At 36.5% G+C, this 288358-nt stretch overlaps 2 long non-coding RNA genes and 1 other non-coding gene across 3 annotated transcripts; 2 read left to right on the forward strand and 1 right to left on the reverse strand.

Annotated features, from left to right (window-relative positions):
• Positions 1-31992: 31992 nt before the first annotated feature.
• Positions 31993-32099, reverse strand: LOC140607597 (U6 spliceosomal RNA). Its single transcript, XR_012009565.1, has one exon. It is a non-coding gene; the product is annotated as a U6 spliceosomal RNA (small nuclear RNA).
• A 67039-nt stretch (positions 32100-99138) lies between these two features.
• On the forward strand, positions 99139-210330 carry LOC140607487 (uncharacterized). The gene is made up of 6 exons (XR_012009486.1): positions 99139-99244; positions 177257-177378; positions 179706-179797; positions 181605-181675; positions 188551-188606; positions 210203-210330. It is a non-coding gene; the product is annotated as an uncharacterized lncRNA (long non-coding RNA).
• A 26682-nt stretch (positions 210331-237012) lies between these two features.
• LOC140607488 (uncharacterized) lies at positions 237013-244029 on the forward strand. Its single transcript, XR_012009487.1, has 3 exons — positions 237013-237412; positions 242355-242475; positions 243922-244029. It is a non-coding gene; the product is annotated as an uncharacterized lncRNA (long non-coding RNA).
• Positions 244030-288358: the final 44329 nt, after the last annotated feature.

Raw genomic sequence — 288358 nt, forward strand, 5'->3', positions numbered from 1 at the left:
AACTCACATTTAGATATTTAGAATTAAGTCACAATATATTTCATAGGATTGAAAGCATGAAGATTATGCTCTCAGATCAGATGGAATTAAATTATGAATCAATAACAAAATGATATAACCTAAATTCCAAGTATTTGGCATTTGAGGTCAAAGAAAAAATCACAACAGATATTAGAAAATACCTTATATTAAATGATGTGGTGACACAACATTTCAAAATGATTATGGGATGCTGCTGAGAGGGAAATTTATAGTTTTAATGTTTATTCTAGAAAAGGAAAAAGGCAAAAAATTGTGAAAAAAGTATATATCATGCAAACATTAATCAAAGGAAAGTAGGATTAGCTAAATCAAATGCCAAATATCAAATGCAGTATAATTTAAAGGATAGGGAAGTGCTTGGATGATTTAGTCGGTTAGGCATCCAATTCTTGGTTTCAGCTCAGTCCTTGGGGTCATGAGATCCAGCCCTGCATTGGGCTCTGCACTCAGAAGGGAGTCAGCTTGAGATTCTTTCCCTCTACCTCTGCTCTTCCTCTTCCCACTGTTCATGTGCTTTCTCAAATAAATAAATAAATAAATAAATAAAATCTTAGAAAATTAGTAGAGATAGAGAAGGATATTATCTAATAGTAAATTTGTCAATCATCAACATGATATAGTAATTCTTTATGTACATGCACCAAAAAACAGAGCTGCAAAATAAGTGAAGCAAAAAGTGATAGAACTGAAAAGAGAAATAGAAAAATCCACAATTATAGTTGGGTACTTCAACAATCCTCTGTCAGCTTTTAACAGAACAACTCAACAGAAAATCATCAAGACTGTAGAACTCAACAACACCATCAATAAAATCTAGTCTACATTTCTGGAATATTCCACCCAATAGCAAAATATGCATTTTTTTTCAAGTGCCTAGAGAACATTCACTAAGACCATATTCTGGGGCACAAAACTACCTTAAAAGGATTTAAAAGAATCAAAGTTGTATTGAACATGTTCTTGAACCACAACAGAATCAAATTAGAAATCAATATAAGAAAGATAACAGAAAAATATGCTAATACTTTCATACTAAACAACATACATCTTTTTCTTTTTCTTTTTTAAATACACTTATTTCATGAGTTTATGAGGAAGTCTTAAGGAAAATTAAAAATACCTTGAACTAAATGAAAATGAAAATAAAACATACCAAAATTTGTGGGGCACAGCTAAAACTTTCCTGAGCACTAAATGCATACATTAGTAAAGAAAAAACTCTCAGATCAATAATCCGACCTCTTACTTCAAGGATCTAGAAAAAGAAAAGCAAACAAACAAAAAAAAATTTAAGGAAGCAGAAGGGAGGCTGTGATAAAAACAAGAGCAGAAATCAATAAAATTGAAACAGAGAAATGATAGAGAAAAATCATTGGAGCAGCTGGTTCTGTGAAAGGATCAGTAAAACTGACAAACCTCTAGAAGGACAGAGAAAGAAAAAGTAAAGACACAGATTCCAGTATTAGGAATGAAACAGGAGCTATTATTAAAGACTCTGCATACATCAAAAGGATAATCAAGGAATACTACAAACAGCTCTACACTTCTACACACTTAAATTTGACAATTTAGATGAAGTAGACCAATTCCTCAAAAATCATAACTACCACATTTCATCCAATATGGAATAGAACATTTGAGTAGCCCTATGACTATTATGGAAATTGAATTCCTTATCTTAAAAACTCACACACACAAAAAGAAAAACTATGAACCCAGATGGTTTCAGTGGGGAGTTTTCCAAATGTTTAAGAAGAATTAACAACAATTCTACACAATCTTTTTCAGAGAAAGTAGAAGCACTAATTCATTTTATGATACTAGGGTTACTCTGATTCCAAAACTAGATGCAGACAGCACAAAGAAAGACATTTAGAAAGAATAGCTTTTATGAGTTGATGCATGCTCAAAACAACATATTAGCAAATAGAATTCAGCAAAATACAAAAGAGGATTATACATGATGATCAAGTGAGATTAATCCCAGGCATGCAAATATTCAAGAAAAACAATCAATGTAATTCACCAGTATAAGAGGCTAGAAGAAAAGTCACATGATTGTATCAATCAATGCAAAAGAGCACTTGACAAAATTTGAACCTCGTTCACGATTAAAATTCTGAAAAAAAAAATAGGGAAAATTCCTAAACTTTATAAAGCACACTGTAAAATCAAGAAATGGAAAATAAGACATAGTGATAAGAAAGGAAGAAATAACAACTGTCCCTAGTTGCAAATAATATAGTTTTCTATATAGAAAATCCAAAGGAATAAACAACAACAAAAACTAACAGAATTAATAAATGGATTCAGCAAGAGAGCAGGATACAGGATAAACATAAAAAACCAACTATATTTCTGCACACTAGCAATAAACAATATATAATGAATTTAAAAATACAATATCATTTATAATTTAGGGGCATCTGGCTGGCTTAGTGGAGCATGTGACTCTAGATCTTGGGGTTATAAACTTGAGCCCCACATTGCATGTAGAGATTACTGTAAAAATAAAACCTCTTAAAAATATGTTATTATCTACAATTGAAGAAAAGAAGAATATTTAGGTATATATCTAATAAACACTTGTTCGAGACTTTATGCTGAAAACTGCATACTACTGATGAAATCAAAGATCTAAATAAATGAGGAGAAATACTATGTTCATGGATTGGAAGACTCAAAATAGCAAAAACGTTGATTTACCTTAAATTTATGTATAGATTCAGTGCAATACCTATCAAAAATCCTAGAAAGTTTTTGTTGTTGTTGTTGTTTTGTTTTTTTTGTAGACAGAGACTAACTGTGTGCAAAATCTATTCTCTAAAAACCACCAAACACTTCTGGGAAGAAATAAATTTAAATAAATGGAGAGACATGCTGTGATCATGGATTAGAAGGCTTAATCTTTTGAAGATACCAGTCTTCTAAAGCTGATCTATAGATTCAACACAGTTCTTGTTTGCACTTCCATCCCTGACATGATCAGAGCATTACTGGTAATAGTGGATATCTGTGTCTCTTTCCTGATCTTATATGAAATGTTCATGACATTTTACCATGAAGAATGATGTTTACTATAGGTTTTAGTAGATATATTTATCACATTAAAGACTTTTTTTTATTCTAAGAGTTCTTATCATAAATAGATGTTTAATCTTATCAAAGGATTTATCTCTATTTAATTGAGTACTCAAATGCCCCTTTTCCATGAATATGTTAATGTGGTGAATTATATTAATGGATTTTCTAATCTTAAATCATCTTTGCATTCCTGGATTTTATAGGTAGGTTTCCAAGGGAATATGCTTGAGACAAAATCAAGTGTTTAGGTTATATTATTAGAAAGTAGCTTGAGATCAATAGCTGTAGAAGGGATAAAGAGGTATCAGGATTGGGCAAAGAAAGAAAGCAGGCTTTGATGCAAACCTCATAGCTCAACTGCCCGTGAGATGTATGCCATTCTTATAAGGGCATAATCTTGGACAAAGCATCTCTCCCTACTTGGATCAATTCCCAAAAAGGCTATAAGCTGAAGGATGTCTACTGACAGTACTCCGAACACCTAGGGCAACAAATGTTTTCTTGAAAGGCAGTTTGGGCTTTACACTTCTAGGTCCACCACACAGAGGCATATCTGGTCATGATAGATTTATTTTTTAATACATGGTTGTATTAATTTGTTATTATATTATTTGGGACAGAAAGAAGCCTCACATGACAAAGCAGAAAACCAGAAATTAGATATCCTCAATCTGGAATTCACATTTTTATTAATTTCACAAAATTCCTAGCCATTGTCTCCTCAAATCCTGTCTCTCTCTCTCATTTCCTCCTGGAACTCAAAATAGATGTGTGTAAGACTTCCCTGCTCCATCACACAGTTTTTTCATTTCTCATGTATGAAAGATGATACTTCTTTCTGTCTCTGGGCAGTTTTTGGGTAATATCTGTATATCTCTTTACTGATTTACTGATTCTCTCTTCAGCTCTGTTATTCAGTAAATCTCTGTGTGTATGCTTGTGTGAGTACACATATGCATGCTTGCATGTATGTATTTTAATTTCAATAATATTTTTTAATTTGAGGAGATTCTATTTTAATTCTCACATTTGCCTGATCGTTTTCTATACTCTTGTGTTCTTTGCTCATTTTAAATTCATTTTATTTCTATAAATTTTGAAAAATGCCTACTTAATAGTCTGTGTCTTATAATCCTACTACCTGTACTTCCTGGGGGTCCCGTTCTTCTGCTTTGCTTCTGGAAATTCTCCTTCTGTGACTTGTTTTCTGTATACATGGTGATTTCATTATTGTAATGCTGTATTTGGCTGGTCTTCATATTAGAAATCCTAGTGTACTTGGATTAAATATGCACTATTCCATAGAGGATTTGCATTTACCTCACCTGTATCTCTGAGCTACTATAAATATGAAAGCACCTTAAATGAATTTCTCACCTTGGAGTTTCCTAAACCAAGTATAAACATCAGGATTATAGTTACAAATTCTCAAAAGAAAATCTTTACTTGTCCCGCAGTTCAAAATTCTCTTTTTAAGCTAGTAGGCAGATTATTTTCTAGTCTACCCTTTCACTTAGGATATATGCTACTTAAGTTTTCCCTTTGTAAGAACAACTGCAAGTGCATGGGTCCTAGCTTCAACTCCTAATCTTAATAGGAACTTTATTTTCTATTCTAATATGAAGTTAATAAATACTAAAGCTTTCAAGAATTGACAGTTATCCCCAGCTCAGCATGTGTGGCTATGCTGGTGCTACTTATGTTCCACATGAACTTCCCTTAATTTTGTGTAGATGCAGCTTTCCATTTTAATGGAGGCTCCCAGAATTTCTAAGTATTTGCAGCAGTGTAACTTTTAGAACATAATCTTCTTAGACTATAGAATAATCTGCTGAATTTCCAGAAGTCATCTAGTCCAGCTTAAATTCCCATATCATCCTATGTGTTCTATCACTATACTTATATTTCTTTTATTTTAGTATTATAGTTTCTGGGTCATCTTCTCCTCTGTTATCTTGTGAATTAATTTTAAAAGATTCAATTTGAAGTCTATTTAATTCTCAGCCTGATACTTTTAGTGAAGATGATGGGTAAGCTATGTAAACTCATAGTTTTCCTAACAATCCTAACTAAGGGATAATTCTATAATCTCTCAAATCATGGGAATGAATATGGATCCACATTGAGCCTGTTGGCTTTCTTCTTCCTTCCTAATCCTTTATAAGTGTACATGTCAGCTCCAGAAATACTGCTCTGCTTGGGGAGATACAGCACACTCCAGAATATGGAAACAGTGGCAGAAGGTGTGTATTTCCTGGGTAAAATGCACTTCTGCCTGACATATTTACCTCTTCTCTGGTCCTGGTCCCCCAATCAACTTTGTTCATTTTCTCTCTGTAAGTCTGGTGGCAAAAATTGTGAAAAGATATGAAAACCAACCATCTGCATCCAACCGAATAATGAAACAGTATCTGCTCTGGCAGGATAACTAGAGTGTGTGAGGGTCTTTAAAACAAGCCATGCCTGGAAATTGTCAGTGAGTATATTAACAGACCTAAGTTAATTATCCCCGAGGAGTGTCGTGTACTCTTTGGTATCTAACAAAACTTTGAATCCTTATTTTTTAAAAATTATTTGAAATCTTAGTTTGTGAAAACTAACCTGGATTATCAGCCTTTCTCAGTTTTAGAAATTGATTTTCTGTGACTACCACTGATAATCAAGAGACATAATTTGATTGAAACGGAGAGAATATGTTTGAGTACCTGATGTGTGCCTATATTTCCCTAAGCATTTTATATGCTTTACCTTAATATCTTCACAACTCTACTGGTTGTTATATATTATTATCCTATTACACACTGGGGAAAGTAAAAATCTGAGATACCAAATAACTTTCTGGGACCCCACCTTTTATTTGAGATTTTTTTTATTTTTTATTTTTTTATTTTTTATTTTTTAATAATAAATTTTTTTATTGGTGTTCAATTTGCCAACATACAGAATAACACTCAGTGCTCATCCCATCAAGTGCCCCCCTCTGTGCCCGTCACCCAGTCACCCCCACCCCCCACCCTCCTCCCCTTCCATCACCATGAGTTGATTTCCCAGAGTTAGGAGTCTTCATTTTCTATCTCCCTTTCTGATATTTCCTACCCATTTCTTCTCCCTTCCCTTCTATTCCCTTTCACTATTATTTATATTCCCCAAATGAATGAGAACATATAATGTTTGTCCTTCTCTGATTGACTCATTTCACTCAGCATAATACCCTCCAGTTCCACCCACGTCGAAGCAAATGGTGGGTATTTGTCATTTCTAATGGCTGAGTAATATTCCATTGTATACATAAACCACATCTTCTTTATCCATTCATCTTTCGATGGACACTGAGGCTCCTTCCACAGTTTGGCTATTGTGGATATTGCTGCTATATACATCGGGGTGCAGGTGTCCCAGCATTTCATTGCATCTGCATCTTTGGGGTAAATCCCCAGCAGTGCAATTGCTGGGTCATAGGGCAGGTCTATTTTTAACTGTTTGAGGAACCTCCACACAGTTTTCCAGAGTGGCTGCACCAGTTCACATTCCCACCAACAGTGTAAGAGGGTTCCCTTTTCTCCACATCCTCTCCAACATTTGTGGTTTCCTGCCTTGTTAATTTGCCCCATTCTCACTGGTGTGAGGTGGTATCTCATTGTGGTTTTGATTTGTATTTCCCTGATGGCAAGTGATGCAGAGCATTTTCTCCTGTGCTTGTTGGCCATGTCTATGTCTTCCTCTGTGAGATTTCTGTTCACGTCTTTTGCCCATTTCATGATTGTATTGTTTGTTTCTTTGCTGTTGAGTTTAATAAGTTTGTTATAGATCTTGGAAACTAGCCTTTTATCTGATATGTCATTTGCAAATATCTTCTTCCATTCTGTAGGTTGTCTTTGAGTTTTGTTGACTGTATCCTTTGCTGTGCAAAAGCTTCTTATCTTGATGAAGTCCCAATAGTTCATTTTTGCTTTTGTTTCTTTTGCCTTCGTGGATGTATCTTGCAAGAAGTTACTGTGGCCGAGTTCAAAAAGGGTGTTGCCTGTGTTCTCCTGTAGGATTTTGATGGAATCTTGTCTCATATTTAGATCTTTCATCCATTTTGAGTTTATCTTTGTGTATGGTGAAAGGGAGTGGTCTAGTTTCATTCTTCTGCATGTGGATGTCCAATTTTCCCAGCACCATTTATTGAAGAGACTGTCTTTCTTCCAGTGGATTGTCTTTCCTCCTTTATTGAATATTAGTTGACCATAAAGTTGAGGGTCCACTTCTAGATTCTCTATTCTGTTCCATTGATCTATGTGTCTGTTTTTGTGCCAGTACCACACTGTCTTGATGACCACAGCTTTGTAGTACAACCTGAAATCTGGCATTGTGATGCCCCCAGATATGGTTTTCTTTTTTAAAATTCCCCTGGTTATTCGGGGTCTTTTCTGATTCCACACAAATCTTAAAATAATTTGTTCTAACTCTCTGAAGAAAGTCCATGGCATTTTGATAGGGATTGCATTAAACGTGAAAATTGCCCTGGGTAACATTGACATTTTCACAATATTAATTCTGCCAATCCATGAGCATGGAATATTTTTCCATCTCTTTGTGTCTTCCTCAATTTCTTTCAGAAGTGTTCTATAGTTTTCAGGGTATAGATCCTTTACCTCTTTGGTTAGGTTTATTCCTAGGTATCTTATGCTTTGGGGTACAATTGCAATTGAGATTGACTCCTTAATTTCTCTTTCTTCAGTCTCATTGTTAGGGTATAGAAATGCCACTGGAAAAAAAAAAAAGAAATGCCACTGACTTCTGGGCATTGATTTTGTATCCTGCCACACTGCCAAATTGCTGTATGAGTTCTAGCAATCTTGGGGTGGAGTCTTTTGGGTTTTCTGTGTAGAGTATCATGTCATCAGCGGAGAGGGAGAGTTTGACTTCTTTGCCAATTTGAATGCCTTTAATGTCTTTTTGTTGTCTGGTTGCTGAGGCTAGGACTTCCAGTACTATGTTGAATAGCAGTGGTGAGAGTGGACATCCCTGTCTTGTTCCTGATCTTAGGGGAAATGGTCCCAGTGCTTCCCCAATGAGAATTATATTTGCTGTGGGTTTTTTGTAGATGGCTTTTAAGATGTTGAGGAATGTTCCCTCTATCCCTACGCTCTGAAGAGTTTTGTTATTTGAGATTTTTGATTCCCAAGTAAATACTTGTATTACACCATTATTCAGATTCCTATGTGATGATATATGAAACCTTTTTTTGCATGAAATGAGACAATCCCTTCTGGATCTTGCTAATCAAAGTCAAGTATAACCACACGGAAAATAACTGCCAACAAAATTTTTGTTGGCTATTCTTTCCTTCCTCTCACATCCCTCTTTCTTAAGGCCTCCCCACCTTCTGCATCACTACCCTTAGAAAACTAATCACAACAACCTTAAAATTGTCCTTACAAATTTTTGTTTATATTCCTATAATAACATACAAATGTAAGTTATATACATATATACACAGATATATGGAGGTTAGTCTTTCTTGCAATGTGAGATTGTATGCAAACATTCTGCATTCTGCTTTTAATCAGTCAAGAATACCTCATGGAGGAGTACCTGGGTGGCTTCAGTCAGTTATGTGTCCAACTCTTGGTTTCAACTCAGGTACTGATCTCATGGCTTGTGGGAGTGAGCCCCATGTCAGTTTCCATGCTCAGTGGGAGTCTACTTGAATGTTCTCTCCCTCTACTCCTTCCTTCACACTCTCTCTTTCTCTCTCTCAAATAAATAAATAAATCAAAAAAAAAAAAAAAGAATGCTTCATGGAAATTCCTTCAAGTCAACAGGTGTAATCCTGATTTATATCTTTCCATTGCTGCATAGTATTTCAAGGTATAGAAATACTTTTTTTTAACCATCCCTATTATGACCAGTGCTGTCATAAAGTATGTGTTTATATTTGAATACTTGCATTTTGTTTCTATAGCTATAATATTAGAAGTGGAATTGATAGCTCAAGTTATACATTGATTTTTAATTTAAATAGATGTTTCTGCTTGCTTTCTAAAAAGGCCAGGTACTCCTCCAATTGGAAACAATTCCAGCTTTCTTTCCTTCTGAGGGTATCTTTTACCAGCATCCCCTCTAATAATGAGTATTATTGCTCTTTTTAAAAGATGTGGCTATTTAATGGTGGTGAAGCAATATCTCCATTTTATTTCATTTGGCTGATTGCCAGTGAATTTGAACATATATTTCTCAACATTGGGATTTGCTTTTGAGATATTTGTTTTCTCATATCCCTTGCCCATATTTTATTGGTCGTTCACTTTTTTCTTGTCAATATTTGAGCTTTGCATTTTGTTAAAGAAAAAAATGAACTTCAAAAGTTTGTATGTTGAAACATGTACATGTATAGGTAATTCAATCTATTCAGTATGCATTTTGGAAAATAATGTTTATGCAAAGCAAGAGGAAATAAATAAAACTAAGGTTTTCGTCAAGTTATAGTGTTATATATGTTTTACTTAACTAGTCATGTTTTTGTGCTCAGACTCTAAATATAACTTATAGTGACAGCATTCTGTGATTTATTGTTTGGGACTTGTTAGTTAAGTATATATTCAGTACAGATCGTGAGCAATTATTTTTTATGAAATTCTCTCGACTTCAGAGATAGCATACCTTTTTTTCTCTGTTGAATATATTAGTTTCCTTCCAAATCAGTGTTTTGTATATTGCCTTGCTTTGTTTAGTTCCTTTGGCCATACAAATATTTAATATATTTTATAGGCAGATATGGCAGATTTATTGGTAGATCTTTTATTGGTAGAGTCTGGTTTCCTATCTTGGGTAAGAAGGTTCCCTTCACCCCACCACCAAAGTATTAAGCATGTCTTCCACATTTTCTTTAACATTTAAATCTTTATGTCATGTAATTTTATTTTGCATATGACCTAATACTAGGGAACAATTGTCCTTTTTTCTATGTAAAGTCTGACATAAATCTTATAATTTTTTCATTAAATTGAAATGTTGGTATTAATATATAGGAAATTCTCATATATACCAGTGCCCGTTTCTTTCTTCTGCATTCTATTTCACCCATCTATGCATCTGTTTTTATGCCAGTGACATGTTGATCCAATTATAGGGATTTTTTTTACTTCTTTAACAAGTGATAACCTCTTTTTAAAAACATTTTTATTGAGAGATGGTTGTCATATAGCATTATATTAGTTTTGGGTGTACAACATGATGATTCAATATTTGTATATATTGTAAAATAATCATTATAATAAGTCCAGTTAACATCCACCCTCAAGCATACTTACAATTTTTTTTTATTGTGGTAAGAACTTTTAAGATCTATTCTCTGAGCAACTTTCAAAATTTTGATACATCCTGACACCTGTTAAGGCAAGTTCCTCATCATTATTTTCACTATTTTTTCTCTTTCTCTTAGATTTTTTTTCTTCCATATGAACTTTAGTATCTATTTATAAAATTTGACTTAAACACCTGTCCAGTTAAAATCACATTAAGTTATTATTAATTTAGAGAGAATAGTGGTTTATGAGAACAAATCCCCACATAATGAGGACAGTATATCTTTCCATTTCTTCAAATATAATTTTATATTCTACAAGGTTTTATTTTTCTCATGTAGTCCTTATATTTTTTCTTGTTACATTTATTTCTAACTCTAGTTTTCCGTGTATAGTGATAGAATGCTTTCTATTTCCATTTTTAGGTTTGTATTTACTTTAGTTCCAATATATGTGTATTTCCATGATGAGCATATGGATATACTTTTGTTTTGAGAAACATGAAATGATGAGAACAAAAGCCAAAGTGTAGTTTTGCTTTTAAAACTAGATAAGGCATTTTTGAGAATATATTTTCATTCTCCCACTAAAGGGCAAACTCCACAATTTTGGCTTGCCAGTATAAGTACAAATCATTACAATGTCTATCCTACACACTTCTTTTTCTGTATATTTATAGACATGTATAGAAATATGCATAAACACACATCTACCTATAGCTCTTTATCAATATTTTCAAATGGTAGCCTAGCTTGAAGTTCTCAGTAATATAAAGAACTCTGTGAACAAATCTTTGATGATATGACTGTACACTTTCCCAAATATTTTTAAAAATTTTATTTATTTATTTATTTATTTATTTATTTATTTATTTTAGAGAGAGAGTGTGTGTAGCAACAGGAGGAGGGGCAGAAGAAGGAGGGGGGGGGATCCCAAACAGTCTCCATACTCAGCATAGTGCCCAACATGGGGCTCTATGTCACAACCTTGAAATCATAAACTGAGTTGAAATCAAGAGTCAGACCTTTATCCAACGGATCCACCCAGGCACATTCCAAGTTTTCCTTTTAGGGTTATTTTAAGAAATGGAATTTCTGGGTCAAAAGGAATGCGGTAATATTAATGCCTACATTTGTTGCATGATTTTTGTGTGTGAGGGGAGTTCCCGGTACTCCTGCACATCTGCTTCTCCTTTTCCTCCTGGGCCCAAAGATGATCATACTTCTCAGACTGTTTGCATAAGGTACATGGGGTCATGTCATGAATTACAGCCAATCGACTGTGAGCAAATGGTTCATGTCATTTCTGGTCAGTGAAAATTTTCTTTCTACCCCTCCAGTTTTGTTTTCCCACGTGACAAAGACACTGAAGGGAAAGTATGGGAGATGGTGAAGCCATGGGATGCTGAGTCACTATTAGGCAGGAGAACCAAACCTTGGAGAACTTCTGGATCACAGCATATTTTGCAGTGAGAGGTGACATCACTTGCCTGTTTATCTAACTTGCAAGTTGACATGCCAAGATTGAAGCCCAAATATCTTTCTCCAGAATCCATCCTGTGAATTCCTCCATTTTTCAGTCTCATGTTGTGTTTTTTTGATTCATGTTTAGAATGTTTTAGAAATATGAACTCAAACTATAGTCCCATCATTGTTTCCTGAGAACATCATTCAAATAGATCTTACTAAACATTGACATCTATTTCAGAGTGATGGAAAAAAGTTAAAATTGTCATTTAATTTGCACTTTAAAAATTTCAGTTAAAACTAAACACCTATTTCAAAGAACGAAAGAAGATGGAAGAACAAAAAAAAGGAAGAGATGGGTTTTTCCTTGCTCACCATTGCTTTCAATGTAAGTGAATTCCTTGGCATAATTTAACCAAGTATTTAATTCAATGTTGAGTCATTACAGGGTAAACACAGAATTCTCAAGTGGAGCCTCATGAAATGAGAAGATGTTGATATTTCAGCTTCAAAACAAAAGACAACTGATCTGGGTTCTTGGGTTACTTTGTTGGCGTTTCAGCAACATGGACATTTGTTCCCCTGTGTCAGGGTCATGTGGGAAAGGTCATGTGATTTCTGGAACACTTGTATTGTTATAATTAATATTTGTTTATATTTTTCTGAAATTACTTTGCTCTTCCACTGTAATCGGTCAACATGATATAATTTATAGCAGTGATTTTTCTATCAGTATCATGTATTCTGGTCCTTTTGCTTTAAGGACAGGCTTTCTTAGGCTGTATGACTATATAGTCCCAAAGGACTGATGTTGCAATTGCATTCTCCCTTCCATACCTTCTGCCTTTGTAGTTGATTTTTTAAGTCAAAAGAAAAATATCAAACTCCCCAAGCCCTAATGATTAATACAGAGATCTAATTACCTGATACCTTAAAATATATATTGTATTTGGGGGTGGGGGGACTTCCAAAACTGTTCTAAGGAGAACAAATCCAAATTGCATTTTAAGCAATACACTAAGTCCCAGCAGGAGATTTCCTCCTACAGAGCTGCAGAAACATTTGAGATATGGTTAGGCATACTGCAGAATGCACTGGTCTTCAAAGGAAGCTCTGACCTACTTTGTTTCTACCTCATCCCACACTGGTTCTTGCTGCTGTGGCTTTCTGAGTCAGGTGGAATCAGTTACTGCAGCATTTCTGGTGGCCAGTTTGCTCACAGAGACACAGGAAGATTGATAATACACAAGCTCTGATATCCTATAATAATTCCCCAACAATTAGGAGCATTATTATAAGCATTTTGCTAGGACATTGAGAAGATTTGTTTTTTTTTTTTTTTTTTAATTTCAGTGTTTGCCTTCACTAGATAAATACCTTTATAAGAATACAGAGCAAGTTTTCAAACTATCTAACAGGGACAAGTTTGATGAAAAACATGAATCTACATTTAAGAAGCAGAATTAATTCCAAGCAGAATAAACTTGAAGAGAGATCTATACCAAAATATTTTATAATCATACTGTCAAAATCCAAAGCTAAGGCCTTTTTTCTGATAGCCATAGAAGAAAATAAAACTGTGGGGCTTTGGTGCCTTTGAAACTTCAGATGTATTAAAGCTATAAAAGGAATACACTGAAAAACTTTTTTTTTTGAGAGAGAGAAAGAGAGACAGACAAACAACACTCATGAGCAAGGAAGGGGTGGGGGGTAAGGGCAGAGAGATAGAGTGAGAATCCCAAGTGGGATCCATGCCAGCATAGAGCCCCACATGGGGCTTGATCTCATGACCCTGAGATCATGACCTGAGCCAAAATCAAGAGTTGGACACAACTGACTGAACAACCCAGGCACCCCTACACTGAAAGACTTTTGACCTTAAGATGAAAAAAGTAAAAAGAAAAAAGAAAAGAGAAAAAGGAAAAAAGAAAAAAAGTACATTTGGTTACAAAAGAGCATTTGTTGCAGAAGACACCAGTTCTGAAAGCACATTGACTAACAGCAGACAATATATGTTAATTTCTTTCCTTTCTACTCAGAAATTAATAGTTCTTTATTTCAAACAAAAATTAACGAGGCATGCAGTAGGAGACCACGAACTGGTCCCCTTGATCAGTTCAGATTGGAAAAACCTCTGTTTGGGATCACCTGGGTGGCTCAGTAGGTTAAGCATCTGACTCTTGATTTCAACTCATGTTGTGATCTCAGGGTTGAAAAATGGAGCCCCATAGTGGCTTTGTGCTCAGTGAGGAATCTGCTGGAGATTCATCTCTCTCTCATGAGTAAATAAATTAAAAAAAAAAAAGAAATGCCTCTGTTTGAAGGTATTGTTTGTTTGAAATATTCATTCTATCTGTCTGGAACACACTTCCTCTCCCTGACACAGGATGCTTGTTATGAAAATGGAAGCTGGTTAGATTAAGAGAGGGCATAAAGCATTGTGCAATGTAAAAGATCTTTTTGTAACCATATAAACTTAACTAAAATGTACTTTTCAAGCTGTTTTTGAGCATTATGTTGATTGCTCTCATGAAGCTGGTAAACATCATGAGACTAATAAATCCTCTTTATGTTTGTGTTAATATGACTAGTGTTTGCCAATTTTATGTTACACAGAGAGCCCAAGGAGATTGCAGCTACTAAGTGGGATATTGTGGTGGTGGTTAAACTATTTGGTAAATAATGACAACAAGATAATGAAAGAAAAAGATAAGAATGAATGATAGTGATAACTTCCACACCTTGAGCATTCTCTTATACTGACTCTACATCTGGTTGATTGGTCCAACTTTTCAATTTTCATAAAAAGGTAGTTTTCATTAAAAAATATCTCATATAAACTCTGAGATAGTTGTACATTGGCATCACATGTAAAGCTTTATTGAGAAAGATATATACCTTGATTTTATGAGCAACTAAGTTAGGCATTGGAAATAAAATAATGAAATGGACCTGGGTCCTTGCCATCAAGAAGTTAGCAACATAATCTGGGAGGGAAGCCCTAAGACATAAAAAAATGGTAGCTGCATGAACAAAGTGCTAGTAACACAGAAGAGAAAACAAGTGATTTTGACTGGAAGTATCACTGAAGGCTCCAATGCAATGGTGGTATTCAATTTGAACTTAAAGGATACTGAGTTTTTCACCAGGCAGAGGTAGATAAGAATAGGAGAATGGATTTTTAGAATAGATAAAGTCTTATAAACAGTCTTGTTTTCCACAGGTGTGTTAGTAAGTACTCCCATGTGTAATGTGAAGGAATAACCATTTGGGGTAATTTTTTACTTTATAAAGACAATTTTACTTACCCAAGCCCTTCAATATTTCTTCAAGTTTTACTTATAGAAGATTCTCAATTATGCTTGTGTAAATTACCCATGCAATAGATTTTATGAAACACATTTGAATTTTCAGGTTGCCTTTACTTGTCTAGTACCTGACCCAGAATATCAAGCATTCAACCATCAAATACTCTGGGGCTATCAATAACCAGTGCATAATCATTATATGTTAGGAAAGTAATACTGGATTGGAAGGTAAAGTCAAAAGGGCATAGGACAGTATAGGAATAAGAAGAAGTACATGTGGCTTAAAAGAGAATATTCAATATTGTAACATAATTTTCTGTTTAAAAAGTGGAAAATAATTCTCTTGCTTTTGTAATGCAAATTATGAAGAGCACATCTCTCTCTCTAAGTAATCATAGCTGGTAGGCATACTTAGAAGATAGAGTGAGAAAGAATCCAGAGCTAGCAGTGTAAGATGCCCGTCGGTTACCTGAAATTCTTTTCATTGTGTTCAGAATAATTTATACTGTCACTTCTATTGCATATATAAATATGTTTATTCTGAAATTATACATTTATTTTATTTAAAGATTAAACTCAAGTATTGGCTATGAGTAAGATTGAGTAAGGACAGTCCACTCTGTCTCTACCAATGAATATAGATATAAAACTAAAACAGAAGGCATGGGGCAGCTGTTGTTGACTTTGAAAAGTAAACAGTAGCAGATGGAGTCAGGAAGAATACCAGAATTCAAAGTACCACCAAACTGGAGGTACATTTAACACTCTTTATCCTTTAGATCTCCCACTGCTTTTTCACAGGCATGGTTGCATTTGCATGTGTGGATGGCAGGGTAGCATAACTGAAGGCTGAAGGACTGAAAAGGATTCCTTAGGTGAATGAGAGGTACTAGGGAAATCACAGAGAGAAGGAAATTTGGGAAAGTGATCCCATGAATTTGCTTATGAACCCTTGGGCTAATCTGAAGCTGCCATGCCTAGGTCTGTTTCTTACAAGCATACTGAAGACATTGAGAACTGAAATAATAGACCCCTTCAACATCCCAGACTGAATTACTGGGAACATTCATGGAATAGATCCAAATAATAGTACAAAGACTGAAAAGTTTGAAAACTGAGCTTAAAGAGAATACAACTCCTAAAAAGTGAGTCAGAATTTGTACCCTGAACTTAAATTAATCACAATTACTTACAAAAACAAAAATTTCATTATTTTCATAAGATTTATACAAGGCCCAGAATCTCAAAATAAAATGTCCGGGGTATGATTTATATGCTTGATATATGAAGAACCATAGAAATCTCATTTGTGTAGGAAAAGGCAATTAATAGACACCAAAGCCAAGATGATAGAGATGTTAGAATTATCTGACAAAGACATTACACACTTATTATAGCAATGCTCAAACAAGTAAGGCCAAAAGCTCTCTAAGATAATGGGACAAAAGTAAGTTTCAGTAAAGAAATAGAAGAAAAGAACCAAATTTAAATTTCAGAAATGAAAAATCATAATTACCAAAAAAAAAAAAAAAAAAATTTACCGGTATACCCTAGGGCAGAATAGAAATGATAGAAGATAGAATCCCTGAACTTGAAGATTATCTATAAAAATTATACTATGTATATACTAGATAAATAATTTTAAAATAGGGGCAGATCCTTAGACATTTGTGGAATAATATCAAAAAATTCTAAGGTTTGGGTTATTAGAGTTCCAGAAAAAGAGGAGAAAAAGTGTGGTGCTGAAAATATTTGAAGACACATAGCTGAAAACTTTCCAAATTTGACAGAAGACCTACAAGTTCAAGAAGCTTAGTGTAACTCAACTGGGGTCGGAGGAGAAAAGATAGACGTTTAAAATGAAACGATATTACGTATAGAGAAGCAATAATGCAATTGACTTCAGTTTTCAAAGGAGAAAAACATGGAGACAAGAAAAAAGTTCCACAACATAATTAAAGTACCTTGGGGAGGTGGAGGAGACACGTCAATCCAGAAATCTGTGTTCAGTAAAAATATTTTTCATGAATGAAAGTGAAATAAAGCTATCCTAGATGAAAGTAAATTTGGAGAAATTAACGCCAGCAACATTTGCCCTTTGGCATCAGCATGAGTAGCTGCTTCTAAGAACCCGAATCAGATATGAACAGAGAAAGCCATCCTGAAATATATATGCACCTTTGCATGTCCCCCTAGCTTATGGACACTAAATCCCTGGGAATCCTTTGAAGTTCCATTTGCACAAACCCAAACAGGTTTATGGAAAGGAGTTTCCTATTCTTCCCAGGAGATAGTTCACTATCATTGATAGTGCCAATGGACTCAAGGTCCTACTTGTTGACAGCAAGATAGACTGCAATTTTTGATTGCTGGTGGTTGGAATGTCATTCACTGTGTTGGGGTAAAGAGCTCCCTGTGGTACCAAGCAATTCTAGTATAAAAGATGGCACAAAAGAGACTAGAGCCAGTGACTGAGAGGGGAGAATGCAGTGGCCATTTTGTAGCTTCTATTACAAAGTGTAAATCGTGAACTCATTGGATTGAAGATACATGGGCAGAAAAAGTGCTCGTGTAAGCACACACCCCAGTCACAGTCTCGGCTTCCCCCGTTAAGCGTGCTCAGGCTCAACATGCAAGCCTCAGGCTGGCTTTGCTACCGAATAGAAGTCTGGTCAGTGGGGCAGCTCTCAGATCTACCAAGACCATAGACCTCTAAGGACTAGACAAGTCATACCTCCTGTGTCCCACCTTCCGTGAGGTAAATAGTAGCATTTTGGTGACAGTATTTAGTTTCCAAAGTTACACAATAGTAGCGGCCTGTAACTATTTAAGGAGGTAGAGGGAGGATCAATTCTTTGTTGATTTATAAAGGAAACTATAGGAAAATGGCAAACTGGGTTTTAAAATGCATATAGCTACCTAACTGCGGGCTCTGCTTCTAGCCATTATAGTGGCTCAGAGTCTCCTTTAAGCCTATGACTTCTACTGATTCTAGTTGTTCTTAATCTCTGAGAAGCTTATTTTTCTGTATATGCCTCTTTGCAAATGTCAGACAGGTTTCAGTGCAGAAAGATCCACCCAACAGAATGGGTCACCCCTTATTATCCATTTTGAACCACAACACCACTGACTCTGGAGACAAGACCTATATGTAGATAAAACTCAAAATTGGAATAGGGATTGAGGACCATTCTGGGATCTCCAAGAAGGCTCTACATCCTCTAGGGTACAATGGGATCCTGCAGGGAGGGGGCTGAAGTGGGGTTGGCTCCATCAGAGCCCATAATATGCACACCTTGAGTAAGCTGTCACTGGCCCTTACATTCAAGCTAATCTTAATATACACATGGAAAAGAAAAAACTAGAATAACCAAAGTAATATTGAAAATAATAAAAAAATATTTGAGGGCTCACACTCCCTGGACCCAAGGATTATTGTAAAGCTACTTTAAGTCAGTGCAGTAGGGACAAAAGAATAGCAGCAGAGTAAAGAGTTCAGATATAGACCCACACAACCATGGTCAATTGATTATTGACAAAGGAATGAAGCTAACTTATTCAACAAAAGAATAATTGGGGGGGTGGGGCAAGATGGCAGAAAAGTAGGATCCCCAAGTCACCTGTCCCCCACCAAATTACGTAGATAACTTTCAAATCATCCTGAAAACCTACCAATTCAGCCTGAGATTTAAAGAGAGAACAGCAGGAACGCTACAGAGAAAAGAGTTTGTGCTTCTAACAAGCCACTCTGCACTGAGCAAAATGACTAGAAAGAAGAACTCACCACGAAAGAAAGAATCAGAAACAGTACTCTCTACCACAGAGTTACAGAATTTGGATTACATTCGATGTCAGAAAGTCAGTTCCGAAGCACAATTATAAAGCTACTGGTGGCTCTGGAAAAAAGCATAAAGGATTCAAGAGACTTCATGACTACAGAATTTAGATCTAATCAGGCTGAAATTAAAAATCAATTAAATGAGATGCAATCCAAACTGGAGGTCCTAATGATGAGGATTAATGAGATAGAAGAATCCATCACAATCCTACAGAAGAACACGGGCAACACTCTTTTTTAACTTGGCCACAGCAATTTCTTTTAAGAGACATCTATGAAGGCAAGGGAAACAAAAGCAAAAATGAATTATTGGGACTTAATCAAGATAAAAGGCTCTGCACAGCTAAAGAAACAGTCAACAAAACTAAAAGACAACCTACAGAATGGGAGAAGATACTTGCAAATGACATATCAGATAAAAGGCTAGTATCCAAGATCTAGAAAGAACTTATTAAACTCAATACCCAAGAAACAAACAATCCAATCATGAAATAGGCAAAAGACATGAACAGAAATTTTACCAAAGAAGACATAGAAATGGCCAACAAGCGCATGAGAAAATGCTCCACATCACTTGCCATCAGGGAAATACAAATCAAAACCACAATGAGATACCACCTCACACCAGTGAGAATGGGGAAAATTAACAAGACAGGAAACAACAAATATTGGAGAGAATGTGGAGAAAGGGGAACCCTCTTGCACTGTTGGTTGGAATGTGAACTGGTACAGCCACTCCGAAAGCTGTGTGGAGGTTCCTCAAAGAGTTAAAAATAGACCTGCCCTACAACCCAGCAATTGCACTGCTGGGGATTTACCCCAATGATACAGATGCAGTGAAACGCTGGGACACCTGCACCCCAATGTTTATAGCAGCAATGGCCACAATAGCCAAACTGTGGAAGGAGCCTCGGTGTCCACTGAAAGATGAATGGATAAAGAAGATGTGGACTATGGATACAATGGGATATTACTCAGCCATTAGAAATGACAAATACCCACCATTTGCTTCAACATGGATGGACCTGGAGGGTATTATACTGAGTGAAGCAAGTCAATCGGAGAAGGACAAACATTATATGGTCTCATTCACTTGAGGAATATAAAAATAGTGAAAGGGAACAAAGGGGAAAGGAGAGAAAAGTGAGTGGGAAATATCAGTGAGGGTGACAGAACATGAGAGACACCTTACTCTGGGAAACAAATAAGGGGTGGTGGAAAGGGAGCTGGGCGGGGGGTTGGGGTGACTGGATGATGGGCACTGAGGGGGGCACTTGATGGGATGAGCACTGGGTGTTATACTATATGTTGGCAAATTGAACTCCAATAAAAAATCATTATTGAAAAAGGATAATCATTCAACAAATGATCCTGGGACAACTGGACATCCAGAAACAGAGGAAAAATGAATCTACAAACAGACTTCACAACATATGTGGAAATAAAAATAACTCAAAATAGATCTTTACTGAATGTAAAGCCTAGATTTATGAAACTTCTAGAAGAAAACAGGAGGATATCTTTGAGACCTTGGGTTAGGTAGAAAAGTCTTACATATGAGATCAAAAGCAAACCTATAAAATAAAAATGGAAAAATTTGTCCTTGCCAAAATTTAGAAATATAGGTTCTTTGAAAGACAGTGATTTGAGAATAAACAGACAAGCTACAACTAGGAGAAAATATTTGCAAAACACATGTCTGACAAAAGGATTGTTTCCAGAATGTATAAATGACTTTCAAAACTCAATAGTAAGAAAACAACCTGATTTAAAAATGGGCAAAAGATTTGAACAGACATTTCAACAATGAAGAATTTCAACAATGAAGATATATGAATATTGAATAAGCACAAAGAATGATGGTCAATGATCGTTAGTCAATAGGAAAACAAACTAAAATACTACAACTACTTTGGAAAATATTTTTCCAGTTTCTTATAAAGTTAAAAATGCACTCATCATATTACTCATAAGTATTTACCAAAGAGAAATGAAAACATATGTTCACACCAAAACCTTTACACAAATATTTATAGCATCTTTATTCATAATTACCAAAAACTGGAAACAACTCAAATGTTCTTTAACTACTGAATAGATAAACAAGGGTTGATATATCCTTATGAAGAATACTCCTCAGTAATAAAAGTGAGCAAAGTACTTATGTAAGCAACCACAAGGTTAATATTAAATGCGTTATGCCAAATGAAGGAAACCTGACTTAAAAGATCACTTACTGCATAGGATTCTATTATATGACCTTCTCAGAAAGGAAAAGCCACAGGGACTCAAAAAAAGTTTAGTGATTTACAAGTATGAAAGGTGAATTGACTGCAAAGTAAACAAAATGTAGGCAAATGATGAATTTGTTTTATATTTGGTTTTGGTGGTAGTTACACACCTCTATGTATTTGTCAATGCTCCATGAAGTTTACATGGAAGAGAATGAATTGTACTTATGTAAATCATGCCTCAAAAAACTGATCTACACATATTTTTTTTTAAAACTGCTGCTTTGACGTTGAATCAGACTTCTTAAACACTGAGTTGAACTGAGGCAACTATTACTGTAATATGCATTCACAATAATACAGCCATACTAGGCTCATGAGCATCATTTTAGGCAAAAATAAAAGAAAAAAATTCATCGGGAAGGGAGAAGCAGGAGGTCATCATATATCACTCATCTGTAAGCACTGGCTTCCATAACAGCCCAGTAATCTATAAGAAGGCATTAACCATGTGATAAGGGAGTCAATTAGGTGGAGAAATGTTCACTACATACCAGATATTTGCCTTGCTTTATGAAAATTTTAATGCTGTCATGAAGTTATTTTGTCTCATACTGAAGTTCTTCAGTTGTCAACAGGGAGAGCCTGGCTGGATTAAAGTTGGAACACATTTGCTCCCTGCTTTCTTAAAGCCAAGCATAAGACTAAGTGCTTTAGCTATCAAAAAAGTATAACTTTCAGCAAAGCTTGGTATAGTTGTCTGATATATTGAAGTTTTGAATACATTGAATCTGAAACACCAGCATTATTTCTCTTTATGATTTACTTCGAACATACAGAGCCAGAATCCAGCTATGGATTCAGCAAATTGTCTCTTAAAATACCTCATCATTTTCTTGTCTTAATGAAGCTTATAAAGACAAGGCTCTTAAAAATTATTTCAAAGAAAATATCCAAATCCAATCTCTGCAGGATGAATTCAGGCAATATTTTCCTGATGTTGCTCCTGAAAATGCCATTTAGAAGGTTACGACGAAGGCTTTTCTTACTTATGTTGAGTCATTGCCAGGTTTTAAGAGGGATTTTAGAATTTAAATTTGATGTAGCTGTCAAAAAGAATATATGGAATGTCACTTTGGATATTTTGGGGGCAAAATATCTCTCTGTTTGTCACAAGAGAAGAGGATTTGAGTGTCATCTGTTTTCATCAGCATATATTTGCAAAGTTGTATTTTTTTTCCTGTACGTTTACTTCTGAAAGCAAAGTAGCACAGTTGGCTCAGTAGTAGTCATTAGTGCCATGGCCAGATTTTCTGGTTCTTTGTTTTTTAGCATATGATAGGATTAATACTTCCTGCCTCCTTTTTGCTTGAGTGTGGGGTATGGGAATAGTTTTGGCTAGTTATGAATGGAAAAGAGACATGACCCTTGCAGGCTGAACATTTAATGCCAAAATGAGATACCCCAGAACTCTTTCTGACTGCCTTGGCCCCCAGCTGTATTCATTTTCTTAGGGTTACCATAACAAATTACCATAAATTGGGGAACAACAGGAATTTATTCCCTCACAGTTTAGGAGGCCAGAAGTAAAAAATAAAAAATAAAAAAATAAATCAAGGTGTCCGTAGGGCTGGTTCTTTCTGGAGGCTCTAAGGGAGAAACCATCCTATGCTTCTCTCTTAACTTCTGTTGGTTGTGGACAAGTCTTGGCATTCCTGGCCTTGTAGATACAGAACTCTAATTTCTGCCTCCATCTTCACATCACTCTCTCTCTGTGTTTATATATCCATTTTTCTTTTTCTTTTTTTAAGATTTTATTTATTTGAGAGAGAGTGAAAGCTAGAGAGATCACAGAAGGAGAGGGGGAGACAGACTCCCCTACTGAGCAGGGAGCCCGATGCAGGACTCAATCCCAGGACCCTGAGATCATGACCTGAACTGAAGGCAGACCCTTAACTGACTGAGCCACCTAAGCACCTCTCTACTTCTTTTCTTAAAGAATAGTAGTCATTGGGTTTATGGCTTACCCGAAGTCGAGGATGATTTTATCTTGATATCCTTAACTAATTATATCTGCCAAGGTCCTATTTTCAAATATGGTCACATTCTGAGGTTCCAGGTGGACATGGATTTTTGGAGAATACTATTCAACTAAATATACCAGCGATGGTCCAGACACTTTATGCTCCATCACCCTGGGATCCAGTGAAGATAGCATAGAGAAGAGCCTAAGCCAACCTAAAATGGACAAATAGCATAAATAAGAAAGAAATCTGTGCCACAGCAAGTCATTGAGATTTCGGGGATTATTTATTACCATAGCATTCCCAGATACACACAGGTGTGATGTTGAAAGTGACCTGTTTAGTGTTTAACTCTCCATCTTTAATGATAAAAAAAAGTCTCTTGGAAACAAACTCAGTGGTCATTTTAACATCAAATAATTAAAGGAAAAATGGTGGGCTTTTTTTGGAATAAAATATATATTCATTTTTCTTCTAAGATCACCCTTACTTTGATATTTTTATCACAATGTTGAATTTATTTTGACATATAAGCTTAAAACTTACTTTAAATTATCTGAAGGATACTTGGGTTAAAAAAAATGACTAGTACTAGCTTATAGAGGATAATGTTTTCTTATTAGGAAAGTTAAAAAGTACTCTGGGTAAATGAACTTGTTATTCAAAGGTTATCTATCATTTAAAAAAAAAAGTCAATCAAAATTCATGTATTTCTTTTAACATAAGAAAATGATACACAAAGTCACTAGAAAAAAAGAATAGTCAAAATAGTTTATTCTTTTAACTACTTTCTTTTGAGTTTAATATACAAGTGTCATATTTATTTTTTTGAGTCTATCTCTCATATAGGTCTGTAATTTTCTGAGTTGTCTTTTTAAGAATTTTATTTTGCTTTCTTCGTTGACTGAATGAGGATATTTGGATTTTTTCCCCCCAGTGCTCTGAAACAGTTTTAATATCACAGGAAATGCATTTTGGGGGGTATTTCTTGTTTGTTTGTTTTTAAGTTTGATGGAAATATTTCATACATCATCTGGATATGATCTTTATTAAAGGTGGTGGTGTTTAACAAATTTCTTAATTTATATATTATTGATCTACTTGTATTTTTTTTATTTTCTTAAGCCAATATTGGTAATAGAGCATTTTCCTTGAAGATAGAGCTTTTCAGTAAGATTTTAACATGACCATAAATCTCTGTATCAGATGTACATATTTTAATATGTATGTATGTAAAGTTATAGTATTATGATTGTAACTAAAACATATTCTTTATATGCTTACAGTCCTTCTCTTACCCCTAATGATGTATATTCTTGTTCTTAACTATTTCTTAGTTTTTATTTGGCTTTTATTATGGCTTTTCCCGACTAAACCTCATCCACTGTTCCCTGTTTTTCGCTTCAGATATATATGTATATGCATATGTAGATAGATACAGATATACGGTGTCACTCTGACTTTGGTTGTGTTTCTTGCTTTCTCCTGTGGTCCCTTTCACACACACTAACTAGGTCAATGCTCAATTTGCATCTAAGAACTTGAAGGTTGGGAAAACTTTCTTTCAATTTCTGCTTTACTGCCACTAAATTTTTGCAGTTTTCTAACATTTTCTGTTTCCTTTTGCTGTTAAAATTTACTCACTGGAAGGGCTGTGGATGAAGGGGACAAGAGAGTTAAACACACAGGCTGAATTCACTGCTATAAGTCAGAACTCCCTCTCCTTGATTTTGAATGATTACTTCATGTTTCTCATGGTCCCAATCATGGTCCCTGGTGCATAGTAAGCCCTTAAGGTAATAGGCATTGGTGGACTTTTAGCAGGTTGAAAACAAGCACGTTGTACAAGAGAGAGAATCTATTAGAATATTGTGATAAGCCTTAAAATTTAAAAATTAGTTTTTTCTGTCATTTGGCAAATATTCATGAGACATACCTCATTTCAGCCCATATATGGTGCACAAAATAATACAATGGCATGGTTCCTGTCATTGAGGTTTTTGTTTATTAAGTAGGCTCCACATCCAGGGTGGAGCCCAATGAGAGGCTTGAACTCAAGACCCTGAGATTGACATTTGAGCTGAGATCAACAGTCTTACGCCCAACCAGCAGAGTCACCCAGGCACCCCTCATTGAGGTTCTTATAACCTTTTGAGTCTCTACTCTCATTCAGCTCCTGATACTATACTTCTTAACACAATAAATACTATTCTACATCGCTGTACTTCACAATTATAAATCCCTTGATAATTTTCAAGGCACTTTCTCTGATATTGGTATCTCCTTTGGTCACACAACTAGATGAGATGATAAGGGATCTAAATTCAAGGTAGCCACAAGGGCCAAATATGTTATCATCTCTCTCTCTTTAATCAAGATTGAGAGGACCAGAGATGTAATTAATTTGGGAAATTTACTGAGTGTGCAGAGCTTTGAACACAGTTTATTTATCAGGCAGCCACATTTGCACCCTAACTCATATGAAGAGCCCTGAATGCACGCCAACATCAATTAAATGTGGTGAGGTGTATATACAGTTTATCAATTGCCTAGATCCTCAACTATCATAAATCCTATGAAGAAAAGAGGATGAAACTCTGGCAGAATAGTAAAGGATGTTGTTATTTTGGAAAAAAGAAAATTCGGTATACCCAAAGGTGGTTATCATAGATGAATCAGACCAGAAACTAGAACAGTGAAAGGGAAAAAATGTGGAGAAAATATAAAAACTGGAAGAAAAGTGAAAATTCACATACCCATTCAGCTTTGTGCATTCCTGGGTGATTGACATTTAGTGATAATCCAGGTGGCCAGCTAAGGTGTTCCTCTGTCACCAGGCTTTTGCTGTCTTGTAAATGGTGGTCTGCAAGCCACTTTACAGCAAAATTAGATTAAACCTGGGCCATTCCTAACTGCTGGCATAATCAAGTAATATTTGCCACTAGGCATAAAATGAGTGGAGTCCTTGAGGATTTTTTATTCATTTGCTGTGGTTTCTTAAAAAATGCAAAATGAATTGCTGAGAAGATGCTAAATTTATTTGCAACTCTAAAAATTTATCACTTTCTACAGACAGATGATGAAAAGCTTAACCACAGCTTACCTAAGAAGTTGGAACACCTGGGCTTTAGGCAACACGGAAACTTCCTCTGAATCCAGAGGGATAATTTATAATTCATCTGAAGGACCTCAATGCCTAATTGAAAAAAAAAAGATTTAATAATGTGGAATAAGAAATAATATGAAGGACTAGGGAATGTTGTAATCATCACCCATTCTACTATGTGGGAAATAGAGAATAATCTAGTTTAATTGTGTGGAATGTAGATTTAAAAGAGAGCCCACATAAATGAAATGAAAGATTTATTCCTTATCACCTCTTGATAAGTGATTTCTGAATCCCCCCTCTAATGCTTTGTCATCAACGAATAATAAAGACATTTAAAATAAATCAACATTGGGGCACCTGGGTAGCTCGGTCGGTTAAGGGTCTGATTCTTGATCTCAGCTCAGGTCTTGATCTCAGAGTCGTGAGTTCAAACTCCTCACTGGGCTCCATGCTGGGCATAGAGCCTACTTAAAAGTAAATAAGTAAGTAAGTAAATAAATAAACAAATAAAATTAATGTTCTGAATCTACACAGGAATTAAGACCTGTCTACATTCCAAATATGCACAATCTTTTCATAGTGCCAAAAATAAAGATGAGACCTAAGGTTATTAATCAAGTATTATGTGCCAGGTACTGTTCTAAACAATTTATATTTCATCTAATTAGATTTCATCTAATTATTCCCATAAAATACACTTTCCAGCTTCTCAGGTCCATTGGGATTCTGCATCTTTCAGTGCTGCTTTCTTGTGCAAAATCAGTATACACAAATGGATGATCAACATTCCTCTACTGCTTCTTTTTTCTCTGGTGCTTCATACACACTATTTTGTTTAATCTTTACAACAAGCCTATGTGGAATGTACCATTTTTTCAGATGAGAAAACTGGGCTCAGAGAGATGGAGTAACTTGTCTGTAGCCTCACAGCACAGCACTGGTGAACACAGGATTCAAACCCCAGCAGTCTGTCTCCAGAACTAGTGCTCTTGAGACGATATTAAGTTGCTTTCATGCCATGAAGGAGGATTATTGCCAGTATTCATTCTCAAAATTATCCACTATGAGATCAAAGTGAGAAAAGCATAATGCTTGGCATAATAACTCCATTGAGCTCAGAATCAGTCACAGAATCATTAAAACAGCAGCCTATTCTCACACCTCAGCTGCTTAACTGTCCCCGAGGTTCCAAATGTCTACTCTCTAGCAGAAGTGATATTTCACAGGATGGTGTGTGTTTAGCTGAGCTTTTAAAGAAACTTCAGCTAGCTTATCCAAAGGGACAAAATAGCACTGCGTTTTTAAACAGAAAATATTAACACATTTCACCAGCAGGAATATAACTGCTATTCTATTGTGTGATTGTAATGTTTTCATAAAGTGTTATTATTAGTTAGCCATCTTAAAAGTCACAGAAAGACCTGGCAACAAAGGTAGGGAGATAAATTAAAAATTGCTATTCTCAATAAATTACTTGGGCAAATCCTCTGGAGGGGAAAGGGCAACGAAACTGGAGCTTGGTACTTTGATGTTTCTTCCTCATTTTTCCTCATTATGTCTTTAGTACAACACTCCATGAGGACCAAAGATCAATTTCATGGTTCAAAAACTCGGAAACAACCCTCCCCAAACATCTATGCTCTAATGAGCAGTACCATAGGGAAGCACCTCACTTTACCCAACATTACATTATGGAAAGACAACATAAAACCAAAACTGATTTGGGGGATGATTTTGTATGTGTGTGTGTGTGTGTGTGTGTGTGTGTGTGTGTTGAACATTATTCTATATAATTAAATACAGCTCTTCTATGTGAAACCTTTCCATATCCCTTGTCCATGTTTCTAGGGTTGTTCTATTCTGTTATTGATCTATTGGAAATCTTCATATATTATGGATATCTGTGCTTTGCATATATCAGCAATTTTGTTATCAATGTGTTGATACTCTCTATATTTTTCAGTGTCTTTTCTGTAGAGACTTTAATTTTTATGTAATAAATTTGTTCTCTTACTTTAGAGTTTCTCAGTGTTTTTGTTTTGTGTAAGGATTCCACTCTCCAAGATTATCTAAACAGCTTTTTTGGTGTGCTTCTCATAATTTATCTGTGTCAGGCAGGATGAATCAGTGACACTATAGTAAAATGCCATCTATAGATTTCAAGAACTTTACACAACAAGGTATTTTGCTCCTGTTACATGTCCAATACAGGTTAGGAAGGGATCTCGGTTCATCATGGGGTGACAAAGGTTTCAACTCCACTATCTCCCTCATCTCCATAAGGCTTATTCTTACAATAATCGGAACTATAATCTGTTCCATTCTCACAAAACGTCCATAGTCCTATTCTCCTTACCTTGCTTAATGAGTATTTTTTTAAAAGATTTTACTATAGAACTTATTTTATATATATAAATCTTTATTTAGCCTATTTTTCCTCTTTCACTACTATCGACACCAAAAAGCTTAGGTCTCTAAGAACACAGAATATTTTGTTTGGTATGTGTGTATATTTTCCATTGGTGCTCTGTGAGTCTTTAAACAGGACATGGCACACAGAATGTGCCCAGCAAGTATTTTTTTAATTATTTAATGAAATGTCATAAGTCAATAAGAGAAAAATGTAGACAACCCTAATGAAAAATTACTGGTAAAAGTTTGAGCAAGAAATTCACAAAGAAGTAAATCCAAATGACTAATAAACTGAAAAAGATGCTTAGTTTCATTTTTAATCAAATTCTAGTTTAAGACAGAATGAAATAATTTTACATATATACAGATTAAAGTTTAAAACTTTGATAATCCACCCAGGCACCTGGGTGGCTCAGTCAGTTGAGCATCCGCTTTTGGCTCTGGTCATGATCTCAAGGTCCTGGGATCCAGCTCTGCATCAGGCTCCTTGCTCAGCAGAGAGCCTGCTTCTCCCACTCCCTCTGCTGCTCCCTCTGCTTGTGCTCTCTTGCTCTGTCTCTCTGTCAAATAAATTAATTTAAAAAAATAAAACTTTGATAATCCAGATGATGGCAAGGATGTAAAACAACAAAGTTTCTCATATACTTCTAGAGGACGTATAAGTTGGTCCAAGTACTTTGAAAATAGTTTGGCATGGCCTAGTAAAGTGGAAAATATGAATATATCACTTTTGGGAATATAACAAAATTTTACACATATACATAGATGTTATTACAAAAATGTTAATGCAGCACTATTTGTAAGACAAATTTATTTATTTTAAGATTTTATTTATTCATGAAAGACACAGAGAAAGAGGCAGAGACATAGTCAGATATTTTCTATAAAATAAAGAAATAAATGATATCCATCAAATTAATTTATCGATATTCTTGTGGAGAGAAATTCTAAGGTACTAGCAATGTTTGTTCTTTTTTTTATGTTTGTTCTTAATTAGGGTGCTGCTTACATGAGTATTCACCTATAATTATTCTTAAAATGTTATTTTAAATTATTCTCAAAATGTATATTTCATACATTCTCTTTATATTTTTTAAAAAAGTTATTCTCATTAATTTTCCAGCACTTTGTTCATATTACTTTGTTTTTCTCTTAGCATCCCATATTACCAGATGCTCAGCCAGGGTCAGAGGAGCTGTTTTCCAGTCCTTTAACTAATAACTTACTGAATTCCCCACTTCTGGCTCTTGCTCCTATTTCCTGCTGCCTCTTATATTTTGTTATTCTAGGATTTGTTGAGAGAAAACTTCCCTTTTCATCTGTCACTTGTCAAGCATGTCTTGGGTTTTAGTTTCTTAATCATATCTTTTTATTGTCTGTAAATTCCTTATTTTGGCATGTGGACAGAAATTTCCTCAATTTCCTAGTACTGTTAGGTTGTAACTTTTTTCTTTTGAAATTTTTGGAGTTTGGATTATTCTTTTGGATTATTTCTTTCAGATTTTGAGGAAGAAAGGAGGTAATGTTGATTCTCAAAATCTTGATTCAGAAGCCTCTTATTATGGGATATTTTAAGACATTTTAGAAAATCTTCACGTTCATTTAAAAATAATCTTTAACAAGCAATGATCCTCAATCTGAGATGTAGATTTTTCTAGCAGCCCAAAATAATCCATTGGGAACTCTGTTTAGCAGTTAATGATATTTTAATGAGCTGTGGAAATTTTAACTCTGAATACACATTATAATTACCTAGGAACGTTTTAAAAATAGTAGTGACCACAGTCCAACCCACACCAATTAAATCGGAATTCCTATAGGTAGAGCCCTGGAATATCTATTTAAGAAGCAAATGAAAAATTATTTAATGTACACTAGGATTAAAAATCATTATTCTAGTGGGTGAGATAAAAGCATAAATGAAAATTTATAGAATAAGAAATTATAAGACAAAATTCCATTAGATCAGTATTTAGAGTCTGCAGGAATGAATGTTAATACTTATACCAACAACAGTTATGCCAATACTTCAGTCATGAGTCAGTGACCCATTTTCCCATCCTATATTTCCAGGGGAGGACCAATTTCTCTTATTTCACCCTCTTGGACATTTAAGGTTTCTCTGTTCTCCTGGGGCTTTGGTTATTTGAAGGGAATCTCTGCTCTGTACATTAATGATCAGATGAGGATATTTTATCCATATTTTTACTCTAAGATTTATTTTCTGGAGATTATCTGTTACTCTTATTTGGGCAAAATTCTTAAAATTACCTTAGCTCTGGCTTACACATGTAAACTCCATTCTACAATTTACAAGCAGTTTATGCTCTTGAAATCCTATTGGAATGGGTCTTTCTTGAAACTCCTAATACAGAAATGAAAACAGACTACTGAATTATTCTTACAAATTACTGATGGTCATTTCTGCTTTTCACTGACTCCTCCTATTCCTTTTTTTGTCCCCTTTTTTGCTTCCAGCCTCTACTGTCAGCCTTAATGGCCTTCCTGAGGAAGAGCTAGGATTTGCCTTATTAAACTGTAGTCAGGCTTTAAACCCAGCCCATAACTCGTCTTTTCTGGTCCTTACCTGACGCTTTCAGCTGGGTTCCCTTGGCCCATGCTTAGTATCACCCCTACCCTCTGACTTATCATTCACCTTGATTTTCTGGTTTGAGTTTCTGCACTGAAGAGTAACTGTTTCCCAGACTGATCCCTCAAAACTTTTCTACACTTTTTAGGCTTTCCATACCCAGCTCTGGTCTTCTAGGTTCCAGTGTATGACCTTGAATGGCCCTAGTAATTCTCTAACAAGACTTATCTGGCCCACCCCAAGGCATGCATCCTTCTGTTCTCTGAAAAAAGAGACTGGCTGCATGGAAGCCCCAGGAATGTCATGCTTAAGCCTAGAAATGTCCCTTTCCATCAGGCATTCCCCCATTATTCCCTGTTCTTTTTTTTCCAAGTTTTTTATTTTAGTACAGTTGACACACAATGTTACATTAGCTTCAGGTGTACCACAGAGTAATTCAACATCTCTATACTTCTATGTTATGCTATGCTCACCACACTGTGGCTACCATTTGTCACTAATCAATGTTATTATAATACCATTGACTGTATTCCCTACATTGTGCTTTTTATTCTTGTGATATACTCATTCCATAAATAGAAGCCTATATCTCCCACAAAAATATGGAACACTTCATGAATTTGTGTGTCATCCTTGCACAGGGGCCATGCTAATCTTCTCTATATTGTTTTGATTTTAGTATCTGTGCTGACAAAGAGAACACAAATACTCCCCATTCTTAGAGAATGAACACCTTTCCTACACCTCTATGTCATATTTGATATGATATCATATATGTCCTTATCATATTTGCCAGTTTTGTTAGCATCTCACATGTTAAATGTTTAATAAACACATATCAAATGTATGACTGAGTGAGTGAATGAATGAATGATTTGGGGTAAGTGTCAATCCATGTTGCCTCCATATAAATGTGCTTGGAAGTACCAAGATAAAAATGGCATAATCTTTTCCCTGAAGGAAACTCCTGGTAGTTGTAGAAATAGAAAATATATGAGCCCCAATATCCCAGACCTCATGTACATGTAGCTACAATATAAGATCATAATTCTTTTTCATACGCTGATTATGATGGTACAAGAAAACTTTTGTGTGCTCATTCTCTCATCCTCTTCCTCCCTTTCCTCCTCCTCCCCTTCCTCCACATGCAGCTGCCCTCTGCTACCCTCCTTCACTCTTCTCTGCTATAAGAAGAGGGAACACTACTCGAGGACCAGAAAACTGGTCTCTGCATTACTTTTCTGACAGATGAGCACAGCACTTCTCTAATTTTCTATGTCTCTGAGACCAAATTGTAACCATTAATAACATTTTACGGAATAGTCAAATAATGGAAAGGCAATAAACAACACATAGAATAACTACAATGCAAGCACAGAGCTATCCTAGAATCCTTTCTAGGCTGTTTTGCTGTCTTTCTAGTATGTTTCTGTAAGACTTAACCCCATTTGATGGGCTCTAAGATTTTCTTTGGCCAAGAATCTAGGTCATATTAAATTCAGATCTAAGGCTTATTTACCTACATCTTTACTTCTTTACCCAAGACTAACTTTTTACAAAAATACTATGTTTATTCATTCAACAAATACACATTTATTTTTAAATTTTTTAAAAATTTTATTTAAATTCAATTTGCCAACATATAGTATAACATTCAGTGCTCATCCCACCATGTGCCCTCTTTAATACCCATCACCCAGTTACCCTATCACCCACCTCCCCTTCTGCAACCCTTTGTTTGTTTCCCAAAATTAGGAGTCTCTTATGGCTTGTCTTCCTCTCTAATTTTTCCCCACTCAGTCTCCTCCCCTTCCCTTATGATCCCTTTCACGATTTCTTATATGTCACATGGATGAGACCATATGATAATTGACTTTCTCCAGCTGACTTATTTCACTCAGCATAATCCCCTCCAGTTCCATCCATGTCGATGTAGATGGTAAGTATTCATCCTTACTGATGGTTGAGTAATATTCCATTCCAACAGATGCACATTTAGTACCTACTCCTAACATGTACCAGACACTGAATTAAACAAATATCAGAGGCTTGTCAAATAAATTCTAGCCAAGTGGAACAACAAAGAAAAATCCCTTATATACACCGTTAGACAGAGGGTGTGATAAAAGTGAGACTGTTTCTCTCGTTTGGCACTTACAGAGGATATAGCCACTTAGGTTAGTTATGAAGGGAGGGAAAATGGAACAAGAAACAGGAAAGTAAGGTGGGGCAAGGCTAATTAATTGTTCTCAGAAGTAGATGACCTGAGTGAAAAAATCTGGGAAAGTACACTCTGTGGGGTCTAGTTTAACAAGGAGAAAAGGACACTTAATAGAATCCAGGGAAACATATTCTAAGGCTTTGGGTTTAGTGTGCATAGATGCACACACGCACAGACACTGTCCTTTACCCTTGGGGCTTGCAACTCCTGGTACGATATTGCAGAAAAGATTTTAACCCTTTACACAAACTAGTTGTACATTCTCTTGAGCTTATAGTCTACTGGTGATTAACAGTAGGAATTTCACTACCCAGCAGAAGCCTGGGATCCTGAAAAAAAAGATTCTGAGTACTGTTACATTGGTGCATTTCTCGAAGTCTGTATTACTTTGATCACTTCAGCATACAGAGGAAGTGACAGTGCTGTAACATGTTTTTAGAAGGGCTATTGGAATTCAGACAAGAGAGACTAAATCTGCCTGGAGAAGTCAAGAAAGGATATAGAGGAATTGTAACAGTTGACTTTGGTCTTGAAAGATTGAGAAGACATTCACTGGGCAAGAAAGAAGAGAAAAGTTATTTAAGAAGAGAAAATGACATGATCAGATCTGTGTTTTAGATAGACAGTCTCAGGATTTGGAAAAGTAAGTGACAGGATATGGGATGATAAATGAAACAGCTACTGGATCTGTGTAAGAAAAAAGAAATGGGGGGTGAAGGAAAGCATTAGCAATGGAGATAGAAGCAAACATTTTGGAGTGACATTTCAGAGATAGCCTTGACAGTGTCTAGTTTCAGAGGGGGTCTAGGAAAGAGAAAAGAACCAAAGATGGCTCTGAAATGTATTTAAGGGATGCCTGTGTGGCTCAGCGGTTGAGCATCTGCCTTTGGCTCAGGGCATGATCCTGGGGTCCAGGAATCAAGTTCTACATCAAGCTCCTTGTGGAAAGCCTGCTTCTCCCTCTATCTATCTCTCTGCCTTATCTCTGTGTCTCTCATGAATAAATAAAAATCTTAAAAAAAGAATATGGTATTGTAAAAAAAAAAACAACTTACTGACTCAAAGGATAAAGGTAAAGTTAAACTTCAAAAGAAAATGGAAATGCATAAATAGCAAACAGCAATGGCAGTGAGGTAGAGATCCTTTGAACCAAGATTTGTCATTAGTTCTCTCATCTCCAGTGGATTAATTCAGAAAAGGGCTTGTAGATTCCTTCAGAATGCATCAGTTACTTCCGACTCTTGCAGGAGGTTGGATCAGATTCTCTGCCCTAATACAGGATGTAGATGTGTTTGTCATTAGCAATGGCTCATCACCATATAATGGTGCTTAATAGCCCTGCATTGGATGTTATCAGTCTGCCTAGAGATGCTGTCTAGTTTTTAAGAGGTAATTTTAATATACAAATGATTGCCAGTTAACAATTGACCTGAATATCACAGGTGCATTTAACACATATTATAGAAAGAAAAAAAAAAAAAAACTTCAAAAGTATGTGGAAAGATGCAGTGGGATCTGTTAATATACAATGAATGAAAGTGTGTTATTGAAGTCTGTGACAATTATCACATCCTTATTTCATGGCAAATTACCAATTGCTATCAGAGAAGATCACATGTGCTATTCAATTAATACAAAATGAAAACAGCTATAGGAAATGAATTTATGTATTTATTCTCATGCATTGACAGGGGATTCCAAGATCCATAGAAAATCTGTACACCAGGATGTCTTTATGAATGGCTATAGTACTCTTAAAAACAATTTCCCTTATTTAGTATTTAAATATTTCCAGAGAAGTAACATGGTATAATTTTAAAAATAGCAAATGAGTAAGTTAGCTCTACTGTTTGACTCAGAAGAACTGGGATCACATGAAACTTCAGCACTTTGATGTCTGCTTCTTACCTAGAGCACTGCACATCTTTCACAGCATTTCAATCCATATTAAAATTAATTTTTCCCAATGGTGTATACCTGCTGACATTGTGATCTTTCAAATGAAGTGGTTTGTGCAATGCTTGTGCAGACAGGGTCTAACTCCTAGGAGAGAAGAAGTGTAGGAGAATATTTAATATTTGACCAATGCCAAAAAAGTTGTCAATGATCTCACTGCAATCAGATTATAACTTTGGTTTGTATTCCACCTGTGGTCTATAGGTTTATAATACCTCTTTCTGCTTTAGCTGGAGTATGGTGAATAAATGCTTAACATGGAGTCAGATTTGGAATTTTAGTTTATTTTTATCATTTACTTATTGTGTGACACGGAAAACAGTTTAACTGCTCTTAGCCCACTTTCTCCATATGTAATATGGCGAGTGGTATAGATTAAATAAAATCTTCATGGGGAAAAGTTTGCGGTAAGACAGCACTCTGGAACAGAAAAGTGCTCTACTGGTGTGCTGTTATCATTATAGATCCACATTTCAGAGACCTCTAATATTTCTTTAGTGATCCACATAATAATAATAATAATAGCAGCAATAATTAACACAAACATGCTGGTTACTTTGTATTTGGTATTACTGCAAATGATTTCCCATACATTAGCTAATTTAATTATTATATCAACCCTAGCATCTGTGTATTATTTTCTCCACTTTATAGGCTAATCATGATAGATCAGGATAGGGACACCAAAGATCTGTTGCCAAAAATTGCACTCTTGGCCTTATTGCCTATCATAAATCTATATGTGAATGAGTATGAGGATTCCCATTGATAATATGTGGATTCCATATTTGGTGTACTTGGAAATTAGTTAAGAGCAATAAGGCTTTGGATTTGCTAGTTTAAAAATCAATGCATTTCAAAGGCATAAATGGCTTTCAAGTATAATTTCAGGTGAAGCAAAGTTAATTAGGACCTGACCTAGAATGCATGCAACTTCAATGCAAACAAAAAACAACAACAAAAAGATTACTAAAAAGAAAAAGACAAAAGAAAATATAACGGTAGGTAGATGTTTCATTAAGAAATTATTAAGGTTAGTGGCCTACTGACTTGAAAGGGAAAGAAGAGCTACTATGTACTGACTGAGTGAACACAAACCACCACACTCGGTGAGATGTTCTTCATACGTATCATACAACTTAAACTCCAATAAGAAGGTAGAATATTCACAAATCAAGATAATGGGAATTTGAGAGATTAAGTTTGGTAATTTGTTTATTAATATAGAGTGAATAAAAACAGAAAAGTCTCAAAAGACAAAAAAACCCCACTCCAGTTTACATTCACCTATTCTATGTTGAACAAATATTTATCAGACTTTTGGGGAGCCTTACACTGAACTAGGCACTGTGACCACAACTCTGATGACAGCACACAGACTCTTTTTAGGAGCTTAGGAATGAATGGGAGACAGAGCAATAAAAAGGTCATACTGTCCTGCCATATGGATAGCCAGTGTGCTAAAGAACATCTAGAAGATAGGATTTATCCAGGCTTGAGCATTGGGGAAATTTCTGGAAGATATAATGCCTAATTTAGGAAGAAAGGCATTGGCCCAGCCTAAGATCAAAAATAACTGCCATTTTTTTTTTCTGATGAGAATTTATTTTGAGTTTGCTGCAACCCTATGACTATTGGCAGAGAGGAGATAAAGGTGGAGGGTTTGGAGTAAATCACAACATGCTTGGGGAAACTGACTTATACATCATGTTTCTGAGATGTGATGCTGAGACGTCCTCTGGACATTGCCTTTTTATTTTCTACATGCATCTCTGTCTCTCTAGATGCACATTGGCTTATTCCTTCCCACCCTCCTACATACCTTTTTTTGTTCTCCACTAGCTGATTTGATTCCTGCTGTTTTTTCTATTGTCGATGAAGGACTCCCAATTAGATAGTCCCCTGCTAGCAATAATAATGCAGCCCATTCTTTTAACTCCACTAAATTCTGCTCAAGATATTAAGTTGCTCATTTTAAAAATTAAAACTTTGACACGTTTATGTGGTATCTTTCTCCATGGAATTTATTTAGACGATGGATGCTCCAAATTTTCTCTAGAGACCTTTTGACCCACTTTGAAAGTAGCTCAACACATCTGAGCCAATTTCATTTATTCAATTTTAGTATTTTCTTTGGTAATATGTAGAAAGGAAGGCAAATACCTGTTATTGAGTGGATAATCTGTACCAGGTCACTTTACTTATGTTTTTTAGGGACTCTGAGGTTGAGAGTTAGGTGAGAGGATCAGTCATTTGTCCAGGGTCAATCTACCAAAAGTATAGGAGTAAGGTCTGGGATCCACTCTGTCTATTTATTTATTTTATTTTTTTTTCACTCTGTCTATTTAAAACATTGTTCTGTCTGATCAACAAATGTATGGGCCAGCCAGTTCACCTGTTCTTGTAAAAAGTTTTACTGACACACAGTCATTCCCATTCCCATTTATTGTGGCTATTTTCAGCCTACAATGGCAAAGCTAAATAACTGTGATAGAGACTTCTATGGCTTGCCAAGCCAAAAAATATTTACCATTCATCCCTTTACGTAAAAATTTGCCAGTCTCCAAATATAGAAAGCAAATTTAATCAATGAGAATTGATTCAAATAATCAATGAGGATTTTCTACTTGCAGAAATCTTCTGGATTTTTGTATCATTCACAAGCTGTTAGAGGTAGGAATTTCATGATTCATTTATGACATTAAGATAGTTAAATACACACATACACAGAGCAAAGAATTCTTTGATTGAATTAGAGTTCCCAGAAATTTTGTTAAATTAGATTATTTTCTTAGATTCTGACTGATAAGTGTTCTGTCACATAAAACTTTGGGTTTATTTATCATCACTCTCATATGAGCATCAGTTCATATAAATACCCCAATTCAGTGTATATTCATTTCAACTGGTTGGAAAAAGATAAAAGCATGCTGAAAAGCTTAAATTTGCCCCTGCAGATCCACTCTCTATCCTACTTCGTCCTGTCCTTGCACCTTCCAGGCTGGTCTGTATGCACTTGCACCCCATCAACAACTTCCTTTGCTCTCTGGCTTCCAGGCAGGTGTGTGATCCAGGAAAATCCTGGATTGGAGGGAGGCAGGGAAGTGAGGCTGGAGATTTTATCACCCCAGCTCCCTCCCAGCAGGGTTGCCATGGGTTCCTGTGTCTCTTAACCAAAGATTCTCAGGTACTGAAAGGCAGCTCTCTGCATGAGTACTTCTGTGCTGTTCTGGAAACCATACTTTTCTTTTCATCTCTTCAGGCTTAAGACTATAAGGTAGATAAATTGTTCCTAAACTGTTATTAAACCAGGCACTTCACAATCTTTTGTGGTTCCTCCATACATTTTAAATAGTCTTTTTTATTAAATTCTCCTTGAATTATTCTGATTTCGGTGTGCCATCTGCTTTCTGCTGGGACTCTACTCACAAACTGCTGATAGCAGTAATCCAAGGTAGAACTAAAAGAAGACATTTACACATTTTGCTTGTATGTTTGTTCTCTCTGCTTACCCCTTAAACATGGTATAACTTGAGAAAATTAGACACAGAATAAATGCGTATAGAAGCATGGAAGAAAGTTTATGGGGTCTTGAGTTCTAAGGAAGTAAGAATTTCTTGGCTTCCATTTCTTGCCACTATGATTTACTGGTAAGAATATTCACATTCTGTGGGACAATCATTTCCATGACTGGAAAGATAACTCAAAAGTACAAGATGCATTGGAATGATAATGATTCATTCATTCATTCAAGAAATATTTATTGTGCATTTACTTTAGGCAAGAATTAGAATTTAGAATAACAGTAAATTTGGTGATTGAATTATTGTTTTTATGAAAACATTTTTATCATTTCTTACCTATAGCATAAACACCCTTAAAAGGAATCCTTAGCATGGAAGTATTTGAGGCTCTGTTGCTATGAAGAAATCAATAATTGTCTTTCTTCTCACCTCTCTCCTCAAATAGTCATATTCATGAGGATGTCTTAAGAAAATATGTACTTCTATCTTAAAATGAAACCCAGAATCTCTAAGACACAACTTGAAAAAAAAAAAAAAACATTCTGGTGACAGCAGTAATTAAAGTGAGAGAATCACAAGGAAATGTGAACTGCATGGCAACAAGGTGGGGAACTTCCGCCCCCAAAAAGGTAGTCCTTCCACAGGAAAACCAAACATTCTGGATTTATCTGGGAAACGTAAGAGTTACTTCATAGATGGCAGAGGACTTTTTACAAATGGGGAGAATGAATCTAATAAAATCTAGCAAATAAAAGGAATCTCAAGCTATTGATACCTACTAATACTTCATAGAGAATCTACCTAAAAATCAAACCTACTGCTATCACCTTTTTAAAAGTTGTTGAGTGGGATCCCTGGGTGGCTCAGCGGTTTACCACCTGCCTTCGGCCGGGCGCGTGATCCTGTAGTCCCAGGATCGAGTCCCACATCGGGCTCCCTGCATGGAGCCTGCTTCTCCCTCTGCCTGTGTCTCTGCCTCTCTCTGTTTCTCTCTCTCCCTCATGAGTAAATAAATAAAAAGTCTTTAAAAAAAGTTGTTTAGTGATCTAGCAATAACCATTAGGTGCTGCAGCAAGATGATGACAAGCATGGACCTTGAAGGTCAGATTTTCAAAGCCTCACTCCATTATCTATTTACATTGTGAATTTAGGCAAGTTACTAACTGTAGATTTGGGGATATTCCACCCAGATGACCTTTAGAGGAAGTACTTGATGCCCAGCCACAGACAGTGTGGTCTGAAGATAACCTTTAGCTATCATCTTCTTTCTAGTCAGCCTCAGGCTATAGAGACCATTTTGCCTGAGATCATGCCTTTCCTCGAGCAGCTTACACCTGGTGACCAAACGTGGCAGGGTAGTAAAGGGCTGACACTTTCGCCCAACTTGAGATGGGCAGCATTAGCTTTAGAACTTCCTGTCAAATTGGTCAAAGCTTTGCCAAGCCTGCATCCTAAGCCAACTTCTCTCTCCACCCAATCATTTTTCCTCCTTATTTTCTTCACTGGTGTTGACTTCTACTAAGTGTCTGGAACCCTAAGTTCTATCTCAAGCTCTGCTTCTAGCTCGGCTGTGACAATACTGGATATGGTCTAAGAAAGCAAGTCAGATGATAATGAGCTTTTGGAACTAGATTGCTCAGCACTTGGCTGACACTGAGGACCCCAACACTGATGGTAGATGGAGCACAGAAGGGCTTTGGTTTAAGGCAAAGGTCTGTTAAAAGTTTCAACAGTGGTGAATAGGGAGGGAATATAGTGGATGGAAATGCACTGGCAGCTATAACATATTAGGCAGTTGAGATATATAGAGAAAATTGTGACCATAAGGATACTAGGGTGAGAGTTGTCTCTAAGCACTGTTGATGCACTGCTGCAGTAGTTCTCATACTTAGCATGCATCAGTCACTGAGAGAGCCTGTTAAACCATGACATGACAACATTAGAATTTGTGATTCAGTAGGTCTATAGTGGAGCTCAGAAATTAAATTTCCAAAAATTCCTGGGTGATGCTCATTCTGCTGATTCAGAAACACTCTTCAAGAACCTCTGTTCATAGAAAGATAATAAATAACTGGGGATGAATTACAGGCCATAGAAAGCCAGAAGAGAAAAACCTGAGGGTCTTTTTGGTTATGAAGAACTTGTCATTTCTACAAGGTGAAGGGTAGAGTAAGGTGGAACTTAATTGTCAGACTAGCTGAACTCTAAAGATGGTTAAACATTCAAAGTAACTAGGTCTTAATGCCAAGGTCATATACCATGTCTGGAAAACTTGAAATCCTTGCATTGGGAATGAAAGGGGATATCCGATGGATGCACTAGAAGACTGACCTTCTCCCCGCTAAACAACTACAACATCAACAACAAAACCCCACATTTTGGTACCTATCTGGTGAATACTGTTCTATTGATCAACTTGTCAATTCCTTTCAGATTTCCAGTTCTTTCAGTTTGCTTCAATATCTGGATATAGTCCTCCAAACTTACTTCTCTAATTACTTACTCTCTTGCCTAATTTACATCACCAAAAAATGTAACCCAATTTTTTAGAATCCTATTGGAACACTAGGTTGCCTTTCCAGTGGTGCCTTTCTCCAGAATCCAAAGAAACTCTGTGACCTAAAGCCTCATGACTTGATTTAAACTCTAAAGGACTCATCCTTACAGCTGACCATGCAGGGGATGATTTCTCCCTGGACAGTCAACTGTCTGGACCACTAAGGAAGTCAGGCAAAATGCTTGGGTCATTCCTGCCCTTATAGGAGAGGTAACCAAGACTGGACGTTACCTAGAACATCAACATCCTAGTTTGAGAGCTCTAAGAAACTCATGAATGGTGTTTCATAATCAGTTTTCCTCAAAAGACTTCATGGAATTCATAGTCTGGTGAGTCTCAGGGTTCATTTCCTGGTACTTTAATTTTTATTTCTTTTTAAAGTAGTTATTTTTCAAATATTATTTATTTGAGAGAGAGCGAGAGTATGCACGAGAGAGAGTGGGGGAGGGGCAGAAAGAGAGAATCCTCAAGCAGACTCCCCATATGTAGGGAGCCTGACTTGGGGCTCAACCTCAGGACCCATGGGATAACAACCTGAGCTGAAACCAAGAGTTGGATGCTCAATGAACTGAGCCACCCAGATGCCCCCCTGGCACTTTATTTTAACACAAGCTTTATGTTAATATTTTTACTCATTATTTTAGGCATCTCTTCTTAAAAATGCTTAATCTCCAGGACTCCAAAAACAATTTAACCTTTGTTACCACCTCTTACTAGCTGGTACAGCTGGCTTTACATGAACATCACCACCAAGTATCTTCGACTGCTACTTCTTAGACCCTGTCTTACCTCATTCTAGAAGTTTGCTATTGTTTCTGAGTTGTTTAGTGATAAAAGATATTCATCATCTTGAAGTTAAGGGGGATGGCCAGCAGTGTTGAACATTATCTGAGTCCCATGCTCATAGAAAAAAATGCAGTGGTTTAAATATTTCCCCCATCTTTTCGTTTTCCAAAATCCTCCCACCTTTTTGCATCCTGAGCAATGGCTAGCCACAAAGGAGCACCCTGTTTTCTTATATTCTTTAAAGATTTTATTTATTTATTCACGAGAGGCACAGAGAGAGAGAGAAAGAGGCAGAGACAGAGCCAGAGGGAGAAGCAGGCTCCATGCAGGAAGCCCGATGTGGGACCCGATCCCGGGACTCCAGGATCACGCCCTGGGCCGAAGGTGGTGCTAAACCGCTGAGCCACCCAGGGATCACCTGTTCTCTTATATTCTGAGATGAGACTCACCTCCTCACTTCCTCAGTGATGTTTCATAAAACTAAGTTTTCTCTGTCTTATTTGAGACACTTCTCATTAATGAATCTTCTCCCTGGTAAAGGGGCCTGAACAAAATCATCTCCTTAATTGTCCATGGCACTTTGTAATTGCACCTGCTTCTCCTTTCCTCTCCCTATCATATTTTATTTACACTCCAAACTCTATCTCAATGGCTCATTGTCTGTTCTTTGGGAAATCAAACTGTGACACTAATTTCTGTACTCAATTCCCTTACCTATACATAGGATAGTAGTAGTATCTGTCCTGACCTCACTGATTTTTTTATAAGAATTTCTGCTATGGGGCAGAAATGGGCTCCAGCGGTTTAGCGCCAACTTCAGCGGTTGGGCTCAGCGGTTTAGCGCCAACTTCAGCCCAGGGCCTGATCCTGAAGACCCAGAATCGAGTCCCGCATCAGGCTCCCTGCATGGAGCTTGCTTCTCCCTCTGCCTGTGTCTCTGCCTCTCTTTCTCTCTGTATCTCTCATGAATAAATAAATACAATCTTAAAAAAAAAAAAAAAAGAATTCCTGCTATGGACTGAACTGTTGTTCCTCGAATGTTCTTATCTTGAAGACCCAATCCCTGATGGGACTGTGTTTGCAGATCCAGTTTATAAAATCTTTTGCATCCCTTTCCTGCCGAGACAAAAGCACACATACTCATACACATGGGCAACAATCTGAAGTACTTCTTTTTTGAGTCTCTACAGCACCCAAGACACAATTCCAACATTGCATTTGCCATACTGTAAGTGATATTGAAATTTCTTATGCATGTGTATCCTTCCTCACTGTACTATAAGTTCCTAGAATGCAGGAACCATATTGCATTTTTGATGCTTTGTAGGGTGGTGGTGCCCAATAAATATATTAAATTTTTGCACTGAAATGTAGGCTGGACTATGTACTTTAAATAGCTGAAAATTTCACAGACATTGCAGTTCTTTTATTGTTCCAAGATTAGTGGTGATGAGATCAAGAACACACCCATGGATGAGTGCATACATTGCATGTGTATGTGCATACATACACACAACACACACCACTATCCATTTGAGAATCAAAGTCATTAGCAAGACCATTTAGAGATGTTATTCACTTTAATATTATTTTCATATGTATTACATATTTTTCCTATTGTTTATTTTGTTAAAAAAATAATCTGGGCATGGAAATGTGCCTGAGTGGTCCAGCTGAGTGTCTGACTTTTGGTTTGAGCTCAAGTCCTGATCTCAGGGTCATGAGATAGAGCTCCTTGTCAGGCTCTGTGCAGAATCTGGTTGAGACTCTGTCTCCCGTTCCTCCCTCTCTGTTTACTCTCTCTCAAACAAATAAGTAAGTTTTTTTTTAAAAATCTGGGCACAGAGATGCTGTTTTATAATTCCCTATGTTCTTTTTAGTAATCCACATTCTCTCAAACATTTTAGCAGTTGGGAGATTTTTAAATGTTGAAAACGTAATGTGTCGAAGGTTTAACTTTAATAATTGCACTGATTTACATGAACATGTGCTAATGGGCTGGCAAGAGGCGGGGATGAATACCTCCCTTTATCTTATGAAATGGAATTTCAGGGGGCAAATGCTACTGAAAACTTTGTTTTGTTTTGTTTTGTTTTTTTAAAACTTTGTAATATAAAATGTTCATCTGAGAGAATCCATCTTTAAACCATATGCCACAATTTTACCTCTTGACCTTCCTTTACAACAAATATGATTCTTACAACCAACAACATCAATTTGCTTATTCAGTGTTTCCAATCAAATTTTTTTTGGTTCCAAGTAATGCATGAAGGGCTGGGTTATAGCTACAAATCAGGATGGAGCCCAGAGCCCATCTAAAAGATTAATTAGACTTCAAGGTAACAAGCACTAAGAGATAAAGTATGAGGTAATACCAGTGTATACTGGAAGATTACTTCTCCTAGTGATAGGGGCTGGGGTGGAGGGAAAGGATGGGTGAAGAGAATGACATTTCCACAGTGCTCTTCGTTTGCCTTACCTGTCTACTCGTCTTTCCTGCTAAGCTGCTTTCTCCTAGTTCCTAATTTACTTTCTCTTCATATGTTCTAAATCTTCAATTAGTTTGCAGACTCCCCAAAGTCACGGGACACATCCTCTCTTCAATTTCTGGTACCTCTAAAGGCTCTGCATACACTGGGTGCTCAATAAATTCCATCAGCTAACACTAGCCAATAATCATTGCTTGTCTCTGTTTCCCCAAAGCCTTGTTACACAACTAACCAGGTGGCATCTCTCTGGTTTATGTTCCACGCCGACTAGGAGGGCACTAAGGGAGCCATTCCAGAGCTTCACAGCAGATTAGAAGCACAGCTCCCATCACTGTTAATAAGATTTACAGAGGTAATCCGCCTGGCACGTAGAGAAACCCTGCCATTAAATAAAAAGGGCAACACCTTCAGAACAGAACAAAGTCAACTGTTTTACCTTCTAAGACATTAACATGATAATGTCACTGTTCCTCCAAGGTGCCTGGCTTGCTAATAAATACGAAGATGCCATTGGAACAAACACAAATGGGCAGACTAAGGATAGAATGTTTATTGCTGGGGAACAAAATAGACTTTCTCCCTTGACTGTTTTTCCAGTGCTCTATTCTCATTGCTAAGGGCCAGGTCTCTGGAAATTCAAGAAGGTGTAGAGACAAGAAAAAAAAATCAAAAGCTTAAGGAATAGTACTATTAGAGACTTGAAATTAGAATACCTGAAAAGGAGTAATGAAGCCTGTTGGAAATGAAGTTTATTACCAGATCAAGTAACTTGCATACTGTGCTGAAGAATTTTTAATTTTCCTGTAGGCAGTGTGTTTTATGAAGGATTTTAAGCCAGGAAGAGTCAGGGACAGACATGCGCTTCAGGAAGATTAAACTAGAATGAATGTCTTGAAATAATTCTGGATCCTCATTAATATTATAATATTTTCTTAATTTGAACTTTTATCTGAAGTCATCATTTATCCTATACATAGTAACTATGAGCCTGATCATATGAATCTCCTCCTCGAAAATCTTCATTGCTATATCAGAAGTGTGTGGTGGCCAGCAATAGAAAGTGATTCTGGGTAACGTTAGCAGTAACATTGTATCAAAAGAGAAGCTGATAAATCAGACCTCAGAGAGAACAAGAGTAAGGGCAGCTGTGGAGACCCAAGGATCAGGACTTCTCTAGAATGCTGCTTTTGGATTACTCAGCTCCAATCATAGTGCCAGTAAGGGGTTTTTGAGAATGCAAAGTAATAGCACCCCCTTCCACCAGCCACGTTGATTTAGCTTGAGTTGCTTGGCCACTCCTGGCATTAGCATGTCAGGTTACATTATAAAAATCTCACCAGCAGAGCATGGTGTAGGGAAAGGATGCTGAACACACAAAATATGAATAAAAGATTATGAAAACAGGACAGATGTCCACCACAAGCACAACCCTACAAAAGAAAGTTCACATTCTTTAGCATGACAGTCAAGACTGTCTTATGAAAGGGCTCTGTTCCTACTTTTCAAATCTTAATTTTTAGTATAGCCATCCCTGCAGAAAATAATTCAGACTCATAAGACTACTTACTCCTTTTTAAATATATCACACAGTTTTATGTAGCCTTGCATTTGTTTATAATGTTCTCTCAATCTTTATTGCCCATCTTTGCCTTCTCCAAAACTCACATCTTTCTTATACTTACCAGCTTAAGTACTATTTCCACAAACCATCAGCTGTACTCAAAGAACACTACTTCTACTTCTATCTGTATTATGTCACTTATTTTCCTTTACCTTGTAATAATTTATTAATAGCAGTATCAATTAAGAACTGCACCAAAGTTTACATTTTAGAAAAATTATTATATGTCATTTCATTTGACCCTAGTAGTTATCTGTTTCATTGTACACTATCTTTTATAGGTCAAGAAATATTAGCTAGAAAGACAGTCTAAATTTATTCATCCAGTAACTGGCAAGGTTGAATCTAAATCCAATGCAGAGGAGACCTCTGTCTATTGGTCTCCCACAGCGACTACTAAAGATTTGCTACTGTAGTCAATAAATGTGTGTTGAATAAAAGAAGGAAAAAATAAAATGTCAAAACTTCTACCGAAGTATGAGAGTTCCAGATACAGAAGAAAGAGAGATCAGAAAAAGACAAATATCATATGATTTCACTCATATGTGGAATTTAAGAAACAGAGGACCAAGGGGAAGGGAAGGAAAAATAAAAGAAGATGAAATCAGAGGGAGACAAATCATATGAGACTCTTAACTATAGGAAACAAGCTGGGGGGTGCTTGAGAGGAACTGAGTGATGAGCATTAAGGAGGGCTTGTGATATAATGAGTTCTAGATATTATATGCAATTGATGAATCACTAAATTCTACCCCTGAAACTAATAATACACTATATGTTAATTAAAAAAAAGAAAGAAAAGGTCAGTGAAGATTACGTCATGAAGTTGGCCTTCCTCTAAAGGTAAAACTATAGATAAACCTTGGAAATTAATATTTGGGAAGATGAGGAAACAGTAATGGGAATTTATGGTAGCAGAAATCTGTAGGCTATGCCTTTTCCATGATCTGAAATGGTATATTTTCCCTGATGTTTTTATAAAGACGAAATCCTTTCACATGGGGTAGTGAACTATTTAGGGGATGAGAGAAGTGTGAAGCAAGGATGCCCTAAATGGTGATTTATCATCTACTCCCCTATCTTCCTTATCGGTTGATTCATCAGACAGATGTTGGGTCTAGCTCTGTGATCTGTGATAGACTTTGAGCTTCAGGTTTCCTCAGGCAAATTAAATTTGACACTCAATTTAAAATCTGGGCTATAGTATAGCCAATTTTAACTGTGAGAGAGATATAGCAATGGGCATTCTGTTTAACAGGGCTTGTTTGTTTTTTTTTAACAACTTTTTGGATCTTATTCACAATAATAGAGCATTTAATTCATATTTCACAGAATCGTACTCTTTTAGAACTAGAAGTCTTATAAATGCTTGAGGGCAAAGCATATCTTGCGGATCTTGTATCATTTACAGCAACTAAGATCCTAACCTTACTATGAGGGATCATGTGTCTAATAACCAGAGTCCAGGAGTTTTAGTCAGACAGATTTGTGTTTCATTCATAATTCTACTACTGAGTTCCTGGGTGAAATTGGGCACAGTACTTAGCCTCTTTAAGTTTCAGGTTTCCTATCTCTAAAATGAGACTAATACCCACCTCTTAAGTTATTTTAAGATTCATCAAGCTGGCATATATAATATGCTCTGCATATAGTAAGCCCTTAAAGTATCTGGGACCACTCCCTTGATACATAGGTACTCCACAAACATTTAGTGAGTTGAATCAAAATGATTTGCACAATGGCATAGCAATGTAGTCCAGTACTAGTCTGTCATTTGAGTCCTCTTGGAAGAGGACATTGAGATGGAGTGTAGGAAATTTATTGAGCAAAGGAAGACTTACAATCATAAAGCAGATCTGAAACCTATAAAAAGAAGGCAGACAAGAAGTGAGATCGAGGGAGAGCCTCAGCTTCAAGTGCAGATCTGACAGTGTCGGCCAATCCAATGGACAGTTCTAGAACAAAGATGGCCTGTGAGAGGATTCTGGCTTTGGAGGAATGATGTTTGGTTATTGGCTGAGGGCTGCCTGGGAAGAGTGTGGGCTTGGCTTAAAAGCTGAGGCAGTTCTTGAAGTTGCTAATAGCTGAAGGCTACCAGCTAACTCCATTCCCTGCAGGTGAATGACAAGATCTTTCTTGAAAAGAGATCTGAGTGGCACATCTCAAGGCTGCCACAACTAGTAACATAGTATTCTATTAGATCAAAGACCAGTTATGACCTTTAGAAGTCCATAGAATTCAAAGCTAAGAAAGACTTGGTAACTAAGAGATAAAACTTTAAAAATGAAACGACAACTTTGATGTGTATGTTCAAACTGTATTCAGAACTGTATGGGACTGAAGAAGCAAAAATGTCCATATTTCAAGACTCAAATGGATCAGAAAAGCCAGTAAGAAAAAAAGAAAGAAACTTGGATGAATATTGATACAGAGACAGAAATAGAGTAAGGAAAAAATGAGAACATGGGAGACAAAGAGAAAAAAACCACCTCAATTCTGTTTTCTTAATGGCTATATGTAAACAAAATGGCGTGGTTTGGGGTCAGATAAATTGTGAGTTCATTCCCATGTCTGGTCATTCATTGATGGACATTCTACCTTGGGCAAGTTATTTAACCTTCCTGAGCAAATTTCATTATTCAATCTATTCAACTGTCATTCATCAAAACACTTATTGAATGTCTAAAATGTCTACTATATTTGACACTATAAATGATAGAATCTACTGTGGTAAACAAGGCTGCTGTCGTTCTTTATATGAAATGATCACAAAATTCTGATTATAAATGTTGATCATTATAGAGGAGGAAAAATAATAATACACAGAATGGAATTGAGATGGACTAGGGTGTGAGAAAAGATATTTATTTATGAAAATGGTGATTAAATGTGACTCAAAGGATAACAATGTTTAAATTAGATTTAAAAATGGGGGAAAACTTTTTCAGACAGTGGCAACAACATGTGTAAAGATCTTGAGGCAGGAAAGAGAAGGCCGCATTTCAGGAATTAAAAGTAGACAAGCATGACTAGCTGTAAAGTCACATGCCCTGAAAAGCGAGGCATGGGAGAGAGAAAATGGTGGAGTTCCCATCCGATAGGCTGTATTTTCTTTGTGGTGTTCAAGGCAAATTCATCAGCTGAAAGAAGTTTTTGGTAATGACATGAAAGAAAACCTGGAGAAGAAACGGAATTAGTAACAATGGGAAAAGATAGGGAAATAATTGGGAATGTCTTAAGATGACCCAGGGTAAGCATAAAACCCCATAAATATCTTTTCCTAACTTCTCTTTTCTGAGATGCTACTAATACCTTCACAGGTGGTAGTTTTCTTTGATTTAGTAATCTAACTAGACATTGTTTTGCTCAACCAACAGGTGTTTCTAGTGGTCTTTGTCACCAGTCAGCACTTTGGGCAGTTTTCCAAAGAGTGGTGATAGAAAGTGATATGTGCAAAAGAATTAAGGATGTTTGTGAAACAGAAATGTTGTGATGGATTTTTGAATCTAAAATGGAAGAGGAAGAAAATGAAGACAGTGGAGACTAAAATGCAGGGGTTTTGGGGCCCTGGGTCACTCAGTTGGTTCTTGGTTTCTGCTCAGGTCCTGATCTCAGGTTTGTGGGATTAGGCCCCACATCAAACTCCACACTCAGCACAGAGTCTGCTTGTCCCTATCCCTCTGTTCTTCCCTGCTGCTCACACTGTCTCTCTCTTTCTCCCTAAAAATAAATAAATTAATTTTTAAAAATCTTTAAAAATAACTAAATACAATGCAAAGCTTCTCAACTCTGGCATTGTTGACATTTGAGATTGGATAATTCTTTTTGTGAGATATGACCTACATAGACCTATGTAGGATATTTAGCAGCATCCTTGACCTCTATCTACTAAATCACAATGTGACATCCCCAGAGATTACAATCAAAAGCATCTCCCAACATTGAGAGCAAAGCTTTGGGGGGAAAAACTGCCTCCAGTTGAGAACCACTTGGCTACAGAGAGAATGGAAGGATTGATTGGCCAGTTGCCTAAATAATGTCAAAACACCATTTGAGTAATTTGCATTGCATAAATAAGTAGCCAGAATAGATGTGTGTGATTGACAAAGAGGGTGTTTGAGTTAGTTATTCCCAAGAGAGTGTGATTTTTGACATTTGTATCTTTCAGTGTGTGACCTTGGGGATTAGGTGAGTAATGTGCATCAGAGATAGAAGGCTACATATGAGGAGTGCAGATTTGATAGGAATGTTAAATATGCTAATTATACAAAGTTCAGAGGCTGCCACGAGATAAAAGAGTCAAAAAATTTGGTTTTCTTCCTAGTTTGATCGTTGGCAAAGATGGTTACACTATAGAAAAGAAGCTGAAATTTTACATGAAAACTGTCCCTAGTTGAGTAAAAAGCAACAAACAGGGTATTGATAAAATGAGGCTCCAATGCATTAATAGCAGGAATTAATTTTTATAGCACTGACATGTTCCTGTTTCTAAGATAAAATGTTTAATAGAAGCAAGTTGACTCAAATGCTAGGGTAGGTTGAAAGAAAATAACTCCTGTATATATTACTTTTGTAAGCAGAAAGAGATAGGGGTCCCCAGGAAAAGAAAGACAAATCATTTTAGGACCCTAGCTATTTTCTGTGATCTATGCTTGATGGGCTCTACTTGCCCTAGAACGTTTTCCTGAGAACTTTCCTAGGAGGTGTCAGAATTACAGAGAAACACAAAAGGATTTTAAGGGAACAGGGAATGCAAGAACTGCATTCAAGGCTGGCCTGGAAATAGCCTAACCACATCAGAGACAGTAAATCAGTGGTAAAAATTCACAGTGCTGTTTTGAAAGCAAGGTCCTGTCTTCCTTCCTGAGATAATGAGCCCAAGCCCACATCCCGTGCTCTCAGAGCAGCCCCATAGCCTCTTCTGCTTGCCTGACAATTACCTCTGCTTCATTATAATGTTAAAATCTCCACCCAAGGAAGAACACAAACCTCATTAACATAACATACCAGGTATGTGTAGGCATAAGATGCCCGTGCGACCTTCTGTCCACCTCTCCAACTGATGACAAGACTCTCTTAATATTTATCATGGCCCTAAATAAGAGAAACCCACCCTCTCCCACTTGGAGAGTCACAGCTTTGAAACTTATGCCCCATGATCTCCTTATTTACTGCAAATAAAGTTTCCTTCCTGTGACAACTCCACCTGGTGCAGTCTCTCCCTGAAACTCACCGAGGAGCAAACTTATGTTAGTTAGGTTACTCTTGGGAGTCAATTATAGTGAGACGCACATATAGGTAAGCACTTATTTGTCTAGGATGAAACTGAAGGATGGATCAAATGAGTCTTACTTATTCAACTAATTTTTTTATTGTAATGAGCTACCTTCAATGAACAAATAATCAAATAAAGCAAACACAGAACTGGTGCAGCTGAAGAGAAGATATAGGCAGCATGGAATTCCATGTGAAATATAATTAGAATGCAGAAGTTATCTGCATTCTTCCATCAAGGCTATGATTTTACACTTACAACATGCATTAACATTAAGCTGTAGCAAAGAATCAAAGATTATATCAAGTGTTTGATTGGATAATGTTACCGCATAGCTCAAATCTCATATTTTTTTGTATATTCAACTGAAGCTATTGAAAAATCTGGTTGCTCTTGGCATCCAAAAAAAAAAAAAAATCTGCCATCCTCTTCTTATCTAGGACTCACCTCTGATTTCAGTTTTTCTTTTCTATACGCCCAGACTTACAGTTCTAGACCATATTACACTGAATAGCTCACCTGGGCATTTTTGCTTTTTGGAAAAACTTTTGAATAAATCCCTACTACTATTTTAAAGCCACAATTTCAATTACAAAGGCAGATTTGAATAGAGGCAATCTGGGATTAGACCATGGTGATTGAAAGCAAAGCTTCTAACCCTCTACACCTTCCCTAGAGACTAACTTCTTTATTGGAAGGGATCAAGCAAGCCACGTAATACAGGTTCCTTCACTACACCTGCTGGGGTTGCCTTTGTGCAGCTAAAGCAGAGTATCAGTGAGGAATGTGCATTGTGTCTCATAATAGATATTTTCCCTTAATTATAGAGGATACTTTTGCCAGAGCTTGAGCCTCAATAATACCAGTAGAATTACACCATTTAGGTTATGGCATCACAGAGCTAGACAAACATTTTCTTCCAAAATATTTGCATTATGTTTCAGGGGAAAAAATGTGAAAGATACTATAATTGGACTTTTCCTTATACAGAATCAAGAAGAAAAAAAACTCAGGTAAAGACTTCTCAGGTCTTACTCTGCCTCGTACAACTAAAAGAAGCTCCCACTCTTTCTCTGAAATGCATATTATCTTTTTCTTTAAAAACAACCTGATTATAAAGTTTTGTTTGTTTGTTTTGGTATGTTTTTGTTTTGTTTTGTTTTTAACCGAGTAAAGGAAACTAAGGCCTTGAGATAGGCCCAACTTCCCAGGTATCTGTGAAATATATCTAGAGCCCCAACTTCAGGCCTGAAAATTTGGTGAAAGCATATTCTTTATAAGTTCCTAACTGAAGTAGATTTCTATATTATAGCTATAGTTTTGCCCAGGATTTAAAGTAAAGATAATATAATAAAACAGGGCAGCCTGGGTGGCTTGCCGGTTTAGTGAGGACTTCAGCCCAGGGCCTGATCCTGGAGACCCGGGATTGAGTCCCACATCGGGCTCCCTGCATGGAGCCTGCTTCTCCCTCTGCCTGTGTGCCTTATGTCTCTCATGAGTAAATAAATAAAATCTTTAACAACAACAACAAATATATATATATATATATATATATATATATATATATATATATATATATTATAAAACAGACTCATTTCCCACACTTGAATCTCAACCTAAAATATCCTAACTCCCAAATTTCTTCTTCTACCCCATTTATTACTTCGGGGTTTTCAAAGACAAAGAAAACAAATAGGGAAATAACTAGGGGCATTATGTTTGATTCATATAATGATGTGAATTTCTGATTGAGACAGGCAGTCTGGGTCTGAGAACCCAGGGGAAGGTCCCATATGACCAGCCAAGAGAGTCTGTGGCTTCATGCAGGATAGAAATCAAACATGAGCCAGAGAAAGTAGGAAAGTAGAGACAGAACTTAACTGAATAGCGTAGGCAACAGGTAGAGAACAGTAGACTGAATGTCTGGGAGCCACGGAAAGGAAAGGAGAATGAGTTTCATTGTTGCTTGGGGCTAGGCCTTTATATTGGAAAAGGATATAGGTACATGTTCCTTCAGGAATCCAAGGTACGGTCCAATCAAAAGCCAGTATCAGCTGAACAATAAATGTTATCCCATAAATTACCAATGGTAGGTGTTTTAGGCCAGCTTTCCATATTCTTAAGTTCTTCCTGAGAGGTGAGGCAAGGTTTTGTTTGTTCTTTGATCCCCCAGACTTCCTCATATTTTCCGTTGTGTGTGCTCCTGGTCTCTATACTGATAGGTGACTTTGAAACAGGTCTATGACCATGGCATGGCCACATTTATGTATCTTTTTAAATTTTTAAATAATTATAGACTCATAAGATATAGTAGAAATAATACAAAAAGTTCCTGTGTAGTCTTCCCACAGCTTTCCCCAGTAACTTCTTATCTGACCATAGTGCATTATCAAAACCAAGAAATACCCAAGGCTACAGAACTGTTAACTAAGAATCTTATTCATATTTTACCAGTTCTTACACTCAAATTTATTTTCCCTTTTTTTTGGTGTATAATTCTATGAAACATTATCACATGCATAGATTAGTAGTCAGGGTTCTCCAGAGAAACAGAACCAATTGTGTGTGTGTTTGTGTGTGTGTGTGTGTGTAGAAAGGTTTATTTTGGGGATCCCTGGGTGATGCAGCGGTTTAGCGCCTGCCTTTGGCCCAGGGCGTGATCCTGGAGACCCGGGATCGAATCCTACATTGGGCTCCCGGTGCATGGAGCCTGCTTCTTCCTCTGCCTGTGTCTCTGCCTCTCTCTCTCTGTGACTATCATACATAAATAAATTTAAAAAATTAAAAAAAAAAAGAAAGGTTTATTTTAAGGAGTTGGTTCATGTGATTATGGAGATCCAGGAAGAGTTATATATTCAAGTTTATTTTACAGTTCAAGTCCGAAGGCCATCTCTCTGATGGCAGATTTTCTCTTTTACTTGGGGGAAGTCAGTTATTTGTTCTGTTCAGGCCTTCAACTGATTGCATGAGGCCCATTCACATTGTGGAGGGAAATCTCCTTTACTCAAAGTCCATATTAAATGTTAATTGCACCCAAAAACATCTTCACAGAAACGTGTTTAATCAAATATCTGGGCCTGAGCAAGTCAACACATATTATTATATTAACCATCACAATCACTACAATCCAAGTATAGGAAGATTCCATCATCATAAAGCAACTTTCTAGTAGTATCCCTTTAAAATTTTGCCCTCCATTATATAACAATAAAAATAATATGTATCTATTGTTTACTAAATGCTTAGACTGTATCCTAAAACTTTTATATACATTACCACATAATCCTAAATGTAACCATATAAGATAGATTTTAAAATAAATTCATTCAATCCCCAAAAGATATTCAACATATACTCAATTCGTAACTGAACCAACATGAGTTCACTCCTTTGTGAGTCACAGATTACCAGGTAGAGTTGTCACACAAAGTAATCTTCATTTGCAGCCAATAAGGAGATCACAGGAAATAGTTTCCAATGAATGCCCTGACTCCCAGAGAGAGGGTGAATGGGTACTTTTGTTTAGGGTTAGCATGAATATTTAGATAAGGAAGCCTTCTCATCATATGTATGTAGAGGTGGGTGTGAAATAGTGCATTCACCTTAAGAAAACATGCCTAAACATACATTGTAAGTTTTGTAAACGAGGCTGAGACTTCTCCTTGGGTGAAGATTTTAATATTATGATGAGACAAAGATAATGAGATCACTCCATGATCTATCTGCAAAAGCAGGTGTCAGGTTTAGACCAGTCTGGATGGTCTGGGCAGGCTGGAGGTCTTATCACAGAAGTTGTTATCACCTATGGGGTGGTTTTGGATTTAATTTGCCTGACTTAAGAGGTAAGTCAGAAAGAAGAGCTTAAGGAAAATATAAGACAAAGGTTAGTGACTAAAAGCTGGTGAGCAGTAAAGGTCAGGTTTTTGAGTCTAGCTGATGATAAATTAAAATTACAAGTTGCAGAACGGTAACATGGACTAGGGCTCATACGAACAACTTAATTTTAACTTGATTACCTTTGTAAAGAACCTATTTCCAAATAAGGTCATATTCGGAGGTACTGGGGCATAGGGCTTCAACATATCCTTTTTGAAGACTACAATTCAGCCCATAACAGATGTAGAGGAGGAAAAGTATTTTTTTTTCTACCCTTCTAAGTTCTTGACTGAGACATCCCCTGTACAAAAGACAGATTAACAAGAAAAAATACATATTTAATGACATATTTTTCTCCTGTATACCTGGGAGAAATCCAGGAAAACTGAGTAGCTGAAATAGCCCAAGCCATCACCTCGAAAAACATCTCTAGCTAAAGACAAAAGATGTTGGGGATATGGCAGAAAATTACTTATGAGAAGTTACCAGGAAAAGCACAGCAAACAAAGTTAGGGTTGTTATGCAGATTAAAGTTGTTGTTTTCTCCATATATGAGTTTCTAGAGATTTAGTCATTCTCTTCCTAGTACAGATGGGAAGACACTACATGCTTACAAATGGAGCTTTCCCTTATAAATGTAAATGTATATGCTACAAAAAGGTAACTTTTTGGTTTTCAGAGCATCTCCCTTGTTTGCTGTTTCTTAAGAATAATCAACATAAAATAATTCTTATGCCTGTTAGAAAAGAAACAACAGGTCCAAAATGCAGTCACTTGCCCCCATGACAGCAAACCAAGACTTAATTGCAATTTCAACCTCTCCCAGAAATGTGACCTTTAAACAGTCAATCTGAAATTTCCTGATCCACACTAGTGAGGTAATCTGCATAATAAGACCCCTGCTGTTCCTTTCCACCAAAAGGCGTTGACCTAGCTTTTCTTTTGCTAATAACTCCCTTGCCTCACCTTCCTTCTGCCTATAAAAACCTTCCCCTTTGTGCAACTACTCGGAGCACCTGTCTATTTACTAGAAGGGATGCTACCTGAATCATTGAATAAAGCCAATTAGATCTTCAAATTTACTCAGTTCAATTTTTGTTCTTTAACATGCCAAAGAGTAATATTTTGGGGTGGTATATTCTCCACTTTACAGGTATTATAATTACCTTTTAAATGGAGAGTAAAGTACTTGTCAACGTTGCACAGGTATTGTCAGAGGGAAAATTTGAATCCAGGAATCTGACTCCAGAATCTGTGCTGACAGCCACTTCCTTACTTCACCTAGAATATTTGTTTGTATTTTTGTCTTCCTTGAGGAGCAGCTGGTTAGCAACTAACACACTACCTGTTAGGTGCTCAAGAAATATTTGTTGAATTTAAAGTTCAGTGATTCTTGAGATGGGTTTTAAATCGTTGTTTTTTGTAAGATGGAAAAGGTAGAGTGAAGGATCCTTATTCACGTTCTTAACTCTGGTTAAATCTGAAGGGAAGCCTAAGAGCTGAAAAGTGACACATGTTATCATAACTACATCCTCAATTGGATGTGAAGAGTGTCTTATATTTCCTAAAGTACTTTTAGCCAATACATAATACAAATAGCTCCCTTTGAGACAAGCTGATGGACAAATAAGTACAAATATAAAGCAAAATTTTTAAAGGGTCAAAACAAAATAATAAGGACATTTTGAAACCTACAATGCCCAGGTTAGTTCTTTTTCTGAGCCTTAGTTTGACAGAAGGTTCCACTGCCACAGAGGGAAAAGATGGAGTTTTACAAGTTTATCCAAATGATGACCGAGTATATAAAGGTAAGACAATGCACGTTTCCCCGAAACAGCATTATTGTTTCTCAATTGTAGATGCATTAGCAAGTTCCTTTTAGAGTGCAGGTTATGAAACAATTAAATAAATGTTGCCCATCTGTGCACCAGCAATTTAAATGACTTATTGTACAGTTAATCAGTAATGCTTAATCAGCATGTCAGTGGTTACCCACTTGGCTTAAGGGCATAGGCATTTTATTAGTGCTGGGAATTGCAGAAATGAAGTTGGATGAAATAATTTCACCATGGGAGCAAAGGTAGCTAGAGATTAAGGCATTTTGTTATCTTGGTTAATGTGAAAAATATGTAGGTTTTTAGGTGGTTCCCCCCACTTTTGTCTCAACCCAGGCCATAGCATTAGAAATATGCACAACAAACATCTGGTCTTGTTCCTCCGGGGTGTTGTCAGGCTCTCTCAGCATCCCATTTGACTCTGTCTGTAAAAACACTTTGCAGTTACATTATACCATTACCTAATGATATCAAGGAAGTAAAGATAATAATAATTATGTAAACCTGGGAAGGAATGGAAATTTTTTTGCCCACCTCTAAGACTAAAAGGAGTGCTTTATTAATGTTGGCTGGTTGTCTGAAATTCCATTTTCATTGCACTAATAACTTAAGGGATTTACTGACAGTAATAACATCTTGCAGCCCTTTTCCTCTCAAAGGAGCCAAAATATTGGTGCTTAAATACACTGATGAGGTGCTAGAAGGCAGCATATTCACCTTGCTTTACTCCAAGGAGGCACAGGACGATAACCTGGAGCTTTTTCCAAATGATGAAACTATTTAATCAAAACAACCATTGTCCTTCATCAAAGACCCCATTATGAAAATACTGATGGTAAAAGATATATAGTTACTCAAAAGAAAAAGAAGAAAGGAAGCATGGAGTTAGAGAAGATAGGATGTAAAGTTAATGGCAGAGCATGAGTTTGTTTTTAATATAGGTAATGAATGTGTTTTAAAATTAATTTTAAATGAAATACAGAAAACTCAAAATAACTTAAAAAAAAGATTTCATTTATTTATTTGAGAGCAAGAGAGAGTACTAGAAGAGAGAGGTGGAGAGGGAGAGGTAAAGCAGACTCCCCACTGAGCAGGGAGCCCAACGCAGGGCTCGATCCAGAACCCCTATATCATGACCTGAAGTGAAGGCAAACACTTACCCAACTGAGCTATCCAGGCGCTCCTTAAAATAACTTTGATTTAGACCAAAGATTAGAGCTTATTTCTCTGTCATGTAAAAAGTTTGGAGTTATACAGTGTAGGGCTCATCCACAGGCTCTGTTCCCCTGAGTTCTCAAAGACCCTAACTACTTCCTGCATTTGCCTTCTCTAGTGGGTGGCTTTCATTCTTATGTTCCAAGGCAGCCTCCATGTTTCTGGCAGCAGGAAACATGCAGTAAAAAGCATGTAAAAGGAGGCATACAGTACTCAGCAGATGCTTTATTTTATTTTATTCTATTCTATTTTATTTTATTTTAGAGAACATGCATGTGAGGGGCGGGAGAGGCAGAGGGAGAGAAAGAGAGAGAGAATTTTAAAGCAGGCTCCATGATTAGCATGGAACCCAATGTAGGGCTTGATCCCAGAGCTTGAGATCATGACCTGAGCTGAAATCAAGAATCTGACGCTCAACCCACTGAGCTACACTACCCATGTGTCCCCTCACCAGATGCTTCTTAATAATGGTTTCTGTAGACTGAGCATATCTCCTTGACCAGAACCTAGCAACTTGACCATATTTCAGTGCAAGGGAAACTGAAAAGTTGTCTATTTTGGATGGCTATGTGTTCTACTAAATATTAGAAAATCTATGTCCATGGAAATAATATTTAAAAAATATAATAGGGTAAAAATTTTTCTACATTCATGACTCCCATTCCATTGTACAAGGATCTTGGGGCCATATTTGTTGGGTTCTTCTAGAAGCTATTTATATAACTCTATTTGTGAATTTCTTTATTTCTTTATTTATCGATCATAAACTCTTCTCTGAGTAGGAAAAATTACTGTGAACTCTGTTTGTTTGGGGTTAATTTCACTTCAAAAATAGATTAGGAGAAGGCAAACAGTCTGAGTATCTACCCAAGTGCCAAAATGAGGAGGGCCACATTCTGGGAACCAGTTTTCTTAATACAAACCATGAGTTCAGGAGGTCCCCAAGCCCACCCTTAGACTCAGTGATTTTCTGGGACTCACAGAACTCAACAAAGTGGTTAAACTTGTAGCCTATTACAGTGAAAGAATACGGATTGAAATCAGCAATGGGAAAAGGTATCCAGGGCAGGGTCCATGGGAGACTAGGTGTGGAACTTACACTTGCCTTCTCCCAGGGGAGTCATGTAGACAGTGCTTATATCCTCCAGTACCTGTGTGTGACAATATGCATGGAGTGAAGCCAGGAAGCTCATCTGAGCCTTGGGGTTTTTCACTCAGAGCTGGTCACATAATAATGATGTAGCAGATCTTAGCCTCTAGCCCCTCCAGAGTTCACGTTAATACTATGTGGCCCAAGGCCCCCATCATAAATCATACTATTGCTAAGGACTATCTGGTGTGGTACAAAGCCCTCAGACACACAAGGGTCCTTTTACAAGGTAAGATGACAAGGACTTAGGGGTTATCTCCAGGAGTAGGGGACAAAGGTCCAGAGTTTTCTTTGGACAAGATTAATCTTTTACTGCACGGAGCCTTAATGCTGCTAGAGAAATCATTCATCTTTAAAGAGCAATTCTTAGTGCATCCTGGGAACAGGCTGTACACCTACACATGTAGGAATAGAGAGGTATCACCATTCAGGCTCCCTGCTTGACTCTACCTCTAACTTATTCCTGCAAGCCTTGAGCCTTCTGCAGTCTGCACCTGCACTATTCCTTTAGGAGACTGCCTGCTCATTCTATTTCTGTTCAGTTTGTCTATCTGTCAGATGTCATACACTCTCCATATTTCAGAAGTGCCTCGACGTATCTGATCCTCTAATGATTTATCTTCCCTTATCTGTACTTTTCTGAATGTATTCCTCTTTGAGTTTCTTTACCATCATATCAAAAGGGTTCAGGAAGCATTTGAGATAAATATACTCCAAGCCGAACTCACCGCCAAACTTGGAGATCAAACATGAAATTCTGGAGACTAACTGTAGAAGAGATTTTTTTTTTTTTTTTTTTGTAGAAGAGATTTTTAAAAATAACCTGTACCCAAGTGTGTTATTGCCTGGAACTGCGTTTCTGACACAATGTGGGAGAGGGAGCTGCCATGTAAATGAAAGCCTGTGTGAAGTCATGTCACAGAATCATGCTAAGAGCTTCTAGGTTCTGGAAAATCATCGTAGCACATATGAGCTTCTTTAGCAGATTAAAGATGGCCATAAATTCTTTGTCAGTGTTATTGAGAGGAATCTATATCCTCTTTCTTTGTTTGTTTGTTTGTTTTTTTTTTTTGAAGATTTTATTTATTCATGAGAGACATACAAAGAGGCAGAGACACAGGCAGAGGGAGAAGCAGGCTCCTTGCAGGGAGCCCAATGTGGGACTCATCCCAGGATCAGAATCACGCCCTCAACCAAAGGCAGATGCTCAACTGCTGAGCCACTCAGGATCCTATGTATCCCCTTTCTTTCAATCTTGGCATACTTTGACTAATAAAATATGGTGCAATTGTTGCCATGCTGGTTTGCCAGTCAGGTGTTAAAAGACTGACAGCTTCCTTATCCTGTCTCTTGCCTCTGGAGAGGCGAGCTGCTAGGTAAGACTTCCTCTAAGATGATCATGCTGTGAGAGAAAGCCCAACTAGCCATGGGAGAGGATGCATGGAAAAGGAGAGAGATACCCGTCCACTTTCAGCTGTTCCAACTATCCTAGCCTATATAAGACACATGAGTGAAAAAGCCATTTTAGACATTCTAACTCCAGCAGATGCAACATGAAGAGCTAAAGAAACCAGTTGAGAGCCAAAACTGAAGACTTAGACATATAAGTTCAGTTCAGCTCTCCAGGAGACTCTGACCACCTAAATCATCCCAGCAAGGTCATCCCAGCCAAGGTCCTCATTATTTTGGAGAAGAAACAAACTATCTCCTTTATGCCCTTCTCAAATTCCTAACCTCAAAATTGTGAGCATAATAAAATATTTGTCTTCTTATTCCAAAAAGATTTTAGGTGGTTTACTATGCCATGATAGATAACTAAAACAGATTCTATGAGCCAGAATTTTTTTGATACATTCTTTGACTATGCTATTTGTAATATAAAGCTAAATATGTTGATTTCCCCCTCTCCTACCCCCTACCATTTCTCTAGAGAAAAGGTCGCTCACTAGAGTTTGGAGCTAAGGAAGACATTTTCAAATGTAGGACTTACTCCTTTTCATCCACTAAAGCTTATTGTATTTGTAGTCCAAGAGATAGTGTATGTTATAAGATTTATATTTAGTTTATCAATCAGTGAATTAGGATATTACTTCATTTATAACATGTTAAATGATGCATAAATGTAATACAATACAAATGAAACATAATAAACTGTAGAAACGTATATACAAATTTGATTCAGTATGTTCACAGTTTCTTTTGCCCTCTGTCAGTGTGATTGTTTTTGTATAATCCATATCTCTAATTATCCTTTCCTCTGCTTTGCATATAAATAGCTAATTAGATAGTGTCCCTGTCAGCTACGAAGTATATAATATTCAAAGACATACTTCTTTAGAAATTTAATTTGGGATAACAGATTGTGCTAACCAATTGAAAAACCACAAGATTCAAGTTTGGTGAATTGTTTGATGATTTAATTTGAAGTCAGAAATGTCACATGTGAATCAAAATATTGGTCCATGTAATGTTCTTATTTTGAAAAATTCTCAGTTTTTCAAAACTTCTCAGTTGTAAGGACCAGCAGGTTTGTTTGTTAGCAATATTGAATCAACACTTACATTATGTGAAGCTTTCACTAAATGCTGTTTTTTTCATAGACAGAGTTCCATCCAGGAATTACTACTTTTAAGAAGTAACTGCTGAACATGAATGGTGTAATTGGTGCTTAGGATGGAAGAGAGTATCAGATGATCACTAAACTCTGTTGGGAGTGCTGCCATGGGAAACTCCAAGAGTTCTAGAAATAAGAATGCAAATAAATAAGTATTTCTTTGTGGAAAAAACCAGAGTGTGGTTCTTTAATGAAAACACACAAGCTTGGAAGCCAGCTAGATCTCACTCTTGTCTAAGGGTACTAGTTGCATTCTTGGCTGCAAAAGATCAGAAGCTTGATTTGATTTATTTAAGCAGAAAAGGGATTTAGAAGAAGAGTTGGAAGGAAATGTTCATGTTGGAAGTTTGGTGAATGCAGCTTAACTGGGAATTAAGGGAGGCCAAACACAGTGAAACTTGAAAATCTGTTGTAAAACTACTACAGCAACTGTCACCACTGGTCATGTATTGCCCTATCAAAACTGATTACCCTGAACACTGATTGCCATGCTTGAGATTTTGTGGATGAATTCCATGTGACCCTGAACCTTTGTGTCACTAATCTACTATTCAAAGTCCCTAGTGAGAGTGTCTGAAAGGCTGTGCTTGACCAAATTCTAGGTACCAAACTCTTCTTCAGATTTCTTAGTGGGAGTCAGGGCATTCCCAGCAAATCAGAAATTCTCAATTCCGTATACAGAGCTCAAGCAGGGGTCCTGGGCATTTAATCAGCCCTGTATCATGCTTGCTCAAGAGTGTGCGCCCAAATCTGATACATCAGCCCACCATCACTTCAGTCCTCCATTGACTAGGATCAAGAGTAACAAGTGGTGTCTCCTAGGAGTACTCTGTTCCATCAGCCTGGTTAAAGGGGAACACCAAGCTCCTCAACTCTCCATATTGAAATTAATGGAACTCACTTGTTCATCCCCAGTGAAATCCTCTAAGTCTTCCATCTCTTCCTTGAGTGTTCTCTTTTTGTTCTTGCTCCAGCTGAGTTCTGGATCTCCTCTGGGGTATTGCTCTCCCTGCCACTCTCCTAATCAACAGTTGTTTATTTCCATCTATTTTATTTCTATTCCTTTTATCATTAAGCCTAGATATCTTTAGGATTATTCTTGCTATTACCAGAGCCTCTTCCTGCTTTCTTCCTTCCTTTTTCTTCTGCTTAAAATTTCAAATCCTTTAGACTATGTTACCCATAATAACTGATTGTTGATATAATTTACCTACCCTGTGTCTCCCCAGTCCATAATTTCACTTCTCCCCAGTAGTTTGCCTATCTGAACTTTTACTAATTTCAGTATATGTATGGATAACCTTTGCAATACCAATACTTGATTTTTCTATGTTCTGATTATCTTGTCTACTACTCTACCTATATCACACTCAGAATTTGTCATTTCTCAAAATTTCAACTGACTCTAATTTCAGTTTTGTGTACAACCTCACTCACCCTCTCCACTCACCCCTGTAGTACCCTAATTTTTTTTTAAAGATTTTATTTATTTATTCATGACAGACAGAGAGGGAGAGAGGCAGAGACACAGGCAGAGGGAGAAGCAGGTTCCACGCAAGGAGCCCGACGTGGGACTGGATCCTGGGACTCCAGGATCACACCCTGGGCTGAAGGTGGTCCTAAACCGCTGAGCCACCAGGGCTGCCCTGTAGTACCCTAATTTAAACAATCCCTGCACTCAAAAGAAACCTCAAATCTATCTTGCCACCTTTTCTCTGTTCTCTAATGTATTTTTTAATGTCTTCTCTACATCCATCTTCAATTCTGTGGCCAATCATTTTATTCATTTGCTTGAATATGCTCTTTACTCCATTGCCCTTTCTTTTTTTTTTAATTTTTATTTATTTATGATAGTCACAGAGAGAGAGAGAGAGAGAGAGAGAGAGGCAGAGACATAGGCAAAGGGAGAAGCAGGCTCCATGCACCGGAAGCCCGACATGGGATTCGATCCCGGGTCTCCAGGATCGCGCCCTGGGCCAAAGGCAGGCGCTAAACCGCTGCGCCACCCAGGGATCCCTGCCCTTTCTTTCAATTTTAAAACTCACTTGACAAAATCACAACTCTAGTAAACCCAACTCTCTGCCAACTCTGCACCTGTACCAAGGCAAATATACATGGCTGTTTAAAAATACTAAATCATATTGATGGATCTCATTTTAGATTTACGACCGCAAATACCAAGTGGGCTCTGGATGCTGCTACACAATCATAAAATATCTCCCTGCTCAGATCACTTCTCAGTCCCTTAGAATTTCATTCATACCTTGTTTGCCCTTCTCAAATGAATTTCAATTCTATCAGCCATACTCTCTAGCACTTTTCTTTGTTTATTCTTAAATTAATGTTGTTATTTTTAATAGTTGAGGTAGCAATAAGTGGTGCTAATTTATTAAAAAATATTATCTATTTGATTACCTCTGGTATATAGGTACAAATCAGTTTATTTTGCTTATTATTTTTAACCCAATTACTTTAATACATCCTCTCTATATTTTTTAAAGATGTTATTCAAGAAAGGGAAAGAGAGAGATAGAGAAAGAGAGAGAGCAAGCAGGAGGAGGAGCAGAGGGAGAGGGAAAAGCATAGCTTGCACTGAATGTGGAGTCCCATGTGGAACTTGATCCCAGGACCCCGAGATCATGACCTGACCTGAAACCAAGAGTCAAATGCTTAGCTGACTGAGCTACCCAGGTGCCCCTACATCCTCTATATTTTTAATAGCTATTTATCTGACCATTTAGAAATTTACAGAAAAAAAATCGTATCATTTGCATTATGAGCTAAATCCTTCCCATCTCAATATTACAAATCCTTTCTTATTTTTTTAAAGTTGTTTGGTTGGAATGTGCCCAAACAATGTTTGATGTTTTTTATAGAATTCTAGTAAATGCCCTTTATGAAGCTAAGAAAATTTCCATCTTTCTCTAGATTGATAACTTTGTTTTTAACAGAAAAAAAATCATATCTAAGAGCACACATTTTAAAGATTAATTGGAAACTCTATGTACATGGCTGGGATTTTTCTACTGATGGGCTCAACTTTAGGATATGAAGCTGGTAGTTGTCTATTTTGCTAGAGAATTTCCAAATGCCATTATGCTAAGTTATTTGTTTTTTGCTGGAGTTATTCAAATGGGGAGTGAAAAAACTCAATAACTGATCTCATCTGGGGTATAAATGCCCACCCAGTTAATACATAACAGGGAAGTTGAAATCAAACTGCATATTAAATAGACTTTTCCTTAATCTCCAATTTTCAGATTTTCTTAGAGTGTTGAGTGTTTGCTAGTCCATTTCTCCTCAAACAAAACCTCTGATTTTATACCTAATGGGAACTAGAATAATAGCTGGATGAAATGACAGGGTTAGACTGTATAATATCTTGACTTTTAAATGAATTCTTATGGTTTAAGCCTTCTTTTGCATAGAACTTCAGAATTCTAAAATATACGATTTTGCAAGGCTACTATAGTAAGTTCTTCTCTTTACATGTCCTCCACAACATGCACTCTAATCTATGGCTTTCTCTGCAATTGTACATCAATTTTTACTCCTCTGTTAGCTTTTAGTATTTAAAAAGTCTGTTAAAATCTCCAGTATATAGATGTTCTTGCTTCTATTCCCTTTTCCTTGTGTATTGATACCTTTTTTTAAAGTAAACACTAGGGATCCCTGGGTGGCGCAGCGGTTTGGCGCCTGCCTTTGGCCCAGGGCACGATCCTGGAGACCCGGGATCGAATCCCACATGGGGCTCCCAGTGCATGGAGCCTGATTCTCCCTCTGCCTATGTCTCTGCCTCTTTCTCTCTGTGTGACTATCATAAATAAATAAAAATTAAAAAAAATAAACACTCTGTGACATTGGCCTCATTTATATGTGACTGTAAATTACTGCATGACTGCATATGTGACTATAACACTCTGAATATGTGTGTGTGACAGGAGGTGAGGAGACAGTATGAAAGAAGGAATGGACGACGAATGAAAGGATCACTAAGGATGTTTTTAGCTACAAATAATGAAGATTTCATTGCAAGTGATTTACACATCACAAGCAGTTGCTAGACCAAGTAAAAAGATGTCTAGATGGAGAAAGTTGTTGGATCAGATCAGTGGGACAATGGCTTTATCATGGAGCTATAGTCTGTATCTGTATTTCTAAGGATATGCATCATACTTGAATTTGTTCATTCACCTAAACTTTCTGTGGTTCTAAACCTGGGGTGACTTTTGTCAGGGTAGATATCTGTTTGGAGGAATGTTATAGAGAGTTGTCACCAAAAAGTTATTTAAGTTCCATTGTGAGCACTTCTTTGTAGATAGTGTGTCATCTACAATTAGTTTTATTTCTTTTTTTCCAATCTATGTGTCTTTTATTTCTTTTTCTTGCTTTATTGCACTGGATAGAACTGTAGTTCTATGTTGAATGAGAATGATGAGAGAAGACACTGTATGCCTTCTTTCTAATTTTGGGGAGAAAGCATTCAGTCTTTCATCATTAAGTGTAATGTTAATTACAGGTGTTTTTGTAGCTGCTCTTTATGAAATTGAGATAAGTTCTTTATTTCTGGTTTTCTGGGAGGGTTATTTATTTGTTTTTTTAATCAATGGGTGTTGAAGTTTGGCAAATGTTTTTTTTTTTTTTTCATTGCTTAATATAACCATGTGACTTTTTTCTTCTTTAGCTTATTTTGGTAAGTTATACTGATTAATTTTCAATGTTGAATCAGCTGTGCATCTTTATAATGAGCCCCATTGAGTCATAGAGCCTAATTCTTTTTATGTGTTGCTGACTTCTATGTGCTAATATTTTGTTAAGGATTTTTATAATTCATATTTATTACTTATATTTGTGTGAGATAATAAATTTACCACACTTTTTAAGCCAGTTGAAGTAAGGTCTCTATTACTTGCAGACAAAAACGTCTTTAATGATATATATGGAAATGAAAAGTGAGTTTTCCTCAAAGTTGAAAAATTCTGGCTATATGGGATTGTTTTGCCTCCACCACTACCCAAGACTGTCATTGGTATGAAGCTGTAAAGTGTCTCTGTAATCAGTGTTTATAGGTGAAAATGGGAAGATGAATAATCTGAGGATGCATTTGAATGATAAGCTGTCTAATACATCCTAAATTTGTACCTCCAACTCTGATTGCAAAGACAGGGACAAACTTGCCTTATTTTTGTGCATGGAAAACAGCTCAAATTCATAGCTCACTTAGACCACATGATAAGCTAATAGCAACAAAACTTTGATCCTAAAGGTTTCCTTGCTATCTTCTGAGCCATGATTAATAGAAGAGATTGACCAGTGGAATACCTCCTAAGAAGAGCTAATTTACAGGGTTGAGAAGGCTGCATCGCTGGGCTGCTCTCCATGGTTCTAAACACCACTGTCTGCTTATTCACTTCTTCAGCACATTTGGTTGAGTTTTGTCTTTTTAATTTTTTAATAGAACACTGTCACACGCTGTAGAACAAATAGAACCATCCTATTTTGTAGTAAATGTAAACATATTTATCAGGATTTTATTTTATTTTAAAAAGATACTGTGAGTTTTTCAGAGAAGTGTGAGATATCTGCCATTTTAAAATGAAGTTGCTTTCATTTTATGAATTTCATAAATGGATTATCAATGTAATTTAAAAAGGCAAAAGATTTGTATGATCTGAAGGCAAACCAGAGTAATGAATTATCAATATAATTTAAAGTTAATTATTTGTTTTACTATTAATATGTTCTTTTGTCTTCTTTTTTGGATTTAATATCTGTTTTGCTAGAGAGCATACTTTAATAAATACTCAAGGAGAAGGAATTACTTTTAAGTTTCCTGATTTCTTGAATTTCTTAATATTGCTTTTGCTTTTATATTTGACTATAATTTGGATGAGTTTAAAATATTTTCCTTGAACACTTTGTAGCCATCTTTGAATATTTTCCAAAATACTGGAAATGTTTTATTTTTCTCTCACAGTCTTCTCTCTGCTAGCTTATGAAACTCTCTTTTTGTTCTTGAGCATTAATGAATTTTAAGACAATGTTACTAAGTGTCTTTTTCAATAATAATTTAAGCACCATTGACTGTTCTAGAGGAACCAAATCTTTCCTTAGGGATTTTTAAAAATTATATTTTCTTATTTTTTCTTTGACTATTTCCTTTCCATCTATCTCTTACATTTCTTCACCACTCTCTTAACATATATACACACACACACACACAATTTTATATATTTAATTTATTATTATATTATATATAATTATTATATTAATTTGCGTGTATATAATTTTCTTATTTTTCTTTCGTAATTTGAAAAAATTCCTTACCTTGACTTTTGTCTTACCAATTCAATTTTCAGCGGAAGTCATTCTACTATTTGACCTTCAATCAAGTTCCCAGCTGCCTGTTCTCATCCCCCATCCACCTGTATGATTTATCATTTGCTTCGCAATTAATTGCTTCAAAATCTAGGAGCTCAAAGAAGCAAACACTCATTATCTTCTAGTTTCTGTGTCTCTGGAATCTAGAAATGGCTTAACTGGGTTTTTCTGCTTCAAGGTTTCTCATAAGAATGCAGTCGAGATGTTATCCAAAGCTGAAGTCTTATTTTAAGCTTCAATTGAGGGAATATCTACTTTCAAGCTCACTCATATGATTGTTGGCAAAATTCAGGTTTTCAGGGCTGTTGGACAAAGGGACTGACTCAGTTCCATACTAACTGTTATTTGGAGGACTTCCTCAGTTCTTACTATGGGGGCTTCTTCTTAGGTCAGCACACCACATGGTAGCTAGCTTACATTGTAAGTGAGCAAGCAAAAGAACAAAAGAAGAGCAAAATGGAAGCTTGCTCTTTATAACTTGATGTCTTTATAACGTGATCTTTGAAGTGCTATCCATCAAATTATGCCACATTCTATTTGTTAGAAGAGGATCACTAGGTTCAGCCCGTACACAAAGATAAGGAATTACTCCAGAGCTGAATATCAGAAGGTAGGGATTACTGAGAACTGTCTTAAAATTTGCCTACCACTCACTCCCTGTGCATTACATTAATTTTAATAGCTAAAGATTGTTATTGCTCTTGCAATAGTGATCAGTTAATTTTTAATAAATGTGAAATCCTTCTGAATCTCTCAGAAGATGCTAATTATAATTAATTTGAGCCTCTCTTTTGATTCCTGCAACAACTGGTTTGTTCAGTGGTTAGTTCTGATTGTTTAGTCTGTTTCGTGATTATTGCATAGCTTTTCACATTTAGATTAAAAGATTAGCTTAATTAGTATTGCATGTCCTTAGCATAAGAAAAAAAAATCTGTATTCTACTGATAGTGAATACAGATGCTGATTTTAGGACTCTGGCTTGTGTGGTCATGCAGAGAGGGGCTGAGTGAAGAGTGAATATGGCAAGTCCACATAGCATTTGTCTTGGGAGCACAGTTGAAAAGTTATTTGAGAAACTCCTCTTTTACTCTCTAGAACCAAAGCCCATTCTGGGTCTTTTCTGCTTTAAACAGAGAAGACTATTTGGGATTTAATCTGAGGGCAGGTACTCTGAGAAGGAGTCTCAGGTAGCTATTTCTGTGGTCTTTAAATAGGTTAAATGAAAATCTGCCCCATGGCTCACTGCATCTACTTTTCTTTCTTTCTTTCTTTCTTTCTTTCTTTCTTTCTTTCTTTCTTTCTTTCTTTCTTTCTTCTTTCTTTCTTTCTTGTTATTTATTGTTTTAGAATGAGAGAGAGAGTGAGGGGGAGGAGCAGAGGGAGAGGGACAAGCAGACTCTGTACTGAACACAGAGCCCCTTGTGAGGCTTGATCCCAGGACCCTGAGATCATCACCTGAGCCAAAATCAAGAGTGAGATGATTCACTGACTAAGCCACCCAAGCCTTCCCCCCACCCCCAGCATTTCTCAACACTGGTTGGCTTTGATTCTGAGGTTAGGGCATGGCTTTTCCAGGGAAAATTTCCTTTGTGAGGTTCTCTCTCTTTTTCCTATAGAGATCATCATACTGCTCTATTTGTTGGGTTTTCTGGTGAATATACCCCTTTTGTTATCTAGAATTCCTGTAAATCTTGGTCTTTTCATGAAACACTTTCTGGATTTCCAGTGACAAGATGGTGTTAATGTTTCCCTCAGCTTTGCTGAGTTTTGGACAGGCTTCTTAATGACTCTAGGCCCTTAATCTCCCTTTTATTAGAGCGAGCTTGCTCTCTCTCTCCTTCCTACCTTCCTTCCTTCCTTCCTTCCTTCCTTCCTTCCTTCCTTCCTTCTATTTTTACAACAAACAGGGCAGGGAGGAGAAGGGCCATATCTAAAGAAATGGGCCTTTTAAGGTGTTTTGAAGGATTTGAGAGGATTGCAGCTCGCCCATGGGGAGGGGTATTTGGGAAGGGGGCTGACTCTTGGCCAGGTAGAGCAGGAGAAATATTTATATTTTCAAGGGTTTCTGTCCGGGGCTCATCCAGGATATGAGTTGTGGTCAGGCTAGAGAAGAATGTGTTTTCTAGTTGGGGTCTACTTTCTGAAAATGTAGAGCATCATGACCAGGATACATGGAGGTCAGCAAAGGAGGAATCAAGGCCTATTATCAAGAATGTTAGCAACCTGTCCTGGCAGCGCTCCACCAACAAGGCCACAGGAAGCCTGATCAGATAAGATAGGCCCAAGACAAAGAAGGCCAGAGAACCTTTCTTCAGTTTCAGCACTATCTTCTTTTCTTCAAATGCTGCTATGAGGAACAATGGTCTTTTCCATTAACTTCAGCTTGGTCTGCCTAGAATGCTATGAGGCAGGAGTTAGAGCTTTACTTTAGAGTAGAACTCAATTAACTTTCTCTTGCCACCCCTGCAAACTATACACATACTCTGTGTAGGCAAGCATTGCTGAAAATTTCTGGAAACAGAAGGGTTTTCTAGGAAAGCAAAAGAAATACATTAGATTTTATTATTAGATATTTATATTTCCATAAAAGTCTTTAGACTCCTCACCAGATAGAATTTTTTTATAAGACAACTTATTTATTTATTTTTAAAAATTTTATTTCTTAAGCAATCTCCATACCCAACAGGGAGTTTGAACTCATAACCTCAAGATCAAGAGTCACATACTGTGCTGACTGAGCCAGCCAGGTGCCCCTTCCTGAGAAACTTTTAATTTGAAATCTTCAAATAACAGCAAAATTGCTGTTATTTTGCTCCACCTCACTGTCTCAAAGGGCTTTTCATAATTTTTGTTTTTCTAGGTTCGCATTTCTACTAGTCAGGGTCCCTTTCAACCTTTTTTCCAGAGAAATTTAGCTCTGAACTCATTATGCAGTTCCAGAATCAATTTCGCACAGCCAAGACCCTATGTTGTCTAAACAGCACTACCAGCTCCAAGGCTCATCCTTTAGTTAGTACAGAAGAGCTAATTAAGGCTTAGAAATTCTGGTTTCCTATTTTACTTTTGAAAACAAACAGCTATATTCATTGGATTGTAAATGTTATTTCACTATGCTACAATTAAAATTGTCTAAATATTTTTATAAAATCATTTTTTATAATGCCTACAACTATAACTAAAGACCAGAGAATATTTCAGCTTTTGTTTTCCTGCCAATTATTCTTTTTCTGAATATGTTATGTTGTGGTAGAATCAATATAACAGAATAGCCTACTAAATTTCCTTTTTCTTTGTAATGGATTTTCTTTGTTTTTTTTATTGTTGTTATTGTTTTTTAATATGGAAATGTCCAGTATGCTTGATCATGTTATTTACACATATTTTTTCAAGTGGAAATGCATGTTAAATATATTCAGAAATTAATTCATTTCCAATACATCTTAAAATAAATGAAGAAGAAACAAGTACCTAAAATTTAAAACAAAAAAAAATTTGAGAAGTAGAAGAATGAAGATTATTTGAAAAGTAGAAGAATGAAGAATAAAAATAAATTAATTAAGCATTTATAACAGGGACTCAAGGAAGAAAAAAGCACAACAAAAGAAACTAAGAAAAGAGAAAAAATAGGAAAACTGAAAGTTATAAAATAAAATATAATAAAAGGGGGGGGGAGAACCAAAGGTACCCAAGGAAATAAAGTAAGTAGAGAGAACACCTGAAACTAGTGGAAGAGGAAAAATGAAAGAGTAAAGAAACTCATAAACTGGTTCTTTTGGGAAAAATACAGTTGATAAAGAATCATTATTTAATCAAGGTAAAAAGGAAGAAAAACACAAAATGAGAAATAAGAATGGAAATTTATTACCGATTATAAGATGCTTTTTTTGCTTGAGTATATGCAAGTAAATTGAAAACCTGCATGATATAGATGATTTTCTAGAAAAAAAAAATATTTCTTACTTTTAGAATGAGGAGGGTCTTCCTCAGTAAGAACCAAACCTCTAAAAGCTGAAAGCAAAAGTATTAATATATTTGTCTCCTTGGATGTTTTTGAACAGTAGAAAAATAGGATAAAGAATTTCAAAAGACTAGTGACCAACAGGAGAGAGAATACAACCAATTAAACAAACAAATAAAAACAAACATCACTAGAAAAAAAAATACTTGCAACCAAAGGAAAATCTACTTCCTTTAATATGTGAAAAAATTATATAAACAGTGAGGAAAAAAACATTATCACTAAAAAGAAAAATGAACAAAGAACACAAAATAGTAGTGTGCAAAAAATAAATGGCTAGTAAAAATAAAATCAGTTTCTCTACAAACTAAATAATTGGCATGTTCCAACTGACTGAGCCAGCCAGGCACACCTTAAATTTTTATTTATTTATTTTAAATAAGTGCTATGCCCAATGTGGGGCTTGAACTCACAACACTAAGATCAAGAGTCATGTACTCTACCAACTGAGCCAGCCAGGTGCCCCTACCACAGAGCATATTTTACATCAAAATCTTGTGCAGTGTTTAACACTATCCATTCCATATTTCCTAAAAACAATAGTCAAGAATTTGTTAATCCAGCTCAGGGTGTCAAATTTCTTGAATGTTTTAAAAGAGAAATCCTGTCATTTGTCATTTTGTTTTATCACTTAGGCTTTATCTTATTTTAGTAATTCATTAGGCTTGGTCAATGTGCTAAGGTTAGTATGCCATTATATTTTAAGTTAGGTTCAATTTATGTGGTCACATTTATTAATTCAAATGAAATTTTAGGTCTGTTAGAATTCAACATGTATAAAATTTATGAAAATATTTTACTTCACATCAAAGTTTCTAATGAGGAATATTTTGGGCATGAATACTTGACTTCATCAATTTGAGTACAGTTGGGGTTATATCCCTGTGCTGATATGCTAATAATTTCAATATATATGAATTCTAAGTACACTCTGAATTGGCCCTACGCAAAAGTGTGAAGTTTAGAGTTTGTACTCATCACATTGCTCATTTGTATTTCACATTTGCATTCATACATTTAGTGAAACTTATCTAGCTGTCCTAGATATTTTTTCAAATTCTATCCTCCCATCAAGTCAAACCACTAGAAAAATAGCACACTGTGATAGTAATATCTAACATTTTTTTGAACACTTTAATATATGCCAAAGGCAGCACTAGGCACATTGCCCACATTGTGTTATTCAACTACAGGAACTATTTCACTGCTGAAGGAAGTATAAATTGGTATGGTCATTTTGGCAGTATATATTAAAAGTAAAAATGTCTTTAGCTTATGTTATATCAACCTTTCTTTATTTTTACTTTAGAAAAACACTTTTACACCTGCATATTGAGACATGTGCAAGGAAGTTCATTCAAGCACAGCTAAAAATAAAAAGAATCCAAATGTTCACAGTAGAGCATTGGTGGTTATAGAAATATTATCAAATAGCTAAAAGGATTAATATTACTATATATGTGCTTATGTAGACTCTAGGAAATATGCTGAATGAAAAAGCACGTTAAAAATTATGTAGAACAGAATACTATATTTTAAAAAGCTTGTAAGACAAAACTACAGAATTGATAGATAAAATTTTATAGTAAAAGTTCTGGAATATTACACTAAAAAGAAAATGATTAAATGTAGTTACCACTCAGATCAAAACTAGAACTAAGAGTGGTGGTCAAAGGGAATTTCTAACATCTGTGATGTTTGAAATTTTGCAAAAATAATATTTATGTATTTCAAATTAAAAACAAGATATTTAGAGTTGTTTTTCACATTAAACACATTTAAAAAAAAACAAAACTATTGTTAAAACATGCAATTTCCCCCTTTGGCTTTTTTTGTGACCTTAAGACTAAATTTAGTGTACAATTAGGGGTGCCTCAGTGGCTCAGTTGGTTGAACGTGCAACACTCGGTTGTGGCTCAGATCATGATCTCAAGGTCGTCAAGTAGAGCCCTGCATCAGGCTCCATGCTCAGGGGGGAGTCTGCTTGAGAATCTCCCCCTCTCCTTCGACCCCTCCCCTGCATAGGCACACATGTGCTCTCTCTCTCTCTCAAATAAATAAAATATTTTTTAAAAAGATGAAATTTAGTGTACTATTAGAGTTCATTTGCAGGAGAAAGTGGCATAGTACAAAAAGCAAGGAGTAACTTTATATGCCATTTCATCTCTAACATTATTGAATCTGAATGGCAAACCTGCCAAAAAGGTGTGATTATTACCAATTTTACAGATCAGTAAACTAAGGATTAGAAAGTTATACAATTTGCCCCAAATCCCATTGCTTGTTAGTGCAATTAAAACATGAGTGTGGAATAAAGCTTCTAGCATACTGCACAGGCTTATGCCATCAGCAGAAAGCTCTAGATTTCAAGGAAATAGGCAGATCTGTTGCTAGTCTCTCTTCCTCACATGTTCTTATTGGCCTTTGCCCATTGTCCTAAATGATGGAAAAGTTATCTCTTAAAGACATATTCCTGTGGGTCGACAGACCCTGAGGTGTTCTCCAGTGACCTTTGCCTCCTAATTGTTCATACTTTTGTGTCATTCCATTCCCTTCAGTATGGGTGGGATCTGTAACTTTCTTCTGACCAGTAGTATATGACAAGAGTAAAGGGATGTCATTGACATGACTATATTACCTTATATAAGACTATCTTGCTAGCTGACTTGCTATCTAGAGAGTTTCCCTTCTGGCTTCTTGAAGTAAGCAGCCATGTTGGAGAAGTCTCCATGACAAGAAACCATGGATGGCTTTTAGGAGCTTGGGAACTTGGCACAGCTTTTAATTAACAGCCAACCAGCCAGCCAAAAGAAAGAAAGAAAGTTCCTAATCTTCTACCTACAAGGAAATGAATCTACCAAAAACCTGAGTGGACTTAGAAGATTTTCCCCCAAATTAGAATGCAGCGTGGTCAACATAGTGTTTTACAACTTTGTGCGACCCTAAGCAGGGAACCCAGATGATGGTTCCCTGATGCCCAGAAACTGTGAGATAATAAATGCGTATTGTCTTAAACCACTGACTTTGTGGTAATTTGTTACACAGCAATAGATAACTAATAAAATCAATCAGGCGTAAATTACCATGAATGAGTTTGAAATCTGAGAAGTGGACTTAGTAATTTTAAAGGATAGAAGAAAGGGGAAAAGGAATCCCCTGGGTATCTGAGATTGTGAACAGAGCTTCCCCTGAGCAAGGATAATATGTGTGGAAAGATGATATTGACTGAAGATTTCTGGTGGCGGTCATTGTTAGCTTCACAATTTTATCCAAGGCCACGTAGCAAATATTTATTGATTGGATATCTCCATTCTATTTTTGAACATGAATAAAAGCTTCCACGAAATGCTTTTTCCAGGCAAGTATTAAACCTCTCAACAAGTTCGAGTCATCTGAGTAAAGATCGACAGCTAAAGGTTATAAAAGCATTCGCTTCTGAACCTGTTGTCCAGATATTACAGATCTGATGTGAGTTACAATCACCAAGAGATACTATGGCCTGTTGGTCAAAACTTTAATTATTTTCTAGTATCACACTGACCCTGATCATTTTATTCCATCCTTTCTAAGGTGATGTCTGTGCTCTGGAATAATTATCTGCCACTGTGGATTTTCTGAACTGCATCGTTGAATCCCTTTCTCAGTGATGACAGGGAAATTATATTTGTATTAAGCATTCCCCTCTTTCATTCCACAGTGTACCACTACTGGCAAATTTTTCCATATCCTATTAAATTTCAGATAATCAGCTGTCTCAGCCTAACAAGGATCTCAAAGTTTAGACCCTCAGTTTTCACGGTTCCAGTTCTCGGCGCTGTTCCTTCAGTTTTTAAGAAACACAAAAACAATTCCTCTTGGATCAGGTGCAAGAAATGTTTATGCATCATTTGCATTTAGTAATACAGGAAGAGCAGAATGAATCCTTCTTCTCTGTATAAGTCTGCCTCTAGCGACGTAAGTAGTGTGAGGAGGAAAGAACAGGGAATGTGCAATAACACAGACCAGGACTTGAATATTGGTTCTGCCACATGCTTTCTGGCTCTGATCTCTTCAAACCTCAGTTTCCTCAAATGTACATGAAGATAATGTCAACCTCACAGATTGTGAGTTAAGACTTATTAGGGCATAAATATGACTAATGTATATGACTAGTTATAGTTCAGAAGAGGCCTAAGAGTCTAATAGAATTAACTTGAAAAAGCATTGAATGCAGAAGATTCTAAAATCTCTACCCTTCTTTCTTTCTAAATTCTCAATTGGAATTTACCTAAAGAGTTCATTTTCTCAGAACTTAATACCGTGATCCCCTTATGGCATCTGTTGAACATTCTTTCTAATGCAGAGTAGCTATCTCCACATAATATATTTTTCTTTATCTCAGAGAGGTGGTCTGATAGAAGATGGAAGGATGAAGAGTACCTATTTCTTTTGCATTATATGTAAATCTTTACAACTTCACATTTTTGATATGTATGTGCTAGATGGGGGAGGAACTCGAGGACTGAAAATATAATGATGATGATGGGAAGTGAGGAATCTGAATGAGTTTAGGGATTATAACTTAGTTGAAGATCTTTCCTTTTCTTTCCTTTTTTTTTTTAAGATCTTATCTATTTATTCATGAGAGACACAGAGAGAGAGAGAGAGAGAGAGAGAGAGAGGCAGAGACACAGGCAGAGGGAGAAGCAGGCTCCATGCAGGGACCCCGACGTGGGACTCAATCCTGGGTCTCCAGGATCACGCCCTGGGCTGCAGGCAGCACTAAACCACTGTGCCACTGGGGCTGCCCTGAAGATCTTTTCAATAATGGAATGGAATGGAAATAGAAAAGAAAAGGAAAGGAAGGAGGGATGGAGGAAACCAGCCAACTAGCCTTGGAAAGCAAATGTGACACACTTCTTTCTCTTTTACTGAAGCCTCTAGCTCCACATAGAATGTAGAATGCTATCATGACTAAGTGTGGAAGGGAGCATGGAATTAAAGGTGATGGTAGATTAAATGTGAAAGAGTTGATTTTTAAATTCTTTGTTGGTTATTCTCTTTCGGCACCAGATCTGCTGTCCTCTGCCTTTTGTGTGCGTTAGAGGCTGATGTCCAAGTGCTGCATTGGCTGGGCTCACCAACACAGTGCTTAATATATGCTGGTTCCTTTCCTCTCCTCTCTCTGGTCTAATTTTTCCATTGTCAAGAAGTAGTGCATTATTGGGACACCTGGGTGGCTCAGTCAGTTAAGCATCTGCCTTAGGCTCAGGTCATGATCCCAGAGTCCTGGGGATCGAGCCCCACATTGGGCTCCCTGTTCAACAGGGAGTCTGCTTCTTCCTCCGTTCTTCCCCCTCTTGTGCTCTCTTGCTTGGTCACTCTCTCAAATAAATAAACATCTTTTTAAAAAGTAGTGCATTATTTCCAATAAGTCAGTAATCTGAAAAAGCAGTTTTCAGAGCTTAAAATGAGAACCCACAATGTGTCTATGACTCACTCACTAGCTTCCACATCTGTGGTGTCACACACACATTTCAGGTTGAGTGAATGTTTATTTTGTGCATTAATAAATAGCCTGTCATCTGAGCTTTAATGGGTTCTGCTATGTTTAAATGACAGGAGGATCCAACCAGCCTGTCTCTAGAAGAATGGTTAACAGAATGTAACTTACCATATCTGGAGCCATATGGCAAAAAAGAAACATTCATAAAAACTTGTCATGATGTGAATTGCCTTGATATGATGTGAAGCTATGTTCTAATTGTTTTTCTTTTAGCCTTAAATATTTCACCTACATCAATTAGATTATATTAATGCCTCTTCAGATAACAAGAGATGATGCTTCATACAAACATAAAGAGACCCGGAGAAACAATCATGAACACACGTTCAGGGACAAACAAATGGAATAATAATAATAATAATAAAAAAAAGACTAGATGGAAACTGTTACAATGTATCTTGTACATACAATGCTTTTTCAGGACATCACTTTCTTGTGTTGAGTGAGACGTGGGCAGAAAAAAAGACAAAAGTGACTTGAAGTTGCATAACATCAAGCAGTTGAAAATGTATTTTGTGTCTGATATGGTCCAGGCAGTTTCAAATGTGGATGATTTAGTTCTGAAAACCCTCAAAAATAAGTATTATTTTCTGCTTTTCCAGATAAGAGGATAAAATTCAAGGAGATTAAAATGATTCAGCCACATACTAACCATACAGAAGAGCTCATATCTGAATTCATGTCCTCTGATTTGGTGCCCATTGCTTTTAATACAGCATTCATCTGCTCCTAGAGTTTTAAATAACCTCCCATCTGTATTCTTAAGATTCAAAATAGGCTTGGGGGTCATTCATTTATCTTCCTGCTCTGATAATGATATCTTTGGAAGGCAGTAATTACCTTCATTCACAGAGTCCTTATAACTTCTGTAATCAGGGAGTCAGTAGATGTAAATCTAATGGAATAAAGAGGTTGATTTAAAAGCCACCCAATAAGGGGAGAGGAAAGAACCCATCTGACTTTAAGAAAAGTCACGCAAATCTGTGTGATTTGTAGATTTGTCACACAAATTGTGTAGATAATAGAAAGAACCTGAAGATCTGGGTTCAAGTTCTGGCTTAGTTATTGCAGCTACTCCTTGTGGGCTAGAGTGAGGCTCCCCAGGACATACATACACGTTATATATATATATATATATATATATATATATATATATATGAATGATTGCACTGAAAATTCAACTGCAAAACAAATATAGAATCTGTGAAATTAAAATATTTCATTTGAAGACAGAAAGTGTATCCTATGATTGAGATTTGGTGGCAACTTGTTTGTTGGGATTTAATCAGCTGTGGATGTTGAAAAAAGAGAGAGATTTATATTAGATGCCTAGACACCTATTCAGGTTCCTGTAACTCTACCTACTGCCTGGACCACATGGACACCATCAGGGATTGACCAACCTCTTATCCAGAGTACCAGGCTTCTTTCATACCTCTGCTGCATAGCTGTGCAATCTCCTTCAGTCCAGTTTCTGGCACCTCCTGCTACACACTACAGTATGAACCATATACTGCAGAATGTGAGATCAGACATCCCAAATGGCTTCCAAAATGACCAGATGATGGAACTCAGTAGTGTAGGAGATTATGGGGAGAACTTTGATCAATGCGAAAGAGTCAGAGGGAACCAAGCAAATATCATCTCCCTTATTTCTTACCATGGAGCCTCCAAGACATGGTTACTCCAAATACAGGCCCAGAACATATGCTACTCTGCCATTAAATGGGTTCCTAACCCCCTAATCTCCTTGCTTCTGTTCCCCCTCAGCCCATCTGACTCTTGGAACATTGTTCCTGTGGCCCTGCTGACATGCATTCAAGGCTATATGTTCCCCTCCTATGAACAGACTCCATATATCCTCACTTTCTCTTCATGCCTGCCTGGCATGTCAATTTGTCTTAGCCTGGGAGAGGTATTTTCCTGCTTGTACAGTGACTGTGGACCAAGTACAACTTGTGGAAGCCAGTGAAATATCCAGAGGGCTACAATCACATCTTCAACAAAATTTGAATCCCAGGCTTAGAATACCTCTATATTCCAAGTAGTCCTATTTGGGGGTACTCCCCAACTATAAAGATATGGTTACTCCTTTGTTATAGTTACTAATTCTTTTTTTAATATTTTTAAATTTGTATTTATTTGAGAGAGAGAGAACAAGTGAAGAAGAGGCAGAGGGAGAGGGGAAAGCAGACTCCTAGGTGAGCAGGGAGCCTAATGTGGGACTTGATCCCAAGACCCTGAGATCATGATCTGAACCAAAGTCAGATACTTAACCCACTGAGCCACCTAGGTGCCCCAAGTTATTAATTCTTGATACTAAAATTTTCCTCTTCAAATTACTGTGTAATTTCTTTCTTCTCATTAGACTTTCACTAGTTCACCTGGTAAATGACAACTCAACACCATGACCGAATATCATCATGGGACAAAATGGGAATATAAACTAATTTGAACTTCCCTTTCTGAGGCTGCCTTAATTTTCTTATCAATAAAATAGAAACACTTAATTCAGAAGCTATAAGAGTTAGATAATATATATAAAAGCTTTATAACCAAAGTACTCTATTCTGGGGACATCTTGATCTTTTAGTGGAAATAAGAATCTCACCTCATTACCCAGTTAACTCTGCTTATTCTTCATGTCTCTGCTATTCTACTATTCAGGAAGACCATCCCAGGTTACCAGAGATGGGTTAGTACCCCAAAGTTTTGCCCTAATCATAGCACTTAGTCTTCTGCATTATAATTGACTTTTTGATAAATATTATAGTTATGTCAAGGTCAGAGAATTGGTTTTCTTCAGTGTTAAGTCTCCAAGATTTATTGGATGAATAAAATACATACTGGGTAAGTTGCTGTGTCACTGGGGAAAAAAAAATTAGAAGAATTAATATAATTTTCCCAAAAGAAAAAAAATAATTCAGAATATTATCTCAAGTACTGAGAATATTGTAAATGGTGGCATGGAAGCATCCAAGTGCATGACCTTCCTGAAAACTGTGGAGTAGTCCATTGTTCCCAGAGTTTGTAGTGCCTGGGAGGTGGTGAGTATGTCAGTGGGAAAGCAATGTTGGAAAAATAGACTGAGATCCGATTGAATGCTGAGTTACTGAGCCTGGACTTAATCATTAGGACTTGGAGGACCATCAAAGATTTATATCTATGCATGGCATGGAGAAAGGGGAACATGAAAAAAAAGGGAGAGTTGGTAACTCACAGTGGGTAATAGTTTTCTTTGGAATAGGGAAATAAGAGAGCTTTAAAAGGAAAGTGATTGATGTTTTTTTGGCATACAGTCTAAGAGTTGCCATCTTCTGCTATGTGCTAAATCAAGAAACTATAATGAATAGTGACATCCTTCAAGACCTCAGGGATAGCCAAAAACAAAAACAAAACCAACAGTGCTAGAATCTTGGGCTGAAATAGTCATAATCATAACAATATCAGATTCACCCTGGAGATGCCTAGGCAGTTGGGTATTGAGCTACATTCAAATAGGATAGTGGTGTTTTATGGAGTTGCCCAACTTTAAGATTTAATTAGTTTTCTTTAGAATGTGTCACTATAATATAAATATTAACCAAAACTGATTTTTTTAAGTTATTTATTTATTCATGAGACACACAGAGGAGCAGAGAATATGCAGAGGGAGAAGCAGGCTTCCCAAAGGGAGCCTGATGGGAGACTCGATCTCAGGACCTTGGGGTCACAACCTGAGCCGAAGGCAGACGCTCAACCACTGAGCCACCCAGGCATCCTGAGACCTGATCTTTTTGTTTGTCTTTTGCCAGGTACCATGGAAATGTATGGTATTTTGGCAACCTCAGAGCTCTGAGACAAATTCTGATGATGAGCTTGCATGCAAAAGAGAGTCATTTGGAGATTTTAATAGAGTCAAATTATGTCTATTTAAGGCACTAATCTGCAATTTTTAAATGAGCTATTTTGAGGTGTCCTATTTATGAGGTGGGAGGAGTAACTGTCTGAAAATTCCTATAGATTTTAATCTATTGAAATTTAGTTTTGAAAGAGCCCATTTCATGGTTCGTTTAACTGTATCACAGGAGTAATCTAACAAGATGGAAAGTGAAAAGAATTTCTGTGTTCACATCTTGCTTTCTACCCTAAAATGTGACATTTAAAGTAAAGCACCTCCAAGATTTTGCAGTTAATATTAAATATTGGCATTGGGAAAAGAACATCTGTTTTTAATTAGCATTTTGGATTTTTTTGTGGTGCACAAGGAAAAAGCAGATTTTTGAACTTGTAAAAATGTTGACATTATCATAGCGATAAATAGACAACAGGGTATGAATTACTAGGTCATTAATGCAGGCTTCTTGATTAAAGTCAATTTGATTTTATCATTATGACTTATCACATGCCTGAGGCATGCATTAAAAACTCAAATCAAACATGCCTAGGCTTGTTTTATTGTTTAATTATTTATAACTATTATTGCTTGTTGTAACAAAGCGATCAATAAAATTTAATAGAAATTCACTATTTTCTTGATATAAAATTGTCCTTAAACTTAATCTGAGCAGCTACCTACTCTTGCCACTCACCAATCTATAATCTCACAAACTAACCATATTAGATAAGAAAAATGATGATACAAATTTTCATATGTATGAACTCACTCAGAGTCTCAAAGCAATTTACAAACATTGATTAATTATGTCTCAATGCATTCCCTTGGGTTACATAGCTGCTAATTTTTTTCATCTATCAAACAGAATGTATGAAACTTGTTTACACAACCTTTTTTATTCCCAATTTTGCCCTAGGCTACTTAGAGTCTGCAATCCTGTAGAGTTAAAAGGGGTTAGGAAGATCATGTTTGCTAAAAGAGTAGGACGACTGTGGATACAAATAAACAGCTAGGGTAGGGTGAATTCTTGAAAAAATATATACTTAGTGTTCTAATTCCAAGTCCTTGGGCCAACCTTCTTCAAATATGCTTTTCAAAAATCTACCTAACTTTACATTTGTCCTCCCTGGTATGCCTTCCTCTTCCATCACTCCAATCCCCTATTAATTCAAACTTTTAGACCCTTAGCAAGAAATTCCTCCTCAGTGGAGTCTTCTCTTACTTCTACCCTTATAAGCAGAACAATGATTGCTTTTTCCTACACTATACCTATATAACTTAGATTATAGCACTTATTTCAAAATATTGCATCTATGCTGTATAAGTGAATGTCTGGTCAGGAAAATAGAATGATTTAAATAAAGAATTGGAATTGGAAAGGCAAAAGGGAGAAGAGGATTTCTCCAGTGACCAGAATTCTGCCAAAGTTCCTGGTGTAACCCAAAGGCCTGCTTTTGCTGCTAGACTAAAGGAATCCTCACTGCCATTTCTACTAGTGTGACTGAGTCACTGTTGTTGATGGCACAGGAAGCAAGCATCATGAGCTAGAACTGCCTCTACTGATAATGCTTGAATCCTAAATAACCCTGGAATCACCTATGGTACTGGAGTTCCCAGTTACCTGAAGTTTGTCCTGTTGCTGCTGGAGGAGCTAGAAGCATAGAATATATATTCTTTTTTCCAAACTGCTAAAATCCCACCAGTGTCTCTTATTGCCAGAACCCAACAAGAGCACAATTAGAAAAAGGATTTGAAAATACAGTTTTCTTGCTTTCAGCCCAGCAACAGAATAGAGAATATAGAATAAGAAAAAGGCAAGGAGCCAAAAGACAAAATCATTGGCATGTATCTATTTTAGATACAGGATGACTTTTGTTACTGTGTTGCTAATAGAATAGGGAGCAAGTCAAGAGGAAAACTTATAGCAATGATTTAGGCAAGAGATTTTGGTGACTTGAAGGTAATCGAATGATGAGAAGTAGTCAGATCTTGTGTATATCTGATGATAAGAGAAAATTTTGATCAGTTGAATGTAGGCATGAGAGAAAAGGATGGTGAAGAGATCTACCTACCATCACCTGAGTTGAGGCACATTGCAAGAAGAAGTGGTATGTTGGGGAAGAGTGTGTGGATCATAAGCTCATTTTTGGACTTTGAGTTGGCCAAATGAATCTGGAGTTCAGGAGAGAAATCTACGCCAAATAAAAACCATAAAGCTGATTTGAGGTCACTAAGGAAGCGAGGATAGATAGAAAAGAGAGTCACAGGCAGACCTCTGGGGCATCTTAACATTTTGGAGTCAAAGAAATAAGGAGGCACCCATGAAGAACACAAAAAAAGAGCTGTCAGTGAGTCTGGAGTAACATACAAGAAAGGCAAGGGGAAAAAAAAAAAGTGTTTCAAAGAGAAGTGATAAATTGTGTCAAATGCTACTGATAGGCTATATAAGATGACATTTAAGAATTTGCTAATTGATCAGACATGATGGGTGGTGTAGCCAGTCTCTGAAATTAGGATATCTGACTCTAGTACTATGTGCTTAACCATGACACTAACTTTAACATCATCACCAGCTTCCAGACAAACTCTGGGGATGGAGATAGCCACACGAGCTTTTCTCCCTAGCATATCCAGCATAAAAAGTATCTAAGGTTGTGAAAATTTAGGGAGTGCATTTTTTCCCTAATTATTATTGCCTACAGTATGGCCCAAGACAGAAAACAATAGTGAATTTTACTAGGGAAATGGAAATCCAAGGATCAGGGCACACATTGCTTTTAAAACATAAAAAAGATGGAACTTTTTACCTAATTAAATCATGGGAGGTTACCTGTTTTAGCATCTTGAATGATTGCATGCACACTAGCTCTTCGTTTAAACATGGTTTACTCAACCGGCAATTGACATTGCAGAGACTCAGAATTGGTATCTTATACTGACAGAATGTCAAGCAATTTTGACAGCCAACTGCTATTTGCAAGGGAAATTCTTCACTTACCTCCTAGAGCAGGATTATAAAAAGTGAGATTCAAAACCTGAGTTGAATGTAGTCACTTCCATTCTCTGAAGTGGGTATCTAGTTTAAGCATTGTCCCTCATCACTGCAGCCTCCCACTGAGAGCAAGAGGTGGGAGGAAGAAAGTATGAATGGATTTCAAAGCTTTTGACAGCTCCTCTGTCCTGCTAAAGAGGAAGTCTGAACACATGGCCTTTATTTGGAGGATATTAGAGTTTTTGAATAGGCAAAGGCAAGTAGAATAATGGATAGAAAGCAAAATTATTTTGAAAATTAAGTTATGAGGAAGGAGAGCGGGGATCCAAGAGAAATATGGCCAATTAAATAACCAATGAGAAACTCCGTAGTGTGGCATGATTAAAGAACTCTTATATTAATAGCTATTGTTAATTTTTAAAGTAATATGCTTTTCTAAGAAGGAAAATCCTCCAATCACAAATCTTCCAAGCCTTCAGTAAACTTGCTATTCAGATTAATTAGCTATTGCTAGTTTTTAAAGTAATATGCCTTTCTAAGATGGAAACTCTTCCAATCACCAAAGCCTTCAGTGAAACTTGCAATTCATAGATGTTTTACTGACGTATATTTTTTGAAAATTAAAAGGAAAAAAAAAAGGGCTGAGTGTTCCATCTGGGCTGGTGTACAACAGACTAAAGAGAATGACTACTGGAGGTGATAAGTGACCGAAATCAATGGTCAGAGGCTACAGAAAATCATGCCATGAAAACTAAGCCTTGGCAATTTACAGAAATGTTTTGGCCAGGACAGTTTTGTCTATGTTACAAAGAACAGGGTAACAACAGCTGCTATCTGGATATAGACAGAATCCTAAAGTTATGTGTGCGTGGCTTGCATGTGTTAACTGTGAATGGGGATTTGGAGCTAGGAATAAGATAAAATGATCCTTCTCCATCATCTCTGCAGCACAATATGAATAGGCATCATCGTGTTATGTCTGACCTGGGAGTAAGGGTAATAGGTTTTGAGTTTCAGTTAATTAACCGAATCAGTTATTCTTGATAAGCCTTTCACTGCTGGGGGCATGTTTCCTCAATTGAATAATCATGAAATTAGAGCTTGTTAAGTAACATATAAGAATTTATATAAGTCAAATCCTATGACTTACAATTTAAACTATTTTGACATAAATGCTTCCCCCTTAGAAAATATATACCAGAGTTAAGATCAATAGTTTTAGTTATGAAAGTGTTTTTTAACTCTGAGGCATTATATGAATGCAAAGGTTACTATGGTTCCACTGATTAATCACTTATTCCTATCCCACTAGGAGCCCTCCCCTGATTTTATTAGGTCTGTCAAGTAAAAATAGTGTTTGGGAGAAATTCCCCAGAACAAAATGGATGCTTCTCTTAGCCCATCTAGGCTGTAATAACAAAAATACCTTTGACTGGGTAGCTTAAACAACAAACATTTATGTTCACAGTTTGGTGGTTGGGAAGTCCAAGATCAAGGTGTCAGCTGATTCGGTGTCAGTGAAGAATGGCTTCCTGGTTCATAGATGGCTATCCTTTCACCATATCCTCGTAGAGCAAGGAGGAGGAAGCTCTCTGGGGTCTCCTTTATAAGGACACTAATCCCATTGATGAAGGTTCCACCCCCAGGACCTTATAATTCCCTAGAGGTTCCACCTCCTAATACCATCACATTGGAGGTTAGGTTTCAATGTGTTAATTTGGGTGGCAGAGGGAATCAGAAGTCTTCAGTCTGCAGCAGCAGTCCTACATCTTAGCTGGACACAAGTCTGAGTCTGAAAACTTAATCAGCAGAAACGTGATTATTTTGAGATTCCTTCAATTCATGTCAAGAGGCTTGGCCAAGGAGTCAAAAGACTCATTTTGAGTTTATAGTCATTAACAAACTCTGAGAACCCAGACGAGTTTTTAATTACACTTTCTAAGGCTTCCTCACTTCACGCATGGAAGCAGGTGGAAAATATCAGTACTGCCTGATTCACAAGTTTGTGAGGACTTTAAAAATAAGATAGTGAACACATTGTAAACTAGAGACCACTACATAAATATTAGGAATTATTACAGTATTTTGTTGTAATCACTGATGTAGCTTCCTCTAGTAACTATTGCCTACTCTCTTGATTGGTGACATAGAAATATTGCTAAATATGAAGATGACTTAGAACAAGAAGGGTCTATCTATATGTAAACGAGATTTATAGCATTCCTTGATTTTGTAACACCAATAAGTACAGCCCTTGACAGTTGTGGTTTTCTTCGTGGCATCTTTATATGGCTTGACTGACTCTTTTACTAAGATTTATGTCTGCTTGAGCAGGCTCCCTGAACCACAATCATAGTACCCATAAATCTCCAGCATATTCACTATGACTGTAGCCACATCTCTTGCTGCCTTAAGAGACTGCAGAGGGGTGTCTCAGATGCCCTGTTTCCTGTGGTTGGCAAAGATTTCTTTGAGTTTTGCTGTGTTTGCAGGGAGGGCAGAGGTTTTGGGGGAAAACTGAATGCACTGAATTAAAGTCAGTCCCAGTGTAAATGCTGATAAAAGCCAACTGGTCCTTCATGGTGATTCCTTGCAGCGTTGGGACCTGAAAATTTCAGAGTAATTTCAACTATTGCTTCCTCTCCATTCATATGACTTGGGGTCCTTGAAGCCAAATTAAAGAATAAGTCACTCAGCTCTTGCTGTAAGAGCAAGTTTTGGCCTCAATAGCAAGCATTGTATCAAGAAAAACATTTGTGTGGAGATATAATAGGTAATTCAATTAAACACTCAACCTTGGGTCCAGGGCATATTCTTCTGGAGGGCAAGAGGAAGGCCAAATCTGTGAGCAAGTTTTAAGCTTCTGCTAGTCTTATGTCCACTAACACCTTCTTGCTCAAAGCAAATAACACAATCAGCGTTGGTGTTTAGGGGTTGTTCACATATCACGAGGCAGGCTAAAGTATGTATATATATAAAAGTATAGAGTCAAAGTGTATATATACAAATATATATATAGTCCTATCGCAGTAAAGTCTGATTGAATATAGTTATTCTATTTTAGCATGAATGTGAAGCTTTTCTTAGTCCTCAAAGGCAGAATTAGCAATCTTTCCTCCTCAGTGTTCTCCAAATACATTTTATAATGCTTACCACACTGAATCACTCTTATGTAGTAACATTTGTCTTTTTCCAAATATGTGGCAAAATGTAGTCTTCTAATTATTTATTTTGTCAATGTATACCATTGTACTTTGTTTATAAAAAAGATCAATAAATGTTCGTTTGAATATATGAACAAATGATCTATATCCCAAGTTCTCACATATAAATTCTCCCTGTGGAGTCTATTGGTTTCAAACAGATTTCACTGTTTCTAGGAAATACAAGAAAAAGACAAATATGAAAACCTGAAATGCTGCCATTTTTCTCTTTATTTAGAAAGTTGTTCACTTCACAATGAAGTGAAATGTGCTGCCCACAGAATCTGGGATCATTTCAGATGGGACTAGGTGACATTGTTTTTCAAAATCACACTTAAGTATTTTAACTGAGCTGTAAGTTATGTTATTGCCTTAGTCCACTAGGTTGTGATTCTGGCTGTAAGTGTAGTAGTTTGCAAGATAAATATTTAGCCATACACTTCATGTCTGAGCCCATAAAATACAATATTCACTAGTTGGTTTTAAGCCTATGAGAAATGCTAGCATGAAATGAGTATCTCTTTTCTATGGCAATTTAAAGCAAATTAACAGTGACAGTAATGCCATTTTCGTTGGCAAAACACTTCATCCTTTTTGTCAACAGCTTTCTAAAATTTTGAAGTTTAAACTGATTTTGAGTTTATAGGGTACAGAGGGAGGTGGATAAATGCATTTTTCATTCTTATGTTTTCAACTTTAGTGGAGACATAAAAGAAAGAAACATTTACATTTTTTTTACAAGCCCACCTTTTACAAACCTACCAATGAAAAATGACAGGATATATATTATACCCATATTAAAGCTAGAAATATTTACCTTCAATAAGCCAAGGAAACCAATTTATAATGGAAACCTGCTCCTAATCCCTTTGGAGGAAGAAGCTTGGAATGAAAGATTACAACGTGTGGTTTTCTAACAAGATTAGAAAAAGCTAAAAAGCCAAGCAACTGCAATATTAATTAATCATATTTAGGGAAGTACTATTACAATAAGGGTTTTGTGAAAGCATGGGTCTGATATAATTTTGAAGTACCAAGTGATCTTAATTCAGGTTTTGCTTAAAAGAACAAAGGGTTTGCTTTCAGAATAAGATATGCTTTGCTAACCTGTACTTTCCTCTTAACACTACTCATTGTTCTTTTTTTTTTTTACTACTCATTGTTCTTGCACACACTGCAACACCTGTACACTACTTTCTTCCCCACCTAAATTGAAACCATCCCAAATTATCTTCAGATTCAGAAACACGTCTCCATGCCTTTGTAAATGAGGTGTTTGCTTTGTTTGCTTGTTTTTGTTTTGTTTTGTTTTGCCTGAAAACCCATTTCCTACCTCTGCATAAATGCTTCCAGCCAAAATTGCAACTTCCTGAGTAGATGAAGGCCCCTTTTACTTTCTGCTCCCTTTGACCTTTATATGTACCTTCTTTGCAGCGCTTAAGGCAAAGTATTGTAGATCTCATCTGCATGTCTCTCACCCCAAATGGACTCTTTTTTCCCCTTGTGCCTCAGTACAGGTCTCCCCTTAGAACCTCTCAATACAATTTTTCAAATAAATAGGGATTTTTTTGGAAAAATTTTATTCCTAGGATGAATTTCATCCATGGTTGCCATGGCCTGAAAAGAACAGCTTTTGATGTCAGCCAGCTGTTTTTTTCTCCTAAATCTCTCAGTTCCCTTTCACAATAGTGTATTTCTCTTCCAATTTACCAACTTTAAAAATAGGATCTGTGCTGAAGACTTTGCTTGTCTTAGTTAAGCATGGCGAGATTCTCAGTAATTAGTGCTTGTAAAACACCGCAAGGTTCTCAGATGAATTAAAGTGTGAAATCTTATTACAAGCAGTATATTGCTGGAGTAACAAACCGGCATGGCAAATTACACCATTTCCTAGTCTCTATTGCTTTTAAGGAACAATGCAATTCATAATTATCCATAAGTATTGACTGGCTTGCCTCCTGCTATTGAGACTGCCAGATTAGCTCTCCTCCCTGCACTTGGTTGGTTTGAGGGTATATAGGAAATTTCCTTCTTCCAAATGATATTTTATTTGGCAGCCTCAGATGCTCGTGTCTGTTGAAAAAGCTTTCTGCACAAACACAAAGAAATTATTGTGCTCGTCAGAGACAAAATAGTTTAAAATGATACAAATTCTCTCTAATTACCATCCGTGAGTACTTGCAGGTTCGCTGCAGCAATAGATATTTTAGGCTGCCTCCTCACCTCCAGAGGGAGGGGGTCTGGTAATTTTTGCTTCCAATAAGCAATTTGCTGTATTAAAACTATACACCATCTAAACATTCGGTGAGACAGCAACAGAAGAATTAGTCATGAACTGAGTTTTGCTATTAGACTGGGGTAGGGGGTGGGCAGATATAGGAACGTGGAGTAAGCCAACTTGGCTTTGCATGCCATCCAACCCAAATGCTGAAACTGTAGCTATATATAAATTTCATATGTGTTTCATGCTGTGGAGGAATAAAAGAAACACCTAAAACTCAGCATAATGGACAAATTAGTTTAGTAATTACTATAAAGCACATCAAGCTGGTAATGATTAATAGTCATAAAGGCTTTTGTTTCCCTTTGTGCAAATAACCACCTATGTCAACAAATTTGATAACAGTTATTTTATCAAAGAGTGGAGTTTCTTGGATATCTTCTGCTTTCTTTTGACTCCCAGTAGTCATAATTAATATAATAAAACCCCCATTATAAAATCATTAGTGTAAATGCAAATAAGGTCTTGCATTGTTAATGCCCCCACCAGGCCCTTAATCACTTGAAATGTCACACTGCATTAAGAATAACATCGATTACATATGATAAAAACATGCAATGCAAAAAAATATTAAAGTGGTATTTTCAAGCTATTATCTAGAGCAGAAGGGCTTTAAAAATTAATTTCTTTTTGGAGCTTTGAATATTTTAGGAGCTAAAGACCTCATTAATTTATCAGTGAAAGCCTTGGGTCCCAAAAAGACCTTTTGGCCTTTTCTCATTTTCCTAGCTGTATCCCCCAGACCCCACCCGTTCATTCTTCTTGCCTTTTTAAAAGTTTTTCTCATTAAATAAATGTTTGAAGAGATGTTTCTACAACATTTTAAAGATACTGAAGTAGTTTAATCTTGAAGATGCATTCTTTTTTTTTTTTTTTTGAAGGTGCATTCTAAATGCCTTACTTTTTAATATTCTTTATTTGAGGGGTAGGTGAAATGTGCTGTCAGATATGGCAGAGATTGGAGAAGATGCAAAACGTTAATGGTAATAGTTATTCTGGAGTGAGGACTTTGCTGAGAATAAAGAAGCAACAGATATTCTTCACTGAAAGAATGCCTTATAATTACAAAAGATATTAGAATTTACCCAGCTCTACCTTCTACAGTATCTTTGGCTATGAGTGAGGCAAATCAAAATACTGACTATTTAAAAGTTTAACAAACTTTTGTTAAGTTCATTGGAAAGTTATCTACTTTGTCAGGGAAAAATTATGGAAAAAAAAAAGAAGAAGAACAATGATCACTGTGTGTCCTGTATTGTGCAAAGTTCTAGTTATAGCCACCTTACCTTGTGTTTGAACTAACAACCCCATAAAGTGGTTAAACAACAACCTGAAAATAGTTCCAATGATTTTGATCCATAGAAATGTAATTAGTTGTGACTAATGGAATGCAATTCGATTTTACTTCTTTTTTGTAAATTGCCATTTATGTCTCTTTGCAAATTCACTTCAGCATTTCTTATATGTTTATTATATGTGGTACTTTGAATTCTCTTTTGAAACTATCCTAATGCTTGCCTGGTTCCTTATCAATGAATGAGTTAAATAACACACTTTATTTTACATTGGTCTGAGATTCATGATTCTATCTTTAAAAAGTAATCCTTTAGCATTATATTCATAGTAGAAAACAGACCTCTGCAACATCCTAAGGGAACCAATTTAAATCTTTATCCTATACTCTATCTACCCTGACCCCATATTTCTTAGCTTTTTGCCAGTGCTTCTGTAGAAAACCTCTGGCCAACAGTGAATTTCATCCCCCCTCACCTCATGATTTCTAGGTCTATAAAAATCATGAGACACAGGATGACCCAAACAAATACTTAGAATATAATGGTAGAGATACTATCAGGAATTTAGAAGTGTATTGTCAGGAATTTAAAGGTTCTGCCTCACTGAAAAGCCCATCACTTGCTCTTCTACATCTTTAATCATCAGAATTGTATTTATGCTTTGTCAGGGATCAATGACTTTGATAGCAGTGATAACAGAATACCAAAAAGTAGATTCAAATGACATTCTGGTTGGCACTTTTTTTTTTTTTATTTCCTTGGTTTTATAAAATTTAAGTCTATCATTTGTCCTTGTACAATCTAAAATTTTGTAGCTCTTCTGTGGAAATCACAAAGGCAGGAGCAGAGTAGATAAAAACTTACTTCCTTAAAAGAATAGGAAGAGGCCATTTTCAAAGAAAAGCAAAAATGATAGGATTGGAACCCTCAACTTCCTTTCAGGAAATATTCCTAGATTAGCCTTTTGTACATAGAGGTTATCAGTTCTTTGCAGGCCTTTTTTTTTTTTTTTTTTAAGATTGTATTTATTTATTTGAGAGAGACTGAGCATGAGAAAAAGTGAGCATGAACAGAGAGAAAGGGAAGGAGAGGGACAAGCAGATTCCCTGCTGAGCAGGAAGCTTGACTCAGGGCTCCATCCCAGGACCCGAAGATTGTGACCTGAGCTAAAGGCAGACACTTAACAGACTGAGCCACTCATACATCCTTTGCAGGCCTTTATAAGGAATGGGAAACCAATTTATGGAACAGGTAAAATGTTTCTTACACAAATACAAAGCTTTGGAGATATTGGTATACTATAGGTCCCATATCAAGAAAAAAATTACACCTCTCTATGTAGTAGATATGAACCACGTCAAAGAAAATATCATTTTTGATATCCATTTCAAAAAGATGCCTAACTCTCAGATTGGAAATTTGAACTGAAAATGTTTAGATGAGTAGAGGAGATCTGTTACCCAGTCTTTTGCTTTTAACTGACAATGAGGTCAGAATGTTTGAGTGTGTCATTCTAGAGGTGAGTCACAAGCAACTTACAAGGTTGGGTAGTAACTAGACAAGCGAGAACCTAGTAAGACTCTTTCCTGGAAACTAGCTAGCTAGTCTAGTACAAGAGTAGAATCCCATGAAATTTCTAAGCCAAGTGGTTTACAGCTCTTGGAATGATTGTGTTTATTTCACTTTTGTTATTTCTTTATGTTTGGAAAAGTCTTAGTCTTCTTGATATCTCCAGTCTTTATTAGTTAGATGAGAGGATTGAAAAAATATATATTTGGTTCCAGTTCAATCAGAATATTAAAAGGATTGAAGTAAACCCTGGGGGCCAATGTGCATTGGCAGTAGGAATATGAAATAGAAAACAAAACTCAGGAAAATGAAAGGATGATAGAGTACCTATGCGTTAGCCATTTCTTCTTATAGAAATTCCTTCCTATTGGTTAGAAATCTGAACTCATTGAATTAAGGAGGTTCTTCTTAACTAATAGCATCTCTAACAGAATAAAAAAAGGGATGGGTAGACTGAGAAATTTGTAATAGTCTAGGATGTATAGTATGTTTGTATCATAAACATTTTTTGGAAGAAAGAAACAAAAATTTAAAAAATACATTTCATCCACCTTGGGTATTTTGCCTTTGTAACATACATGTAACTAAGCATGAGTCAGAGAACAAATAAATTAGCTTCGGTGCTGTTCCTAGTAAGTAGATATTAGAGTTCCAACAACAAGAGATGCCATGGGAGTCTGGACTGCTGGATAAAGGAGGATCTTTAAAGAAACAAATACCTTTCTTAAGAGCAGCTTCCTCTAAGGAAGGAAAAAAAGGAAGGAAATAAGAGGAACAAAAAAGTAAGAGAAGGATGCAGGGAGGGAGGCAGAGAAGGAAGGAAAGAAAGAAAGAAGGAAGGAAAGGGAAAATATTACTTTGAGGGAGAAAGATGCTATATAAAGTGGTAGTCACTTTCATTTCTTTACTTCTTTTCATCTGGGATGAAAAGTGAGTTACACAGTAATGTGGGAAATCAGAAGACACAATTGAGAATATGCCTCAGCACAGAGTTTACTATGGGTGCTAAAACATTTCGCAAATTAAGCTTTTCACTAAGCCCTTAAAAAAGCAGTTTGAAAGATCCCCCAACTTTTCAGCACCACAAGCAAGGTGAAGGAAATTCAGAAGTCTGAAATAGGGTGACCCAGAAATTTTCAGCTTTTATATACCTTTTACACAGTTATTTATTTTATTATCTATACTTTTCAGTAATGTTGCATTTACTCTAAGCTAAAAGATTTGAACAAAATATACCTATATCATGTATCAAATATTTTTATAATTTGGGAAGTCACAAATAAAGGCAATATTTTAAGAATAAGCTATTAGAAAAATTCTTAGAAAGGTGCATGGCACCCAACATCCACTGCCTTCAGTTTGAAGTGATTGTGTGTTTATAGTATGTCCTATGCCATGATGAATGGCTGGGAAAAAAAAAAAAAAAAGACCAAATTTTATTCTAGCACCTTTTAGTTCTTTTTTATATCTATTACATTTTTCCTTAATAAGTTTATGTTCTTCTTTAAATCATTAAGCACACTGAACACATTTATAATAATTGATTTTAAGTCTTTGTCTATCATCGTTGTCATTTTAGATTTTGTTTCTGTTGACTGATTTCTTTCCCCAAGTGATACTATATTTTAGTATTTTTTGGCAGATCTAGAAATCTGTATTATATGCTAGACTTCATGAGTATTATACTCAGTGTCTGGATTTTGTTTTCTTCCTTTTAAAAGTGTTGGGGTTTGTTTTGATAGATAATTAAATTATTTGCAGATCAGTTTGATCTATTCAAGGCCCATTTAAAGCATTATTACTAGGGAAGGTCTGCATCAGCCTTTATTCTAGAAATAAGCTACCCTTACTACTATGGTGTGAGTAGTCTGGAATATCACCCGAATGGTTCAAGTATTAAAAAAGAATGCTCCCTTCTGGATGGTTGAGGTAAATTGTCTCTGTTTTGTGTAAGCTTTGTAAATTGTTCAGATTATAATGTGCCAGTTACTTTTTACCCAGTGTCAAGGATCTTCACCCTATGCATACATACACCTTATCACTTGCAACAAATTCATGGAAACCTCTATAGAGATTTCTGGAGCCCCCACCTTCACTACTTCCCCATGGCTCTCTTCTCTCCAGAATCCAGCCCAGAAACTTCCCATGGCTTTGAGATTCAATCTATCTCCTCAAGAGAGCAAGCTCTCAAGAAAGTAAACCCTCCTCAAGAGAGCTGCTTGGATCCCATGCTTTATACCATAGTCTAACATGTACCTCCAGGTAGAAGGCAAGAGCAGTAGGGCTCACTTATTCACTTGTGTCCTTTTCATGAAGGATCACAGTCATGAACTATGTGTTGTCCAATCTCTGAAAACATTTTTTGTATTTTTTCCTCAGTTTTCTAATTGTTTACAGTGGGATAATGTTTATTTCTTATTATTCCATCATTTTATTCCATCATTTGAGACTAATAAGAAAATATGATGATTGAGCACATTAACAGGACTGTCACTGAGTGATGGTCATTAATACTTTAATTTTCCTATTTCAGATATGTCTGGGAATGGTCTTAAAGCAGTCAACTAAGAGTAAAAATAGAACTCCTCCAGAAGACAGAAGTATATTTGTCTGATGTTTTTCAGCAGAATTTTAATTTATATAGTTTTTTAGTTTGAGCATGGAGTTAGTTGAGGGGATAGGGTAGTACTATCTTAAATTCTGGATATTAGGTACAATTACGGCATCAAGGAAGAGTGCAAGAGCAGCTTTTTGTGTCAGATATAAATGATTTAGAACTCAGCTTAGTTGTTTTATTAGCTATGAAATTTTACTCAATTTCTCTGAGCCTCAGTCTAATTCTGTATAATACAGATATAATAATACTTGCATTATACAGTTTTTATAAGGTTTACTTGAGAAGTTACATAAATAACCTCCAACAGTTCTTGGAAGTGTTGTAAAATGCTAGTTTCCTTCCATTGGACTGATTCAAGAGATTTATTGAGATTTATTAAAGATTTATTAAACTTTGCAGAGAATATTTCTTTCAAAGCAGAGAACGCTGAAATTTGGGAAAGAGGAACATGTTTCTATATGGTGTTTCAGAGAATCATAGACTGTTAGAAGTAAAATAGCGCCTAGAAATAATCTCCAGAGATTTTATCCTTTTCATTTTCCCCAATACATTTCTTTTTAAAAAATCAATCTTATTTGGAGCCTGTGCAGGTTATTCTCCATTTGATTTCTCCCAGACATTCTCCACATTTCTCTGCCCTACTCTGTTCCCCAGAGGCAGAATCCTATGGGGGTTTCTTGCTCTCTGCTTTTGGTTGTATTTGGATAGTAAGGGGAAACACCAAGAACGTGGAGGACAAGGTGGAGAAGGAGAGGCCAATGCATTTTCTGCATTTCTGCTCTAGGTCCTTCCTGTATTAATTCTGAATTTTTGCAGTGCTGGTGAGTATCTTCACAGGTCACCAGAGAAGTTCCTTCTGCACAGTTCTAACTCATTTAGCTCCCATTAAAGATAAAGCTGTTTCTTCATTTTGTCTTTTCAGGCCTAGAGGTGGCAAAGCTTATCCCTGAGTGCTTAGATTCTTCAGCCTTGCCCATACCTCTTTCAAAAGTGTTCTAATGAAATTCTCTTCACTTGTAACCATTTTGAGTTGAATTTTAATATCTGTCAAATCCTGACTACATTCATTTCCTGAGGCCATAGAAACAACCACAAACTGGGTGGCTTAAACAACAGAAATTTTATTTTTTTAGGGCACTTCTAGAGTTTAAAATCAGGATGTGGGTAGGGCTCTGCTCTCTCCGAAGGCCCTAGTGGACAATCTTTCCTCGTGTGCTCATGCTTCTGATGGTTCCAGGAGCTCCTGGGCTTATTGCTACATTGCTCCAATCTCTGCCTCCATCTTCAAATGGTGACTCCTCAGTCTCCCCTTCTGTCTCTTGTGAGAATGAGTCATCAGATTTCAGGTCCACCAGCATAATCCAGGATGATACCATCTCAAGATCCCAAACTTAATTATACCTTTGGCAAAGACACTTTTGTGAAATGAAGTCACATTTATACCTTCTAATACATAAACATATCTTGGGGTGCCTGGTGGCTCAGTAGGCCAAGCATCCAACTCTTGATATCGGCTCAGGTAGTGATCTCAGGGTCATGAGGTTGATCCCTGGGTCAGACTCCAAATTCAGCGGGGAGTCTGCTTGAAAGAGTTTCTCTCTCCCTCTCCCTCTGCCCCCCCAAATAAATAAATAAATCTTTAAAAATATACATAAGCATATATTTTTGGGAGCCACTAAGACCCATACAAGCTCCTAATACTTAAAATGATTTACCGAAGTTAGTAGGACTTTTAGACGGGGCTTTCTTCATTCCTAGCATTTGGGTAGCTAAAAGACTAATCATATAGACAGTATCATTTATTATGCTGGTAGGAAAATTAGGCTTTTGTGGCAAGGTTAATTCCTGCTTTTTGGCTGTTTTCTATTTAGCAGGGGAAACATGATTATTGCCTTTTAACCTAATGATTTTTTAAGCTATAGCTCAGGTAAATAAATATGGAAGATTTCCTTGCACTACATTACCATCCAATAAACACCGGTAAGTACAATACTTGCCCTCTCACAGCTCTGTAAATTAAAGTAAATTGAAGAGAAGAACATGAAAGCAACTTCGAAATGTGTTTTGTCAACAGACACCAGGACTTCTAAAGTTATATGAAAGGATTACCCTCTCCTTGTTTGTTAGAGTGATTCTTAACATTTGGTGTTTGCTGTCTCCAGTGGGATTTCCAAAACTTAAAATCAGAGAAAGCAGCAGTTTTTTAGACTGTCAAGCTGGCTCTGGTATGAAAAAGAATTGTTTCCTCATCTGGTATAACGTGTCTGATTTGGGGAAGTGGGAAATTCTTATTAGTCTCTCCCTAGTGTGGATCTCGGCAGTGTCACTTCTGGTTTATCTATCCCAAAATGTTTGAGTCAACTCTCTGGATCATGGTCTAGTAATCCAGGCAAAAACAAATATGCTTGCTTACCCCAAGGAATTGTCAAATAGCTTAGACTGCACTCCTAGGACTTCATATTCTCCTCATTATGTTTCAAAGTCTGCCAGGCTAGAGTCTGTTGATCTTCAGTGCCCTGGTTTTGTTTTTTTTGATGTACTCTGGCTCAATAGCACATTCTAACAGGCAGTGCAGATGGAAACTCCTTAGTTAAAATATTCAGGAGAGAAGAGAGAATTAAGCCTACCATAGCATTTTCCAAGCAGACTAGGAAGGCTAAAAATAAAATTTTGTTGTGTTTTTGCTCCTGGTAATTTTATTTGTAGTTTATGGGGAAAAACGCTGACACTTAGTGAATGTGCAGGCCATTGTTTTTGTCAGCACTTCACCTTAATTCATTAATTTCACAAAGGATTATTGAGAATCTTTTATAGCAAACCGTCTTCTAGGTTCTGGGGTTACTATGGTAATCTAAAGAGACATAGCCTTTGCTCTCATGGAAATTACTTTCTAGAAGTAATAAAAAGAAAATAAACAAAGTAATTATGCAAGAGAGAAGAAAATAAACAGGTAATGTCATAAAACAATACAGATTAGCAGGTTATTTTTGCCTAGATGGTAGGAGTCAGGAATATACTAGCTAATTTTGTAAAAAAAAAAAAAAAAAGACATTTGAGGTTCTTTGAGGCAGCTTGAGCAAATAGGTCAGGTTTCTGGTGCATACTCTCTGATGCTACTTCTGTTTCACCTCTTATAACCAGATAGCCAAAATTCTGATCTTCCCTCAACCACTGAAGGAAGGATCCAATTTCTCTGGTATCTAATAGTCTGTTGAAACTAAAGACTCCATGAGTGTACATTATATTCCATGAATGGTGAGAATGAAATCTCTTTATTCTTTTATTGTTTTCTCCTTCACTAGATCTTAGGGATCTCAGGCATGGAGTTAAATCTTGGCTTGTTTCACTCATAGGTTGGGAGTCTATTTTGTCCTCTGAGCAAATTAGTCCTTAAAGTGCTTGCTACATGGTTACTTAACTCTTTTTCTAGGCAGATTTTTTTTCTTATTGCAAATTAAATATGGAAAGTTATTCCATAATAGGCCTAATAATGTCCATGCATCTTAAGAAAGACCAACTAAAACAATTATAGCAATTGAACTAATGCAATCAGCCTTGTGTTGGGAATGTGCATCTCCATGTTGATGAATGTTCTCTATTTAATTAAAATATATTGATCATGGCACATTTGTCTTTATCAGAATGACCGCGGATGGTCTTTTGAGGAATTATTGTTTATCGGTTTGGGAAACTAATAGGCAGCTTTAAAAGAATATGTAGGTCTTCAAATTTATTTTCTGCTTTCTAAGTAGTTACATATTGCTCTTAGTTAAAATATGCTGTCTTGCCTGCTTAAAGCTTCCTTTAGAAGATATGTAGGTGGTAATAAACACTAATTAGTTCATGTGACCATTCAGCAAACTACTTTGGAAGAATCCAATGATTTGCTGCACAAATATCAGCTCTTTAATGGAATGTCTGATGTGAAGTGATTACAGATTTATAAAGGATGTAGACTTAAACCAAAGTTATTAAGTCTCTTGTGATCAATTCACCTGATGTCGGGGGAAACAATTTAAAGAGAAGCTGTCCTAAATTAATATGTTAGCAAGGGTCACACCTACCGGAATTTGCAATTGCGCTTGGGGGTATAGTTCATTCTTTAAGTGGAAACTGGCTAATAAGAAGGAAATTATAATTTGCTTTTGGATATAATTCTGAAAAATACATGCATGCCTAATGTATTTTCTGAACAAATTAACATTTGGCTTGAATGTTCAAATACCAAATGAAATGTCCTCCAAGTACAATATCTAAGCTACACAGAGTCAATATTTTAGGGTATATTAAACATGCGTGGTGAGCTGTAAACAACTTAAACCCTTAAATCATGACCAATTCTTAGTGTCTACCCCAAAGTACTATCTGAGAAATTTCCTAAAGTTTTAAAATGTCCTTTCTTAAATAATTATACTGTGATAGAGACCTTCACACACCAAAAAAGCAATCTGGAATTCTGTTAGAACAGATAAGAAGGGGATCTGACTAGCTGGAGGGGTCAAGGAAAATGTCTCTAAAGAAGTAACATGATTTGTGAGATAAAGCATCTCAACTGGCTAAGTAAATCTCCACCTTGGGTTTATATAGCAGTTATGGTTTGCCAGCTATCTAAAAGCCATTTAAAAGCCCTTCTCCCTTGCTGCCTCTCTTACACCGAAGGGTGGGCATATAGCTCAGCTGTGAATGTGAGACAAGAATAATAAGAATAATAAGACAAGAAATCTGGGAAGATTTGTTTTCCCAGTCAAAAAGAAAGATGCAACCAGCAAAACTCCCTCCTTTTGGTTTTCTGCTTTTAACATGGCAGAGATGGCCGCTGTCTTGGTGTCCTGAAGCAAGGGGATATGGTCAAAGAAATCATAGAGATGGTAGCTAGACAACTGTCACGTCATAGAAACCACAGTGGTATCCACCTACGTCTAAATTTTATGTTATTGGCATTTGTTTTCCTACTTAAGCCCCGGTGTCTGGTTTTGTTACTTGCTGCAGAAAGCAACTGAAATGTTACAACTACAAATCTAGTATAAGTAATGGTGTGATTAACTAACAATCTAATGCAATCTTGGGCTGCATTAGTAGAAATAAATATGACCTGATGAAAGATATTGATATGCTAATAATACCAGTTTTCCATACAACACCGCAGGAAGAAGAAAAAAAGCCAACAGAATGTGGGAGGTGGGGTAGGAAGGGCAGGAATAGGAGGGTGAAGGTGATTGCACTATGAATTGAAATGCTTCAGTTGAAGACTTTTAACTCTAGAGAACAAACTGATGGTTATCCGAGGGGAGGTAGTTGGGCGATGGGTGAAATAGGTAATGGGGATTAAGGAGAGCACTTGTCACTATGAGCACTGAACAGTGTATAGAGTTGTTGAATCACTACAGTGTATGCTTCAAACTAATAGAACACTGTAAATAATTGTACTGGCATTAAAATTTAAAAACTTAATAAAAATATAAATAAATGTTTCAGTTGAGAATTAGGGTGTTTCTTGTGAAAATATTTTTATTTTTTTAAATGTTTTTTAAAGATTGTATTTATTTATTTGAGAGAGAGAAAGAAGGCACACAAGCAGGGATGGGAGCAGAGAGAGAAGCAGGCTCTCTGCTGAGCAGGGAGCCCATGTGGAGTTCAATCCCAAGACTCTGGGATCATGACTTGGGCCAAAGGCAGATGCTTTACTGACTTAGCCACCCAGGAGCCCCTGTGAAAATATTTTTAGTATGATATTTTCATATGAATTATGTTTTATAATTACAGGTATAACATCATTTTTGTTGTTTTGTTGTTTTTTTTTTAACAAGAAAAGGAGGTGATTTATATTTTATGTCTCTACATTTCTTGCATGTTGGGGTATTATAGAATCTCTGAAGTCAGGCCAGTAAGAATTTAATTTTTGATTTAATCATTAGTTTTGGAATTGAGGCAAGTTACTTAACATTTTTGAGGCTTGTTCTCATTTGTAAAACTGGAAGATTAAGAGTATTGATGCTTAATCCCTAGAAAATACTATAGGAAGTCAGAAGGAAGAACTGATACTCCAAGGGTGGCCTTGGAGAACCTCACTGAGAAGGCACATGAACAGTTGAATCAAAGTGATTATGATTTCAATAAACATATACATTTGGAAACAAACAAACAAACCAAAAATACTATAGACAGAATAAAGAAGAGAAGGAAAGGAGTAGAGAAAAGAGAAAAAAGAGCCAAAACCATAGTGAGAATTCACGTTCCCCCACTGGGACTTCCTGAAAACACACTTAGTGGAGGGGAAAGTGAGTAGACTTGTGTTTTGGCTTCGGAACATCTGAGATATTCCTTTGAACAGATGACTCTTTCAGAAAGCTTGCCACATGCTTATTTACCTCTTTTTTCTAGGCAGATTTTTTTCCCCATTGCAATTTTCCATTGTAAAGCAAGAGAAAGTTGATGAAGCCATTTAATTTGTCAAAAATCTATCTAAAAAGTAGAAATTGAGAACACATCTGCTGAAAATGCAAACTGAAAGAGTTTAATTAGGTAAATTATTGTGTGATGAATCTTTTTTGTTTTGGTGAGGGAGGGTCTAATACTGAGCTTGGTTGGCTGTATGGCACTGTGATTTACTCATAGATTTAACTTCTGAAGTTTTATTTACAAAGGAAAGTCAAATCAATTATTTTATACTTTTATTTTCACGGTGTCTGTTTTTCTTCAGGGAACATATATCTATTTGTTTCTTGATATGTAACACACAAAGCATTATTGATACGTGAATAATTAAATATTCCACCCTCCAGAAGCTTACCAGAAGTAGAAGAGAGAAGATATAACAACACCTTGTCATATTTTCAACAAAAAAAGTTTCAAAGGTTGCAAACATTAACATGCATAATTTTTGCAGTAGAATCTTCTTTGGAGGTGGAAGGGGTGATATGTTGGGGGACCTTGAATACTATCTTGAAGGAGATCCTAAATGAGCCAAGTTTTGAAGGTGAATATGATGTAGTTTTGAACGAAGGTGAGGTCTGGAGCCTAGGGCCAAGAAAGAAGTCTTTGGTGCAAAATGTTGGTTTGTAAAAGCACAGGGACAGGACCCCTGGGCAGAAAGAGCTGCAGTCCTGGGGTTGTGAGGGGTGATTGATTATATACTTGTGATTTGGGGGAAAGGAAAAAGGGAAGTTTTCAAAAGAACTTTCATATGCTAAAGAGGATTTATGAGATACTGGAGGTCTTGCTATTGTCAAGTTAAGGTTGTTTTTCCCTCCAGCAAAGCATTAAGACAGTTGGGAGTTTCCTTCTGAAAGTTAGGTTATTGATCATGCTTTTTTTTGCTTGTAAATCACTGAGACATTTGTAAACTGAAAGAGACTCCTGTCTTGCTGGACTGTGATCTCTGTTAGTTAACCATTTGTTTTTCCTTCCCTTAGCTTTAGGGCAGCCAAGAGTGCCTGAGGAATGCCACATATACCCCACCTGGGAGTGGGAGAAGATTGCAAGGTGTCAGCTGCTACTTGGCCCTCAGCTAGCCTGCTCCCTCATCCTTAATGCCCATCACCCATTTACCCCATGCCCTTTCCTTCTAGAGGATGCATTTTTTTTTTCAAGAGTTTATTTATTCATGAGAGACACACAGAGAGAGAGGCAGAGACAGGCAGAGGGAGAAACAGGCTCCTCACAGGGAGCCTGATGTGGGATATGGGACTCGATCCTGGGACTGGTTATCATGCTCTGAGCCAAAGGCAGACACTTAACCACTGAGCCACCCAGGCATCCTGAGGATCCATTTTTAAATCACTGGGATAAAATTTTGAGATTGTTACAATATTAATTAACACATTTTAATTGGTTTATATTATATATCAACTTATATGCCTACTAGCAGTATATCTAAAAGAATTTATAGTTTTCCTTTACAAAATGAATCATTGCTTTACATATTAGTTTATAAATAGGCAGGAGTAATTTATTTTCCTAGTTTATCTCATAAACAATAGCTTTTCCCACAAAAATCTACTAATAAAAAAAAGTGTTATTAAGAAAATCTTTTAAACTGGAACCTACCAAAAACAAATTTATAGTAATAATAATAATAATAATAATAATAATAATAATAATAAGGAATATTCCATGGCAACTGTCTTGGGACATGCAACTAAAAATACTAGAGAGGGATCCCTGGGTGGCGCAGTGGTTTAGCGCCTGCCTTTGGCCCAGGGCGCGATCCTGGAGACCCGGGATCAAATCCCACATCGGGCTCCAGGTGCATGGAGCCTGCTTCTCCCTCTGCCTATGTCTCTGCCTCTCTCTCTCTCTCTCTCTGTGACTATCATAAATAAATGAAAAAAAAAATTAAAAATACTAGAGAAAGTAAATATATTTGAATTTACATTTAACCGAAATAGATTTTAGTCACAATTGTTAGACGAACAAAATGTTTATGTTTTGCTGTATAAAATTATTGTAGCCCAAATTTGACTTTTTGTAATTAATTCATAAGTAGTACAACAAAGTCATATATAATTGTTTAGATCAATTTTTTCAAAGGCATCTGTTTATCTTTTGTTATTCACTTTCATTCCTTTTTTTTCAAGTGCTTGTCTTGTAGAAAGTATCATTTGTTGTGCCCAAGATTGCCAATTGATTGAGAAACCACCAAGGAGCCGACACCGATGCAAACACAGGAGGGGTCTATTTACAAGCTCCAGAGCAGGGACTTGGACCCCGAAGTGGGTTTCAGCTTAGTTTTAAGGGCTAGTCTAGGGGACCTCCAGGAGCGGGGGAGGGATTTCTCAAGTTCTGTTTACATTCTGATATGGGGCTTTCAGGGCTTTGAGCTCTGTTCTTATTCTAATATGGGGTTTCCTGCCCTTGGCTTGGGCTCTGTTTTTATTCTAATATGGGGCTTTCTAGGACGTTAAGCTGTAAACTTTTTTTCCTGTAACTGAAGTAATGTAAATTTCAGCTCTTATTCACAGGGGCCTGGGATGGCTGGACTTGTGCTAACGCTGAACTTAAAGTGGAATGGCCTTAATTTTCTCCGCCTCCACATCATGGACTTTCTCTTCCTTGAGTATTATCTAGTCTAACTTTCTAGATTCTTACTGAGGATCTATATTAAGGATCTAGATAGTAAGATTAAGGATCTTGTTTATTATTATTTTACAGATGCCTCCAGCAGTTCTCCATCACTCCCATTGCTTTTATAAAATCTTGTGTCTTTGGCTGCATTATTTCTCTTGGTTATTGTTTGATATTGTAGGATATTGTGTTTGTAATATCTGGTAATCAGCAAAAGACTTTTCCAGAGAAACATGGAATGAACTGATGGAAATAGACACTAGAATGAGAGCAGAATATTTGAGTGGAACCCAAGGGACCAATTAAATAATCAATGTATTTGGAAATATTTTCATGTTATGAAAACCTCTGTTTCCTGCAAAATGAGGGAATCATTTGGCCATATGGCATCTTTGTGTCATTTAGAAAAAGGTACCCACTCTCGATAAGACACAGCTCTCCCAATTTGCATGTCTTGGATTCATGCAGAGAATATTGTGCCAATCATACATGGTGGCCAACCTATTGGACACAATTACAAAATTCTGTGGCAATATGAGAATAACAAGTAATTGGACAATTTAGTTACTAAAAAAATGATATTAATAGCAAAATGTATTGATTCAATATAGAAAAACTGCAAAAGTTATTGCAAATAGACAAAATGCTTAGCTGATTGTCACTTTAATTCAATCACTAATGCAGGTGGTCCAATGTAAAGTATTGCCTTTATTAACAGAAAGAAGTCTAATGCCTGCCTTTATGCAGATGAATAAATCAGGTTCTATAGATGTTTTTCTATTTTCTATTTGTTTCTATCCATCCTCAAATTTCTGTCTTTCTTAAGTCAAATATCATCTCTAATATGAGCCTTTGCTTGTCCCCTGATGTGATTTTTCTCTTCACTGAGCTTCTGTAGCTTCTAGATTAGACATTCATTACACCACTTCTCACAATTCTGCTTTGTATTAAAATTATAAATATAAGTCACCCCTTCCTACATAGGGCAATTATGACATTTTGCTTAAAAAAAAAGGTTTCTTAATTCCTTTTCTACTTCTTACTTTAAGCCAAGTTAAATTAGTATTGAATAAACAAATGGATTTCAAAAGATGGAAGTCAAGTGAACTGATGAGAAACATTTCAAGTTTAATTTGAATTATTTTATCTTAGATAGGTTATATTGCTCATGGCACAGAATGTAAAAGAAAAAAGAAATGTATAAATTGATGCATGTCTCTGACCTTTGTCCACTCACTCATGTAATTCCCCTCTTAAGGGGCAGTAGTCTTGCAGTAACTTACTCATCATTTCAGAAATAATCTTTATAAATATAAAGAAATATGTATATATAGTCCATCCTTTTAAGCTCACATTGTAGCATCATATTAAACGTTGTTCTGTACTTTGCTTTATGCTATGAAAATATATTGTGGGGACCTTTCCAAAGACAGTAATTTCTAAAAAGCTTCCTCATTATTATTTTTTTTAACTAATATTGTTTTGAAAGGCATTCAGGATATTTTGAATCTTTTGGTATTACAGAAAAAAAATGTTGCAATTAATAACCCTGTATACACTTAGATATGTATTTTTCTATATATATTCTAGTATATTGGTTAGATCCAGAAACGGAATTTCTGCATCAAAAGATGTGTGCCAAATTGCCCTTCATAGGAGTTGTAACAATTAATAACCCCTAACCCGACAGTGGAAGAAAGTGCTTATTTCCTACCTCTCCTCCAGTGTATTACCTTTCTTCCTTTTTTTTTTTTAAGTTCACAACTTTTAAAAGTGAAAAATGGTATCTCAACACTCTTTTGACTTGCATTAAGAATGAAACTGACTATTTTTCCATATATTTCAGAACAATTTTTATTTTCTTTTCTCTTAACTTTTTGTTTAGATCTTTTGCCCATTTATGTATTGGACAATTGGTCTTTTCTTACTAACTTACAAGAGCAATCTTTACATACTAAGAAAGAAAATCCTTTGTGATTTAAGTTCTAAATATTCTTCTTTCAGCTAGAATTTGCCTTTGTACTATTTGTAATGTTTCTTCCATTTAAAAAAATGTATGTTTTATATAGCTAAGTCAACAACATAAAAAACGATTTTAAATTCTTGCCCTTTTACCATGGACCACATATAGAAAACTCTGCATGAATTAAAAATGCAAAAGATTTGTATTAGGCATAAAGAAGTTTTAAGAAAAGGGTTATCATTTGAACTCATTTTGCAGTTCTGTGAGTATCCTTCTCCAGAGATAGATTATGGTAAAAGAATGGTCATAGTCTGAATATGTCCAGCTTGAAATCAGATCTGGCCCTGTGGATAAAGAATGGTATTCAAATGAGTACTGAATAAACCAACTCCTTCCCGCAGTTCCACAGAGATCATTTGGTTTCTTTTCCCCAAGGTCTCAATTAGGAAATGGGGAACTAACTTGTCATGCTTCTCACGGTGAATAACCAGTGGCCTTCAGACCAGTTGTCCAAGACATGGCTGTACCACTAGTGGTGTCAGCAGTATCTTGGCCCATACGGAGTGCCTTCTTTCAAGCTGAACTCAGCAGTAAATAAAATAGCCATGAACTGAACAAAATCACATCTGCTGAAGCCCAACTGATTGTTGGAAATTCTCTCTTTTAGAAGTTTCATGTGATTTGTCCTTTTACAGCATTCAAATCAACACAAGAAAAGCATGCGTACAATGAACTAGAAAAGTGTGCTTTTCAGAAAATTTTTTTTTAAAGATTCATTTATTTTAGGGAGAGCACAAGGGGGAGGGGCAAAAGGAGGAGGAGAGAGAATCTTAAGGAGACTCTGTGCTGAGTATGGACCCAAATACAGGGCTCAATCTCATAACCCTGAGATCATGACCTGAGCTTGAACCAAGAGTTGGATGCTCACCTGACTGTGCCACACAGGTGCCCCAAAAAGTGTGCTTTTCAAATGAAGTTTTCTAAACAATGCATTGGTGTTTTCATAGTATTGTTCTGTCCCTTTTGGCTAATTAACTGATTTAGGTAAGAAAATACTTCTAATAGGGGTGCTGGGTGGCTCACTTGATTGAGTGTCTAACTCTTGATTTCAGCTTGGGTCATGATCTCAGGGTCTTGGGATTGAGTTCCATCCTGGGCATGGAGCCTGTGTGGGATTCTCTCTCTCCTCTTTTCCCTTTGCCCTTCTCACCCACTTGCACAAACTCTCTCTCTCTCTCAAAAAAAAAAAAAAAAAAAAGAAAGAAAGAAAGCTTCAGGCAGGGCTTCATTCATCTCTTAAATATGAATCAAATCAATATTCTAAAAACTTTCTAGGTTCAAAGTCCTGAAATGAATACACATAACATGTACATGCACTTAAATAAACTTGTCCATGTCTTTAAAAATATCAATTAAAAACTATAGACTTGATATTAATTAGAATAATATCACTAATACTACTTTAGGATAATAGCTACCTTTAGGGAGTGAACATCCAGACTCTAACATTTATTCTACAGTCAGAGATATCTTAGACATAACCAGTGACGGACAGCCTCACTATGAAGTACATGAGGAATGAGTCGTATGCATTCCAGGAATCTTGCAACTAACATTAAAGGAAACCTTTATTTCTCATATAAAATTTGTTTGCCATTGAGAATAAATCAAGAATACAGATGAAACTTTAGCTCCTGGTCAAGGCTATCAGATTCCTGAAAAATATTGTTCAAAATATAGAAATAGATAAATGTAATAATTCAGTGTACAGAAGGAAGAATGGAAGACACTATAATAGAGTGAAGCCATAACCTATGGTTAGTAAGAGATGTTCTGGTAAAGAAATTGGAACAAATATAATTGGAAGTTGACTGGTAGGGAATTGGTAGTATGTAGAAGTTATAAAAAGGGCAGGGAGTGGTGTTATATGTAAAGTGCAAATTGAAAAAAGTTTAGTACTGTGGTTGTACACACTGGTAGAAGCTAGAGTAATAAAGGACAGGTCAAGGGTTGTTATACATGTACAGATGAGAGTTTGAATGAGAGTAAGGGACTCTCAGGTCTTTGTAGTCTGCTTTTCTTTCCTCATGGACAAACACCAGCAATTTAGTTTCTCAAATACCAGTTCTGTTTTTTGCTGTCTATAATACATTTTTTTTTAATTCTACTGTTGGATATTTATTTCCTTAGAAATTTTTTTTTTTATCTAATGTAGTCTCTTGGCTTATCTGATTATATACTTTGTGTAGATTTCTCTATTTGGTAAATACTAAATCTTGATGAAGCTACTTTTTTAAAGGAAAAAACTCTTAACGTTAAAATTATATTAAAGGAGGGGCATTTGGCTGGCTCAGACAGTTAGGTGTCAGACTCTTGATTTTAGTTTAGGTCATGATCTCAGAGTCCTTGGATCCAGCTTTGTGCCAGCCTTACGCTCAGTGGAGAGTCTGCTTGAGGATTTCTCTCCCTCTCCCTCTTCCTCTGCCTCTCCCCCAACTTATGTGCATGTGTGCTTCCTTTCTCTCTCTCTCAAATAAATAAATAAATAAATAAATAAATCTTTAAAAAAATTATATTAAGGGTTATTATCTTCCTGTCATTTTTAAGAGTAATGAGGGGTTTTCCTTGTTCTACAGTTATTTTTGTACAAGCCTAATGCTGAATGTTTGCTTATTCATCATCAGATAAGAAGTAGTCTTTTTGGACTTAATCGTCAACACTTGCAAGAGTATATGGATTACTGTTTAGCTTCCTAAGTAATTAATGAGATGTAAATTAAAACGACAGCAAAGTATCATTACATACCCATCAAAATGACAGAAATTTAAAAGCCTGACATTGCTAAGTGTTGGTGGGATATGGAATAATGGGAATTCTTTAATACTGCTGATGCAGTACAAATTGGTATAAGTGCTTCTAAAAATATGTATTTTCTGATAATATTCAATATGTGATAAGGAACCCAGTAATTGCAATCTTAGATACAGAGAAATTTACATACCTTGTTACGCATCATATTACAAGCAAAAGATTGTTTATGGCTGTATTCATAAATAGTCCCAGATTTGAAACAAGTCAAATGTTCTTAAATGAGGGAATAGATAAATACATCCAAGTGTATCCCAGTGATTGGATCTTTTACATCAATGTTGTAAACAAACTATACTCATGAATTATAAAATTAATGAATCATACAAATAAAGTTAAGTAAAAGAAACAAAAAAAGAATGCATGCAGTATGATTCCATTAATATAAAGTTTGAAACAGGGAAACAAACTAAATTTCTCAGTTATGCATACGTTGGTTACAAATCTCTGAAAAAGTAAAGAAATGACTTATCATAATGTCAGGATAATGGTTACTTTTGTGCGAATGGGAGTAGGAAGCCTGGAAACTTCTGAAATATTAACAATATTCTATTCCTTTTTCTGTTATTTAACTGTAAATATATAATATGATTTTATATTATTATATATTGTGTATGTTATATATAACATGGAAACATAACATGTTTGCATATAAATATACATTATATAAATATAAAAATCAGTACTTTTGTAATAAGTAATTATAAGCATCAGCATTGGGACCCCTGGGTGGCACAGTGGTTTGGCGCCTGCCTTTGGCCCAGGGCATGATCCTGGAGACCCGGGATCGAATCCCACGTCGGGCTCCCGGTGCATGGGTCTGCTTCTCCCTCTGCCTGTGTCTCTGCCTCTCTCTCTCTCTCTGTGTGACTATCATAAATAAATAAAAGTTAAAAAAAATTAAAAAAAAATAAGCATCAACATTTATAGTCAGTAAACTGACAAGTTTTATGACTTTTCAATAAAGTATGTTGTTTTTTTTATATAAAGTATGTTAAAAAATAAAAAAAGAGATACAACTAAGTACCAGAATGTCCACAGTCTAGAACAATGATAATACCAAAAGCTGTGGAGCAACAGGAACTCTTTTACATTACTGGTGGGAATGCAAAATGTCACAACCTATTTGGAAGACACTTTGGTGGTTTCTTATAAAATTAAACAACTCTTACCATGTGATTTAGCAGTCATATTCCTTGGTATTTATTCAAAGGACTTTAAATTTTGTCTAAATGAAAACCTGCACATAGATGTTTATAGCAGCTTTATTCATAAACACCAGATCTGGAAAGCTGCTGAAATGTCCTTCAGCTGATGAACGGATAAACTGTGGTACATCCACACAAGGGAATATGATTCAGTGCTAAAAGGATATGAGCTATTAAGCCATGAAAACATATGGAGAAACCTTAAATGCATATTACGAAGGGAAAGAAGTCCACCTGAAAAAGCTATGTACTCTATGATTCTAACTATATGATATTCTGGGAAAGGCAAAACTATAAAGACAGTAAAAAAGATTAGTGGTTTCACAGGGTGGAGGAGGGGGAGAGATGAAATGACAGCACAGAGGATTTTTAGGGCACTGAAAATATTCTATATGATATTGTATTTATGGATACATGTCATTTTATATTTGTTTAAACCTATGGACTGCACAACACCAAGAGTGAACCCTTAAGGTAACTAATGATCTTTGAGTGATTATGATATGTCAGTAGGTTCACACTTGGTTAATTAACTAACAAACTAACCACTCTGGTGAGTGATGATAATGGGGGAGTCTATACATGTATGGGGGTCTGGAGTCTATAAAAATACTCTGTACCTTCCTCTTAATTCTGTTGTAAATGTAAAATGGTGCTAAAAGAATAAGCCTTTAAAATAATGAAATAAAATAAAAATAAGAATGTATATATTTCTTTGGTCCCATTCATTATCAAATTAGAGGACTTGAAGAGAGAGGCATTAAAAGGGAAAAGGCAATGAGCAATGCAATAAATTATCATTGTTTGTTAATACATTCAACTTTGCCAGTGAACCTCACCAAGTCACTTTGATTCATGTGTTCATTCTGGTGTGTAGCCCTGGTCCTTGTAATGACCAGTGGTCAAAAGTATTTCTTAAAAGTATAAATGAATAAATGAGTTATTGCAGAATTCTCTATCGTCAGCTACTATGAACCATAGAAAGTGTGTGTGTGTGTGTGTGTGTGTGTGTGTGTGTGTGTGAGACAGAGAGAAAGAGAAAGAGGGGGAGAAAGAGAGACCAAGAGAGGGAGACGAGGGAGAGGCTTGTTATCTTTGTGATGGTAACAAGATCTAATTTAGGGTATAATCATAGCCAATAAAGTAAGAAAACTACAAAATTGTCAGCAAGTCTTATATAACATGTAAACTGTTTACATGTGTCAATAGACAAGTTTTATTATTTATTTGTAGAAGTGGGATGGATAGATACATTAGATAAATAAACATATCTGGTTACTTGTGAAAAAAGAGAGGTTGGGGGGTCATCTGCAGAACCAAGAAATTGGGATGGGTAAAGCAATAGGGAGCTTATGTTCCGTGGGACAAGTTCGGAACCATTTTCTGCTGAGAAGTGAACATACCCTGAATGGATAGCTTTGGACACATGCAGATGAGTGTTGACTTTGTGCAAAGAGGAAGAGAATAGTGGCAATTATTCCAATTTCCCTGGCATCTGGACAGCATGTCTCCTAATATTGGGTCCTATTGGTAAAGAACATGTAGATAAATCTGTATTAATTTACTCAAAGTTCTGGAATAATACTTAAGATGTTGATCATATGTCTCCTTCCTTCCTGAACAGTTGAACTCTGAAGTTAGTGGGTGGACCAAAATAGACATTGGTTTTGGGTAAGAAGTTCAATGGCTTAGAACAGGGGAGAAGAGGGAAATCTGCACAGCGAGGCTGACTGACATAGTTTTCAGAACCCAGTAAGCTGAGAAGCTCATCCTCATGGTGGTGGGCGGGGGTAGGAGGAAGGCAATTTGGTGTTGGGAGTGTTAGAGTACAAACAGGGTAGGGAAGACAGTTCTGCAAATGAAAAATTGGACATGGCATCAGATTCCAAACAGGGTGAGGAGAGTGTCCATGGAGAGGGTGGCCAATCATATTGTTTCAGAAACATGCAACTTGAGGAGGGTAACTGAATCAAGTCATGAGAAAGCAGACAAACCCAAATTGAGGGACATACCACAAAATAACTGGCCTGTCTATTCAAGAATGTCAAGGATACAAAAACAAAAACAAACAAACAAACAAACAAAAGATGGAGGAATTGCATCCAAACAGAAGGATACTAAAGTGGCATGATAACAAAAGGACAAAAAACTTGAACAATTTGCTTTTGTCTTAAAGGACATTATTGGGACCCTTGGTGACACTGGAATGAAATCTGAGGATGAGATGATACTATACCAACGTTAATTTTCTGCTTTGGTGACTATACTGTGATCATGTTGGAGAATGCCTTTATTTGTAAGAAATATAACTTATGGTATTGGGGCTATTAGGGCATCAGGCAATCTATGTACTGGTGATGAAATTCAAACTCAGGTAAGTTAAATAATTATACAACTGGTGGTTGAACTGGTTTTGAACCTATAGCTGTCTGATTCTTTTCCTTAGATCTCATGCTTGCTTCTCGGAGTATTCAGTGAGTACTCTGAGGGTTCCTTGCTTCTCTGGGTACATTGTAGCCACTCCGCATCTCAGTTTCTAGAATTGGGAGCATCCAATATAGAGAAAAGCTGAATATGTAATGTGAGATTACTGTGGGAACATTTACGAAATGGCATTCCTGATTAATGTAGCCAGGCTCAGGCCAAAGGCAACTACCTAGGAGAGCTCTCTCATGTCTGTTTCCCTCTGTCGGATGTAAGCTCTGAGAGCGGACACCGCGTCACTCTGTTCAGTTCTATCTTCCATAGCCAGCGTGGGGTCTGGCACAGAGGAGGTCCTTAAACTTGTTGAAGACAAAAGGAGAGTCCAGTTTACTTCAGGAATGACTCCACAGTTCTCCAGGAATCCTATTTTGAAATCATCCACTATTAAATGATCATTTGCCAGCAGTCTTTCTAGAACGAATTGAGCTTTTGTGCACCTTCCCAGTTACAAACCCCCAATAAGCCTGCCATTGACCCTGTCATTTCAGAGCTTTGAATTGAAGAAATTGCCTTGCCCTGGCTCTTCCTCAAACTGGTGCAAGAATAAAGCTAAATATGTTATCACATACATTTCTAGTAATAGCAGCTACTCTCTTTGGTCCTCTCTGACCTACATTATGCTCCAACACGGTGATGGGGAGGGTAGAGGTGGAAGTCAGGCAGATAGAGGAGCCCGCTATTAACATTCCTTTTCTGCAAGGTTAACAGTGTTCTCGTTTGCAGACTGGAGAAAAGAGACGGAATTTTGTCTCTCATTTAGCTGGATTCACAGAGAACAAGTTGAATCACTGAATTTCACGAGTGCATAATCATCCCCATGGCAACAGAACCCTATCTATGATGATTATTTTGCTCTTGCATCAAAGATTCACACATATGGTTTTTATTGATTTTTTTGAAGGTGACAGATCCTTATTCTAATATTCCATATTGGCATCAGAAAAGGGAAAAAAAACTCAAAAGTTAGTGATGAGGTAACAGACGTCTTCAACTCAATGTTCTCTTGTGTTAGTCAGCCCCAGTGAGAAAGTTGCTCTCTTTTCAGGTTTAATTTTGAAGCTTTCCTTTTCTCACATTCTGATGCGGTAAATGACTGCATTCTATTTCTATCAGACTGACATGATCAGTCAGCCTTCAGATCCCAAACATGTTTGCAAACCATCTGTTACATTTACTAACAGAGTGAAACAAAAGATCTGGCACTTGACAGTGTTTCAGATATTAACTTTGAAGCCTCATGAATTTGCTTAAATCTGCTGGTATGTTAACATTCAACTGTCTACATTCCAGAAACTTGCACAGAACCTCTACCCAAAACCCTGTGATTTCTTTCCTAAATGCTATCATTAGAATGCAGAAGGCAAGCTGCAAGCAGCCTATTGCCTTTAACATAGAACAGTGTATTACTCTTGGAAAGGGACCTGGATTTGTAAATATTTTATTATATTCGTCTTGAACATAAACATGCAATTATTCAAATCCACACCCTATGCTTATACACATGAACTGTGCTATTTGCCAGAGAGCCATAAAGTGATGTCAGATGATAAAATTAGGGGATTAGAGGGTAAACAGCATTTAGCAGTAATTTGAGGGTAGATGATACTTTGTGCTTAGCTAAAGGGTTCTCTAGAGTATGGTAGAAAATATTGTTCTGGTTGGAAAGAGACGAGGCATTGGGCAAGGCTTTTCATCATTTCATGACTGTTTCTTTGCCAGGGAGTCCCAATTGAGTAAAGCATAGCACAAAAATACAATTAGCATGGAGTGGTTATGAGTTACAATGGTTGCAGACCCATACATTTGTACAGTGTGCCACTGGGTACAAAGCATTCCATTTAAATGATCACACTTACTCCTTTCAATGACCCTGTGAGGAGATAGAACAAGTATTGTCTACTTTTGTAGATGAGGAGCTAGATTTAAACAAGCAACAAGTTTCATTTAAAATCCTAAAGTTAGGGCAGCCCGAGTGGCTCAGCGGTTTAGCTCCGCCTTCAGCGCAGGGCCTGATCCTGGAGACCTAGGATAGAGTCCCTTGTCGGGCTCCCTGCATGGAGCCTGCTTCTCCCTCTGCCTGTGTCTCTGCCTCTTTCTCTGTGTGTCTCTCATGAATAAATAAATAAAATCATAAATAAATAAATAAATAAATAAATAAATAAATAAATAAAATCCTAAAGTTACAAGGCACCTGAGTGGCTCAGTCAGTTAAGTGTCTGCCTTCAGCTCAGGGCATGATCCCAGGGTTCTGTGATGGAGCCCTGGAGTTGGACTCCCTGCTCAGTGGGGAGCCTGCTTCTCCCTCTCCCCCACTCCTCATGCTCTCTCTCACTATCTCTATCTCTTAAATAAATAAAATCCTAAAATAAAATAAAATAAAATAAAATAAAATAAAATAAAATAAAATAAAATAAAATAAAATCCTAAGGTTAATAAGAGGGAGAGCTAGAGGTAGGGTGACTAACCATTCTGGTTTTCCTGAGATTGCCAGTGCTCTGGGGACATGGGACTTCCATTTTAACATTGAGGGATTTTCTAGGTTGTGAGACCTTCTTTGTTAAAGCTAGGAAAGTCCTGGACAAATCAGGACAGGACAAGTTGGTCACCTTGGCTAGAGGAATTCTGACCTCAATCCTCTTTTCTTTCTGGAATACTTGAGAGTTCATTGGTCTGCTTCAGTAATTTGGTTTCTCAATGTACTTTTGATGTCTCAGGCTGGTAATTAAGGCTTATGAATAGGTTGAAGTATCTTGCCATGGATATCGTAGGTTTAATTGCCTTCTACTGTGCACAACAAATAGGATTTATCCATAGTCCTTTGATTTGCATTCTTCCTTTACATGAAACCTCAGGATATGAGTCAGAGGAACACTACACCCCAAAACCTACAGTAAAATTCTACAATTAATCAGACAAAAGAAGTAATTTTTGATGTACAGCCTTCATTTGGAAACAAACTATATTATCTACACATTGTTTGGTCTCAATGAAATATTTGTGCTGCCACAAGGCCATTGCATATCAATAGTTTACACTGTGAGCTGCAAATTAATTCCAGGAGAAGCCCTAATGTTCCGATTTTCATTTTTCATTGTCATCTATACTTTTTTGTGTTAAAAGCTCTGTATCTAATTCCCTACTTTCCATCAGAATGCTGTCCTACCATAAGGTGACATCATTAAGCACTTTGAAAAATACTGAGATCTGGCATAGCATATAAGTGGGACTCAGAAAACTAATTTTTTAGATCCAGTAGTGCTGCTAGAAATCACCCTGTGATGAGAACAATGGAAAGGGATGGACATTGCCAAGCCCAATTAATTTGCAACTTTAGTTTCTCTATTAAGTCAGTGATTTGAGAAATTTTTGACATGTTCTCTTCAGAAGATACTGTTTCTAAATGGTAAAGAGATGATTTTTGAAAATTTTAACAAAGTGCAACTAATAAAGACTGACTATATAGAAGCATACAGACAAGAATGATTAAAGTCAGGTCTCTTTAATAGAAACTAATAAAGATTTTTTTTATATATTCTGCTTTTTAAGAAAGAAATCTAGGTATATATCTAACAGAACATACATAAAAGTTGCCGAAAACTAGAAAACACTGGTTAGAGAAATAAAAAGTATAAATAAATAGACAAACTGTGCTCATGGAATGGGAGATTTAACATTTAAAATATCAATTTCCTTCAAACTGACATAGAGGTCCAGTGCAACTACTATCAACATCCCAACAAGAAATTTTATAGATATAGATATGATTATTCTAAAATGTATATGGAAATTCAAAGGGACCTAGCTAAAATAATTCTGAAAAAGAAGAATAACGTGTAAGGGAAAAAGCTGCCAGATTTTATGACTTATTATGCAGCTATAGTAATCAAATTGATACTGGTGGAGGGATAAATACATAGCTCAATAGAATAGAAAACCTGGAAGTAGATCTAATACAAAAATGTCCTGCTGATTTTTGACAAAGGTACAAAAGTAATTTAATGGAGGAAAAACAGCTTTTTCAGCAAATGCTACCAGAGCTACTGGACATCAACAGGCAAAACAAAACAAGCCAAAAACCTTGACTGAAACTTTATTATTTAATTTAATTTAATTTAATTTAATTTAATTTTATTTTATTTAATTTTATTATTTTATTTTATTTCATTTTATTTCATTTTTTTTTTATGATAGTCACACACACACAGAGAGAGAGAGAGAGAGAGAGAGAGAGGTAGAAACACAGGCAGAGGGAGAAGCAGGCTCCATGCACCAGGAGCCCAATGTGGGATTCGATCCCAGGTCTCCAGGATTGTGCCCTGGGCCAAAGGCAGGCACCAAACCGCTGCACCACCCAGGGATCCCCAGCATTTTATTTTAAAAAGAACCCAAAATGGATCACAGACTTAAATATAAAAGTAAAGCTATAAAACTTTTAGAAAAAAAAAAAAACATAAGAGAATATTTCAGATCCATGGTTAGGTAAAAAGTTCTTAGACTTAATACCAAAAATATAATTCATTTAAAAAAAACTAATTGGCCTTGATATAAATAAAAACAAAAATCTTTTGCTCTGAGAATGATCTTGTTAAGAGGCTGAAAGACAAGATACAGACTGAGAAAAAAGATCTGCAAACCATGTATTCAACAAAGGCACTTAGGAAATGCAAGTAAAAAACACAATGAGATATCACTACACTCTATCAGAATGGTTAAAATAAAGAATAATGACAATACCAAATGTGATCAAAGATGCTGAGAAATTGGATGTCTCATACTTTGCTACAGAGAATGTCAAATAGTAGCCACTCTGGAAAAAAGTTTGACTATTCTTAGCAAGCAAATATGCAACTATCATATGGCAAAAAATTGTACTCTTTGACATTTATCCTAGAGAAGCAAACAAACAAAAATGTCCCATGAAAACTTTACACAAATGTTTATATCAGTTTTATTTGTAATAACCAAAACTCAAAATAACCCAGACTTCCTTCAACAGGTGAATGGTTAAACAAGACATACCTTGGAGTACTACTCAGCAATAAAAAGGAACAGAGTATCCATCTATGCAACTTCTATGAATCTTCAAAAAAAAAAAAAAAAAAAAAAAAACACTACATGACAAAATCTGTCCCAAAAGTTTCTATGATATAACTCCATTTATATAACATTCCTGAAATGACAAAAAATATAGAAATAGAGAACAGAACAGTGTTTGCCAGCAGTCAAGTAGGGAATAGGGTTGGAGGGAAATAGAAACGGCTATAAAAGGGAAACATGAATGAACCTTGTGACAATGGAAGTGTACTGTATCCTGACTATCACTGATAATGTCTTCATTGATACTATAGTTTTGCAAGTTGTTCTCATTGGGGGATATTGGATAAAAGAATTTCTCTGTAAAAAAAAAAAAAAAAGAATTTCTCTGTATTATTTCTGACAATATACAAATCTATTATCTCAAGATAAAAAAAAAAGAATTACAAAAAAAGTCTAGTCGTAAACTCATAACATGTTTCATAACATAACTAAGTGATACCTCAGGTGATTTTAGCCACCCAGAACTTGCTGTGAAGTATTTTTTAGACATGATTAACATTTAAATCAGTAGACCTTGAGTAAAGCAGTTTATCCTCCATAATGTGGCTGGGCCTCATCCGACCAGTTGATGGCCTTAAGGGAAACGATTGAGGTACCCCATAGAAGGAATTTTACTTCCAGATCACTTTCAGACTTAAGACTGCAACATCAACTCTTCCCTGCATCTCCAGCCTGCTGGCTTGCCCTGTAGATTTTTGGACTTACCAGTCCCCACAACTGCATGAGCAATTTCTTCTCTCTTTCTGTCCCTGTCCCTCTCTCTCTCCATATCCCATTGATTCCATTTCTCTGGAGAACCCTAACCAATACACAAGTAACTTAAAGGGAACTTTTGTGAAAATAAATACTTGACCCCTCTCAAATACCTCTGTGATCACAGTGTCTACTATTTTGCTGAGGATACTCCCTCTCCTAGTACATGTTCTCCCTTGCAAGTTACTTTGTTTGGGCCAGGGAATGACTTTATTTGGATCAGAGAACAGTCATTTGAGGGATTTGATCATCCACAACCAACACTTCTCTTCTATAATGGCCATATGGGCAGGCCAGTAATTCTCTGAAAGTATTGATCTTTTTGTCAGAATTTTCTAAACAGCTTTCTTAGTTCAGTGGCATTTCTTTAGGGAAAGAGTAAGTCCTCTAAGTAATCAAAGTTGCAGAAGGGATTACTTTGACATAATGCAAGACAGAAGGGTAGGATGGGGAAGATCTACTGCATACCAGCAGAGACCGAGAAATCCCACTAGGTATGTGTTTCTTTTAAGACATACACCACATGTACACACATACACACTTGTGGGAACCCAGGAGGAGATGCTATACAATAGCTATGGCCCTGAGGAAGAACTATTTTTAAAGTGAAGGATACTTCTTCCTGAAAGAAAGAAAAACACATAGGAATATATACAAAAACCAAGAGACCCAATAAGTATATTTCATTTAAATGCTGAGGCTCTCTTCTCTAGTAGGTGGCAGTAAAGGTCATGTTTTTATATATATAAACAAAATGTTGCTAAGAAACATCTTATTTCCAGAACATCTTGCCAGTTGGTTCTGAAAGAAAAAAGTCAGGCAGTTCTGGAAGAGTGGGTAAGAGAACAAAAACAATAGGAATTTTATCCATGAAACGATGTGAATTGTATAAACACACATTCTAGAACACATGTATCCATATGAACGTTGTCCTTCAAGCTGATGCTCTGTGCATGGGTATCGGAGATAGAGGAATACATGGTTATACTGGCTATGTTTTGGTTCATTTGGGGGAATTGCAGCTTAAGGCAGTTTACAAACCTTGCTAGATTGGTGGTCACATTATTTATTGTATGCTATTCTACAAAGAGTGCAGGCTTTGGAAATTATTAACCTCCATGGGTTTTTGCTTCCTCACCTGCAAAATGTATCTAATATATAACCTAAAGATGTTATTCTGATAGCCAAAGATAATGATAGTAACTACCATTTCTGAATGCTATTGAGTGCTTATATCAGGCACAAGTTTCAGTGCTTATACACGTTTTGTTGAATCTCACAACAATGCCACATATATGTTTTTAATAATCTCCATTTAACAATTTCAGAAATTCAGGCTTTACAAGGTTAAGTTATCCAAGAGCACAATTTAGTAATTGGCAGAGTCAAGACTTAATTCCAGTTATCCCTGAGTCCTATCCTAAGTCCATATTCTTAACCATTGTATCATAATACATCTCACTAATTAAATTGACCAAAGAGGTAAGTGCCTGTTATGCTGTAGGCATATAGTAGATATAGTAGATATTCAAAATTAATACATAGCATCTCTATTCTCTTTTAGAAGCCCACAGATGGTTGACTTGATTTATTAGTGATTCTTTCAAATGTAAAAATGACTAGAAGCAATGATCAGTCTTAGGTAAATTTCTATGTGATTGACTCTAAAAACAAGATAGTCAGGGAATTAAGGCAACTCAAAGGGCACATGAGTAAACACGGGGTAGGCAAGTTTACTTAGCATTCCGTGTGCATGCCTTTGCAAAGAAGGACCCAAGGAAGGTCCTACTTCCTTTTAGCTCTTCTCAGAGGAGTTTGGCAATATAGTATGTCTCTAGTCTCAGGGGGTCATCCTACTCATTGGATCATGTAATTAGATGTTTTGGGCTTTATGTTTATGGGCTGGTCCCTGGCATTATGCATTTGTAATGTTGGTTAGCTGGAGATGACTCCAGTCATCTGTAGTCATCCATTGCTACAGCGTGAATCTTTGCATAGGAATATCCTGAAGTTATATCTTTCAGAAACTGGAGATACTTCATCTGTGATAGGGAATGGTGGTGGCTTGTGGGAGGTATTTTGTATCTTAGAATCTGGATTGATTTCACTATTGTTCAAAGACATTGCAAGAGTAAATTCAAGGATATATGATGTGATTTGCATAATAAGTAGAGTACTTCCCAGGAGAATGGATGCCTCATGACCTGGAAGAGACATCAGGCTAGAGGAAAACTCTATTCACCTTGCATGAAAGGCTGACGATCAACAGGTAACCCTAATATGGCTGCACCAGTTGTTTATGGCCAGCAATCCCTGATTAGTAAGTATCTGTGCCTTACCAGTTGTTAAACTTTTTGAATATGAGTGAATATACTGACGGTGCTTCTGCAGTTAAAGATAGAATTGAGCCCAGATGAGAGTAGATTACTGATTATTAAGAGGTTGTTGAGCTCAAAAACATGAGAACATCCAGGAAAATGACAATTGCATCTGACCTATTATTTTACCTCTGTTCTGCTAAAGGAAATACATCCCTTCTTAGATCAGAAAAACAACTCCAAAATCCCCTGTTCTAACAGCACAGAGCAAAAGCCATTGCTACTTATGGTCAAATCACAAAAGACACTGGTTCAAGAGAGTTAGTGGCACTAGCACAGCAGACCACCAGCAAAATGGGAACCATATTGAGGGAGGAAGGGAACCAACACATATTGTATGAGTCACTGGGAAAACAGAAGTGTCATATGATTGTGATGCATGCTATCCACGAATCCTATAATTTTTCTCCAACCAAAATCAGAAAGTGAACATGAGGGGTTTTAATTCCAGGGAATTTTAGGACTTTGGAATGTATATGTTGCAGAATAGCTAATATTTATAGCTTTTTTTTATTGCAATGCAACTTATTTTTAAAGCAGTATGGCTTAAATTGGAGATGCTGTAATCTGCATACTGTGCTGTCCACTAGCATTATTTTTTAATCTATCTGACTGGATGCTCAAACAAAATAAAATATGTTATCCCATAAAGTAACTTGGGCCATGTCATGCATGCTGCCCAGATCCTGCATTGCTAATCCAGCTCATGTCACTTAAAAACCATGAGTTACATGACCAGGGTAAACTGATACTGACATATTAGCATCTGTTTCAGCATCGTCCAGGAATTACATAATGTCTCTCATGAATCTGTTCTTCTAGTTCTTTCTTTCAATACCAATGATATCCTTTGTTTCTATGTTGTACCCTCCTGTTACCATAATAGAAACCTAAGATGTCACTTAAAATAACATGGAATCATTTACTAGATATAGAATACCTACTACAGACCTTAAATTGTGCTAAATGTGGTGGAATTACAAAACAAAACAAAAGAAAACAAAACAAGAGATACGTAACAGTGGTGGCTAGCCTAGGTAATCCAGAGTAATGGAGAAGTTTGGGCGCTGGGGTCAAGTAGACCTGGCTCTGTCAGGTAGACCTCATGTTGTCACATTTTTAGGGTGATAAAAAAATTATAAGATTTTTTTTTTTTTTTAAAGATCTGCAAATTTTTGTTTGGTTCTTTTTTTTTTTTTTTTTTTTAAAGATTTTATTTATTTATTCATGAGAGACACAGAGAGAGAGAGAGGCAAAGACACAGGCAGAGGGAGAAGCAGGCTCCATTCAGGGAGCCCGATGTGGGACTTGTTCCGGGGTTTCCAGGATCACGCCCTGGGCTGAAGGCGGCACTAAACCGCTGAGCCACCTGGGCTGCCCGAAAATTATAAGATTGTTATAAAGGTAGAAGAAGACCATGTGTACATGTGAGGCTCAGGCAACAGGGTCTGGCATATAGTAAGTGATCATGAAATGAGACCTATTTAAAGATGATAAATCGTGCTTTTTGTAATATCATGAAACATTTATTCCAGTTTGGTTCTTCAAAGATTATTACTGCACCTTTTACATGTCACTTTATATCCCTGAATATTAATTTCCTCATCTATAAAAATGTGGTTCAAGTGGCCTGTTCCAAGAGTTTATGATTCTAATGACTATAACTATGAACTATTTCCCTCTGGGAAATACAGTATCAGTATTAGAGGGGACTTGGAACATGAGGGAATTCTGAGATGATTGACAGAATCTAGAAATAGGACCAATAAGAGCTAGTTGCTGAGAAATTTTGAAGCCAAATAATATAAGGCATTAGCAACAAATGTGCTCATGATTTAACAGCTAAATCAAGAAGACAATGAAGGATAATAGGGTTGCATGCAGAGCAATCTTTTTATACTTTCCTGACTCTGCTCTCTATTTGTAACCTTTAATTCAGATGTCATAATTTTTAGTGATGGTCCTAAACATACTCCTTGAGAAGGTGCAATCACAGCAAAACCAAACAAAAACAAAACAAACAAAATATATAGAGAAAAAACAATAAGTTCTTCGAGAGGCTCCTATTGCTTATGGGGACCCTATGGGACAAAAAAAAAGAGCACTACATTCTTTCCTTCACTCCTCATTCATTCATTCATTCATTCATTCAACAAATATGTACTGATTAATTGCTGTGAATCTGGCATTGTGCCACATGCAGAGGTCATTGGAATGAACTAGATAACCATTGTTTTTACTACATAAAACTTGATCCAGCTAGGGTTACAGAAGAGCCCACAAACAGCTACATGCAATGCAGTAAGTACTGTGGAAAGTCAAGCATGGGATGAGAACATACAGGAAAAGCACATAATCTAGGTAAACAGTTCTCCAAAAGGGGTGATTTTGCTAAGGAGACATGCTTGCTTGTCACAATTTTGGGACTGGGAATGGTTACTGGATCTACTGGGTAGAGGCCAGGGATGCTCTAAACCTCCTAAAATATGTAGGACATCTCCTGATGTCAGAGAATTATCCATCCCAAAATGTCAATAATGCTGAGCTGGGAAAACCCTGACGTAGATGTAAGGGGTTACGGAAGGCTTCCTAGAGGAAGTGATGTTTAATCTGAGAGTTGAAGGAGGAGTAGGTGTTAGCAATCCATTGAATTTAGCAAGAAGGAGTTGTTGGTAACCTTGGCAGGGAACAGCTGGCAATAGTTTGAGGAGTGAGTGGGAAGTGAGAATGTGAAGAGCCAGAAACATTTCTTTTAAAAAGCTTGGCTGGGAAGGAAACAGATCGTGCAGAAGCTAAAGTGGGGTGGGATGCTGATGGGTAATTATATTTTGTTTGGTTTGGTTTTAAAGATGGACACGATTTGAACATGTGAAATGCTGGTGGGAGAGAACAAGTGGAGGAGGAGATATTAAAAGTGCAAGGGTAGAAGGAGAATTGAGTGATACCTCCATATATTATATGATTCCATTTACATGAAAAGTCCAAAACAGGCATATGTATAAGAGACAGAAGATAGATTAGTGACTGCCCAGGGCTGGGGGTTGACAGTGGGTGGGTTGGGATAATAGGGAGTGACTGCTAATGGGTATGATTCTTTTGGAGACGGGTGAACATTTTCTAGAATTGATTGTGGTAATGGTTGCACAATTGTATAAATATATTAAAAAGCATCACATGGTACACTTTAAGTAGGTTGATTGCATGGTACATGAATTATGTTTCAATAAAGCTGTTATTGGAAAAATAAGAGGGAGAAGGTGGGGGTGGGGAGAAAGTGATTCATCAGAGAAGGGAAATGATGATTTTTAGGTAAGAGAAAGGACTGCTTTCAAGTGACAATAAAGAGAGTATCTGATGCGTCCAGAGGAAGAGTGTACCTTAAGGTGGCTAGTATTTGAAATAGTCTACTGACTTCTGTGCATGCGTGTGAAATAAATATATAGAATAGATGACCAGTTTAAGGTGCATGGGGAAGTGGTGAGAAGTCTGGAAAGAATACACAAGATTAGTTGCTGCTACACAACAAAGAGAGTGGTAAGTAAGGAGTCAAAGGACTTCCAGGCGGCACCATGAGAAGAACTGACTTTAGAGACTGTGACTTTATAGTGGCTCCAATCCACCAGGTCATGTTCCTTCTACCAGCAGGCTTGCAGACGCGGTAGTCAGAGAACAGACAATAGTTCTGAATGACTCAGACTCCATGTCCCCTCAGGACAGAGCCGCGGAAGGATCGTGGAGAGGTATGATGAGAATAGTGGGGTAGGGTTAACGCTGTAGGCCACAAATCTTAACTGGGGGTAAAGTATGATGTGAGAATGCTGAATTTCACTTGTACAGTAAGCCAGTTTCTTATGGCATATTGTGTAGCTACTATAGCACCAAGAATCATAATAGTTCAGGTTTATATGGTACATTACAATTTACAGAGCATGTTTGCCTACTTTATTTTCTTTCCCTAATAATGATGTCTGTGTTTATATGTCATTATTTATGCATGCAACCATTAGAAAATATGGAAAAGGACACTGTGCTTTTGCCCTGTGCATCCAACCTCCTAACACATACACATCCAACCTCCTAACACATAACACATACATTTACACACTTACACATACAGGCGCGTGCACACACACACACACAGAATGGTACCCACAGCAAGTGGATCATAAATGAAATTTAACAGTTTTGCTGAGAGGAAATGACTTACATGAGCTCAGAATGTGGTCGCAAATCGTTTAGGTTGAAGTACCAGTTACATCTCTTCAAGTTGTATACTGTAGGACAAGTTATTTAAACACTCCTGACCTTGATTGATTAATATTTATAACAAGTTTATGTCACCTGTCCTAACTTGTGCTTATTCATAGGTGTTTCCCAGAAGGTTTGCTACTCAGGAGCAGAGTTTACTCTTCTAATACACTCCTAGCTGCTGCCTTACTACGTGTTCTAGTCCCTCTGCTTTCACCATAATATTTTATCTTTCTCTGCGTTTATTTTGAAAAGCATAAGTAGTTACCCCAGTCACCTGTCTCTTAAAAGGAAATGCATTTTTTTTAACTAAAAGGAATTGTACTACAGCATTAAGATACATATCAAATGAGCAAGCCTCCCCTGAGTGCTTCTTAGATTGTCAGTCTTGCTCCAAAGCTCCTGCTCTCTCTGCAAATAAATGATGCACAGCTGTTATTGGAGGCCCAAGATTAGGCCTCCAGCATGGAGCCAAGAAAGGAAGTCAGAAGCTGGTTCTCTACTGGTGAGGTGAAATATTAAGCTACACACCCTGATCCTGACTTCTCTAACCCATTTCTTTATAACAGTCTTATAGAGTCTGTAGAACTGGAACGTGTTCATGTAACAGGAACCAGGGTCTTTGTTGGTGAGTTCAGGCTTATGACATCATTGCCCTTTCAATCAAGAGAAAGAAAGATAAGGGTGATAGATTCAGGTATGGGCATGGGTTCAGAAAGCAAGGCCAGGAAGAAGTTAGCTGCAGCCATAGGGATACTAGTCAGTAATCTAAGCAGGCAGGCTGGTCTCTAACAGGGAGGCAAGAGGACATGTCACAATCCTAGAGTACGTAATGGAGAAAAAATGATGTGTCCTCATTTATTGTGTTTTACTGAAGCCGCTTTCTAAATTCTTTGCACTAAAATCTATGGTTAGTCCCTGGATATAGAAACTCACTTTGGGGGCTAGAGGGTAGATATGTCTTCCCAGGCATTTAAAATAACTGGCAGGCTTTTGTGTCTGCATGTGTTTATATGTGTGCACTAGAAAGTTGAAAGAGCTCTCATGGAATAAAGGATGTGAAAATATTTTGTAAAAGCGAAGCATTGTAAACTTGTAGGAGATGATTATTTCTTTAATTGAATTGAATCTTCCATGCATCTACTTCACTTTCTCTGTGCTATCCTCCATATCCCCATGCTTCGCTAATTGTCATAATCTTCTCTAATGTGTTAACTAAACATAGCTAGAGGTATTATCTCTCCCTGGGGTGTCTGGATATATATTGTCATATTTATCTAATTGTAATTATTATTCTTTTAAAATAATGAAAGCAATATACACCTATTAAAAAATTGGAAAATACATAAAATAATGAAGAAAATAAAGTTATCTGTCATCCCTCCACATCAAGATAATAATTTTTATGTCATTTTTTTTACTCCTTTTACTATAGATAGTAGGAAAAAAATCTATATTTTACACATTATGATCATCCTGCATATTAATTTTTAGTATTGTATTTTCATTTAAAATTATATGGAGAGAATTTTATCTTATGATTAAATGTTCTTCAAGAATTAAGGGCTTTGTAAGAATTCATTATGTGAACATAAATCATTTTAAAACAAATTCTCATATCAAAGTATATTTTTATTGTTTCTAGTTTTCATTATTTTTTGAAGCTAATTAACATTTTATCATAATGTTTTGATTTGCTTTCTTAAATTTCTACTTATCTTTTTAGGATCATATCTCCAAATGGTATTACAAGTAAATGAGATGTCAAATATCTGCATATTTAGTAGAACACTGTTTAAGGTACAAACAACTTAATCCACAGTGTAAAATTTCAGACATTTTGTCCAGTAGGAATTAAGAGAAGATGTGATAATGAAGGTCTCCTTCACTGATGTAGTCACATCCTACCCACCAAAGAAAGCACAATGTGCATCCTTAGCATTTCCAAGCTTGCATGACTTAACTGAAAGTTCCATATGTGTTCTTCAGTAACATGGCTTCAAACCTTCTCAAGCTACTAGTTCAATTTGGATAAATTTTTATGAATACTTGTTCTATATATCAGCACACAAGTTGCATCATCTTCTTTTAAAGACGTTCAGGCCCTCCATTTATCCTCCAGAGAGCATATGGACTTGCATTATTTGCTATTTGTAGCTTGTACTATATACTCTCAGACTTACCACTCCTAAAGGTGATAAAATATGTTACTTGTTTATTATAATTGTCTCTGTCTAGGTTTAGAGGCTACATATCAACAGGGTAAATATTATCTTCAAAGTATGTCCTTGATTGTTATTGTATCTGTATTTTTATATTGTACTGGTGATTTTCAATTGTCCAAGGCTAAAGAGCTTAATCTTTTTTTTTCCCCCACACAGGCCTGAGCCACTCATCTCTCCCATCCCCACCACACTATTTAACATAGTGTAAACTTAAATAAATAAAAGGTGGGAAAATGGGAATACTGGCATTATTAACCTGTTATTTATTTTATAAAGACTCTACCTAGGTAAGGGTTAGGGTTTGGCTACTAAAGCTTATTTGCTCTTTTTTTTTTTTTTTAATATAAGAGAGGGAGTGAGCTGGGGGCAGGGTGCCAAGGAAGCGGAAGAGAAAGAACCTTAAGCAGACTCCATGCCCAGCACAGAGTCCAACAGGGGGCTCAATCTCACGACCCTGAGATCACGACATGAGCCAAAATCAAGAATCAGATGCTTATCTGACTGAGCCACCCAGGCGCCCCTAAAGCCTATTGGCTCTTAACTAAACAACTGAAATATAACTCTTTTGGCTGACATTTTTCCTTTCCAAGGCTAGTTTTACCACTGAAATGAGCAGGTTAATCATGCTTTACCTATTCATGTACAGGTAAAATATGATGAAAATGACTAGTGAAGTGAATACACATACCTCAAATATGATAATAGTGATGTTCTCTCCATGATACATGTTAAAATTAAACAAAATGTTGATATAATTTCTATTTCTATATTTTCTCAAATAGAACCACAAGTTATGTTTCACAACTTGGTTAACATATTACATATACCTCTGAGAATTCTATTTTACTTGGTCAGTTACAATATCATTTCCCTAATGGGCCACTGGATTATTGTGTGAGGATGTGAATTGTGTGAAAGTGGGACAGCCAAGGGTCCCACTGGACCAGCATCTTATTCTACTTTTATGAGTAGAGAGCAGCTGCTTTTATGTTTTCTTGGGCATTTGAATCATGCTGTTTGCAGTCTCTCTAAATTCAGTTCTATGGTCCAAGGTATATATTCTGGTTTTGTTTTTGATAATTCAGTATCTGCTGGTCCTTGTCCTATTTCAGTCCTCAGAATATGGCAGGATCACAAAGACCAGTCATGCTGGTGCTAAGGAATCATGTCCAATATTTGGGTTTTAGCCTAGGTTAGTAACAGAAAGACTTTAGAAAATCACTTAGTCTTGTCCGTGGAATGAATCAAAGTTTGAGCTAGGTCACAGTCAGGTAAGGAATTAAAGTGCAAGCCATGACAAATCTGAGCAAGGCTGTGACTAAAGATGAGTGTCTTTGGGCAAGACTGAAGGCTAAACCTGCAGAGGTTGACAGAAAGGTAAATATGCTGAACTGGGGAGAGCCACATTTGAACCATGATTCTTGGATTGTACTTTGATTTGGTAAAACAATAAATGAATTTTGAAGTCCCATGCTCTGTGGAAATCCTCAGCTGGCCTTGAAGGCACATTATTTTGAAACCAATGCCTCTCAGTCCTAAGCCTAGTATTTCCACTTTGAGTTAATAGTAGGGTCAAACCAGCAGATGGAAGACTGGTGGCTTTTATGTCCAAAACTGGTCTGGTTAAAGCTTGAACTCCACTGTTTTATCTCTAAATTGGAGAAAAAAAATCTTGATGAAGTTATGGAAATAAATGAAGACAAGTTAAATGAGAAGAAATAGAGGCTATTTTGAGTTTGCTACAGTAAGCTAGTCAACTACCCTCACTTAATGTTTGGAAGAGACTCAAAGACAGGCAAAAGAGTGAAAAAAACTTATTGAAAACAAGAGAGAAGGTGTTAGGTGTGCTTTCATTAGAGGTTGCTGGCATGGGCAAGCTGAAGTCAGGCTAAGTAGAGGCAGGACATCCTACTTGATTGATCTGTGAAGCACATATAGCTTTCTTGGTTGGTTCTGAGTTGGACATATGACCAAAAATTGGGGAAACTGTCAGTCATTTGCCAAGTCTTGACTATTTGGGGCAAATTGCTGCAGAGACTGTGTTTTGGCTAATTGCTACAGAGTTTGTGGATCAGAGTTTTATTATCGTATATGGTCTGGCCATTGTTCATTTATGTGTTTAGTCTCTCAGTGTATACATATTCTAAAATCTTGCCAGGCAATTTTGGTGTATTCATATCTTAACGTGAATTAACTTCAGTTAAATTAGTTCAATGCTACGGACAAAGTCTACCTTCAAAAAATTGTACAATCCAGTAGAGGAATAAATAAGCACTGAATGATAAGTTTTGTAAGAAAAATGCTCTAGAAATCCAAATATGAGCTACCATGCCTATTTTTGTTGGGTAGATACACTTTAAAAGGGCTCCACGGGGCAGATAGAATTCAAGCTAAGCCTTTAAGAATGTGAGAACAGGTCTTTAAAGTGAAGAAAGGATGCTTATGGAAGGACTAAACCCTAGGAATAAAAGACACAACATGGGGAATATAGTCAATGATACTGTGATAGCATTATATGGTGACAAATGGTAGCTATATTTGTGGTGCACATAGCATAATGTATAGAGAAGTTGAATCACTATATTGTATATCTGAAACTAATATGATATTGTGTGTGACCTATACTCAAAAAAGAAAAAGAATAAGAGAGAGAGTAAGAGAGTCTGGGCCTCAGGGTTGAGTACTGTTGAGTAAAATAGGAGCCCAAGACAAATTAGCTGACTTATTAGCTGAAATTAGTTTGTATTGACCGAGGCAATTCTTTGTTTTGAATCCTCTTATTGATTCTTGAATCCTATACTGTGATTCCTTGTTCTGGATTCCATCCTGTCTTCATGTTGTTCATCTCTGATCCCAGTCATCACTTGTCACTTCTATGAAATTATGCTAAATTGTAAGGTTTCAATATACATTATTGCTTAGGTATATTCTTATTAAACTGTTCCTAGAAAGAACCTAAAGTGGAGGTCTTCAAAGCATTCCACTAGAGCAAGGTCCAGATAATACATATTTTTGGCTTTGCAACTCATACAGTTCCCATAGCAACTACTGAACTTCGCCACTATAGCACACAAGCTACAACAAATAGGTGTGAACAGATTTGGCATCAGTATGCTAACTTTGGCCTGAGGCATGACTATAGTTGGCTGATCCCTGTATTAGCAGATGGAAATTTTCCAAGAGAGATTGGCTTTGTTAAAACAGAAGTGGGAATTGAGAGACTGCCGTAGCATTGGAGGCATTCCAGAAAGACTCCAAATATAGGTACCAGTTGCCCTCATGGAATGTTATCTCTATACTGCTTTATACTAAGAAAACACACAGTTCATTATTAATAAAAGCAAAACTAGAATATTCTTCTTTTATAAAAACTATACTTAATGCAGTTACATTCAACAAATGTTTCCTGGGCTCCTACTGCCCTTGCAGATACCAAGAAAAGAAAGACATAGTCCTGCCTGTAAGGATCTTACAGATTAATAATGGAATAAGACAAAACACCAGGATGGAAGTACAAACACAGTTTATGGACATATTTATGGTAAGGAGAAGTTAGGGAAATGTCCAGCACCCTTCTTTTCCTTCCTGTTCAGGTAGAATTAATGAGTAAAAACATGGGAATGTTAAGGACCTAGACAAGAAAGCCAGAACATGCTGCGAGAAATCGTGTACCATCTGCTTTAAATTCTTCCCATGTCTCTTAAATTTATCATGCCCCAAATCTTCCTCTTACTCTTCCCCTATACCTGATTTCTCATCTTTTACCAATATACTTAATATTGCTGGGATATATTCTTACCAAACTGTTTCCAGAAAGAACCTGAAGAAAAGATCTTTCACCATCTCAAAAGTTGTTCAAACTAGAAGCCTAACATGTCTCTTTTCTTCAGCCTGTCAATATGTTTTCTCTAAAATCCAAAATATATTTCTAATTTCTCTGCTTGTCTCCATCTGTCCTTCTAGCCCATTGGTCCCAAACATAGTTGCATCTTGCCTGCATTCCTGAGAAAGTCCCTGATGATGCCTACTCCTACTCTCCCTCAGTTCTTATTTCTTCTTCGTGTCACAGTTAGAATGATATCTTTTTTTAAAGATTTTATTTATTTATTCATGAGAGAGAGAGAGATACAGAGAGAGAGAGGCAGAGACACAGGCAGAGGGAGAAGCAGGCTCCATGCAGGGAGCTTGATGCCGGACTCGATCCCCAGGCTCCAGGATCACGCCCTGGGCTGAAGGCAGGCGCTCAACCGCTGAGCCACCCAAGGATCCCAGAATAATATCTTTTAAATCATAAAGTGGAGTGTTTCAATGCTCTATTTGAAATCCTTAAGAGCTTCCAATTATGTCCAGGCATCCAGGCATACTTTCAGTTCTTAAAATTTGCAGCAGCCTTTCCTGCCTGAGGGCCTTCGAATGTGTTCTCCCCATTCTTTGGACCAATTTTATTCCTACTCTTTGCAGGGTTGATTCTTTTGCATCTTTCAAGCCTCAGCTTAATTTTTTTTAACTCCTCAGAGATTCCTTCCATGGTTACCTCTGTTTGTTCCTGGATTTCATAACGTGTATTGATTAACTTTTTTTTTTTTTTTTTTTTTTTTTGAGTAGAGTTGACACACAGTGCTCCATTAATTTCAGGTGTAAAACATAGTGAGTGGACATGCTTTATGCATTATGTTCACCACAAGTGTAGTTACCATCTGTCCTGATATGTCACTATTACAAGGTCACTGGCAATAGTCATTATGCTGTGCCTTGATTTTCCTGACCTGTTCATTCCATAACTGGAAGCCTATATTTCTGCTCTCTTTCACCCATTTTTGCCCAATCTTCTCTGGCAGCCATCAGTTCAGTCTTTGTTTTATAGGTTTGGTTCTGCTGTTTGCTTACTTATTATTTTTTTCTTCTTTCTCTTTTTTAGATTCAACTTATGAGTGGAGTCATATGGTGTCTGCTGTTTCAATCTGACTTACTTCACTTAACATAATACCCTTTAGGTCCATCTATGTCATCTTGAATATGACATCTATGTCATCTATCTCATTCTCATTCTTTTTTATGGCTGTGCAGTATTTATGCTTTTGTCTATTGATGGACACTTAGATTGCTTCCATATCTTGGTTATGGTAAATAATGCTGCAATAAACATAGGAGTGCATATATCTTTCCAAATTAGTGTTTTCATATTCTTTGGCTAAATACTCAGCAGTGGAATTTTTGGGCCATGTGATGTTTCTATTTTTAACTTTTTTGAGGAACCTCCACAGTGGCTGCATTAATTTACATTCCCACCAGTGTATAAGGGTTCTTTTTTTCCCCCTGTATTTTGTTTGTTTGTTTGTTTGTTTGTTTGTTTTGAAAGGGAGAGAGAGAAAGAAGGCGCAGGGGAGAGAAGAGAGAGAACCTTACACAGAGCTCAGTTTCACAACCCTGAGATCATAAACTGAGCTAAAATCAAGAGCCAGATGCTTAACTGACTGAGCCCCCCAGGTGCCCCTATGAGGGTTCCTTTTTATCCACAGCCTCACTAACACATGTTATTTCTTGTCATTTTGATTTTAGCCATTCTGACAGGTGTAGGGTAATAATATCTCATATATCTTGTGGTTTAGATTTGCATTTCTCTGATAATTAGCGATGTTGAGCATCTTTGTATTGCTTAACTCTTTATTAGTGTGGGAGTCTCTGTAGGCAGAAATAGGCTGCTTGGTTAAGCATAGATACTCAGAACTGAAAGTGCCTGGCACTTAATAGGTATTTATTCAAACGGTCATTTCACAACTATTTCTTGAGAATATCCAAGGCGGTTACAAATACAGTTTAAGTTTGTAAGATATTGAATGATACGTGTAAATTTGGTAGTCACTTTTATAGAGGTGATTGACAGGGCTATGAAAGTGAATAAAATCATCAAAGGAGAAAAACTGGATAGCACTGAGGGTGCTTCAAGTGACTTTGAGTGAGTTAGTTAACCACTTTGTTTCTCTGTTTCTTTGTCTCCTGCAATCTTGAACTGAAGCTGTGGTCATATAAGGCCTGACATGCAGTAGGGCCTCCATGAGTATCATTCCCTTTCCCTTCTCATTGTAAACTACTAGATTCCATGAAATATAAACAAAACTAAATATAAGATTGCATTTATGTCATTTGGGGAAATAGAATCTCTTTCAACAAAAATTCATTCAACTAGTACTAATTTATCATCTTCTATGAGTACCAGGTTTTATGCCAACTTCTGAAAACATTTAAAAAGAAAAGAGGAGTTTATGGTTTGGAGAAGCTTATAGACTTTGGGGAGAAATAAAACAGATACTTCAAGTATAAATAATATGATGAACATGTGGGTGCAATGTAAACATACAGAAAAGTGTTTTGCTATTTTTAAAACTTTAAATATTCCAGTGGGATCCAGGGTGGTCTTGTCAGGAACTTGAACATTTTTATATGTATTTACTAGGATATGGTGGGGGACAATTTATGTAACTCCTCTGAACTTATTCACCTGTAGAGTGAAGACAAGAATTACATCTTTCAAGGTTGTTGTGTGTCAAATAGATTAAAGCAAATGACTTGATACATTTATTCTGAAGGGCTTTTGGCAAGGATTTACCAATGTAAGTCAAAGAAAGTTGGCAAGGATTTACCTATGTAAGTAATGTAAGTTAAAGGAAGTTCTTTAGAATGAAACAACTGCCTTTTGGTACAGGACTTATCAAATACTGTTAGTATAACAGAAGAGTTACAGAAGTATCACTACACACCCATATTGCTAAAGTCCCTATCACCAGGAAAATGCTTTTGTAGAAATAAAATCATAGCTTTGATGAACAGGAATCCTCAATTATATGGAACTTTTAGACATGCTATCCTTTAAAGAATATAGAAAGTGATAATAAACTGATAATAGGGAATCAGTAAGGAAAATAACTCCATGTTATTTCTTGGAAATAGTTCACATTCAGATCATTCTTTCATATGTTGTTTTTATTTAGTTTCTATGCTGTACACAGAGAGCATACGACCCTTAGGCAACATAAAAGCATTATCAAAGAATATTTCTTTCATGTTCACTATACTTAAAGTATAGCTAAGGCAGAAAAATGGGTAGCTATATTTAGCATAGACTTTTGAACAACACAGTCTTGAAAAAGTTCTATAATAATCATCCTTTAGGTACAAATTTTGATTTATCAGCACTCAGAATTGTTGATAATAAGCTTTAAGAGACTAATTTTAGGTAGCTCAGAAAAAGAAAAAAATAAAATCTACATCACTTGATCCTAAATTAAATCTCCTGTTTTTCCTTTAATGCCAGCAGTTTTTTAAAAAAATTAATATTAATGAAATTATTATTATTTAAATAAGTTGCCATTTAAAGATGGCATCTGGGGCAGCCCAGGTGGCTCAGTGGTTTAGCACCGCCTTCTACCCAGGGCGTGGTCCTGGAGACCTGGGATGGAGTCCCACGTCGGGTCCCTGTGTGGGGCCCGCTTCTCCCTCTGCCTGTGTCTCTGCCTCTCTCTCTCTCTCTCTCTCTGTCTGTCATGAATAAATAAATAAAATCTTAAAAAAAAATAAAGATGACATCTGGGTAAAATAATTATTAGACAAAGCATCCTTGAAAATTAAAGAAAAACAATCTTGAAGCAATAGATAACCTAATTTTAAAAATCCTGCTGCTGTTGTTGGAACTTTTCTGTTAATTCTTGTATTTTCACATTTCAATCACATGTTAATGTTTCATGAATATTTATTTTTTTTCTTATTTCAGATTTCTTCCTTCTCTTATAATAATGCCATCTTTGTCATTACTACGTCTAGTTTGAAAGTTCTTGTGAGAGATGTGTATATTTAGAGCAAAGAATCCTGAATTTGACATATTCTTAATTGAATTAATAGTAAGTGAATTATATTTTGTGGAAACATGGCAGCAAAATCCAGCCAGTAATTCCAGCAGGTGGCTCCCTAGTACTGCCTGATTTATGACTGTGTTTAAAGGATTGTGAATTTAAGTAATAAAAATTCAAATGGGGCATTTAAAATGTGCTAGAGTTTCCCTGCCTCTCAGATTCAAACGAACTGCAGCCCCCAATGCCAGTTTGCCACTTGGTTTCACTGTTGATGCAGTCTCTTCATTTAAGAAGCAAATGGCACAAAGCAGTCTGCTAACAATTCAACAAAATTACAACTAAATATCTACCTTTGGGATTGTTTGGGGGGACTTAATTGACATTCCATGTTGCATAAATAAGGATAATAAATGGCCTGGGGATTGTTTTCCTCCTGCTTTTTTATTCAAGGTTCAAAATATTCTTTCATTGTTATGATTCATGAGAAACAAGAAATGAGAGAAAAAGGACTGGAGATTGTATGTTTTTCTTTGTATGTTACCACTGATGAGCAAGTTTCTGTCCTTGCCTCAAATCCATTAATGAAGAAGTTTGCAGATAATCGAATGTACTGTGCTCGGTAATTTCCTCACTGTTTCACGGGAGACAACATGGTACTGTGGAAAGATTCCAAGAGACAAGGTCAGGGATTTTATTTGAGGTCCAGCAACTATTAGCTGTATTATTACCTGAGAAAACTACTGAATTTGGTTTCTCATCTGCAAAGTGGAGTTTGCAAATATCAATCCAGAGGATTGCTGGAAAGATCAGAGATTCCTGTGAAATGTTCGGGATATGTCAGATGTTCGACAAATTGTAGTTCGTATTCTCATAAGCAATTTTATTTGATCCTTATCGTAATTCCATTTTCCTTCAATTTATTATTTCAACTGGCTTTGAAACATGCAGAGCCAGACACTATTAATTCCATTTACTGACGAGGAAGAAAAAGAACGAGAATCAGAGAGTTTAAGAGACTCACTTCTAATCACACAACCAGCTTGTTTGTGGTCTATTATGATGTTAACTGTCAAACAGAAATCAGCAAATCTGGAGATAAATACTGGGTAATACTAGGTCAACCCCTTCATTTCCAATCTAAGAGCTCATTTCATTTTTCATCTCAACAGTTGCTAGTAATCACAGGGATATTTAAGAAAATAAACTTTAGCTTTTGAGAACAAAGAAATTTAATTTTTTTTCACAGATTGACAGATTTCTAGAACTCCTATTTTTTATTTGCTACTATCTCTTTGAGGGCAACAGGCACTGTTGAAACAATTTAGGCATGAACTACATAGGAAACTTGAACCACAGCATTATAGCAGCCTCTGTAGAGGATTTTGTGCTATAAACTTTATCTGAAGCAACAAATCCTCCAAAATGAAATATAAGAGCATATAAGTCAGCCACTTTTTTTAAATGACATTTATGTATCTAAGAGAGTTTCCTGAATCCTTTTTTAGTAATTGAAGTATTTTTATTTTTATTCCTTAAAATTTTTTTTCTTTTGTTTTTCTTCAACTTTTTTACTTCTTAAAATATTTTTTAAATAATAGATTTGCAGTTGGACAATGAAAATAAATAGACTTTAGGGACTCAGAGAACTTTTAAAAACTTTTTACTATGCAAAACTTCAAACAACACAAAAAAGTCGAGAGAATAGTAAAATGAAGCCTCACATACTTCTCAGAGTTTTAACACTTATCAGTATTATATCAGTTTTCTGTCTGTTTTGATGATGGCTTAATTGGGTTTTATGTATATTTCTTATATGACAAAGTATTTGAATATGCAAGTCAGCATGTGATCAGTGACCATAACAAAAATAGAAAATTAAGTCTTGTGTTCTCAGACTATTCATACTAACTCCTTTAGATCCATTGTGAACTTTCTCCATAGTATTTTGTCTCTAGCTTTAGATGCCTCACCTGTAAGAGAATCAGACACTATGTTTTCCACGACAATGATCAAGCTGTGCCTGATCCAATTAATCCCAATGTCTGCTTTTTCTTTAAATGTCACAGGCTTCTTTAGAAACGAGTCCTCTTTTAAATAGAAGGATTGTACTGTTAGTTCAGAGTAATTCTGTGTGTTTTCAGAAGGCAGCATATTTTCTTAGGAAACATCCCAGAGCCATTAGTTTATACTGAATAAAAGCTGCTTCTTATGCATGGAAGCTAATGCTAAATGCATGTGAATAATTTATATTTTTGCTGCTCATAACAGCAACAAGTTTCCTTTATAACTGAATACTCTGGATGGAAACATTTATTTTTTCTGCTACCTGGTATATTAGGGGAAAGAAAAGGAGTTGTTACCCATTTGTATTACTAGCTTATAACAATAATCTCTCTTACTTATATTGAGACAGAGGAGTGTAATGAGTTAAAGACAGATTTACAGTTAGAAGACTTAGATTTGTATCTATGCTCTGATACTTATTTACTACTTGGGTTAAGGTCTTCAGTCTTTTGTGTCTTATTTTGAATCTGTCACTGAGGATACACCCATTACCCTAAGTAACTTACAGCATGTCTACAAAGGAAAAATAAAATCTAATGTATGTAAAGCTATTAGATTTAAACTGATGGTCAGAATGGAACTTGAGGGTGATGTAGGAAAGATGTTTGGGTTTTGGGTCCAAAGCTGACAGCCAAGAAAGAATTCTTGAGATGTCTTTGGTGCAAAAAGGTTGTTTTATTAAAGCACGGAGACAGGACCCCTGGGCAGAAAGAGCTGTACTGGGGTCATGAGGAGTGGCCCATTATGTACTTTCAAGTTGGAAGGCGGTTAGGGATAGCTTAAGTCTCTAAGGAATTTTGGAAACAAGGTATCCAGGACCTCAGGGGGCTAGCTATTATTGATTAAGGGGTCATTTATTACCGTCTAATAAAACTTTCAGATTGAGACCCTTCAGATATATATTGGTGGGCCATATACTTGTGGGATGATTGCCAACATATATCTTTGAGGGGTAGTGATAAGGAAGTTTCTAAGGGAATTATATGTTAAAGTAGACTTACAGGGTCTTGAGGGTTGGGCTAAGATTGCCTTTTGCCCTTGGCAAAGTATCAGCACAGAGGCAGCTGAGTCCCTAACGGAATGTCACTCTGCCTGTTTCAAGGACTTATCAATGAACTGTAAATAGTGAGGAAATTAAATAATTTTTCTTTCACCTTTGTTTCCCATATCGAGGGGATTTAGGGAAATGGGGAATAAAGAAAGTAGTAACAAAAGGGCTGTACCTGTTGCTTATGAATAAACATTTACCTAACGCTGGGTCTAAAAGCAAGAATCAAGACAACCTGCAGAGAACAAAGCAAAGAGTCATCAAACTCATATTCAGAAAGGGAATTGGAATTGGGTTTTAGAAAGTTAACCCAAAATATAGGTATGAGTAGCTAGGGTATTGGGGTGGTTGCAATTTTGATTATGTAATTCCTCTCCAATATCCTTCTTCATACTAGAGGTGATTTGGAGATCTAACCCCACATATTTTTTTTCTGCAGAGACTTAGAGGTAATGTTCCATCTGTGACACAGTGTGAAGTGCTGTAAGATTGCTAATGATTATTATTCTTAGTATTTGTAATTATGTATTCTGATGAATAAAATTGTTACTAATAATTATTAAAAGAACTTTTTTTCACATAGAAGTCATACCTTTTTTTCTAAAAAAAATATTTTATTTATTTATTCATGAGAGATACATAGAGAGAGGCAGAGACATAGACAGAGGGAGAAGCAGGCTCCTCTCAGGGAGCCTAATGCTTGGACTAGGATCACACCCTGAGCTGAAGGCAGATGCTCAACTGCTGAGCCACCCAGGAGTCCCCAGAAATCATATCTTTATACTGTAGGGGAGGAAAAATAATTCTCCTTCTACTCTTCTAGATTCTTGGCTGAGCCCCCCCCCCCGCCCCCAATATAAACAACAACTACAACAACAAAAATCCAACCAGATTAATAGAAGAAAACAAACAGAAGTTTAATAACAAGTATACCTTCCTGTATACATGGGAGGTAGTCAGGAAAACTAACTTTCCCAAATGGTCCAGCCATCACTTAAATACCATCTTCAGGTAATGACAAAAGAAGGATTTCAGCGCTGGAGAGAGTAATTTAATGGGAGGTTGTCTGGTAAAGCACAGTAAACAAGGATGTGGTTGTTACTTAGATTTAAGTCCATGCTTTTTCTATTGATAAATGTCTAAAGATTAAATTATCCTCCTCTTCCTGGTACACAGAGGAGGACACTCTTACAAATGGAGATTTCCCTTATAAACATGAAAGTCTCTTACAAAAAATTAACTTCAGTTTTCAGAGCTTCTCGGCTGTGTACTGTTTTTTAAAAATAATCTACCTAAAATAATTCTTATGCCAAAAAGGCGTATTTGGGAGGACAAATTATGTTCCCCTTCAACATACTTTTGAATTTCAATTATTTTTTAAAATCTCATATCATTTTTTTTTACTTTCATTCTGTGCTTTCAATACAAATATGTAAGCATCTACCATTTATTAGGGCCTAAGTAAACTCTACCAGGTTTTTTATATATGTGCTCTCATCTTTACTACAAACTTACAGAAGAGAAAAAAGATCCGTTTAAATTATCCCTTGACCATGATCCATGTCTGTGGTATCTAATAAAAATGAGAACCTCATTTCTGGTCCAAAGCTGTTTGGCTCCAAATTCTATGTGCCTCCTTCTGCTATGCTTATAGGATAAAGAAAATAAGATCATGAAAATCAGTAAACTAGAGAATCAGACAATCAGATTGAAAACTGGATACCTAAGACTCTAAGAATTTATTCGAATGTGTCCTGTGGAAATTTCCAAGTAACGTTTGCTTTACTAAAATATAACACATGTGAAACAAAATAATCATATTTGAGTAAAAGCAAGGATCTCTTTCCTAAATCAATCAGAGTATTTAGGTGTTTTTCCATTGATGTCTCAAAGGAAGTAATGATTATCACCACCTTACTTTTTTTTTTTTTTTTTTTTTATTTATGATAGTCACACACACATTGAGAGAGAGAGAGAGAGAGAGAGAGAGGCAGAGACAGGCAGAGGGAGAAGCAGGCTCCATGCACCGGGAGCCCGACGTGGGATTCGATCCCAGGTCTCCAGGATCACGCCCTGGGCCAAAGGCAGGCGCTAAACCGCTGCGCCACCCAGGGATCCCCACCACCTTACTTTTTAAGATTAATATTAAGTTACCACAAGGTGAAGTCCTTGGCACTATTTTTCTTCTTCTTCTTCTTCTTCTTCTTCTTCTTCTTCTTCTTCTTCTTCTTCTTCTTCTTCTTCTTCTTCTTCTTCTTCTCCTCCTCCTCCTCCTCCTCCTCCTTCTTCTTTCTTCTTTCTTCTTTCTTCTTTCTTCTTTCTTTTCTTCTTCTGGGAGACACCTGAAATTAAATAACCCCTGGGCAAGCTTTTCACAAGAACTGTGAACAAATCAAACTACTTGATCCTAAGTATCTCAGATGCTCAGTACATTCCAGTTCACTGATGTAGTTTACATCACATCAGACACAAGGAGGCTTGTGCTCAGAGGTCACTTTGTATGAAGAAAAAGAATAAAGCATAAAAGAAGTGCTTCATGTTAGCTAGTCACTCCTGTGTGAAAGAAAGTATATATATAGAGAGAAAGGGAGAGTTATTATTATGGAACTAGGGAAATATTCACTTTTCTGGAAGTTCTTCGATGTCCATTCTACAAGTTAAACTAATTAATGGGACAACTATTATATATTTTTTTTCATTTTGATATATCATATAAAGCAATCAATTCATTAACTTTATTTACTTATTTTTTATTCATGTAAGAAATATTTATTTAGTACCTACTCTTGGTCAAACAATGTATGGAGGGTTGGAAAATCACACTGTAGTGTAATAATGGTAAGGACGTGGGCTTCAGTGTTATACAAATTAATGCTAAAACACATGTAATTTGATGCCAGTAACTTAATATCTCTAAATCTGAGTTTCCTCATGCATAATATTGACATAGTAGTATCCATTTCAATCGATGTTGTAGGGATTAATTGAGATAACAGGTATGAAATGAAGTATAGTTCATTGTTTTAATTTGCATTTCCCTCATGATTAGTGATGTTGAGAACTTTTTCATGTATCTTTTGGCTATTGGGAAAAAGTTTATTCAGGTCCTTTGCCTACTTTTAATTAGGTTGTCCTTTTTTTTTTTTTTTTCCTCTTGTGTTATAGGAGTTCCTTATATATTTTAGATATTAACCCCTTATCAGATATGTGGTTTGCATATATTTTCTCCCATTTCATTTGTTGCCCATTGATTGATTGATCGATTGCTTCTTTTGCTTTGTAGAAGCATTTTTGTTTGATATAGTCCCATTTGTTTATCTTTCCTTTGGTACCTTTGCTTTTGGTGTCAAATCCAAAAAAATCATTGCTAAAATTAATGTCAAAGAGCTTACCCCTAAAAAAAAAAAGAGCTTACCCCTGATGTCTTATTTTAGGAGTTGTATAGTTTTTAGTCTTTAATCCATTTTAATCTATTTGATTTTTGTGTATGAGTCCAGTTTCATTCTTTTATATGTGGTTGTCCAGTTTTCTGACTTCTCTTTATTGATGAAATTCCCACTTTTACATTGCATACTCTTGCTTTTATTATAAAAAATTATTTGAACACATATATATGCATGGATTTATTTCAAGGCTCTATTCTGTTCCACTGATCTATGTGTCTGTTTTTATGTCAATACCATCCTGTTTTGAATACTACAGCTTCATAATAGAGTTTTATATTAGGTAGCATGAAGCCTCAGGCTTTGTTCTTTCTCAAGATTGTTTTGGCTAATTAGGGTCTTTTGTGGCTCCATACAAATTTTAGGATCATGTTTTCTATTTCTATGAAAAATGCCAATGGAATTTTGACAGGGATATAATTGAATCTGTAGATCACTTTATGTAGTATGAACATTTTAACAATATTAATTCTTTTAATCCAAGAACCATGAAACATCTTTCCATTTATTTGTATCATTTTCTATTTCTTCATCATTGTTTTATGGTTTTCATTGTATTGATCTTTCACCTCCCTGGTTAAAAATATTCCTAAGCATTTTATTTTATTTTTTGATACTATTATAAACGGGATTTTTTTCTTAATTTCTCTTTCTATTAATTCATTGTTAGCATGTGGAAACCCAGCTAATTTTTATGTACTGATTTTTTTTTAATCTGTAACTTTGCTGAATTTATTATTTATTTTTTTCTTTTAAATATTTATTTATTTGAGAGAAAGAGAGGAAGAGAGAGAGAGAGAGAGTGCAATAGTGAGAGAGAGAGCATGAGCAAGGGGGAGAGGGAGAAGCAGGCTCCTTGATGAGCAGGGAGCCCAATGTGAGGCTCAATCTCAGAACCCTGGGATCATACCTAAGCTGAAGGCACACATTTAGCTGACTGAGCAGCCCAGGTGCCCCTGAATTTGTTATTTCTAACAGTTTTTGCTACAGTCTTTAGGATTGTCTGCACATAGGCTCATGTCATCGGCACAGAGATAATTTTACTTCTTTCTTTCTCATTTTATTTATTATTTTTTTCTTAAAATTTTATCTATTTATTTGAGAATGAGAGTGAGACAGAGAGAGAGAGAGAGAGAGAGAGAGATTGGAGAGCATGAGCAGGGAGAGGGATTAGCAGACTCCATGCTGAGTGTGGAGCCCTATATGGGGCTCCATTTCATGACCCCAAGATCACCACCTGAGCCAAAATCAAGAGTCTGATGCTCAACTGAGTGAGCCACTTACGCTCCCCTTATGTATTTTTAAAGGATTTAAAAAATATATTTACTTTAGAGAGAGATAAAGAGAGGGAGTGCTTGCTTGAGTAAGAGGAGGGGCAGAGAGGAGAGGGGCAGAAGGGAAGGAGCAGAGGGGGAGGGGAGGAGAAAGGATAAGCCGACGCCCTGCTGAGCAAAGAGCCTGACTGTAGGGCTTGATCCCACAACCCCAAGATCATAACTTAAGCGGAAACCAAGAATTTGATGCTCAACTAACTGAGCCACCTAGGTGCCTCAATATTTTATTTTTTTGAGGTAATCTCTATACTCAACATGGGGCTTAAACTGACAACCCTGAGGTCAAGAATTGCATGTTCTACCAACTGAGCAAGCCAGTCCCTAATATGTTTTTCATCTTTCTACTTGAAATTATTTTGTTTATTTATTTATTTGTTAATTTTCTGCTGCAACCTACCAGAACATAAGCTCTAGAACAAAACAGTTCTTATTTGTCTGATTTACTACTGTATTTCTAGTACCCAGAATAGGACCTTGTGCATAGCACATTTTAATACATATTTATTAGTTGAGGGAATTAATGAATAAATGAAAATTATAAATAAATCAATCCTCTAGGTCTTCCCCCCCATAGGACCTACTATGAAACCAGATTTTTCATAACCTATTGTATAAAATTTCTCAGATTATATTTAGATATCTTTAATGGCTACCCTTTTGATTTTGGTTTGATCCTTTAGCTAGTCTAGAATATCACTCTAATAAATCTTTCTAGCTTTCGATATCTAATATGATTTTTAAAATTAATATCTGATTTGAAAATAATTTTTCTCATTCAATCTGTCAGCCAAAAAAGAATTCACTGAAGGAACACCAGAGTGGCTCAGCAGTTGAGCTCTTGCCTTCAGCTGAGAACAGGATCCTAGTCCTGGGATCGAGTCCGATATCGGGCTCCCCACAGGAAGCCTGCTTCTCCCTCTGCCTATGTCTCTGCCTCTCTCTCTGTCTCTCATGAATAAATAAATAAAATCTTTAAAACAAGAGAGAGAATTCACTGAAAAGTTAAACAAATAGGCATTAATTCGGGCAATCTGAGTCGCAATTCAAGGAGATACAGATTCAGGTAAAAAGCTGACTCATGTTTTGAGGAAAACAAAGAGGGGGCATGGTTATAAAGATGAAAGTGTAGTTCTCTATGCAAAACAGAGATTGAAATTAGGTTAACTGGGATTGGTTGAGATAATACACGAATGAAGGGTTGAAACTTGTCAAAAGGCATTGGCTCCTTTATTTTATTTCATTTCTTTTAAAGACCTATTTATTTATTTTAGAGAGATTGAGAAAGCACACAGGCAAGTGGGGAGAAGAACATCGGGACAGAATCTTCAAGCAGACTCCACACTGAGCACCGAACACTATGGCAGGGCCTGATCCCAGAACCCATGAGATCATGACCTGAGCCAAAAACAAGAGTCAGATGCTAAACTGACTGAATCACCCAGGTGCCCCAAGTTGATTCTTTTCAAAGCAAAGAATGCAAATGATGCTAGTGTCATGGTGAAGAAGGAGCTAAATCCAAGCTGGAGGTTTGCAGTGGTCAGAAAGTACATGATTCCTCCAATGAGGAGAAATAAATTCCCCCTCCCTGATAGACTCCCTACCCTATTTTAAAAAGAGGTTCTCTTAGCTAGGCTTACTTACTCTATTTTGAAATCTTTTACAAATCAATGATTAAGTAGTACTAAATAGAGGCAGAAAGCTACAGTGCTTTAGTAGAAACTTTGTTCAGGATGATAGCCATTAATCAATATTTAAGTAATCCCTTTAAGAGTACTATTATCCAGGTAATATTTATTACTTATTTTTCTCAGGATATTGTATGATACTTTTCTTTGTTGAAATTAACACAACAATACACTGTTGTCAGTGTTTTGCTGATCAGTAACATTAAAAACTTATCATAGAAAGGACATTATAATACTCTAGATTCATTTCCTCCCAGGGAATTCATGTTGACTCTCAATAATCCTCACTTTTTATTCTTCATGGTCATCAACCATTGCTGTAATAATCAGTGCTCGAATTTATTAAAGATATAATGTAAGTTTCCAGAATCTGCATTTCAGAAGTAGATATTTGTATCTGTCTTGGTCATAACATAATTCACTTTTCCATCATTTCTCTAAGAATAATGATAGTGGCCATGAAATTATTCCTTTAAATTCCTTCATCATTCTGAGAAGCTATTTGTCAAGACAGGAATGCATGGACTCATTAAAAGCAGACAGGTAATTTCTTATGAGTTCTCAACTTACTTGAAGTTAGAGTCCCCTCTATCTGATGTTTACTCTTCATTCCTATTTAAAAAGCTAGGCTGTAGTATGTCATAGTTCTTCAAAGTGAAAATACTGGCATGGATGGTACATAGGTCTTATTTTGAACTTTGTTTTAAATTAGATTTCAGGTTTCATTGAAGACAGAGGATTTGAGAAAATGCGACACATTAAAGACAAGCATATTTCATATGTGAATTATCTGCAACTTTAAACATCACAAGACAATTATGAAGGATGTTGAGAGCAGTGAAATAGGATAGGCTGTTTGTTTTTATAAGTACTTGTCAAAACAGGGAAGAGGCACTAAGAACACAGAAATAAAGAATAATGTTAAGGGATTAACACTGGTTCATTGATCAGAGAATATGTTGACAGTTGGTAAGAATAATCAAGAATGAATAATCCAGGAGCACCTAGGCAGCTCAGTAGGTTAAGCATCTGACTTGATTTTGACTCAAGTCATGATCTCAGGGTCGTGGGATTGAGCCCTGCATTGGGCTCTGAGCTCACCATCGAGACTGCTTGTCTCTCTTCTTTTGTTTCTCCCCACTACGTGTGTGATTTCTCACTTTCAAATCAATCAATCAATCAACCTTCTTTAAAAAAAGAATGGATTATCTAAATATTTTCCAAATTCAAAATTTCCTGTGTACTTTAGAAAATGTTCTCATAAACAAGAGTTTCAAAGTATTTATGAGAGATTTGTGTTGACAAAGAAAATGCTTATGAACAAAACTGTTAACAGTGAATATAACCCTCATCTCCCAACAAGCAAATAAATAAAAGTCCAGTTACTGTAGATAAATGTGATCAGCTAATGCACAATGAAAAATTAAAAGTATTCTTTTCACTAGACATATCCAGCATGTTAAACCATTTGCTTTGGTTATTTTGGCATTCACCATCATGATAACTGCTTCTTTCTTGATGGTTGTAAGTAAGATTCATTCATTAAAAATAGAATATACACTAAAATTAAGCTACATATAAAAATGATTCCTGGAAAGGTAGACTCAAATATGGTAAATACAAAGGATTTTCTAGTAAAAATTCTTAAGGAATATTTGTTTGTTAGAATTTACTTTGGATTATATCTTAAGAAGTATTTTCCCTACATCTGTTTTTCAGTTTATACACAAGAAATTAATGCAAAGTGTAATTATTACATTATTTGTTTATAAACTTTTCATGCTTATCTCTAAGTTAATTTGGGGGAAGCTAAAGATAAACATAAAATAAAATTGCCAATTAATCATAGACATAAAAAATGTGGAGAAAGGGTGGTAAATACGCTGAAAACCATTAGCTAAAGATTCAAAGAAGTTACTGATCTGTTATGGAACATCTGTCTAACTCAGAGTCAGTTCTCACACAATGTTAAATATCAAGATTTTAAAACATTTGGATGTTTAATGTTAAGACTAGGGTTTATATCAACTAAGACAAACCAGTGTTACTATTTCCTTAAAAAATCCCTATTGTAAAGATGAAGAGAATAGTTTGTTTAGAATAATTTGCATTGATTATACACACACGCACACACACACACACACACATATACTGATTAACTTCATGAGATAATTGCCCTTTTGCTTTTGTCAAGGTTGAAAGAGTCTTCCTTTCCCTCTGCTTATTATTAAGCCTTGCTGAGGAGGCTCATTCTCTAGCTTCTGACCCTTGAGTTGCCACTTAATGGAAAGGTTGACAAGGCTAAATCTCCTAAACAGAAACAGAAGGAAAACTTAACTCCATGAATTCAATATTGAGAATTCAATCTGGAGCTTGAGAGAATAATTTGACAAGGTCCTTGGAAAGAATACCCCATTAACATTTGAAAAAAAAATAAAAACAAATGTGGTCCTGAATTTTCCAATTCTGTTCATAACAGAGATCCGGAGAATGACATGCAAGCTAGAATGAAAGCTTGCACTATGACCATCAGCATTCTAATGCTTTCCTAAGCTGCCCTATAGAGCTTGTCACATTGTGACAGATTTTCATTATAGAGTGAACAATAAATGCTATCAATAGAGAAAGATAAGAAAAATCAGAAGACACAAGAAAGTTGGCTGGTTCTGCATGTTAATATCCTTCACTTGTATAGCACTTTATTTACAAAATGCTTCTACATAAAGATTTTCAGTGGTTTTCAGCTTGCAAGTTTTATAGTACATTTTCTGTACTTAAACCACAACAGTGAGCATCCTTTAAAGAGCCACAACTTGCTAAAAGGAATGTTACTTTCTTTAGGTAAGAGTTTTTTTCAGGTTCTACTTTCTATTCTTTATTTTGAATCATTTTGCCATAACTAGACCATGTGTCAGTGGGAAAAAAAATATAAGATTTTAGGTAAGGGAGCACAGAATCTAATTTAGAATGTCAACAACGTGCCAGGTATCAGTCAAGGTGCAGAGATAGGAAGGATTCTAAAAATGAGCTACAAGATTCTTTCAATAGTGTTTGGCACATGGTGGGTGGAATAAATAGATGCATTGATGAACAAATCAATATTCTAGCTTTAACGGCTGTTTTGATTTTCATCACATGGCTTTATATCTAGAATACCCCTCTCTTCCTAGGCCATTGGGATGATCCTTTTTTGTTTGTTTTAAAGATTTTATTTATTCATTTGAGACAGAGAAATACAGAGATTGAGAGAGAAGAGTGAGAAAAGAGAGAGAGAGAGAGCATGAGCAGGGGCAGAGGCAGAGGGAAAAGCAGTCTGCCTGGCAGGGAGCCCCACACAGGGCTCAATTCCAGCACTCGGCAATCATGACCTGAGCTGAAGGCAGATACTTAACCATCTGAGCCATTCGGGGGGCCCCTGGGATCATCCTATTGGATCAAGATATTACCTCAATTTCTGCCCAAAATTTCTTTTTTGTTGCATTCTCCTTATGAGCATAAAATCCTCTGCTTCTAAGCCCAGCTCAGCATTTGCTGTATTGTCACCCAATAACACAGACTCTAGCTTCCACTTTTCTGGGTAGAGTACCTGGTAAGTCTCAACACAATCTGTGGAGTAGAGACAAGAAAATATGAAGAATCAGGTTGGGGGTAGGGGGAATGACAAAAATGGAAGTTTAACATCTCTGAAGAAGCTATATAGGAAATTGCAGCTCAGATGGAAAGAATGGAAGAGTAAATCATGAGAAATTAGCAATCTGAGTAGATCTGCTGAGATATAAGGCCATAGACAGAGTTGTGTGTGGGGGTGGGTGGGTGGCTGGGTGGGTCAGTCGGTTAAGCATCTGACTTTTGATTTTGGCTCAGGTCATGATCTCAGGGTCATGAGATGGAGCCCCATAATGGGTTATGTGCTCAATGTGGAGTCTGCTTGACAGTTTCTCTTTCCCTCTGCCCTTACCTCTACTCATGCTTACCTCTCTCTTTTTTTCCTCTCTCTCTGTTTCTTTCTCACAAATAAATAAATACAATCTTAAAAAAGAAGAATAGAATTGTTAGCAAGAGATGGATCCTAAGTGGGAGAAAGTGTGGTTGACACTGAAGTTAGCCAGAACGTAAGAATGTACAGGATGTAGGAAAGTAAGTAAGCGAAGGTATACCCAATGCACACAAGCACCAAGTAGTTTATTTGAGCATGCTCTGCCTGAAGATGCCTGTTCCCCAAATCCTAATTGAAACCTAATCTATGTCGAAACACTTTATAAAATTTAACATTTCCAGGTGAAATTTAAAGTCTTGCATAGGGTAAATTCACTTCAATTCAACTTTGTACATATCTTATTTTTCTTTTTCCTTTTTAAAAATATGTTATTTATTTATTTATTTATTTATTTATTTATGTATTTATTTATTTAAGAGAGCGAGAGAGAATGAGAATGCAAGTGGGAGAAGGAACAGAGGGTCAGGGAGGTGGAGAGGAAAAAAATCTCAAGAAGACTCCCTGTTGAGCAGGGAGCCTGATGCAGGGCTTAATCTCATAACCTGATATCATAACCTGATATCATAGCCTGATATTACAACCTGAGCCAAAGCCAAGAGTCACACGCTTAACTGACTGAACCAATCAAGTGCTCCCAGATCTTATTTTTCTCAAAGGCAATAAGAATAGTACAACCACACCTCTTCCTGAAAGAGTATATTGTATACATACATATGTCAGATGACCCTGAGACTTTTTATCTTAAAGAATTCAACTGCCACTTAGGAAAGTTTTAAGCTAAATAAGGTAAAGCTACATATGGGGGGTTTATTAATACCTATTAATGCCAAAATTCTGTAAGACAATTTTCTGTTTCTTCAAGATCCATTAAGTAGCATATGCAGAAACATTGCAATACCTGAAATGGCTCCATACCTTTCTGTTTTAGCACAGCTTCTCTAATCCTCTCAAATGTGACATGAAATAAGCTACTTAGAATATCTTTCCTCATTTTTACTTTCCCCTTTCTTTTTGGCTTAAAATTCCCTTTCTGCTGAAAGCGTCATCTGCTTGATTCCATCAAACTTTGATGTTTAATTGTTTTGCCTTTCTTTAGTTTTATATCATTGCTTGGTACTATATTAATCAATATGTGTTTACAGAGTGTACAGTAAGTGTAAAATATGCATTTGGTATTGGAAATGAAGTTATTTCATAAGGTTATTTTATGCTATCTATGGAATTGCGAGCTAGAGTGGAAAAAGAACTGGTTTTGTGTTCAGAATTGTCCAGAATTGACTCTCTGATCCTCTGCCTCCTCAATTTGCTTAAAGGCCAGGTAGTGTGTGGGTTTTTAAGAGTCAAGATAGATTATCCAATTCCCAACTCCAACCCTTACTGATTGTGTCACTTTGACCAAGTAATTTAATATTTCTGAACCTCAATTTTTCAACTGTCAAATTGGGAGTATAATAATTCCATCCTTTTAGGAATTGTAGTGAAGCTTAAATGAGATACTGCATACTCAAAGCATAGCACATTTATAGAACTTATTAATATTGCTATTATCTATAAAATGGCGAACTGTATTAACTGTCTTAATAGGTTGTTAAAAGGAGTAAGTATGGTAGGAAATCTAAATAAGGTTTGGATAGTATTAGCATTTAAATGCTCCTTTTTAAACTGATCCTTTCCTCCTCATCTCCAATATACACAAACACATATTTGTTGCTTTTAAGCTACAACATAACAAAATTGACCCAGTGGTGTATTTTACTTCCTTAGTGGAATTCTATTATAGAATAGCATATGGGCATAGCAGTAGCCTTCTTTGTTTTGTTCTTATACTAAAAACATAAATTTGTTATTGTTAGTGCATACTTGATGAAATCTGGGCCAGGAAGTTCTATTTTTATATTCATTGCCCATTTCTTTCTCTTCTTAGCTCACGTAAAATAGTATTAATGATGGCATAGAATTATATCCAGCAGTTGCACTCACACCCCTTTATGATTACTAAGATCTTCTAAACTGGTGCAGGTGATTTGTTCAAAAGGAATGCTGGAAGCAGGTGCTGTCAGCAGTCCACCACCAGGAATTTGTACTCTCAGTGGCAGGAAAGTCCTCACACGATCCCACCTCTGGAGGCTGTAGAAGGACCTATGGCCAGACCTCTCATTGTCTTAGGAGCTAAAAATTTCACTTTTGGAGATGTGACCATGACCAACCCTTTCTGGTCAATTTGGGGGAATTGTGCCATCTTTCTTGAAGCTAATGAAAGGGGAAGAATCATAGCCTCTGTTTTGGGTGCCCATTTATGCATCACATAGAAGGGAAACAAATAACATTTACTCAACTTAAATGCTTATTCTTATAATTCAAGTAGAGTAAACATTTATCATTTCTGTCAGTACACACTTCAAAATCAAATTAAAAATGAATATTATCATGTCACACTCAAAAGTTTAAAGCCAAATAAAACTGCTACATTACAATATTTGAGCAATGCCTACCAATACTAAATGGAGATCTACCTTTAACAAAAGATATAAAGATAAGGCTTCTAAGCCTGCTAATTGGCTTTAAAACCACTGCCTGGGATTGCATTAAAAAGTGTTCTCTTAGGAGCATATCACATCACCAGGGGGTGTTTCTAATATTGCCCTAAGAGTCTATAATCAAACAACTCATGTGATCCCAAGCTAAACTTTATTGACTTTCCCCAGGTATGCCCTGCCTGTTACACACACATGCATATATAATTAAATAGCATGTGTGAAGTAATAGGCCATAAGGCCTCAATTATTTATGTACCACTTACTTTCTCTAACTGCTACCAGGGTTCCAGCTAATAGGCTTGGCTCAGTTGATAATTATAACAGAAGGGGAATGTTATTAATTAAACAGGCACTATAGCATAATCATTAATAATTGGTTAACTGTGAGTTGTTAGTGTGAGACAAATCAGTTACATTAGTAACTGTGTTCCCTTCTGTAAATTACTCAACATCTCTGAGCTTTAGATGAGCTTTAAATTTTTCACCTATAATAATGTCTTTTTATGGATTTGTTGCAATGTTTAAATAATATTACACAGCACATGCTCAGTGAACATTCATTGTTATTTTTATTAATTATAGTAGAATTTGGAGCCATGCAAATTCTGTTCCAGTAAAGTTACATTAGGAAACTAAAGCATTTTTGTAAAAGCTTATTTACAAAAGTGAAATAGGTCTGGATTCTTTGACTCTCAGGAATATTGGAAATTTGAATTTCTTTGCAAAAAGGGGAAATGAATATTTAATAAAATAAGATAATTTATGAATCTGATTTAGAAGTATCATCATGGATATGTATTCATGGATTTTATTCTTGGGGAAAATCAATTAACTCTACCCTGAAAAAGTTTAGGATCTAGGCACCTATTAACAATGGCTGCTGAGATCATAAAAAGAGAAACAACCAGATATATATACCTTCTAATGAAGGGATACAGCTCTATCTATGAAGTAGCTTTACCAAAATAAATAAATAAATAAATAAATAAATAAATAAATAAATAAATAAATAAATAATCAGTGAATAAATAAAACTTGAGTCTGATCAAGGTCTAGATCCACTTAACAGGGAATATGGAGTTTTTTGCTGAACACCACCACAGGGCCATAAGGATGCATTAAGCAAGACCCAGACTGTGAGAAATTGAACAAGACAACCTGGTTTATCCAACAAGTAAATGACAAATTTAGAGAGAGGGTAAGAAAGAAATAGAGGACATCTGAAGACTAAGAAGACTTAAGAGTTATATTAACCAATTAAAATGAACAGAACTTATTTGGATTCTGATTAAAAAAAAAAAAAAAAAAAGAGACCTTTATGGGACAGTTGGCTGTTTGAACACTGAGTAGCCACTAAGTGATATTAAGATATGTGTTAATATTTTTCTATGTGATAATGTTATTGTGGTTGATTTATTAAAACATAGTAATTGTCTTTTGAAATACATATTGACATACTGACAGATAAAGGGATACAAAATATAGTCTTCTTATAGACTTGTGTTTTGCACTTGCATTTCAGTTGCTTTATTCACTTAAATTCATTTTTAAAATAATAATACTGAAAAAAAACATTACTAAGCTTTTTTAAAGAAAAAAATGTGGAACTAAACTTCTTATTTGGCTGTAATTGAAACAACAATTTGACATTTCTGCCTTAAGCCTGTCTTCTTCTTTTTCTTTTTTTCTTTAAATATTTTATTTATTTATTCATGAGAGACAGAGAGAGAGAGAGAGGCAGAGACACAGGCAGAGGGAGAAGCAGGCTCCATGCAGGGAGCCCGACGTGGGACTCAATCCCTGGACTCGATCCCAGGTCTCCAGGATCATGCCCTGGCCTGAAGGCGGTGCTAAACCGCTGAGCCACCCAGGCTGCCCAAGCCTGTCTTCAATTAGACGATAACTCCACAAGGATAGGGACTGTACCTAGTGAGCTCTATATTCTAAGTGCCTAAGATAATGGTGATTCATAGTAGGTGTTGAGAAAATATTTATTTGAACTGGTATTGAACTCAGCTCTACATTAATCATGTTATCACAGAAATTAAAACTTCTCCCATATGAGTGAGGCATACACTGATCTTTCCCATTCATTTGTCACAGGACAGGAGGACTTATAAAAGTATTGAGGGTCATCATCCATGTCACTTTACTCCTTCTATAAATAGGATTTCTGTGGAACACTCCTCTTTTGTAATAGTCACACCATAGCAAGCTTGGACTTACTACTCACTTATCCAGAGACTGATCGCTTTTTTTTAGATTGAATATCTTAATTGGAAATGTGATGTTAAGATAATAAACAATACATTTCATTTTTCATTAAAATCTTCTTTCTGATTTTGGCCAATAAAGAGGAAAGAAGGTATCTTAAACTATCAACCTCACTAAGATTCTCTGAACTCCTAGGATATGTAGCCCTGTTTCACATTTAAAAGCATATTCCTATATTGCTTGACGTGGCTCAAAGTTTGAACATCATACGAAGCAGAAACACCTTTGTTTTTCACACACTTGGGAAATAAATTGTGACATTTTTCATTCTGGATGGTAAACATTCTAAAGACAATTGGTTGGTGTCTTTTTCAAAAGTCAGTCATTTGTTTGTTTGCTTTTAATTTGGGGAGTTCTCAAGTAGAAAATAAAGCCAAGCATATAAGGTTTACTACAAGAAAATATATTTCAACTGTATGGCTGGATTATACTTAATTTCATACTGTGTATTTTTCAGGACAAGACAAGAAAAGGGAAAGAAGATTTACTGAATTCTTTCTATATGCCTTTTGTCTGTTACTATCATTTATTCCTCAGAATAGGCAGGACTGGTGGATGGCATTTTATCCACTTTATAGTGGAGGGAATGGTGGGGTTGGGAGGCAGTATCATTGACGTTAACACACTAAAAGTGGTGCAGGAGCATTCACCCTGATTTGTCTTATTTTAGTACCTATATATGCTTCTTTCAATTATAATAAAACCTTTTGGAATGGGAAGGTAGATGACTATTCTTGTTGTGGCAGACCAAAAGGACAGTTAACAGAGTCTGTCATGCCATATTAGATATCTACGCATGACACAGAATGCAGGAAAACTTGGGTTGTGTTTCAGAGAAACCTCTCCATGGAGAAGTGGAAGGTGATTCTATATTCAGGTGATTTGTAGCTATGGTAGACCATAATAGCATCTTTTCTGAAGTATTTTTAAAAATCACAAATACAAATAAGATTAGGAAAGTGTGTATAAGGCCCTTTATGAATATAAGGGAGTGGCCATACTGATCTCTTAAGGTCAACTGTGTCATGAATCAGTTGAATGCATAATCTTATGGAAAGGCCTATATTTATTTAAGTTTTTTTATTATTTTATTTTATTTTATTTTATTTTATTTTATTATTTTATTTTTTATTTGAGAGAGAGAGTGTGTAAGCACAAATAAGGGGAAGGGTAGAGGGAGAAGCAGACCCCCTGCTGAGCAGGGAGCCCAACGTGGGTCTTCATTCCAGGACCCCAAGATCATGACTTGAGCTGAGGGCAGACACTTAACTGACTGAGCCACCCAGGTGCCCTAAAAGACCTATATTTAAAAGCTATGTTTTCTAACAAATATCTGGCTTATTCACAACATAGCCAACCTGATCATTTGAACACAATTCTCTAGCTAACCATCTCATCATTTATTAATTTAACTAACTTTTACTTTTACTTGCTTGCAAAGAAATTGGGAATGCACTTATTAAATTCTGCAGTACTCCCTCTATGGCAGATAAAACAGGTTTTTTGTTGTTATCTTCCTGAGGCAATGTTGATTGTTACAAAGATGTCTCTATATTAAATTCCTTTTATACAAGATAGCTCTATGGTATATCTAAAGATTTTATCTACACTTATTTTTGTTCTTTGTCCATTTCTCTATGGTACCATTAGGAAATGCAATATGATTACACGATATTCCCCATTTTGGTGTTTCTACACAAAGAAATACCCTAGTTTCCTTTTAATGTATGTTTAATAGTAACAATGTTAGTTGCTGAATGTCTCAGCTTGAACAAAAAAAAATATAGTTCGTAGTGCAATAAAAGCAATATTCTTAATTTAAATCTGAGGCCCCTGGGGCTGTGTGTTATTGTTATCATTTCTGTATACAACTTTAGAAGCTATGTGGGTTTTTTTTTTCTTTCTTTCTTAAACGTTATTCTTTTGGTGCATGTCCAAAGATTTGATCTTCCCAAACAGAACAATTTCACATCATGGTTCAAATAAGATAATGCATGAGGTGAAAAGTTTCATAATAAATGCTTTGTAATCTCAAGTGTCTGTTACATCTTAGAAAAGCTTCTATGTCTTAATTTGTGGGCTGAGCTGTGGCTCAGATAGAATTGGAAGAAATGCCATATCTAGCTGTCAAAAGAAACAACATCTAAAAAAATGGAGAAAAATAGGCCAGTCCTAAAGGTTACTTACTTAATTTTAAGTAAGAGTTAATTTAAAAGGATTAATTTAAATTTATATTAAAAATTTAAAAATATTATTATCTGTGTAAATTAGTATTTTCTTTTAAAGGCAGCTTTCTTTACAAAGCTGATAAATCCTAGTAACACACCATAAACACTTCTCAAGGTCAATGACACTGGGGCTACATTTGAGGAACACCATCTTCTATGGAGATTTTCTTTTTTTTTTTTTTTTCTTTTTTTTTTTTTGTAGTCATTCTGGCAACTTGACTCATTGGTAAGATGAAGCTCCTACACCTATACCCATGCTTTGGTGTTTAGAGAAATGTGGAATTAAAAGCATTCCCAGAACTCCTTGTACTGCTGGTTTTGACTTGTGTAGCAAAGCAGGTCTTTTCAATAGCTTGCACCAAAATTCCTCCTAGGGAGAGAACTGCCTTTGATTAGGAACATCCCTTGGCTAGCCTTGGTAATTATGGACATAGTAGCACTGGAAGGCATGATCTAAAGAAACACAGCACCTAAAGATAGTAAAGGGGCACCTGGGTGGCCAACTCTTGATTTTGGCTCAGGTTATGATTTCAGGATGCTGGGATCAAGCCCTGCATTGCTCAGCAGGGAATATGCCTGAAGATTTCTCCTCCTCTTCCTCTGCCCCTCCCCCTGTTTGTGTCTATCTATCTATCTATCTATCTATCTATCTATCTATCTATCTAATCTATCTATCATCTATCTCTATCTCTCTCAAATAAATAAATAAATCATTAGAAAATAAAGAGGTAGTAAAACACTACATAAGAAGGTAAAAGGGGTACCTCAGTGGCTCAGTTGGTTAAACGCCTGCCTTCACCTCAGATCATGATCCCAGGGTCCTGGGATTGAGCCCTGCATTGAGCCTGGCACTGGGCTCCCTGCTTAGCAGGGAGTCTGCTTCACCCTCTCTCTCTCTCTCTCCATCTGCCCATCCCCTGGCTTGTGTTCTCAGTCTCTCTCTTTCTCTCAAATAAATAAATAAAATCTTTTTTAAAAAGTTAATAGAAATATGGGAGGGGCACCAGGGTGGCCAGTGGTTGAGAGTCTGCCTTTGGCTCAGGGCACGTTCCCGGGGTCCTGGAATCAAGTCCTGCATCATGCTCTGCACAGGAAGCCTGTCTCTCCCTCTGCATATGACTCTGCCTCTCTCTCTGTGTCTTTCATGAACAAATAAATAAAATCTTTCAAGATTTTACTTTCAAGACACAGATGTCTTTTTTTCCCCCCTGGGTGGCAATTTAACCCTTTTCTACTCACCACAACTTTTAGTAAAACTGGCTCCATACACCCATTTCTGAATCAGAGGTATGTTAAGAAGATAACTAGCAGGGCTTTTGCTGGGAGACTGATACAAGAATGAGAAGGGTGATTCACATAAAAAACAAGATATTTACATTTGTTCCTGAAGCAAATATTTATTGTTATTTGTCAAGCATTTTCCTAAGTGCTAGACACATAATAGTGCATAAAACAGATGAAAGTCTCTGCTCTTAGGAGCTTATATTCTAGTGGGGAAGAATTCCACTAGAATACACATGCTGATTAATTAGCAAGTTACCTGATAATGCTCTGGATAAAAATAAAACAGTATGGATAATTGGAGATGGGAAGGCACTGAAGAGGAGAAGGTGCACTTTAAAATAGTGTAGTCAGATTAGGCATCTCAGAGAAAGTGAAGTTTGAGAAAAGGTTTAAAAAGGAGTATGAGAGTGACCCACACTAATTGTTGAGGGGAGAGCATCTGAGGCAAGGAGAACAGGAAATGTGGGCCTTTAAACAGAAAATGCTCCAGCAGCAGCCAGGAATCAGAGTGGTTGGATTGAGTGGAGGGAGTGAGATGAATTCAGATCAGTAATGGGGCCAGATTATATAGTTTCCTAGTCTGTTGTAAAAATTTGGGCTTTTACTCTGCATGAAATAAAACATCGTCAAAGGATTTTGGATAGAAAACTACCTTTTGTCATTGTCCCAGTCTTTGGATTTCTTCTCCTTCTCCTTCCTTCTCCCTCTTCTGTCTTTCTTCTCTTTGCTTTCTGATTTTTGAGGATTCAGTTGCTACATCCACTAGCTCAGAGATTCTTTTCTCAGTCATGCTCAGTTTACTAATGAGCCCATCAAAGACAGTTTGCACTTCTATTAGGATATTTCTTATCTTTAGCATTTTCTTTTGATTCTTTCTTAAGATTTCCATGTCTCTGCTTATATTGCCCATCCATTCCTGCATCTGTCTACTTTTTCCATTACAGCTCTTAGTATATTAATCAGAGTTGTTTTAAATTACCAGTTTGATAATTCCAGTCTCCCTGCCATGTCTGGTTCTAATGCTTGTTCTGTCTCTTGAAATGTTTGTTTGTTTGTTTGCTTTTTGCCTTTTTGTACATCTTGTGATGTTTTTGTTCATAGTGAGGGGAAGCAAAATATGGCACCACAAAATATACCACTTTGGCATATTGATTTTTTTGAATTAAAGTTACTTAGGAAAGCTGGCACAAGAAGGAAGCTCTAACCCTTTTCTGTCTCCCTGAAAATGGGAAATCAATCTCCCATGTGAAGGTATCCTCCCATACCAGGAGGATAGAGGGCATCTTTAGAACCACAGATGAGAATTCAAGACCTAGAAGGCTGTATAAACAAATTTTACTTCTTTATTAACTTGCTACCCTAAGCCCAAAACCCCTTTGTGTTGTCAGATCTTCACAAATGATAAAAGGTATAGAGTGCCTACTTTGGTTACTTCTTTTAGATTCATGTTTTTAGAATCTTGAACATATGAAATCAAGTTTGTTTTTCTCCTGTTAATCTGTCTTATGTCAGTTTAATTGCTAAAGCAGCCAAAGAACCTAGAAAGGAAGAAGAGAACTGTCTTCTTGTCCTACAATAGTCAGATGTGATGCATTGGTTGAAAGGAACTGGTTTACTAGGTCTTTAGTAACATAGCGAGAAATATGGATGGAAAGTGTGCTGTAGTCCTCTGGTTAGGTCTTAATCTTTAGTGAGTCTATGGTTTCTGATCTGTGAACTTCACAAGTAGTGTTTCTTGTCCCCCCCGCCCCTCCATAAGTGAGACAGAATAGCTAGGGTGGGCTAGAGTTGGGTATTTTCCTTCTCCAGAGTTAACTGAAGTTGAGTACTTCCCTTCCTTCATGGCAGTTAGGTGCTTCTTAAACTACACAGGTTAACACCATTATAAGTATGATTAATCAGTTTCCCTGAGGTCAGTCCTTGTTAAGAAGAACAGAGTGTTCTGGTATATTTTAAAATGGCTACTTTTCCCCCTTTCCCTTTGGGAAGCCCAAGGGGATTCTTCTCTGGTATCTAACGTGGTGGCACCTTGTCAATTTCCTGGAGGTAAGCTTATAATATTGTGGGGACCCTCATGACTGGGTGGCCCTGGAGTTTTTAACTTCCAGACTTGTCCACACTGAGCTTCCAGTTATTTGCCAATTATAGTTCAGATTTTTCTACCCTGACACTGATTCCTATAGTGGTTTCTACTGGTGAGTCTGTTTTCCTATAAGACGGGACCTCCTGTATTTGTCTCCATATAAATTTTAGAATTTTTTTTTTTCTATTTCTATAAAAAAAATGCCATTGGGATTTTGAAAGGGATTGCATTGAATCTGTAGGTGGTTTGGGGTGGAATGGACATTTTAACAATATAAGTTTTTTTTTTTTTTTAAGATTTGTTTATTTGAGAGGGAGAGTGAGAAAGAGAGAGTGAGGAGGGGTGGGGCAGAGGCAGAGGGAGAGAAACTCTTAAGCAGACTCCAGGCTGAGCACGGGGCCCAACTCAAGGCTTGATCTCACAACCTGAGCCAAAACCAAGAGTAGGATGCTTAACCAACTGTGTCACTCAGGTGCCCCACAATATATTTTTCCGGTCTTTAAACACAGGATATTTTTCCATTTATTTGTATCTTCAGTGCCTTTCATCAATTTTTTATTGTTTTGAGTGTATAGATCTTTCACCTCCATGAGTTATATCTACTTCTGAGTATTTTATTCTCTTTGCTGCTATCATAATGGGATTGTCCATGGCATTTATGGCTGTGGTGTTTTTTCTGGATATATTTTGAGGTGAGATCATGCAGGTGTTCTTGATACATTGGATGGAATGTGTGAGAAAGGAGATTCAAGATCACCCTAAGATTAGTATTTTGAAAAAGTCATTGGTTTGGATTATCATTAAAGTAAAATATGGAAGAATGAAGTGAGATCAGGTTTGAGGGTGCAGTTTATGAATAGAATCTTGACTATGTTAATTTGGAGATGATCATTAGTATTCAAGTGGAGATGTCAAGGCGACATTGCATAAATGAACCTAGAGTTTGGGGAGAGAAATGCAATAGAACTATAAATTCAGGGGCATCAGTATGCAGATGATATTTAGAGCTTCAAAACTGTATAAACTCCCAAGGGAGTGTGTGTGTGTGTGTGTGTGTGTGTGTGTAGAGAGAGAGAGAGAGAGAGAGAGAAATCTAATGACTGTACTTTGAGGTAACCCAAGGTTAAGAGATCAAGAATTTTGCAAAATTAGAAAGTCAGAATGAGAAATAGTCACAATAATTTTAGTCTCTGGAGAAATAAAGTTTGACAAGAACATTAGAATTCAAGAAAACAAGTTTGAGAGGTTTGAGTCAAGTCTCAAAGACATGGTAACCTTATTTGATCTCTTGGTCCTGTGAGAATAATGTGTGAATTTGTTGCTAGAGTTTCTTTCTATTCTAACCATTTGAATTCAATACCAGTGGAATAAATACAAGTTGTTTGCATTGGTAATCCTGTCTAAAAAGCAGGGTTATATAAATTTGTCAAAGGCAGCAGTGGTAAAATCCCCAGATGCCAGAAAAATGCCAATTTCTGAGAATTACATGTTTCTTTTTTCATCTGAATTAGCCAGAAATGTAATGTACTTAATCTTAGGGAATATAATTTGCTGTAGATTGGATTAGGGATATTTTCATTGATTTGTTGCTATATCAATTACAGAGTCAAATGGCAGGGAGAGGGGATTGGGACATGTTTCATATAATATAGGAGCCCTTCTGAGTCTTGCAATGCTCCAGAATGAAGAGGTGCTGCTGATTATATTAGAGTTTGTTGTCATTGTTTTAGTATCAACTCAAAAATTCTAATTTATGATTCATGGGAAAAGAAATGACTGTGCTTTATATAACTTAGGTGGATCAATCAATAATGTAACTATTTTTCAACTCCATCAATTCTACAATTTTAAACTCAATTTTTGTTTTATTTTTAAAAAATTCATCTACAAGACATTGTTACCCTTCAGTGTTATTCTGCAGTGTAAGGAAGATGGAATAATCTATTTTGGAATAAGGCAAATTTCTGGACTACACATACAATATGAAAAAAAAAGGCTTTAGTGTTTGGGGATCAATATTCTTCTGTTAGGTAAAGGAATAAGTTAAAACTGTCTTGGGGAGGTCATAACTGAATTGAGTAATATGATTTCTTTTCATTCACCACACATCCTCATTCTTAAATTGCTTAAATTTCCCCCTAATTGCCCAAAGGAAATCTAGGGACATGACCAATATTAGTTTTCAATATTATGAAACTGAAAATAAATATTTTTTACTGTTAAAATTTCCTTAGTGTGTTACACCTATTTGACTCTACACTTTAAAATACACTACAAGCTTGTGTAGATTTTAGCTTGAAATTGTTTTCTACTGACATAGTTTTCCAAACATACATAAATATTTTCTCTGATTACTTAAATCTGTTATGTAGCATGTCAGGCAGATTTGTGGGGAGATGGACATGTCATCAGAATATTCACCGAACCTTATTTTATTCAGATCTTCCCTTTGCTGATTACAGGAATGATTCCAGCAGATATGGGGCGGGGGGTGAAATTGGGCTCTGAATAGTTCTTTAAGGCAGAACATTCTCCTAAAAATATATTTAAATTAGAACACATCAATGGAGTGACTATGCATCAGTGTTTGGGGAGAGAAATTAAAGTCACATACAGTTTGAGGACTGTAAGAGACTGTCAATCTTTTAAAACTTTATTCCAGGTATCTGACCACCTACTGTGTGGTCAGTAAGTATTTGTTGATGAATGAATGAATAAAACAAAACCACTAAATCCAAGGAATAGTAGATAAATCCTCTATGGAATTTGTAGACAAGAGTCAAAAGCTAAGCTTCGAATCAAACGAGAGTGGGCAATAGAGACTCCATGAAAACCACAGGGATATCCATGGCTTGGTTTATTGGTCTGTGTCCTGTACCAGATGTGCTTAAAGGAAAGCGGCCAGTATAATTAAGTTATGTTACCTGTTTTCTATACTTTCTTTCCCCTTTGGGTTGCTAAGTTATTTCAATTCAAAGAGAATTTGAAAGAAGTTTTTAGTATAATTATGACACTGCCAGATATATTCGCTTTCTAGTTAGTCTAGCACTGAAAACAAAATACTCACTGAAGTATAAATGTTACTGTGAATTAAAAAATAGATTCCTGTAAAGAATTAGAACTTTTGTATGAATTTAAGTTTTTATTATGAAATAATTTCAGGCCTATAGAGAAGTTGAAAAATTAATACAAATCCCCTTATACCCTTCACCCAGATGAATATTTTACCATAATTTCTTTGTTTCTCTCAGAACTAATGCCTCCACCTCTAAGTACTCCAATATATTTATCCTAACCATAGTGCAATGGTCAAAATCAGGATATTGACATGGGAAGAATGCTTTTATCAGAGGCTTATTTAAGTTTCAGCAATTGTCTCATGAGTGTCCTTAATAATTTTTTTTCTGGTCCAGAATCTAATTCAGATCACACTTGGCATTTAGTTGTCTTATGTTTTAAGTCTCCTTTAACTGGATAACTCAATACTCTTTCTTCAGCTTTCATGATCATGATGTTTTTAAACATATAGACCAATTTGAGTTGTCTAATATTTTCTTATGATTAGGTTTGGGTTTTACTTTTTTTTTTTTTTTTTTGCAGGAACACCAGAGATGTTGTATTCTTCTTGCTGCATTGTATTAGGAGACATGGGATGTCACCTTGTCCATTATTGTATGCAAAAATGACTTGAACCCTTATTTTGCTTCCTTCAGTGTGGTTATGTTATGCATATCAAATACAGTTATATTCAATTGTGTCTACTGTATTCCATATTGGGTACCCCCCCATTCTTCTTTTTTTAGTATATAATACATTTGAAAACTGTACAAAACTCTGAACTACACAAGAACCTACAAGTCAAGGAACCAATGTGAAGATTCTGCCAATGATCCATGGGTCAGGATTGTCAGGATTCTATTCATTATCTGACTTTATATCCATACATCCCTATTCTAACTATAGTAGCCTCAACTTGAACCATGTGTCCAACAACTTTCAAAAGATCGGATAGTCCCTTCTCTAGTGTATGGATAAATAAAAAGTCATAGGTCCTTTGGGGAAAATCACTATGATATACTTTTATCATGGTTTTGTAGTCTTTCATCCTTGGGAGACAGCCTATTTTCAATTGATTGGGTATAAAGACTGCTCAGGGCTAGAAATTGTGCAGAAGATTATGGCTTTCTAGTGAACAGCTGACTTCTGTTCTCTGCTCAGCTATCCTTGATGACTTTTGATTCTGTATGCTAAACAATGCCCTTCTTGTCTGTTTATCATGCTTCTGAAGACACCATGTTCTATTAACCATCTTCATTCAGCTCTGGAGGTTAGGCTTTCCAACTGCCACTCTGGGCTTGTCCATTATAATTATGCCCACCTTTCTTCTGATGGTGAAGTGCTGCCACCTGGCCTCTGTTTTCCCAGCATCTTGTGATACCCATTGCTATTAGAGAGCCTGGTTTTTAATGGTATCTCCTGCTGTCAGTACTGCTTTATATGATCCAGCTGCCCCAGGCCTCTAAGTGATGCTGGCATCCCTCTCCTCAGTACATTCCTTATCACCTTTTTAAATAGAACAGAATGTACGCTGGACCCTCCTGAGAAATGTAGTTAGCAGATGCTTTTTGTTTTTGTCTTACATAGTGGCTTTCTTTTAAAAGACCCACCTTCTGAGCCTTCTGATTTTTCTTCCCCGTGGTAAGCTATGGTAGTTTTGGCATCTATATTTCTGCTTTTTCCAGGCTTCCAAAACACATTCCAGCAGAATATTAGAATCTTGTCCTGGGGCTCTTGCCAGGGTGTTAAATCCTGTGTCACAATAGTAGTCCCATATTAACAAACTCTTCCTTATCCGGTTATATATTTTCACCTCCCGGTACTTTCAGAATTCACTCCTAGACAGAATTGTTTGGTTCTTCATAGTGTATTAGCCAGGTCCTGAAGCTCACATGGTCAGGTAATTCTGAGACTTGACTCCAGGTATGAGTCCAGGAACCAGGAGGGAGAGATGAAGGAATCCGGAGGAGGACAAGCATTGTGTAACAAGGCACCTATCTCATTTGAGGCTTCTATAAAATCTTTTAACAAGGAGCAAGGGCTTTATCTTCCAACGAAAGGGTGGAAGACACATAATTCCACTGTCTGCAGATACAGAATTATTGGAGGATTCAAACTTAAGTGTATCTACCCATATATCCCTATCCCAATTTCAGTACCTTAGCCTTTCCCTATTAAGGCCTTGGCTTTGGCATAAGAGACTTACCGAGGCTAAAAATATAGCCATCTCTGAGGCTCTACTACTCTTAAAATGAGACCCTGTGCCTAATATTCAGTTCTGTCTTCCAACTACATGAGATGGGGGAATCTCTATAATTAAGCCAAAGAGGCCTTTCTGACTCTCACACTGTACTTTACATAGCTGATGACTAGCTCCAAGCTTACCATTTGTACTTTAAGTGTATCAATAGTACTTAGTAACACACATCCACAACTATTTTTTTTTTTTAAGATTTTATTTATTCATGAAAGACACACACAGAGGGAGAGGCAGAGACACAGGTGGAGGGAGAAGCAGGCTCCATGCAGAAAGCCCAATGCAGGACTCGATCCTGGGTCTCCAGGATCATACCCTGGTCTGAAGGCAGCGCTAAACCGATGAGCCACCCAGGCTGCCCTACGACCAGTTTTTATACTCTTTCCTCTATACTTCTCAAATGCAAGAGATATTCCCCAGATGGTGCATTTCGTTTCACATTTTTTTTAGTCTCCCTTAGCCAGAGGTGATATCTTAAAAATTGCATTGTCAGAGCATGCCATGGTTGATCAATACTTCACCTACTACCACTGATGGAGTTTTCAATACAAGAGATCCAAGCCATCTTTAGAATCTACTCTTTAAGAACAGTCCTGGTACCAATTGTATTAGGTCTAGTTTCTTAGAAGCAGAACCTGAGGGGTGGCTCAGTGGTTGAGCGTCTGCCTTCGATTTAGGTTGTAATCTCGGGGCCCTGGGATTGAGTCCTGCATTGGGCTCGCCTGGAGGAGCCTGGTTCTCCCTTTGCCTCTCTTTTCTCTCTGTGTCCCTCATGAATAAATAAATAGAATCTTAAAAAAAAACAAAACAAAAAAAAAACGAAGCAGAGCCTGAGGCACAGATTTTTGTGCAGTTGCTTTATTGAGAGAGTGCTCTTAGGAGAGAGCAAGGGGAGCAGAACAGAAGAAAGAAGAAACAAGCCATGCAATTATATGGCTTCAGCAGGAGAGAATCTTCAATTTGATTCTATAAGAGCTCTGGAGTACTAATTTCCCCACAGAATTGATTCCACCTGAGGGAAAGAAGGGACAACTTTTGTATCCTGTGTAAATCAGTGATTACCTTTTGGCTTCCCCTAGGGGAATAGGCATAATTTCCTTGGCAAGGCAACTCCCATTTGGCCAAAGCCAATTCTGTGGGAAGAGGCAGCTTTTAGCAAACAATAAAGAAACTGGGGGATGGAAACACCATTTCAATAAAGGTGATCCAGGAGATAAACCTACAGGGTCCATTACTTAGAAGGATACATCTGGTACATGGTAAACTGGAGAAACCCAACCGAGATTAAATGCTTAATATTACTCCAACTATCTCAACTTCTGTCAGTGCCTTCGATTAGGAAAATGCAGCTGGATGCAGATAAAGAGGGTGCCTATTGTTGCATTGCATAGCATCCCAGGGTACCAGGCAGAGACATAGTGGAGAAAATTGACTTTAAAGGGACAAAATGAAAAATGTCTTCTTACTCAAGACAATATTATAATCAATAATCACTTGAATATGTTTTATCCTGGTGGTCAAATATATGAAAATCAAAAACAAACTTTAAGTACCTCATTTCATCCTTCAAAATGGCATCAGGGTTAGTAAGTACGGAGGAATGAAGCCTTCTTATATATTATTGATGAGAGAATAAATTTAAAAAAATTTTCTGGATAAATACTTGGCATTCCTTTTTACATATTCTGAGATTCATTATTTAACTTAGAAAATACACAGTGATTTTCTCTACAAATATGTTATGGAATTTCAAACATTTTTATAGAAATTCAACCCCAATAAAGGTCATAGAAAGTTGACTCTAATATTGAACTCTGAGGGGAGTCATATCATAGTTTGTAGTAGGAAAAAAACCTTCACAGTAGATATTTAAGAGAACAAAACAGGTTTTAAACAGTCTGCATAACTGCGCGCCCAGGAGAGTGCGCCGAGCTCCCTAAGGGCTGCAGCGCGCACGGCGGGACCCGGAGCAGCTCGGAGGGGCTCGGGCGGCGGCTCCGCGGAGGGGGCTGCGGGGCGGGAGCGCGAATCCACCAGCGCAGGCCCCGGAGCACTGGGCGCCGGGACACAGCCCAGGATCCGGCCTTCCCCGGGACAGGCAGAGGCCGGGAGGGCCCAGGACAGCGAGGACGCTCCTGCCCCAGCTGAGCAGATCAGCGGCCCCGCCCCGGAGCCTCCGGGCCCTGCAGACGGAGTTCCTGCCGGAGCTGAATCCAGGGCTCCAGAGCTGCCCCGCCACTGGGGCTGTTCCTCCTGCGGCCTCACGGGGTAAACAACCCCCACTGAGCCCTGCACCAGGCAGGGGCACAGCAGCTCCCCCAACTGCTAACACCTGAAAATCAGCACAACAGGCCCCTCCCCCAGAACACCAGCTAGACGGACAACTTCCAGGAGAAGCCAAGGGACTTAAAGAACACAGAATCAGAAGATACTCCCCCGTGGTTCTTTTTTTTTTTTTTTTTTTGCTTTTTGATTTGTTTCCTTCCCCCACCCCCTTTTTTCCCTCCTTTCTTTTTCTTTCTCTTTTTCTTCTTTTTTTTTTTCTTTTTTTTTCTTCCCTTTTTTTTCTCTTTTTTCTTTCCTTCTTTCTCTCCTCTCTTTTTCTCTTTTTCCCAATACAACTTGCTTTTGGCCACTCTGCACTGAGCAAAATGACTAGAAGGAAAACCTCACCTCAAAAGAAAGAATCAGAAACAGTCCTCTCTCCCACAGAGTTACAAAATCTGGATTACAATTCAATGTCAGAAAGCCAATTCAGAAGCACTATTATACAGCTACTGGTGGCTCTAGAAAAAAGTATAAAGGATTCAAGAGACTTCATGACTGCAGAATTTAGAGCTAATCAGGCAGAAATTAAAAATCAATTGAATGAGATGCAATCCAAACTAGAAGTCCTAACGACGAGGGTTAACGAGGTGGAAGAACGAGTGAGTGACATAGAAGACAAGTTGATAGCAAAGAGGGAAACTGAGGAAAAAAGAGACAAACAATTAAAAGACCATGAAGATAGATTAAGGGAAATAAACGACAGCCTGAGGAAGAAAAACCTACGTTTAATTGGGGTTCCCGAGGGCGCCGAAAGGGCCAGAGGGCCAGAATATGTATTTGAACAAATTCTAGCTGAAAACTTTCCTAATCTGGGAAGGAAAACAGGCATTCCGATCCAGGAAATAGAGAGATCCCCCCCTAAAATCAATAAAAACCGTTCAACACCTCGAAATTTAATAGTGAAGCTTGCAAATTCCAAAGATAAAGAGAAGATCCTTAAAGCAGCAAGAGACAAGAAATCCCTGACTTTTATGGGGAGGAGTATTAGGGTAACAGCAGACCTCTCCACAGAGACCTGGCAGGCCAGAAAGGGCTGGCAGGATATATTCAGGGTCCTAAATGAGAAGAACATGCAACCAAGAATACTTTATCCAGCAAGGCTCTCATTCAAAATGGAAGGAGAGATAAAGAGCTTCCAAGACAGGCAGCAACTAAAAGAATATGTGACCTCCAAACCAGCTCTGCAAGAAATTTTAAGGGGGACTCTTAAAATTCCCCTTTAAGAAGAAGTTCAGTGGAACAGTCCACAAAAACAAGGACTGAATAGATATCATGATGACACTAAACTCATATCTGTCAATAGTAACTCTGAATGTGAACGGGCTTAATGACCCCATCAAAAGGCGCAGGGTTTCAGACTGGATAAAAAAGCAGGACCCATCTATTTGCTGTCTACAAGAGACTCATTTTAGACAGAAGGACACCTACAGCCTGAAAATAAAAGGTTGGAGAACCATTTACCATTCGAATGGTCCTCAAAAGAAAGCAGGGGTAGCCATCCTTATATCAGATAAACTAAAATTTACCCCAAAGACTGTAGTGAGAGATGAAGAGGGACACTATATCATACTTCAAGGATCTATTCAACAAGAGGACTTAACAATCCTCAATATATATGCCCCGAATGTGGGAGCTGCCAAATATATCAATCAATTATTAACCAAAGTGAAGAAATACTTAGATAATAATACACTTATTCTTGGTGACTTCAATCTAGCTCTTTCTATACTCGATAGGTCTTCTAAGCACAACATCTCCAAAGAAACGAGAGCTTTAAATGACACACTGGACCAGATGGATTTCACAGATATCAACAGAACTTTACATCCAAACTCAACTGAATACACATTCTTCTCAAGCGCACATGGAACTTTCTCCAGAATAGACCACATATTGGGTCACAAATCGGGTCTCAACTGATACCAAAAGTTTGGGATTGTACCCTGCATATTTTCAGACCATAATGCTTTGAAACTTGAACTCAATCACAATAAGAAATTTGGAAGAAACTCAAACACATGGAAGCTAAAGAGCATCCTGCTGAAGGATGAAAGGGTCAACCAGGAAATTAGAGAAGAACTAAAAAGATTCATGGAAACTAATGGAAATGAAGATACAACCATTCAAAATTCTTGGGATACAGCAAAAACAGTCCGAAGAGGGAAATACATCACAATACAAGCATCCCTCAAAAAATTGTAAAAAAAACTCAACAACACTAGCTAACCTTGCACCTAAAGGAACTGGAAAAAGAACAGCAAATAGAACCTACACCAAGCAGAAGAAGAGAGTTAATAAAGATTCAAGCAGAACTCAATGAAATAGAGACCAGAAGAATTGTAGAGCAGATCAACAAAACCAGGAGTTGGTTCTTTGAAAGAATTAATAAGATAGATAAACCATTAGCCAGCCTTATTAAAACAAAAAACAAACAAACAAACAAAAAACAAACTCTAAGTAAGAAAATCATGAATGAAAAAGGAGAGATCACAACCTATACCAAAGAAATACAAATGATTTAATAAACATTATGAGCAGTTATATGCCAATAAATTAGGCAATCTAGAAGAAATGGATGCATTTCTGGATAACCAAGTTACCAAATTACCAGAAATGGAACAGGAAGAAATAGAAAACCTGGACAGGCCAATAACCAGGGAGGAAATTGAAGCAGTCATCAAAAACCTCCCAAGATACAAAAGTCCAGGGCCAGATGACTTCCCAGGGGAATTCTAACAAATGTTTAAAGAAAAAACAATACCTATTCTGCTAAAGCTGTTCTGAAAGATAGAAAGGGATGCAATACTTCCAAACTCGTTTTATGAGGCCAGCATCACATTAATTACAAAACCGGACAAAACCCCACCAAAGAGAATTATAGACCAATATCCTTGATGAACACAGATGCAAAAATTCTCAACAAGATATTAGCCAACAGGATCCAATAGTACATTAAGAAGATTATTCACCATGACCAAGTGGGATTTATCATCCGGATGCAAGGCTGGTTCAACCCTCACAAAAGGACCACTAAAGTCAGAAGCAAAATTTAAAACAAAGTAGAAAAAAAATACAAAGTAGTAAAAAATAAAAGGCCATGAATCCCAAAGAAGAAGAGAGAAAAAAAAGAAAAAGAAAGGAGAAGAAAAAATAGGGGTGGTGGTGACTGGGAGATGGTGGTGGTGATGACGTTGTAGTGCAGGGAGAATATAGTCTACCTGAGTGTTTTTTGAGGGTGATCCTTTTGGTTCTGAGTATATTAAGTTCTGTATGTTAGAAGATGCTCAGTCTCAAATTTATATAAACCAGAAATACTTGTAGAGGGTCCCAACATTGACCACCCAAACATAAATGATATAAAAGAGGAGGGCAGAATGGGAATGAGGAATCTCACAGAATGAACCAGCACAGAATACCACTTGGTTCTGGGTGTATACTGGTCATGTTTTAGAAGGTATTAACTTCTGCCATTGTATAACAAAATGAAGCAGAGAAAACAAACAAACAGCAAAAAGAAAACAAAACAAAAAGACATATCTTGTATATCTCCCAAAATTAAGTTGAGTATGTTGAAGGGAATCTAGAAGTGGGAAATATATCTAGGACCTGTAATTGTAGAAATATGAAAGTCAAAAAGGAAGAATCTTAAAAATGAAGAGGTGGTAAAATATTGTAGTTTAAGTGGGAAAAGAGAAAAAAATTGAAATTTATAGTCTGATATAAAAACAGGTTGTACTGGAAAAAGGAAGAAAAAACTATAGGAGGGGTACCCTCTGGTTCTATATACTGTAGATCCCTTGACTTTCCCTGGAGCTATCCAGCACTGCTTGGTCAAGAACTTGCTCTTCCCCTGTTCTTCCAACAGGTCTTCTGGGGGAGGGGCCTACTGTGCTGAGTCTCAGGTGTGTGTACCTGGGGTGGTGCTCTGCCTCCTGCCGGGTGCTGGGCTCAGTGGGAGCTGTTTATCCTGTGAGGCCCCTGTTCCCTGGTGGTCCTGCCCCTCCCAGGCACAGGGTGACACCAGGAGGAACAACAACACTGGTGGTGGCCAGGTCTCCAGCCCTAGAGTCAGCTCACCCAGTAACTACCACAGTCTCTCAGTCCACACTGGCCTAGATGTTCCAGGGGCTGGGGCACTGATCTGCACAGCTCGGGGTGCCCGGTGGCAGGAGCATCCTTGCTGTCTGGTGCCCACCCCGCCTCCACCTGTCCCCGGGGGGACTGCAGGGTCCTGGGCTGTGTCTGCTCTGCGCCCTGGGATCCTGGGCTGCTGGAATCCCGCTCCCTGGGCCTCGGCTCCTGAAGGCAGTAGGGTGCAGCCTCCTCTGATGGGAGCCCCCGCCTGACCCACCAGCTCCAGCCCTTTCCGAGATTGGCCCACAGTCTGTGGCACGCTCTACCCCCGGCGCACCTCCTCTGTTAGTGACTCTGGGAGACTGGAGGCCCCACTAACCCTCCTTCATTTCTGCCAGGTTTCCCTGCCAACCACCCTTCCATTGGGAAGAATCCGGTGTGGATTTTTAAAGTTCCTGCTTTCCCAGGATTGGACTTTCCCGTCCTGGAGGCTCTCGCTGCCCCGCCTTAGCCTGGCTCCTGGAGCGTCCCCTCCCCCTGGATTCTTTTTTATTTTATTTTTTTCCACCTTCCTACCTTGTTAGAAGTGAAAATCCTTCTCTCTGTAGCGTTCTGCTGTTCTCTCTGTAAATCTCAGGTCGATTTCGTAGTTTTTCAGGATGATTTGAAAGTTATATAGGTAAGTTGGTGGGGCCAGGTGAGGTGAGGACCCTACTCCTCTGCCATCTTCTCAGCTCCATATGGCAAAATTTTTAAAAGCCAATGTTTGAATTACCTATACAAATGGGAAAGGTAAGTTGAGTTGCAGGGTACAAACTACAAAATTCAAATATAAGAAGGAAAAACCTAAATGATCCAGACATAAAATAAATCAAAACACAGTTTTTGAGGCAAACTGTGTTCAAATTTGTACTTTTGGTCAATTGTGTCTCACAACATGTAACTTAAAAAGAAGTGCCAATCTATAAAGATTTCTTATGAGTATCCTCATCTGGATAAGTGCAAATAGTACCCTATAAACTCAGAAGCCTACAAAATGCCTTCAGCTCTTTTAAGTTTTTAGGACCTCACAAAAGCAATGGTATTTATATGTTACCCAGCACTGTTTCCCCAGCTTTGTTCAGAAAGCAGTTATGCTTCTGTTCGTCATCTGCTGACCTCTCTGATCCTGTTATTTTTCTATGAAGCCTGCTTGACAACAATCACACGGCCTTTAATCAGAACTGTTTTTAAGCCGGTGATGTGCCAGCAGTATGGTGTGAAAAGCTTCGGATCCACCTGGTTTCCATTCATCCAATTCCAAATACATTTTAAAAATGTCAGCTATGTTCAAGTCACTGGCAGAATGTTAGGAAAACTTGGAAATGACCAAAGAGCTTCTTCGGTGCTCTTTCAAAGCAGTGATGAGTTTGTCCTTTTGATTGACTTTCTATTGACAAGGCTATTTTATAAGTCTAAGGGGCAGAGATTAACTTGTAGATTTATGTTGGGTTGTAATGCAAATAATTTCTTTCTAGTAGAATAGATAATCACAAAGGTTATGGTTTATTAACCTATTGTACGTGAACCAGTTTTGTGTCTTATCCAGCAATCTTATCCTCTATTTCCTTATTAAATAGTTCCTTAAATTCTATTGAACCAGGTTTAACATTGCTCCATTAGCTAATGAGTTAAATAATCTTAGACATGTGTTCATTTTACATTTTTATGAGAGGCATGTTATTACCTTTTAGGAAGTTATATATTAGGATTATCCTACCTAGGTGCTATGTCTCTGATTCCTTATTAAAATTAAGAACAACTTAGAAGGTATGAGTGAGAATAGAGAAAAACCTGCCATTCTGCTGAAGGTAATTAGGGTAGTTGTGTTGATGTTTGCATGTAGCAAGAGAGAAACCCGAATGATAGTTGATACAAGTTTAAAGAAAATATTCCAGGGTGCCTGAGTGGTACAATCAGCTAAGCATCTGACTCCCGATTTTGGCTCACTTCTGATCTTAGAGTTGTGAGACTGAGCCCCTATATCAGGCTCCATGCTCAGTGTGGAGTCTCATTGAGTTTCTTTTTCCCTTTCCCTCTGCCCCTCCCCCCCCACTCAAATAAATAAATAAATCTTTATATATATATTTCCAAGTTAGAAAAAGTAGTGCATGTCTCTAAAAATTTTTAATGGATGTTATTTCTATAGTGTACATATGAACAGTTTTCATAGTAACCATTGAACTGTTACAAAGCCTATACTATATTTATTCTTACAAATTTCCTACTGCTGCTCTCCTCAAAAACTTTTGAGAGCTGTAGGAAGAATAATTACATCTACATATGAATGACCTAATACAATGATACAATGAGTTTCTCCACCTACACAAAGGAGAATCCTATAAAAGAACAATACTCTCTTTAAGTCAACAGAATTCATAGTGACAACCAAAGTCTTCACAATTAAATTTCTCAATGGAAAGTTATTAAATTACTAGATAATTTTTAGAGCAACAACCAGAGTTACAATCATAACCATTGAAATCAATTCTGTGAAATATATGCATAGCCTTCTATTTAATGCAAGATAACAGAAATCTAGGGCACCAAATCTAATGATGCCTGATTCTCCATCAGGGCTAACAGACTGAATTTAATGCAAAGGATTTTACTACATTGTCAGCCTGTCCACTTTGCCAAGTGTTTAATACTAAGAGATTTTTTCCGTAGAGTGATTACAGCTGTGTTTCAAATTTAGATTTCTGTTTCTGGATAGTTAACTATCAAAATTGCTTTTAATTTAATGACCTGCCAATGGATGGATATTACATTTGTGCTTCTCCTAGAGGAATAGGGTATATCTATATAGATTCATTTTTTTTCATTTTAGTCATTCTTTCAGCATAAGAGGATTTCTCCAAACATTGGCCTGAAGATTTGCTCGATTAGACTATTTTAAAATTCTCATTCTACAAAGGATTTTTCTTTCCTTGCAATTAGCCACCCTTCCTATTGGATAACACTTTAAAAAACAGCTTTTACATTTAAAAAGTTCCAAATATGATATGATCAACTGGGATATTTTGATATAAATGTTCGATAATTTTCTTCTGTGTATCCAGTTGTGGCATCAAAGTCTAAAGATTTAGTTTTATGACTAATCTCACAGATCATAATATTATGCATTGAAGAGGATACCACCCTGTTTTGTGAGACCTTTTCCCCTTATCTACCATTTCAGACATTTGGTGAAGGTAGATGTTGACTGACCAACAATTAAAATTATGGGGAAAAAAATTTCATTGATGAAAGTGTGTTGCCTTCTAGAGAACAGAAAGTGAATAAGAGACAACTAAGAAACAACTGCAATCAGATGCTTTTTGGGAAATTTTTCTAGTTACAAAAAGAAAAAAATTGTCGGTAAAAAAAAGATCATTTAGTTCACATTTAAATTTCAGAAGAGGAACAATCTTAAGACATTTTGCTATTTGCAAAATGTCTAGAATTGATTCATCCTGCCCTCTGGGCATATTGAATAATTAACCTTGATAAGGTAGAAAAGACTGATAAGCGTTTAGGATTTCTGTCCTTTAAGGGTTTTGCCCCCTCCCACCCCATTCACACTTCAAATTGTAGTCTTTGCAGAAATTCTAGCATTTAAGCTTCTTCTATGGAAGTTGGAAAATATTCCAATGATTTGGGATCATTCTAGTATAATCTGAAATACTTAAAAATCAAAATGTCAAGGTAAAACGAACGATCCTACCCTATGCCATGTTTGGATCTCAAGGAAAACATCTCAAATAATACTTTATTCAGGTAGTCATTTCTTTGATCCAGAATCTATTTCCTTATAAATTCTATCCATTGTTTTTGATTCTGCCCTCTGATTGTTTTTCCATATTTGTACCAGATCTGTGAATCACAGTGCTTGCTAAATAAAAGGTTCACAGCACCTTTTATTTACTTATTTTTTAAACATTTTATTTATTCATGAGAGACACACAGAGAGAGAGATAGGCAGAGACATAGGCAGAGAGAGAAGCAGGTTCCTTGTGGGAAGCCCCATGTGAGACTCGATCCCAGGACTCCAGGATCACAACCTGAGCCAAAGGCACATGCTCAACCACTGAGCTACCCAGGTGTCCCTCACAGCACCTTTTAAAGAAAGTTATATCACCTATATATTCAGTAATGGCTAAACTATCAACTTTGGTATGGTCTTGGGCCAAAACAGGAGTTAAGTCAGTGGGAATCTCACTCATCGATGCTTCTATTGTGAATTATTAAATAGCTTGAAGTAGTGGGAGTAGAAATGAAACCATCCACAGAGGAAGGATGAAACTTAAGAGTATAAGTCATCTGAAGCCTAAATAAGGAAAAAGAAGGTACTCTGAGTAATCAGAAACTTAAGGATAGAGAAGCACATGTATGAAATAGAGGGCAACAAAGCTGGCTGATGGTGAAATAAGCAGCAAGAAGATGCCTCAGAGGACAATAACAAAAAGTAGAATGATGCTGGTAACAGTAATAAAGCATAGATTAAAGGGCAATGAGTCCATATTCCAAGTTCTGGATTTAGTTTGTTTCAGTGAGGTTCAATGTTATATCTCTTCTTGGATGATTTCTATGTGAATCTTGTCTACCATATTGATTGTCATAATAACCACTATCCCTATATTACTCTAGTTATTTTAAGAAAGGCTCTGTTCTTTTTAATTACAAAAACCTAATTCAAACAACATGAGAGCTACTAAGACACCAAATGCCAGTGTTCATGTCCCCATGGATTTTCTGTATATTATACCAAATATTTCCTCTTACTCTAATCATTGACGACAGTTTGATGTTCTTTGAAGTGGTTCCTCATGGTACTGTTTGAGAATACCAATAAGAATGTTGTAACAAACTCACTAAGACATGGCATTTCATGTAACCACAGAGCTTTTTGCTCCTTGAAGACTAAATTCTTGCCAGCAATGGTGATACAAAGTAAAAGACATTCTGAAAAGCAAAAGAGAAATAAAATTGTTTTGAAGGTATAGAATATGAAATGATAAGGTAAATTGCAAATTAGATCAAGGAAGTCCGATTGTAAAAAAAAAAAAATGATCAAGCATCTTCATTTTTCTTCTGGCTATGGTGGAATCATGAAGACTCAATTTTCTGCCCACCTCAAGCAATCCAAAATGTGGACAAAATATGTGCAACGTGGTTTTCTGACATGGGATATCAGGCGACACAGGACAATGATAGCTGATAGGAAGAAATGAATGAGGTGAGTAAAACAATTGCCCAGGTACTTCCTGGGAGAGTTTCTAGGCAGCAACATAGGGAAAAAGGATGTGAGAAGAATATGGAGTCTCCTTGAGTTCAAGAGGCTGAACTTGGGAGTTCAGAGAGTCCAGGCAGTTTAAGGTCACAGTGTGTTGAAGAGAAGAAAGCCGCATGGAAAACTTCAGAAATATACAGAAGGTTCCATTAGAGTCTTCAGCCAAATATTGCTCAGTGATGATATGTGATGAAACTATCCAAGACTGGGAAAAGAATTACACACACACATACACACATACACGGGACAACTCTGAGAGTTCATACATCTTCATATTCTCACTAGCCAGTGTAAAGCTTTCCTTAACCCAGTGACATGGCGGAAAGCACTTCAAAGAGCTCTTCCCTTAATCGTGAAGCAGTTACACTAGCCTTACATTAAAAGCTTTTCTGTTGTCACTTAAAAAAAATCAACTAAAAAAGTTGATTCCATGTACCTTAACTGTGTGTCAGAGCAAAGCTACAGATATTTATAGCAATATAAAATGTTGAGCACACAAAAGACAAACACAGTACACAGTGTTTGTCATCGGTCACGAGGGTCCAGGCATGCAACGAAGCAAGAAAATAGGGCACATAATGAGAAAATTCAATCTATAAAAACATATGGAAATAAAAGAGATGATAGAATTAGTAGACAAAAACATTTATAGTTATTATAATATTATTCTGTATGTCCAAAAAGGTAAAAGATTAAGCTTGTTAAATAGACATATGAGATGTAAAAAGACCTTAATGAAATTTCTAAAATTAAAATTATAATGACTGAATGAGAAATGCATTGAAGATATTAATAGTATGTTAAACATGTAGATCAAAGGTTAATGAACTTGAAGAAAACTCAGTAGACACTATCCAAAATGAAACACAAAAAGGATAAAAAAATAAATGTGAATCCTCCATTCAACAAAAGAATAATATGCATACTTTTCAAGTGCATATGGAACATTTAGCAAAATGGACCGTATTCTGAGCCACAAAATTAGTCTCTGTTGAAAAGGATTTAAATCATACAAAATCGCCTAGTTCAGTGACTAGAAAATCAATAACCAAAATATATTGGGAAAATGCCCAAATATGTGGAAAGTAAATAGCACATTTCTAAATAACCCAGAGGTCAAAGAAGAAATCAAAGGGGAATTGGAGGATATTTTGAAGTGAATAAAAATGAAAGTAAGACATCAAAATTTATGAGATGCAGATAAAGAAATATCTAGAGGTAAATTTATAGAACTAATTACCTGTATTAGAAAAAAAAAAGTTTCAAATGACCTGATCTTCCAGCTAAAGAAACCAGAAAATGTAGGGCAAATTAAACTCAAAGTAAGCAATAGAAAGAAGATTTGAACAGAAATCAACGCAGCCAAAAATAGAGAAACAGTAGAGGAAAAAAAATCAATGAAATTAAAAAGAGTTTCTTTGAGAAGACCAATAACATTTATAAACCTCTAGTCAGACATACTGGGGAAAAAATGAGAGAAAAGGCAGGTTACCAAACACTGGGAATGAGAAGGGTGATATCATTAAAGTTTTTATATATATTAAAAGAATACTAGGATATATTATAAATAACTTCAAGTCAACAAATTTGGCAACTTAGATGAATGGGAAAATTCTTTGAAAGAAACAAACAACCTGGAGAGTATTATTCTAAGTTAAATAAGTCAGAAAGAGACAGATATTATTATATGATGTCACTTACATGTGGAATCCAAAAAAAAAAAAAAAAAACCAACAACAACCCAAACACCAGAAGATAAAAAAAAAAAAAACAAAAAAAAAACAAATGAACTCAGAGTAGAATGGTTCTGGGGAATAGGAAAAAATGAGAAGAGGTTGGTCAAAGCCTGTAAACTCTCGGTTATGAGTAAGTTCTGAAGATCTAATTTGCAGCATGGTACCTATAGTTAGTACTACTCTTGTTTACTTGAAATTTGCTGAGACAGTACATCTTTCTGACCAAAAAAAGGTAACTATGTAAGGTGATAGCTATATTAATTAAATTGATTGTTACAATCCTTTCACAATGCATGTGTATATCAAATTATTACATTGTACATTTTAAATACATTACATTGTCATTACACCTTACTAAATCTGGCAAAAATAAGGTAACTTAAATATATATATTTGAAATTGAATTTGTACTTAAAAATCTTCAGAGCATGAAAACTCCAGACCCAGAGGCATTGCTAGTAAATTCTTGATTGTAATGTTGGAGGGAGGTAGACATATGTCACAACTTCTCATATTCTACTTGTTAAATTTGTGCAGCTTTTGCATGCCAGTTATACCTCAATAAAGCTGTAAAGAAGAATCAACCATTTCTAAAAAAACAGAAAATTAAAAATTATACTCAGGTTCAGGTAATTATTATTATTATTTTTACTTTTGCTACTTAATAGAATATCCTTTCCTTTGTAAGTTCCTCAATATGACTTTTCCCTTAGGTTATAGTTCTTATATTTAGCAATATAGCATTTTGTATTAACATAGCAATAATGCATTTAGCATTCTTACATTTAGCAATATATTTAAATCCTCAACACTACTACATTTTCTGTAGTTGGCACAATAAATATTTGTTGAAGGAATGCATAAATGAAATGCATATTAAATTCGACACAAAAATATTACATATATATTTCTAAATATTGTCCTTTTTTTCTTCCAGTATTCTTTCATTAGGATTTTAGATTTTTACTCTGGAACACTCTTATTTGTCAAGTTTGGGCATATCTCCATGGCTTCCTCTTAACTATAGGTTTGTGTCTCAGCTGCTATTGGAAAGCTCACTTGGATTTCTCATGATAAATAATTTATGTCTCATTTTTGTGTAAACCCTAGAGAACCAAAGGAATTTTAAAAACTATTTTTCTTGCTTTCTGACTTATTTATTTTATGACTCTGGCATAGGGAGCACGACTTTTAGAAGTTTCAGTCTGCCTAGAAATGGTATGAATAGTTTTTAAGAAAAATGAAATATATTTAAGTGACAATGGGATAGCAAGAAATAGTGGTAGTTTCCATTTCACAGATAATGCTCTCAGAAAGGAGCTGTAGTATATATCTCCTTTCAACATTTATTGAGCAACTAAATGTGCAGGAACCTATACTATTTGCCATGAAGGTAAAAAGATGAATGAAGCTCTTTCCATTGCCCTTAAAGACTGACAGTTTTGAAGTTCAGTGAGTGAGAAAATATGGTTGCATGGCAGAGTGGGATCAGCCTAAGTTTTGGAGTAGGATGACCTGGGTTTGAGTCCCAGCTCAAGGACTGAAACATATTTTCTTTTGAGAGGAGTGCGTTACAGTGTTTTCTGGGCTTGTTTTTTTTTTTTTTTTATAAATACAATACTGTAAATGTATTTTCTCTTCCTTATCATTGTTTTAATAACATTTTCTTTTCTCTAACTTACTTTTTTGTAAGAATACAGCTAAGTATATAATATATATAACGTGTTCATCGATTATTTATTCTATCAATAGGCTCCGATCAACAGTAGGCTATTAGTTATGCTTTTTTGGCAGTTAAAAGTTCGATGCAGACTTTTTAAAGATTTCTTTATTTTAGAGAAAGAGAAAGCAAGCGCTAATGGGGGGAGGGGCAGAGGGAGAGAGAATCTCAAACAGACTTCCTGCTCAGTGTGGAACCTGTCACAGGGCTGTATCTCACAAATTTAAGATCATGACCTGAGCTGAAATCAAGAGTCAGATACTTAACTGACTGAGTTACCCAGGAGCCACTATATGCAGATTTTGAATGCTTGGTGCTTGGTGCCCTTCAGCCCCTCTTTTTCAAGGGTTACCTATACTTATGCCCAGCCTGTCTGAGCAGAGGTAGTGAAGCAGCTCCAGTGCAGTTGGTCGATTGCGTGGTTTGTAGGTGGTATGGGGATGAAAAGAGCAGAAGAGGAAGACTAAGTCTAGCCACATTATTTTACATGAGGAAACAAGATTAATAAATCATGCTGTTATGGCTGAATTTTTTATTTATTATATATTTTAAGTCAAAACATTCATAACAGAAACAGTGAGATATGCAGAGAAAAATTCCACCATCTAAACCTGAAACTATGTTAAATTTTTTTCATCTCATGCACAAGGTTGAATAACTGCAAACCAAGTGACTTTCTTTAACATGTATATTCTATGTTTGTTTGCCTCCCACAGAAAACATGAAGCTCTATGAGGCCAGTGGACCTGTACATCTTGTTGACATATTGACAGCAGTTCTTGTCAAGGTAACTGACTTAGATAGAAACATAATAAATGTGTTGCATTAACAAATAAATCAAAGAAGTTCAAAACGAAGAATAAACGGAGTAATATAATGTGATAAGAGCTTTGTAAATTTCATCATGCCACATCAATATTATGAAAAGTACTAACTGAGGGATGCCTGGGTGGCTCAGTTGTTGAGCATCTGCCTTTGTTTCAGGTTGTGATCCCAGGGTCCTGGGATTGAGTCCCACATCAGGCTCCCCGTGGGGAGCCTGCTTCTCCCTCTGCCTATGTCTCTGCCTCTTTCTCTGTGTCTCTCATGAATAAATAAACAAATGTACTAAATGAGGTGAGTAGATAAAACCAAAATGCTTTATAAATGAGGTATTTTATCAGCTTTTTTAAATATAAAAATAATTGAATAGACTGAAAAGGACAAGAAGGAAGATAAACACCATGGGAACAGAATCAAGGAAAGGGCACAGTGAGAACGTGTTTTTTTTCATGAGTGGAGTAACAAGGGAGTCCTGATGGTCTTCATGTTTCAAATATTTGTTCACTGAGACATCGAATTCCATGATTGATCATTAGTCTGTTAGCATCTCTAACTTGGAATTGTTGCTGATATTGAGAGAGAAGCTTTTATTTACTTTGAAATTAAATCTAATTTTTCAAAGTAAATCCTATATAAAGAAACAGATCATATATGAAATTCATATATAAATCATATATAAAAAGAGAAGTCATTTTAAAAGCACTTATAATGAATCTTAACATTTCACAGCCCCAACCCATAGCCCTAACTCCCCCAAAACCGATTTTCATCCTAATTTTTAGGAGTTCACTTCTGCTATTTCTTCCTGTATTTAGCCTATTTCATTCTAAATAATATACCCATCTTAACTTCTGGTTTTATCAGTTTTAGATATTATCAACTTTAGGTTACTCAGAATGTGTAGTCTGTGAAAATGCAGATAAACATTTAGCTCCTTTCGTAACCTCCATCCTAAAGTTGTTTCTGTTTTTCCAATAGTTATCTTTTAGCTTCTGTGTTGTGTCTGAAAAAGCAGTGTCTGTATTATTGTAATTATTGTTTTTTGTTCAGATACAAAGTCTGCTATCAACACATTTCTTGGTTAAAAATTTTTAAATGATTTTTTTTTCCATTTGATTTCATTGGAGGTATTGGTTCCTGTTTTGTTCCCCTGAGTTTCAACGGCTTTGTTCATTTTCAATATATATATTTTTTCCTTCATTTAACGTGTTAATTGGTAGTTTGCCTGGATATTCCTTGGAGACCTCTGGTCACAGAGTCCAATCTGAATTAGGTGTTTTCTGGGCCCTGTTTTATGGTCATCATTCTGGAACTTTCCTTTACTATTCCCCTGGCTTCTTGAATTAACCTGTTTTGTAACTAGGAATTCCAGGTAAGTACTTTTAGAAAGTCAGGTCTGTATAGAGGATGTGAGAGATGCAAAAGACTCCAGAAATAATCTAGTCCAATACTTTTATCTTACTGATCAGGAAACTGAGGTTTAGTGAAGCAAAGTGATTTGTCCGAGATCTCCAAATAGATAGTGACAGAGTAGGAATTATAACTTATCTTGAGGCCTAGAGCTTCTCAACACTTCTGGAACCCAGATCATTCATTATGCATAGAGGGAAAGAAACATTTAGCTCCTTTCCGAACTTCCATTCTAAAATTGTTTGTTTTTCCAATAGTTATCTTTTAGCTTCTGTGTTGTGTCTGAAAAACAGTGTCTATATTATTGTAACTATTGTTTTTTGTTCAGACACAAAGTCTGCTATCAACACATTTCTTGGTTAAAAGTTAATAGAGAATAAATAGCTATTCTCTATTTAGTTCAGAGTATGGAGGTTTGAGTCTTTTCTATGGAAGTTATTACTTTTTTTCCCCCTGTATTTTATGTTATATTCAGTCCTTTAGGGATGCTCTGATAGATATCATTTGTTGAAAAAGGTAAATAGCACTTTGCTTTGTATTTCCACAGTAAGAGAGTTTCCTGAAACAGTGATAAACACTCATTTTGCATGACTTGGTTATATATTTCAGAAAATGATCTGTTAGCATTTCTGGACTCAGACATGCCTCCAGGTTGATGAATTGAGATTCTTATTAGTTTTATTCTCTTTGTGTATGTGTGCTGTTGATTTTTTTTTTAATGAGGTTCAGTAAGGAAATATACAATGTGAATTTCTAAGTCAACACTGTTCATACTCATGAACTGGTCTCTCTAGTACCACTTTCAGATAAGCATTATTGCAGCCATGATGAACATAGCCAGAAATGTTCCAAACAGCTGTGCAGCTATGACAACCACCAATTAAAGTGTGGCTCCAGATGTTCCATACTCAGAACTACAGCTCTACAAGGTGGCTGCTGCATGAAGTAGATGACATTAGAGCTGCCAGTTTTGGCCTATCTTGTGGTGCTTATACCAGGGAACCATTAGTTCTCACCTACCTACAATGCTGGTGTCCAAGCTAATTGCAATCATAGCTCACACAGCCAAGAAAAGAAGAAAAAAGGGCTGTCTTAAATGGATCCACCTCTCACTGAGGCTCATGAGGTTATTCCAATAAGGATGGAAAAGCAGTCGGAAGCAGCCCTCCAATCCTTTGATGTGTTTCCTGCACACTGCCCCATCTTTCCTGGCCAGATATTGTCAGGTTTTCAGAAAAACAGGCAAACTGCTCATCATGAAAAATTTGTCAGCATTCTATTTCCATGTAAAAGAATATTCACCACAGAATTTGAGAGATTATACACTTTATTCTCACATAATACCTTCTCCTAAAGTCAGGTGAGTATAGGGTTGTGGATTAGACATTTATATGACCTATGAAGAGAAAAATTTTGATTTGTAAACTTTTGCTCAATATTTATATAAACCTCAGTGGAGGATACACATTCTGAGGCCAATAAGTCCCAGAGCCCAACCTTGAATTCCAAAGATTAATAAGGGGGTCCGGAAAAGAAGATGAGTGCTTCCTAGTGTTGGAAAGGTACTGAGAATTCTCTGGATAATATTACAAACTATAATTCCTATTGTGAACAGGGGTCTGAACATCTCTGGCATTTATAAAAATTTTTACTTTTCTGGATGGACATAGACTGCATAGTCACTGAGAATTAATATTGTACAAGAGCGATTTTTATGTGTTTTATGTTTAATTAAATATTTACTCATTAGATAAGCAGAAAGAATTCTCAATCTGCACTTCAAAGGTGGCAGGGTTTGGTTTGCTAACATCTACCCTGAGCTATTCTGCTGAAGTCTTGGATCCTCCTCCCTCTCCTACCATCTTCCCTGGCATAAGTACTGGCCAAATAACTTGACTTGCTTTACAGTGAGCCTCATCCATGCTCTGAGATGGGACGGAGTATTGGAAATGTGGTAGGTAGGGAAGTAACTCAAGTAGAGTAGGGATTTATTCTGTGTTGGTTTGAAAAAGAGAAATCTGTGTCCCTTCTAGAACTAAGCAAAATAAGGCTGAGAACTGGAATTTGTTAATAAAAGGATTGCATAAATTAACTTATTTTTATATTTTTCCTTATAACCTTGAGGACAATATATTAAACAGTTTTAAATATATCTTTTGTTACTACTGCTTAGAGAAATTTGATATCCTGACAGAGCTTTGTGTTATAGAAAATAAAATACCCAGGCTATTAAGAAAAAGGATTCCTGCCCCATATACCATATTCTCTTTCCCATCGATGCTAATCTGGAGTTGATACCCTATTGAGGGGGCAGTTTTATAGCAGATTTAGGCAGTGAACAGCAATAACTTGAGAAATGACCCTCAGTGGAGCTGAGTCAATAGGGAGGTATAATTTGCTGCACTGTTTCCTATATTCAATGAAGCTACAGACAATCCTGCTTTTTGTTCCGCACCATGCACCAACACCGCTCTTGAACACAAATGCAGTCTGTGGCAAATGCTATGAGAGGTCTAAAAAGCTGGATGCTTTCAGAAAGTAGACTGACAGTTCCTGGAGAGGAAGAGCTTGAAATTTTCTATATTTTCTATTTCTATTCTTTCAGTAGTTACTTAATTTAAAATGTCTGAGTTTGATCAATGTGTCCTTCTCTGTAAGATGGAATTCTTTATCTCACAGTGCTGGTGGTCCTGCATGATTATGTGGGGAAGAGGTAGGATCCTGGGATGGATTAAGATAATTGTTGATTACATCTTTTTTGCTGTCGTATGATTCTATACAACAGGCGTAATTTGTATGCTCCTAAGGTTCCAATAATCTAGTCCAAGAACAAGAAATCTATACACTTATTTGAAGGGCTTATCACTGCTCCTGCTTTTTTGATAAACTATAATCATAATCGTTTCATGGACCACTTTCAGGAAGTGTTAGAATGCTTATCATTTCATGTCATTTTCTCCATTCTGAGTTTTCCCAAATCACTCTTTATTAGCTGTCTGTTGTTACTGTAAAAAATGACCATATATTTAATCATTTGGAAAACCAGATTTATGATTTTACAGTCCTATAGATTAGATATCTGATCTAGGTCTCATTGGGCTAAAATCAAGCTGTTAGCAACTGTTCCTTTCTGAAGGCTTGAGGAGATAGATCCTTTTCTTTGCCCTCTCCAACTCCTGAAAACTCCTTGGCTTGGGACACCTGCTTCATCATCTTCAAAGCCTGTATTAGCTGGTCGAGTCCTTTATACATCATAGTATTCCAACATTCTCTTCCACCTTCCTTTTTCATTAAAGGCGTTTGTGATTATATAAACCCACTCAGATAATCCAGGATAATCTCCCCATTTTAAGGTCAACTGATTATCAGTTACAACTCTAAATGTAATTCCCTTTTGCTATGTGATCTAACATATTTGCTGGTTCTGGGGATTAAGATGTGGACATCTCTAAGGGTCCATTAGTCTGTCTACCACATCCTCCATCTCTTTCCTATGCCCCAGATCCACATATTCAACTGCTTGCAGGATAACAACAAGGATAGCTCACCAGTTCCTTGAACTGGACTCATAGTCTTTCCCAAGAAGAACTTTTCTTCATCAAGATTTTCTTTTATTGATGGTGTCATTATTATTCTCCTATTCCTTTGCCTTCAGGTTTTAGAATCATGGTTCAATTTGTTTGTTTTCTCTATTTTCCACCTAAATCAAGTGTAAAACCAATTTTTTCTACTCCTATAGTGTTTCTGAAATCTATCTCTTTATTTCAAGTCCAATTGCCAGAACTAGAATGTTGGTCCATTACAGCTCAAGCTATTTTAATAAACCTTTAACCGGTTTTTCAGAATTCACTACTGCCTTTCACCACTGCCCTCCTGATACTTGAGTCTATCCTACACTTGCCTTTAGATGGAGCCTAGACAATTCTTATCCTACCACTCTCTTATTCTACTTCTTGGAGATCTTTAGTGGTATCCCCTCATTATGATATTCACATCTTTCCACAATACGGTCACAACCTATTTTCCATGCACATTTGGTTTCAGTTAATTAATTTGAACATTAAATGTCACTCTCATTTAACCCTCAAAACAACAGTGTTATGTGAACTTTTGATGCCTATTTGAGGTTCAGAGAGATTAAGCATCTTAACCAAGGCCATCCAATATATGAGACTTCTATCTTTTGATCCCAAGTGCATTGCTATTTGCATGGTGACTTTGGTAGCTCTATCTCCTAATACTCCTAATACTTCCGTAACATGAAGACCAAGATGGGCCTTCATTTTGCCCAGCCATCCCCAAGATTTTGCTGTTGCTTATTATGTCTATTCTTCCTAGACTTCCTCAAACTATCCCTGCTTACCACTTAAATCCATCCTTAAGGCCCATTTTATAAGTTGTGATCTTCATGGAGCTATTATTATTGCTTCTTACTTTGATCCTTCTTATTATGTTGTTTTGCCAAAACTTACTGATACTTGTCTTAAATTTATTATTTACCTTGACTTGAACTATCATCTCCTTGTTGGAATGTCATTTAAAGCTTAGTACACAGACTCTGAAGCCACACTTCCTAAGTTTAAATCCTGACTTTGCTTTTATTGATTGCATGACCTTTAGCAAATTAATCAATATTTCTGTGTCTTGTCTATAAAATGGGATGGCTTACTAGCACCTGCTTTATGGACTTTTGTAAAGATCAAGTGAATTAATATTTATAAAGCACTTAGAACTATCCATCTGTCTCAAAGTCAGCACTAAATAATTTTAGCTTATGATTATAGTTATTATCTTCTTAGTTTTTGCTTTACACCCCTTCCTAACACACAGAACATTCATATGTTAATATTCACATTCAAATAGATTTTCTAAATCTATTTCAATCTAATTTGGAATTAGAGGATAATCATACAAGTAGTAAAAGTAAAATTTTTAAGAAAGAGATAAAATTGCATAAGTAGGTCATCTTTTTATCTTTCTTTCTCTATACCTGTGCTACTATTTTACTTCAATATTCTCTACTCAATCTTGTCAGCTTTTCTGGATGGTTCCCTTTTTAGTGTCATTTGACTATGATTCTTTCAGTTTTTGATGTTGATAGAAATTCAAAAGCACCCATTATTCATGCATGTGATACTGAAAGTAGGAAGAATCACGACCATAAATGAAAAATTAATCAAGGTTCAAACTTATTAAGTAACAATTCTGATTGGAATTCAATGTGATTTTTTAATAAAACAATTCAAAGCCTTGCAGTTTTTACTCAATAATCAAATTTTATATACATAGAATTGGGGGTTGCCTAAGATCAACAGAAGTTTACTTAAAAATGATATATCTAGATAATTAAAATGACTATTGAGGTAGACATTTTTGGTTGACATATCTGAAACCTATTCTTGATACTCTCTCTTTGGTTGTGTTTTTCAGCCACCTTTCCTGCTCTAGGCAGACATGTGTCATGTCAGACTTCTGGCTTTTGAAATGTGAGTATATGGCTGTTAGGCAGGGGTATTCCTCAGAAAACTTTTGTTTTCTTTACTAATAGAACAGCTGTTGATGGTGGCATATATTTATTTCAGTTTTAGGGTCAATGGTTTTGATTCCTGGAATTGTGACACTAAACTTGTAAGCATGAGGGGATAAAAAGCAAAGGAAATAAGAGATGTGGGGCTGATATTTCGGAGATACTGCATCAATGCTAGGAAATGCTTATGTTTAGACTGCTTTTGTTATATAAAAGGGAAAAATATCTCTTTTCAAAGCCACATTTATCTTTATCTTTAGTTATTTACTCCTGAAAACATCCTTAATTGACACAACTATTAAACTCAAGTAGCTGTCAGCTACTAAAAATCAAATACAACTTTAGGTGGTTTGGCTGGAAGTAGAATGTATAGCTCTTTAAAATTAAAACCATAATAGAACATCTTACCATATACAACATTAAAAAAAGGGAATGTCCGCATCCTCTTAAGACAGGTAATAGTAGGAACTGAAGAACTTGTGTTTGAACTATTTTGTTTCCTCTTCTTGCTTTTTTTCAGAATGTTATGTGACCAGATATTAATACAAATATATACTGTCACACACACAAAAAGATAGTCAATTTATATTTTAAATTATTCTAAGACCTTTCCATAACCAAGGGAACATGGAGAGGTAATATAATGAATAAAACATGTCATGTTTCATGTCATATAGGATGGTTAAGTGTTGGTTCCAAGTGTTGGTTCCAAGAATGGTAGTCTCTTCAACCTCTCATCTTTTGTTTTTTATTTTTTAAAGATTTATTTATTTATTTATTTATTTATTTATTTATTTATTTATTTGAGACATACAGAGACAGACAGAGACATAGGCTCTCTGCAGGAAGCCTGTTGTGGGACTCAATCTCAGGATGCCGGGATCATGACCTGAGCCAAAGGCAGATGCTCAACTACTGAGCCACCTAGGTACCCCAACCTCTCATCTTTTAGACAAAACTTTCGTACTTCTTCCTTTCTTCTCCAACCTACCCAGACTCTACTTCATACTTATCTGAAGATCTTGCTTCCTTACCTCACTGACAACACTGAAGCCTCCTGGAGAGAACTTTTATAGACTCCTGTCAGCATATCTACCCTCCTTTCACCATCTGTTTCCACATACTCTCTTCTTGACTGTTAACATAAGTGAACTAGCTATGCTCCTATTTAAAGCTAATCCTCCCACTTTTATACTTGATGTCATTTCTCTTTGCATCATCCAGAACATTGTATCAGCAATGTTCTCTTCTATTTTTTTTTTCAAATTATAGCTCCCTATGGATCATTTCCTCCAAAATATACATATGCTCTTTTTATACCATCTTTAAACCAACAAACTTCCCGTGATGTCTCTTCCCATGCTGGCTACTATTGCAATTATTTAGTTCTCAGGACAGCTGCTCCCTATAGTCCTTGTCTTTAAATCCTCTTTTCCCTTCTCCCTTGAATCCACTGCAAACAGGCATTTATCGCCCTCCACCAAAAACATCTGGAGATGATCACCAGTGACTTCCATATTGCCAAATCCAATGATCAATTATCAGTCCTCATTCTGCTTTACATTTGAGCTAAATGCTTGCCACATTCTTTTTGATACATTGCTATCATTTGGTTTCAAGGTCATCATGTTTTCCTAGTTTTCTTTTTACCTTTTCACTGTTCCTTCTTTCCCTTCATTTCCTAAACTCTTGAGGTAAGAATCGCCATGGGCATAGGAATTTATTATTTAATTCCTAATTTTTGCCAATGCAAAAATACACAGTGACCCTTGAAAAAGAGGATTAAGGGCACTGACACCACACAAAATTGATAATCTGTGTATAACTTTTGACTCCCATAGACTTAACTACTAGTAGCTACTATTGACTAGAAGCCTTACTAATAACATAAAGTCAATACTGTACTGTATTCTTACAGTAAAGTAAGCTAGAAAAAATGTTATTAAGGAAATAATAAGGAAGAGAAAATATACTGATAGTACTGTACAATATTTGTAAAAAAGAAATCCCTATATAAGTGGACCTGGCCAGTTCACACCCATGAACTCAAAGCCAGGACCCTTATTATTTTATTTGAACCCATCCAAAAGCATATACTGTTGCCCCTTGAACAACATGGGTGTGAACTGACCAGGTCCACTTATATAGGGAACAGCATATGCTTTTGGATGGGTTCAAATAAAATAATAAGGGTCCTGGCTTTGAGTTAGACTTGGAGTCACATCCTAGCTGTACCTCTACAGGCTTTCCATACATTATTCAATTTAAATCTGTTATCACATACATAATTATTCTCATTTGCTCTAAGAGTTAAATATGATATATGTGTGAAATACCAAGTACAGTGATAGGCATGCAAAGTTACTTGGAGCCTCAAAAATATTATCTAAATGTTACTAGCAAAGTAGAGAAAAGGGGAAGCAAAAGTATGGCATTAGTTTTCTTTAGGATAGAGATGTGGGACTTCTCCCTTTCGGTAATGGGGATCATGAAATGTTTGGAGCTGGGGAAAGGAGTAATGATTTTTCCTGGCAAAAAACGGAAGCTGTGAAGAAAAAAAAAAAAGAGAACTAAACTCCTTTTGGGGGGGTACATAAATCTGGAAACAACACATAATGTTTCAGCTCTGCAACATTTGACACAAAAGCCTTCCATTCAGATTAAAAATGTCCGATTATTTCACCCAGAATTCACTAATACAACTGTGTCGTTCCAATTAGTTATCTGTGGAGAGGAAATCTTGCCAAACAATATGATTAGACCCAATCAGTATAGGTGCCAGGCACTCGGAACATATTAAAAACGACATTTCCACTTATTTTATAGCATAAATGTTTGTCTTCTGGCATTTCTCAAATGTGAGCATTCAAAGGAAGTCTTTGAAACAACATTTCAGGATGGAAGGTTAATGATAAAGAGCAACCTAGACATAGGTTACATGATGTAAGAAAACCATGTTTTAACAATTAACTTTTGATGTCTTAAACAGAGACTCACACCTTACTGCAAATTCATTTCCAAATACTAATCTTTCTATCTGAATGAGGTAGAATGTAGCAAATAAAAGTCTGTAACACCTAGTACAATTTTACAAAGATGTAATCATTGCTACCAAATCTGAAAGACCCCATTCAATAAAAGAGTATTTAGTCAAGGTACAAGAAATACCTACTATGGGTCAGGTTTTCAGAAAATCATGTTGAACTAGGCATGGTTTATTGTAATTTATTGTTTAATTACTTTTTTCTAATATAATGTGATAAACAATGAGATAAAGAATTCAAAAGGGGCCAGGATGAGGGATATTAAAGAGGTATTGGTTGTAATATTTGGCTTTCCATATATCTTCCTAATGTATGCTGATGACCTTCCACTTCTAGCACCTGATGCTCAACCATAGTGATTTCTCAGGCCTGCTTAATCTGTCCTTGGTTAGGTTGGAGAACTATCCCCTCAGGAAATACTCAGCCAAGGAGGGACAAGAGATGGAAGATGGGTAGCCCAGCTACCTTGCTTCTTATGTGGAACTATTCTGAGTTATATTCTACATTATGTCCCAAATAGTCCCAGTAGAATTGAGTTCTCATTGCCCATATGGCAACATAATCATGATATACCCTGTTTCACCTGCTTTTCCTTCTGTCTCACCCACTTTTCTACCATTTCTTCTGAGATCGTCTCCTAAATAAACTGCTTTGACACAAATCTTTGTCTAAGAATTTCAGAAGGACTAAGCTAAGTCTTACTCTTAAAAATAATAAATAGGTAATTCTGAAGAGAGGGAAAAGCATGAATCAAATTGTAGAAGAAAGGGGGAGTGTAGCACAACTAAGAAATTTTCAGTATGACTGAATTGTAGAATAAGACTAAGAAAAAGTATCTAGTATTGAAACCAGAGTGGAAAGTGGGGACAGCATGTGTATATTTCAAATATAGCATGAAGAAGCTTGAGCTTCATATTAAAAGAATCAGGGACATGATGGTGTCTGTACTAGGGAAGTTCATTTGCAAATTGAGAGGAGAATGGAGTAAAGAGAAATCCAGGACTACAATTGGCAGTGATGATAGGATGTCATGGAGAGAAGAGTCAAGAAAAAAATGGATGGGGATCCCTGGGTGGCTCAGCGGTTTAGTGCCTGCCTTTGGCCCAGGGCATGATTCTAGAGTCCTGGGATTGAGTCCCGCATCAGGCTCCCTGCATGGAGCCTGCTTCTCCCTCTGCCTGTGTCTCTGCCTGTCTCTCTGTGTGTCTCTCATGAGTAAATAAATAAAATCTTTTAAAAAAGAAAAAAATGGAATTTGGTTCAGATAGTTAGATATATGACCATATTCCATGAACCAAGGGAGGTTACATAAGTGGTATTTTATGTAACCTATCCTCTCTTGATTACTGGAAAATGAATGATTCTCCCTGGAATTCTTCATTGCAGGGCCCCATTGGCTGTGCTATGTTGAGCTAAGAAAGAGAGGATGACTGGTTTAGGAAAACAGAAGACGCGTTAAATTTTGTATGTCTCACATCCGAGACTCCTGTGGATATTTTAGTAGCTGAACTGATGCTCAAGGGACAGGTTTCAGCTGAAAACAGATTCATAAATAATCAGCAAGTGTATTGAAGGCACAGGGGTAGTGAGAATAGGAAGAATACATAGAGACAAGACTTAGAGGAGAATTCTGGAGAACCTGGCATTTAAGATTTATTTATTTTTGTATATATTTTTTTATTGGAGTTCGATTTGCCAACATATAGCATAACACCCAGTGCTCATCCCATCAAGTGCCCCCCTCAGTGCCCGTCACCCAGTCACCCCAACCTCCATCCACCTCCCTTTCCACCACCCCTTGCTCATTTCCCAGAGTTAGGAGTCTCTCATGCTCTGTCTCCCTCTCTGATATTTCCCACTTATTTTCTCTCCTTTCCCCTTTGTTCCTTTTCAGTATTTTTTATATTCCCCAAATGAATGAGACCATATAATGTTTGTCCTTCTCTGATTGACTTGCTTCACTCAGCATAATACTCTCCAGTTCCATCCACATTGAATAAAATGGTGGGTATTTGTCATTTCTAATGGCTGAGTAATATTCCATTGTATATATAGACCACATCTTCTTTATCCATTCATCTTTCGATGGACACCGAGGCTCCTTCCACAGTTTGGCTACTGTGGACATTGCTGCTATAAATATCGGCGTGCAGGTGTCCTGCCATTTCACTGCATCTGTATCTTTGGGGTAAATTCCCAGCAGTGCAATTGCTGGGTCATAGGGCAGGTCTATTTTTAACTCTGAGGGAATGTGAACTGGTGAACTGTACCAGTTCACATTCCCAACAGTGCAAGTCTCCATATCCTCTCCAACATTTGTGGCATTTAGGATTTAAAAAAAAAAAAATCACTTAAAATGAAAAAAAAAACCCGACATGTAAGGTATAGTAAGAAAGAATACCCAAAGGTAGAAGGAAACCCAGAAAATGTGATTTCATAGAAATTTAAAAAATAGATTGCTGTATAGGAAGTAAGAAATGATCAGCAATGTCAGGTACTGCCTTAAGTCGGGTATGGTAAAGATAGAAACACCTGTTGGATTGAGCAAATGTCTTAGGCAAGAACATTTCACTGAACATTTGACACAGCTGTCAGATTGCTGAGTGCTGAGCAGTAAGAGGGAGGATATTGGGTAGGGTAGGGTACAAGTCAAATAAATTAGGTTGCTGAGGGTATTGACAAGAATGTTGTTAAAATGGAACCTCTGTACAGCAAAAGAAATTCAGTCAGAAGGAGGTGCTAGGGAGAAAGCATACACACACACACACACACACACACACACACATACACACTAGAGGTTCTGAGGAAGTGAAATGACTAAAGATCTGGGAGCAGTTTAGTAAAAGAATAGGAGACTGTGTTTGAAAACCCAGATTTCTGAATTTATTATTTAAGAGGTAGATATATTTCAAGTGACAACAAAATCCAGCTATAAAAGTAGGTCACAGACCTGAAGAAGAATAGAAATCTATTAAAGAAAAACAAATCAAAGAACTGAGTATCAGGATGCTTTATGTCACTAAATGGATATTGAAGTTTCTTTTTTTATTTTTTTAAAATTTTTTAAAATTTTTATTTATTTATGATAGTCACACAAAGAGAGAGAGAGAGAGACAGAGACACAGGCAGAGGGAGAAGCAGGCTCCATGTACCGGGAGCCCGACGTGGGATTCGATCCCGGGTCTCCAGGATCGCACCCTGGGCCAAAGGCAGGCACCAAAACGCTGCACCACCCAGGGATCTCAATATTGAAGTTTCTTAAGATATTGATAACACAGATGGTAAAGATTCTATAAACTAAGGGCTAAATTTTTTCAGTCCGTGAGAGTCAGAGATCAGGATATTGTTTATTGACTGTAATGAGGAGTTGTCTATATATAAAAAATTGGCTTGAACCTAAAAGGAACAGAGTATTTTATACTTTATAGAGGTCCTGAGGTAAGCAGGGTGATAAGAAAGAGCACCCTTAGGACTTCTTTCAACTATGACTCAGTGTCTGATTCCATATTAATTTTTCTACCATAAACAACAAAAAATCTATGCAACATATATAAAGCAACTGGTTTTAGACATTGCACAACAGGGAGCATAGAGCTATGATTCGAGAGACAAGGAAAACCACCAGATGAGTCCTACGATTGTTTTGATTTTTTGCCTGAAGTACCTAAAGTATAGAGATGTGGAGTCTGTATTGAGTAGAGAGCATCTTGCTAAGCTGAGAAGACCGAGAAGAGAATTTGGAGTTTCTTGGGAGACTAGATATCCAGCTGTTGGGCAAGCTGCCAGAAAGGAGGAAGCTGCACAAAGAAGATCCAGAAATATGCATAGGAATTATCTTGATGTTTTGAGGAAACATTACACAGTTCATGTTCAGGGTGATTCTCTGACTGTAGACTACAGATAATTGATCATAGAGAACTATGAGAGTAACTAAGATTCTAAGTAAGACGTTGGAATTCTAACTAACAGGCCTGAAAAATAAGGCTCAAAAAAAATGAAGCTGAGGTACTAATAAATTGATTCTCTAACAAATCAAAATTTTACAGTCCTTAAAGGGAAGGCATCAAAATCCATATTCTCAAGCAAATACAATGTGTATCATGTGATCAAATATTATTAGATTTGTGAAGAAGCAGGGAAATATGATTCAAAATCAGAATTAAAAAATCTATAGAAACGACAAGATGACAGAGAACTTGAAATTATGAGACTTTAGAATGATTATAAATAAATTTAAGAATTTCATAGAAAAATATAATAAGGAACTAAATAGAGGGTATCATAGAGAAAGGGAAATTCTTGACCTGAAAAAAAAAAGTAAAATCTGAAATGAAATTTACTGTATAGGCTTTCCCAGAGATGGGAGACCTAATAAGACCTAAATATTAAATTAAATTTGAAGAACCTGAATTTCAACACTATCCTAACTGAAACATAGAAAGGGAAAAGGCTGAGTGATGCTCAGTGGTCTGTGGGCAATATCAAGTATTATATGTATAATTGGAGTTACAGTAAAAAAAAAAAGAGAGGAATTGGAACAGAAAATTATTTGAATAAATAATGACAGAAAAATTTCCAAATATTATGAAAAACATCAATTCACAAAGCCAAGAAGCCTAGCAACATCAAGAAGGATAAGCACATAGGAAAACACACTTAGGCATAATCATAGTTATTTTGCTGAGAACCAATGATAAAATGAAAACTTTGAAAGCAGCAGAGGAGAAGAAACATGTTCTGATACTATAGGGGAAGTGATAAGAATGGCTGCTGGTTTGTCATCAGACTATAAACCATAAATCAATAGATCATTTTTTTTTAATATTGAAAGAAAAAAAAAAACCCTCAAACTAGAATTGCATATATGACACTGATAGCCTTCAAAAATAAAAGTGAAATAAAGATATTTTCAGATGGAAGCAATGGGAATTTATCACTAGCATAACTACACCACAAGAAATGTTAATGGAGTCCTTGAAATTGAAGAAAAATTATTTACACAAAGGAATGAAGAGAGCCAGAACTGGTGAATATGAGGCTGGATATAAATGATATTAATATTTTTTGGCTCCTAATTTTTTAAAGAGATAATTATTTAAAGTGAAAATGATAATGTATTGTTGAGTTTAAAACACATATACAAGGTAGACATATTTCAAAAATAGTATACAAGATAGTGTGTGGATATTAAATTGGGTTATACTGTCGTAATATTGAGAAATTATATGTGTAGTGGTATAATATTAACTTGTAGTAGACAGTGATAAGTTAAAGTAACATATTATCATCTCTAGAGCAAACACTAGCAAAAAAGTCAATTGGGAAGATAAAAATCAAATACTAAACAAATGCACACTTTATCAAAAGAAATTAAGAAAGGAAAAAATACAACAAAAAACAGATAATTAAAATAGAAAACAGTTATCAAGATAGTAGTCTTATAGTCCATCACAAAACTAAATTAAATGTAAATATATAAAATACTCTAATTAAAAGGCAGAGATCATCAGCCTAAATAACAAAGCAAGACCTAAGCAAATGCTATTTACAAAAGACAGTCATATATACCATCAGATAAGTCAAAATGGTAGGAATTTATTATCATGAAAACACCAACCATAAAATACTAGAGTGCCCCTATTAATATCAGAAAAAGTAGACTTCAAGTGAGAAGTATGTCCAGAAGTAAACATAAGCATTTCCTGATGCTAAAACAGTCAGTTCATTGGAAGACAAAATAATCTTAAATGTATATGTACCTAATAGCAGAACTTCAGTATACATGAAGTAAAAACTGACAGAATTAAAGGGAAAAATGAAAAATAAGCATATAATTAGAAATGTTCACACTGGGGTGTGATGCCTGGGTGGTTCAGCCATTGAGAGTCTGCCTTCAGCTCAGGGCGTGATCCAGCATTAGGCTCCCTGCAGAGAGCCTGCTTCTCCCTCTCCCTGTGTCTGCCTTTGTGTGTCTCTCTTGAATAAAGAAATTAATTTAAAAAAAAAAAGAAATGTTAACATTTCTCCAAATAAATGACTAAAGTAGACAGCATCAATAGGAACATGGAATAGTTGAATATTTTCAACTGATTTAACCTATCTGATCTTTATAGAACACAGTAGCTAATGACTGCAGAATTCCAGTGTTCCTAGAACATTCAATAAGATACGACCATATCAAGCTTTGGCTTGAACCAAGTTTCAGAAAAGGCAGTGTAAATGAGCTAATATTCTGGGAATAGATTAGTCTTTTTATGCCCCTGTTTTTGTTTTTGTTTTTGTAATATAAGGGTTCAGATATCACTAGGTGTATTAATAGGAGGCAGGGTAGTAGAAGGTTGTGTTGGGGAAAGAGAGGCTCATAGGAATGGAGTAATGGGGGTACTAGATGAAAATGAAATACCAGATGAGCTACTGTGTTAAGCAATGACCAAGGATAATTGGGGTTTGTAGCATGGTGAAACGTAAGATGTAGGCTGACTCACCTATACACTGTGGCATTAAAATCATGACTGAAAGGCATCTGGTCCTGGGACCACTGTCCCCTACATGATGCTGGATGATCTTATTTTCCTGGTCCTGAAGCTTTTGTAGCATTCTCTGATTTTTATCAGTATTTGTTGCCACTCTTGATTCACCTCTCAAATCAAACCTTTCGGATACCTGGATCTTAAAACTGTTGCCCATTTGTTTTAAAACTTGGTCTACATCTAAGACCTTTCTGAGTATATTAGATAAAAAGTTGCTTGTCTTCAGCATCATGTCCAACAGGAACCCAGTTCCGCTACATTAGCCCACATTCAAGTGAGAAATGGTTTTCTTTTTTTAAAATCCATATAATTACTGAGAATGGTGACTCCTTGGGTCATAACGTTTCATCATTACTTATTTCATATTGGGAGTGAGGAGTAGTATATGTCATTCAGTAATACAAAAATTACAAATACCTCCAATTCAAGATAGTGTCCTGAGCATACAAGCTTAATCTTTCTATTCTTCTTAGGAAGAAAATGTCAAAATTGAAATGTCAGAAAAAAAGATATGTGGGAAAGAATAATTTTATAACAGTGCCATAGCGGGGAAGGGAAAAAGCAGACAGGAAAATTGGAAAGGTAACCGAAAAATAGAGAGAGGCTTTGATCTGATTATAATAATAATGATGATAATACTGTATTTTAACAATGAGAGGAGCCAGCACTTGTAGAGCACACACTATATGCCAAGTACTGTTATATATTGACCAAGATTAAATTAATAACAGCTTTTTGAGGTAGGTAAATTTCCCTCATTTTAAAGTTGAGGAAGCAAAGGCACAGAGAGGTTAAACGACTTTAAAAACAGTAATAATAAAGATCGAGAAGAAGGTTACAGTTCAGCTATGCTTTATTTTTCCTTTCCTTGTCACTCACATTTAATCTTTCAGGAAGCCCAATTTGTTCTACTCTAGAATATCTATGTCTAAACTCACTCTATTTCTTGCCCTCTGCAATGCCACTCTTCCTGACTTTTATTGCTTGAATAAGCTAATGGAAGAGCATCCTACCTCATCTCCCTGCTTTATTCTTATTCCCTGAAAATCCAATCTCCATAAAACAGCCAGAGATATATTTTTAGGACATAATTCAGCGTGTAATGTACCCCCCTCCCCTTAAAAATCCGTTGATAGATTCCTCTTGCACTTAGAATGAAATCAGCTCATTACCATGCCCTAATCTATTTGACCTCTGTAGAATTTTCTCATTTTATCTAATGCCATCTTTCCTCCTTTTCCTTACACTTCTATTTATAAACCTCATATTACTTTCAAGAACATGCCGTGTGTGTGTGTGTGTGTGTGTGTGTGTGTGTGCACGCGCGCACGCACGTGCACGCATGCAGGAGTGTGACTTTGTAGGGACTTTGCATCTGCTGATCCTCTGTCTGGAAAGGCCCTCTGGTCAACTATTCACAACCTTGATTCCATTTTCAGGTCTTAACCTAAAAGTTATCTCCTTACCTGACAGCCCTATCTAAGTATGTCCTCTCGAGAGCTTTGCCACTATCTCTAATTGCTCACATAATTAATCAAAATCTGTTAATATTTTGTTTACTTGTTTCTCATCTGTCTTCCCTACTACAATTTAATCTCCCAGAGACAAGGACTTTATCTCATTCTCTCTCTCCCCAACCCTTAGCACAGTGTTAATTCTTGGTGAATACACACAATAAATATTTATCAAATGGAAAAATACTTTGGGAAATGGAGGGAACTGTCCTTCCCAGAAGAATCTTGGAGACATTAACACAGTGAAAGGGGGCATCTCCCATACTGTGGTGGGGAGCTTTGTAATTAGAAGTAATTTGGGTAAAGTAGCATTCATTAAAATGCTCTATAAAGCAATTCAGTACTGGGAAGAGAAGAATTAACTCTTATAAGAAGGCCGATGAGATTAGTACAGAAGAAGGATCAGAGTGGCTTTAATTAGAGGAGCAGAAATTTTTGTTGTATACTAGATGTGAATTTTCTGAAGGAAATTTATCTTTTTGGCAAGATGCTTGATTTTAGAAAGTCTCAGAGAAACTGGTCACTGTGCTGTGTGACAGTTCTATCCTATGGTCCTTAGGAATGAGTTCACTCATTCCTGCACACTCGCATGTGTGCTTGTGTGTGTGTGTGTGTGAGAGAGAGAGAGAGAGAGAGAGAGATCCATGTAAGTGCATAAGCACCTAGCAATGAGACTGCAAGAAAGCACATTCACTATGCTCCAGTACAATGGATGTGCCTCTCTATGTGGAATGTCAGAACCGGGTGAGGGTACACATCAGTGGGATTCATGATATTGAAGGGACTGTTCAGGCCTTGGAGCTTTCAAGAATTAAAAAGAGATTAGGTGAGGAGTAAAAAAGAAAAAAAAGGTAGAAAGCAAAAAAGAAGGAGGGACTTAGAAGAATTGAAGTAGAATGGAGAATATTTGGAAATGAGTGTGTCCTCATAAGATGCCCCTGTAATCCAGAGGGGTTTGATTTCCAAGAGGTACTTTCTTTTACCAGATCTTAGGTAATGAGCCTCATGCTGTCCAAGGCAGAGGAGGCAAACTAGTCATAGTTCCTGGTTCCTTCTTGCCCCAATTCCTGCACACCTTCTACTTTGGAATACATATCAAGGTCTCCAATGATGAGCTAATTAAGCTTTTACAGGCATTCAGGGAGCATTCAAACTAGAGAAATGCAGCCCAGCCAGTGGCCAGAATAGTTAGGAATTAGCCCCTGAGCATTGGCAGAACCGTCATCATGGACAACTGTATGCAGATAATGCCCAGTTTTAAAAACAGATTATCTACTTCTCACTCGCATCCACTTTCTTCTTCCTAAAGGAATTAGCGACACATGTGATGCATATAAGAAGGAGACAAAACACTTTTTATAATTCAAGGACCCCGTGCTGAATGACCAAATGAATGATGCTCTTCCCTTCTCTAAGTGCACAGAATGTAGAGTCTGTCCCTGGACTAAGGCAATGAGAATTTCCTAAATAAATACCTCTCTGGTATGTATGTATGTATGTATGTATGTATGTATTTATTTATTTATTTTTTCATGGAGTTTAAAGACCAAACAAAAACAAAATAAAGCAAATACCAAAATATATGCCAGAACTCCACAAAAGACAGAGTTACCTCTGGTGGAAAGTTAAATACATGAAAGCATTTTATCCCCAGAACAGATTGTCCCTAAGCTGACAACACAGGCAAACCCAGTGTTGCCTAAGTACTCTCCACCAATGCAGCTGAAAGGAGAGCTGCTTGCCTGGATATGTGTGGGTCACTTAGAAAGACTTACAATTAGCACTCCTATTTAAGAAGCCTGTTGCAGAAACCAGCTTCACAACTATCAAGACAACACAGACCTATAATAATCAATCTGGAACTTCATGTATAAATATGATCAGAGACATTCAGGATCTCCATGTAATTTAGAAAAAAACAACAACATGAAAGAGTAGAGCTAACATGAGCAAACAGAATAAGAACAAATAAATATTTAAAAATCACATCTCTTAAAATTTCCTTTAAAAGCAAATATCTTAATTACAAATCATCATTATTTTTAGTGGCCATGGTGATTAATTCAGGAATAGACAGAGGATTCCGGCCAGGCACAAACCTCCTTGAGACTTTGCCTGGAATTATTGGAGGAAAAAAACAAGAGGGGGAGTCACTTTTGAGTTCATGAGTTCTAAGGGCATATAAGCCTTAAAAGTCCGAGGAACATATTTTCTGGGATTTGAAAAAATAAGAAATCTTGCCTAATTGTGAGGACAAAGAGGAAGAAAATCAAGCCTAGCAATGAAGAGAGAATGGGAAAAAATTTTTTAAATTTCTTTTTATTGGAGTTCAATTTGTCAACATATAGCATAACACCCAGCACTCATCCCATCAAGTGCCCCCCTCAGTGCCCGTCACCCAGTCACCCCAACTCCAACCCACCTCCCTTTCCACCACCCCCTGTTTGTTTCCCAGAGTTAGGAGTCTCTCATGTTCTGTCTCCCTTTCTGGTATTTCCCACTCATTTTCTTTCCTTTCCCCTTTGTTCCTTTTCACTATTTTTTATATTCCCCAAATGAATGAGACCATGTAATGTTTGTCCTTCTCCGATTGACTTGCTTCACTCAGCATAATACCCTCCAGTTCCATCCATGTCAAAGCAAATGGTGGGTATTTGTCGTTTCTAATGGCTGAGTAATATTCCATTGTATACATAAACCACATCTTCTTTATCCATTCATCTTTCGATGGACACCGAGTCTCCTTCCACAGTTTGGCTATTGTGGACATTGCTGCTATAAACATCGGGGTGCAGGTGTCCCGGCGTTTCACTGCATCTGTATCTTTGGGTAAATCCCCAGCAGTGCAATTGCTGGGTCGTAGGGCAGCTCTATTTTTAACTCTTTGAGGAAACTCCACACAGTTTTCCAGAGTGGCTGCACCAGTTCACATTCCCACCAATAGTGCAGGAGGGTTCCTCTTTCTCGAGAGTGGTAAAAATCTTGATGACATGGTTTGGAGTGACACGGTTTGGACTGCTGAATGTAATTGTTCTGTAATTGTTTCGGGGGGTAGTAGTAGAGGCAACAATAGGGATTGAACTTTTTTTTAAAGATTTTATTTAGTTGAGTTAGAGAAAGAGGGCATGAGGAGGGGGAGGGGCAGAGGGAGAAGCAAGCTCCCCACCGATCAGGGAGCCCATCGCAGAGCTTGATCCCAGGGATGACCTTGATAACATGACCTGAGCCAAAGGCAGGTGATTAACAAAATGAGCTATCTAGGTGCTCCAGGATTTAATTAGTTTTAATCAGGTTTCCATTATTTGTTACAAAAATAGACTTTCCTGCTCAAATATCCACTTATTGTAGAGGTTGTTTCCCACCACCCTTGAACAACCTTCCATATTTCCATTACTCTCTCTGTCCCTCAATCTATCTCCTTTGTAGAGCTTGTCTTCAGTATTACTGTTATTGACTGTGCATTGCATTAGAATGTGAGCCCTCTAACAGAGGTGATCACATCTGGTTTGTCTCGCTGTACTGGAGGTGCCTAGAGCAGTACTAAGTTCATGCAGGGAGTCTGATGAATACTTGTCAAATAAACTCTTTGATCTACACAACTGTCTTAATGTATAGGAATTACAGAACAAGTTCTACAAGACAGAAAGCTGAGATTTTAGAAAGGTTTCATAATGTGTCCAAGGTTACACATTAGCACACTGTAATTCAGAATTAGAATCTGAGTTTTTGGATGCCAAGTACAACATACTTCTACTATTCCACACCTGTGCAAAATAGACACAATAGATTTCTGAGTCGGGATAACACTATGAATTGAAAAAATTAAAAATGAGTTTATTGAATGAAAGCATTTCTTATGCTCAAAAAGTCTTCACACAATTTTGCTTTAGATTTAATTACATTTTAGCAGAAGATAAGAATTATTTCTTGGTGAGCGATAACCCTCTTCAGCCCTTTTCAGAACCATCTTGTACCACATGTGTGACCTACCATGGTAATGCCCTTACTTCAGCAGTGCTCACCAGTGCCCCCAAAATCAAAAAGAAAGATTAATTTAAATTGCTTTTATTAATGATAGATGAGTGCAGAATAACTTTATGTAGCTTTTAAATCAGTACTAAAATTTGAAAATGAGATGTGAAAGGAAAATAGGAGAAAACAGAAAATAAACTGATAATGACAAAGGTAAGCTTGATTGCATTATTTTTGAGCCAGGGGCACCATGCCCCATTTTTAGGAGGCCCAGAAACTAATACTGGTCCTTCTGAATTACATCTTTTTTAGACAAATAAATAACAAAAATAGATTTTATATATTGAAAATTCAGGATTCTTTTCTGATTTTTCTTTAAACTCTGTCAGAATTTTAAATTTTAAGTTACTTCTACCTCAAGTATTAACTACCTCCATTTTTTGTTGGCAAAATAAAAGAAAAGATGCATATCTTAATCCAAATTTTGCTAGCTTATTATTTCTATAAAATATAACATTTATTAAGCACACAGTACAGCACATGCCACTTAAAAAAGGTTTGAAAGCCATTAATCTGATCCCATTTCCTCCATTTAAGGATGAGAACAGTGAGTCTACAGAAGCTGTGTGACTTGTCTAAGTCACATACGTGGTTTGTGAAGAGGTAGATCTTCACCTGGGCTCTACAGCATCTTATCTAGTTGTTTTCTTACTCAGTCAGGATATATTCCTAATCTCTTATTTTTGAGGTTGAAAGAAAAAGATTTGAGTTATGCACAGTTGGTAAGGTTCAGAGAATTGAATGCCCACTCATGTTCTTAAGTATATCTCTTATTATTGAATAGTAAAGTCAGCATTTGAACTTTGCTCACAAAATAAAGCATCAAGTAGGTACACACCTGAGGGCCAAGGGCCTTGCTAACCTCCAACACTAGAGTCACTTTGTATTTATATGGTTTTTTTTTTATTTTTTTAAGATTTACTTATTTGTTTTAGAGAGAGAGTGCAAGCATGGGGTTGGAGGTGTGGCAGGAGAGAGTCTTAAGCAAACTCCATGTGGAGCCCAACACAGGGCTCAGTCTCACAACCCTGAGATCATGACTTGAGCCAAAACCAAGAGTGGGATGTTTAACTGACTGTACCACCTTGGGGTGTCAAGTCACCTTGTCTTTAAGCTTAAAGTAGAAGTTGTTTGAACTTGAATTATCACCTGCAGTAGAACCTCAGCATTTCAAATCTAGGGACAAACGGAGAGCTTCTCATCTTAATAACTTACATTCTGATTTTTTTGTTTGTTAGTTCTGCTAAATTCTTGTTCTCTTTCAAGTCTCTCCTCTTACAGATCTTCTGTTTTCTGTCTGAGTATTAACCTCATCCCTAATCTATAAGAGTAAAGTGACATAGGTTCCTGCATATTGCAGGACTTCTCTCTCTCTTTGTACTCAACTCTTCCTCAATCCTCCAAATCATTTGTGAAACATAAATCACCATAAATCATTAATTCAATTCCCTGAACATTGTGCTATTGGCCCAACAGAAAATTTATATTATTTTCCTAGCAGACAGAGCGACCATAGTCAGTTTTAAATAAGAGTTGTTTTTCTATTCCCTATGTTAACAAAGTGATTCTTTAAGAGTTCATTGTCTTTGCTTGCTTTTTTTCCCCACTTTCCTGTATTGCCACCTCTGTACTGGAAAGTGCTTTCATCCCATGGACCATTTATTTTGCAATATGGATCAGGGTTTTAATTTGAGAGGGTAAAGCCAGATAAGTAGGGGTAGATTTGAGTGGTGGTAGAGGCTGTTTAATTTAAAGATTTGGGCTCTTCTATGATCCTGAGTTCCTAATAAATAAGTTTATTATATATTTTTATATACATTTTATTTACAATATATTATTTCTAAATGGCAACTTCCCAACCATAGCAATTTATCTATTTTATCAAGAATGACTCCAAGAGATGTTCAAGCATGTCCATGGTCAGGTTAATAAAAACATGAAATTGAATTTTTCCTTGGAATTGAATCTTCTCTGGAAACTAAATTTGCTTTTAAAGTTGTAAAGAGACTGGAGAAATTTTAAATTTTTTTAATGCTCTAATGATTTTCAAGATTTATCCCATTACAGGATACCAAATCTTCCTTAACTGTAACCCTTTAGCCATGTTGAATTCTGCTTCACGTTCAACTATATCATTGCTTTGTGACTTTAGGCAGCCCATTTAACCTATTATGATCACAGTTTCCTCATCTGTAAAATTAAAGATCTGGAGAAAATGACCTCTAAGTTCTGCTCTAGCTATAGAAAGTTTATGATTATAATGTATTCATAGATTTTCCCCCTTTTGAGAGAGTTTATGCTGTTACTTTTACTTTTAAGACTTTGTAGTTGAAAACCCATTGAAATATTTCACAATAGTGCTTTACAGCTTACAAAAATCTTCAAACACTATTTAATATTTGCAGCAATTGTAAAACAGAATAACACGTAAAGTTTGAAATAGAAAATTGGTACTGAAGCATTGGTTGATTTACAAGAACCATGTAACAAGCTAGTAAGGACCAAAGCTTCAACTCAATGCCTGGTCTGCTGATGCATCCAGTACCCCTTCTCAAACCTCATTTATTAACTCTCCAACCTATGTAAACTACCATAAACCACACAATGTGCTTCTAAAAGCACAGTGAGGGAAAGAAATAAACAAACGGATGTAGCGCACTGAGGTGAATACTATCATAGGCATTGCTGCAGATATGGGGATGCAGATAGGTTATCCTGGGATTGACAGAGCTGTTGAAGAGAGATGTTTAGTAGGGAATGAAGAGGCTAACATTAATAGGAAAGTTTATGCTAGGCCCAGAGATCAGCAGACACCAGAGAAGTTAGAGCTAATTCTTGGGAAGGCAGATGTTTTACTATGTCTGGAAGGCAAAGGCTACATGTGGCACAGTGGTATGACATAAATTCAGAGAGGTCTTCTGGGATATGATAAAAATCCACTTGTATCTTGCTAAGGAAGGATATAAACATCACTGAGTACACTGAAGTTTTTTTTTAGCAGAATGTTGACAGTGACAGATGTATATTTTAGAAAGGTCACTTCAGCAGTGGAGTAAATGAATGAAGAAATGTATTGGTTCAAACACTGGAGACAGACTTGTTAGAAATTATCACAACTTTTAGCAAGAAAATATGTCACACAAAAATCTGTACACGAATGCTTATATAAACTTTATTCATAATCTCCAAAGCCTAGAAGCAATCAAAATGTCCCTCAATGAGTTAATGGATAGGCAAGCTGAGATACCTTTATGCAATAGAACATTATTCAGAAATAAAAAGAAATGAGCTATTAAGCTACAAAATGACACGGAGGAATGTTGTATGTATATTGCTAAGTAAAAGAAGCCCATGTGGAGAGGGTCCATACTGAGTAATTCCATCTATATGCCCTCCTAGAGAAGATAAACTATAGAGACAGTGAAAGATGAGTAGTTGCCGGGGTTAAGGGAGAGGGAAGGATGAATAGGTGGAGCACAGGGGATTTTTTGGGCTGTAAAACTCTTCATTATGGTACTGTAATTGTGGATACATGGCCATATGCATTTGGCAAAACCCATAGAATGTACAACACAGTGAGACTTAATATAAACTATGGACTTTGTTTAATAATAATGTATCAATATTGGTTAGTTAATTGTAACAAATGTGCTACACTGATGCAAGATATTCATAATAGGAGAAACTGTGGGAAGTAGGAATATATGAGAGTTCTCTTTACTATCTGCTCAAAAAAATATGTGGGCCAAATATAGAGGAACAGCAATAAAACTAGGCAGATAGTACTTAATGTGAGAAGTATTTATAAGGAAGAATGAATTTCAGTGGAGAGAAAAAGAGGATTATTGGGATAGAGGGAGAATTCTCAAAATATTGTTTATACTCTCAGTTATAACTGTGCAAGAAAATAAATACAACAGCATGGACAAATAAGTAGTGAATGGAGGAGAGGCACAATAGAAATTTCTTTATTAGTTATCTTTTCCTGTGGTCATCTATCCTAATGAAATATAACAACTATTACTACTACTACTTAGAGTCTATTATAGGATATTATCTAGGTTGCAACTATCTTACACTGCTGTTTGATGAAGAAATTTTCATATGTATAGAGAAAGTGTTATCTTAGAGCAATGTCCCACATTACACTTTCTTTGGAATACCTGAGTTACATCTTAGAAATTCTGGGTTATAAGTCCTATCACAGACTTTTGAAATTAGTGTTCATTGTTGGGTGTAGGAATACATTTTAAGCCTATATCACAGATATTTCTTTTTTTAAAAATGGATTTATTTTATTTAATTTCTTAGAAAGCAGAGTGAGTGAGAGAGAACACCAGTTGAGGTGGGGGACAGAGGGAGAGAGAAAAGTAGGCTCCCCACAGAGCAAGGAGGCTGACACAGGACTCCATCCCAGGACCTTGGGATTATGACCTGAGCCGATGCTAAATGCTTAACCAAATGAACCACTCAGGTGCCCCTCAAAGATATTTCTTATGCACATTATGTTCATTATTCACTAAGAAAGTTTTAGGTGCTGTGTCTATAACTGTGAATAGTATGACACTATGATCCCACTCCTATGCTAAATATTATAGGAGGAAGATAAGTAATAAATATGCAGACAGACCTATGAGGTAATTTTAGACTATGAAAAGCACTGGTGAGGGCATATAAGGAGGTTATTTTGGATGAGATGGTTAGGAAAAGCCTTTCTTCGGAGGAGCCATTTAGTTGAACTGTCAAAGATAATAAGTAAATATCTACACGTAGGTGGAGGGAATACACAGAGGAAAAGGTGGGGGAGAGAGAACAGAAAGTAAAAAGGCAAAAAAAAAAAAAAAAGAAAGTAAAAAGGCCATTAGATAGGAAAATTCTTTCATAATCAAGAGACTGTAGGACGCCAAGGGTATCTAGAACATGACAAATGGTAAGAGAGGTAGACCAATCTGGTTATATCTATGGTTACACAACAAAGCACTCCCGAGCTAGTGGTGTAAAACAAACATTTTTTTTTTTTTTTTTTTTTTACCCTTATGGATTTTGTGGGTCAAGGTTTTGGTCAGGGAATAGCAAAGATAGCTTATTTCTGCTTTACTATTTACTATGCTTGAAGCCTCATCTTGGAATCACCTGGACACCTCTTTACACTCATTCTCGGTACCTGGACTGGGAAGACTTGGACTCTATTAGGACTGTTGACCAAAGCATATGCAAGTGTCCTCTCCATGTGGCTTGACTTTCCACAACTGGAGGCCCGTGTCTAAGGAGGATCCCAAAAGGGAATATCCAGAGAGTAAGCATTTCAAAAGATCTAAGCAGAAGTGTTATGACATTTGATGACCCAGCCTTTGAAACAGTGTAGCATCACTTTAGTGTTCTATTGATTGAAGAAGTCATTCAGAATCAAGGGGAAGGGATATAGATCCTGCCTCCCAATGAGAGAAGTATAAAATAACTTAAAACAACAGATATGTACTTAGGAGCTAGGTAATAAAGGGCCTTTTAGGTTACTATAAGGAGCTTGGTTTTAATATAATATCTAATCTAAACATTTGATATAATTAAAGATTAAGTTATTGATGTAATTAATCTGTAAATATAATCCTTAATCTTGCAAATGGCCATCTTTTAAAGAAAGGAAGTTCACATTATTTCCTAATGCTTTTTTTCAAACCACATACCATAATATATTTTTAAAACTTTATATTGTCTTATCACAGAAATGCAAAGCACAGAAAGGTCCTGAATATCATCTAGAATAGCTTCTTCATTTACCTGATGAGAAAAATATGATCAGAGAGGTGAATGAGTTGTCAAAGATTGCATGGCCAATTCAAAGATTCTAGGGTAGAAAAAGTGAGAAATGTGAGTTGGGATTGGTCAAGGGGAAGCACTTGGACATTATGCTGCAATACTATAATAATGCAATTGCCTTACTGTTTTCCCGGGTATAAAATGCTTTCATGTCTACTATTTGATTTTGTTCTCATTCCTCTATAAAGCAAGAATGGACATTAATGTCTCCAATTTATAGATGAGGCAATAAATATTTAGAGTTATCACAAAGCTGATTATATGGAAGAACCTAGGTTAAGCAGGTACATAACTGCTTTCCAGTTCAGGATTCTTTACTCAAATGGAGAGAAAGGAGATACCTTTATCAAAACAAAGAAAGTAGATATGAAGGCTATATCTATTCATGCCTACTGTGCTGATATCAACCAAGCAAGTTTCTAAGGATTCAAAAATTTCCAAACACCAGTATGCTTTGTATTTTAGATATAAAACATGGAGATAATTGGCTAATTTTTTCCTATCAGGCTTTCTGTCATCTTATTAATATTTTTCATGCCAGTATGCACTAAAAATTAGAATAATTGAGATCCCTGTGGGGGAAAGTTTATACTTTTTTTTTTTTTTTTTTTTTTGCAGAGGGTTATTGCATGACCTTTTGTTTTGCTTCAGACACTGTATCTGCTTTGGTGAATAAATATCATCTGCTCTGCCCTGGATTCTCAGCAAATGCCATAAATGAGCAAGGCAAAGAAAAAAAATGGCACATTCAATAAAAATGTTTATTGAAAATATGTCAGTGGTTACTGATTCCTTATCTGCCAACGTCTGGCTAATTCCCATGTTTTACCAATGTTCATTCTTTGGCTTTTAAGCTACCTAATCTATTATCTTGATTATCTATGAGTTCCTTAATTGGAAAATCAAAATATTAAAGGATATGGTCAATTGTTTTGAGATAAACAAAAAGCTCATCGGTATCTCATTTTGCATACTTTTATAAATAAAATCATGAAAATCATATACATATTTTAGGGATGGATATTCTGACATGGATACATGGACTTAAGGACAACTTACTGAAGAATAAAGCATAAAGAAATAGCTTTGGTCGTCTAGGGGTTTGCTTTGTAGCTAGAGAGAAAAGTTAAACATTCAAGAAGTAGTTAAATAAAACTCTAGTGATTTTAAGAGCAACAATATATGCTACATTGAATAGGTTGAATAGGTCCTATCTGAGTTTAGGAAAATTAAGCATATACAAGTTCCTTGAAAATAATTTGGATATAAGCAATTTGGATAGAGCCAAATAGCTATATTCTTTTTTTTTAAAGATTTTATTTATTTATTCATGAGAGACACAGAGAGATAGAGAGAGAAAGAGGCAGAGACACAGGCAGAGGGAGAAGCAGGTTCCATGCAGGGAGCTGGTCATGGGACTCCAGGATCATGCCCCGGGCTGAAGGCAGCGCTAAACTGCTGAATCACCCGGGTTGCCCTATATTCTTTTTGTAAATTCCAGTTAACATACAATATTATGTTTTATGTGGACAATATAGTGATTCAACAATTCCATATAGCATGCAATGCTCATCACAAGTGTCCTCCTTAATGATCACCTATTTCATTCATCCCCCTTTCCTCCTTTTTAGTAACCATCAGTTTGCTCTCTATATTCAAGAGTCTGTTCCTTTGTTTCTTTCTCTCTCTCTCTCTCTCAAAAATTTATTACTCTGAATAAGAAAAACCTGAACATAAAGTACAATTTAAGATGGTAGCTACACTTGTGGTGAGTATAGCATAACATATAGACTTGTGGAATCAGTATGTTGCATACCTGAAACTACTGTAATATTGTTCACTATATTTCAATAAAAATAAAGTACAGATTATGATAAGCCTTGAAGGATGAGCAAATCTCACTTGTGGAGAGCATTTATGTACTTTTTTTTGAGATTTTATTTATTTGAGAGAGAGAGAGCATGCGATCAGGGGGAGGAGCAAGAGGGAGAAGGACAAGCAGACTCTGCACTGAGCGTGGGGCCAGACAACTCAGGGATCAATCACATGACCCTGAGATCATGACCTAAGCTGAAATCAAAAGTCAGATGCTTAACTGACTGAGCCACCCAGCCCCTGTAGAGAGCATTTAAAAGACAGTTTACATAACTCTTTGGCTCAAGTTTTTTACTAGGGGGTGGTGGACAACAAGGTCAAGTAGGACTTTCTGGGGAAGAACATTTTAAGTGGATGTTAATAGTTTAAACTTCATCCAAAATGTAAGAGTTGAAATTTTTTGTCAAGAGATCAGTGTCCTGACAGCAAAATTACCCCCTTTTTTCACTAAGTGTAATAGAGAACACTTTGCAGCTCTTTGCATCAATTGAAGGCATCTGTTTCTCTATCTTTGAATCTGGGCTTGGCTGTATGTCTTGCTTTGGTCAGTGGAGCATTAGCAAATATGATGTAAGCAGAGGCTTAAATAGTTCTTGCAAATGTAGCCTTGTGCTCCATTGCTTCTGAGAGTTTTTAGGCTACCATATGAACAAGCCTAAAATAGCCTATGAGATGAGAGGTTTGTCATTCTAGATACTCCAGCAAACCTATCTAAAGGTCCAGGCATGGGAGTAAGGCCACACCACAATATCTATTCCCAGGTAAGCAGACATGAGCAGGCTGCTTAAGACCATAAGAGCCACTTAGTTGATCCACAGGATTGTGAGCCAATAAATGATTATGTCAAGTACCTAAATCTTGAGGTGGTATGTTACATAACAAAAGCTAACATTCACAAATAATCAGAAATGGTAAACATATTAAAAGTTACCTAGCTACTGGCAGAGTATAAAGAACTGTCTCCGCAGGATTATTGACCAGACCCCTCCATTGCATTTTAAAACCAGGCAAAATATCAATCTTCTGTACTCTTCTTGCACATATTATGCTAAGTTGTTATTTCCTTTCATTGGTATTAACTAAACTATAAACTCTGAGGGGCAGAGATCATTTATGTCTTGATTCCTGTTGTACACTACTATTTTTCACAATGCCTGGTATAGGGCAGATATTTAATGAATGACTGTTGGATGAAATGACTAAATAATGACCACCATCTAAGAAGAGAGCAAAAGATATACATGGCTTCTGAAGATATCTTAAAATTAGCCCAGAACTCTATTTCTAGAGACAGTTTCCCCAAGACCATCAAGGAGGACCTGCAAAATAATCTTTTTTACACCTACCATTGTCTTTTTAGCTGTAATCTTGAGTTCTCAACGGAGATAAACCCATTGTTCTATTTTGATTAATACTTAGACTTTCTTTGGTAACTCTCCTTCAGGTTTGATCCATTAGGGTACTAATCATTTCCAGTGACCTCATGGGTAGAAATTGGATATTACTTTTTGTATTATACAAAATGAATATCGGTATTTTTACTTAACTATTTCCTGAATTTATGCCTTTGTTCTATAAACAAACAGTTTCTGTTATTTTCAAAACACTGTATGAATGGCAACATGTTGAGCTTAATTTCTTATCAATTATAGTTAACATCTTTTCAACACAAATAAGGAAACGTCTCATTCCACTTGAGAGCAACATAATACCAAAAAGAAGTCTATCTGATTAATTTTTTTTTGAAATCTAATTTCTACTACTTTGACTCTTTCAATGATGAATTCATTTTTAGTTCTCAATTATGTATCCTCCCTGAGGAAAAGTCAGTAAATAGACATAAAACTATGTTTCTACTTGAAGAACTTGAAGAAAATGTGTGTTAAAATTATGAACAAAGGCCTGAAAAACATTGAAGTAGCTTCTTTGCCTTACATCTCTTCTCTGCCCTGACACCCCAAACTATTGCTAAAGAAGGGCTTGTACCTTATATGACTTGAATCTAAGGTTATTCCCACATTTTTAAAAGTTTAATCAATTTTTAGTCTGTCGAAGATAAGACACAAAATCAGAAAATACATTCCTTAGTTCAGTAGCCTGAAATGTCATTTGTTCTCTGTGATTTCATTTTTCTTTTTTTTTATTTCATTTTTCTTATTACTTTGAACTAATTTTAACTGTGTCCCAGATGTAATTGCCCTGCTTTGGCTCCACCAGATGAAGCTGAACTTCAGCAGTTTTCCAAAAACAGCTCTACATCATCATCTTTTCTGTTCAGAGACAAACCATTCCCTGAAGACAACATGGTGTCTCATTCTCATTTGTATGCACAGCTTCTCTGAGGAAGCAGCAGTATAGGATCCCATCCAAATGTCTCATTATTATTATTTTTTAATAGCTATCGTACATTTGATTTACAGCTACTTCGGCAAACTGTTGTAGTCATTATCGTTTTAAGTTAAGGCACTTACATCCTTTTGCTTTCCACATGCCTTATATTATTGTAACTTTTAAGAGACTCTGGTGATATATCATTGACAAAATCAGAACTGCATTAAATATTTCAGTCCATAATTATTCCAAATTGGATATAAAAGATGTTATGTCTCAATGCTGCCAAGGTACTCAGAGTATACTGATAAAATTCTTATGAATTGATTTAAATGAAAGTTAGCCAACTGTTATTCTAACAAATTTAATGCCAAATGTACATTGTCTAAAATAATTTTGTCCTAACACTAGGAATAAAAAGTACTGCCTAAAACTTTAAATATTTGAATGCTCGCCTACAAAAACATTGATCTAAGATTTAGAGAAATTTCTGTATTCACAAGAGAAATGGCTTCATTAATTAGATGGCACACATGTTTACATTTCATTAACTGAAAGGGTCAAAGTTAAACAACCAGCAAACCCAGAGATGAATTAATTCACATACAAAATGATCGATGGGTAAATCTTAGAAAAGTCTGATTGACTATTTTTAATTATCTCACCTTAGCCACTCAATTAATAAGCAAAATCACAACCCACTGAATAGATGAATTGGTTCAGATAGCTAAGTCTTCCATCATGTGTTCAGACAAAAGAACATTCTATTCCTGAATAAGTTCTGGGAATCTATTGCACAGGGTAGTGGCTATACTTGACAATGCTGTACTGTGTACTTTAAAGTTATGGTAAGAGTAGAACCTTAATTTTCTCACCATGAGAAATAACAACCAAATGGTAATTATGTGAGATCATGGATATATTAGCTAACCTTATGTGTGGTAAACATTTTGCAACTTATGCATATATTAAATTATCACATTGTGTACCTTAAACTTACACAATGCTGTATGTCAATCATATCTCAATAAAACTGGAAAAAGAAAGCATCCATTCCATTCAATCTGTGTGCATCTGAACTTAAATATTTCTAGAAGTTGCATTGGTAAATACTAAAATTTAGTATTTTAATCTCACTAATTTAAATTTTTTTTTTAATTTAAAAATTTTGATCGAGATATAATTGACATATAACATTACTTCAGGTGTAAAACATAATGATTCAATATTTGTATATTGCAAAATGTTCACCACAATGAGTCTAGTTAAAATCCATCACCACATATAGTTACAGTTTGGTTTTGTTGTGATGAGAACTTTTAAGATCTACTCTTCACATTAATTTGAAAACATTTTATCAAGTTCTTTCTGTGTTATTACATTTTTATAGTGAATATTAAATGGGGAACTGGACAGAAAGTGCTCTTGTTTTGGAAGCTGACTATAGAATTCTTTTATGGACTAGAACCATTTAGGCAAACATGTTAGTGGGACTATTTGGTTATAATGATGGAGTACCCTGGAATAGCCATAATGGGTTTGACATTTGGCAAGTTGGTATGGAGATTTTCATTAAAAATATACACTAATTGGAAGGATGAGAGAAGCCAGAGAAAAATGGAGTACAAGGAGAACCTGGTGGCACAGGAGTTCATAGAAGGCCAGCAGAATTTAGAAGAAAAATCTGCAAATGATACTTGGCTGAGGACTTTTTTTCCAAGAACAAAATGTTACATGATCCCACATTTCGTTATCTCTTAGACTGTGCTGCAGTAGAATCACACCTTCTCTACTCTGGTGCTGTTTACCTCACATTTTATTTAAAAGTGGTAAAATAAATGCCTCATGAGCATCATTGAGCATCATTGTTGAGAGTGGGGGTGGGGGTGGGGATAAAGGAAGACAATCTGGAAACCAGCTGTCTTCTCAGAAGAGACAGGAAAAAGGAACATCTATGAATGTATCTTTTAAAAAATTGTTTTCTTAAATTTGAAAAAAAAATCTTAAACTTTTAGAAATGTAAATACAGTATAGGGAGACTTTATTTTATATATATAGGGAACAGTTTGAGCATAAGTTGCTACATTACCTCATAACTCTGGAAGTTTAAGTGCATATATCCTATAATCAAGGGCGTTCCCCATATCACCCCAATACAAACAAAATCAGGAGATTGACATTGATGCGCTGTCACTAAATCATCCTTAGGCCTCATTCAAGCTTTGCCAATTTACCAGTGTCCTTTAGAGCACGAAGATCCAGTTCATCACCACATTTTGCACTTAGTTGCCATGTTCCTTTATTTTCTTCAAACTGGGACAGTTTCTCAGTCTAATCTTGACTTATATCACTTTGCTTCTATCAATTATTGAAGTGTAGAGGATATCTTGTAGAATGTCACATTGTTTGGTTGGTTTGATGTCGCTTCATGGGTATATTCAGTTTATACATCTTTGGCAGGAAGATCACTAAAGTGATGCTGTGTTCTTTCATTTCTTTGATCCTATCATGTGTCACACAATTTAACTTTGTCCTGTTTTTGGTAATATTAACTTTGATTATTGGTCTAAATTCAAGTCTACCCATCTAATCTACTACAAAGCTACTCATTTTTCCTTTGAAGTTAATAAGTATGTTGTAGGAGATACATTGAGACCATGGAAACTTCCTGTTTCTCACCAAAATTTTAATACATAAATTTTTTTTATGTTTGTGTTGGATCATGAATTCCTGTTTCCTCAATGGATTTCAAAATACCCTCGGTTTCATATGTTGGCTAGTTGAATTTAAATTAAAAAATACTTTATTTTTGTCTATTTGGAACCCTTCATTTGGATTCCTGTGTCTTTAGGCACATCCTCAAAAGTATTTAAGAACTGGAGTTTCTGACACAATAAGATATTTCAGGGTTATCTTATATATATATATATATTTTTTATCCCAGACCTGGAACCAGCCACTTCTATTAGGAGCCCTGTTTCCTTTTAAGTAAATCATGACATTTAGAAAACAATATCTAGTGTTAGATGTGCTTATTGATATTGGAATATCACTATGCCCAGGCTCTATCAGTGTACAAAACCAGTGTCTATATGTATATACATATACAGTCACATACCTATCTATCCATCCATCAGTCTCTCTCCACACATATGAATTCACATTGATACGTCCAGTTTAAATCCAACACCACATTTCTAGTGGTGCTTTCTAATTTTTTCCCTTTCTATATTTGTAATTTTCTTCAACAGTGATCAAGTTGGCTTTCATTATCCTTAATTTATTTACTTATTTTCTCAGTGTTCCAGTATATCATCAATCTATTGCTATTCTGGGTCCCTACTCCCACCCCCAATGTGAACACCTCTTCACCACACTTGAGCTCTGGCCCTCTAGTCTGAGCTACTGTGGCTCCATTTCCCCTTCACATTTGCTCTTACCTAATGGCTTTAAGACTTAATTGTTCAGGTAGAAAAAGGAAGGGAAAGAAGAAGGAAATGATGATGAGAAGTTAACTGAAGTTAACTGAATCGTAAGAAGTTAACAGCATGAGAGAAGGTCAGGTAAACAGAAACTTTTTGGAAATTTCTCACAAGATATGAGGTAGGAGGAAATTTTAAAAATAGTAGTTAAATATAATAGTTAAATATAGTTGTCAATAAATTAAATAAAAATAGTTAAATAGGGATCCCTGGGTGGCGCAGCGGTTTGGCGCCTGCCTTTGGCCCAGGGCGCGATTCTGGAGACCCAGGATCGAATCCCACATTGGGCTCCTGGTGCATGGAGCCTGCTTCTCCCTCTGCCTGTGTCTCTGCCTCTCTCTCTCTCTGTAACTATCATAAATAAATAAAAATAAAAAAAAATAGTTAAATAGTAGTTAAATATAAACAGCTATAAAGTTGAGGTGACCCTAGTGAATATATGATAACAGATCCAAAAAAGTTTCTAAAAAGAGGCATTCTCTGAAGCAATGGAACAATTATATACTATTCTTGGGATAAGAATGAAGGAAGGGTTAGCTTGAGCAAGTCTCATTTATTTATTAATGTATTCACTTAATCATTCATATATTCATTCAATATTTGAGTGCTTATGATTTGTCAGACATACCATAACATATGAAAAATACAAAGATAACAATTGGTTTTCTGACCTTTCTTTCCCTTCTAATTATTTTTCTTCAGCCTATTCCCATCTCAATAACTTGTTATTGTATCTGGTTGAAAAGAACAATGTTTAATAGACTGCTCATATCTTCATCAATACTGTATCAGTGGTTCACCTAACCCAGATGGATTTGAATTATAATGTGATGGCAGGAGGAGGATGCAGAGAGATTGTAGAATATTAGCCACTGTAACATTATTATCATTGAAAATATTTGACAATCATTACAGCAGAAGATTAATGAAAACAGATGGTAGTTATAAACAATTGGACCAGCTGTAGGTATATACTGACTAAATATTAACTCTGAATTTTGAGTCATTGGGAAAGGACAGAAACAATACAGAATATAGTGTAAGTTGGAGACTAAGGTATAAATCTGAGAATACATAAGCACAGAGCACATTGCTTGGGCTTGGGAACAGCCAAAAGATTGAGAATATGAGTCCTAAGGCACTTCAGGCAGGTGAATGAAGAAGGTCTAATAGTGGAAGGGCTTGTCCACTGAGGAGGTAAGATTTTGGGCCCAGATGGTAAAATTTCTACCTATGTAGAAGTGTAGAAAAGGACAGGGTAGAAAACAAAATATTAAAGTTTGGGTCAGGTCAGCCCGGGTGGCTCAGTTAAGTGCCACCCTCGGCCCAGGTTGTGATCCTGGAGACCCGGGATTGAGTCCCATGTCGGGCTCCCTGCATGAAGCCTGCTTCTCCCGCTGCCTGTGTCTCTGCCTCTCTCTCTCTCTCACTCTCGCTCAGTGTCTCTCATGAATAAATAACTAAAATCTTTAAAAAATAAAAAAAATAAAGTTTGGGTCAGGGAGAAAATTTTTCTTTTTTTTCAGCTTTATCTTGGAATATTTAATATGCAAAAATGCACATATTTAATGTATACAATATGATGTGTGGAATATACATATGCCTATGATATCCCCAAAATCAAGATAATAAATGTATCCATATTCATCACTTCCAAAATATTTCCTCTATCCCTTTATCATTGTGTGTATGGTAAGAATAGCTAATGTAAGATCTGCTCTTAATAAGTTTTTAAGCACATAATATTGTTGTTTCTATTGTGCAGAAAGTATCTAGAAGTTATTCATCTTGTGTAATTGTGACTTTATGCACATTGAACAATATAGACCGACCTAGGGATATTATGCTAAGAGAAATAAATTGGTTATAGAAGGATGAGGAGGTATATAAAATAGTCATAGAACAATTTCTATGAGTGTTGGTTGCCAAAGGAGGAGGAAGGAGGGTCGTGGAGAGTAGGGAATCGTTCCACAGGAGAAAGTTTTCTATATGTGATTTCCAAAAATGTGTTTAATAGATCATTTACTATTAATTAAATCTCTTCCTTAAACTCCCATTGAGTGTTTCTAGCAGGGAAAATAATATCCATTTTCCAGCATTCTATGAATCTCACATGCTGTGGGTAGTGCCAATGCTGAGATGGATGTTAAGTTCTCAAAGACCTACGGGAGTCTTGTAGCCAGAGGCTTATGCTTTCTGAAAAATAACATTCATCTCTTCATTCAACAGATACTTTGAGTGTATACTGTGCATTAGGCTAAGTGGTATATGTACCTATCACTTCTGGGAAGATAGTGGCCTGATCTGAATGTATCTTGGGTTCTCTTTATTCCCATCTCCAATCTTCCTTCCTTTCCAGAAACAAGGCTCCTGACAGCAAGCAGCAGGCAGCTAGCTGAGAGGGAAGTTCCTGTCTTTGATAGAGCCTGGGTGGGGAGAAGTGCAGGTTTGCCCCAAACTATCTTTTAACACTGAAAGCCTGGAAACTGCTAAGTCCCAGGCAAACTGGGACAGTTGTCCATCACAGTATGGAAGGTGGGCAGGGAATTTTTTCCCCTATGGGCCAGGTTGGAGCCTGGCAGGTGGTTTTCAAAGAGCCTCCTTGATAAGGTTCTGAGTAGTACATTGGGAAGAGAATGGTCTGTAGAGAGCGATGTATCTCCAAAGTAAGGCTGATATATTTAACTTTATAAAAATTAGAAATATTTGTATGGCCAAAATATCATGCACAAAGTTAATAGGCACATTATTAGACTTGAAAAACTATATGTCCAATCAGGTGCCAAGGGATTACCTGCTCAGCTCTTGGAATACAATATTTAGCAGGTAACTTCCAGACCAGTCAGGGAGAATGAAACAGTCATGTACTATTAAGTACGTGAGTTTATTATTCTGAAAAATCGCATAAGTGAAATATTTGGGGAGCTGTGTGACTACGTGGTTAGGTCTGATGTATTAGGGCTTCTCTGAAGAGGTAAAATGAGATCTGATGAAGGAGAAGTCAGAAGGACTATTATGGTGAAATGTCTAGAGTGAGGTGAGGGGTGAAAACAAGAAGTCTGAGGTGATGTAAAAGCATAACCTGAGGCCCAAGGAATCCTGCTCTATTAATAATAAATTACATAAAAGAATATCAATTGTGGTTTCATCAATGTATAAATATTTTAAAATCATCAAACCATGTACTTTATTTTTTTAAGATTTTATATATTTATTTGAAAGAGAGAGAGAGCATGAGTCAGGAGAAGGAACAGAGGGAGAGGGAGAAACAGATTCCCCACAGAGCAGGGAGTCCGACAAGGGGCTTGATATCAGGACCCTGGGATCGTGACCTGAGCCAAAGGCAGATGAGCCACCCAGGCATTTCAAATCACGCACTTTAAATATTGCAGTTTATTGCAGATTAGTTGTTCCTCAATGAAATTGTGAAAAACAAAAAACCATCATTTAGAACTGGATCATAGCATAACGGGGAGAATGGCTTACCTTCCAGTTTTGGGTTTTGCAACAGGACGCTGAGAAGTCACTTGAGGCCTTTAAATAGAAGGGAGACCTAATTAATCTGTGAACATATAGTTCATATACTAATAATGATAGCTCTCATTTCACTCATGCTAATTAACTATCAGAGACTATTCTAAGCACTCAATTAATTCTTTTAATTTTTCCCAACCTTAGGAAGTTCTGTTATCCTCATTTTACAGTTAGAAGAACTGAGGCAGAGAGAGGTAAGGAAGCTTACTGAGGTTCACTCTGATTCCAGAGCCCACATGCTCAGCAATTATGCCTCTCGGTTCTGTATTAGTTGGTGAGGAAAAGGTAAAATTCCCATGTGCAAAGCATAACAGTTTGCAGGATGCTTTTACCACATGATCTCATTTAATGCTTCTGATGACATAATAAGGCAGGGATTTTTTTAATGTGCCTGTTATAGGGAAGCAACATGAGGATCAGAAATATTTAAGTTTTCCTGGTGGTTACATGACTTGAACCTCGTACTAGTGATTTCAAATAGCGTTCTCTTTGCAACCCATGCTTGCTAATGTCGAAGAAAAATTGCCCAGGATGGAGTAAATAGACAAGGAAGACTTTGTTCGAGATTATTGAAGTAGGGGAAAGAGATTATACTCATCTTCACTGAGACAAAAGGTGGGAGAGTTTTTAAGCACTGAGATAAGCAGGTGGAAGACAATTAGAGAGAATTAGGAGACAGGGTGGTCTATATAATTAAGCCATCTGGGTTTTCTAATTGACACTAATTGAAGTTAGGTACCTACTCTCCCACAGAGACTGGGAAATAGGGGCACTATCTTTCTTGATGATTAAATTTTAAAACGAATGACTGCCAGATCCTTCAGAAACACATTGCTTGGGATGTAAAACTGGCAAGTGACTGGGAGAAGATCTGTATTTCAAAGAGGTGAAAATGATTAAGAAAAGGGAGATCAGGGGCCCATGATCAGGAAGGAAACTGTCTAAAGTTTAATCAAGCAGGAGGCCACATTAAGTCCATCTTGGTCACTAACTCTCTGATGTACTCTAAGGGTAAGGATATTCACATTCAGTGGTTCTAAATAATAAGTCAGGGAGGTTTATAAAAATCACCAGTCTAAGCAAGTACTCTAGGAGTCTCTTCCTTTTCTTTTTAGTTCCTGCTTGATTCACTTCCTCCAGGAAGCCTTCCAAGTCTCACATTGTAATATACTCTTGTTACAGCCTCTTTTCCTTCAAAATACCATATCTCCAAATAGTTATCTTATGCCTGCCACCCTGTCAGACTGTCAGCTCTCACAGTGTGGGCCTGGGAAGGTCTTGTACATGGCTGTATCTCTACTAAGAACTTTGCCTGGCACTTTGTAATGGAACCATTCATGTTTCTTGAATGATCAGATGAAAAAAAAATGAGTCAGGGAGGGTTAAATGTGAGAAGAGGAGATAGTAAGGATACAGTAGACTTTCAGCTGCACCCTTAAGGATTTTTTTTAAGTATTTTATTTATTTATGAGAGAGGAATTATGTGCACAAGTATGAAGGAGGGGCAGAGGTAGAGAGAGAGGCAGACTCCCTACTGAACAGGGAGCCAGATGTCCTGGGATCCTGGGATCCAGCCCAAGGCAGACATTTAACCAACTGAGCCACCCAGGCACCACCTTAAGGGTTTCTTTTAGTTCCAATTTAATCCCTTTCATAAGCCTTGGTGCTCTTACTGTGTGTGTTATCATCACTGGCAGACAGGGGGTTCTAAAGAGGTAGGAACTACACTTTTCCCGTCAGATTCTAGATTCATCAAAGGAAGCAGCCTATTTGTGCCCCCCCACCCCCACTCCTTTATCAGACTCTGGGAAGGCAATCTATAAGTATGGATAAGGCTTATTAAGTTACATTGCTGAATGGATATTTTAAATGAGAAGTGAATGTGATAGCTGTTTCCATCATATATAGGTATAACTTTCCACTCCTTGGGGAATCTTAGTTGTTCATGAAAATGGTTTCCAATGAGAAGGTAATATACAGAGGGGGGAGGAGCAAGATGGCGGAGGAGTAGGGTCTCCAAATCACCAGTCTCCACCAAACTACCTAGAAAACCTTCAAATTATCCTGAAAATCTATGAATTCGGCCTGAGATTTAAAGAGAGACCAGCTGGAATGCAACAGTGAGAAGAGTTCGCGCATCTATCAAGGTAGGAAGACGGGGAAAAAGAAATAAAGAAACAAAGGCCTCCAAGGGGGAGGGGCCCCGCGAGGAGCCGGGCTGAGGCCGGGGCGAGTGTCCCCAGGACAGGAGAGCCCCGTCCCGGAGGAGCAGGAGCTGCACCGACCTTCCCGGGCGGAAAGGGGCTCGCGGGGAGTTGGAGCAGGACCCAGGAGAGCGAGGATGCCCTCGGGCTCCCGGGGACACTAACAGCAACTGCGCGCCCAGGAGAGTGCGCCGAGCTCCCTAAGGGCTGCAGCAAGCACTGCGGGACCCGGCGGGACCCGGAGCAGCTGAAGGGGCTCGGGCGGCGGCTCCGCGGAGGGGGCTGCGCGGCCCCGGGATCAGCTCGGAGGGGCTCGGGCAGAGGAAGAGGCTCCGTGCGGAGGGGGCTGCGCGGTTCCAGGAGCAGCTCGGAGGGGCTCGGGCGGCGGCTCCGCGGAGGGGGCTGCGGGGCGGGAGCGCGAATCCACCAGCGCAGGCTCCGGAGCACAGGGCGCCGGGACACAGCCCAGGATCCCGCCTCCCCCGGGACAGGCAGAGGCCGGGAGGGCCCAGGACAGCGAGGACGCTCCTGCCCCAGCTGAGCAGATCAGCGGCCCCGCCCCGGAGCCTCCAGGCCCTGCAGACGGAGTTTCTGCCGGAGCTGAATCCAGGTTTCCAGAGCTGCCCCGCCACTGGGGCTGTTCCTCCTGCGGCCTCACGGGGTAAACAACCCCCACCGAGCCCTGCACCAGGCAGGGGCACAGCAGCTCCCCCAACTGCTAACACCTGAAAATCAGCACAACAGGCCCCTCCCCCAGAAGACCAGCTAGACTGACAACTTCCAGGAGAAGCCAAGGGACTTAAAGTACACAGAATCAGAAGATACTCCCCGGTGGTTCTTTTTTTTTTGTTTGTTTTTGTTTTTGTTTTTGTTTTTGTTTTTGTTTTGTTTTGCTTTTTGATTTGTTTCCTTCCCCCACCCCCTTTTTTTCTCCTTTCTTTTTCTTTCTCTTTTTCGTCTTTTTTTTTTCTCGTTTTTTTTTCTTTTCTTCCCTTTTTTTTTCTCTTTCTCTTTTCTTTCCTTCTTTCTCTCCTCTCTTTTTCTCTTTTTCCCAATACAATTTGCTTTTGGCCACTCTGCACTGAGCAAAATGACTAGAAGGAAAACCTCACCTCAAAAGAAAGAATCAGAAACAGCCCTCTCTCCCACAGAGTTACAAAATCTGGATTACAATTCAATGTCAGAAAGCCAATTCAGAAGCACTATTATACAGCTACTGGTGGCTCTAGAAAAAAGTATAAAGGACTCAAGAGACTTCATGACTGCAGAATTTAGAGCTAATCAGGCAGAAATTAAAAATCAATTGAATGAGATGCAATCCAAACTAGAAGTCCTAACGACGAGGGTTAACGAGGTGGAAGAACGAGTGAGTGACATAGAAGACAAGTTGATAGCAAAGAGGGAAACTGAGGAAAAAAGAGACAAACAATTAAAAGACCATGAAGATAGATTAAGGGAAATAAACGACAGCCTGAGGAAGAAAAACCTACGTTTAATTGGGGTTCCCGAGGGCGCCGAAAGGGACAGAGGGCCAGAATATGTATTTGAACAAATTCTAGCTGAAAACTTTCCTAATCTGGGAAGGGAAACAGGCATTCAGATCCAGGAAATAGAGAGATCCCCCCCTAAAATCAATAAAAACCGTTCAACACCTCGACATTTAATTGTGAAGCTTGCAAATTCCAAAGATAAGGAGAAGATCCTTAAAGCAGCAAGAGACAAGAAATCCCTGACTTTTATGGGGAGGAGTATTAGGGTAACAGCAGACCTCTCCACAGAGACCTGGCAGGCCAGAAAGGGCTGGCAGGATATATTCAGGGTCCTAAAGGAGAAGAACATGCAACCAAGAATACTTTATCCAGCAAGGCTCTCATTCAAAATGGAAGGAGAGATAAAGAGCTTCCAAGACAGGCAGCAACTAAAAGAATATGTGACCTCCAAACCAGCTCTGCAAGAAATTTTAAGGGGGACTCTTAAAATTCCCCTTTAAGAAGAAGTTCAGTGGAACAGTCCACAAAAACAAAGACTGAATAGATATCATGATGACACTAAACTCATATCTCTCAATAGTAACTCTGAATGTGAACGGGCTTAATGACCCCATCAAAAGGCGCAGGGTTTCAGACTGGATAAAAAAGCAGGACCCATCTATTTGCTGTCTACAAGAGACTCATTTTAGACAGAAGGACACCTACAGCCTGAAAATAAAAGGTTGGAGAACCATTTACCATTCGAATGGTCCTCAAAAGAAAGCAGGGGTAGCCATCCTTATATCAGATAAACTAAAATTTACCCCAAAGACTGTAGTGAGAGATGAAGAGGGACACTATATCATACTTAAAGGATCTATTCAACAAGAGGACTTAACAATCCTCAATATATATGCTCCGAATGTGGGAGCTGCCAAATATATAAATCAATTATTAACCAAAGTGAAGAAATACTTAGATAATAATACACTTATACTTGGTGACTTCAATCTAGCTCTTTCTATACTCGATAGGTCTTCTAAGCAAAACATCTCCAAAGAAACGAGAGCTTTAAATGATACACTGGACCAGATGGATTTCACAGATATCTACAGAACTTTACATCCAAACTCAACCGAATACACATTCTTCTCAAGCGCACATGGAACTTTCTCCAGAATAGACCACATATTGGGTCACAAATCGGGTCTGAACCGATACCAAAAGATTGGGATTGTCCCCTGCATATTCTCGGACCATAATGCCTTGAAATTAGAACTAAATCACAACAAGAAGTTTGGAAGGACCTCAAACACATGGAGGTTAAGGACCATCCTGCTAAAAGATAAAAGGGTCAACCAGGAAATTAAGGAAGAATTAAAAAGATTCATGGAAACTAATGAGAATGAAGATACAACCGTTCAAAATCTTTGGGATGCAGCAAAAGCAGTCCTAAGGGGGAAATACATCGCAATACAAGCATCCATTCAAAAACTGGAAAGAACTCAAATACAAAAGCTAACCTTACACATAAAGGAGCTAGAGAAAAAACAGCAAATAGATCCTACACCCAAGAGAAGAAGGGAGTTAATAAAGATTCGAGCAGAACTCAACGAAATCGAGACCAGAAGAACTGTGGAACAGATCAACAGAACCAGGAGTTGGTTCTTTGAAAGAATTAATAAGATAGATAAACCATTAGCCAGCCTTATTAAAAAGAAGAGAGAGAAGACTCAAATTAATAAAATCATGAATGAGAAAGGAGAGATCACTACCAACACCAAGGAAATACAAACGATTTTAAAAACATATTATGAACAGCTATACGCCAATAAATTAAGCAATCTAGAAGAAATGGACGCATTCCTGGAAAGCCACAAACTACCAAAACTGGAACAGGAAGAAATAGAAAACCTGAACAGGCCAATAACCAGGGAGGAAATTGAAGCAGTCATCAAAAACCTCCCAAGACACAAGAGTCCAGGGCCAGATGGCTTCCCAGGAGAATTTTATCAAACGTTTAAAGAAGAAATCATACCTATTCTCCTAAAGCTGTTTGGAAAGATAGAAAGAGATGGAGTACTTCCAAATTCGTTCTATGAAGCCAGCATCACCTTAATTCCAAAGCCAGACAAAGACCCCGCCAAAAAGGAGAATTACAGACCAATATCCCTGATGAACATGGATGCAAAAATTCTCAACAAGATACTGGCCAATAGGATCCAACAGTACATTAAGAAAATTATTCACCATGACCAAGTAGGATTTATCCCTGGGACACAAGGCTGGTTCAACACCCGTAAAACAATCAATGTGATTCATCATATCAGCAAGAGAAAAACCAAGAACCATATGATCCTCTCATTGGATGCAGAGAAAGCATTTGACAAAATACAGCATCCATTCCTGATCAAAACTCTTCAGAGTGTAGGGATAGAGGGAACATTCCTCGACATCTTAAAAGCCATCTACGAAAAGCCCACAGCAAATATCATTCTCAATGGGGAAGCACTGGGAGCCTTTCCCCTAAGATCAGGAACAAGACAGGGATGTCCACTCTCACCACTGCTATTCAACATAGTACTGGAAGTCCTAGCCTCAGCAATCAGACAACAAAAAGACATTAAAGGCATTCAAATTGGCAAAGAAGAAGTCAAACTCTCCCTCTTCGCCGATGACATGATACTGTACATAGAAAACCCAAAAGTCTCCACCCCAAGATTGCTAGAACTCATACAGCAATTCGGTAGCGTGGCAGGATACAAAATCAATGCCCAGAAGTCAGTGGCATTTCTATACACTAACAATGAGACTGAAGAAAGAGAAATTAAGGAGTCAATCCCATTTACAATTGCACCCAAAAGCATAAGATACCTAGGAATAAACCTCACCAAAGATGTAAAGGATCTATACCCTCAAAACTATAGAACACTTCTGAAAGAAATTGAGGAAGACACAAAGAGATGGAAAAATATTCCATGCTCATGGATTGGCAGAATTAATATTGTGAAAATGTCAATGTTACCCAGGGCAATATACACGTTTAATGCAATCCCTATCAAAATACCATGGACTTTCTTCAGAGAGTTAGAACAAATTATTTTAAGATTTGTGTGGAATCAGAAAAGACCCCGAATAGCCAGGGGAATTTTAAAAAAGAAAACCATATCTGGGGGCATCACAATGCCAGATTTCAGGTTGTACTACAAAGCTGTGGTCATCAAGACAGTGTGGTACTGGCACAAAAACAGACACATAGATCAGTGGAACAGAATAGAGAATCCAGAAGTGGACCCTGAACTTTATGGGCAACTAATATTCGATAAAGGAGGAAAGACTATCCATTGGAAGAAAGACAGTCTCTTCAATAAATGGTGCTGGGAAAATTGGACATCCACATGCAGAAGAATGAAACTAGACCACTCTCTTGCACCATACACAAAGATAAACTCAAAATGGATGAAAGATCTAAATGTGAGACAAGATTCCATCAAAATCCTAGAGAAGAACACAGGCAACACCCTTTTTGAACTCGGCCATAGTAACTTCTTGCAAGATACATCCACGAAGGCAAAAGAAACAAAAGCAAAAATGAACTATTGGGACTTCATCAAGATAAGAAGCTTTTGCACAGCAAAGGATACAGTCAACAAAACTCAAAGACAACCTACAGAATGGGAGAAGATATTTGCAAATGACATATCAGATAAAGGGCTAGTTTCCAAGATCTATAAAGAACTTATTAAACTCAACACCAAAGAAACAAACAATCCAATCATGAAATGGGCAAAAGACATGAACAGAAATCTCACAGAGGAAGACATAGACATGGCCAACATGCATATGAGAAAATGCTCTGCATCACTTGCCATCAGGGAAATACAAATGAAAACTACAATGAGATACCACCTCACACCAGTGAGAATGGGGAAAATTAACAAGGCAGGAAACAACAAATGTTGGAGAGGATGCGGAGAAAAGGGAACCCTCTTACACTGTTGGTGGGAATGTGAACTGGTGCAGCCACTCTGGAAAACTGTGTGGAGGTTCCTCAAACAGTTAAAAATATACCTGCCCTACGACCCAGCAATTGCACTGTTGGGGATTTACCCCAAAGATACAAATGCAATGAAACGCCGGGACACCTGCACCCCGATGTTTCTAGCAGCAATGGCCACGATAGCCAAACTGTGGAAGGAGCCTCGGTGTCCAACGAAAGATGAATGGATAAAGAAGATGTGGTTTATGTATACAATGGAATATTACTCAGCTATTAGAAATGACAAATACCCACCATTTGCTTCAACGTGGATGGAACTGGAGGGTATTATGCTGAGTGAAGTAAGTCAGTCAGAGAAGGACAAACATTATATGTTCTCATTCATTTGGGGAATATAAATAATAGTGAAAGGGAAAATAAGGGAAGGGAGAAGAAATGTGTGGGAAATATCAGAAAGGGAGACAGAACATAAAGACTGCTAACTCTGGGAAACGAACTAGGGGTGGTAGAAGGGGAGGAGGGCGGGGGGTGGGAGTGAATGGGTGACGGGCACTGGGTGTTATTCTGTATGTTAGTAAATTGAACACCAATAAAAAAATAAATTAAAAAAAAAAAAAAAAAAAAAAAAAAAAGAGAAGGTAATATACAAAAAAAAAAAAAAAAAAAAAAAAGAGAAGGTAATATACATTAGAATACTAGTATTTGGATTGTTCTGTAAAGAACACTTCTAGAAAGCAATACCTGTACAGAGCTAAAATTAAAATATCACATCTCTATTGTGTGTCTTTTTAAAAAATTTTTATTTATTTATTTATGATAGTCACAGAGAGAGAGAGAGAGAGAGAGAGAGGCAGAGACACAGGCAGAGGGAGAAGCAGGCTCCATGCACTGGGAGCCCGACGTGGGATTCGATCCCGGGTCTCCAGGATCGCGCCCTGGGCCAAAGGCAGGCGCCAAACCGCTGTACCACCCAGGGATCCCTCTATTGAGTGTCTTATTGGGCATAATGCAGTGACATGATCATTAGTGACAGCCCAAGACATATACAAACTCAGGCTTTTGAACCACCACAACAAATACTTTTTGCCCTACAGAATGTTCAAAGTTGTATGCTATTGAAGGAAGACATGGAGTAATAAGATTTGATCTCATTAAAAAGCCTGATTTTCCAAATGCTACACTGAATCCAGAGGACATTTAAGAACTTCTTTAAACGTTTTTCCTGTGTGACTGGCCCAGGGAGTTGTGACTTGGCACAAGAGTTCAGACCTGTGCGTGCTGATTTCACGTTTCCCATTCCTCTGCTGTTCTCCACCCACAACACTCAGCAGTTCATAGAGTCAGATGAACAGCTCAACACTTCTTCATAGCCACAAAACACTCTCAGTATTTGGGCATTATATGAAATTTAATAAGCTAAAAAACAACTGAGTAAAACTACAGTAAAAACCATCTCACACACACATACACACACACACACACACACACACACACACAACAGTTGACATCTGGCATTTTAATGGTGCAGGAATTTTTATAGTCCAGTTTTTAAAATGGCAGTGGTAGAGGTACTTCTTATTAGTTAAGAAAACAAACTTTTTGTAAAACTACCTCATTTCTTTTCTCATTATATTCACATTAAATGAACCTAGTATTGCAATTTATCAAGAATGATCAAATAACCATAGTTAAGAAACATAAGGAAAACTTACGCCTTTTAGTTGCAACCCAGGATATTTAAATCAAATTGAATAGGCCCACATTTAATCACTGGAAGCACTCTAGTTTAGTATTGTATTTTAAATATTGTAAGTGTTAATGAGAGTGTTCAGTATATAGTAGGGAATTTGGGGCTTCTAATAATGGAATACCCAACTGACTTTGGCTTTAAAAGATTTATTATAATGTGTAACAATCTGCCTGGCAGTATATGGTCCCATGTTTCATGAATTTTTTTATTTTTATTTTTTAAGATTTTATTTATTTATTCATGAGAGACACACACACAGAGAGAGGCAGAGACATAGGGAGAGGGAGAAGCAGGCTCCACACAGGGAGCCCGATGTGGGACTCGATCCCGGGTTTCCAGGATCATGCCTTGGGCCAAAGGCAGGTGCTAAACCACTGAACCATCCAGGGATCCCCTTTTAATGTAGTGGTATTGAGGCTACTGGTCAAATTCTGTACAAATGCCTTGATTTTCCCTTCATGATCTGAAGACGGCAGTCATGGCATCATTGTTGGTTCTATATGATACAGCCAAAGGCAAGAATTGTCATATTATCTGAAATCCAACTATTTACCAGGAAATAATGCATGCTTATTCTATAGAAATATCTGAGATATCTGCCCTCCATGGAGCACACACCAATGGATAACAACTTTACTGGAGAAGAGAAAGACCATATTGGCTTAGTTCACTTGCCAAGACTGTGAAGGGTCCACCTTCTTGAACTGTATTGAAATAAATTATGATTCTATTATGGAGATAGATGGAATGAGGGATAATAGCACTTAGACAGGCAAGCATAACAGGGTGGGAATATCAGATGATACAGGTGGAGATATGTATTAAAATGTAAGTCCACTTATAAATCCCTAGTCATATTATTAATAACCTGACCTACCTAACAGCCAAAATCAGGAGTGTTTTACTAGGATTATTCATGCAAATAGCTGATGTATATAAAACTATACTGTCCAGATCCTACAGGGTATGAAAAATCTCCCAAGTGATTTTGATAATAATCCTTTCTTAAGAACTATTGATTTAGCCTATAGTGATAGAGAAATAGAGAAGACAGAGAAGGCATGGATTCTAGGTATATACAATAGATAAAGCACAGATATTTTCTCTGATCCCCTAGGAAGCCCCAAATAAGACAAAATTGTAACAAAAAGAGAAGTATTCAGTATATGAGCAATGTCTACAACATTTAGTACAATGGAAAGCAGATAAAAAAAAAAGCAGGAAGTGTTGTGAACCAATTGTCTGCAGCTCATCGATAGCTGCAAAGTTACAAGGAAATTAACAGTAAAGAAGCATGAAAAGCCTGAAGAATTAGAAATGCCATGTAGTGTTGCAGTCAGGGGTGAGGTATGGGCCAAGAAGTGAAAAATTAGATGCAGGTTCTTACAGAGAACAATTAGCTGCTCAAATCTTTTCCCACTGAGGCCAGGCAACTGGATCTCCCCTTAACTTAATGGATGAATGGATGATTGTCCTGTAGTTAACCACAGAGGCTCTGGGAATACCAGGCAAAGATGAGTAACAAATGGAGCAATACAGGATTAGAAACAAGCAAATACTTGCAGCTCTAAATAATGAAGAATGACATGCTCAGTTTCCTTTATCTTGCCAGTTACCAAAATGTCACTAGCCATGTTAATGCATTCCACTACTACCCTCCCTCAGACAGAAGTTGGAAGATTGTTCTGGGAAATCAGGCCAGCCAAACAGAAAATATCCAGAGATATTGACAGTATGGGTTCAGAGCTCACTCACCCTTTGCTGCATTCTTCCCATTGACCAAGTTCATTCCAGAACATGCACAGCCCCCACAGCAGCTTTTAAGTGCTTCATGCTTAGACCTCATTGTTGGTGATAAGCAGTAGACAATGATCATCAGCCATTTTTTAAAAATTAAAAAAAAATTATTGGAGTTCAGTTTGCCAGCATATAGCATAACACCCAATGCTCTTTCCGCCAAGTGCCCCCCTCAGTGCCCATCACCCAGTCACCCTAACCCCCCACCCACTTCCCCTTCCACTGCCCCTTGTTCATTTCCCAGAGTTAGGTGTCTCTCATGTTTTGTCATGCTCACTGATATGTTCACTCATTTTCTCTCCTTTCCCTTTATTCCCTTTCACTAATTTTTATATTCCCCAAATGAATGAGACCATATAATCTTTGTCCTTTTCTGATTGACTTATTTCACTCAGCATAATTTAAATAAAGATCTTTACAAGAAAAAGATCAAAGCAAACAGATACACAACCAAACAAAAAGTAGAATCAGAGCAAAAAGAACCAATGCAGGAAGCAGACCAAAGTTGAAAAGAAAGAAAAAGAAAGAAAGAAAGAAAGAAAGAAAGAAAGAAAGAAAGAAAGAAAGAAAGAAAGAAAGAAAGAAAGAAAGAACAAGCGGGCTATGGAGAAAAAAGAACAGATACTATAGCCTTGAAAAAGGGTAACACGTTAAATTTTTAAAAATGTAAAAAAAAGAAAAAAGGATAACACATTCTTCCAAGTTAGATAATAGAAAAAAGAAAAGGTTCTTAGGAATATATATATATATATATATATATATATATATATATATCCATCACAGAAAGTAAAAAGACAATAGGAAAAATAATCAGAGGTGGTTCAACACTGGGGTTCAATATACAACAAATAGAAATTCCAGAAAGTTAGAAGGAAAAATCATACCCACAAAATAATAATATCATTCAGGAGAATTCTCTTGTTGTAAAAACCAAGCATTCCCAGATTGAGAGTTTCTGCTAAGTGCTTAGCACGTTCAACAAAAAGTGAATGTGAATGCACGTGATAGTAAATTCAAAGTTCTAGGAATAAAGAGAATTTTCTAAAAGCTTGAGAGATCACAACCACTACTGTCACAAAAAGACAAGCAACATGTAAAGGATCTCAAAACAGAGAGATACCAAATTTCTCAGTGACACTCTGGGAACCAGAATGGAGCACTCTATTGACAAATGTGATGGATGGTAATACCTAACCTGTGTTTCCAAATTATTAACCAAGTGTGATGAAAGAAATGAAGTTATAGGCAGCTAGATCTCAAATAAAGGTACCCCCGATGTGTCCTTTACAGAAACCTTTGGAGGATTTCCTCTATTTAATGAGGAAATGAATTAAGAGAGGCTCCAGAAAACAGGGAATTAAAAAAGTGGAATGATTCGCAATGATTGTGAAAATCATATTTACGATTGCATTTATGTAGTAGTCCTAGAGAGAAACTAGATCAGATTGGAGCCATATTATATGGACAGCCAAAAGAGTTTTCCCAGGGAAAAATGTATTTTATAAATTACCTGATATATTTGATTGTACTTAGAGATATCTTAAAGTTCTTTTTTTTTAAAGATTTATTTATTTATTTATGATAAACATAGAGAGAGAGGCAGAGACACAGGAGGAGGGAGAAGCAGGCTCCATGCCAGGAGCCCGACGTGGGACTCGATCCTGGGACTCCAGGATCGCGCCCTGGGCCAAAGGCAGGCGCTAAGCTGCTGAGCCACCCAGGGATCCCCCTATCTTAAAGTTCTATTTGGAGTGTTTAGAGAAAGAATTAGTGATAGATACCAAGTAAAGTAATAAGAAAAAATAAGGTAATGTATTTAAAAACCAGTACTGATACTTTTGTAGGGAATAGGGGGGAAATGACTAAATATGGGAAAAGGAGAAATAACAAGTGATTTCATTTTATGTTTATTTTCTATAATAGCTGATGAACTGTAAATGCAATTTGTGAACTATTGTTTTCTCCTACTCTACTCACACTTTTTGACTTTGCTCAATTTTCTAAAACACTTTTCATTAACTTTGGCCTCCATATAAACTTAGATGTTTATATTTTAGAAGAGTAATGACAGGATTTGAAATAAAACAATTTGATAACTATTTTTTATCTCCCTCCCTCTCTCTGTCTCTCTCTCTGTGTATATGTAAAATAGTACCTAATATATATAACTAATATAGTATACACATCATATGTAACTAATATAATATATAACTAATATGATAATCATGTCTCTTATTCAGAGGAAATGAAAATAGTGAAATTTAACGTATTTCATAAGTTCAATTTATTCATGCCTTTTTTAATACTTTCAGTTGGTGGCTTCTTAGCTCACAGGTCATAAATTTAATTTTCTTGTCAATACCAAATGGGATATTTAAAGCTTGGCACTGGAGCTGATTTGCTTCTTAAAAAGAGCATCACATTTTGGGTTTTGTATTTTTCTTTTTGGAAGAAGAAACTATGTTGTTTCCACACACAGGAATAATTCAGTAACAGTGTCTATAACTTGAAGTAATGAATGAGCAGTATTAGTATGCAATTTAGAAAAAATAGGTAAATACATACGTGAGATAAGTCGAAGTATTATCTCTGGACTTCTGTTTCTTCTCCATAAAAGTTGTGAATACTATCAAGGTTTGTAAAGTGTTATATACATGTTATCTAATAAATACAAAAATTATATTTAAAATAGAAAAAAGTATAAGTAATTTTAAGGTGAGAAGAGGAAAATTATAATCCTACGATACAGAGCTAACATCTTCAAGTACTTTATCTTTTTATGCTTGTATTTATGTTTTTACAAAAAAGAGAATATATACGTTTGATTTTACTCTTTCAGTTGTTACATTTTGAATATTTTCCTTGGCATTATTCATAAAATATGTGATAATCACAGAAAATAACTCCTCACTGCTTTATATAACAAAGTTTATTTCAGGGGCACTTAGGTGGCTCAGTGGTTGAGCATCTGCCTTGGCTCGGGGCATGATCCAGGAGTCCTGGGATCGAGTCTTACATTGGGCTCTGCTCGGGAAGCCTGCTTCTCCCTCTGCCTCTCTCTCTCTGTGTCTCTCATGAATAAATAAAATCTTAAAAAAAAAAAAAGAAAGTGTATTCTCTGTATTCATTTGTTCAACAAATACTGATTATTTAAAGATATATTTATTTTAGGAAGAGAAAGAGAGAGAGAGAGCAGGAGCAGGGAGGGGTAGAAGGAGAGAAAGAATCTTCAGCAGGCTCCATGAGCCTGATGTGGGGCTCAATCTCCCAACCCTGAGATCATGACCTGAGCTGAAATTAAGAGTCTGTCACTTAACCAACTGAGCCACCCAGGTGCCCCTCAAAAAATGTTGTTTTAGTTCTTATCAAATGCACAGTGCTGTGTTTGCACTGAGGATAGAGCCATAAACAAGAAAGCTGTAGTCCGAGCTCTCAGAATACTTATAGTCCACTGAAGGAAACAAATTATATGAATCAGTACCCAAGTGTAATTAAGATTTGTATTTATTCAAAGTATGTATATGATATTGGTAGTATTTTATAAAAGAATCTAACCTCATTTGAGAGATCAGAGATTTTTGCATAAATGCCATGTAATATGAGGCTTAAAAGATGATTCTGGACAAAGGAAACCACATAATCTATTGTTTGTGATCCATATATTTTAAACAAAGCAATTATTTGGAGAAACTCTGAAAATCACTATATATATATATGTGTGTGTGTGGATTTAATGGAATACTCTTCTTCTATAGCCTCATCTCAAGATGTTTACTGGGTAATTAATAAACTGATTATAGAACCAAGTAAACTCTTGAATACTTATGTAATTCTAGATCCAATTAAACTCATAAAGACTGTACTTATATTTTGCCTTACATTGCAAGACATGGGTTAGATATTATGAGCAATTAAGTTAAATATTATCTGTTTCCTGACTTCAAGGAGCTTGATTTTATGCTTTCTAACCAAAAGAGATGTAATCTGAGAGTAATCTCTGAGTTTAAATCAGACATAACAATTTGTGAGTTTTTATTTTACTCTTATTATTCCATTAATTATCATGAAAAGGTAACATATCTTCCTGTAATGAGAACATCTGTTCACAATCCTATTTATCTCACTTTATTTCTCACATGTTCAGATGAATTTATGCTCAGTATTAAAGAATAATTAATAACTGAGATTTATAAATTATATTCTCATACATGTTTATCATGACCAAGTGAATTTGTCCACTTCAGCAGAAGACAAAATAATGAAACTAATTTTGCTTAGTGAAGTTTCAGTGCTAAACATCAAAGAAAGAAATACAAGGTATTAATTCAATTGATTTGCTATTTAGATCTTTCAAAATGTTTTCCCATAAATAGCCAACTTTAATTAGCATTCTGCCTTTATCCATAAATTTAAATTTAAAAAATGTGTACCTTCACTTAGTTCAGGCTGATAGATGGCCCAATTACTTTACAAACATTTATTGTATAGACTGTAAATAACAAATCATTAGTTGCCAAATTGAAGAGGAATGTTTGCAAGTTTCTCAAATACAGGGCCACAGTCTTCTGCCTCCTTTTATTATTAGACAATGGGATAATGGGATAGTTAAAATATAACAGCCCAGTTGATAAGGTCCTGGTGGGATATTTAACAACAGGCACATAATATAAGCATTAGGTAACTCCTGCTTCTTCTCTTCCTCTCTGTCTGTTTCTGTCTCTCTCTCTCCTTCTTGTAATACCTAGTTTTGGAAGATATTTTGAGATAGTCCTCAGCCTTTCCTCCTAATATATAATAACGTGTCCCTTTCCTCCTAAAAGGAGTGCCTGCCTCTATTTTCAGGAACTGGAGGCAAAGGTAAGAAGAACACAGAGCAGAAAAGCCATTGTTGAGCATTATGAGGTAATTGTAGCCAGCAGTTTTGTATTGTACACTTGTAAAGAAGATGGGCCATAACTGCTTCTAGAAATATCTCCATCTAGATATCTGAACTAGATAGAATATATTAAATATAGCAGGTATAGATCTCAGTTTATACAAACTCAGGTATTCAGTAAAGACCTTTCTGTATTTTCTATATTTTTCTAAAATATACTTTAACCATAGTGATGTTTTTCACACAAGTTCCAGAAAAACTGGCTAAAAATGACTGAGATGATGATGGACCTACTGTCCCCATATCAAGAAGTCCACAGGCAGGTGGTTCCAGAGTTAATTAGTTCAGAAACCAAATGATGTTATCATGTGCTTTCTTTTTGCTCCATCATGTTTGGAGTTAGCTTTGTCCTCAGGACTTCTCACGACCATAGTTCTAAATAGAAAATTCTCCAACAGCTGAAGTAGAAAAAGAACATTTTCTTCTCACATTTTACTTCTCATCAGGAAGGTAAATCATTCCCAGACTTTAGAGACATTTGTATTCATTCTTTATACTTTGTGTATGAGTATAATCTTCAAGAAGAAGGAAGCTCAGGGGGGTTCTTACATTGTATCCTTACACTTTCTTTTCCTCTTATTTAATTTTTGACTTTTTGAGAAAGAGGAGCAACATACTCCCTACAGTTGGGGTGCCTGGGTGGCTCAGTTGGTTAAGCATCTGACTCTTGATTTCACCTGAGGTCATGTTCTCAGGGTCATGGGATCAAGCCCCATGTTGGGCTCTGCATTTGGCAAGGAGTCTGCTTGAGATTCTCTTCCTCTTTCTCTGCCCCTCTCCCTGCTTGCACACACACTCTCTAAAATGGATAAACAAATAAATAATTAAATCTTAAAGAAAACATAAGTTAATTAACTAACAATCCATTATGATTTATTTGATACTTGGAGATAAAAGGTCAATAACTCTCCTTATGAATTTATATTGAAAACTTGAAAGAACTTGATAGAACCACCCACCTAAAATAATTTTAAAATGACCTTTTTTTCCCCTTTATTGCTAGTTTTATTTTCTAACTATTAACAGATCAAAATGCTATCTACAGTTTTGATGAACTTATAAACTGTAAAGTTCTGGGCAAATATGTTATTATTATTATATTAAACAATATATAAGATAATTCCCTTTCCCTCCTTTTGATATGCATTGATGAGTTTTACTTCCATTCATCTCAGTCAGATTTAGAAAATTTCTTATATTTCATATTGCCTCTTTAGTATTTTTTAAAGCCCCTTATTGAGAGTTTCTTTCCACTACATAACTGAAGAGTATTTGAAGCATGAGGAAGATTATCTAACAGTTTTCAGCTTCTTGACTGGTGCTTTTAATTCTACTAGCCTCCAGATACAAGTTGCATTTCTGATGAGAGCTCAGAAGACTGCTGCTTATCAAATCTAAGGAGCAATGGTGGCAGTTCAGTAATTGCTTGTTTTAAGAATGAGAATCAAAAGTCTATAAGCAAATATAATATATTGTATAAGCATGGGGGCTATATATGAAGAATGGCAGGATACTGGGAAAAAAACAGGCATGAGTGATCAAAGATGTGGCCATACACCAATGCTCGTTATTCACTTTATTATTTGTATGACTTTGAGGAGATTAATAACCAATATGAGCTTCCTTTTTTTCTTTAGCTTGAAATAACAACGATTTTATTTCACAGAGCTTTATGAGTCAGGAATTTAGACAGGTTATGAACAGTAAGGAAGACTTGTCTCTGCTCTGGGATGTCTAGAGATACAGCTGGGTACTGGATGGTATCTCTCTCCCTCCTCTCTCTGTATGATCTCTCTAGCTGGAAACCTCAGAGGAATTATGCCTCTTACATGATAGCTTAAGACTACAAGAGCAGATGTTCCAAGTGGCCCAGGCAAAATGGATTCATGTGACTAAAGTTCAGTGCTCCAGGAACATCCTTTTTATCACATTCCATTTATCAAGCAAGTTTTATTATTCTTTTTAAATTTATTTTTTATTGGTGTTCAATTTGCCAACATATAGAATAACATCCAGTGCTCATCCCATCAAGTGCCCCCCTCAGTGCCCGTCACCCAGTCACCCCCACCCCCCGCCCACCTCCCCTTCCACCACCCCTAGTTTGTTTCCCAGAGTTAGGAGTCTCTCATGTTCTGTCTCCCTTTCTGATATTTCCCACTCATTTTTTTCTCCTTTCCCCTTTACTCCCTTTCACTATTTTTTATATTCCCCAAATGAATGACCATATAATGTTTGTCCTTCTCCGATTGACTTATTTCACTCAGTATAATACCCTCCAGTTCCATCCACGTTGAAGCAAATGGTGGGTATTTGTCATTTCTAATGGCTGAGTAATATTCCATTGTGTACATAGACCACATCTTCTTTATCCATTCATCTTTCGGTGGACACTGAGGCTCCTTCCACAGTTTGGCTATTGCGGACATTGCTGCTATAAACATCGGGGTGCAGGTGTCCTGGCATTTCATTACATCTGTATCTTTGAGGTAAATCCTCAGCAGTGCAATATCAAGCAAGTTTTAAAAGCCACCCAAAATCCACTGGCTGGAGAATTAAATTTAATCTTTCAGTGAGTGGAGTATCAAAGAATTTGTGCTATCATTATTCAGCAGAAAAGCTTCATAGAATGTTGTTATATACTAACAAATGAGACTTAAAATTCTAAGTCTCATTTGATGAGTATGAAAACTTCTAAAGAAGTTAGTAAATTTAGTTAAATTCTTAGTTTCTGATTTGTTTTTGTATTAAGAATGTCTTGGTATTTTTCAATTTATAGTCTACATTGAAAAACTAGAGGGAACATGTAGACCTGGTCAGATGAGTTAAACCCCATCTACAATTTGATCTTTGTTAATAAAGTAAAATGAGGAAAATATGACCTTTGTCCTAAAAATGTGTTTTCAGGGAAGAATTTTTACAGAACTGTTCAGCCATTTGATGATTTCACAAACTTTCCCCACATTTCAGAAATTTCAAAGATATAACTGTCATGGGTTATGTATGTAAGAATAAAAATTAAATTTCAGTAATATCTGGATAAATGAGATTGTGAAAATGTCCAGATCACCTAAATTATATGACACTAAAAGAGTAATACACCAATGTTCTTTGTGTTCTTGTGCATATTATTGCACACTTGGAATTCTTAAACTCTATCTTCTTAATCCACACCAAGAAAAATTCTCTGTTTTTTGTTCCTGATACTTTCATCTAACTAGTCTTTGTAAAATGCCAGGTCTGGCATGGTGTGTGTGTGTGTGTGTGTGTGTGTGTGTGTGTGTGTGTGCGATGTACTGTTTAGATTCACAGCAGGAGAGGAAGGAACAGAGATTCTCCACATGCCCTCTGGCCCAACACATGCATAGACTTCCCCATTATCAACATCACTCACTGAAGTAGTATGTATGTATAAATGATGAACCTACATTAACATATCATCTCCATCTTGCTCAAAGTCTATAGTTTATATTAGGGTTGCCTCTGGGTGTTGTACATTCTATGGGTTTAGACAAATGTACAATGACAAGTATCCATTATTGTAGTATCATACAGAGTATGTTTTCTGCCCCCCAAATTTTCTGTGCTCTATTTATTCATCTTTTGCTCCTACCCATACTGCTCTGATTTTTAAAAATCTGTAAAATAGGTCTGATTACAACTGCATTTCAGTGCTGCCCATGAGGATTAGCCATAACATTGCAAGGCACACGATGGGCATTTAATACATAGGAGCCATTGTTGTTGTTGTTGTTGTTATTATTATTATTATTACTCAATAAGCAAAATTTATGTTTTATATTACTTCAAGTTAGGTCATTTGATTTTACTCACCAAATGGGGATCAGAGAAAGATGAAGTTAAGGATTAGAATGAAAGATTGGTAGTACCAGAGGTATCTGAGAGATTATTCAGTGTGTCCAATGTAAGCCCTTTTATCAAAGAGACTGAAGCCCAAGCTTGTTAGGTATCTTGCTCTAGCTATCACATAGAAAATATTACTTATAAAATTATATTTAATACAAGGGATACATTACAATAAAATAATATTAATAACATTTTTAAATTATCAAAATAATAATTATATTTTTTATTATCATAGAGAAAATCAGTGAGAAACTTAGAAACAGCACCTAGTCCTTGAATCTCCCAATTCATATTTCTTTCCACATGAATAAAAGTTCTCAAGTGGGAATAATGATTTAACATTCCCAAAATACCAAATCCAAATGAACAGGAATATGCTCCTTGTAAACTTAAATACTTGGGGGAAAAATTCCAATTATTTAAATTTTATTCCCACCTAAAGAATATATTATATATTCCCCTAGGAATGTGTTCTACAAAAAGGGAAACTAATGTCAACTCCATGGTTTTAGAAATTTAGGAAGAAAATACTCCAATATTTTGTGACATACACTTTTGAAATGACAAATCCATATTTTTGGTTCCCCAAAATAAAACACTGCTACAGAAAAGAAAAAATCATTAGACCAAGCATCTTGTTTCCATGATATTTAGTTCAAATTCAGCGTCCCTCCGATTCTGCATTCCAATTCAAGAATAATTGTATGGGGCTTAGAATAAGTCATGCACATAAATGAGGAGCGGTTTTTCATAATCATTTCCTTAGATAACTGACCTAGTTTTATCATAGTGCATCTTGGGTATAGTCAACAGTTTGAGGTCTAAAGATGGGGTGGGGTGAAATTTACACCCTTTTATTCTTTTCAACTGATAGTAAACTTTCTACAGAAAGTCATTTGCTAGTGTGTTTACCACTATCTAAATATCCAGAAAAGCAAAGAAGATTCAAGTATAGCCTGCTTGCCCTAAATGTGCCCCAGGTTTTTCCTTCAAATAGAAAGTACAATAAATAAAAATGAGGACCAGAAATGTTATTTTACACCTAAGTCTTCATAATCTGAAAATTGGACACCCAGAAGGTAGATAACTCTATCAGACAAATGCATATGTGAAAGTGATTTTATGTACAAATTTCCAGTTATAAAATAAATAAGTCACAGAGATGAAAAGTACATTGTAGGGAATATAGCCAATAATATTGTAAAAACCTTGTATTGTGACAGATGGTGACTCCACTTATCATGGTGAGCGTTGAATAATGTATAGAACTGTTGAATCAATATGCTATACACCTGAAACAAACATAACATTCAATGTTAATTACACATCAATATTAAAAAAATGAAATAAGAAAAATCAATGAAGGGGAAGTTGGAGAAGATTCATTATTATTTTCTATGGAGTTTGTATATGTGTTTTCATGGGAGAGATCAGTACTGAAGAAATGTGGACAGAAATATTTTTTAAATATATGAAGCATGGGTGCCTAGGTGGCTCTGTCAGTTGAGTGTCTGACTCTTGGTTTCAGCTCAGGTCAGGATCTCATGAGTCGTGGGATGGAGCCACACACATGTTTGGTGGGGAGTCTGCATGAAGATTCTCTCCCACTGTCCCTCCACCAACTCATGTATGCTCTCTCTCTTAAGCAAGTAAGTAAGCAAGTAAATAAATAGATATTTTTTTAAAAATGAATGTATGAAGCATTAAAAAAATAATATATTTTTCCATGGATGCATATAAATGTAATAAAAAAATAAATAGGATGTGTAGTAATTTTATAACAGTAGATAGAGAAAGAAGGGACTGGAAAAGTGAGGAAAGAAAATTTCAGTTTGATATGTAATTTATATTTCATTTTATGTAAAACACATGAAACAAATATATTTGTATTAGCCAGTTTCTGGAATAGTAGATAAAGATTATCTAATTATTTTTCTCTTCCTTTATGGGGCAAGATTTCAGGTTCCATGTCTTTTTTTTTTTTTTTTTTCTTAACAAGAAATGTTCTCAATGTTTTCTCTTTAATTTTTAATTCTTAAAACAAATCACCTACATATTGACAGAAAAGAAACTTCTTACCTGTTTGCCTATCTGCTATCCATTAATCATTAATTTTTGTCTATTCACTTATTCATTTTAACAGTTTTTACATGTACACTTTTACTCTTTTAAATCTTCAGCTGCCTCTCTTCTTTTGGGTCATAGAGCAGCTCTTCCTTCACTTATGAAGCAGAACTAATTCAGGTTTTTTGAGGGAGCAAAAATGCCCTAAGGTATATTGGAATAACTGTCACCTTCACCCATGTCCCCATGGATGAGCTGAAGGAGTAAAGCCTAACTCAATAGTTCCGATTGCCACTAGAGGCACTACTGAAAATTGGTTCCTATTGATTTACCTATATCAGGAGTAGTAAAGGGAAGCCTCCCCCACCTCCCACAAAAATTCTTCTACAGACAAACTTGAGAGGTTTAAAGGGATCATATGGATCACAGGAAGGCCCCCCACTCCTAATAATCTGCTTGACTGAAATACTTAGGATTGAAGGACACATTATTTAAGTTAAGGAGCTGCTTTTAACAAGTGATTGTGTTTAATTGACTTAATATAACTCCAAGTCAGCCATTTACATGGTAGTGTGAATTGTCTAATTTAGATCACATTTCCTTAATCACCTAGATGAGATTAGCTGTACTGAGAGGAAAATCAATCAATTTTAAAAGACAGGAGGAATGAGAAGGAAAGTTAACTTTGTTCAAGTATTTATATCTTGCATTTTATCCTTAATTTACAACCCCCCACATCACCCCAATACTATAAAACACCATAAGAAACATTAATCTTAAAGGGTAATTTGGAGAGAATTATTTGAAATCAGGTCTGCCTTCCCAAACCCTGGAGAGGCAAGGTAAGTATAGGGCAGTAATTCAATGTATAGGCTCTGGACCAGCAGTGTTGGCACCACTGGAAACCTGCTAGAAATACAAATTCTTGATCCAGATTCTCTGGTATAAGCCCAGCAAATTGTGTTTTAATGAAGTGATGCAAGTGTTAAGCCCAACTTAGAAAATCACTGGTGTAAGGTGCTCTTCTTTAGGTGGCAAGTCCTGTGCAGAGTGGAATGTAAATAACGGACGAAGCTCAGCATTGAGATCAGGAGAAAGAAGATATATTGGAATATAAGAGGCAAGGAGTAAGGGTAGGTGGGTGTGTATATATTCTGTTTTTAATCACAAAGCCTAGTAACTAGATCAAAATAACCAGCCCTGTGTATATCTTAGATCTGCTGCTTCTGTTACATTACCAGGCCATTTATCCTTTTTTTTTTTCATTTTTATAACATGATCATTATACATTTGGTTTAGGAAGTGAAGATTAAATCATAATTTTATATTCTTGAATTATTTTAAGGATTTTGTAATTTGAAATGAATACATAATGCCATTGCTGCCTTTTGAGAGATTTTTCTTCTTTTTCTAGCCCTCAACATACATATTAATAAATTTTTGCTATTGCATCCAAAATTTTAAGTGACCAAGGTTGTATGTCTGTAACTTATAAGCTAGAAGTGCAATTTGACACTATGCAGTAAGATGAAGAAAATTGTCACATTTCAAACACAACTGGTAACCTGCACTCATTAGTGCCATGCTCTATTCAATAAAGACAACTGGTAAAGACTGATGGAACAGGTTATAAGTAGATATCTATATTTTAAGAAAATGCTTATCATGCCAATAGGAATCTTGCCAGACTTACTTCTTTTGTTACACTATTATCTAATGCAATCATGCAATCATAGGGATTTTGTCATTCAGACACCCTTCCTTTCTTGCCAACACCAAAAACAAAACACAGAAGCAAACATGCAGAAAATAAATGAATGAAATGAAAACAAATGAATGTCCTATGATATCTTTTTTTGGCAAAGTATTTTACATTTTGTAGACAATATGAAAATTCATCTTCAAAATATTCTGAATAAGTCCACTGCAAGCAGGAATTTCTTTCTGTGAAAACTTAGCTGGAAGTGCTATTTGGTATTACATAGCAAAGTGAAGAAAACTGTCAAATGTTGAACACAGCCTCCCCTCCCCGTGTGTGTGTGTGTGTGTGTGTGTGTGTGTGTGTGTCTTCCTTTATATATAGGCTGTTTATGCTAATGGGAGAATTATGTTTAATGTATTTGCAAAATTTTTGAGATTTGCTATGACCAAAAGTCCTACTATGAGTTCTCAGGACCAGGAGAGTAATATTAACTAACAGGTTAGAGGACTGGAAATGCAAAAATCTTACTTTAAGAAGGTACAATATTTACTACATTCATTGTTACATGGTATTACACACTTCAAGCTTATTTGCTTTTTGTAAACAAGTGTTTTATTTTTATTTATTTTAAATTGCTAATGAACCTTAAAAGATAAGTTGTTAAAATATCTGCTATAGAACCATTTAATTTTTTTTTCAAATTAAGTCATCCCATTCTACTGAGATATTAAGCAATGTGTTATGGCCAAGAAGAACCGCCTACGACCATGCTATTCATTAGCTAAATGTAATGTATAAAGGCAAATAGGGCGACTTGATGTGCTGAAATGCAATTGCTGTAGTAGTTTATATTAGAAGAACCCAAATTGTGTTTATTGGCATTTAAGAATCTTAGTGTTCATGCAAAAATCTGTAGCATTTTTTTCAAGGGGAAAGAGAAGAAAGAAGCAGGTTGAGTCTGGTGAATCATGAGAATGGTTGATGAAATGGCACAAAGGAAATAGTCATATGTTTGATGAATGATGGAAAGAGAAAAGAGTGAACCCAAGCTTCAGTTATAACTTTCAATATTTCTTGGCTAATAATATTCCCTATATCATCCTCAATTTGGTTTTGAAACTGGTAATATTATAGAAGCATATTTGTCTGCTGATAGATATTTTTTAATCTACCTGCAAGGTCAACCCAACTATTTAATAGGTATCCAGGAGTTTTCAGATTCATTGGTCCAGGTACAATATGAAAAAGTAATATATTTCCTCTTAAGATCCATCTTCCTGTTCTCATCAAAATCAAATTTTAAAAAAGGTAGGAGAGAAGAAACTTGAGCATTTAAAGTTTCTATAAAGCTGGTTCAAAACTGGGTAAAACTTAGAACCAATTCCAACTTCTTGTTATGTGCTTAATCTATTCCCAGGGCTTTTTTTTTTTTTTTTTTTTTTGAGAAAAAATACTCTTTTTCTTGCTTACCTCAACACCTTAAAATGTATCACAATCTGTCACTGCCTTGGCTCTTACAGTATTTTTTTAATAAAGTACATTTCATGTTGCCAGTGTCCAACTATTAACTAGAGGGCAAACTGTCAAATACTTAGTGAAAATGTCATCAAGTATTAAGATTTACTGGGTTGATCATATGCAAATTTCACTCTGGTGTCATTGAAAATCATTTATGTATCTGCTAGAATCCTGTTTTTAAATGAAAGGGAACTGAGTACTCTGTCAAATTTGACTGTAATTTCAATCTGCTTCCTTGGGCCTTGCACATTTGAGATAGTCAGAGGTATTTGGAATAGCCTCCGGCCTCCAAAAGTAGCAGCTTTCCAGAAGAGATATTGTATTCTAGACTCACCACTATTAAAATATTTAGCTAAATTGCTGACAATTTCTTTAGCAAAGGTCAGCATAGTAAAAGCATCGTTGAAAATTACCCTAACCGAGGAATGAAAGAGTACCCCGTAATAAATCATAATAACATTTCCTTATCAACTTCTTTCAGGGTGATTTATTTGAACAGCAAAGCCAAAAAGCCTTTTGTTGGCATGAAGACAGTGAAAGGTCAGTCTCAGAGAGGAAACAGTTAAATTAGACTAGCTCCCCTGTTAGAAGATTAAGAGAATCATTTGTGTTTGTTTGAAAGCAAGGAATTTGCAATGATAAAATTTCTGGTATTGGAATGGAGGATGTAGTGAATGAAACAGAAGTTTAGAAATACCCACAGAACCTTTGAGTCTCGTGTTGTTAATGGTGTGATACTCTTTATGAAGTTCTGGGAACCAATAATGGCTAGTTTGTGATTTGGGGGACATGGGCAGCAATACACATGAGTACAGAAAAAGATTCCCAAATAAACACATGCCTCCTTCAGTAGTTGTTCTGTTCGGGCTATCCACTGGATTCATCAACTGCTTCTCAATTCGAGCTACTGTATCAGTCTCTTTTCAGCTGTTGTTGGTTTTAATCCAGAACTTGTCTACATATTTCAATTATACTACCTTCATCTTCTTTGGGACAAGCACTTCCTGGTTTTTTCCTCCTGGGCAAATCCCTAGTTCTACTTTTGTCATGTGAATTCAGCTTTGGATTCCTGTCTCTTCTCTCATAGCACTCAAACTCTCTTCTGTACATTTTTATCTTTTTCTTTTCTCATCTCCATCCTCATTGTTCCATTTAAGCCTTGCCTCACCAGGCAGGTGAGATAAAGCATGGGGGAGGGTCCCTCAATGCCACGTGGTACAAATTAAATCAAGGAGATTGATTGATGCTGGAAGCTTCCTGGAAATGGATGTCATTACTTAATAGAACTGTTCCAGACTCTCAATGTGATAAAATGACTGCAGTTTGTGTAGAAGTAAAATGAGAAGTTGGAGAGGCAAGGGGCTTCAGGCTTTCCAATAGACTTATTTATTAACAGCTTTTCTGTTGGGGGCAGAGTCATTCTAAGGAAGCACTCATGACAAGGCAGTTTTCCTCATTTGTATTGAATAGAAAATAAAGGCATGTTTGCATACTTCTTTTTTGAAGCCCAAATCTAAATACAGAGCTTCATGTTTTACAAAACACAAATTATACATATTGTGAAATTATTCTGGATGCTAATTATATACTTTTGAGGCATCTAGGGGCTCTAAATTCTGATTTTTAGCAAGAATAACTCCCAATTCCTGCTGTTTTGTTTGTTTAGTTCTCTTTGAATTAAATCTATCCAATTCTATGACTAGATTTAATAGCACACTAAAATAATTAGCAGTACATGCATACATAAATATATAAGGGGCTAGACCATTTTAACAGAAGTATGTTATTCTTTATAGAGGAAAATGGTGTACTATTTAAATGAGGTGTGCTATTTAAATGACCTTGAGATTTTTTTCCCCTTCTGTGGAAGTTGGTGTCCATTGCTTTCCTCTGCCCAAAGTTTGCCACCTTTTGAAGTAGCCGTAGGCATTTGCAATGTGGCTGGTCACATGGGTAGCAGGGCTGTCCATAGCTTGGGCTTCCTCTTTGCTTCACTTCACAATTCAAGCATTTAAGAGGGAAACTCCTCCAAGTGACTTAAGGGAAAAAATGCCCAGGACATTTAAAATCACAAAATCAATAGATTCCTTGATAATTTTTGTGAATTTGTTGAATAAGAAAGAGATACACAACATCACATGTAATGACTGATGATCAATGTCTCAATCAGAAGTAAGAAAAAGCAATTAACAGAAAAACCCAAAAAGATGAGAATATCTCCAATGCCATGTATATCGTAGGAAGAGAAGAAAGATACTTTTATATTGTGGAGTAAAAGAACAAGAGACTCTCTAATGTTTTTCTCACAATGGCCACACTTTTTTCCAACATCTAGATGTCTTGCTAACTTGGATTTAGTTCAATTTAGTTCAATACGCACTTACTAAAAATCATCAATAGACTAGGTGGTAGGTAAGGTGGTAGTTAAACAAATATGGAGAAGATGTAATTCCTACCCTGAAGAAGCTGTAAGTGAAAAGACAGATAAACAATACCCAGCAAATACACAGATGGCAGTGGTCTTCTGGCAAATGTTGAAGCAAGGAAGGGGGAACTTAATACCAAAGGTTATTCGAGGCAGTTTTAATTACTTTATATTGGAAACAATATTCAATGTCTAATTCAGCTTCCTAGGGACCAGTGGTTGGAGAGCTGTTGTGTCTGGTATCCAGCATTGTGGTCTATAAGCCATAAACTTCTATTCAGTGTGTGGACTAAGTCCACATGATGGCCCAAAGTATACATGTTACATGCTCTGATGGAAGTGACTGTCACCTATACAGCTTCTTTCACTGTAGTAACCAGTCCAAGTGTAGAGGGTTGGACGACAACTCCCAAAAAAACCTACGTTCATATCCTAATCCCCAGAACCTATAAACATACCTTATATGACAAAAGAGTGTATATTAACTTACATGGCAAAATATGTCATTGAGTTAAGGATTTTGAGAGAAAGATTATCCTGGATTATCTAGATGGGCCTCAATGAAACCACATGTGTCTTTATGAAAGAGAAGCAGAAGTTGTGTTGATAAAGAGGAGGAGGCAATGTGACCACAGAGGCAGACATTGGATTGACATGGCCATAAACCAAGACACACCTGGAGCCAGCAGAACTGAGGAGAGGAAGGAACAGATTTTCTCTAGAATGGTGCGAGTGAGCATGGCTCTTGCCAATACTTTGATTCTGGGCTTTTGACCCCAGAACTGAGAGAATACATTTCTGTTGATTTAAACTACCCAATTTATAATTTGTTACAGCCACCCTAGGAAACCAAACCACAGAGCAAGCCTCGCCTGAATATGAACAGAAGGGAAAGCTACCAAAGAGAAAGGAAAAGTCAAGTCCTTCCCTTGGCTTAGAGCTGATTCCCTAATTGTAGGAGAAATGTGGGAAGCTATTTTGGCATACTGTAAGGGTTTTGGTAGGTGGAGAAGAGTGGAGGGCATTTAGACTTTGAGGGTCAGTTTTTATTAGCAATTCCATGGCAAAGACTAAATGTGTTTGAATGCCATCACTAAAGTCTGCTTGTTCTGCACATTCAGCTTCTACCCTAACTCACATTTCCTGCCTGTTTCTATCCATATTCTCTGTCATATCACCATCTCTCATATTCTTAGCTGCAAGAGACTGATATAATTCAAAGAGAGATTTTTTTTCCCTCTCTCTTATCAGAATCCACGGACTGCAGTGTAGCAAAACCTTATAATTTCCATTAAGGCTAGATTAATTAAAGTGAAAATATTAACTGGGCTATGTGAACATCAACCATGAATGAATTTATTTTACTTTTGAATTTAATTCATGCTAGCAAATAGTTTAATAACACAGCTTTCATTTGAAGAAAAAGACTCCTTGATTGCCTTGGAAGAATAAAGAATTTGTTTCCTGACTGACCATTGACCAAGCATAATTTGTAGCAGTGGGACCTCAAGTAGATTAGGAGGGGAGGAGGAGTTGGAATGGGGATTTTATCTATATCCCTTTGCATACTATTTGGCTAAAACCCTCAGAAGAATGTTACAATGCAACTACCACAATGCATTAACAGCTTCGTGATCATATCTTTCTTCTCTAGAGTTCAAGGTCCCATTCTCATATATTGAATTTTTATCATACTTTTCCTTCATTCATTAAGCTATTGATATTTATCAAGTGCCTACTTAAGGATGAAAGTTATATTAATTATAGGTAGTGAACTCACAATTTAAGAGTGTACTAAAGTGTTGTTTTTTTAAGATTTTATTTATTTGACAGAGAGAGAGAGGTTCAATCCCAGAACCCTGGGATCATGACCTGAGTTGAAGGCAGATGCTTAACTGCAGAGTCACACAGGTACCCCAAGAGTGTGCTAAAGTTATAAACAATTTGAATACTTGGTAAAAAAAAAAAAAAAGAGCTGCCACATAGGAATATGCTCAGTAAACATTACTGTGTAGGAAAAGGAATTCCTATGTGTAACTTGGAAATTTAGGAGATGTTTTAGAGGCTGGGGATTGTGGTTACAGTCTTTTATTTAAAAAAAAAAAAAAAGGAAGAATAAGAGATACTCAGTAGGACAAGTGGGATTGAACATTCCAGATCTTCAAGGGATCAAGATTTCCAAAGCACAGGCATACAAGGAAGAATGACTCATTTTAAAAATGCCAGTAATTCAATGAGGTTGCTCTGTAGCAGTATTGGATAAACTACTTTTGTAGTAATATAACGATTTGTGATGATTGATATTTTAATATCTACTTTGCCCAGTGAATGATCCCTCATCCCCTTTTTTTTTGTCCCCAGAACTTAGCATAATATTTAGTACAGAGCAGGAACACAAGCATTTGCTGATTTAGTGGAAATAAGGGAAAGGAACTGGGGTGGAAGGAAAAAGAAGATGAGAGAAGAAGGAATTGATTAGAACATTGTTAACAAGGCTGAATTGAAAGGATAGGGGTGCCTGGGTGGCTCAGTCAGTTAAACTCCCGACTCTTGGTTTTTGGCTTAGGTCATGATCTCAGGATTGTGAGATTGAGCCCTGAGTCAGGCTCCTGAGTTGAGCTCCCCAGTCAGCAGGGAGTCTGCTTGGGATCCTCTCCCTCAGCCCTTCCCACTGCTTGGATCCTCTCTCTCAAATAAGTAAATCTTGAAAAAAAGAAAGAAAGAATGATAAGGATGTGGTGGGCTACAGAAAGGGTGATTTCCTGGATTTCTGGCATAAAAAATTCAAACCGTTCATAGATGACTACCAGCCAACACAACAGGCACACCCACTTCATTTTACTTTCACGAGTGAATGAATCAGTGAATGAATTGACTCTAGTCACTGGCATATGATGGATTGTGGAGTGAGGGGCTTGGCTGAATTTCAGAATTTCAGCTTCTTCAAATTTAACTGATAATGCAAGATCCTGAATCATAGAAGGAATGGGAATTTGTACTAATTATTTCATTTTCCTTCTAAAGATGATTTTTAAAAATTAATTAAAAATTATTTTTTTGCAATCACTTGCCCTAAGAGAGCAAGTTGGAGGGCTAAAGTCAAAAAGGGACACTTAGGAATGGATGGCATATGGTGAGTTTTCCAGTTTCACAAATTTCATTCCTTACAGCCTAAAGTATGAGATTCCACAAACACAGTTTCCATTAAAAAAAAAAAAAAAAAGAACAAAAGAAAGAGAGGGAGAGAGAGAGAGAGAGAGAGAGTAAGGAGCAGATGTTTACCTAGAGTTGGCCATATGGCCAATGTGATTCATTTGTACAAACCTACACTTTTTGTGTGTTTATAATAGACATTCGAGGTATGCCACTATGCTCCCATGTGAAACCGCTTAATTCTAATGAGAATTTCAATGTGTTCTCTTACTGAAAGAGTCCAAGGGCAGAGCTCCATTGTCCATGCTCCTAGGTGCAAACCTACAGATTTAGTAAGGAATTGCACAAGATGGAAGTGCAATGTTGGGGACTTTTTGTGGTTCCTGTTGCCAGGGCAACAACTTCCTTTATTTCCATTCAAAGCTGCAGCTTTTTTGAAGCCTGGTTCTCAGGTATACTAGAAGCAGTTACAGTATCAAAAAGAAAAGAAAGCAGCTAGATTTTGAGGAAACATCAAAAAAAAAAAAAAGAAATAAAAATTTTAAAAAGGAAACCATTACTTCAATGGTCCTTCTGGTTTTTTTTTTTTTCTTCACAGAAAAAACTTGGATTTCTTTTCCCTTCGAATGCATTTGTAATTTAAAGATTAGAATTTCTTTGCAAAGTTTATACACACAACCTTTTTCTTTGCTACTGAGCAATATTGTTAATTTATCATGACAGTTTTAAGGGAAGTTTTGAACCCTTTCTGAAACTTCATGATAGTGCCCCTAAATCTAAAAAATATTGAGGTTTTGACATTTAAGGGAAAATGAACTCCATAAAGGCCAATCAAGTCATTGAACATTACAGCTAAAAGTAAGTATGTACTTTATGTTGGCTAATTGAATCTAAATTAAAAAAAAAAACTGAAATAAAACCCTACTCTATTCTTGATAAGTTAAAAAAAGAAATAAAGACCAGTCATCTGTCTATAGGGAATGGGAAAACATGTAACCAGAAAGGTGCTTTAGTCTAGAAGCTCATTGAAAAGTGGAATGCTGCCATGCACCAGAACTGGTTAGAGATGAAGGAAGCCCGTGCTCTAATACCATCCGCCAGTTACTTCCTGTGAACCACTGCAAATGAGACTGGGTTTTTGTAAGTGTTGTTCTTCTTTTCTTAAAATGATCTTGGACAAGGCCATAATCTTTGGGCTATTAAAAGATGCAAAAAAAAAAAAAAAAAGAGGTGCAGATACTCATACACACATACAGATGGTCAGTTAAATTGAAGAAATGCCAACTAAAATGTTCTGCAATATTTATAATGTACTAGATAGGTGTTTTTCTCTATATATTAACTCATTTAAGCCCTCACAAGAATTTCGTTGGAAGTAAGCATTATTATAATCTTTAAGATTATAAGATAACCGACACAGAGTTAAGAAACTTTCTCAAGTTCTCAAAACTAGGAAGCAAAGCTGGGCTTCCAACCCACTCGGTTTAGGTCTAGAGTCCATGGTCTTCTACACTATCATGCTGTATTTCCTTTCAAAGTTAAATAGATTTCCCCATTACAAGATTTCCCATTCTTTTGATATGCCTCCTGTTATATAGTTCTGCAACATAGAGAAGTATATTATGTGGAGTTTCCCAAACATACTAACCACTGGATATTTTTTCACAGTATGATAAGGGACCATAGAACATGCTTTGAGAAATGCTAGGATAGAGCATCCATGTTACTTGCATTTCTAAGATAAGATGACCCCGAGATTAAGCAGAGAACTTCATTCTTTACAATGCTGTAAAATATTGTTTTATTTAGAATTTTAAGGAATATTAAATTAAGAATTTTCAATTTTATGAACATTTTTAACCACCTTATTCTCAAACGTATTACATTTCTATGTTCTAGAATGTTGTCAATGCATGTTATCTGGATCATTTTTATTAATTCAAAACTTCCAAGTTAATTCAACTATGAATTAATAAAAATAAGATAAATTTGCTATTTCTAAAAAAAAAATTCTGTAGGCAAATAGGAACATATGTAGATTATTCATTCTTTCATATTTACTACTGAATTGTTTACCACCATTGAGCTAGTAACTGAGAAAGACCACTTGTAACTTAGACTGAACAAATCTGAGGAGAATGTATATGAAATAAATTAATAAGAGAATTTTAAAAATTCCTTCTTTAGTACAAAATATTCATAGTCTTGAGATGCTGCTCCTCTTGGTCTCCAGGACTGCTTCTGGCCTACTAATTGCCTCACTGTGTAGGTGAGGAAAATACACATGCATGATCAGGGTGTTCGTCCAGTCAAGTTTCTTTTGGTGATGAAAGAGGCTGCCTAAGATTTCAGGCATAAAAGTTTGTCATGTGCTGTAGGCTGACATGACTTAGGTATTTAAGGTATTATAATAAACATTTTTGTACACTTAGAATTAATTGAGCATACACGTCCCTAGACTAGTCATTCAAATAGCTATTGATCTTAACTTTAAGCCAAATACAATAGAGTTTTATACTTGAATCTATTATTTAAACTCTTTCTGTGTCTTATTTAGACTGTAGGCACTTTGGTTCTCCATTGCTACCATCATATGGAACTTAGTAGATTCTGTTTGTTAGGTGAATGTACTCAGTAAAGTCTATGGATTGAGTCCATATTCATTATAATAGTCCTTTTACCTAAAAGAGGCATTTATGAAATTGCTGACCTAGCCTAGAGGAGATACACAGGTTTAGATGATGAAGTATAATTTGCCTCTGGATGATGACCACATACACATAATTGCATTAGATCTTGATCAAATTAGAGCTATCTCTCCAATGTAGGCTACGATTTACTTATATATGTTTTTCATTTGAGACAAAAGTTCCTAGAGATTTGGGACATCAAGAGATGGACCAGCCAAAATGTTTGCTTTTTGTTTTTATTATTTTTAACATTTTCCATTTATTTTACACCAAATAAAATACTAAAATGGTCTAAAATGCTCTTTAGATATTACTTATACTATTTCAGTTCTCCATATGAGGTTGGATTTCTTTGAAATATCTGAATGGTTTTGAATCTCAGGTTATAAGTATCATTTTGTGATGAACTATGAACATCTTGAAATTTTGTCCTCAGAGCCCAGAGTCAGGCTCTGTATGGGTATATGAGCAATTGGTTCAGAATTTGGGGTGAGAATTGAATGGTGTCACTCATTTATTACTTGCTCAGAGCAGAAGCTATGGGACAAATGTGTCATCAAACCACCATAACTCATTTAATGAAATTATAATAAGTTCAATAATGACATGCAGCTACACGTTTCTTATTTAAAACACTATAGAACAATTTTCTTTCAGTTCTCAAAATACACACATGGAAAGCAAGGCAGTATAAAATCCAAACAAATAAACTTTGAGCCAGAGATTTTTCATTTTTTCTTTCTTTAAAATGATTTTTCTTGAGGATGTACAGACCTTGTTATATTTTATTAACTCTTAAGAAGGAAAGTAGTTTCACTGTGGTAGTGTCACAACACTGGTTGGTCTTGGACATATTAGCATCCATGTTAGGAACTATGAGAGAAACCTGGCTGAAACTCCAAATTTGAAGCTCTCAATTACTTATCTAGGTAAGGAAGGTAATTAATCAGGACTTAATTTCTGGTATATGCAAGAAAGAGAAAAGTAAATTCTAAAGCATCTGGCATTTCATTAAGGAGAGACAACTACTCTGCTATAGGATACCACTAAAGATTGCCAAATATGTTTTTAAAATTAAACAATAACAACAGACACTAGCTCATCATATATCCCCTGTATGCTCACTACTAATCACAGAATGTGGAAGGTAAAGGGGAAGGAGACTGGAGTTAAGGGGATAAGATGAAGAGCAATTGCTATAAATGCACATTACAGGTATACATGATCTGATTGTCGCTATGACAGTGCTATTGAAGCAACAATTTTTGGCTCTGAATTATTACCTTTGTCTCATAGTATGGTTTTACAGAAGTTAAATTTGCTATAACTGATTTGTTGACATTTTCACTTAGTAACTCATTATGTTCTTCAGCTCTATAATGCAGTCAACTTTTAAGTGAAACATAATATCAGATTTCTAGTTCAGATCCAATTGACTTCATAGCAAAGATACTTGGACCTTGATGTGATCAATTCAAATCTTTCAGTCTTTTACTTTTCTTTCATTGATCACATTAGTAACCTATCCAGGGCATGCCTGTCTGATAGCTCGGTATATTGAATCTGAGTGCTGTTCTTTTCCAAATTAAAAAAAAACCTATTAAAAAGAAAAACCAAAAAATAACTCCCTTGGAAATTGGCTTAAATGATAAGCATGACCCCAGTGCAGTTTCTAACAACAGTTGTCAAAACCATGCGGTACTGGCATAAATCAATTTTTGTTTAATAAGATGTGAGTAAATTAACATATCTGCAATGTACCATCCCTTATTGTAAACTTTTTATTTATAACATTTCTCAAAAATTTAAAAGCAATAGTTTGAATTAAAGAGTGTGCTCTTATGAAACATAAAATTCACAGAGCTATGTTTTTTCTTTAATGGTAAGCAATAAATGTGTCAGAAAAACCATAAGAACATATGGCCTTTGGTTTATGTCTAAATTAAAAGCAGCCAAATAATTGAGTTCAAAATTTGGTAAGAAAATCGCTTTAACATGAGAGTGGAATAATTCAAAAGAAAAGAGAAAATAAGATATTCTCAGAAAAAAAAGAAAAGATGACTTGTGCCTAATTTTGGGAACATGAAGTATTTCTTCTGTTGACTTCTGTAATAACAAAGTAGTGTGTCACATTGTCACATCACAGTGATTATTGAGAACCTCAGCTCTTTCTGGTTTAAGCAACCATCTTGCAGAAGAAACTGAGTGGGATTCAGTGATAGTACTGTATCAAAAGAGCTTTGTGGTAATTCCTTTACGCTTCCAAGCCTGACACGTGACCTCAGTTAAATTAATTTGTCTTGTTTAGGTATATGTATTTGATTTGGCCTCATATTGTGAGTTTGATACATTCTTTATATATTTTGGATACTATCAGATACATCATTTGCAAATATCTAGTCCCATTCCAAAAGTTGCCTTTTAGTTTTGTTGATTGTTTACTTCACTGTGAAGAAGCTTTTTATTTTGATGAAGTCCCAATATTATACTTTTACTTTTGTTTCCTTTGCCTCAGCACACATATCTAGTAAGAAGTTGTTATGGCCAACAAAGAGGTTATTGCCTGCATTCTCCTGTAGGATTTTAATGGTTCCCTGTCTCACATTTACATCTTTTATCCATTTTGAATGTATTTTTGTGTACAGTTTGTGTATGGTGTAAGAAAGTGGTCCAGTTTCATTCTTTTGCATGTTGCTGTCCAGTTTACCCAACACCATTTGTTGAAGAGACTGTCTTTTTTCCATTGGATATTCTTTCCTGCTTTGTCAAAGATTAATTGACCATATAGTGGTGGGTCCATTTCTGGGTTTTCTATTCTGCTCCATTGATCTGTGTTTCTGTTTTTGTGCCAGTACCATACTATCTTGATCAGCACATCTCTAATATTACTTAAAGTCTGGAATTGTGATGCCTCCAGCTTTGCTTCTCTTTTTCAAAATTGCTTAGGCTATTCAGGGTCTTTTCTGGTTCCATACAAATTTTAGGATTGTTAGTTCTAGCTCTGTGATAAATGCTGTTGATATTTTGATTGCATTAAACGTGTAGATTGCTTTAGGTGGTATAGACATTTTAACAATATTTGTTTTTCTAATCTATGAGCGTGGAATATTTTTCCAATCCCTCCACATTCTTGAAGTGTTTCCCACAGGTTAACCATTTTTGTCTTCATTCTGTTTTCCTCAGAATCAGCTGAAAACTTTGTGCTTTAGAATGTCATTTTAAATTCTGATATGACACTTTGTTTTTTTACTTAGTCAACCTTCCTTACCTCTCCATTGTGTAGCCATTCCATGTTTCCTCTTATTTTAGAGAATCCATGTTGTTTTTTCTTTAATTGAATGCTTTCTCAAGAGGTAGGGGGAAAAGGATGCTATGTAATTATATCATTTTTTATATCAGTCTTTTGTAGCATGCAGTATTTAGAAATATATTCTTAAAACTTCTTTCAAAACTCTTATGTATTTATTTTTTTCTTACTATTGAATCTTTTGTTAGAACCAATAATCTGCTTAATATTTACTTAATTTTTCATTCTTTATTGACAAGAAGACTAGCCTGGCCTACTTTTTCTTCAATTTGAGGAGAAGACTTGTACTCTCCACAAGCTAATTGGTTTTGTTTATTTGCTTTCAAAGATATTAGAAGAGTTTATGAGCATCATTATAGTTCTAAGAGTCAGAGCTATAAAGAATGCACATGACTGGCTAGAAGAAAGGGGCAGGCCTCACATATGGCCATTTTAGATTGGCTTTAGTATTAAGAGACTAAAGTCTGGAGGAGGCGCACCATGTGGGGGCTCCAGGAAAAAACAGCCAAAGACAGCTTGAGACTTACTGAGATACTACAAAGAGTCATGTTTGATCAATATGAAGAACTCAATTAAAGAAGGGAGATACATCCCAAAGGACACACCTCCTCCTTGCTTTGTCTACCTGTTTCTTCTTTCATTACTCTTCTTGCTTCTGGGACTTTTAAAATAAACTTTTTTTCAGTGTGAAAAAAATATAACACAGAAAAGTTGTAGTCTCTACCTGTCACTGCTGCCCTGATCCCATTCTCTACTTTTTTCTCTCTCCCTTTTCCATCTTTATAGATAAACAGCCTCTTTAATTTTTAGTTTATTCTCATTGTATTTATTTATTTTTTTCACAAGTAGGCAGATAAGAGATATCTTTTTATACTCTCTTTTTAAAAATATATACATATGAAAATAACATGCTATAGATACTCTTTTGTGCTTTACATTTTTGTTTAACAGTATATCTTGGAGATTACCCTATATCAGTTCATAGACATCTTTCTCATTTTTTTATACCTGTATAGTTCTTACTGTGTGGATGTATTATAATATATACATATATGTACTATATATAATATATATAAGTGTTTATATTATTTCCAATATTTAGTACTTAGAATCAGGGTTGTAATAAATAGCCTTGTGCATATGTTATTTTCATAATGTTAGAGGTAAGCCTTGGGATAGATTCCTAGACCTGAGACTGCTGAATCGAGACATTAGGGCATATGCACTTTCATTAGGCACCACCAAACATCCTACCTAAAGGGTGTACAATTCAAACTTGAAGGTGCATGTTTACCAACATTGATACCCAGAGAATGTATTGTAATGTATATTTTTTAAATTTGTGCTAATCTGGTAGAGAAGATATTGTATCAGTTATTTTAATTTACATTTGTCTGAGTGAGTTTGAACATATTTTCCATATATTTATGGGCCATTCTTATGTTTTCTATGTAGTCTATTAACAAAATTTTTCCACTTTCTCCAGGTTTTCTTTTCCCCCCAGGTTCTTATAGTTATGTATCTCTTAATTCTTATGAAATTTTTTAAACTAAAAATGGATATAGTCTCTTTGGCTCTGACACTTTCATTCTCTCATTTTATGTACAGGAGTAGGTGGTCAAATCAAGTCAAATTGTGTCAAATCAAGTGAAATTGTAGGTGGCCAAATCAATCACTTCTTGGTGTAACCAAGAAGACAGAGTTAGACCAGTAGGATTCCTCTCAGTGTGATGTCTTTGGTATCCTGCTTTGTCTTTGTGCTTGATGAGACTTCTGGGCCTAGTACAATTTTTATTATCTAATTATATTATCTAATTGCCATTTTTCCTAGACACCACTTAAGGCAGGTGATGTCATGATAATTGTGCTTGTCTTTCTTGCCAAGAAGAGTATTGGAGGAAAAGCCATCAGAACAGGGAAACCTCAGGCTGCTACAAAGCTTGTGATTTTTTCCCCCTTTTTTTCTTTCCAAAATAAAAATTTCTCTGAGGTTTATTTTAATTCAAAAAAAAATGCTAAAGATTAGGTGGTTTCAGATTAAACATCTATATCTGTTTTCCATTCCTACATGAGTATGTGACACAAAAAAGAAATTTAAAAGAGTAAATAATAATAAATAATAATAGCAATAGGAAATAGATTGATCAATGGTCCATATATTTTGAAAAATTCCTGGGTGATAGAAAGTAAATAAGAATAGACTGATGGATAAACAAAGATAGAGGAGATTCAACCTAAACATACACACAAGAGAGAAGAGGTACTTCCCATCAAGAATCAAAAAGTACTCAAAGTAGGAAGTGGTTTCTAGGCAATTATCAGGGCAGCCAGTTAAGGAAAATGTTTTGAGCATCTTAGCTCATCTGGGCTACTTTCCTCCTTTACTATGCAGTAAAGGCATGCACTTTGTAAACCCATTGGTGGCACTTAGTATGAATTTGGGCTGGAAACAGAGGCCAAAGGAAGTCTTAAGCCTTAGGAATCATCCTAACATAACTACAGAGGAAAAGGAGAAGCTGACTCTAGACTTTACTGAAGATAAAGACTTAACTATTGCTGTTTTGCTAACTGTGTTCTGGGGGTTTTGTAGATCTTTTGTTCTTTTCTTCCTCTCCTGACGTCTTCTTTTGTGATTTGATGACTTTCTGTAGTATTATGCTTTGTTTTGTTTTTCTTTATCTTCTACTATAGATGTTTGCATTGTATTTACCATGAGACTCACTTGAAATGTGTTATAACAGTTTATTTTGAACTAATAACTTCGTTCAAAAGCTTTGTATAAAAACCTTTGTACAAAAACCTTTGTACAAAAGCTCAACAGTTTATTCCCCCACCACGTGGATGTTTTCGATATTACAATTTATCTTTTTACATTGTGTACCAATTAACAAATCATTGTAGCTATAGTTGTTTTAAATTATTTAAATGATCTTTTAACCTTTATACTATAAGTATGGGTAATTTACTACCATCACAATATTGAGGTCTTCTGAATTTGACCATGTATTTACCTTAGCAGTGACTTTTATACTTTCATATGATTTCATATTATTAGTTAGCATTCATTCTTTTTAGCTTGGAGAAATTCCTTTGGTATTTCTTGTAAGGCAAGTATAGTGCTTCAGCTTTTGTTGTCCAGGAATGTGTGTAACCCTCCTTCAATTTTGAAGGATAGCTTTGCCACATAAAGTGTTCTTTATTGGCAGTTTTTTTTTTCATTCCACACCTTGAATATATTCCCCCTCTCTCCCAATTTGCAAGGTTATGCTGAGAAATCTACTGATAGCCTTATTGGAATATGTGATAAGCTTCTTTTCTCTTGCTGACTTCAAGATTCTCTCTTTGACTTTGATTTTTGACAGTTTTATTATAGTGTATTTCAGTGAAATCTTCTTTGAATTGAAACTGATTGGGGACTTTTGAGCTTTATGTACCTGGATGTCCATATCTTTCTCCAAATGAGAAAAGTTTTTAATGATTATTGCTTTAAATAAGCTTTCTGACTCTTTTTCTCTCTTTCCTCTTTCTGAGATTCCCATAATACAAATATTGTTTCATTTGATGGAGTCCTGTAAGTTTATGGGCTTTTTTCATTCGTTTTCATTCTTTCTTTTTTCCTCTTCTGACAGAACAATTTCAAGTGACTTATCACTGAGTTCACTTATTCTTCGTTCTGTCTAACTGAATCTGCTGTTGAAGTTCTCTTACATTTTTAAGTTCAGTCTTTGTATGCTTCAGCTCCAAAATTTGTTTGGTTCCTTCTTGTTTCTATTCCTTTGTTAATTTCTATTTTGTCCTGTATTTTCCTGATTTTGTTCAATTGTTTATCTGTGTTATATTGTAGCTCCCTGAGCTGCCTTTGATCAATTGTTTTTAATCTTCTCCAGACTCTATGGATCTCTGTTTCTTTGGGGTCAGTTATTGAAAGTTTATTGTGTTCCTTTAGTACTGTCATCTTTCCTTGATTCTTCATGATCCCAATAGTTTGTATAATTGCCTTTACATTTGAAGAAATAGTCACCTATTCCAGAATTTGTCCATTGGCTTTAGTAAGAAAATACCTTAACTGGTGGGGAAGGGAACTGGAGTCTGTTGTTGCCCCAGGTCTAGCAGTATGGGGTGCCATGTATTAGGGTAAATGTAGGCTTTGGATTTGAGGGGGGATGGTATCTTGTTGGCTCAGGCACCATGGTGTCATGGCTTAGGGTCCATGACATTGATTACTATGTGATTCTTGGTAGTAAGAGTTGTAGCAGGTCCATGGTTGCTACAGGGGTTATTGAGGCCCACTGGAATGTCACCTCCAGTTTTACTTGGCAAGGGAATGGGACAGGTGGCAATGATAGCTGTGGTGTGTATACACTTAGTTTGAGTGCTGGCTGCAGGTGCCCATATGGTGGCAGGGGCTGTCTGCATGCACATGCATAGTGGTGAGTGCCAGGGCCAGTGGTGGGGGTCAGGGCCAAATGTGGGCACACGAGCAGCTGTGGAGGCCCAGGCTATTGGTGTGCACTTGTGAGATGGCAGGAGCTAGCTGCAGGCATGTATATTGGTATAGTTCTGCAAAAGTGCTTGGGTATCAGTATGCACTCATGTAGCTGTAGGAGCTAGTTACAAGTGTGTGCATGACAGTGGAGATGAGGTGACAGGACTCAGCCTGTTGGCATACAAGTGTACTGCTGCAAGGAATAGCTGCAGGCATGCCAGGCAGTTAAGAAAGCCAATGAAAGGAATTGGGACTGGCCCTGGGTCCCTGAGCAGCTGTGCGGGACTAGGCTATTGGTGTGCCCTCATGCAGTCGCAGGGGCTAGCTGCAGGTGCAAGCACAGCAGTGGGGGTTAACCAGAGAGGCCTGGGCTAACATTGAATACTTGTGTAGTAAGAAGCCAGGGCTGGCTGCTGACATGAATCGCAAGGCCCAGGTTATCCATGACATCACTGCTAGAGTAGCTCTGGAAGGCCGAATAGGGGGTTTGGTGGGTAGACTCAGTCAGCTGGAATCTGTGAACACAAAAAACTTGAGGCTCTCAGTGGTGAAATCTGCAGGAAGTCTATAGCAGTTGTGCTGACCAATGGTTTCCTCAATAGCAAAAGCGGCTGGAGTTCTCTGTGGAGCTGTCCACTGGAATCTACAATGGAGTCTTCAGTGATAAGAGTTGTGGGAGTCCACAGCATCCAGAAGGGCAGTTGAGATTCTGAGTTGCTAAGGCTGCTGGGGTCCTCTGCAGGGTAAACTACTAGGAACCATGGTCATTCTACCACATGGCTGATACTGGTACCCTCTCCCTTTCTTCCATGTCCCTCTCAGTCTCTAGACTTTGCAGCTGATCTCTAGGTCACATAAAACTGAGGCAGATCCTCTGTGCAGTGCTCTAGAAAGCTGAGGAAACTGATCACTCATTCCATTCTCCTTTTCCCATCGAGAGGAATCTTGGTGCTAAGCATGCCTGCCTGGGGAATGGGATGATGCAGGCAAAAGGAACTGTTCTTTCTACCTATTTTTGTGCCATTATTAACAAGTGCTTTTGCTCTGCTATGTTGCTGAAGCTTCTTAAGTGGACTCCTGAGCTCTCCCAGAGCTATTTTTGTTTGTGAGTAGCTAGTTATTCTTTGTTGGGGGAATGGTGGCTGGGATCTCGTTCACTATCTTGGTTACATTGGTTTTTATGTTGCATTTTAAGTAAAATAGAAGCTAGTAGACAGTAGAGATAAAACTTTTAAAGTTATAAGAAAAATAGTTATACGTAGAATTATATATTATGCCCAAAGTTATATTATACCCAATTAAACCCAACTGTATTATATCCAACCAGACTAGATCTCAAGTGGAAGAGAAAAAAAAAAATCTTAGACATAAGAAGGATTCAGAAAGTTGAACTTTATAGACCAAATGGAAAGAATGAATGTTTTCTTAAAAACAAAACAAACATCTTTTTTGGGGAACCAGTTGGCTGAGCTTTCAACTCTTGATTTTTGGCTGAGGTCAGTAGATTGAGTCCTGTGTAGGGCTCTCCACTCAGGGGGGAGTCTGCTTGAGGTTCTTTCCCTCTGCCCCTCCCTCTGTTCACACACTCTCTCTCAAAGTGAAATATAAATCTTTTTTAAAAAACACATCATTTTAAGTATTTTTGTATGCCAAATTATGACACCAGAACTCTTTATTTTTTCTTTGTACCTATCTTGTGCTTTTCTTCTGGAAACCATTAGATTTTTTTTTTAAATTTTTTAGAATTCAGGAATTTTACCATGATATGTGTACAGGTTTGTCTTGTCCCCTCATCAAACCTTCCTGAAATTTGGTATATCCCTTAAAACTGTAGATTCATATCCTTCTTCAACTTGGAAAAATCTCTTATATTTGTTTAATAATATTCTTCTGTCCATCCCTTCCTTTTTCTTCTTCTGTAATATTTTGTTTTGTTTTGTTTTTGGTCAGTGAGGCTTTCTTCAAATGCAGCCAAGTATATTAGTCTTTTTCCTTATTATTTCCATGATTTTGTTTTTCTGCTGTCTTCCTTAAGGTATTTCTTCTACTTTGCCTTCTAGGGCACTAACTCAGCTATTAATAGTGAATATTCTCTCCTTTGTATCAACTGTATTTTAAATTATAAACATATAATTATAGGTTTCCAAAAATATATTTTATGCTCTGACCTAATCTTTATATGTGGTCTTTTCTTTTCTTTCTTTTCTCATGTGTGTGTGCACATGTTGTGCGTCGGTGTGTGGGGGGGTATTTGTCCTAGTAACTCTGTTTTTGTCCAAGAGACCTATCTTTCTAGATATTGATTCTACTTGTATTTACTCTCTCTAATGCCTGGACCATTCACAAATGCTGGTTCACTGGGGTCTATGTATCAGAAAACTCTGATAAGGAGGCAGTCCTGCAATTAATGAAAGATGTAGAACTCCTCTTTTCCTTGTTTTGATGTTGTAATAATGGCCAGTAAGACTCCCTGCTCCTTTGGCCTCCCTACATTCTCTGTGGTAGATTAAATTCCTGTTGCCTATTCTTTCTCTTTCCCTGTATTAGAATTATACAACACTATCCTTTATTTCCTGCCTTTCATTACTTCCCAAATATTTAATAGTGGAAAACATTTAAAAAAGGAAATTTTAATATGATCTCTCAATTATAAAAGAGGGAATGGGGAAATAGCTTGTAGTGGTCACTTCTCTGGAATATATATCTTATTTCACTGGATTGGGATAGTGTTGTAAATGTTGGAGCTAGAAGATCTTATATGGTAGTACACTTACTTACAACTTTTTCTGTTTCTGCAGTGCGTTGTTTGGTGAGTCAATGTGGCTGTTCCTGATCATGCCTCCTGGGCTGGAAGTTTGCATGCTATTTCCCAATGTCTTCATGTCATTAGGACAGTTTATTTCCTATGGCAGAACTACCCAACAGATAGGAATGTTAGAACATCCTTTGGCATTAACCAAAATATTAGCCACTTTCCACATGTACTGGTATGACTGAGAAGCAAAATCTTTACTATTTTATATCTTAATAAATTTAAATGTAATAGCCACAGTGGTTAGTAGCTGCCCTATTACAAAATAGCTCCAGAGCATGCTTTATGGATTCATCTGCCCAGTACCTTTGATGAGCATAGAAAAGTCTGGGTATTGCCGTAAGCTAGTGGAGATCAATTTTATGCATATTTTGGTATGTTTGAGGTTCTCTGGCAATCCACCCCTCTCAAACCCAACTTAAATGTGAGATGCTTTCATTGTGTGAATTTCAGTTGGCAGATGACAAATTATATAATATTGCTTTAGCCATACCTTTCATCGTGACTCTCTTTACTTCATTCTCTCTTTGAAATAGTAACAGGCTCTGGGAACTTGCCTATGTCCTTGTGGACTTGGCTTAAGAGCTTTTCTCTTTGCGTCAGCCTCTGCTTCTGCCTTGATTGGGATACTGACACAGAACTAATCTGTTGTCTGCCCCTAGGCTGTGGCCAATTCTATCAGTGCAGTTTGCAGTGAGGCATTATTACCTCTGCCTGGCAGCAGATGCTTGGTAGATGTCTGCTGAGATCAGTTTTGCCAGTTCCTCTGGCTCTCTTGGTATCTACATTTCTGAGCAGCACATTCATTTAGAATGTAGAGGAGAATATGGCTTTTGCAATTTAATAGACACATGATTCTCTGACACTAGTTGGTCTGGGATCATTAGCTGTAGTCTGAAAAGTGAGCAAAATGGTTCTCCTGCTCTTCTCTGTCTTCCCCATACTGAAGGACACGAAGAAGGAGCGAACAGACTCCAACATCTGACTTTTTTCTACCAAATCCTCTAAAGCTTCAGCTATAATGCACCCAATATCTGAGTCTTTGAAATGATAGGCAATAGTCTTAATAACGACTTTATTATTGCATATTATAGATTCCTCAGGATGAATGTATCACTTGTAATGTCTGTTTTGCAAGTAACCATTTTTTTTTTATATTAGCCAAGACTTTTTTTTGTTGAAATGAAGAAGAGACAATGTAGTTGGTCGCTTCATCCTTTTGGAAACATTTCATTTGACTCCTGGGACACCAAGTTTATTTGGTGTTCCTTTTACCCCACTGTCTACTCATTTTAAGTCTCTTTTGCTATTTCTAACTCTGCTTTGTCTTCAGTATTTTAGAGTACTGAGGACTCACTTTTCTTCTTGATTTATATTCTCTTCCTTTGGTGATCTCATTTATTCCCACGATTTAAATAAATGAGCAAATACATATCTACATATTGATGACTTCCAAATATATATTTTCTGTATCCAGCTATTTCAGATACCTCACGGATATCCAAAAGGCATGCCAAATTAACATTTCCAAAATGAGATACCCTGATATGCTTTTCACTAATCTTCCCTATTTCACTACATAGTATCACAGTTTTTTTCAGTTGTTCAAACCACAAATCTAGGAAGAATTTAATGTTGTTTGTCCCCTCATGCCCACATCTAATCAATCAGGACATCTTTAGATGATTTACATAATCTGACTAGTTTTTACTCATTTTCCAGCTGGCACACTAAATTAAAACTTTTTGTCTTTTATCTTGTTAATGTACTAGCCACCTAACCATCTCTTTGCTTGTACTTCTTTTTTTTTTTAATTTTTATTTATTTATGATAGTCACACAGAGAGAGAGAGAGAGGCAGAGACACAGGCAGAGGGAGAAGCAGGCTCCATGCGCCGGGAGCCTACGTGGAATTCGATCCCGGGTCTCCAGGATCGCTCCCTGGACCACAGGCAGGTGCCAAACCTCTGCGCCACCCAGGGATCCCCTTTGCTTGTACTTCTGACTCTCTAAACAGTCTTGTCCCCAAAGTCATATTGATCTTTTAAATCTACAAATAAGATCATATTACTCCCTTGCTAAAAACATTCTAATGGTTTTATATTATACATAAATAAACTCCAGATATCTTACTATCATGTCTAAGATCTGAGTGATCTGGTTCCTGACCACCTTTCTAACTTCACCTTTTTACCTCTGTCAAACACCCCATTGTTCACACCTCTCCAGCCCCATACTCCTTGTTCTTTCTTTAACTCACCAAAGTTATTCCTTTTTTAGAAACAAGTTCCTTTTTTATTGCTATTTCTTTCTTTAAAACAATCACAGCCCCCTACCCCCAATTATTTTAAGACTTATTTCATCTGATCTTTATTCAAATGTTATGTGTCCGATGTTTCACTTGAGTACCAACTTCCAAATTTTGCCCTTTAGGATTTACCAGTCTGAGTGCCATGCATTGAGACAGTTACCAAGTATTGATCCCCTTGCTTCCTGGGATGGGCAGGCAATGCCTGGGGAGACTTTATCTTCCCGCTACCAAGCTACCAAAATTTCCCTCTGACTAGGAGTAGCCCTAACCCACTTAACTTAATGTACTGCTTAAATACCAAATGTTATTATTTATTATTTGTCATTGCATGTGTGAATTTGGAAAGCACACAGTATTAGCCTGCCCCATTTCTTTCTTATTACATTTGTTAGTATAAATGACTCAGCCAAATGGAATTGTATCAATCAGCCAAATGAAATTATGTTATGTATTTATATGTTTACTTTCTATTGCCTGCCTTCCCCAATATTATTTGTATTCTAAAATAGCAGGGATCTTGTTCTGCGTTGTATATCTCTCTAGCTCAAAAGACAATTTCTTTTTTGCTTTTACTTGGTTTTATTAAGATATTATTTATAGACTATAAAATTCACCTTCCTTGGTCTATATGCCTATGAGTTTAGATAAATGTGTAACAAACACCACAATAAACCTAAAGAAGAGGTCAAATCTTCTCTTCACCTCAAGATTCTGGCAACAACTACTCTCTTCCCTGGTCCTCTGGTTCTACCTTTTTCAAAATGTCATATAAATAGAATGGGATCAGATATGTGACTTACAAATATTTTCTTACCATTCTATGACTTGTCTTTTCATTCTCTAAATGTCTTTTGAAGAGAAGACCATTTTAATTTTGTTGAAGTTCAATTGCTAATTTATTCATTTTGTGAATTGTGCTTTTGGTTTCATGTCTAAGGGATCTAACCTAAGATCACAAAGATTTTCATCTAGAAGTCTTATTTCCTTAGTTCATCCAAGTTATTCATTTATTTTTGAGTGAACTTTGGCAATTTGTATCTTTCAAAGGATTTTCCCATTTTTATCTATACCGTTGGGCTTCTTGGCATGAAAATGTTCATAACACTCCCGTACTTTTCTTGTAATATCTGTAGTATCTATAATGATGTTTCCTCTTTCTTATGTGGCATTGGTAATATTTATCTGCTTTGTTCTTAATCAGATTGATTAAAAGGCTTCTTGGTTTCAATTTACTTTAAAATGTTATTGATTTCTTATAAAGGGAACAGTTTTTATTTTATTAATTTTCTCTATTTTCTGCAAATGTGAGTTTTGTTTCCTTGCATGAGGTGTCTTTCTTTTACTGGCTACCTTTCACTAAGCTGTTTTTGGGGGGTTGTAAGGCATTGAGTCAGTTTAGCCAAAAGCTGAACTGTTATCTACGGTGTACCATTTCACATTCCTCCTTCCTTAGCCTATGTGTGAAGTCTGGGAATGGTTGAGCAAAACATTTTTCTCAACATTTTTGCTCCACCCTCACCTTTCAGGCTTCCTTGTGTGACTGCCTCTGAGAATATCTCTCTCTGCTTTCCTCTACCCCATAGCATTACAATTCTGTTACTAGTTGCTTGATAACTAGTTACTTGCTAATTAGTATCAGAACTGTACTGGAGGGAAGTGTCAGAGGTATGTTATAGTTGCACTGGCCAAGCCTTATGTTAGAGGACCCCTAAATGCCTGTTTCTCAGTATTCTTCTCCTTCACCTACTGGTAAGAGACTCTTTTTTTTTTTTTTTTTTTAAGTTTTTACTTAAATTCCAATCAGTTAACATATAGTGTAATATTAGTTTCAGGTGTACCATATAATGATTCAACACTTTTGTACATCACCTGTACTCATTTTTACAACAAATCACCCTTTAATCCCCCTCACCTAGTTTCTCCATCCCCCAACCCCCTGCCCTCTGGTAACCATCAGTTTGTTCTCTGTAGTTAAGAGTCTATTTCTTGGTTTGCCTCTCCCTCTCTCTCTCTCTTTCTCTCTCTCTCCCTTTTTTCCTCCTTTGCTTGTTTGTTTTGTTTCTTAAATTCAACATTTGAGTGAAATCACATGGTATTTGTCTTTCTCTGACTTATTTCACTTCACATAATACTCTCTAGCTCCATGGAATATTACTCAGCCACAAAAAATAATGAAATATTGCCATTTGCAGTGATGTGGATGGAAGTAAGAGACTCTTAATGGTCTGTAATTAAGGATTACAGGAATAATTACCTGGTGTTCCTCAAAAAGGAAAGATTATTTCCTTCCTTCTGTTTTTCCCTCTTCTACTTCTCTCCCCTCTCTTTCTCTCTTTTCTTTACTCTTCCATTAACTGCAATGGGTCTGTGCCTTGGAAATGGCAGAGTTTGCTGTCTTTCCCACATCCACTCAAGGTTTTTTGTTTGTTTGTTTTTCCTTAAAGAAGTTCATTTGGGGTTGCATGTTTTTTCTGCAGTGTTGGTCTCTCACATCTTTCAGACTTGAACCATAGAAGGTGTATCTCTCTCGTTTTCTGCCTGTCCCTGATCTTTCTCATGAACATGAAAGGCAAGTCCACGGAGAATAATCTGCTACTAGGTGAGGACTCTCCTTGTGTCTGAATCTCCCAGGCTCTATACTTTCATGCCAGCCTATAATTGGCCTTTATAGCAATTCCTTAATAACTTTAGCTGAATTGTTCTTACCAGTTATATGCCAACATTATCTTCCTCCTATGCTTTTTCACAGGTGAGCCAATGGTTTTGTCCTCGTCTTCTGGGAGATGCTTTTATTTCCTTAAATTGCAGCCAACTTGTTTGTCCTGCAAACTAAACTCTTGCATGAGTTCAAGATAAGTTATTACTTTATGGATTATCTTGACCGTTTAATTTGTTGAGAGTGAACGACTTTTCAGCTTTCTATATTCTAGGTAGAATCTTTCAATGAGGATGTTTGTTGGACAAATGAAGTAAGTTTCATTTAGTTCTTGTCTTTTTTTTTTCTAGTCAAATACCAATAGTTCAGACCCCTTCTGCCCATTTGTGATACTGTTATAGTTATTTATCCATACTAGGTTCTCAAGATTTGGGGGGGGGGGGGATAAAACTTCAAAAAATCTGTAGGTAGGGATTTCTATATCCTACAGTGATGGAGATTATTATTAGACTATCCCTCCTGTATTAGTTTTCTCTTGTTTCTGTAAAAAAAATTATCACACATAGTACTTTACAACAGCACAAATTTATTATTATTTTACATTTCAGAAATCTCAAATGGGTTACCAGGTCTGCATTTCTTCTGGAGGCTCTAGAGGAGAATCTGTTTTCTTGGCTTTTTCTACTTATAGCACCAGCCCACATTCCTTTGGTCATGGTCTGTGTATCATTCCGGCCACTTCTGTTGTCACCAGTCTGCCTTTCTGACTCTGGCCTTTTTTCTCTTTCATAAAAACTCTGAGATTAAAAAAAAACCAAAAACCAAAAAACAAAAAAAACTCTGAGATTACATTGAGCTCATCAGGTATTCCAGGATAATCTCCTCATCCTAAAATGCTTAATTCATCCACATCTGCAAATTCCCTTTTGCATATTTAACATAAAATAACATATTCAAAACTTTCAGGGTTAGGATACAGACATCTTTGGGGAGCCATTATTTAGCTCACTATGCCGTTTGGCAGAAATAGCTGTAAAACTATATGAAGTATATGATGAATCTCTACTTAGGTATTAGGCAAGAGGTAAGACAAGACTGAGTCCTCTGAGAAGGAAATCATATATGGCCAACCATATTATTGCCCTAGGTTTCTGCCTAGATATACTTTCTGGACATTGACATAGGGAAGAAGAACCCAAGCAGAGTTGAACTGGAAAAAAAGAGAATGGAATTTTGGGAGGTCGAGGTCTGTCTCTCCTTGTGTTTCTTGTTCATCTTTTTTCTTTATCTACTAAGATCCCTTTGCCTAATGGTGTGTGTTTGCATCTCAATCTGTGTCTAATTCCTTAACATTATTTCTCATTACAGGTTTTATACTGAACTAAAATATATATATTGGGACTTGTGGCACTTGCCACATAAAAGATTAAAAGATTGTGCTGCATGTTCTAAAAGTTCAAAGTGAGCACAATGAGGACTTTTTATTTCTGTAAGTTTAAAAATCAGTCTTAATGAATCTACTTTTTAATGTTGTTGTAGCCCGCAATTGATATTCTTCTCCTTAGGTCCATGATCCTTGATAGGAGGAAAAAAAAAAAAAAAAGAAATCTACCTGATTAAAAAAAGAATTCCAAATATACACATGAGACCAATCTGGTTTCAACAAGTGGTTAATTTTTGCCAGATTTAATAAAATCAATTTCATCAGGTCAGGCTGTTTAATGTGCTGTATGTAGAATCACATATAAATACAGACTAGGATTAATATCAAATGTAAATTTAAGGATATAAAACCCATTAACTAAATTTATTCTGCCAGCAATTAAAATATAAAAACAATTCTTTCAGGATTTCCCAATTGCTTAAATTATACTGCTTCTTTGTAATATGCCTGTAATGATTTTGACTTTTGTAGCACTGTTTCTGGGTTCCCATAAAAGGAGTGACTTTGAATTATCCTTCCCTTAGCAAATTCTCCTACCTAAGCAAAAAGTGCCAGTTAGAAATCATTCACAGATCTTATAGCTGTCATATGCTTTTCACCAGTGGAGGGTTCATTAACATACTCAATATCCTGTGAGTCTTCCTCCCTCCTTGCATCCCACCCCCACTCCCACCCACAGAAATAGTTACCATTCCCTTATCACCTACAGTCACAGTTAGCCTACAGCTTCCGGAGGCAGACTACCTGGGTTTTAATCCCTACTCCAAACTTGTCTAGCTTTGTGATTTTAGGCAAGCAATTTAAACCCATTTTGTCTCAGTTTCCTTAGAAAGTATATGTGTTTGTGAGGTGTCAAATGACCAACACTTGTAAAGCCTTTAGAGTCTATCTCATATATAACCATATGTGTAGGATATCACTACTGTGACCAGCCTAGATAGTCCCATGACCACCACAACTTTTCCTTGCATTGTCAGTTCTAATCACCACTACATTCCTGTCAAGTATTGTTTATTTCTACTTGAAGAGGCTGCAACTAAGGATCACAGATGTTCAATAACTTTACTAAACTGCAAATATAAATTGTTGAGCTGTGATTTGAATACATTTCTATCCACTTTTTTCTATCAAGACTTGTCTCCTTAATGTTAAAAGGATAGATGTTGTACTTGAATACTTAAGTATGTCCTTCATTCCCAGGAAGTTGAAAGAAAGATTTGAAAGGGGGCTCCTAGCGCTCTAAGTGCCAAAGGTGTGGTTTCTAACCCAGGTAAACCACCTGATGGTAGGTTCTTCTCTAAGCTGAGATACTCTTGGCAGAGCTTTGCAATTGCAGGTGGGGAAAGTGCACAACAGCTGTTTTGACAGCCTGGTGAGAGAATTTGGTACCATATGCCAAGACTTGGGGTGCAAGCACAGCCTCTTTGGTTGCCTGTATTCATATCCATCTGTTATAAGTGGCATTTTGCCGAATCATAATGAAGGAATCAACCAAAGAGGATTTTCTGAAAAAGAAGCTTTTCCTTTTCTTTCTCCTTCCCTTTTTTTCTTCCGCACCCCCCCTCCCAAATGTGACCATCTGCCTGGGGTCCAGAGATACTCTAGCTTTATACAGCCTACTTACAAAGTCACACTGAATTTTTACTTCATAGAAATGTCTGATTGACTGAATTTTTCTGGAACATACATAGCCTCAATTAATTTTCAGATATTTCAAAATATTTGCTGAAAAAGTTGAAATGCAAGGGATTAACATATTTAAAATCTAGTATGTAGTGAGCTATTTGCATTTATTACCTTATTTAATCTTCACAATGATTTTAAGAGTCAATAATGAATATCTTCTCTTACAGATAAGGATTTTCAGACTCAGAGAGGTTTGTTAACTTGGCCGGTGTCATCATAAAGCTAGCAGGTGGTAGAATTGGTACTGGAATGTAAGTTTTTATGGTTCTTAGGAGTACACTGATTCCCTTAGCCGTGATGTCTCTTCACAGCTACATTCACAATAAACCATAATATATATTTTTTCTAAAGTCTTGCTTCTTTTTTTTTTTTCCTGTAGCTTTCCACACAAGCTCAATTTCTCATATGATTTGCTAGTATTTATAGCTATTTTAGAAGATAAGGTTACTGAATAAAAGTTGGTCCTGGCTATAATAGTTTTGGTCAAAATAAACAGGAGTGAAAACCCTTGCTCCTAGATACTATAAGACATCCTTTGAAGTTTATGGATTTTTTTTCAGTGTTGAATACTAAGACTGTGGGTTTTTTTTTTGTTGTTGTTTGTTTAAATTTATTTATTTAAGTAATCTCTACACCCAACATGGAGCTTGAACTTATGATCCTGAAATCAAGAGCCACATGCTCTGCTGACTGAGCCAGCCAGGCACCTTGAGACTGTGTGTTTTTTTTATAAGCATGTTGGGAAGTATGATGGAAGGGGGGATGTGTGTGTGTGTGTGTGTGTGTGTGTGTGTGTGTGTTTGTGTGTTAGATAATCTTCAAATGAGAATCAAAAGTGAAATAACCCCGTAGGTTATGATATTATCCTAGTTGGGTTTATAAGCTTGCACAATGGTAAAGAACTGGCCTGAGACATACTTTGTCTGTCTTGAATAATTCAAAAGTCTCTGGAAAGAGGTAAGGCAGACGATGCTGAAACTATAGCAATGTCACAGTCCAATATGTCCAATACAAGTGGATATTTAAATTTAAATTAAGTGAAATTAAATACAATTTAAAACTCATTTCCTTAGCTGTACCAGCCATATTTCAAGTGCTTAATAGCCATATATTGGAGAGTGCACATATAGAATATTTCCCACATTGCAAAAAGTTCTATTGACTAATGCTGTTGTAGATTGTCAGGTTATTTAGACTTTATGCAGTAAGGACATCAGCTTCTTGGTTGTTGAGGGGATAACATTGAAGCAGTGCATCTGTCTCAGTACAAAAGTAGAGATTGCTTAAAAATTATTCTGTCTTAGCAATTTTCAAGGGCAATGCTGTTTCATCTTTGCTGTTCCAAGTGTAATATCCCATTAGCTTTTTTTTTTTTTTTTTTAAGATTGCTTTCCTCCTCCCTATTAGCCAAATGCAGGTCTTTCTCAACTTATGATGGGGTTATCTCCTGGCAAACCCAAATTAAATTGAAAATATCACAACTCAAAAATTCATTGAATACAGGTAACCTACTGAACATTATGACTTAGCCTAGTGTACCTTAAACATACTTAGAACACTTACATTAGCCTACAGTTGGGCAGGATCATCTAACACAAAGCTTATTTTATTCTAAAGCATTGAGTAGCTCATGTAATGTATTGAATAGTGTACTGAAAGTGAAAAACAGAATGGTTGAGTGGGTAGAGAATAGTTGTAAGTGGATCAATTGTTTATCCTGGTGTTTCCATGGCTAACTGGGAGCTGCAGCTTGATACCACTGCTCAACATCATGAGAGAATAATGTACTACATATAGCCAGCCCTAGGAAAGATCAAAATTAAAATTTTGAAGTACATTTTCTACTGAATGCATACCACTTTTGCAAATTGTAAAGTTGGAAAAATCATAAGTTGAGCCATCATAAGTCAGGGAGAATCTATAAATAACAATGATTAAAATACATTATAGGATAACACAGACTGGTTTATCTGTTTCCTAAAGATTTTTTTTTTTTATCATGTCCTTTAAGTGAGACCAACAAACCAAAGGAATTCAATGGTATCTTAGTGTGGGCTTCTATCACAAATTATAGTCAACTGGATGGCTTAAACAACATTTATTTCTCATAGTTCCAGAGGATGGGAAGTCTAAGATCAAGGTGCTGGTGCTGGCAAATCTCCTGAATCCTGTCTGCAGATGGCCATTTTCTCCTTGTATCTCCACATGGTAGAGAACAGAAAGAGGAAGCATGTTCTGTTTTGTCTCTTCATATAAGGGGACAGATGCCATTATGAGAGCTTCCCCCTCATGATTGAATTATCTCCCAAAAATCCATTTCTAAAATCTATCACACTGAGAATTAGGGTTCCAAAATATGAATTTTGAGGGGGGTACAAACATTAAGTCCATAGTCTGTAGGATTATCACACAAAAAAACCTTTGGAAATGTCTGTCATACTTCTGGAATTATTTCAGATGACTTTCCATTTGCTCTCTTTGGTCCGCCCCCCAAGCTTCCCTAGTATCTGGATCACACACATTGGTTTCTATAATCTGCATAGATCCTTTGCACTGATAAGGGGATTTTGTTTTATCAGTTGAATTTTGATGATTTTGATGCTACTTGGCCCTGAATTGACACTTCCTATCAAAGAAGAGGAGATGTACTTTCTTAAGCTTACAGGACCCCATAATGTGATATGCTTCAGCCTTGTCCCCCTTTTCTCAAGCCCCGACTTGGCATGGAAGATGAATGGGACACACAATTCAATCTCTGTTACTATGGGGTGGGGGTGGGGGAATGGAATGTCAGCAATGGAAGCAAACTTAGAGATTATGGATTTGACCTATAATAGTTGATGAAACACATGACTGCAGTGTTTCTGAGTGAAAAGACATGATATCAGCAGAGTCATCAAATGAAGCTAAACATTTCTTTGTAGTCCCTTGTCTGTGGTTTATGAGAGGCCGCTCTTTTTTCTTCACCTGTCTAGTGAAGCCACTTTTAAATCAAACAATTAGCCACCAACCCTCTTTAGACATGAAGTTAAGGAAAGGGATGCTAAAGACATTTCATTTGACTAGAAATGGTGCATTAGCTCTTGACTATGTAAAACCAAGGAGGAAAGGGTGTTCCAATGTGCAGTCAATTTTAAGGTTGATATTTTCAAGGGTGATTTCCCTCAGCTTTATTTCAAAGACTGGTTGAGCACTTGAAATATAAATTTTCTTGAGAGCACTGAATCTAATAAAGAAGCTAGAATTCAAAACAGACTTGGTCCAGGAGAGAGCAATGAGGGCTTCAAATTGAAAAGACTTATTTATCTATTACCATTGGGTAAAGTTTCCCACATCTAAATAAGCATCAAGGAAACTCAAGGAAGATGTAGTCCTGCTAGACTGTTGAAGCCCACTGTTCAATAGACCTTTTGAATCTCTCATGTGCCATACACTTTTCTAGGGTACCTGCAGGGCTTTGGTGTATGTACCATCACAGTCCTGAAAGACTTTTAATGATTAAAGAAACAACAAAGCATTTATTGAGACATTGTAAATTAAAAATGATTTTTTTTTCCTAAAAATATTGTCTTCAGGGAATAGGTAATAAAAGAATGAAGGAGAGATTAGTTTTCCTAGTAAATCTCTTGATGGTATTTATTTGTATGACTATCATTTGTTTTTACATAGGAAAATATCATTGTTAAACACAATCAGCAGGGTAAAAGAGACTTATGAAAAATTAAATAACTTAATGGATTGATTACCAGAAAGGCCTGCACAGGTGAGACTTGATATATGTCACCAAATACTATACCTTCTTAAAAATATATTCAGTATGTATTCAGTGTCCATCACCATAAGGAGAGTCTGGGACAAGAAGTTGCTTAACATTTTGTACATCTTGCATGCATTTTGCTTCTTTGAATAAAAGCTCAGTATTCTCTTGGCCTTGAGGCTACTGTGACTTCAGCAGGAATGATTAGCAACCAATGAAACAATATCTGTTTATGAAAGCAATGTTGGAGAGCTACATGAATAACTCACAAGCTAGGCAGCTCTAGAGGAGCAATCAGTTGCAAGGGTGATTTACTATTTCTGCAAAATGCTCTAACTGCATTAATCTTTGCTTGGAACTGAGTCACTGCAGAAAGTGACACAAGATATAAGTAGCTTCAGCCAGACACCGGAATAGAGTACTGTCAGACAACTTCCAGAGGCTACGATGAATCATCCTGCTACTTATTTTGAGCAGCCCCACAAATACAACAGGAAGGTAAAGAGCGATTCAGTGCCTTGGTGGCAGGTTTTGCACTCATTTAGAGTTTTTTGTTTGTTTGTTTCGGGGTTTTTGCTTGTACCTCTACAACTGTCATCCCTAAAATAAGAAAGGTGAAGGGAGAAGTGGAGATATGAATGACTGGTGTCACTTAAGGGCTCTACCGGGGGCTATGAACTGCTCAACTCCCAAAGGGCACCAACTCCTACTGGTTTGGCAACATGGAGTTTCATAACAGGGTGGCCCCGTTGATACGACATTCTGACACTACCACACCACTTACTTGAGCTTACCTTTTTATCTCATCATGCAGATCTACTTGTATTTCCCAAATCTGTTCTATCTCTTTATATTTCTCTTCCATTGATGTGTGTCTGTATCTATATATGTGTGTATACACACGCACATGCATAAGAGGTGGTGAAGGGATACTTAACTCTCTCTCCTCACATTTCCACTCTAAAGGAAAATAAAGAAGAAACACTCCTGACATACCTTCTGTCTCTCACTCACTCTTATCTGTCTTGCAGAGAGTATGGGCGTATCATACAAGTGGTTGGAATGGATTCCATAACTTAGCACAGCATGAATTATGGGATAGATTGCTGGGGAAAAGGAATTCCCTTAAGCCAGACATAACAAGATAGAAATGCATGTAGTTCTCAGACTCTCTGTTATCCCTAGGAGAAGCATGCCAGCTTAGGCATCTGCTGAACCCAGAATGGGATCTGCTCCAGTGGAAGGACTCTCCCTACCCCAACCTGACCCATGAATGCCACTTTTTATAATATAAACATGAGAAGATGGTCTTTTCTATGGAGAGGCACAGATTACTTGGCACTGCACAGTCTGAATTGGTAGGGCTTGCTATTTACAATATTTTCTGAAAAGGCCAGCTACTCTGCACCTGAATCAGAGGGTATATGGGATGATGCAGTCCCACAGACCATTAAAAAATGTGGTCCCAGTCCCAAGGGGATTCAAACTTGAAATTTTCCCCTTTAGCTGGAAGAAAGGTAAGCTCTCAGATTCCAGCTAGCTTGTTGTCTAAGCAACGCATGTTCATGTTAGACAACTCTGCTCCTTGAATAACACTCTCTGAAGGAAAAGGAAACAGTTATATAACTGATGATTTTTTAAAATAAAGACATGGATATATAGTTTAATATATTCTATCTTTTGCGTTCTGATAGGCTTACTCTTTCCTTGGTAATAAGGATTCTCTCCTCACACATGCACTTTATTTTTCAAGTAAGACTGTGCTCTCTGGAAGTTTGTTAGTTACCTATTCCTGCATAACAAATTATCTCAAAATTTAGTGACTTTAACATTTATTATCTGATAGTTTCATTGATCAACAATCTGGGTTTGGCTTATCCTCCACTTCATAGTCTCTCATGGGTTAAAATTAAAGTATTGGCCAGATCTACAGCCTTCTCAATGCTGATTGGGAAAGGATTCACTTTTACTTCCTAGTTTACTCATAGTTAGCTGTTAGCCAGAAACCACTCTCAGGCTGACTTTCTTTCTTTCTTTCTTTCTTTCTTTCTTTCTTTCTTTCTTTCTTTCTTTCTTTCTTATATTTATTTATTTATTTATTTGAGAGAATGAGAGAGCATGAGTGAGTATGCACAAGCAAGGGGAAAGGCAGAGGGTGAGGGAAAGAAAGAATCTCCAGCAGACTCTGCATTGAGTGCAGGGCCCAATGCCTAGCTCAATTTCATGACCCTGAGATCATGGCCCAAGCAGAAATCAAGATTCTGATACTTAACCAACTGAGCTACCCACCTGCCCCCACTCTCAGGTCCTTCCTATGTGCACCTCTCCAGAGGACAACTCTCAATGAGGCAGTTTGTTTCAACAAAGCAAGTAAGCTGAGAAGAGCCAGGAAGAGAAAGAAAGAGTAAACACAAGATGCAAGTCAGAGCTTCTTTATCATTCAGTCTGAAAAATGACATCCTATATTTGTATTCTATTTATTAGAGGCAAGTGGGTAGGTAAGCCCATACTCAGGAGGAGGGGATCACGCAGAGGCATGAATACCAGGAATATACCAGATGCATACCTGCATCACTGGGCACGGTGCCAGAAGCTGTCTACCCTCAAGAGAATCAGAAAATGTTTCATGGCCACACCTCTACATCACTTCATCCAGTGATAGCCTTTGTCAGGAGTAAAGCTGGTATTTTTGTCTCCATCTATCTCCAAGCCTTTCTCTCAGTTGAGTTTTAATTCAGAGTGAGTGACAGCATCTTTGTTCATACCTTTTCCTCTTCCTAGATTTTTTTCTTCCTCATCCACATTGATAAAACTTACTGGTTTTTCAAGATTCAGATTGAATATCTTTGTCTTTGTGATTTTTTTTATGAAGCCCTGAGGAGCAAATGCTAACACGTTAGCACATCAGTTTCTGGAAGTATTACCTAAGTGTGAAAGAAAAGATAGCTAGAGTTATTTTCCTTGAACTTAGTAGAGACACACTTAGAGACTGGGATAGATATCCTTTCAGTAAACTCCACTCCTAACCCAGCCCTGAAGGTGAAACCCAAAGCACTCTCTTGTTTACCTCTGTTTTTTTAAGCTTGTCTTTCTCTTTTTTGACAGCTTTATTGAGATATAAGGGCATGTAATACTATTTAAGTTTAAGGTGTACAACATGATGATTTGACACACACACACACACACACACACAGTCACGGGCATCCACCATTCTATTTTCTGTTTATATGAGGTCAGTTTTTTGTTTGTTTGTTTTTGGGTTTGGTTTTTTTTTTTTTTTTTACAGATACCACATATAAGTGAGACCATATAGTTTTGTCTTTGTCTAACTTATTTCACAACCAAATTACATGTTTCTCCAGTGGGATAACCTCATTCCTTTAAGATGAAGTGACTGTATTTGCTATGCCCTCTTCCTTACCTCCACATGGTAGGATCTTAGAGGGCTCTAGCTTTAGTGGGGTGAGCAATGATGTTTGCCACCCCCAAATGGATCCATTCTGTAGGTGGATGGATAAGGATAGGCTCCTATTTGTGTTGAAGATTGCTTTTTAGGTACCATGCATTCTACATTCATACTGAGGGAATGATGTTTTATTATGTGAAACCTACTCAGATATTAAGAGTCAGAAGCTTAATGTGGTTTTTTTTTCATTTCTTATCTTCCCAAATTGGAGCCCATTGGAATAATAAAACATCTTCTTAGCTTTTTTAAAAAAGAGATTTTATTTATTTATTCATGAGAGACAGAGAGAGAGAGGCAGAGGGAGAAGCAGGCTCCTTTGGACTCCCAGGACTCTGGGATCATGACCTGAGCCAAAGACAGATGCTCAACCGCTGAGCCGCCCAGGTGCCCCTACCTTATTAGCTTTTTAATATCTATTCTTGTTATTTCCATGAATGTGTGTCAATCCTGAATTAGCCTTTAACTTGGGCAGTCCCAATCTGATGGATGAAGTGTGTGTGTGTGTGTGTATGTGTGTTTGTATGTGAAAGAGATTGTAAAATTTTCCTATTACACTAGCAAATAAAAATTAAAATAAACTATGTATTCAATGAAGTAAGATAAAAAGAGAACATGAAAGAGAATAGAAAGAAAGTCTTCATAAAGGGGAAAAACATATTTTAGGCAAGAAAATGGAAATAAACTTGAGTAATGAAATGCTTGTCTGGCAATGAGACTATCAGATAATACTTATATCAATTTACACTAATAAATTTAGGCACCTAGATTAAATGGTCAATTTAAGGAAACCATAATTGAACAAAATTTCTTAAGGCATTTGATTAAATCCATAATCAGGAGAAAAAATTGAAAAGTTATAATTCTAGATTTCACCCTACATGCAGTTTTATTTGTGCTTTTCCATCAAGTTTATAAGGAACTGTTAATTTTTATGATGAAACAATTCCAGAGCCTAAGAAAAGTTCCCAAGATTATTTACTGTAGGTTACATTGCATGCATACTAAAACTTGACACTGAGAAACTACTAGGGAAGAAGACCACAAGGCAAGGTTTTCAAATTGACATAAACAGGGGTTATGAATAGCAGCTCATTACAATGATGCTGTGCCGAGTAGCTGGTGGCTAGGAGAGAATAAGAAAACTCCTTGGACTTTGGCTAAGTAAATGAGCTTTATTCAAATTTTGATTGTGTTATTGAAAAAGAAAGCACTATGTAATTATATGGATAAATACACTCTTTTGGTAGTTAGTTTATTTTATAAAAGAAAATATGTACATTTTATTCAATCCTGTTAATTCCCCCACATGAAAAAGCAAAGCTGTTATTAAACAACAGTGCATCTTACAACACAGTGCATCTTAGAATCTGAGAAAAATGGCAGCAGAACTGGTGAAATCAGGGAGAAAGTTCAAAAGCAGCAGCCTTGGAGAACTAATTAAAATCTTACAAATGTAAGTGAAATAAAACTTCAAGTAAGAAGGTTTGCTTGAAGGAAAGCTTGAAGGATTAATTAAAATCTTACAAACTGGGTTAAGCATAACTTCAATTAGGGATGAATGGCATAGATTACAAGACTGTAGAAGGGTAGGGCTTTGGCCTAAGGGGCATGGACAGAAAAGAACCAGGAGGGACATTCACAGAAGAAACAAAGACCAATTTGAGGAAGGATAATTATTTCATATAAAAGGATTGGGTTTTAGCCCTTCCTATTAGTTAAATGAAGAAATGCATATCAGGATAGATTTGTGCTTAGCACAGAATATGCATGGAAAGATTGGAGACTGAGGGAGTGAGGGCATCATGACTATGATTAAGTTTAAAGTAATGATTAGATATGAGGTTGCGATTGTCTTCCGAAATAAATATGTTTCAGTCATGGCACCTTTCTCCAGAACACAGGAAGAGTACTGTTCAGACTTAACCTGCAACTAAGTAAACAGATGCAGAGAAGTATAATAGTCAATTTACATGTTCAACTTGGCTTGGACAAAACATTATTAAGAGTATTTTAGGTAGGATTAACATTTAAATGGTGGACTTTGAGTAAAGCAGATACCCTACAGTATGTGGGTGGGCCTCATCCCATCAGTAGAAGGCCTGCATGGAACAGAAAGATTGGCCTCCTCCAAGGAAAAAGGAATTCTCCAGCAGACTGCCTCTACATTTCATCTATAATGTGGATTCTTCTTTGTTTTATGGCAGACAGCCTTTAGATACAAGCTGGAACATCAACTTTTCTGGGTTAGCAATCTGGTCAGCAGTCTTCAGTCTGCTGGCCCATCCTGTAGATTTTGGATTTGCCAGCCTCCATAATCACATGAGCCAATTCTTTATAATAAACCTCTTTTTCTCTCTCCCCCTTTCAGTATAGATATATAAATTAGATACATTCTATTGGCTCTGTTTTTCTGGAGAACTCAGAATAATACATAAAATAAGTAAAAAATTATTTCTGATGTCAGAAGCTCAGAAGGAATCAGTAACCAGTAAGATTATAGGAGTGAAAGGTTTCTTTCCTTTTTTTTTTTTTTGTCCATGCATGCTAAAATGCAGGTCTAAAAATGGTTGGTAGGGGTAAAAATTGTAACATTTTTGGGATGCCTGGGTGGCTCACCAGTTAAGCATCTGCCTTCAGCTCAGTATGTGATCTGGAGGTCCTGGGATTGAATCCTGCATCAGATTCCCCACAGGAAGCCTGCTTCTCCCTCTGCCTGTCTGTTCCTCTATCTCTCATGAATAAAATCTTAAAAAAAAAAACTATAACATTTTTTTCTATTCAATATAACTTGTGAGATTTTTTAGAACACACACAATATAGTAATATATATTGTTTATAGATTCCTACATTTACTTTATTTTAAATTTTTTAAAATTTAAATCCAATTTGCCAACATATAGTATAACACCCAGTGCTCATCCCATCAAGTGCCCTCCTCAGTTCCCATCACACCATCTCCCCACCTACCTCCCCTTCCACAACCCTTTGTTTGTTTCCCATAGTTAGGATGTCAAAGGCATGTGTAGGAGTAATACACACCAATTTCAGGGCATTAATTAGCCTTGGAAAAGGAGGAAGAGGGAATTATAGGAGTGAGGGGAGGATGAGGTTTTGTTGTTTTTATAATGTTTCACTTATCTTAAAATAAGGAGATGTGAAAATTGAATAGTACAAATTATTAAAATCTCTTTCATCTCAGATGTAGATGTATGAATGATTGCAGCATTGTTTTACGTACTTCTGTGGGTGATTAAAATATTTTATAATTAAAATGAAAATAGTAAAGGAAAAAAGAATGTAATCAGGATGGGAAGTAGATTTGAATCTTTTTTTTCTCCTTCTGAGGAACAGCTACCACGGGAGGCATTCACTCCATAGGCTATGGAGTACTATTAGTTGTGCTAAATGTTAGAGATACAACCAACAGGTGAGATCAGCCTCCTACACCTCAAAAGCCCAGTCTACAGAAGGTGACAGAGACACATAATGAAAGAGAACTTTATAAACCACAAGCTTCAGAATATTGAGGAAATAATTGTGCCTGAGAGTAAGAGTGGGGAAGCCTCGTAGAAGTGATATCTGAGCATGAGTTTTAAAAAAGAGTAAGCATTTCCTGTAGTCAAAGCTTAGAAGGGATTTCTTGGACATCTGTGAGGTAAGGGCAAGAATTTACAATTCCACCAGTAGAATAAAATATAGGTTGCACTATACTCAAAATATAATTTGAACTCAAAATTTGTCAGAGGTAAAACTAGTGCAAATTGTTATTAAAACAAGAAAAAAAAAAAAAAAAGACAACCAGAGCAGCATCAGGCTGTTAATATTGACATGAAGAGAAGCTTAAGTATATAGAGTAAAGCCAAAGACTGAAACTAAATACTTGTTATAATTATAAACAACAAAGTCATTAATGGAGGGACAAAAATTATATAAGAAGTAGAAAAAATCAAAAGACAAATGAAGGAAAAAATGACTATCAGTTAAAACCAAATTAATGAAGGGAAAATGAGAAGGTCAAACGAATGAATTTGCTACCAAATACAATGTTGAATATTGTGGGGATTGTTACAAAAATTGTGGTACATCCACTTCCCATACTGTCATGAAGCATTTTTTTTAAGATTTTATTTATTTATGCATGAGAGACACAGAAAGAGACAGAGACATAGGCAGAGGGAGAAGCAGGCTTCCTGGGGGAGCCTGATATGGACCTCAATCCCAGGACTCTGACCTGAGCTAAAGGCAGATGCTCAACCACTGAGCCACCCAAGCATCCCTATCATGAAGCAGTTTTAAAAAGGGCTGTGAAGTCACTGCATCTAAAATGAGTATGGTATAGCAGGAGACATGGTTATTTGTGCACTGAGATTATAATTTGTGACTAATATAAGCCAGGATGACCTTCTGTGGACCCTGGACAAATATTTTTGGTGGCTCCTTGTCTGTATAAACAATTTTATTTAAAAATGTATTACTAAATTCATTGGTCCGTGTGATGTACAGTGATTTAGAATGATGGATAGAGAAAAGGTTGTTAAATATTAGAATTTTTTTCATCAGTGCATATGCAGATTCTTCATAGCATCCAGGCACCTCATCTCTTCCTGCTCAAGTCCAGAAACTCTCATTCCCTTCGTTATCAAGTGTGCCGTTCAGGGTACTTTTCTATCTCCTATGGTGAGAGTAAGTTAGCAATGCCATCATCGCTTAAAATGCCCAGTGGTGGTGGTGGACCCTCTGTGGCCTAGAGCCCTGACCTCATCCTGTGGTAGCATATGAAAGTATAAAGCTCATTGGTAAAGGTAAATATATAGACACATACAGAATTCTGTGTTAATGTAATGGCTGTGAGTAAATAACTTTTAATTCTAGTATAAACAAAAGGATTTCAAATAACTATAATTATATTAATGAATACACAAAATAATTAGATGTAATCGGGACATCAATAACAATGCTGGGGGAAAGGTAGAGGCATAGATTTTGTGTGTGCAAATGAAGTTAAATTATCAGCTTAAAATAGACTGTAGTAACTATATTTTATGTAAGCCCCTTGGTAATCATTGTCCTTTATTATTTTCTTTAATTTCTTTTCTTGTGAGGCTTTGACATTTTGTGCCATACAGTACCCACACATGTGACTCTTGGAAGGTTTTTTTTCAAAACCTATAAATGAAGATCATTTCTTGGACTTCACTCATGATTAGGCTTACCAAAATGATAAGTAGTAAAATAACATAGATCCTATATTCTACAAAGGGGAAAAATTTATTCCTTTGGTCTATTCTTATTGTTCTAGAAATGACGGCTTATATCAAGGAAGAATATTAAAAAAAAACCACACATTCCTGAGATTATGGAACTTAAATCCTGTGGGGAAAGATGGGCGATAATACTATTTCAGCACACCAACTAGGCGCTGAGGGGGCATACGGGAACACTCATGTCTGTTTTTAACCTGAGCTTCTGAATGAGGGAAGCTTGAACTAACACAAGAGAAGGGGAGTGGTTGTGAGCAAAATCCTTTCTAACTCAAAGTCTCTAGGTCTTTGGAGGCCATCAAAAAGTACCCGAGCTGTTTGTATAGTTCCATGTAAAGGAATAGGAAGTCATCAGGTCAAGAAACAGAACCCATTACCTGAAGGACTGCTACTGGGTGAGACACATGTTGGTGATCTACCACCAATGGGCCAAAAATGGAAGGAGCTCTCTTCAAATCATATTAGCTGAAATTTCCCAATATCTCTCAAAGTTTGAAATAGTATCATAAGGCACAGAGACATAAATTCTTGCCCTGATTTTAAGTAAGTCAGTGGTAAAAATATAAAAAAAAGATATCATTTCCCAAGCTTACCATTATGTAGCAGGATAAACTGGTATTGGATTTCTTTGCAAGTTCTGAAGCCTGGACACAAAGGGAAGTTTAAAAGCAAACAAACAGCAAAAACCATAGTAACAACAAAAGTTTCCACTTCCTCCCATCTTTGAAAAACTTACCAGAAAGAAAATTAAAGCATTATCTAAATTTAAGTCTTATTTATTACTAGCTGTTCATGGTATTATTTGGATACGATTGAAAATATATGATGCTTTCTGTTCTTTAAAGCATAAGTGAAGGAATAGAGCTGATATTAAAAATAAATAGAGCTGATATTAAAAATATATATATATGAAAGCTTATATGATCAACTGAGGGTTTTCCCAACCAAAGAGTGTTGTTTCTGAAACACAAAGTAATTTTGAAATTGCATCTTGGAAGTCCCTCCAGAGTCTGAAGCAAATTTTTTGAGAAATAAATTCATGGCAATTTTTTTAACCTTGGAGGATAAACTTGACTTCAAGAAGCAGTTGAAAGTGATTTTGAGTCATATGGTTAATGATCAAGATGAATATACCATCTTTGAATGTTCCTTTTTGGGGTGCATAACAATGGTAATATGATGACAACAGCTTTAGCAACTGCTCTTCTCTTCTATTAAATGCTTCTCAGGAGCAGGCTCAGGGTTATACTCTTTATGTATTATCTCATTCAATATCTGTAATAAAACTTAGGTTAGTTATTGTTATCCTCTGTAGCAGGCCACTGTGGCTGTAGTGAGTAAGTGAGGGACAAACTAGTAGAAGACAGACACATAAAGATAAAACACGGTAAAGAGATGGCAGATTTTATAAGGCAGTGGAGCCCATAGTAAAAACTTTGGAGAGACTCTCCAGCAGACTCCCTGCTGAGCCTAGAGCCAGATGCCAGGCTTGATCCCACAACCCATGAGATCATGACCTGAGCTGAAACCAAGAGTCAGATGCTTAACCTACTTAGTCCTCCAGGCATCCCCATAAAAGGCTTTTTTAAATGGGGGGATGGAACTCATCTGGAGCTTAATTTTAGACATGTTGAGTCTGCCCAGTCTACTAGATGTCCAAACTGTGAGTCATCAGCATGTAGATGATATGAATTTTCATTTTAGATGATAAATATCTTCTCTGAGGCCCAAATGGTAGAATCATCTGACTCCAAAGCTATGATCATTCTATATGATCATCTGACTCCAAAGCTATGCTGCTCCTATAATCTTAATTTCTTTCCTTTGTAAATTTACTCACACAATTGAATCATTCATTTAACAAATATGCATCATTCATTTAACAAATATTTAGTAGACCCTACTCTGCAAGTTGCTGAGGATAGAGGATTAAAACAAGGAGTGGGTTATGTCTCATCTCAAAAATCATATAGTCTATTTGAGAGACCAGTCACAGACAACCTGGGAGCTTTGATTACCTGGCTTGAGGTAGTATTGATCATATTTCTTTATTATAAAGTTGCTCTTTTTTCTTCTTCCCTTCTACACTGTATTCTTTGGAGGAAAGTCACCATGCTCAGCTCACACTTAGGAATTGGTCATCATGTTCAACTTCCTTCAGAGTAAAATATCTATATCTATTATTGAAGTCCTTCTGCATGAGAAATTTGTCCATTTTCCCCATTTATCTACTTTTATTTCTGTTCAATCATGTACTTGCATCAATATAAACTCATAAATATTTTATTCTTTGGGCTATAATCCAATGCCACTTTATTTTATTGCTCAGGTTCTTCAGTGTTAGCTATCAGGAACTCTTCCAGTTGGTTCCTATATCTCTGACATGTCCCCATCATAGGGGATTTTTTTTTTTTTTGAGCATTTTCTTGCTTTCTGACACCATAGGATGATTCAGGCTCACATTGTATATTTTCTGCTCCAGTCCTAGAACCAGTCATTTCTCAAAGGAGTTCTGGGTCCTTTTATTAGAGAATGATATTAGAAATCAAGATCTGGACACTAGGTGTCCTCATTGCTACTGGGGTGTTTTTGCTTTTCCGCCCTTGGGGCTAATTGGGCCAGAAGATATTTGTGTGTATACTAACCAATGTATATAGAATATATCTATAAATATTTCTATATGTAGCCATCTGTATCTATAGTAAGCTAAACATGAGTTTATAGTGCTGTCTCCAATGATCCAGCTTGTTCTCACTTTATATCAGCTCTCTCTCTCACTTGATATTCATCTTTCT

The sequence above is a fragment of the Canis lupus genome, chromosome 16 (genome assembly GCF_048164855.1).
Source record: "Canis lupus baileyi chromosome 16, mCanLup2.hap1, whole genome shotgun sequence".
Lineage (NCBI taxonomy): Eukaryota > Metazoa > Chordata > Mammalia > Carnivora > Canidae > Canis > Canis lupus.